The 265,224-nt window shown below is 42.1% G+C and overlaps 10 protein-coding genes and 1 long non-coding RNA gene across 20 annotated transcripts; 9 read left to right on the top strand and 2 right to left on the bottom strand.

Moving 5' to 3' along the window:
- Positions 1 to 289: 289 nt before the first annotated feature.
- PLOD1 (procollagen-lysine,2-oxoglutarate 5-dioxygenase 1) lies at positions 290 to 15,744 on the top strand. Its single transcript, XM_068171391.1, has 19 exons — positions 290 to 447; positions 4,693 to 4,784; positions 5,272 to 5,408; positions 6,036 to 6,199; positions 6,408 to 6,520; positions 7,859 to 7,922; positions 9,037 to 9,134; positions 9,467 to 9,568; positions 9,679 to 9,810; positions 10,094 to 10,215; positions 10,878 to 10,982; positions 11,432 to 11,557; positions 12,350 to 12,491; positions 12,991 to 13,104; positions 13,379 to 13,444; positions 13,750 to 13,854; positions 14,234 to 14,380; positions 14,673 to 14,798; positions 15,059 to 15,744. The coding sequence occupies exons 1-19, from the start codon at positions 366 to 368 to the stop codon at positions 15,212 to 15,214; spliced, it is 2,193 nt and encodes a 730-aa protein (XP_068027492.1). The 5' UTR covers positions 290 to 365; the 3' UTR covers positions 15,215 to 15,744.
- A 1,375-nt stretch (positions 15,745 to 17,119) lies between these two features.
- MFN2 (mitofusin 2) lies at positions 17,120 to 29,185 on the top strand. The gene is made up of 19 exons (XM_068171392.1): positions 17,120 to 17,196; positions 17,579 to 17,733; positions 18,250 to 18,428; positions 19,117 to 19,252; positions 19,604 to 19,766; positions 20,267 to 20,391; positions 20,686 to 20,794; positions 20,887 to 20,994; positions 21,382 to 21,535; positions 21,900 to 21,967; positions 22,122 to 22,243; positions 22,569 to 22,695; positions 22,867 to 22,971; positions 23,371 to 23,473; positions 24,113 to 24,333; positions 24,472 to 24,621; positions 24,876 to 25,072; positions 25,426 to 25,560; positions 26,198 to 29,185. The coding sequence occupies exons 3-19, from the start codon at positions 18,254 to 18,256 to the stop codon at positions 26,265 to 26,267; spliced, it is 2,268 nt and encodes a 755-aa protein (XP_068027493.1). The 5' UTR covers positions 17,120 to 17,196; positions 17,579 to 17,733; positions 18,250 to 18,253; the 3' UTR covers positions 26,268 to 29,185.
- On the bottom strand, positions 19,606 to 29,812 carry LOC137461706 (uncharacterized). The gene is made up of 2 exons (XR_010993457.1): positions 29,033 to 29,812; positions 19,606 to 28,587 (listed from the first exon to the last, which is right to left on the bottom strand). It is a non-coding gene; the product is annotated as an uncharacterized lncRNA (long non-coding RNA).
- Positions 29,813 to 30,079: 267 nt separating this feature from the next.
- Positions 30,080 to 37,289, top strand: MIIP (migration and invasion inhibitory protein). Of its 3 annotated transcripts, XM_068171393.1 has the most exons (11): positions 30,080 to 30,213; positions 31,175 to 31,331; positions 31,443 to 31,614; positions 32,141 to 32,608; positions 33,240 to 33,342; positions 33,786 to 33,897; positions 34,107 to 34,171; positions 34,597 to 34,726; positions 35,106 to 35,202; positions 35,980 to 36,087; positions 36,380 to 37,289. In XM_068171393.1, the coding sequence occupies exons 2-11, from the start codon at positions 31,294 to 31,296 to the stop codon at positions 36,575 to 36,577; spliced, it is 1,491 nt and encodes a 496-aa protein (XP_068027494.1). In that variant the 5' UTR covers positions 30,080 to 30,213; positions 31,175 to 31,293; the 3' UTR covers positions 36,578 to 37,289. The 3 variants fall into 3 exon arrangements, with proteins under 3 accessions (XP_068027494.1, XP_068027496.1, XP_068027495.1); XM_068171394.1 differs by having other exon boundaries at positions 30,118 to 31,331; positions 36,394 to 36,626; XM_068171395.1 differs by lacking the exon at positions 32,141 to 32,608 and having other exon boundaries at positions 30,112 to 31,331.
- Positions 37,290 to 44,130: 6,841 nt separating this feature from the next.
- TNFRSF8 (TNF receptor superfamily member 8) lies at positions 44,131 to 60,276 on the top strand. 3 transcript variants are annotated; one of them, XM_068171399.1, is made up of 11 exons: positions 44,131 to 44,608; positions 49,920 to 50,010; positions 51,522 to 51,647; positions 52,671 to 52,826; positions 52,929 to 53,022; positions 53,905 to 54,182; positions 54,389 to 54,499; positions 55,042 to 55,089; positions 56,215 to 56,285; positions 58,008 to 58,218; positions 59,394 to 60,276. In XM_068171399.1, exons 1-11 carry the CDS (start codon positions 44,537 to 44,539, stop codon positions 59,636 to 59,638), a joined length of 1,503 nt encoding a protein of 500 aa, XP_068027500.1. In that variant the 5' UTR covers positions 44,131 to 44,536; the 3' UTR covers positions 59,639 to 60,276. The 3 variants fall into 3 exon arrangements, with proteins under 3 accessions (XP_068027500.1, XP_068027501.1, XP_068027502.1); XM_068171400.1 differs by having other exon boundaries at positions 44,132 to 44,608; positions 56,215 to 56,240; XM_068171401.1 differs by lacking the exons at positions 44,131 to 44,608; positions 49,920 to 50,010 and having other exon boundaries at positions 52,912 to 53,022.
- A 1,973-nt stretch (positions 60,277 to 62,249) lies between these two features.
- LOC137487162 (tumor necrosis factor receptor superfamily member 1B-like) lies at positions 62,250 to 77,315 on the top strand. The gene is made up of 11 exons (XM_068212780.1): positions 62,250 to 62,306; positions 67,418 to 67,462; positions 67,876 to 67,978; positions 71,721 to 71,849; positions 72,933 to 73,082; positions 73,822 to 73,915; positions 73,998 to 74,185; positions 74,920 to 74,994; positions 75,548 to 75,585; positions 76,088 to 76,355; positions 76,910 to 77,315. The coding sequence occupies exons 1-11, from the start codon at positions 62,250 to 62,252 to the stop codon at positions 77,206 to 77,208; spliced, it is 1,446 nt and encodes a 481-aa protein (XP_068068881.1). The 3' UTR covers positions 77,209 to 77,315.
- Positions 77,316 to 80,039: 2,724 nt separating this feature from the next.
- Positions 80,040 to 175,844, top strand: VPS13D (vacuolar protein sorting 13 homolog D). 6 transcript variants are annotated; one of them, XM_068171599.1, is made up of 70 exons: positions 80,040 to 80,106; positions 82,467 to 82,635; positions 83,497 to 83,574; positions 83,802 to 83,992; positions 84,308 to 84,388; positions 84,722 to 84,838; positions 85,079 to 85,183; positions 85,512 to 85,682; positions 86,257 to 86,357; positions 86,818 to 86,986; positions 88,352 to 88,444; positions 89,183 to 89,393; positions 89,933 to 90,112; positions 90,332 to 90,462; positions 91,161 to 91,233; positions 91,728 to 91,892; positions 93,051 to 93,181; positions 93,559 to 93,691; positions 94,283 to 96,505; positions 96,852 to 97,003; positions 97,774 to 98,808; positions 99,509 to 99,599; positions 100,149 to 100,275; positions 101,161 to 101,341; positions 102,359 to 102,541; positions 105,179 to 105,398; positions 105,864 to 106,074; positions 106,212 to 106,383; positions 106,708 to 106,820; positions 107,371 to 107,580; positions 109,552 to 109,817; positions 109,995 to 110,128; positions 110,408 to 110,563; positions 111,149 to 111,371; positions 111,695 to 111,769; positions 112,497 to 112,700; positions 113,153 to 113,242; positions 114,263 to 114,403; positions 115,593 to 115,715; positions 116,357 to 116,431; positions 118,658 to 118,763; positions 119,093 to 119,245; positions 119,830 to 119,965; positions 120,959 to 121,006; positions 121,765 to 121,915; positions 122,560 to 122,770; positions 123,871 to 124,118; positions 124,765 to 124,956; positions 125,506 to 125,632; positions 126,097 to 126,239; positions 127,081 to 127,211; positions 128,109 to 128,284; positions 128,400 to 128,523; positions 129,098 to 129,333; positions 130,097 to 130,205; positions 130,826 to 130,986; positions 131,330 to 131,438; positions 132,206 to 132,385; positions 132,643 to 132,759; positions 133,082 to 133,231; positions 133,385 to 133,534; positions 134,371 to 134,467; positions 136,053 to 136,201; positions 138,687 to 138,821; positions 139,165 to 139,332; positions 151,362 to 151,494; positions 153,292 to 153,487; positions 170,326 to 170,457; positions 174,390 to 174,630; positions 175,287 to 175,844. In XM_068171599.1, the coding sequence occupies exons 2-70, from the start codon at positions 82,539 to 82,541 to the stop codon at positions 175,416 to 175,418; spliced, it is 13,173 nt and encodes a 4,390-aa protein (XP_068027700.1). In that variant the 5' UTR covers positions 80,040 to 80,106; positions 82,467 to 82,538; the 3' UTR covers positions 175,419 to 175,844. The 6 variants fall into 6 exon arrangements, with proteins under 6 accessions (XP_068027700.1, XP_068027701.1, XP_068027697.1 ...); XM_068171600.1 differs by having other exon boundaries at positions 105,182 to 105,398; XM_068171596.1 differs by lacking the exon at positions 116,357 to 116,431 and having other exon boundaries at positions 118,556 to 118,763.
- Positions 175,845 to 198,773: 22,929 nt separating this feature from the next.
- Positions 198,774 to 234,063, bottom strand: DHRS3 (dehydrogenase/reductase 3). The gene is made up of 8 exons (XM_068171446.1): positions 234,054 to 234,063; positions 225,920 to 226,124; positions 225,187 to 225,672; positions 204,212 to 204,355; positions 203,422 to 203,541; positions 202,472 to 202,710; positions 201,337 to 201,462; positions 198,774 to 200,174 (listed from the first exon to the last, which is right to left on the bottom strand). Exons 3-8 carry the CDS (start codon positions 225,457 to 225,459, stop codon positions 200,090 to 200,092), a joined length of 987 nt encoding a protein of 328 aa, XP_068027547.1. The 5' UTR covers positions 225,460 to 225,672; positions 225,920 to 226,124; positions 234,054 to 234,063; the 3' UTR covers positions 198,774 to 200,089.
- On the top strand, positions 233,455 to 242,245 carry LOC137461748 (arylacetamide deacetylase-like 4). Its single transcript, XM_068171449.1, has 4 exons — positions 233,455 to 235,045; positions 238,931 to 239,147; positions 239,893 to 239,956; positions 241,077 to 242,245. Exons 1-4 carry the CDS (start codon positions 234,830 to 234,832, stop codon positions 241,846 to 241,848), a joined length of 1,269 nt encoding a protein of 422 aa, XP_068027550.1. The 5' UTR covers positions 233,455 to 234,829; the 3' UTR covers positions 241,849 to 242,245.
- A 3,079-nt stretch (positions 242,246 to 245,324) lies between these two features.
- LOC137461757 (arylacetamide deacetylase-like 4) lies at positions 245,325 to 252,060 on the top strand. The gene is made up of 4 exons (XM_068171461.1): positions 245,325 to 246,585; positions 249,010 to 249,226; positions 250,133 to 250,196; positions 251,283 to 252,060. The coding sequence occupies exons 1-4, from the start codon at positions 246,430 to 246,432 to the stop codon at positions 252,058 to 252,060; spliced, it is 1,215 nt and encodes a 404-aa protein (XP_068027562.1). The 5' UTR covers positions 245,325 to 246,429.
- A 7,348-nt stretch (positions 252,061 to 259,408) lies between these two features.
- On the top strand, positions 259,409 to 264,267 carry LOC137461802 (arylacetamide deacetylase-like 4). The gene is made up of 4 exons (XM_068171556.1): positions 259,409 to 259,591; positions 259,973 to 260,189; positions 263,028 to 263,091; positions 263,425 to 264,267. The coding sequence occupies exons 1-4, from the start codon at positions 259,409 to 259,411 to the stop codon at positions 264,197 to 264,199; spliced, it is 1,239 nt and encodes a 412-aa protein (XP_068027657.1). The 3' UTR covers positions 264,200 to 264,267.
- The last annotated feature ends 957 nt before the right edge of the window (positions 264,268 to 265,224 follow it).

Raw genomic sequence — 265,224 nt, forward strand, 5'->3', positions numbered from 1 at the left:
CCTCTGCTCATCCACTGCCCGGTGTCCCAGGGCCGCGGGTGCCCCGCATGCTGCCCGGCCCCCGCAGCCCGGGCAAAGCCGCTGCAGCTCCGGGACCAAACCCACGAGCTCACCCCGCCGCTCCCTCGCTTTCCACGCGGCCCCAGCGCGTCCAGCCCGGCTGCCCTCCCGCCCCTTGCGGGGGCCGGGGCTGCCCGGGAGGAGGAGCCACCGCCTCCTCCGCCGCTTCCTCCGCCCGTCTCCGCCGGGCGGGTCTGGTGCGTGGCACGGCTCCGGCAGCCCCGGCGCCGCCCGCTCCGTCCCGCAGGCACCGCTCCCGGCCGGCGTCCGCTCCCGGAGCGGGGTCCGGGGGGAAAGTGGCCTCCATGGTGCCTCCGGCGGGGCTGCTGCTCTGGGCGGTGCTGGCGCTGCTCGGGGCGGGGGGTGGCCGTGCCTCACGGCAGGAAGGTAAGGGGGCTCTGCTCGGGGCGCGGGGGGCACCGGCAGCGCGGGGAGCGCGGGGAGCGCGGGGGGCACCGGCAGCGCGGGGAGCACCGGCAGCGCGGGGGGCACCGGCAGCGCGGGGGGCACCGGCAGCGCGGAGGGCACCGGCAGCGCGGGGGGCACCGGCAGCGCGGGGGGCACCGGCAGCGCGGGGAGCACCGGCAGCGCGGGGGGCACTGCTCGGGGCGCGGGGGGCACTGCTCGGGGCGCGGGGGGCACCGGCAGCGCGGGGGGCACCGGCAGCGCGGGGGGCACCGGCAGCGCGGGGAGCACCGGCAGCGCGGGGGGCACTGCTCGGGGCGCGGGGGGCACTGCTCGGGGCGCGGGGGGCACCGGCAGCGCGGGGGGCACTGCTCGGGGCGCGGGGGGCACTGCTCGGGGCGCGGGGGGCACCGGCAGCGCGGGGGGCACTGCTCGGGGCGCGGGGGGCACCGGCAGCGCGGGGGGCGCGGGGGGCACCGGCAGCGCGGGGAGCCGGCGCTCAGGCTGGTGGACCGGCATTGGGTGCCGCTGCTGGCCTCCGCGTCCTGCTCTCGCTCCCGAGCGCTGCCCGAGCCGAGCCCACGGCACAGTGTGAGCCCCGGGCAGCTCACGGCTCGGACTTCGGTGAGACAACATCGTTTCATCCCGGTCAAGGGCTCTGGGTCCCACCTGGGCCAGCCCCTCCCTGCTTCTGAACTTAGGCTCAAGAATTAGAGCCTAAGTTCTAAGGTTCTAATTCTTCAAGAATTAGAATAGGTTCAAGAATTAGGTAACCGGAGAGCGTTTGATTCCAGACTGGCCACACTGTGCCTCAAGATCAGGGATGCTCCTAAAATAGCATCAGTGTGTCCCCCCCCGTAAGCAGTTGTAGAGGCTCTGGAGTAGCCGGTAGAACAGCAGAGGATTTGGGCAGCTTCAGAATGTCAGCTGCACTGACGAAGTGGTTCATGCACTGTCACTCTGCCAAGAAGTTTGGATAATTATCTCTGTCTTCATTAGAGAAGTGGCAATTAGGAGGAGGTTTAATCTTGTTGCGTGTAATATTTCCCTTCACGGTGTGATTTGGGTATAACTACCTTTATGTGCATTACTTAATACAGTTAGTGTGTATCTACGGGGGTGTTGGGAGTTCTTTGGCTACAGTGGCATAATTAAAACAAAGAGTCTCTGTGCTATCCTGCTTTCTTTGCACATCCCAAATCTTCCATGGTTTTAGTAAGGTTTTAGAATGCTCTACAGATATAAAACCGAGGGCTGGGAAAGAGAATGAGGTAAATTGGTTAGGAAGAGGAATTTGGAATTAGCTGTTTTCCGAGCCATCGCTTTTGGCATCGCTCAAACAGAAAATGTTTCATCTTTCCTGTGCCTCAGCTTCCCCAGAGTAATGTGAGAGTAATGATACCTGTCTTCTCTCTTGGATGTTGTTTTATATCTGTGCAAAAGCTCTCAACATAGTTATGTGTAGTTGATAGAATTTTAAAAAAATTCTTCTGTAAATGTAATACAGAGATTATATTATCCACTGTCAAATTGTGCACTGTTTTGTTTTTTTTTTTTCTATTTGATCCCCATATTAATGGTATTTTCTTAGACACTATCTTAACAGGAAGTGGCATAGTAAGATTTCCCAAATCACAGCCTAAGGATAAATTCATTCCTTGTCCTAAAATGCAACTGTGCTTTCCCTGTAGACTTAGGACAGAAGTAAATAACTTTAATTTTTTTTTTTTTGTTACTGAACTCATCTGGTCTCTGATTTTTATTCTTTATAAAAACTCAGAAGTTTACTGAGTCATTTCATTGTGATCTTGGTATCAAGTTTCCTGTTCCAGTGCTTTGTTCTTACAGAATCCTTTTCATCTGTAGAGCTCTAAAACCTTCACAAAAGAGGTAAATGTCCTCTTCTATCATCCTACAGATGGAAAACCAGGGACAGCAGGATTAGCTCCTTGTTGCATTGCAGAACCAGCAATACAGCCCAGCTCCCCTGGTTCTGAGCCCAGTGCCTGCTTTGTTAACCACTGTGTGTTTGTGTTTTGCAGCCATGCCATTATTAAGTGTATTTATACAATTCCTAATTGTTAGTGTGGCCCAGGGAGCCTCTGGGCCCAGGAGGCCCAGCTTAGCAGAACAAGCTGCATTTTTACGTATGGAAATTGACTGTGATAAGGGGAAACAGGGATGCATCAATCTGTTCTGGGTGTTTTGAAAAGTTTGTGTGTGATACTGAAAGTAAGAGGCTTTACTGCTCTGTCCTTGAAAGTATCAGTCAGCTGCATGAGTGTTCAGCAAAATCTTTGGGAAAGAGAGGAAAGGGTTAAAGCAGAAGGAGTGGAGGCAACATAGCTCAGCACTTCCAGTGCTGGGCTGAAGGAATGTCTCTTGGGATGGAAAGCCATGCTGCTGCAGAGAGTTCTCAGAACAGAAACTGAGCTTAGCGTCTCTCAGTGTCCTGCCCCACAGGGAATCTGTATCTTGGAATTCTGCTGGGGATGAGAGTGGTCTTTGTGCTGGTTTTTCATGCTCCTGTGAGTTCACAAACTGCATGGGGAGAACTTTTCTGTCTCAGAAATAGGACACTGCTTCCTGTTCTGTGTGAGTCTTTAGCACTCATCCTGTCCAGCAAACTTTTGGCAGTCAAGTTATAAACAGTGTGTGGCTTTCTTGGGATGGCAGCATGAAAATGAATTAGTGATTTATTTAATGTGAGATGCCTGAGATTTTGGGCTGAAATAATTGCATAGGAGTCAGGATCCTTTCTTTCCTTCTTTCATTCTCTTATCATTATCATATGCATTCTCCCCTCATGTACTAGAATTTGAGGGTTGTCTACATTCCTCTCTAACAAACCCATGCTTGTCCCCCTTTTCCTTGGCAGTATAATCCTCACCTTCTCAGAATCCATGAGCTCAGAGATCTCTCAAAAGCTGCCATGGCTTTCTGTGGGCCATCATATGGTTAGAAACTTTGATTGCTTTAACATATTCCCTGAGGATATATGTATTTTACTCATTTGCTTGCTCCCTCTGACTGAGCTGGACACAAGGCACTGGAGTGTGCTGGAGGTGCTAGATTAGGAATGCACTTCATATGTGTAAAAATCTGCCCTTAAAAACTGCACCTATATGGGATTCATATTCTTTTATTTATCACTTTGTGTGTATGTCTAATAAATACAATTAAACCTGGCTTATTGATTGTTCTCAATCTCTCTTCTCTTTTTTATTCTGATGCAGGTAAAGGATTTGAGGAATTTCTTTGGTAATATCTTCTTTCTTCCTGACTTGGAGTCTTACACCTATTTTTCACTTTTGCTGCCTTTGTGAGGTCCATCTAAAACTCCAGCTTCTGGATCCTTCCACTCTAAGACTAGGCAGAATATCAGTTTGGGTACATGAGGGAGATACATCTGGTACATCCATTGAAAAAAATCATTGTTCCAAAAAAAGCCTGCTGAGGCCAAGAAAATGTGCTTTCAGTTTTTCCTGGTATTTTCTGATGTTTAAAATGGATGACCAGGATTTGCATTTAAGCACTGTTGCCAGAGCCTATACAAATTCCTACTTCAGCAGAACTGTTAAGGTGAAGTATAACATTTCATCATTGCAATGAGGAAACCAGAACTTCCACGTAAAAATCATATTCCAGGGTAGCACAGAGAAACTTCTGAAAGAGAACTTCAGGATTAAGTTTTATCATTTTTAAGGGACTTGAAATGAAGAGGAAGTTTGGGAATAGAATGCAAATTAATAGCACAATTAAATTCACATTGAATATGTAGGAAAAACTGGAAAATGCCTCAGGAATGGAGTAGAAAATTGAAGCAGCCATGGAGAGGGAAAAATAAGAGTTAGTCTAATTTTGGTTTTCGCTACATCCAGTCAATGCTGAGTGACAAAAAAGCAGCTCTGTGGGGAACAGAAAGTCAAAACTGCATTGAATTGATGACTTCCAAATGGGCATTTTGTAGTAGTTCTATTATTTTATCTTCAAGTTTAATTTCTTCTGTGCTCCATGTGAGAGAAGAGAATAGTAGCTTTCACTAGCAGGGCAAAAAACCCACTAAATACATTTTACTTTCTGTTTTTTAGCTCAGAACTCAGGCAATGAAATTGTATCTTTACATAATCTCTCATTTTAGACCCACAATCAAGTTAGGTGTGGAGCAGCAGGTTGTGGTTGAAACCACACAAGTTGAGTATCTCTTGTGCTTTCCCCTGTGTGCAGAAAAACTGCTGGTTCTGACTGTTGCCACCAAGCAGACTGAAGGATTCCAGCGGTTCAGAAGATCAGCCCAATTCTTCAACTACAAAGTCCAGGTGATGTCTAGCAGCTTCCATGGTGGTTGGTCAAAGGGAATTTCAGATTGTGGAATGGATCAGACTTGGCCCCACAGTGATGAAATAAAAGCTCAAGAGAGGACACACATCTGCTCAAGTGGCTGAGAAGCTGTGACTGGGTCATTTCTGCAGTACCCTGAGTGTTGGCTTGGGATGAGATCCATAACTCCTGCTCAAGGGAGCCTCGTGGCACTTTTGCACTGCAGTGCCAAGGCACACAGTACAGAGCGTGCTCCTGTCCCCGTGGCTAGGAGTGCTGTGTCACTGTGTTATGTTGTGGCACTGATTGTCCAGCCCAGAGACTGGATCAAAGGCTGCCTAGTCCATTTGTCCTCAGGCTGTTATTTTTGCTGTGATTTGTACTGGGAGTTATCAGGACCACTAAGTTGGTGGGTTCTGGTTCTTTCCTGTGAGCCTTGCTGGGAAAGTGCCCTGTTGAGGTGACCCTGTGCCTGTTGCTGTGTAGGTGCTGGGGCTGGATGAGGAGTGGCGGGGTGGAGATGACCAGCAGCCAGCTGGAGGTGGGCAGAAGGTCCGTCTCCTGAAGTCAGCTCTGAAGCAGTATGAGGATAAGGAGAACTTGATCATCCTTTTTGTAGAAAGGTAATGGTTGCAAAGAATTTGCCATGAACTGGATCTTACAGTGGTTTGGACAGGTCTTCACTGAGAAGAAGTGAACTGTGAAATCAATTGCTTTTGAAAAGTGTGTCCAGATCTCTGGGTTTTTTTCCCGGAATGCTCTATAGTTTCCTGGGAATCACTCAGAGCTGCATCCGTGGCAGTTGGGAAGGTCTGATCTGAATAGGCTGATGCCAATTCCTGCATGAAATTGATAGTGTTGTACCTGATTCTGCCTCAGTGGAATTTGGCTGCCTCTATCTGCAGAGAATGAGCAGACAATTCCTATGGAACCAGACAGGCCTTTCTTACCAGACTTATTTGTTTTATAAGGTGAAGTAGGCTGCAGCACATCCTGAGAGCCAAGAATTAGTCTCCAGAGAGGTGAAGAGAAAGAAAACGATGGGTTGGAGTTTCAGTGTCTTTTCATATGCCCAGCATACAAAACAGACTGCACTTTAATTAGTTGCATTACCAAAAATGTAATACTGTTAAACAGAACTAAAAGAAAGGGATTCACAAAGAATTAACTGTTTCTAGAAACTTTTCTCAATTACATGTTTTTCTGGCTCCATTCCTTTTGTTCTTTTTTTTGTCTGTCTCTCTCTCTAGCTATGATGTGCTCTTTGCTTCGGGCCCCACAGAACTGCTGAAGAAGTTCAAACAAGCCAAAAGCAAGGTGGTTTTCTCAGCAGAGAATTACATCTATCCTGACAGAAAGGTGGAAGCCAAGTATCCTCAGGTGCGAGATGGAAAGCGCTTCCTGGGTTCTGGAGGTGAGACACAGAGCTTGCTTTCAGCTTTCTCCTCCTATTTGACCTGTGGGAGAAGTGGCAAAGCAAACTGAAAGTTGATGAGTCTCTGCAGCAACACAGGGTGTAGTGAGATTTCATGTGAGAGAAGTGAAAGTGCATGTATACAGATAGAGTACTTCTATTTTTTGGTCATCTGGGTTGAAACAGCTCCTCATACTTATTCCCACAGGCTTCATAGGTTATGCTCCAAACCTGAAGAAGCTTGTGGAGGAGTGGAAAGGACAGGATGATGACAGTGACCAACTCTTCTATACAAATATCTTCTTGGATCCAGAAAAAAGAGTAGGTGTATCTAGATTCTGGGTTTCTGAAAGTTTGCATTCTAGCCAGTACCCCCATTTTCTGTTATTAGCAGTTTTTATATTTAAGCATAAAATGTGAATGGGAAGAGAGATGTCTGAAAACAAGTCTTACTGGAGGCTGATACCACTATCTGTAGGTGCTGGTGTTTAAAGTCATTGACTGTGGAGGAACTAACCAGCCTCCTCTCAGGGGATGTGAAACTGCAGAGTGCAGCGTTGACTTAGAGATAGCCAACCTAGCACTGAAGTACATTTTAGGAAAATGCCATGTAGCATCCTACAGAAGCCTGGAATGGAGCCTGGAAGCAGCACTGTGATTCCAGCACTGTGTAGTGCACTGGACAGGCCATCCAGCCCACAGGTCATTCTGGTTCTGGTGTCCCTGCCCAGCTGTGCATTACAGAGGCTGGTCTGTCCCTGGGGACAGACCAAATGCATGGAGAACTCAAACTGTAGCAGCAATTAAATCAAGAGGAAACATTTGAAATAGGGAACTGCTATCAGGCTACAGGGACATTTGCAATTTTTTACCAGCAAGGCTGTTAGAAAATTTAGAACAGCTGGACTTTCTTAGTTCCCCAAATCTGAGTATGGCCTGTGATACTTTAACATGAACAGTCCCTTTAATGTTCTCATCAGCAGTTCTGGCCCTGTGCCACGCAAGGGCTGAGTAATTCCCCTGACTTGGCACTCATCACAGGATGTTAGCACCCTGCTGTCCTTTCCAGTAATCAGTCTTATAGATGCCTCCAGGGACACAGAATTCTGTTAAGTCAGAGCCACACTTTAGTCCCACTCAGTCAGAGTGTGACTTGCAGCAGGGGATAAAAACAAAGATTGCACAAGCTGATCTTGCACCTTACTGTCCTCTGGCTTGTCACTTGTACCTGGGGTAATGCTCGGGGTCACATTTGCCCTGTGCATAGAAGGCAAGAAACTTTTCACAGCAGATGGTTTTGCTGTCTGGCATTCCTGTGTATTATTTGTATTGCGGGGCTTATATGACTGTGTGTAAGACTACTTTATTCATATGATGCAGATTTATTGACACACCCACAGCAGCTTTAAAAGAGGAAGAGAGGGGGTTTGCATAGTTTTTCCTAACAGAATATATTTAACTTGTTCTTGAAAATGGTGAGTTGTCCCAGATTTGAATGAAAATGATGATTATCTGGGAATGTTTAAGGCTTCAGAGTTTGGAGAGTTTGCAATGACTATAGGAATGGGATATATCTTCACTGAGCATAGGGTATGTTGTATGTAAAGAATGGATGCCTTTTGTGTTCTAATTAAGGTTATTTATCTAATTCTTTTAAAGGAAAGTATCAACATCAGTCTAGACCATAGAAGCCGGATCTTCCAAAACCTAAATGGAGCATTAGGTGAGCTGGAAGAAAGAAAGAAGCTCATTTCTCCTTGGAATGCAACTTGCATGTTGACTCCAGAAATAAAGTTATGGCTGAAGGGATTGTATTTCAGAAATGGCTGTCCCCACAGAAAAAGCATCAGTAAAAGTCTCTGCCAGAGTTCTGGGATTTGTTTGCAATTCCACTGAGCCCAGCTACGTTCTCATTGCAATTCCTTCTCCACTTCAGGGAATGCAGGTCAGGTTTTTCATCTTGCACCTCCTTGCCACTTTGATCTCCAGGCATGTCGGATTGCATTAGCCTTGGGGATTGAAACTGGAAGGGACTTTCAGTGCAAGTAATAACACAGAGCCCTGCCTAGGGCTCGCCTGTCTTTCCGCTTCAGAACCATGCTGGAATGCCATGGAGGTGAGAAGCAAGCAGATTTGCCTGTGAACACTCACTGATTGTACCAGGCTTCTGACCTGACCTGCTGATAGATTTTGCTAGTCCTGGCAAGGGGGATTCACTTAACTTTCCTCTCAGTGCTGCCTAATGTTTTCAGTCTTGCACCATTCCATCCTTATTCTGGTCAAGTAAAAAGTGATAATGGCAGTGTAGTTTTTGGCTCCTGTGCTCATTATATCAGTGATAGGCTGCAGCTTGTATCTGTGCTAGTCTTTTCGCAAAGGATTTTGTATGGTTGTGTTGAGGCAATATCCTCAGTGATCTCTGTCGGGAGGATGGACTTTTGTGAGGGGTGACAAAGAGAGACATCAGCTGCATGGGTTCACTCAGGTGCATCACACTTAGGTGAGAAGGGCCTGAGTCCTCCCATCAATAGCTGTGCCTGTCATCAGTCGCTGCTCCCCACTGCAGTTTGTCAATGCCAGTTTTGAAAGAATCTTTCAGTATGGCTTCTGCCAATTCCCAGTCATTGTCCAGCTTCCCAGGCATCCTCCTGTTACTTCACAGGATCGTTCTGAATATTTTTTTCTCCTTTAAAGATTTTGTCTGTAGCCCTTAAACTACTTGTGCACAGTTATCCATTGTCCACACTTTCATCTTTCAGCAGTTTTTCTGTATAAATGAGGCATTGTGCTTCTAATTATCAGTAAAAGCCTTAACATGATGACAATGTCATTTCCAGATGAGATAGTTCTGAAGTTTGAAAACTCACGAGTGAGAGCGAGAAACTTGTTATATGACACTCTGCCTGTGGTGATCCATGGAAATGGACCCACCAAGGTAAGTGGACTGTCCTGAGAGAAAGATTTGGCCTGTGTTTGTTGCAAAGTGACCCTTTAGGCTCGATGGATCAGGTTACTGCCTCCACATATTCTGAATTTCCCTGTGTACCTTTACATTTGAGAAACAATAAGCAGCTCGGGCCCATAGCAGCAAGATGGATCTGGTTCAAAGACCCACATGTAATTGGATGGTCAGGCTGTCATGCTTTTCAGATTCTTTTTAGTTCATAGAGAAGGTAAACAAAGTTCAAATGTGACCCCACAGTGGGGGTGCACACAAAGAAACTCCCCTGCCCTGTAATGCATAATCTGGCAAACTTCCTTTTGCAGCTGCAGCTGAACTACCTGGGAAACTACATTCCTCAAATATGGACATTTGAGACTGGCTGCACAGTGTGTGATGAAGGTCTGCGAAGCCTCGTGGGGTTTAAGGTAAGGCTGCTGTGTCTATTCAAAGCTCTCAAAACAAATCTTACAATTGTTATTACGTGTCTGACGTTAAACATGACTCACCACTTCTCTCCTCTTGTCCCTGAATGTAGGATGAGGCATTGCCAATGATTCTGATTGGCATTTTCATCGAGCAGCCCACCCCATTCCTCTCCCAGTTTTTCTTGCGGCTTCGTAACCTTCATTACCCAAAGCAACGAATCCAGCTCTTCATTCACAACCATGTAAGTGAAGTTGGCTTGTGATGGTCTTAGCAAATGTGGGGAAAATGTACACCTCGTCCTCTACTCTTAACACCTTTGCAACCTTGGGCTAGACTTCCAGGCTGTGTAATCACACTACTTATCTGCAATGGCACCCACAAGATTGCATACTTTTGTGCACTGACACCCATCCAGCTGTGGAAGTGGGCTTGAGAGCTGCTGCCTGGCTACTCATTTTCAAGAACAGGAGGCTGAGTGGCCTGGATGAGCCCATCTTAAGTGTTTTTCCTTACTTTTGGAATAGGAGGAACATCACTTGATGGAGGTGGACTCTTTTGTAGAAGAGCATGGCAAAGAATATCTCACTGTCAAAGTGATTGGACCAGATGATGAGGTGGAGAATGCTGAGGCACGTAACTTGGGCATGTAAGTGAAGAGGCCATACATGATAGCTAGCAGAGACAGCCTGTGTCCAAACTACGACATCTGTTTGTTCTGAGGATTATCCCTATCGAGTGATTGCTCTTCTTTTCTCAGTTACCCTTTCAGTTTTTCTAGCATTAACTCTGATGCCCTTATATATTGGGAAAAAATCAGCTTCCATACCAGCTCACTTTGTCCAGTTTCAGAAACTAAATTCTCACTGGTTCTTTGTTCTGACAGAAGGATAGCCCTCTATCTCCTGACCTCATCTAAATACCCAGTCACAGAGCACAAAGGATATGCACCCATATCTCTGAAGAGGATGAGTGTTGCAGCAAAACTAAGAACTAGTGGGGGAGTATCTTCCTGTCTGTGATCAGGAGCTTTGAGCTCAGGTGTGGATTTGGGCCAGCTATTAATGGGAACCTCTTCAGTTTCAGCTGAAGAATCAGTTTGTTAAATGTGATTTTGGCTGTGTCTCGGTATCTGTTATTGGATACTGATTCTGGTGTGCTTGTACTCTGCTGGCCCTCATGGTTGTTATATTAAACCAAACTCCCCTGAGCACCCAGAAGACCTTTAGCTACCAGGTGAAGGAATTCTTGGTGCTCTGTCCTTTGTCTTCCTCTGGTTTACAGTGTGACTTTCCTTTTCTCTGGCTGTAGGGATTTGTGCAGGAAGGATCCTGACTGTGACTATTACTTTAGCCTGGATGCTGAGGTCGTTCTGAAGAACACAGAGACTCTGAGGATCCTGATTGAACAGAACAAGTGAGTTCTTTGGTCTGAGCAATGCTTACTGGTCATCTCACATGAGGAATTCAGTGCACATCCCTGAGATATTTAGGGAACCAGGAGAGCTGTGCCAGAGATGGTATGTTAGCCAAACACCTCTTACATGTTTGTTTTTTTTTTCCACTGTACTTGTAATCCCTGGATTTTAGGCAGGGGATGTAAATCATCCTTAGCTTTGTTTTTATATTGTCACTAGAACAAATCAGATGATTCTAACAGACCTGGTGGAGGGTGTAGTTACAGAGGAGATTTGGACCATATTTACCCTTTCTTATGTGGCATTTCATTCCAACAGAGTTAACAAAACAGCAACTCTGTAAGTCAGGGAGGAAATAGCTCTTACGGTACTGTGGTTTGTACATATTTTCCTTTTCTTCCTGTGGTAACATTCTGTCCTGCAATTCCTTTTTCTTTCATGCTTCCAGGCTGGTGATTGCCCCCCTGGTAAGCCGTCATGAGAAGCTGTGGTCCAATTTCTGGGGAGCACTGAGCCCTGATGGATACTACGCTCGCTCGGAAGATTATGTGGATATTGTTCAAAGGCGGAGAGTGTGAGTATGCAAAGATGATAAAATCCCTCAAATGTAAAGCTTGCTGCAGCACATTATCATCAAACTGATGTCAAAGAACCAGAAAGTGCAAATGTCTTTGTGTATAGGGAAGGAAAAGAAGTCTCTGCTCCCACTTGGAAGTTGCTTTATTCTCCCCTGAGCAGAGACAATAACATACTTGGGGCACTTTCTTATGATCAGAGTAAGGGTTGGAGAGTGCTGACTGCTGAAATCATCTCATCTTACTCATGTCATGTTTTCCCACCTGGGGATTATAGTTAGTGCGATCCTTAAAATCCTGTAAAGTGCTGTTTAATCTCTGTCGCATCAATTTTCAGGTGATCTTTGAATGGAAGATTCACAAAATGGAATTGTTGATTCATTCATATTCTCAAGGGACCCTCTTTTTATAGGCCATTGTATGTACAGTAAATGCTGGAAATCAGCTTATGCACTGTTGGCTGGTTCAGTTTCTTTAAATCACTGGAAAAAAAAAGTCGATCTCTCTGGGAAGAGATTCAAGCCACTAATTATATCCCTAGCAAAAACACCCAGTAGCAATTAATTGCTTTCCTGGTGGACTAGCATTTGTGCAGCTTAAAAGCTGTGGGCTATATAAGTGATTTTTTGTGGAATGCCAATCTCTATTGGTATGGTTTCTTTCTGCTGTTCTGAGTTGGCTCATTTAGGCAAGCCTGGCTGATGCTGCAGTGCTGCCTGTCATCCTGTCAAGTGCAGCAGTATCTGTCTTAGTGGTATTTCAAGTCTCACTTTTCTTCCACTGTGTTTCAGTGGGCTTTGGAACGTTCCCTACATCAGCAGTGTTTACATGGTTAAAGCCAAGGCTCTGCGCTCGGAGCTTGACCAGGGAGATCTGTTCCACAGTGGCAAGCTGGATGCTGACATGGCTTTCTGCCACAACATTCGGAATCAGGTCAGTCAAGGAGAGAGGCTGGCAGGGGAGAGCTGCGTGCCAGGGTGAAGGGTGCAGGATTAAGCAGTTTCAAGGCATTCAGCTCTGCCAGGGCAGGGATAGGGTGAACTCGTACTAGTCAGTACAGTGCACACTTTGGAACAGCGTGGGATTTCTGTCTTGCTGTGAAACCATGTGTAGCCGTGGACCACTAAACGTGGATAACATTTTTGTTCTTAGGCCTTTTCAGGACTGCTCTAAATGGGATTGACAGGGTAAGAAAGAAGACCCTAATCTCACAGCTGCTGCTCTCTTCTGCTTCCAGCCCTGGCTTACAGGACACACAATTACTGTCTCTGCCTGTAACCTTTCAGAATTTCTCATATCCAGGGTGGAAATAAAACTGAAAGCCCACAGGAGAAAGAATGAGTATATGGACAGGTTGAAGAACTGTCCCGTGCTTGGTTTCACAGTGGCTCTCAGCAATATGAAGCCTTTATTATTTCTCTCTGTCCTGCAGGGAGTCTTTATGTACCTGACAAACCAACATCAGTTTGGACACATACTGTCCCTGGAGAATTACCAGACAAGTCACCTCCACAATGACCTCTGGCAAATATTCAGCAATCCCGAGGTGAGAGAACCTGCATACTCAGAAGGCACAGCAATGTGGGGAGACCTGATAGTAGCTTCATCACTACGGGAAGCCCAGGCTTTGTAATAGGGGTGACTCTCAGGTGGGATGAGGAGCACAGGCACAAAATTTGAAGACGACATGTTTTTGGGATTCATAACACGTGGATCTTCAAAGCTTGTGAAATACTGCTTGCACAAGTGCCTGGCCTTTTATTACCTCTTTAAGCAGGGGCCCCTCAGAAATTACTGGTTTGCTTATGTTCTAATTGCAGGACTGGAGAGAAAAGTACATCCATGAAAACTACACAGCAGCTCTGAAAGGGAAATTGGTAGAAATGGTAAGAAAACATCACTCTTATCCATGAGAATGGGAAATGAGCGTTAGGACAGTGCTTTATCATCTTTATTGTAATTCTCAGGAATAAGCAGTTGAACACAAGAGACATGACCTTGAAAGTACTTTTAGAGTCAAATCATTCCAGCTCTCTTAAGTGGAAGTGGGAAGTATATCAGAAGACAAATTTCTATCCTCAATATTTTAGTTTCCTTCCACTTACTCAGTCTACACTCATTTTAGCCTTACTTCTTTTGCCTCAAGCACCTGTCCTTGTTTCTGCTGTTCTCACCTGTATGCTATCTGCAGCCCTGCCCAGATGTTTACTGGTTCCCCATATTCACTGACACTGCCTGTGATGAGCTGGTGGAAGAAATGGAACATTATGGCCAGTGGTCCACAGGTGACAACACGGTAAGTAAAAGCAGGAGCTCTTTCGAGATCTGGGCTACACCATTTTCTGTGCATATCTGGTGATAGCAGTGCTTCCTGTGGGAGGGCATTAGATCCTGAATTAAACCAGAAAAGTGGAGACAATACTTTAATTTTGCTCCTGATTAACTCTGATTTTTCCCTGAGTCCTCTTTAGTGTCTCTGAAGTTCTAGTGTTCAGCATCTCTGATGGTAATATTGTTTCCCTTAGGGTTTAATTATGGTTTGAAATGAGATTTCCATCCTGTAAATTCTGATAAACAAACATAATATTTATTTGTAGTTACTAGGAACAAGTACTTTTCATTCCTGAAGTCTAAGATTCCCATCCTTACGGGTATTTCTGTTGATTTTATTTCAGGACAGCAGAATACAAGGAGGATATGAGAATGTCCCAACTATTGATATACACATGAACCAAATTGGCTTTGAAAGAGAATGGTATAAGTTTCTTCTGGACTATATTGCACCCATCACAGAGAAGCTGTACCCAGGATACTACACCAAGGTATGTCCACCTTAACAGCAAAACTCCTGGTCAGCTCAGCACCTCCTCCAGCTGCAGCTTTGTGACAAGAATCCTCCAGCAATACACACACTATTTCCCAGTACAGAGGAACTGACCCTGCAGTGTGACCCAAGTATGTGTATTAGGAGATACACAATTTCTCTTCTGCCTGACTGTTGCCTTTCTCCTTTAGCAGTGGGATGCAATTTCAGTGTTAGACCCTGCTCTGCAGCTCAGAAGCCACAGACCACTATAGCCCTCTAACAGAGTGTGCTTTGTGCTTCTCTCCCAGACCCAGTTTGAACTGGCCTTCGTGGTTCGCTACAAACCTGACGAGCAGCCGTCCCTAATGCCCCACCACGACGCGTCCACCTTTACCATCAACATTGCCTTGAACAGAGTTGGCATCGACTATGAGGTGAGTGTCTGCCAGAGCTTCAGGAGTGCAGCTCACCGCCTGGGGCACCTGAAAACCCTTCCCTCATCCACATCAGGCTTCTTTGCACTAAGGATTACGATTAATGACTGGCTTGGGCTAGGAAAGGGATTTTTGAATGTGTCAGAACGCGGGAGATTCCCCAAGCACCTTGTCACATTTTCAGAAGTGCTGTCTGAAGGCAGGGACCCCTTCCCTGAGGTGCTTTTTCCAAGCTGATGCGTCTCTTGTGTTCCCACCAGGGAGGAGGCTGCCGGTTCCTGCGCTACAACTGCTCCATCCGAGCTCCACGGAAAGGGTGGACCCTTATGCATCCAGGACGCCTGACGCACTACCACGAAGGTCTTCCAACCACCAAAGGAACCCGCTACATTGCAGTGTCCTTTCTTGACCCCTAGAGTTCTGCTTCCCAGGAAGGGCCTTTCCCTGGCCCTGCTCACTGCTGACTTTGAGTAGAAACAGGGAATGTTGCTGAAAGTGTCTAAGGCATTGTTCAAAGCTATTTGGATTCGATTTTTATATGATTTTTAATATGATTTTTAATGATTATCTGAGGCTCCACTACTGGAGGACTCCACTCTCTGATACTGCAGGTAATATCTAGGAATATTGCTGTAGAAGTCCAAAGGAGATTTTGTGCCTTCAGTTTTGATTCTGTTCCTCATCCACTGTTTCTTGAAAGTGCTGTTTACTTGAACTTTTATCAGTGATTAATTTGCTTTAAAAATGGTTTTTTGGACCGGAAATCCAGCTTTTTGGAGGCAAGTTACAAGCTGGAAGCCTGTTTTCATCCGCAGCATATATGGGACTGGATGTTACACAGTAATTCCTGGACATTATTCCAAATATAAACCAATCAGGGAGCTGACTCCAGGAGTCGTAATAGTTGCGTGTCACACCAAATGAAACTGAGTTGGAAGAGCCTGAAGATCATCTGATTCCTTACCTCTTTGCTGTCCTTGCAAGCAAATCACAAAGTTCAAAGCAGCAGCAGTGGCAACATAGGTGCTTCTGGTTAGCTAAAGGAAGGTTCTCTGACAATGCTTTACCTCTGGGATTAGACTAAAGAGATAAAAGACTTCCCTACCTTCTGCTTCTCCAGCTAAGAGCAGCAGGCATACCCACACAAATTCATGCCACGTGTCAATATGTAGATTAAATCTGAGAAAGGGAAGGCTGGGAACAGCTACATCAGTCAGGGGGGCTTCACAGAAGAATTGTCTCTGTTCTATACCATGTTACAATAGTCAAAAGCTCTGACCAATCTCTGGATAACAACCCAGAGGTCCCAGAGGTCTTTGGCGTCCTTATTCCATTTGTCAGAAATTGTTTTAATAATTTTATTTGATGGCCCATTCACATTAGATGGGAAGAGCTGTTCTCTGGTTCTTAGAGGGAATAATTATTCAGTGTTTCTATTATTTAAGATTGAAAACCAAAACACTCCATTGCAGAAACTTCTCCAATGGGGTCAAGGCTGATAGAAATGAGTGGCTGGGAGGTGCTGAGGGATTGTGGTGAACCAGTAGTTGTAACAATACGTCTAGACTAGACCTGTGGTTGGGCAGTGAGGGGGCAGAAACCTTTTCTTCCTGTGCCTGTGGGATACCTGCTCTGCTTATCAGACACCGTTATGCCAGACTAGTGTGTTTCACAAGCAATAAATTCATAGAGTGACTGTCCTTAGGGGGAAAAAAAATTATGTGCCTTTTAGTTGTCTGTCTCCAGCTTCTGCTGCCTGCTTGTCAGAGTCCAGCCCTTCTTCTGGGATGGGTCACTCTAATGGGGGCAGAACAGCTGTAGACATGGAAGGGGACAAAGCTTTCCCGACTGCGTTCCTTGAGCTTTTTAGGTCTGTTTTGAGGCCACACACTCGCCCTTGCCCAGGAGAGAAAAATCCAGGCAGGGGCAATCATTTGAGAAGTAAAACTGCATTAAGACCTGTTATGTGAAATCCAGAACTGCCTCTTACCAAACGAAGGGATTGATCAGCCAGTCGTCGAGATGTCCAAAATGTGTATTACGTATTTATTCAGCAGCAGGTTTTTTTGTTTGGTTGGGGGGGGGTTTTTTTTGTATTTTTTTGTTCGGTTTTTTGTTATTTTGCTGTTATTGTGTCCTCGGGCCGGTTCGGTGGTGGGCGTTAACGAGCTGTACGGTTTGAGCACGGGGAACTCGCATTAAACCTTTTCCCGTGACACGCTCCGTGGCTTCTGTTCCCGAGGGGGCCCGGGCCGCCGCCGCCGCCGCCCTCAGGCCGCGGAACTACAGCTCCCAGCGTGCCCCGCGCGCGGCGCGCGGCCATGACGCACGGCCCCCGCACCGCCCGGCCGACGGGGCCGCGGGGTGACATGGCGGCCGTGGGCGAGCGGCGGTGAAGGTGAGCCACGGGCGGGGCCGGGCCGAGGGGACCTGGCAGCTCCTCCAGGCCGGCCCAGTCTCTCTGAGGGTCGCCCCCGGAGAAGCAGGGATAGGGACAAGGACAGGGATAAGGGCAGGGACGGGTGAGTGTCGGAGCCTCTGGGGCAGGGTCCTGAGGGGGCACGAGGAGGGCCCTTCCCGCCCTTTCCTCCCGCCGCTGAGCGCTGAGGGGGAGGCGGCGTCCGTCCGGAGCGTAAAGCCAGCGCATTCTGCGGGCACCGGAATGGCGGGGGAGCAGAGCCCGGAGCACCCCCGAGGCACACAGGGATGGCGGGGGAGCAGAGCCCGTGGCGGCGGAGCTCGGTAGGCTGTGTCCGTCATCCGCGGTACCTCTGCCACAGGGGTGGAGACCGGCTGGACTCGGCGTCGCTGAAGGAGCTGCGGGACGGAGTGCGGCCGGGGCGAGGGAGAAGGCAGGGAAAACTGCTTCCATTTGGCTTCGAGAGGGTCTCAAGCTGGCCATGCGTGACTTTTGAAAACGTAACTCATCCTGAAAGTAAGCAGAGGATGGGGAGGAGTGATCTCTGCGAGCCTTTTTATTGGAAGGGAGAATGAAAGAGTTTTGGGGTTTTTTTCCTGATGCATGAGTTGTATAAAGTGGAGCAATTTCTTTGTGAGAGAAAGAAGATAGTCCTTAAAATGCATATTTATCTAGTTCTTGTAAAGATGCTCGGTTGGATCACAGAATCATGGAATGGTTTGGGTTGGAAGGGACCTTAAAGATTATCCAGTTCCACCCCCTGCTATGGGCAGGGGCACATTCTGCCAGACGGGTGGATCAAGTCCTGTCCAGCCTGGCCTTGAGCACTCCCAGGGATGGGGCAGCCACAGCTTCTCCGTGAAACCTCTGCCAGGGCCTCCCCACCCTCGCAGGGAAGAATTTCTTCCCAGTATCCCATCTAACCCTGCCCTCTGTAAGTGGAAAGCCTTTCCCCCTTGTCCTGTCTCTACCCCCCCTTGGATAGATGGTGACACTTGGTGACACTGGTCTTTGCTGGATTTTTCCCTGTAGCGCAATGTCCCTGTTGTTTACTCGTTCCAACTCAATAGTTGCAGTGAAGAAGGATAAAAGACACATGGCTGAGGTAAATGCTTCTCCACTTAAACATTTTGTCACTGCAAAGAAGAAAATCAATGGTATCTTTGAACAGTTGGCTGCGTACATCAGTGAGAGCTCCTTGTTCCTAGAAGGTAATTTGAGTTCTTGAACTATGAGTGCATAACAGTGCTCTACCTACGTGTGATTTCCCCCAAAACATGCACCAACCCCCTCCATCAGTTAAACAGCACTGCTAAATCTGTGTTTATTTATACATGCATGTCTGTTTATGCATTCATGTTTGTAAGGAAAACCAAAAATTATTTTGTTGAATTTGGGTGGAGTTTAGGTTCATATTTTGAAGATGAGAAGTTCATGCATGTTAAGAAACTGAGCCAGTTAGGGAGCTGTGCTTGGTGTTTATGTTAGGGAGATTTTTAATTAATTACACAACTCCAGTAGGTATTTTTTGCCTGTAATCCTTTCAATATTCTTGCCTGAACACATCATTGCTACTGACATGTAACATACGCCAGTAATTGGCTTTAACAGCTTAAGGCACACACAGATTTTATCTCCAAGGGTGCTGGACTGTCTGCAGTGTTGGCTGTTCTGCTCAAGGCAGTCCCAAAGATGAACGGTTATGAGATACACAAAAGAGTCCAGTTGATAAATCCTATTGTAAAATTGCTTCAGGGTGTCCTTGCCTATGTCAAGGCCACCCATGTGAGCTGTGGGGCACAGATAAATGTTAAGTGATACCATCACAGAGAGGCATTTCACCTGGGTTTGACCCAGATGGCTTCTGGCATTCAGAGACATGATCTATTTTGATTTTAGAAACACACAAGAATGCAGAGCTTGATCCTGTCACCACAGAAGAGCAGGTACTGGAAGTCAAAGGCTACCTGTCAAAAGTCAGTGGTATTAGTGAAGTGTTGGCAAGACGACATATGAAAGTTGCTTTTTTTGGGAGGTGAGTCACATGCCTGTGTTGCCTACGCTCCCCATTCAATAAAGCATTTGAGTATTGTAGCCAGTAAAAAATATTTACATAAAAACTAGTGCTTTAGCTTTTGCTTGTAATGTTCGTGTCCCTGATACAGGTGCTCTTGTAAATTGGAAACAAGTATTGTATTACGTAATTCTTCAATTTGAAGAATTCTTTAAATAGGGAAATAGAAAAGTCTTTTTGCAGGTTGCCTCTGGCACCTAAATTGTTAATGGCTCTGATACAGCTTGGCTGTAGAGAACTTGCTTTTGTAATATCGAAATGAGCACACCTGGTTCTTGGAAGCCTGAAACACTGTCCTTAATCTGACTGCAGGACAAGCAATGGGAAGAGCACTGTGATAAATGCCATGCTGTGGGACAAAGTTCTTCCTTCAGGAATTGGACACACCACTAATTGCTTCTTGCGCGTAGAAGGGACAGATGGACACGAGGCTTTCCTGCTGACCGAAGGTTCAGAGGAAAAGAAGAGTGTTAAGGTACAATTTCCTTAAGCATAAGGTTAAGAGCTCTTCAGAAATGTCAGAAAAGAAGAAAAAAAAAGTCACAGTTAAGGATTTTAATCATTAAAGGAGTGGAGATGAAGAATGAGTCTTTGTTAGACGTAGGAAGTAAGGAATGAAGCAAGTTGCAGAACGGGGACTTCTTCATTTTATGGAAGAGATGATATGTTGTACTTGTTAGTGATAGCAGGGAACAAGGACTCAAGAGGTTCTGAGCTTTGTAAAACTGATGGAATCACAGACTTCCTGGTAATTCCTCAGTAGCCTTTCCTGACAGGAAAAATCTCTCATAAACTCTCACTAGCAGTTGCCTTTTTAGTAGGACACTTAAGAAGGTTTTATGTGGAAAACCTTCCAGAGAGAAAATAATTTGAACTTGGGCTTTATCTCAAATTGTCTGTGAACGGCCCTGAAGGGAAGATAATTGTGTTAGTGGGTCTTGGCATACAGGAAATGTTATTTCCATCTTTTTGTAGACCGTAAACCAGCTGGCTCATGCCCTTCATCAGGATGAACATCTGAATGCTGGCAGCCTAGTCAGTGTAATGTGGCCCAATTCCAAATGTTCTCTCTTAAAGGACGACCTGGTGCTGATGGACAGGTGAGAAATAGCTTTCTTTCCTTTCCTGCTTATCACAGACTAATTATAGAAACGTTTTCAAATATATATTTAACAAACCTCAAGGGAATTGACCCTGTAGTGACCAAAGTCCCTTGCTGTAATTAAAAGTGCGATTTTCTTGGTCATTACTTCCTTTTAGCCTGTACTCTGTCACTTCAGGGCAGTGAGCTCAGACATGGGAAATGAATGCTCTGAAAAGCTCTTATTACCTTCTTAAATTCTGTTTTTGCTGTATTCACAGCACAGTAATATCTCATTTCTCTTTATTTCTAGCCCTGGCATTGATGTAACCACAGAGCTGGACAGCTGGATAGACAAATTCTGTCTTGATGCTGATGTATTTGTCCTGGTGGCAAATTCTGAATCAACATTGATGCAAACTGTATGTGCAAGTCCACTTGTTCAATGAATTTGGCTAAAGGTTAAAAATATTTGCCATATTAATTTAAAGAGGTTTTGTTTTATTTTCCTTAGGAGAAGCAGTTCTTTCACAAGGTGAATGAACGTCTATCTCGACCCAATATATTTATTTTAAATAACCGTTGGGATGCATCTGCCTCTGAACCAGAATACATGGAAGAGGTTTGTGATGTGTTTAAACTGCTTCTCTTTGCATGGATATTATGGAGTCTGTTTTGAGTCTGGTCCTTGGGGATACGATCAGTGCTATGTGTGATGGTTTTACAGGTCGGATTTTTGTCACCTGAGTGTGTAGACTAGAGGGAACATAGACTAGTGATTAGGACACGACTCTTGAAATTTCTGAGCAGGAAATCAAGAGTCTCACAGGGGCCCTTTGAAGTTAGATCACTTTAGAAAACCTCTGGAAAATTCCATAAAGTAGCACTTTTTTTCATGCTGTTTTGTTAGCTTAGACCAGCAGAGGGCATTTGGGTGCCTGGTCTAACCTTTAAGAGATGGATAACGTGGATTTAACTGCAGGTGTGGTTTATCATGGTTATCCCTCAGGTGCGCCGGCAGCACATGGAGCGGTGTACTGGTTTCCTGGTGGATGAGCTGGGTGTGGTGGATCGAGCCCAGGCAGGGGATCGAATTTTCTTTGTGTCTGCAAAAGAAGTGCTGAATGCCAGGATTCAGAAGGCTCAGGGGATGCCAGAAGGAGGTGAGGAAATCTAGCAGAAACTTTCCATTGACTTACAGAGATGAGAATAGAGAGTGTCTTGTTTCAAAAAATGTATAAAATTGGGGTAGGCCAAATTATTTATATGGCAATCACAATGGAAGGGGTGACTTAGTAGCACTTTTACATTGGCTTCAGTGTAAAGCAAAAGCATTTCCTGATGTCCAACCTCTGATTGCTTTCTCAGAATTTAAGTGGTGATGTCCAATCTCTGATTTCCTGATGTCCAACCTCTGATTGCTTTCTCTAAATTTAAGTGGTCCAACCTGATTTCCAACCTCTGATGTCCAGCCTCTGATTGCTTTCTCAAAATTTAAGTGGTTGTTTTGTGCATTCCTTCTCTCAGGTGGAGCTTTGGCAGATGGATTTCAAGTAAGAATGCTTGAATTTCAAAGCTTCGAGAGAAGGTTTGAGGTGAGCATTATGTGTGCCGACCTTTTGGTTAGATTTTACTCCTGAAAGACAGGCACTCATGGGGGCATAGTTTGGAAATAGATCGTACAGGAAGGAGAAATTGTGTTAGTATGGTTCTGCCTGCTGCTAATCTTGGGCTGCCTTTTGTGTACAGGAATGTATCTCACAGTCAGCAGTGAAAACAAAATTTGAGCAGCATACGGTGAGAGCGAAGCAGATTGCGGAAGACGTTCGTCTCATCATGGACTCCGTGCATGTTGCTGCCCAGGAACAGAGGTGAGAGCTGTGCCGGTGCTTGCATAACTGAAGTTTGTATTCTGGGAGAGATGTAAGGGAACCTGAGCATTTGAAATGCAAAGCAGAATACAGCGTGCTTGAGAGCGGGAAGGACATGTATTGGTGGTCTTGCTTCTAGTGAATTATGGAAGTATTGGGAAAGGACCTTATTTTTGTCCTGTGCCATGACTGTGTAATGCGTTGCAGGTATTTACATGTTTGGTTACTGGACAGGAAAATCTGTCTTATTTCTGGAATTCAAATATATTTATAGATCAAAAATGCATTTATCTGGCATTTTGATGGATAGGGCTTTTTTCACCAGAGTTTACTGTCTGGAAATGCGAGAGGAACGTCAGGATCGTCTAGGGTTTATTGACAAACAGCTGGAGCTCCTTACTCAAGACTACAAGCGGAAAATCAAACAAATCACTGAAGAGGTGGAGAGGCAGGTAAGCAGGAGTGTCTGTGGAAAACTGGATTGTCTGAAACAGCTGCCAGTATGGTGGGGAAGATAAGCAGTGCTGACAAAGCACTGAAGTACTAAAAATGTGGGAGTTACATATGGGAAGAGGAGAAAAGCTTTCAGAAGCTCTATTTTCTCTCCTGTGCTGTTTCTCTAGGTGTCAAATGCAATGGCAGAAGAAATCAGACGGCTCTCAGTGTTGGTAGATGAATACCAAGCAGACTTCCATCCATCTCAAGTAGTTCTTAAAGTGTACAAGAGTGTAAGTGATGTTTGCTTAAGCAATTGAAGAGACTTTTTTTAGCTCTGAGTAATAATGCCAGTTCATTGTTAGACATCTCAATCTTCCAGCTAGGATATGAGCTAAAGCTTTAGTTTTTTAACTATCTCAGTAGTAAATTGATACACAGTATATCATATTATATAGATTGAACTGAACTTTTCCTGAACTAAAGAGTCTGTGTGAGATTTTTTTTAATTTGCCTTTTCATCCCCTTCACTGAAAACTGGGGGGAAGTATGAAATTAATGTTAGAACACTGGGCAGACAGATTGTGTGCTCCTGTTTTGCGAGGGTCTTTTTAACTAGCAAGTTCTAGCACCTTCAGCCTGCATCTTAGCTATGTTTATTCCCATCTTAATAAACTTCTTTTGTTTGTCAGGAGCTGCATAAACACATTGAGGAGGGCCTGGGCCGTAACATGTCAGATCGTTGCTCCAGTGCTATCACAACTTCCCTGCAGACAATGCAGCAAGAAATGATAGGTCAGTTCCACAGGCCATATTGCCCTTTCTCTTCCCTTGAATTGCAATGCAAAATAACTAGGCAGGTGTTCTGGGTTTCTCATGAATCCAGTGGCTGATGTGCAGCTGACACCATCTTAGTTTCCATCTTGATGAGTAATGCTGTTGTGCAGAGGACTGTGTCTGAACTTATGCAGTGATTTCCTAATGAACATGCACAGTCACAGTGTAATCCTCATGACAGAGTGGAACTGTGGTGAAATTTGGGACATTCTCACACCAAATCCTAATGAAATACAAATTACTTGTTACTAGGTGCCTGTCTGAATATGGGACCATGGTGCCTAAAGAACTGGGTTTCACATTTTGTTTTCCAAGGTCTTGCTAATCTGTAAACTTCACCAACTACCTCTAAGGATTTTGGAGGGTCCATGGAAAGATTTCCTTCTGGGTTGGTCTGAAGAACCAAGAATTGAATGATAATTGATGATTTATCTGTTAGTTTGCAATATGCTTGGCTTATGAAATTTAACATACTAAGAAAACTGACTGTAGAGGATGAAACAATCCATAAACACCCTGATTATAGAATACAAGACCAGTGAATTCTTGTGAACTCAACAGGCCTTTTTTGTATGTTTTTGTTTTCTCTCTGTGTAGATGGTTTAAAACCCCTCCTCCCAGTCTCCGTGCGGGGCCAGATAGACATGTTAATTCCCCGGCAGTGCTTCATGCTCAGCTATGATCTGAACTGTGACAAGCTTTGTGCCGACTTCCAGGAGGACATCGAATTCCATTTCTCTCTTGGATGGACAATGCTGGTGAACAGATTTTTGGGACCAAAGAATGGTCGTCGGGCCTTGATGGGCTATAATGACCAGGTAGAGTACCTCACTGAGTGATTGGGGAAGATATTCATTATTTCAATGGCTACTGAAGTTCCTTCGGTGGGAAGAGCAGTGATTCACCTCCTTTTATTCTCTCCTTTGATTTTGTTTTGTCCCTGTTTTTCTAATTAGGTTCAGCGCCCTTTAACACCAGCAAATCCCAGTCTGCCTCCTTTGCCTCAGGGCTCTATGACCCAGGAAGAACTCATGGTGTCCATGGTGACCGGACTGGCCTCTTTAACTTCCCGAACTTCCATGGGGATCATCGTGGTTGGTGGTGTGGTATGTGTGCATTCTAGGTAGCATTTTTATAACTTAAGTTGGAGCACTGATGTCAAAAGCACTTGCACTGCCGAATCCTGTAGATATTTGCTATGGACAGATAGGGTTTTCTATTTCCTATTACCTATTTTCTCTTTTGATCTTCCATTTGAGTACAGTGAGCTGATTTTGCAATGCTCTGTGCACCATTTTTGGGCGTGAATATCAGTCTGAGATGATGATGGTGTAATTTGTTCATCCTTGTGCTTCTTTAGGTCTGGAAGGCTGTGGGTTGGAGACTGATTGCTCTCTCCTTTGGCCTCTATGGGCTGCTCTACGTGTACGAGCGCCTCACCTGGACCACCAAGGCGAAGGAGAGAGCGTTCAAGCGGCAGTTCGTGGAGTACGCTGGGGAGAAACTGCAGCTCATCGTCAGCTACACGGGCTCCAACTGCAGCCACCAAGTCCAGCAGTGAGTTCCCTGTGTTCAGATAACACCTTATGGGAATTCTGTCGTTTGGAGTTGTTCCTTGTTAAAAAAAAACAACTTCATGCTGAATTCCAGATTTTTAAAAATGTAATGATGCGTGTTTTAAAAATAATAATACTTTTATTTTGAATATGTAGTGTTTGGGTGTTGTTAGGCATTAGTCTTAATATACTTCCATGTCTCAAATCAAAATGCTCTGACATATTCTTGTGCAGAAGTGGAAAGATGAATGTCTGAGTAATGATACCATCATCCCTATACATCAAAGGGATTTATTCCTTGAATGTGCTGCTTGATCTTACTTTCCATTATACTCAACTCTTCTTGTTTCATAGAGAGCTTGCTGGAACATTTGCTCATTTGTGTCAGCAAGTGGATGTCACACGGGAGAATCTTGAGCAAGAAATTGCTGCCATGAATAAAAAAATAGAAGTTTTGGATTCACTGCAGAGCAAAGCAAAACTGCTCAGGTGAGATTTGATGATTCCATACAGTTGTTTTTCATGTGATTGCTCCAGGATGTTCATATGAGCTGTACCTTAGAGTTCATTCTGTCTTTGTCATAGCACTTGATGTGCAGATGTCAGCACTTTTCCCTACCAAGTCATGTTCCCTTTTACTAGGTACTTTCCTTTGGACTGTTGGCAGTCATTTAAACCTTCTGTCTCACAAAACACCTTTTTCTTCCTGTTTTTTTTTTTTTTTTGGAATTAAGGTTCCTTCCCATTTTTGAAAACATAGTCTTCCACTCCTACAAACTCCTTCAGGCCCGTATAAAATTATGCAAAAAGTCTTGCCTTCACCTTTGTACCCAGTTGTCTTCTGCTTTCTTTACCCTGCAGAGGATGTTGGGAAGACTTTTTCAAACATTCCTTACCTGCACAGTAAGACCAATATGAAGGTGTGTCCAAAATGTCTGTTTAAACCTCTGAGCTTAGGGACTGACAGCAGGCAAGCATTCTTGGTCTGCAAAGGAATGGCAGCAACCTTTTGGAATGAACCTCTGGCACTCCATGCCTTGCTGTATACTCATTTTTGTTGCACTTCTTTCTGACTGGCTTTAGAAGATCTGTTTTATTCACCTAACAAAACTTTCTGTCCTTGCAGGAACAAAGCAGGTTGGCTTGACAGCGAGCTCAACATGTTCACACATCAGTATCTGCAGCAAAGCAGATAGTGTGAGAAAAAGAGAAAAACAACAGTTTCCCTTCAGTGCTCTCTTAATTACTGCAGAGAACATGGTGGGTGATGGAATTCCCTAAAGGGAATGAGCAGGAGCATATTGCTGTGTTTCCAGTTGCTGTGTGAACAGTAGGATTCTGCTTCCTTGTTCTGTGTCCCACCTCTAAACACTACCTGTTAATAACTCTTCTTTTTCCTTGTGAGAGCAGGTTACTTCAGGAGGAGTGTGTGCTTTATACATTTACAGGGGGCTTTTACTGTACTTCATTTTGCTTTAAACAAATTTAAAGCAATCAAGCAAATGTTTATCAGGCTAAAAGTTAGTTCTGACTCATCTTTATGGAGTAATTTATTTTACTTCATAAAGACAGCTTTTGACTTCCAGGCCCCAGGTTGATGTATGTGTGACAAGCAGCTGGTTGAGTAAACACAGATCCACGCACACAGACATGATGGTGGTTTCACAAAGCATTTCTAGCCCACACAGGCTTGTCTCTGAGGTTAACATTCCGTTATTCTTGAACATAACAGAAAATCACAATGTCCCTGCATAGAAAGGTTTATTGCTCTCAGGATGCTTAAACCTGTGAACAAAACCCAGTTCTCCTCTGGAGCAAGAGGGATCAAGATTTTGCTTTGGTAAGCTTAAGGAGTTTGGAGTTAGTTTCTTCCTCTTAAGAGCTCTTTAATAACACAGTCTGGCCCATATCCTGTCGTGGACAAATAGTTTGCAGAGACAGAACTAGTTCCTGTGAAGGAGATAGTGCTGATAATTTGGCAGCTTGTTGAAGAAGAAAACGAGGAAAGAGAAGCCAGTTGACATAATGTAAAGCACTGCATTATGAGCTCAGTTGATGAATGTGGGTTTTTTTTTTTTTTTTTGGAAAAGCACAGCTGTCTTTCTGGAAACAGGCCTGTGGAATTCCATTACCACTACGTGGCCACAAGAACAGCATGTGGATTACACACACTGTAAGAGATGTTGCTTCATGTAGAGTTCCCACACGATGTTACAGTCTGGGCAGCAATAGGATTTGGTATGTTTCTCTTCTGTTAAAAGTATCAGAACATGCTGGCAAGTACAGCTCCTCTGGGGTGGGGGGAGTTGTGGCTCTTGTAGTTCATGCCAGGGCAAGAATGGCTTAAAGCAACTTAGTTTTTTAAATACATTCTTTATTTGCAAATACATTAAATTGTTGAGTTTTGCCCTGATGCACTTGGAATATAATATTTGGGAATTGTAAGGATTTGAGTCTCTTCCAGTTGGAATTGACAGAGAAGAAATTCTGGCTGATTTTAGGAGCCTTAATCCTTAAGTTCCTTTCTTGCAAGCTTCTTTTCCTCCTTGTGGGTCAGTATTTTGCCATGTGTTGGTTATCATCTTTCTGTTGCCAGCAAAATATCTGAGGAATCCAGATTCAGATCCTGTGGTTCTGAGGTTAGTGACAACCTATACCTCTTCAGCATCACACACAGAGAATATGGTCTGTCTTTGAGCAGGCCCCAGCTGAATTCAGAACTACTGAGCAGTGGGGTGTTTTTCATATTGACAAAGAGACTTTTCCCTTGAAAATGGCTTTAGCATTTCTCATTTATGCTCAGGTGTGAATATATGTGCCTGTGATAAGTCCCATGTTTTTCATATCATGGAACTTCCAGAAAGAAGCTGCCTGATACTTGAGGGAGTAAAAATAGTGAAATGTCAGTAAGTACTTCTTAGGTAAGGCTGTTCTGAGATTTGCAGCAAGACTTGAGGAATCTTGTGTAGGAGCGGGCAGTGAGGCATCCCTAGAATGCAGAAGGGAAACAAACCTTTCCCTTCCAGTAGAAAGCTTTGACTCCAGCTCAGACTGAAAAGCTGTTTCTATCAGAAGGTTTTTTTGACCTTAACTGGGTTCCTCAGGAATCTACCAGGATGAGAATATAGATTTGATCAAATCTGAGAACGAGCAAGAAAGAAATTCAAGTCGTTGCTTTTGAAGTGTGTACTCTGGAGCTTGTGGTGAAGTATATTGGAGTAAGTGGAATCATCTTGTCTTACTCTCCTGCAGGTCTTGGTTGAATAAATTTGAATCTTTACTCTCTCAAGCTGTCACACACAGAGCTATAATAAGCTATGTTCTGTTCTATTGAGTTAAAATACTAAGCATGTTCTTAATACACAAGGATATTGTCAATTCCAGGTCAAGGCAGAGGATGATGTTCAACTGCTTAGCAGCTCAGGACTACTTGATTTTGACGAGGTGGTGTTATCTCATCAGCGGGCCTTCAGGGGAAATCTGATAAATGAGCTGATCTTTAAGCCAGTGTCTTATCTGTGAAGGGAAGAGAGATTGAATCTTAGAACCCAGTGAGTTGCTTCTGTGTGTGTGTCTGATGCTGCTCAGGCCCGGGTGCTGTTGGCATTCTCACTGCAGAACTCACTAACCTACAGAACGGGGGAAAGAACCACTTGAACTTTTTCAGAAGCAAAGCTGCTAACATGTAAGGGTGTAACCCTTGTCCTGGAAGCCCAAGTGATCGAGAATCAAACTTTTAACAGACAGTCCTGTAAGCTGGATTCCTCTGAAACAAATTACAGCTGTACTTCTTTAATTGAGAGTGGTGGAGGAATGAACACTATCATGAGTTTGTTCTCTTCTGATTTGCATAAAGAATGCTAAACTATTCCTTAGAACAGTAATTCCAGAAACAGTCTTCCCCAAACTCCCATTAAAGAAGTTCAGCTAAATGCACTTTTATCTTATTGCTGCTACTTACTTTTCCTCTTGCATTATGTTGATGGAGCTCTTCCAAATACTCTTACCAGTGAGTTTTCTCTCTGCTGTATTTAAGGTGATAAATTTGCATGAGTTAGTCCTGTAACAGTGCTGTAAACAATGGAAACCAAAATAAAAATGAATTGGAAAAGCATTTCTTCTGATGTGTCCTGCATGTTGTGATACAGTCTTCCAGTGTAAGCCTATCATCTTACATCAGTATGTATAGCTTTGTTGCTTTGTGTTACTGAATTGCATGTTTGACACTGGTGACCTTTTTCTGTGTTCTTACTTTGAAAATTAACAAGGAGACCAATGATGCTGAATTGCCTGATAGAAAGTTTTAGTTGCACTAAAATTGTCAGTATTGAATCAATGATTTCTTGAGAATATTGTAGGAAAGAATAGTGAGCAACTACTGAGTTGGTGGCCTCAAACTGTGGTGGATCAGTATCCTCAGCTGGTAAGTTACATCGGGCGAGTCAGAGAAGTTAGAGAAGTCCCATTTCCCGTGACGAGTTTTCAAAACAACTTTGGGCTGTGGGCTTGCTTGGGCTACGTGTCCCTTCCGACGCGGAGCGCTGGGGGCAGGGTCGTGCCGGGGCTCCGCGCCGAGCGCTCCCGCGGCCGCGCCCCGCGCATGCCGGGAGCCGCGGGGCGGGACCGGCCGCTCCAACGGCCGCGCCGGGGCCGCCCGGGGGAATCCCGGCGGCGGCTGGAGCCGGCCGGGCATCCCCCGGCTCCCGGAGCTGGCCGGGCTTCCCCCGGAGCGGCGGGGGCGGCGCAGGTGGGCCGGGAAGCGCGGGGCCGGCGCGGGGAATGAAGGCCGCAGCCGCGGGGCCGCAGGGCCTGGCGGGACTCGCGGGCTCCCGGCGCTGCGAGCGAAGGGGAGAAGGGTTCACGTTCTCTGCCGGCTGCCGGACCGGCCTCTCGCGTAGGAAAAGGGAATTCTGCAATGCTCGGGCGCTCTCGCTCGTGAGCCTCTGTGCAGGAGCAGCGCGGAGTGTTAAACAGCCTCCTCGCAGGGAGTTCTCAGCTCCCGAGACAGCCCTTGTTCCTTTCGAACTGCGGGAGGCGAAGCTCCTCTTCAAAAGATTTCAAATTACAGCACTTTCATAAACCTGAGCCCCCGGGGCTGGGCATGAAGGACTTGCAGATTATGCCAAGAGTGGACCTCATCTGGTAAAACCCTTCCAGAAAGTCCCTCGACTGATGTTATTTTCCGAGTATTTGCTTTCTGATAAGCAATGATGAGTGGATGCTCATCAAATCTATTAGCTTTGTCCTGTGAAGGCTGTGAGAACTACTGTTTTTTTTCAAATTGTCTCAAATTTAGTGTCTCAACACTGATATTTCTATTTTATGTTTTGTAGTGCACCTCTCCCTTATTTTTTGTAACAAAGAGATGCTGTCGTTTGTTGATTGTTAGCACTGCTCTTGATTCCTCCCGCTGCTGTTTTATCACATGTGCATTTGATTCCTCATGTCCACTTGCCAAGGTAGCAGACACAAAAGCAAATTAGATGAGGTTTTCAGAAGGTTTTGGGGATCCTTTAGAACAAAAGGTCCCAGAGAAACACAGAGTCTTCTTGAGAACATAATTCATCAGTCTAGTCAAAAGCAATGTGGGAGTTTGGGTTTAGGGTTTGCAGCTGTTTTATTTAAAAATCCACTTTCTGCAAATTTAGAGGAGGAGCTTGTGATACTGTAAAGATGTTGAACAGTGTGACAGCCTTTCAGTCAAACTAGGTTTTATTTATTTATCTGTTTATTAACTCCTTTTGGCCTCCCTCTTCTGATAAAAGGGCATCCCTTTGTGGGATTTAATTTAATTAATTTGTGGGGTTGGAATTGCCTGAACTGTAGTCGTGAGTCATAGCTGAGCCTTTTGGAGCCTTCCTTCCCAGGGAACATGGAAGACAGCTTTGACTCTGTATTTCTTTTGGATGTAGCAGATATATTCACATTAATTATATTTTGAACTTATGAGCATCCTGGTGTTATCACAATATAATTTTCAATGCTTCAAAAGAATATTACAGCAGGATTGCATAAGAATGTCCTAAATAACAGCCTCTAAACCAAATGTCTCTTATTTAGCTTTTTGATGTGAATTTTTCATGTTTACTGTTTCCTCTGTCAGAGTTTCTTTTCTCTGTTAAGTCAGCTCCCAGTTTCTGAGTGCAAAATATTTGGCAGTGTATCCAAGGGGAGAGAAGCATTGGTGGTGCTGGTTCTCAGCTTAAGGAGTTTTGAGCCTGGATGATTTCTCAGGAGCAAGAATCAACATTTCAACAGCTGTAAGTATTTTTTAGGAAAAGTCCCCTGAAAGTGTGTCTGCTTCTTCACTTAATGTAGTGAATTTATGTAGTTCACTCTTCTTCTGGCTTTACATTAAAATGTTTTTGTAGGATGGACTTAGAGCTCCTGAAGAGGCTGCGCCAGGCCAGCCAGGACCTTCTGCAAAGGCTGAGAATGAAGCAGGAGGAGATCAGAAAAGGACTTCCCAGCAAACAGCTCCTTCCAGCATCTCTCCATGGCAGTACAGCTGCTGAGAGATGGATCCCCTTGCCCAGGAGAGTGGTATGTGTGGGGTATGTGCTAGAAATTCAGGGAAGCAAACGGGCCTCTGACAGACAGCAGCTCTGCCTGTGGTGTGGTGTGGTCAAGGAGACATATGGACATGAAAGAGCTCTTAGAAAGTGGTATGTGGAATATGGAGTCTGTTAGAAAAGTAGCTGTCCTTTGGTTATTCTTTACTCTGTGGTCTCAATTTGTTCTCCTAGCAAAGGGTTTGGAGATCAGTTCCTGCCTAAGAAAGGCAAGTTTCTTCTCCTAAGACAGGAATGATCACTGTGGAACAAAATCCTTTTGTTTCTTCTAAGCACTAGGGCTGAAAGTTCAATGGTTCCTCAAATTGGGAAAAGCTGCATTTAGCTGGAAGTGGATCTCTTTTTTACACTCTCCAGAACATAAGGATTTTTCTTTTTCCACCTTTAAAGGAATTTAAAGGAATGAACAGAGAGGTTGATTTAGTGAGTGAAATGTTCTTACAAAAGATATTTGTAGTCTGACTGATGATATGTGCTAAGAGAGTCTGTCCTTACAGAAGGAAAATCATGTTGATGCAGTAAAACCTACAGCTGACCCTGGAATAATGGTGTCTGTGGAACCCAGAGCTGGCCCAGCCCTCAGTTCATCTCCTAAACACAGCAGCAGTGCCAGAGGAGTACAGCAACAACAAGGGAAGACACAGGAAGGAGCAGGCTTCCATTCCAGCTTCCCTGGGAAAGAGAAGAATGTTATGCCAGCATCTGCAGTCATGTGTGGCAGAGAAATCTCCAGAGTGGATGGGGATGGTGGTGCTCAAGGAAGTCCAGAGAAAGAATCCTTCTCCCTGAGACATGGAGAGAACAGAAAACAGTCTGCTCTGCTGCGGGGTTTCCATGAGAAAAGTCATCCTGGGCCATCACTGAGCAGAGTGCAAAATAAAGAGACCAGTGAGCAGCATGTGGTCATCAGAGAGCCCCAGATCCCTAAATCAGTCTTGCTGATGTCTCAGTCCAAAGACTTGAAGGTAGATGTTAAACCAATGCTTTTCTTATTTTCCTAAGTCTACAGAAGGATGAGGAGGAAGTGCTGAGAGAACATTACCTCCCCTGTTCCCACTGTGTAAATTGGAAGTTGGGGTCAGAGCTGTTCCCAGCTGTAGCAGCCAGGGGCTGTTGGCAGTTTGTTCAGGCCCTGCTTTCCTTAGCCAGTGAACTGAAAGACCAGAAATCCATAACACTTCACTGTGAAGTGTTGTCTGTCTTTTGCATATGTCATCCACATGCTGAGGGAGAACAGGCAGGTGCAGTGCTGCTGTTTTTGTCTCCTTAGGCCTGAAGGGCAGGCCCTGGCTGTGATCATCCTCCAAGGCAGCACAGGTTGCCTCATCTTTGGCGATGTGTGATGCAGCTCAGCATTTTGTTTAACGCTCTGAAAAATCCTGCCTTACTTGGGCAAGTTCCTGCCTCCTCTTTCTGTTTTATTTATTGACAAGACGAAGAGCTGGTGAGCAAATTACTGGTAGAGGCATAGCTGGAATCCAGTCTCAAACTAAGCCACAGCTGTCCCATCTGAACAGCTTCCAGGTGTCTCCTCAGCTGTACCTGTGGATGTCCTGTCAGGTGATTAGGAAGTCTTTATGAATTGTTTTCTTTCAGAAGGAAGCTCGTCATGTGACTTTTCAGCTTGACCCTGAAGAAGATGCCATACCTGTCAGCAGCTGGTCTGCCTGTCCTCTGCTGGGCTATGACTGGATTGCAGGTGAATCCTAACTCTGAAGCAAAGCTCTCAGTGTGATGTGGTGGTATTTAGAGTTAAAATACAGTTTATGACCCCTTTGAGGTGTGGTGGAACTGCTGTCCTAGGGCCAACGGAGCAGGTCCCAGCAGAGGGGCTGCAGCTTTGTCTGAGGCCCCTCTGCAGACTAGAGGAGACCTGTGCTTACCTGGCGAGGCGAAGTGGCAGTGGTTTGGGAATTCAGGCAGCAAATGGCAAAGCCTAGTGAGGTCAGAAGGGATACCAAATATCTGGAATGACTGAATGCAGTAAGGGACCCAAACCACACAATAAATCTCTGGCTTGACATGATGTTCTGCCCTTCTCTTTATCATTATTTTGTTTTGACTGTATCTTATGAGGCTTGCTTTGGTATTTTCCCAAATTTTGTAAATCACTGAACTTTTCTCTTTCCTTGGTGTTCTCAGGGCTTCTTGACACAAAGTCTTCAGTAACAGAAAAATCTGAGCAATACTTCACTGAGCTGCACGAGTTCCGACAGTCCAACAGAGAAACCTGTATTCATCAGCAGCACGTGGAGTAAGTGGGAATGGAGAAGGGCTGAAGCAGCAATCTTCAATCCTTTAGTAATCCCTGTAGTAATGATAAGCATAGTCTGATTGGAGCAGGACATTGCAAGCGTGGCTCTGAGGGTCTTTACCTCTCAGTTATGTGTGCTTGGAAAAGGTAGTGCTCTTCAGAGGGTCAGCCCCTGTGTCACTAACTGATTTTCTTGTGTGTTTCTTTAGGCCCAAGGCTCTGGATTGCACAGGTCCTGAACAGGAACTGGATTTGATAACTGATTCTCATAAGTGTAAGATCTATTTCTTCCTAATGCAATTTCTGTGAATAAACAACTAAGCAGTCTTTACTTGTCATCCTGAGAGAGCACCACGTCATGCAAGACTGTGTTATTTTCAGCTGCTGCTTTTCAACCAGATTCAACTTTATACTCCAAAGATACTTGAGTCTTCTAAGGATCCACTCTCAGTGTCATTTTAATTTGTCAGGGTTTCTTGTAATTGGCTAATGTTCTGTTTCTGAATTGAAGAGATTGAAGTTTTGGTTTTGCTTTTTAGGAACTTACTTGGGGACAGGAAATGTATAAGATATTTCAGGAAAAGCAGCTCTTTTTATAGAATGCAGATGTGGCAGTGTGGTAGAACACAGCTTTTCTGGTTGGGTTCAGGCACCTTTTGACAAACAAGAACTACACTGCAGGTTTGTTGCTCCGTGCAGGTGTTTACTGTTACGGATTAAACCAGCGCCTCTTTACTGTCCCTGTGGATTCAGAATCTGCCTGCCCTGTGTGTAAGATCCCACGTACCCACCAGCCCCCGGGGACACTGGAGGAGCCAACCTATGTCAGGTAAATAAGAATTACTGCTTTGTAATGTGCACAACTCAAGGAAACAATAGAGAAGAAAATCTGATCAGGTGAAAGAGAAAAGAGCATCCCAACAGTTCTGTTGAAGGTTGCTGTTTTCAAGGCAGAGATCTCTTGCTTAAAAACTCCTTACCAATCTTTACTATAAGCACGAACAGTATTGAAACCAATGAGAAATGCAGGTTTTATCTGTATTTGGTCCAGAATCTGAATGTACATGTAAAGTGTCTACTGCCCCTAACCCAAAATGGTTCACTTGGTTCACTTTGGCGTTAGACCCTTGGATTCTGAGTGGGAAGGCATGCAGATTCCCTGTGCCTTGGCAGAGGTGTAGGCAGTTACTTCCCATGTGTGGTTCCAGGGTCAGCATTCCCAGGTCTGCCCTTTTGCCAGCCTACAAGTACAAAGCCCATCGCAGGAGGAGCTTGGAGCCGGCAGATGATCTAGCGCTGCCTTCGGTAAGTTGCCGTCTTCCTGCTGATGGCACGACCCCAGCTGGTCTTTGCTTTATAGCAAGAAGGAAAGAGAATCTGGCAGAGTTTCCACTAAAATGTTTGATATGCATCTGTGAGACAGCCAGAATGTCCTTTGGTGTGTTCTGAGTTCATGACTTTGTGTGAGTGAGATAAGATGTATGATGTATTTCCAGTGCTTTACGCTGCACAAAAGAAATTGCCACGTGGAGATTTGGCTGACTTGTTTCAGGTGTTGGCCTCTCAACACGATGAACCATAGCTAAGAGTACCTGTGTTTGTTTCCACAGATGTTAAGCAGTCTGAAAGGCAAGTGTCTATAAAGTATTCACAAAATCAGTAGTGGCAAGGGTGGATTTAAAGCTGCTGTTGTATCGCTGGTCCTGTACTCCAGCCAGTAGTCAATGCTGCAGGCAGTATTGTTAATTTAACCAAGCCCAGGCCTGGAGATTTCCAGGGAAGAGGTGGGAGGGAGCTTAGTTTTGTGGTTTAGGGAACTGGATGAGTCAGTTGAGACAGGTTCAGAGGGGTCAGGTGCTTGAGTTCACAAAGTGGGAGATCAGTTTAGAAAGATGGAAGAGGGGACAGCTGTTCAGTTCTCCTTTATTTGAGATTTCATTTATTTCCTGTTAGTCATATAAAACGCCTCAAAAAATAATAGATTAATTACTCACTTAAACCTCCCTGTGCAGAAATTACTTCTAAACAATAACAGGCCACAATAGATAAAAAAGGGAAGAGCATTCCCATCTTTTTTCACAGCATTGCCTGGCTGGCTGGGAAAACATGGTTCCTTCCAGCAACGCCCTGCTGAGCAGTTTGGATCTGCGAGCCTCACTGGAAGAGAAGCCTTCTCCCTGTCCTCACCTGGTAAGCACAGCCTCACGAGTCCCAGGAGATGCTGGGAATTGCACAAATGGAAATTGCAGCCCCATCTCTGAAGGGTGTCATTGTTGAGGGCTGAGCAAACAAAAATACCTGGAAGAGTATCTCCTTATCACTGCTGGGAAATGTTTTCCTTCTGCTGACTGGTGTGCACAGAGACAAAAATGCAAATGGAGCTGAGTAACAGGCAAAAGCCTGTTCAGCTCACCAGTCTTCATCAAAATGGGAAAAGTCACTTTGGCATTCTTTGATAACATCCTCTTTATTTGGATTCCAGGACTCAGTGTCCAGAGTGGCAGGAGAAGGCAGATCTGACAAGTTTCTACACCTGCCTCACTTGGCCCAGCTGAGGTTTAGCAGAGCAAACCGGGACACCAGACAGCAGCTCTCAGTTCAGACCCCACTCCCTCAACCCTCTGCATCACGACTTGATTGCCCTGGGGAAGGGATGGGCACAGCACGTGAAAACAACTGAGAAGCAAAGCAATTTCAATAATAACAAATCTTTGGACAGATTTTCCCCAGTTTCTGTAGTCGTGGGCGTATGTGAGCAGCCAATATACAGATCTGAGTTTGTACAGTCACTGTGTTCATCTATCATTTTTTTGCCTTTTACAGCTGTTTCTGAGCAGCTGCATGAACTGTCCCAGCTAGGGCTGGGTAAAGTCATGTGTGCAGGATCATTAGTGCATCTGCCACCTCAACTGAGGAACCAGCAGTGTAGCATTAACTCTGAATGCCAGGGTAAGGAATTGGCCTGTGAAGGGCCTGGCTCAGTGGAGTGACACAAATATGTTTATTTCCAAATATTTGAAACATGACACACAATTTTCTAGCGTGTTAAACTTGAGTTCCTCGATGATTTGTAAAAATTTTAAAAATCCAGTTTACTCTCAGTGCAATATGTGTAGCTACAGAGTGTAGTACATCAGAGTAACTTTGAATGTGAAAAACAAAGTAAAATGAATTTTATTCATCAATGAGCTAGATAATGCCTTAAAATGGTTACATATTTTGCTTACCTCTACTTTTCCAAGTTTTCTGGAGATAAACCAAAAAAGCATTTTAGAATTTTTAAATTGTATTAAAACAAACTACTTCATATAGTGAGATTTGTCTGAACTTTATAGACCAGACTTATTTCCGTGTCTGAAAACAATAAAACTGATGTTTTATTTTGCTTTGAATTTTCTGAAACAGAAGTTCCTGCCTCAAATGTATTTTGGGGAGCTAACTTGAGAGAATGAATTTGGTTTGTGCAACTTCTTGGCATTCACTTACTTTTATATGAAATACATTATTTATTAAATCAAATGCATGAACAGACTTTTTTAAACAAGGAAAGGAATATTGCAAGCATGACTTAGCATGACTTTAGCTTTGGGTTATGTATGTGTAGGGCCAACTGAATGGAATTGGTCACATAATTTCCATTATTGGAAATACTAACTTAAAAATCAACTAATCCGTGACTATAGAACACTAGGTGCCAAATTTTATACAAAACAGAGCAAATTTAACATTTTTACTACCTTTCCTTCAAACTCAAGACATCATAAACCTTAATTTATCCTGAAATAAATTACAGCAAGCCTGTTCCCCGCTATAAACAGAGAAAAGATAATGCTGTAGATTGAGTAACATGGTTGGAACCAATGTTGGATTCAAAATGTCTCTTGATAGATGGGAATACATTCAGTCTTTCACACTTGTGAAAGTATTGGTGTGATTATGACCCTCCATTAGAAACAGATAAAAGAAGTTGGTGATGCTGCCCCTGCTCACTCACATTGGTCTCTGTGTGTTGATTCTGGCCTGTGTGATCCTGCCTTCACTTGCAAGCTCAAACAGCCTGAAAATGCTCCTGTTTGTGGAGCCTCTCTTTTAAATTCACATCCTCTCCCCCCAGCTCCTCTGCGTGGCATCTGGAGTTCATAAGTCCAGGCCTGCACAGGTGCCCTTTCAGCCCCTTGCTGTGAGGAGCAAGGATACAGGAATGTTTTGTACAGTAATAACGAGGTGTGCACGATGGCTTTGTCCTGCAGCGTGTCACACAGTCCTGGATAACGCTGCCTTCCATGCAGCACAGGGGACTGAGCTGGCACCTGGGGGTACATTGTAAAGGAGCACATCTGCTTACTGCTTGGAAACTTGCATTTCAGCATGTGTTAAAGCAGCTTCTGCACTTGGACAGTGGACTCTGTGCTGGAGCCAGTGCTGGGATCTGCATTTCCAGGGAGAACAGAGAGGGGGGTGGGGGGGTTGTTGGGATTGTGGGTTAGGAATACTGAAATGTTTTGAGGCCAAGAGTTTCCTAAGCCTCAAAATGATACAAACACTGGGCTTGATTGTGTAGGCACAGAAGTATGGGACAGCTTGTCTGCTGTTCCTGGAGGTAGGCTGGACCTGGATTTATATTTTTTCCCATATTTAACACTTAGGAACATACTGGTTTAGTCTGGGCAGCTGTGTCTGGCTCTGTGTGTGCTCATTCCTGTCAGTTCTCTTCTGCCTGATGTTTTAGTAGTAAAGCTGGTTTTGTTCCCCTTTCTGACTGTATTGCATATATATAAAACTGATTCATGAGATGGGAAATCCAGCTTTGCTTAATTAGACAAATTAGATGCAGTAAATGATGTATTTGTGATTGTTTTGAGCAGACTGATGTAGTTCAGCTGTTAAAATGCAGCTCCCACCTACTTCTCAGTACCAGTGTGAGATGGTCTTTAGTGTTTGTTTGCCTTCTATTAAGATAATATTTGTGGTGTCTCAGGATCAGGAGTTTCTTGCTGTCAGTAAGAATTAATATCAAGAGTTTTGAATGAATGTAGTGCTGATTAATGCGTTCTGTTTTGTTATCAGCACATCAAGCAGTGACTCTCCCCAGAACTCCCAGGTGAAACAGCTGCATGTGGCTTGAACTTGCTTTTTGAATCATTTGCAGACTTTGATTTTGGGGGCTTTCATCTCTTTGGAACTTGTGTTTTCAAAGCCCATAAGGATTTGTTTTCAGAGTGTCTCCAATTTGAAAACACGGGAAGTTCTGCCCTTTCTCTTTGGAGTCAAACCCCTCAATTTCACCAGCTCCCTGGATAATGGCTGACCAAAACTAAGGACTTGGCTTTCTCCCTTCCATTGGTTTCTGCAGAGCAAAACTGCCAGGAAGAGGAAAACAACACCCTAAATTTTTAGGGCTGAGATGCTCAATTAGTCAAAGAAAAGAAGTTTTACAGTCTTTGGAAAAACTGCATCCTGAAAATCTTCCCATTTGATTTTTTTTTTTTTTCACAAAAATGATTTAATATTTCCCAAGTTTTCTTTTGTTTGTGTCCACAAAGGAAATTTCATCTGGTTTCTATTATTAGTTAAGCTTTAAAACTCAGCTTTTAGATGAGGAGAACCAGAGTATGAAGAAAGGATATGAGCTACCCAAAAGGTCTGTGACACTGTGGGGAACTAATGAGTCCCACTTCTGTGTTTTAACCACCTGCCAGTCTTCCCCAAACTTTCTTATTTTCCATTTGGGCTTAAAATGCATAGAATTGGAGCTCTTGGTGCTTTTTCAAATTGCTTTACCACGAGCTTTTTCTATGGAGAGTGACCATGTGTACCTATGCCATCGTTCCAGAAGCTGTAGTCAGAATTACTGAACGTACAGACGTGGTGTGATCTCTCATCTAAGGTCATTTCTCTCTCTCTCTCTGTCTCTCCCAGCCTGTGGACATAGTAATTCTGTGATATGATTTTGGTTTCTTTCATGGAAGCCTCAGCTTTCTTAAGAGAACTGAGTTCTCTGTCAGCTCTTCTCATTTTTCAGTCTGACTCAACATGTACTTTAGTTTTGAAGCTACTATGGGGCAGTAAAAGACATTTTATACAGATTTTTTTTTGTTACATTAGTTGTTTTATCCCTTTATGTAAGGCAGTATTGTTAGTTGAGATAATGAAAACAAAGGTATAATATATTTTGTCCACATAAAATCTATCTAAATGACATGTAAAGGAGTGTAAGTGGAAATTAAGACCTCTTATCTTTATTATTAATATGGTAACCTTTTTTTTTCCTGATGGTAACCCATTTTAAGCCATTGCTACACTTTAACACATGTGCAACAAGAGCTTTAAACCATCTTCATTGTTGATCCCAGTGGGCAAATACACCAAGGTAAATTGCTGAATCAAGACAGCTTTCAGATCATGTTCTCAAGAGCACCTGCAGTGTATATAATCCATTAAAGTGACATAATTAAATGGATTGACAAATATTTAATGCTAAGAATGAGAAGTGTACGTGTCACCAAATAAATATCAGTACCAGAGGGGCATGGAGGGACAGAACTTTGCCAATCTGTGGCATAAATGAGGTTCTATTTCTTCTTCCACGTGCGATTTCACATACTGTGTCAGCTACAGCCAGTTCAAACCCCAATGACTGGCTGTGTGATGTGTCTCAGTGGGATCCCATTGCACCAGTGTTGCTCTTCCTCCTGTCTGTCCTCTTTGGCTGGGAAAGATTTACTGAGAAGTTCAGTATTGGCTTTCCTTACAATGCCTAAAATCATCGAGATCCCGTGTATTCCAGGAGCAGAGCTCTCCCATGGCTAAAATGCCTAAATAGGTCAAGGAAGGCAGCAAGAAAGCAATTCTTGGCTTTCTTCCTGTCTTCATTTCTTGCTCTCCTTCTTTTAAACATGAGGTTCTCTGCATGTCTCATTGCAGGAAATGCCTTCATTTCTCTTCTCTTTTTTAATTTGTACCCCGAGGTTTGTAGCGTGTATCAACCCTGCCTTTAGTACTTCTGGGGCTCATGAAGTTTCAAGCTCTGGCATTGTTTCATCTGGGCAAGAATTTGATGATTTTTTTGTCAGCATACTGCTGGTCCTAAAAGTACAAGACAGACACAGTTAGGTGATGATAGGGGTTACCTTTATAAGGATCCTTACAGTGCACAAAACACTGGATGGAAAGTGCCAAAGATGCACACGTAACATAAAGCAGATACAATTTTTATGTGTTTAGCAAATTAGTAAAACTGACAAGAACCCCAGTTAGAGGCATAGGTGATGAAGTAACTTCTCCCTGGTTCTACCCTGTTCTGAAACCCTCCACCCTCTTAGATAGGAACTAAATTTTCTTTATGAAAATGTGTCTCAGAGAGCTGGTTTCAACCTTGGCTCCCAGAGCCTAACCTTGGACCCCCAGGGCTTGGAGCCACTAGGGAATTTATTTTGCCTTTCTGACTAATAGAGTGGGTAAAATGCTAGCTACGAATACAATAATAGGCTACAGAGCTACAAATACATATATAAAGAATTTAGAGAATATATAAAGGCAAAAAAGCTAGAAATCAATTTGGCATCACTCTGAATAGCAACACTAACAGACAGTGAAATACAGATTTTAGACAAGGTATTTTAATATGTATCCTTTTAAATTTCATGGTCTCTTCTATCTGTCAGAAGTTTAGAGATGACACTTCTCTTGGTGTTTTTTTTTTCCCTCTATACAGCTAGATATATATTAACTGAACATACACATTTAAAAGCAGAAGGAACCATGGTAAAAGTACAACATGAGACTAAAATCAGCTACTTCAAAATTTGAAAATGTCATAAGTACTCTTGCTTGAGCACGTGTGTACCAATGATCCTTCTGGAGTATTCCATTGCTGCTTCCTTTGCTAGGCTCTCACTGTTAGAGCACAGAGAACAGACATTGCTGAAAGGATGTTTTGGGCATGTGGTGGAGACTTTCCCTTGTGCTTAGTTGGGTCTCTGCATTCTCTTGCTCCAAGTGTCAAGTGGCATTTGAACAACCCCTGACTTACAGGGTTTTCTGAATTAATTAAAATAGAAAATGCCAAGATAGCTTGTCTGAGGGCATCACTACCTTTAACACCTAAAGCAAAAAGTGATCCAGGTGTCAGAGATAGATATGTGTAATCAAATAAACATTATAAATAATAACAGCATGCTCACAGGAGCTTCTCCTTGTTTCCTGACAGACATTGTCCTTTGATGGAAGACCAGAGAATCGGGTTGGTTATTTGCTTCCATTTGTTCTGTGGGGTTTTTTCATATTAACATAGGAGGTTATTTTCTAGGAAATAGAGCCACCGTGTAGAGAACAGTAGCGTGGGTTTGTTACAAAATGGAGGTGCTTCTTCCAGTTACTGATAGGGCTTCTTTTGGAAAGCCCCTTTTGTTGTATTTGAAATCAAAATACACAAAGTCTGAAAAAATGCATTCAGTTGGAAATGCTACAGGCCGTGAGGTTCTTGTGGAGCAACCTCTTCACCCTCTTTATTGATGTTGCTTTTATTACACACTTGTAATAACCTTTTGTCATGTAACAGCCTTTCTGAAAAGCCAGCAGCAACAATAAGCAGCTTCCACTTCCCATCCTTTTAAATATCTACTTCAATCAAGAAAGAACTTAATTATTAAGAAGTTGGAGGAAGAATGGCAGCTGGGAAGTCTGGTTTCACTTTGGATGTGTAAGGGGAGTTTTTCTTCTGAGGAGCACTAAGGAGCACCCTGGAGCCTTTCCCTCAGTGAGTGCCACGAGCAACTTGTCCCTTTATCCATGTCATATTGTTCCATGACCCTTTGTAAAACTTAATGGCATTGCCATCTCAGACAAATGTGAATGAAGTTATCCAGTGGGTTAAAACATTATTGATACCATTCATTAAAAAGGAACGAATAGACATATATATCAAAAATGCTCAGTATGCTCATTTCAGTTTTCCTATGGAAAACAGGCCAGAAAACTCTCCCTGGTGCCAGTTCTGGGAAAGTCTTTTACACACAGATTTTTGTACTCACCTAAGTAATTGCTGCATTAGATGCTTTGACTTCAGCAGTGTAACTTAAACCTTCCAGGCTCTCTGTGATGTTGGTGCCTGTCCTTTAGCTAGAAAAGCTTGGATGGGGCCTGATAAGAGAAAAAAAAAACCACAGAGGGGAAGGGAAAAATACAAACAGATCTCATCAATTGTCCTGACTACTATGTTATTTGAAACTGCACTAATAAATTGGGATAATTGCCTGATGGCATATTACTACAGAAGAGTAAGGTGTGTTCTAGGCCATTATTTAATTAGGAAAGTCAAGTATGTATTAATTTGGCATTGAAATTCTTAGTTGTCTCTAGACCTATAAGGCATACCTACCCCAAGAGCTTCTATAGCTAAGAGAGCTTAGAAACTGAGCAGTACCCTGGCAGAGCAGAGAGATGCATTGTGTGTCACATACACCGTGTGCAGTGTGCTGAAAATGCCTGGGGTTTATATGTGATGGCATTCTGGAGAAAGAAATCTAGGTAGTTAAAATTGTTGCAGCTGTGAGTTGAAAATATTTCCACAGGGTCCCTGGGGAATGCTCATCTTTGGTGCTTGGTTGTGATGGCAGTGAGGTAGCTGTGGATCTTTAGTAAAATAATAATTTATCTGACTTTCAGTATTTTCTCATTTCTTTTGTTGTTGGTGCAAAGCAAAGAAAAAACAATCCAGAGGTGTGAGAATTCAAAATGTCACCATTTTCCTGTGTACCTCAGGTGGTTTTCAAGGCACTTGGCCTTTTTGAAGTGGCTAACCTTCACTTTTGACTATACTTCTAGGGCAGATAAGGAGGCTTCATGATATCTTCAGCCACCTGAAATATTTCCAGGCATCAGAACAAAAACCATTCAGAGTAACAAATGAAAGTGAATGAAATGATGAGTAGCAGTCTCCAGGATGACTGTCATCAACAGGAATTCGTTTCTCCTGGGATTGGAGGAAAGGGACGGTTTCTCAGGAGGAAGGTCTGTAGTATGTTGGTATTTGAAGTGGCAACGTGTAAAGCCTAAATCTTAGAGAAGTCACCATGGCTGATTGTGAGTCCTCACCCACTCACCAAACAGGAGTAAAATGACTGTACTGAAAGAATTAGCGTTTCTTACTGGGAACTTCCTTGAGGCTTGGTTGCAACTCTTGAAAAAGTGACTGCTGGATGGGGCAGGGCTTGGACTTGTGCCTGGCCAAGGCTTTGGGGTGGTGAAGTGTCTCTGAGGGCAGCACAGATGACTCAGGAGCCTGTGCACAGCCAGCCGTGTGCCTTGGGTGACAACCTTGATTCTCACAACCGACTCGCAGAAACTCACGGCACCAGGACTAGACATTGAGGCAGTTTTGTTTTGTTCTATTTTTACTTTTCTCTTTTGGGGCAGCCCCCCCCCCCCCCACCCCTTCCTTCTAAATTGTTTTCTCAACTCAGTTGAGTCTCAAAGCCTGTCTCCTGCTTGTCTCAAACAGCTGGAATGTCTCTGGGCTGAATGAACAGGCAAGGAGCATGACTTGGTGGCACCGTGGAAGGGTCTCAGCCTCCAGAAGGGACAACCCATCTGTCTCACCTCCAGCACTGGGAGCCAGGGACGTTTAACACCACCTCAGATGGCTGCCTGCAGCCTGCCTCTGGGACTGTGGCTCCTGCTGCTTCTCCAGGATGTCCAGACAACCCCACAGGTAAGGCAGGGGACACCAGGATCCTGCAGCTCCTCAGGACGCAGGAGCCTGGTGAGGTCTGAGGCACCTGGGGCTGCAGAGCCACCCTGCCCTTCAGCTGGGTGTTGGGGTGGGTGTCCACAGAAGCAGGGTTTGTGCAACACAGTGGGTTAGAGGTGGTGAGCAGAGCTCTCAGGAGATAAAGGTATAAAGCAGAGCAGCCAGGAGGATTTGCCCTCTCTGGGACCTTTACAGGCAGGAGTGTGGGATATGAGCTATGATCTGCTAGAGCTGCTGCAGCTCCAGGCACATCCCAGCTGGGGAGTGAGGAAAGGTTTCATAGGGGTGGGGGGCTTTTATTTTTGCCTGCGTGCTCGGTGACAGGCACCTTCCTTGCAGAGCTCAGTTCAGAGGGCTGCTGCCCACTCTGCTGATGCAAGTCAGGAGGGGCAAACTGACAGGTGTAGAGGGGAAACAATCATAGACCTTTTTCTTTGCACTCCCCACCCTACTGACACTGACTTCCTCATGAATCCACTACTATTTCTGAATCAAAAATCACTTCAAATAGACACAACCCACTAGCTACTCAGCTGATGCTGTAGATGCACACCAGCTCCCTGTTCTGATCCTATCAGCTCTTGTGGGTTTGCTTCCACCCACGCCCTGCCACTTATCCCCTCCTCCTGTGGATCACATGGCAATCCACAGCACCTGGCAGCACCTGGCAGCACCTGGCATAAATCCAGGTGATTTCCCTGACTGACACTTAAAAATTCACATTTAAAAAGTAGAAAGGTCAGGCGCAGAGAGACTGCTCAGGTGAAGTCAAGTAGGTGAGTATTTGCAGGGAGTGTTGGATTGGAAATGAGCCATATTCCCTTACAGTGGAAATACAAGCATGTATTAGCCCAAGAGACCAGTCACTACACAGTAACTGAAAAGTCCAGCACACCACTTGGGCTGCCAGATTTTTTTTCCAAGACACTGACCCCAGTTAAATCTTTGAAAATAACCAAGTTCTGTACCCTCTTCATAGAGGATTTGAAAAAGATCCTCCTGGTTCTTTTGGTAAGAGTAGGAGTTTGCTCTTGTGTCTTTAGTTGTAAATTCCCCTCCCACATTGCAAGCTTGGTTTACTTTCCCCATGTTATCTGTCCTGCCACTGTCTCCTTCCTGAAATGCAGAGGGATGAACATTCTATGGGATTGGAGTCTGTAATTCTTGCTCACCAGAGGAATTCTTGGGAAGGCATTCAGATAAGCTCATCCAGTGTGCTGAATGCAGACTGCTTTAGAAGGAAAGCCAATAGAAACAAAAAGATTATAGTTTTTGACATTACTTTTGGTGGTTTGTTCACAAAATGAATGGGGCAGAGAGAAAATTTGGTTTTCTGATACTCATTGTCAATATTCAGACTCACTGTAAAATTACCATAGACATTGCTGGGATGAGGAACTGGCTTGGCACTGTCCTGCATTGCCTCTCTTGCAGCAATACTTGCTCTTACTGCTAATGGAGCACAAGTGATACTTTCTGATGTGAGCAAGTCACTGTTTACTGGTCATGTTTTTAAACCATGTTCCATCTTACCTCAGCCCACAGTTTGGGTTTTATTTCTTTTTATATTCAGAGAACTCTCACTTGTTGCTAATGCCTTTGCTATCAAGCAAATGAAGCTTGACTACTTGAAGCTGTAGATTATCAGCTTTTCTGTACTGTCAGAATTTGGATAGAAGCTTGACAGACAGTTAACTGTTTTGCTGCAGTATTAGTCAGTTCTAGAATAGCCACTGCTGGTAGATTTTTTTTTTTTACGGTAATATTCTTTCTTCCTGACTTACAGCTCATTTGTAGCAAGCCTGATTTCTTACTTTGCCTCACTAGCACTTTTTCTCTATGAGTTCAAAAAACCATAAATAAGTGAGTCAAACCTTGTCCTGACTGAATTGCAGAGTAGCCACTGAATTCAGCACCACCTTTACAACTGCCATTATTTAAATTGGAATAGCAAACATTTCTGTAGAAATAAGGAAAGTCAGAAGAGCTGTAAAAATCCTATTTTCTAAAACAAATTCTCTCAAGCAAGTGCTGAAAAACCCAAATACTTTTGATCTATATGTTTGCTTTATTTAATTAGTCTTTGATCTGCAATGCATTCAGAAAAGAAAAAAAATAGTTGACTTGCTGAGTGACTGAAAGCTCTAAACTAGTGCATGTCACAGAGCAGTCCAAGCAGGATAGGAACTGCCATCTTTCCTTTCACAAGATGAATTCCAGCTCCTGCTAAATCCAAAGCCTTTATTTGAAGAGAAAGTCAGAGAGAAGGATAAAGATCTCCTGTCCACCACAGCCACATGCCTTACTCCAATACCTGTGTGATCTTCCTCGAATGTTCAGGGTTTTTTTTATAATACACCTTTACAAACAGAAGTCTAAGTTGCAATGACAGTAGCAGATGTTATTGCAATAAAACTGGCACTTCTGCATTGACCCCTTAGAGAATGCTGGGGACCAACCTTCCTGCTGACTTAAGAGCAGAACTTTGCATCATTGTGTTGCTTTTACAGGTCATGTTAGGAGTCAAACAGCTTTAGAATTTGGAGGGAAAAAGATGACAGGAATCCCCCATTGTGACTGATGCTGAGCATTGACATGAATGTTATTTATCACTGGAAGGATCTACACTAATTTTTATACTCATGAAACACCTCTACTGAAGAGATGCTCACTTACAGGTATTTTGCTTATGGATTAGATGTGATGGGGTCTTCAGAAGGTGGTTTCCCAGTCACAGACATCTTGCCATGATTTGTTAAAATGAATTTCTGTTGGACTAAGTTTTGATTTAGAGATGGGGTAATTGAGAGGTGTTCTTTCACAGCAGAGCACCTTGGGTTTGGCTCAGTAGCAGTGCAGGTGGCTACAAAGCTGTGCTTGTAGCTGGACACTTGACAGCAGCATTTGTGGAGGAGCCATGGATGACCTGAACAATGTGGGTGGCTGTAGTGCAGAGCTGCCCTCCTGTGGAAAGGGGGAAAATCTGTTTAGTACGTAGGCCTAGTTCATGCAGTGATTTATCACTGCACTACCATCAGTTCAAATTCATAATCAGAATGTTGGAAGCAGGAGCAGAATCTAATATTCAACTCCTGATTTTAATATTCTTGGCAAGGTAACTTTTTAAAAAGCTGTTCTCTCACATTTTTACACAGACACTATTCTTTTATTTAAACCCAAACCCAGACAATTAAATAAACTGTAAGCTTATGTGCTGCATTAGTAATTCAATAATTCAAGGGTTTGTACTCTTGTGTAAAATTCAGCTTCATTTGCAGCCAGAGTTGGTTGCCCAGGAGAACCAGGAAGAAAAAATTAGGTGTTTGTGGTGACTTCCCACAGCTCTTGCAGAGAAACTAATCCAGGCTGACTTAGCTACAGCCAGGATGCTATTGTTTCTTGAATTTTCTTTATAGAAACAGCTAATTCACTAATTAACTCAGGACCGACCTTTTGTGAGGTGACTGGTCATTTCCTGTTGCTCCTGCCTGGCCAGGGCTCCCCTGCACACAGACATGAGGAGACACCTCTTCCTTCTCCTCCAGCCCAGGGCTTCCTCCTTGGAGCAGGAAAACACCGGTGCCCCTTGGTAAACGTGCTTTGAGTCAGGCTGAGCAGGCAGAAGCTTGCTCTTGCCTCTACACTCAGCTACAAAATGTGCTTGTAGGAAGCCCAGGGGTTATAGTGCAGGGACGTGTCAGCGTTCTCACTTCTGGTACTGGGCTTGGATGAAATTTAATGGTTTTGGATGGCTTCGTTGGCCCCAGTTAAGAAGTGACACCTAGATTATTTTCCCTTCTAACCCAATAACTGACCCCTCAAGACCTGCAATGTGGATTTTTCTACCCAATTACAAGATACCACCCAAACCCATGAAGAAGAAGGAAGAAAAAGGAATATGAGACAACACCCTATGACCTCCATCTTGTCCCCATCTACAACATACTAAAAATCCTAAAACCTAAATTTCTCACCCAAGTGACATACTATACTACTCTCTATAATCTATTTCACACTTTTGTCGTCTCTAGTTTATTTTGAGGCTTTGGAGGATTTCTCCATGAATGAGGGTCAAAGTCAGTGTTTCCCTGGGAGCCAGAACCCCTCAGGGCAGACAGAGAAATATTCCCCTTGCCCTGGGTTTCCACAGTTTTGATATGTTTCTATTTCTTGTTCTTGTGTTGATTTCCTCCTTGACTGAAAGTTCCTGTTTTCTGATGGAAGTTAAATAATTTTTGTATTTTGTGTATATTAAATAGGAGAACAGGCTGTGAAATGAGTTAGGTGGTGAGATTCTGCACAGTGCACAAAGGCAGCAGGTGACAGCAAGTATTATTTCAAAGACCAGTGGGAAATTCATTGGCAGAAAGTGAGATGTAGAGTTTCTGAAATATTTAAGTGTTCTACCAGTATCGTGTGGGAAAATCTCCAGGGAATCTGCTTATCAATTTTTAACAAAAAAACCCCAAAAAACCCCTCGGCCAACAAATCACTGTTCATGCCTTCTAGTAAATACTGAAAATGAAATTCAGATAGCAACATTTTTAGGGGATTCTTAAGGGAGATGCCAAATTCAAAAATCAGATTTTCTCATCAGAACACTTGTAGCACTGTAATTTCCCAGAGCATGTTGTGGCCCAGCCATACAAAAACTAAATCTTATATGTGCTTCTTGGTACAGGTTATAGCTGGGTCTCATTTTGTAAGCTAGTATCAAAACTATTTTATGGTGTTTTTTTTTTTTAACTAAATAAATATCAGTTATGTAGTGATGAAAAGTTATTTCTGAAAACACAACAGAAGTGGGATCAGTTATTTGAATAAGGGCTTCATCATGGGAGTATTTGCATCATTCTTTTCAAGGCAAAATCCTCTTGCAGGATTTGTCCCTAAATGATAAGTAAAATAATGTATTGGTTTATAATAGACACTTAGGTTGCTAAATTCAAACAGTATGACTGCATAAGTAACAGAAAACGTGGATACTGCCAACAGGAATGACCTCTGTGGATTACACCAAATCCTTAGCTCCAATTAACATGAAATTATTTTCAGACAGTAATTTTTTTTTTTTTTTTTGCTAACTGCTGCAATGTTTCTAAAGGAAATGCAGACAATAATTTAGTTGCTTTGCGAACACCTGAATTTTCAAAAACCTGTGGGTTTTTCCTTACTGTCTGCAACCAGCATTGCTTGAGACAGGCATTGGGATCTACTCTAGTACAGAATTAATTATTTTCTAATTGTGTCTTTTGTCTCTTTCAATTTCTAGACATCATTAACCCCACCTCGCTCCTGTGATACACTAGAGAACTGGTTCTATGATGAAACTTCACAAAACTGCTGTTACCAGTGTCCCTCAGGTATGTTTATAATTCAGCCAAATGTATATGGAGCCCTTCTCCTGGAGGCAGTAGGAACCCTGTGTATCTGCAGAGTTGTGTTTTGTCCCTGAAGAAAGGGGCAGTTTCATGAATCACTCTCTAACGTGGCTCCAGATGTGAATCTCTTCTCCACTGTCCTGCTCCTGTGTAGTCTGCATGCAAACCAGATAACGTGATAGAACTTTTGTGGGATTTTATCTCTTCACTTGACACTGAAGCAGCCAGGTCAAAGAATTCATTTCAAACTTGCCCCTGGGTGTGAATTAGCACAGTGAAATTAGACTGAATGAGCTTCATCTCAGAGATAAAATAATATAAAATGAAGGTATGGAAAATCTGACATTATTCTCATAGTCACAACCGTTTAGAAAGTGTCTCACATGAGGGAGGAAACAGGCCCTTGTCAGGGGACACATTAAGCTGTGCTAGAAGCTGGGTGTGACTCAGAGGCACATAAGGTCAGCAACAGGAAGCAGCTTGGTGAGAAAAGAGTTCTGGAAATGTCTGAAACTGCCCCACTGGCCAAAACCCCCTCAGTGGGTGGGTATTTTGTGGTACTTCAGCACCATCTGTATCTCCTTGCAGAAGTAATTTTCTTTCATTTTTCTTAAAGGAAATTTCTGACCTGTATTTGTGTTCTGATGATACAGAGGGCTTTAGTGTTTGATTGCCAGAATTTGCATCCAGTTCCATCAGGATTCCCACCAGGACATCCTGTGCTGCTGGGCACACCGCTAGAGTCCTTCAGAAGTTGTAGATGTAAATCAGAGCAAGGGATGGAGAAAATGGTCCAATAAAAGAAAAAAAATGGGTGGGGATGTGACTTTGACAGTCCCAAGAAAAGCTCTGCTCTTCTTCAAAACCATACTTTGCCAGAGCTCCTGTCATGAGGGGTGTCATAGTAAGGTTGGGTGAGAAGCAGAGATCTGATTTACACCAGGCTGTGATGAGCCACCAGTATCCATCAGTTCACCTTTGCTGATTCCTTATTGCTACATCCTCATGTCACTCCTGGACTCCTCCACAATAAAAGTTACAAGAATCCTTTTCCTAAGAATCCTTTTAATCATCCACTACTCCTTCAAGCACTAACCTGTTCATATCTGCTACTAACTCAGCTGCTCACTGCAAAGAAAGAGGAGCTTTTCTAAAAGTCCTTTTAACCAAATGAGGAAAAGAAGGAAACATGCAACCCACTTCCCTGGGAACTCAGTGACACTGGCCCTCATGGAGACCTGGTTGCCTTTTCTGTCAGCAAATGACTTGCCATCTGCCCATTCTGCAGCAGTCCATTCCAGCTGGGATTATGTCCTGGCCCTCTACCTAACACTTGGATGGGAAAGGCAAAAATGTCCTAGAAAAGCCAAATAACTAAGAGAAGACTGTGGTAATGTGTCTAACAGGTAAACAAGCAGACAAGAACATTTCAGGATGGTTTTCTGCCCATTTTGGATAGATATCTTGTATATTTTGCTTTTTTTTTTCTCCAGGCTATGTTAAAAAGAAAGCATGTCCTCGGGATCCAGCTGAAGACTGCATGACATGTGGACCTGATCAGTATTTGAACAATAAATTCCAAAAGCCACGATGTGATGCCTGTGTGTCATGCTCAAAAGGTTTGCTTTTCTCCACACATACCTCACAGTTACATTCTCTCTCTGTATATTTTATTTACACTTAATTTGTATTTTATTCATTTAGAATTTCCACAGCAAAATTATCCATCCTTTGTTCCTGAGTTAGACAGCAGAATGTTACCTTGCACATAATCCATGTTACTGCCTGTGTCACCTGGGACTACCTAAAAATTCTCCCCTCCAGTGCTATCCCAGTTTGGTTTCTGCTTTCTGTCTCATATTACAAGCTATTATCTACAGGCTTCTCTAATTATTCATGACTCAAATTGCCATCATATGGCTTTAAACTGAAAGAGGGCAGGTTTAGATTAGATACTAGGAAGAAGTACTTCCCCTGTGAGGGTGGTGAGGCCCTGGCACAGCTTGCCCAGAGAACCTGTGGCTGCCCCATCCCTGGAAGTGTTCAAGGCCAGGGAGGACAGGGCTTGGAGCAACCTGGGACAGTGGAAGGTGTCCCTACCTGTCGCTACTGGACACAAAATGAGTACACAGAAGCTTGGTAAGTTCAAAAGAGAAAAAGACCCCGTTTTATTCAAACATCTGGTATTTATAGAATTCCAGAGGTGACCGTGGATTGGAGGATGAAATTACCACCTCTCCAACCACACTGGTCCAAAGATCAATCAATCATTTCTATCCACCCACAGAGAAATATGTAAGCTATTCTATTTATACATGAAATTGTGTGGGAACTCTGACTCTCAAATATGTAAACATTATCAGAAGGCTAAAGAAGTTTTATGAGAACTTTAAAACTTTCAAAAGATCTATAAAAGAAAACTTAACACTTTTAAAAATCAAGGCAACACCTGCCCATGGCAGGGGGTGGAATGAGATCAGTGCTAAACTCATCTTCAGTGCAAACCAGTCTGTGATCATGAAGAGAGCCAGCAGCTTTTCCTGCTTCCTGAGCCTTAGAACTGGTGTTGCTCAGCTTTGGCCCCAGTCTACGTTTCCCTTGCAAGGTGATCCTTTGTCACTGCACGTGTTTCTTGCCCCCAGAACTGGACCTTGTGGAGAAGCAGCCCTGCTCCTTCAATTCCAGCCGCGTGTGCGAGTGCCGGCCAGGCCTGTTCTGCCAGCTGGCCGTTGTGGACAGCTGCATGCGCTGCCAGCACCACTCTGCTTGCAAGCCTGGCTTTGGAGTCAAACTCAGGGGTAGGACTTCTCACCTGTCCAGTTTTCCTTTCCTGGTCCTGGCCATAGGCCTGGACCTGATGCATTTTGTTTGGTCAGTCCTCAGCCGTGATTTTTGTTCAGGCACCTCAACAAATGACGTCACTTGTGAAGAGTGCCCTCCTGGGACCTTCTCTGATCAGCACTCCAGCACAGACATCTGCAAACCCCACACCAAGTAAGTCTGTGCTCCTTTAATGGGACTGACTGATTGATTGAAATTAATAAAGGATGAAGTAGGGTATGCCACTTCTGGTGCAAAGTACACAAATTCATCTTAGAAGCAAGGGAATCACTATGGGCTCGTGTGCGGAGGTTCGAAGGCCTCTCTTAGTACCTGGTGTAGGAAGTGCCCCCTGTTGATGGAGGGGAGAGACACCCTTTGTCTCCTTAAAAAGGAAAAAAAAGCCCAGAAGTTTCTCTCCTCAATTTGGTTAAAAGACACCTCATAGGACCTTGGAGACCCCACCTCAAACTTCAGGATAGCTAATTGGACAGAAGCCAAAAAGTCCCACCTAAGCAATTCCCTAGAAAAAGAAGAGAACAAAAGAAGTTAATCGCTTTTGTGAAGTGTTTTAGCAGGAGCAAGAACCTCTTGCCCTGGCTCAGTCTTTCTCTGTAAAGAGCCTTGTTATTTTTGCATTTTATTAAAACTTTTCTGTTTCCAACACTGCCACAGGAGCCATCCTGCTACTTTTATGCCACCTGAGGTAGCTGAGCTATCTAGGGTGTAATACTTATCTCTGAGAGCTTATGAGACCTGGCTCGAAGAGACCAAGTATTAACCTGTTGCACAGCTCTTGGCTGGAGGAACAAGGGAAGGAAGGAATCCTGCTTGCCTCATTTTTAGTTTACTAAGTACTGTGGAATTGCACACCTGTGTGAGTAGCAGCTTTGCATCCAGGCCAAGAATTAATGCCACAGGGATGAGAAGAATAATGACTTTTACACAGAAAGCAACGATTGCAGTGGTACAAAAATGACCAAGGGGATGTTTGTCACATGGAAAACACCTGTACTTTGTACCACGGCCATGACACTTGTTCTTTTTCATACCCAGCTGTGCCAAGTTGAACAAAGTAGTGCTAAGGAAAGGAAATGCTACACACGATCAAGTTTGCCTGGACCAGCTGCCCACTTACCTCACCCCAAGCACTTTGTCCATGAGATTCAGCAATGAGACAAATAGCTTTGACCTGAGGATGTTTAAGGAGAACCTGGTGACCTCTGCTAGTGGTGACCTTCTAAGTGTCACAACAACTGAAAATCCCAGTTCAACTCCTGAGGAGAAAGCTGGCACTTCTCCCACCTCAGCCAAGGGGGAGATGACAACAGGAGGTAACAATGACACAGCATTTACTCTCTCCAGCACTTTTCATTTGGAAGTACCTTTGGTAAATGCAATTTTTATGTGGGAACTTCCTGCAAATCCCCTCTGACTTGTGAAATGTTGTCTATGGTCCTATGTTCAAACACGTGGATCTACGGAGGGTTTTCCCTCTGCCTTTTCTCAGCCTGTCCTGTGCTCCCTCTCTGTGCTGTAGGTGTGGTGCTTTGGGCAGTGGTTCTCTCTGTGACAGTGCTTCTTGGGGGCATGCTGCTGTTTTGGAAGTGGAAGGTTTGCAAGAAGCGGATCCTCGTCCTCAGAAGAAAGCGTGAGTTCTTCAAGCTGTAACACATGATGTGCTGCTTGATCTACCAAACAGCAGATGGGAAACTCGCATGTGGGGTATTTGTGGAGGTCATTGGGTAAGAGAATGATCTCTACAGGCCAGATAAGGGTTTAAGGCAAGCTGCTCATGCAGGATGTTGGAGAACATGAAAGATGGAAGCAGATGTGAATTTAGGGAGGGAAGCAGGTGGGGACCTACAAGAGGGGGAAAGGTAACTAGCTGTTTCTTCTCTCAGCACAGGCATTAGTATTAAATGATTCCTGAAGTGTTGTGTGAGTAGTTTTTGTTCTGGGAATAGAAGTGGGCTTTGAGCATGAGAGGAAGGGTGATTTTTACTGACACGGACTCCCCAGAGCTTTGCCTGGTGATACATGTGGGGTGTGTCTGCAAAACCACATTCCCTCTTTTATAGAAAGCAGGATGTGCACGTTGTAGGTTGGTTGCAGATCTGTGGGTGCGGTGAAGCTCTTGGAGCCTTCAGGCTCCATGGTGAGTTTGACTAAATGAAAGGTTTCTTTTATCAGCACACCTGCATTCGGTCATCGCACACAAATACATGCTCAAGTCTCAAGGTGAGTGACTGATGGGCCAGCAGTGCTATCCTTATGTCTGAAGAATAAGTAGATAGCTTAACGTGGCATTTTATTCTATAGAATTTTAATTTAAAAAGTGGAAGCTTCTCATGTCACACGTATGTCCCTGCTGCCATGCAGGAGGCCAGTCCTCTTCCTCCTGAGCAGGCAGGGGACACGCTGGATGTGACCAGGTGCCACCAGATGGCACTTTGTTCCCACGGCAGCTGAAGGGCTGGGTGATGTGTCAGTGCTGGAAAACACCCGATTGATTTCGGGACAGTCAAATATGGGAGATGTGTTCAGAAAAAAACCTGCCCAGATCCCATAAAGTGCAAACATTTTACCCATTTAACTGATCCCTTCTCAGCAATTCCACTCTCATGGACAGATCTATTCTCTGTGGTGTTAGATTCTAATCACCACACAGCAGAGTTTCTATATTCATTCATTCATTCATTCATTAATACAATTTAAAACCTCTTGTGAGCAGCTTAATTTCCTCAAAATGGATTTTTTTCTCCCTCGCTTGCCTTGCCTGTTACTGTGTAGCATTACAGAGCTGATGCTCTGAAAATAAAGGTGATTGTACATCAGGGTGAAATTAGACACTAAGTCTGAGCTCACCTACCTTCATGGTGCTACAGAGTGTTGTACACTCCCTGCTTCTCACCTCTCTTCTTTGCCCAGTGTTCCCTGTTAATGGAACTGTGCATAAAATCCCTCCCCCTTAATAATCATCTGACAATATGATGAACTGACCTAACTTGTTAATCCAGTAGAAAGTTATTAATTTTTTTTTCTTTCTAATAAGCTTGCATTGTTCTTACCTAGACAGTTCCATCAGTGCATTTTTTCATGAGATGAATACCTGTGGTGTGTGGACAGTGATGCAAAAGGCTTTGGGGACAGCAGGATATCACAGTCCTGGCAGAAACCTGTTGCTGGTTCACGTCAGGAGTGTCATTTCAGTGTGCCCTGAGTTTTAAGAAAAGCATCGTGCATATGGAGTGGGCAGTGGAGTGGTTGAGGAAGTACATTGCTAGGTGATCTTTCAGAGCATATATTAACATTCTTGTGATTTTGTGAGGTTTCTAATGATAATGTTTTTACTTTCCATTGCAGGTTCGGATCTTGTGAACAAATGTGCAGTAAGTGTGAACAATATTCCAAAACAGATCACTTTCCATGCCAAAGTAAATCATGTTATTTTCAAATGTCCTGTCTAAAAAGTGCCAGCCTTTTAGTTTGGACTTCCCTCTACAGTATGTAATAATTTAGGTGGGATAAGATGTAGTAGGACTCAATACTTTCATGACTCGAGCTGAGATTAATGCGGTGTGAAATAATGTGATGCTGCCTGTCGTAGTTGAGACGGAGACAATACAAAGCAACACTCCATTTTCAGAAGGCTTCAAACTGTTTTTATTACAGCATGCATGCTTTTTATACATTCTTACAAAACTCATAAGTTTACACTTTGCTCATTGGTCAGGAAAGACAAAGTGCTCATTGGAACAGGCAGTTGCAGGTTTCTCTTATTTATCCATCTTTCTTCCTTGGTTTCCATGTCAACGACCTTGGAAGAAAATTCTTTCAGAGGTAAGCATGGATCCTCTTATCAAACTTCTCTCTGGCTCACAGAGGTCACTGTAAAACCACTTCCACAGCTGCCAGTCTGGCTTGTGAGGGGATTTGGTTTGGTGTTAAGCCATTCATGGTGCACTCCGTGGGACAAGGTCTGAAATCACAGGATGAACATGCCTTTTCTTCCTTCTGGGAGAACTTTGTGTGTCAGTCCCATTTTACCTTACTGCTCCAGTCACACAGATGGGATTTGTGCTTTTCTTCTCTCTCCCTCCACATCCCCTTCCCTCTGCAGGATTTGGCATGGCTGTGATATGGGTACACAGTGGGTTTGGTTTGTCATTCCTTCAGGACAAGCTGCTGGTGTTACAGTACATTTTGGAGATGAACGGGACAGGCAACAGAAAGCAGTTCCTCAGCTGCTGAAATCATCACTGCTTGGTTTGATTTCCCCTCTGTTAGAGAAATTACAGCCACTTTAATTCTCTGAGTCTCCTCAGTTTATTAGGCTTGTTATCTTTAAATGTCCAGATCTGCTAAATCACTCTTTAGACTGTTAATTTTTTTTTTGTTGTTTTTAAGTGAGTTTGCTTTTAAATGTTGTGCATCTGCACACACACAAGATACTGTTTTTTCCAGTCACTCTGGTTGCAATCAGCTGTCATAATTTCAGTGTGTAATTGTTAATTCCTGAATCGTGAGGAGCTTCAATTCTTGCCTCTATGGAGGGTCAGACATGAGCAAGGTTACAAAGTGCACATTTCAAAATCTATTTTTTTCTTTCCCAACCTTGTGGAAACAGAAGAAAATCAGAACCACCAGAAAATTGTTATGCAGGACCTTTACCCTCTCTCAGATTCTGGTTCCTCTTTTAAAGAATTGCTTGTAATTAATTCTTCATGTGTTAGGTAGTCTGAGCTTGTTTCTTCTATCTGACATTCTGCTGTGGCAATTACATTTTGAAGTTAAATCAGTTTGGCCTCTGGTTTGTTCTGTTCTTCCATAGGGGCATGCTAGGTCTTTGCAAAGTCTAAGAGGTAGCTAAAACATATTTTCTTCAGTGGAAATGAGGTACATCCCTGAAAATGTCATCAGAAATCAGAATTCAGCTTAGAAATACTATTTTGAAATATGGTCTTAAGTGATGCAGGAGCCTAGTTTGACGTTCCCATACCTGTTGGGTACTTTGGAACATTTCTCTCCCTGTGACAGTGGTGCTGGGAAGTACATTCTGTTATCCTGACTGCCACAGGAGCATTCTGTGCACCTGCTGCAACATCCAAATTGTTTTTACGCTCACCTCACCTCTGCTCTCCTGTTTATATTGGCAGAAGATCATACTGACCACTGACAGTGGGCTAGAAGAGGAGGAGTTAATTGACAGAACCCTTCCTTTGGAAACCAACAATAACTTGTTGTCCAGCACAGAAAAAGCACAGAGTCCTCGTTGGAGTGTGACTGATGTGACACCAAGCAGTGGGAATAATGCCCCAGACTGCCCTGTGGATTCTCGAGTCAGAGACCACACAAATAACAGAATTGGTGAGTCTTGCCTTTTTTTTTCTTTTTTTTTTCCATTTTGTCATCTTCTTTTCTCTAATTTTCAAACATGGCACATACTGTCATTCCAAGATTATAAGTAAACTTCGGTGTCCAAATCTCCTAACAAAGATTGTGCTGAATCTCCAGACCTTTGACACAAAAATACCTATTCATTTGAAATATAATGCTTTATTTTTTTAATGCTTCTCTTAGTCACTATGAATTTGACAGAAAATTCCCTTCTTCCTCCTTTTCATTCTGGAATATGTAGATTTTACAGAAGAAATTGGAATTTGTCAGCTGGAAGATGATGCTGTAATACCAAATGAGAATTGTACTTGGCTATAATCTTCTTCTCTGGTTTCATAATAATGGCTTGAAACGTATCTCCCATGTGTTCCCATAAAGGCTTTGACCATGGCACAGGGTGGGAGATAAAGTCAGGCAAGGAGCTCATTCAGAGGGGGTGAATTCTCACCCGAGACACCATCTGCATGAGACATTCTGGCAGTGCTTCCAAACCCAGTTCTGAGGTTATTTGAAGGTGTTATTTTTCATATTACAAAACCTGACCTTTCCTTACTAAACACCTTTCCTGTTTTTTCTGTGAGTGATGGATTGGGATGAATGTGATGATTTGATTTACCATATCCAAATATCTCCAAGCAATTAACCTGCAGTGTCTGATGTGCAGCATCCTTCTGAATTAAGTGCAGTGGTGCAAGCCATTGAAAAGTCCTTATTTACCTTTCTGTGAAGGGGTATGACAGCAAGCTGGACCCAAATTCAGAAAATTTTGTTGTTTATTCTCAGCTAGAAAGAAGCTAATTTCTTTGCAGGTCCCAAGAACCCAGGAATTCTGTACAGTGCTGATCTTTACCCAAAGGTTTCATTTACATGGTGTTGTTTCTTGAAACAGCAGGCATAAACCATGGATTCATTAGATCCCAATTAGTTGCTTCTTCTAACAGATCCTTGTGAATATCTTCTGCCTTTTCCACTTTGTCTTTCTCATGTAGTTCCACCTCTAGCTCAGTGGCTTAATCCCATGGAAGCACAGTCTACTTGATCTGAAATGTCCAGAGTCCTAATAAAAAGGTTGCATGAAAAACAGCCATCTCTGGGGCAGCAGTGACTGTTCACCAATGCTCAGCACTACTTTTTTCCTTCCTCAGAAAAACTCTACATCATGAAGGCCGACACTGTTATCGTGGGGTCTGTTTCAGAAGTGCCCAGTGGCAAGAACTGTGCTGTTAAAGGCTGTGAAAGTAACCTTGATGCCCAGGAAAGCACGGAAGAGGAACTGGAAATGCACTACCCAGAGCAGGAAACAGAGTCTTTCCCAGGGAATGATGTAATGGTTCCTGTGGAAGAGGAGGGAAAGGAATTTCACCACCCTACCACTGCCACTGAGAAGTGACAACCCATAGAGATAACAGAAGATAAAGAATCATCCTGTGTGACCCTAAGGCTGAATTTATGACAAGGGAGGTAAACACAGTGTGCCTTAGATTATTGGGAAACTCCTGGAAAACACTGAAACACATTCAAACAAGAAGAGTTAGAACCTATTTCATCTAACAAATGAGAGGATCATCCAAACTGTTGGCCTTCCTAGCTGACATCAAATACTTCTACTTCCCTGTCTCCCAGTATCATACTGACAACGAATTGGAATCAAAGCTGCATCATTTAGAGGACATCTGGATGTCAGCTGAAGTTTCACAGCTTGCTCTCTCAGTGTGAAGGAATGGATTGAAATCTATATCTGGTTACTTCTATCAGCTGTGAAAATTCTGGCCAGGATTCGGAGTCAAGCTTGAGACTCAGCTATGTTGTTTCTATTCCAATAGTTTCAATTTTGTAATTGGCATTTTGTAATCTGGCATTTTCTCAAGGCTTCAACTTTTGGGTGAAGATGATAATAATCTCAGTTTTACCTAGCATAAACATAAATCTCAAGTTTGTAGACTTCATGTTTCTTGAGGAATTAGGATCAAAGCCGCCACACAGGCTCTGAAAATAGAAGGCAAATAAAACTAATTGAAGTCCACTGTACTTTAGGCCATTCTTTCTAGGTTTTGAAGTCTGATTCATATTTTTTTGACTACATCAAATCATTAGCAAGTGTACAAAAGAGTCTCTTCTGGTGGAAGCCAAACTGGCTGAACATCTGGCTATTGGATGAACTCTGGGTTAAGCCAAATGTGGAGCCTGTAAAAAGAGAAATGAAGAAAAGAAACTATTTCTCTACTGAAAAAGAGGCACAGCAGTTATTTCCTATAACATTGTTAATATCTACTTGTTTTAGGATCGTTCATAATCATCAGGGTGACACAGATTTGCATATCCTTTAAAAACAAACCTGTTTGGTGGCCCCTGGCATGTGTTATGCTATTTTTAAATCTTTTGTGTTGCTTGTTCAGTAACTGTAAATGTAATAGTGCCGACTGTACTTTTGCGCAGAACAATGGAAAATGAGCAGTATGACAAAGTGTGTCTTCATAATCAAAAAGAGGAACCACAAAAGCCATTACTTGATCAGAGCACTGTAATAACAGTGGTGCAGCTGCAGCAGCTTCTGTTCTAGAATGAACACAAGGGCATAAAAACACCTTCTTGGGCCAGACTGGAGCTTGAGCCCAACATTTCATCTCTGACAGTTGCAGGAGGGGATTACTTAGGAAGACCATAATTGCTGTTTGCATTCATCACAGTTCTGCAGTGGCAGCTGGCATTGGATTAAGGATGTCAAAGAGTTTGATTCAGCCTTTTATTATTCTCTCATATCACCATCAGTTTTTCTTTTCTCTTTTGAATTTCCAAGTACAATCTGCCTCCATAAGCACCTGTGGCAAAAGATTACAGATATCATGCACTGTGTAAAGGACTTTTAGCACTTTGAAATGGGCCTCTGTCACTAGCTGTTGTCTTACAGAAGTCAGTGAGTTGCTTTTCATTTTTTCTTTTTCAACCAAGTTGCTTTTGTGATCGATTGTATCTCAGCTTTGATTGAACTAAGCCTTCAGGGTGAGTTCCCATCTTTTCACATTACTCGTGTAAGTTTGATGCTCCACTGGCTTGGTCACTTTAGTTGACCTTTTCTACATCGACTTTAACTTCACTACATATTTCATTTTAGAGAACACCAATTTGTGAACCCGCAAACTGAATAACCACATTTACCTGTCTGTCTTACATTGCTGTTCTGCAATGACTGTAATTGTGTATTTCCACTCTGTATATTAATTAATCTTTTTTTACTGGAACAGCTTTCTAAAAGAACCATATGCATTGCAACCTGCTGGATATGTTATAGTTAGTTGGTTAATAATGCAGGTAATCTCACTATTAAAAATTACATGGATTTTAAGCCACGGCCACACTTTTCCTTTTTGATATGTAAATGTTAAATTGTTGATAATTTCAATCTCAGAAGAAATATTTTTGCAAGAAAGCCATTTGAAGCTCACGGAGCTCTTAGTGGATTCGAGTTTTTCTCAGGAGCAGGGCTGAATTTATAATAAAGTCTGTCTGTACCATCCCGGCTGCGTGTGACTCACGAGTGACTGGTACGGTGAGCATTAATGAATACTGGAATGCTGCAAAAGCAGCTTTGTACTGTGTGGCGAAGGAGTTGGACTTCGATGATCCAGCTCGGTATCCTCTGAATGGGGCTGAAGAGACCCTCCGCACACGCCGAGAGCCCCGAGCGAGCAGCTCCGATGTGCGGGGCGGTGCCCGGGGGGCCGGACCCGGCCCGCCCCGCACGGCGCCCGGCGGCGATGGGGCCGCGCTGGGCGCCGCTGCTGGGGCCGGTCCCGGGGCCGATCCCGGCGCTGCTCCTGGGGCCGATCCCGGCGCTGCTCCTGGGGCCGATCCCGGCGCTGATCGGCGCCGCGGCCGGGCGGGTGAGCGGGGCCGGGCGGGGGCAGGGGAGCTGCTCCAGGGGTGCTGGGTGCTCCAGGGGTGCTGGGTGCGCTGCGAAGCGGGAGCGCAGCGGGGGAAACGCGGGCGGGCATCGCCCGGTGATGCCGCTCTGGAGGTGCGCGGTGAGCGGGCACCTCTCACTGCTGGGTGTGCGCTCCGTTTGTCACCTGTCCGCCCCTTGCCGCCTGTCTGTCCCTTGCCACCTGTCCCTTGTCTCCTGTCCCTTGTTGCCTCTCTGTCCCTTGTCTCCTGTCCCTTGTTGCCTCTCTGTCCCTTGTTTCCTGCCCTTTGTTGCCTCTCTGTCCCTTGTCTCCTGTCCCTTGTCTCCTGTCCTTTGTCACCTGTCCCTTGTTGCCTGTCTGTCCCTTGTCTCCTGTCCCTTGTTGCCTCTCTGTCCCTTGTCTCCTGTCCCTTGTCTCCTGTCCTTTGTCACCTGTCCCTTGTTACCTCTCTGTCCCTTGTCACCTGTCCCTTGTTGCCTCTCTCTCCCTTGTCTCCTGCCCCTTGTTGCCTCTCTCTCCCTTGTCACCTGTCCCTTGTTGCCTCTCTCTCCCTTGTCTCCTGCCCCTTGTTGCCTCTCTCTCCCTTGTCTCCTGCCCCTTGTTGCCTCTCTGTCCCTTGTCTCCTGTCCCTTGTCTCCTGTCCTTTGTTACCTGTCCCTTGTTGCCTCTCTGTCCCTTGTCACCTGTCCCTTGTTGCCTCTCTCTCCCTTGTCTCCTGTCCCTTGTTGCCTCTCTCTCCCTTGTCTCCTGCCCCTTGTTGCCTCTCTCTCCCTTGTCTCCTGTCCCTTGTCTCCTGTCCTTTGTCACCTGTCCCTTGTTACCTCTCTGTCCCTTGTCTCCTGTCCCTTGTTGCCTCTCTGTCCCTTGTCTCCTGTCCCTTGTTGCCTGTCTGTCCCTTGCCACCTCTGTGCCCCCGGGCTTGGGCTGGATTCACCGTGATCTCTACAGCAATCTCGCTCTTAGAACTTCAAAGCTCAGCCTTTGTCTATGTTGTTGTTGCTTCTTGGCTTCCCAAAGGAATGGCTAATAATTTTTCCTGGATTTTCATCGGAAATACGTTGATTTTGCAGGCTTATTTGAATGTTTGTAATGTGGTGAGCGTCCTGGCAAATGCAGAGTGTAAACCCATATCTATATTACATCGTTTACACAGGAAGAACTTGTTGTGCTCCGTTGGTTCCCTAGAACTCTTCCCTGTTTAAATAGAAAAGCCTTTTAACTTGCAGCGAAGATCTGATGCTGTTCCCCTTCATTGCAGCCGGGGCTGTCCTGCTCCACATCCAGCTGCAGCACTGCTTGGCAGTGAGGGTTTGTAACTGTGCCGGCCAAAGAGCTCCATGGCATCTGTTTGCCTTCGACTCGGTGTTTTCTGTACTGGTGTATTGATAGCACTTTTCTGTCTGGTTTGAAAATGTTCAGGATTGTGAAGATAAATATGGAAATGTTGCTGAGATGTCCAGGTCACTGTGTTCTCATGGGATATTTATGTTATTTACGTGTTTATTTAATCATAGGAATTTAGGCTGGATAAGACAAAGGTTCAGTGAAATCAGGTGAGGATGACAGAATGTGTATTGAACCTGGAATTACACAGTGGTCTTTTAAGGGGTACGGGGTGCTACAGTGAACTGATAATGTATTAAAAGAATTATTTTAACTGCTTCTCACTATTTTTAATTCTGCTCTGGTTTTTAGGTGAGAGTGTTTTGAACCTGATTTACTGGACACCTTGCAGTGGATAGGATAAAGCAGGTAGAGAAGGGACAGTCTCAGAATTGTAGCAGAACGTATCACCAGAATTTAAGTTTGTCATGTTTCATGCTGAGCAAGGGACTTTGGTTCAAATGGAATTAGCTCTCCTCTCACTCTAAATATGACTGAAACATAATGATGGAAATAATGACAGAAACTTTCAGCATCACGTTTTGCACTGTGACAAAGTAAGGAAAAGCTTATATGTAATGTTAGAAAAACAAATACAGTAGTTTCGGTAATACCACACCTGCCACAGAGCTGGAAAAAACCCATGCCTGTTATATAAATTTTAAACAGTGATTTGTTAAAGAAAAAAAATTTTTTTGAGGGAGACAAACTGGCAAAGCAATAGCTGTTGAGTGACATTACTTCTTGGGTTTTTTCTCATTCATATGGAAGTCTCTGAAAGTTCCCAGCCTCAGTCCCTGTGTTAGACACGGGAACTGAACATTATTTTTGCCATTTTGAACAATTGAATCACCAAGCTTATCAGTAATAGCCTGAAGTTGTCAAAGAGAAGAACTGGTGAGATATATTTTTCCAAATAGATATATAATAAAATATACCTTGTCTTCCTACAAACTTGGACTTCTATAATTTTTGCATGTTGTGAACAGCTTCTATATTCTGTGCTTCCTGCTTTCTCATTCTGGGAAGACATTTTCGTATTCTGGTGGTGAGTGGCAATGAAGCAGAATTCCTGGCAGTTAGCAGAGACACTGATTTCTCAGGGAGGGGGGATGTCAAACTGTAAATCTGTTGGTGCGTGGCTGTGCAAGGACTCCTGCTTTACAGAAGTAAAGTGTGATATAGGATGGGAGAATAGTTCACCTAATGGACTGTAATCTTTGAGAGATGTGCAGCACAGCAGCTTTGAAAGAAACTTCATAGTTTGAGTAAAGTTGGTACAGCCTGATACAACTCCAGCTGATTTGGGCCACACTGTTGTCTGGTAACTAAACTTCAACAGAATTTTTTTTTTTTTTTTAATGAGAAGTTTAAATATTTTAGACAGAATTCTGTTTTTTTCCTGCCTCAAGTAGGTCTGGTAGCTCAGCAAATTGTATCTCTGTGTCTCAAGTCCTTTCCATAGAAACAGATTTTACAACAGAGACCTCAGTGACTTCATTGTGGTTTCACATGTGTGAGGAACATTGTACACAAATGCAGTTCCTCTTCAGACTCCTCTGACTTACAGCTTAAGTTTGAAGGCAAATGTATGAAAAGGAGATCAATAGAAATGTAGACATGTGAATTAAGATTAAAATATATGCTTAAATATCTTTGTTTAAATGGCCTTGAGTGAAAATGAGTGTTATATGAATGGATTTATATAGATGCGCCCATTATATTAACATGTTTTATTTTTATTATTTAAGATACTTAAATTTAATTACACATAAAGTCCTTTCAGTTGGTGTGGAGATTACTGTTAGCCCACTCCTCTCCAGGGACAAATTAGGTCACCTGTATAGTAATCTCTGTAGTGCAAAAAGGAAAATGTTCCAAACAATGCAGGAACTCCAGGGAGTCTGGAGCTACTGTCTGTGTTTGTAACATCTTAGTTATTGCTTGATGCAGAGGCATTGCAAAAATCTTCCTGGTGAGTTAGGAAGTCAAAGGAAAACACAGTTTACCCATTTCTATGCCAAAATGTATTGTTTAATTTGATGTGCATAGAGCTAGACTAAATTTCATGTTCAGGAATGTTTGTACCTCTACTGATAGACAGATGAGGCATTTTATTTTATCTTGTACCTGTTAAATTAAATGAAGTCTTCCAAAGTCTTAATTTTGTCCTTATAAATTTCTTTTAAATCAGCTGCCATTAGACACTGCTACATAAAATGAGAAGTTCTGAGCCTGTAATGCAAAATGTGCAGCATCAGGTTAGTTTCCCTTCACACAATCTGCTTGTAGAACACTGAATCACAGTAAAAACAGGGTAAAATAAGGACTTGTGAGTGACACAAACACTAACAAAATGAAAAGATTGTGAAATAGAATCTGGCCTCTACTCATCAGTCTTTCAGTCCAAAGTAGCCAATGCATCTGGATGCCAGACAGAAATCTTATATGGCCCAACTCAGACTTTAGGATTGGTGACATTGCTAGAAAATTGGGATCTACTAAATGAATGGAATCCTTCCAGGGCAAACCAAGCTGAACACGTGTGTGTGTGAATTGTGTCTAAGCCAGTCACAACTCCCTTTTTGTTTCCCATAATGTTCTTTGAGGACATTTGGGAAGAAATTGTCAATTGTAAGGCACGGAGAGCTCATCAGATAAAATTTCAGGGAGATTGTATCAGACAGTAGAGAGATCCTTCCAAGCACAACTTCAGAGAAACAGGTGTGAACCCAGCAACTGACAGGTTTTCCAGTCTCTGTAGCTCACAGGGCAGGATTTACAACAGACAGGGAAGAGCGTGAGATAAGAACTTTTTTTTTTTTTGCCAGGAAGCCTCACCAGCAGGGTAATTTGTGATGTGGTTTATTGTATTTCTCCTTCCCCCCCCTCCCCACTCCGTCTGCTCTTGCAGTGAAGCTTATGTTTTGAAAAGGCTCTCAACTGCTTGTTTAATGAAGTTGATCATAGTGACTACAAAAATGGGATGACAACACTTGATCTTTCCTCTTCTAATAAAAGAGTAACTTAATGAAGGATACTTCTGATGAGAGCAGAGCCCTTTTCTCCTTCATCAAATTTTAGTGTCAGCTCAAGTTTGCAAACAGGTTTTATCAAGTTTTCTCATTATCCATCCTATGATATCTAAACTCAAGAAGACTTTTCTCTGCCTTCACGTTCTCAGAAAAGGGTTTTTTTGACACTGACCATTGAGTAGGTTGACAAAATCCTGTTTCTGATCACAGCTAAATAAGAGGTAGAATATTTGAATGAGCTGCATAAGAAAATGCTGAATTCCCTTTAAGCAATTGCTGGGGGTGGGAAACATTAATCTCCTTTATCAGTAATATATTTTTATTTTTATTACCGGCCTCCCAAGATCTTGTTCCTGTTTTGATTTCTCGTTTTAGTAATGATTCCTCTAAATGTGTGTAGATTATGCATGGAGCAATCTCTTCAGGCTGCAATGATGCCTTAAAGCTGAGCAGTGTCACATCCTTTTTTAACAGTGCCTTTTTGGTCTAGCAGGAAACTCCTACGCTTGTCCTACCTGACAGGAGCCTTGTTTAAGTGAGTGTATTTTTCCCTTTGAAAATAGTCAGTAAGTCATCAAATACTTTGACACTTGTTCATTGAAGTCATTGAGCTGTGCTGATCAGTGTGAGCTGAAATTAGGCACCCTGTATTTCATGATTGTCTCTAATGCATTTAACCTGCATATTTGTCTGCACCCTCTGCAAAGGTGCTGCTTCTCAGAAGCAGCAGTGCAGTTTTTGGAGACATCATTTTCAAAACATCAAGGCCTTTCTTGCTCAGGAAGGAATCACAGAGTATCTGGAAAGATAAAAGCCTTTTCCTCTTTTCTTTGGAAAGACTGACTGAAGTTTTTGAGCCACTTTACAGTAAATGTTTCTCCCACAAACCCACAGGTGGGAATTCAGGTTTCTCTGGTGTTTTGTCAGGTGTTGTTTGAGCCATGGCAGCTGAGGATAAGGCACTCAGCCCTTTGGTTTGGAGGATGCAGTAATGAACAGATCTGATGCTAATCCCATAGTTCCACTGCACTCTTTTGAACATAAAACCTGGAGAAATCACTCTGTTTGTGGTGGTGGATCTTTGGAAAACAAAGGAATCTCAAAACAGTCACATGCAGCTCATTAGCTGTTCATTGCCCTGCAGCCTCTTGGCATCTGCTGTGTTCTGCTTCACTGGAGCTACATTGGTGCCTTGGAGAGGAAGGTGCTTGTAATTGTACTGGTCTTTAGGTATTTGTCTCTTTTGAGTCTCTAATTCAGGATCAGAATGGACTTGTGACTCATGACTTCCCCTTGATTTCTCCTAGGAATATTCATTACCTTATACGCCACAGTTTGCACAATGCAACAATCCCAGCACTGAATTCTATGATGAAGAACTTAATAAATGCTGCAGCCAGTGCCCTCCAGGTAGGTTATAATTCAAACTATTACTTTACACAGCCAAATTCACTCAGCTTTCAGGTGTATTTTGATTACTTATAAATCTAAAGTGCATCAGATTTTTGCAGATGCATTTTTTTAATGCATTCTTCCTCAACAAAGACAACAAAACACTATGACTGCAAAACACCTGCAAAAGAGGCACATTGTTCATCAGAACTGGAATTCCCCTACAAGGTTAACTGGGCTGAGGCTCACCAGGAGGTAGGTTCTGAGCTTGTGTAAGCACAGCTCTGCATGAGGTTTTCATGAAAGTAATTAAAGTAATTTTAGTCAACATTGGAGGGGAAGCAACATCTCACTAAGGGAATTACAAAAATTAGGCAACACAAACCCAAGCCCACTAATGAAATTATATATTGTATATCAGGGCATGAAGTATAGCTTGGTTTCTGTACTACAATAATGTCACTTATCTAAGGGGCTTTCCATTGGATAGGTCAATCTGTCATTGCTCATTAAGGGAGTTGTTGTCTTTTACTGTAAATCAGACACTGCAGACACTGTCTGCTCTGAGCTGTCACGTCGTACACTCCAGGGGTGATTATAAGTGACCTGTAGTTAGCCAAAGTCATTGTCTGCAGGTTTTGGGATTGTTTTTTTGGGGGGGATAGTAATGTTCTTTGGAAATTTTGGTAGCAGAGTTTCTGCAACAAGTTGCCACTATATTATTATATTAGATAGAGCAAAAAAAAAAAAAAAAACTGCCTTTTTTTTCTTTGAGCAATGAACATGCTGAGCAAAGAAAATATGTCTCTGTCAGATCCGGAAGTTTAAACAGGAAATCAGTATTTACTGAAACAGCTGCAGTTTCTTGAATTAACTGAAATTATCTAGATAGATCTGTCAAACTTCCTTTGTTCATGACAGATGAAAGACGGTAATTCATAAGTAAAACTTTTCAGTTGTGTAGTGTTCAGTCAATCAGCCTAGATTATTAGCAGCATGTAGGATGCAGAATGTAAAGCTTTAATTAAATACAGGGAAAAACAGACTCTTTGGAAAGAGTTAATTTGGATCACCTACAGGGCCTCTTCTTTTGAAAAACAGATTCTCTAAGTGCCTCTAACAAATTTTCAGTGTTATTCCTGCCTCCTGAGTATGTTTTCCAGGATATTTTTGTAAAGGATATGAGACATTGACTTTTATCTTCTTTCTCCTTTCACAGGAAAGGGAAATGGCAATTGAGGTGTTTTCTCCAAAATTAATGTGTTGGAACTCATATTTACATGCTCCCACCACTGTACTAAATGTGAGAGATAGTACAAACTCTGTTGGTGCTGAGAAGCTTTGGAGAAACTGAGACATTAATTTTGAAGAATTAAGAATTTTAGGAAAGTTCAGATGCTAGTTAAATTAGATGTTGCTGAGTTAGCAGAAGTAGATAGGTAGGCTTTGTTCATAGTTAACAGTAGCCGGATCTTAGATAAGAGATCCAGGATCTAGTAACTCATTGCTTGTCAACTTTATGTTTGGGTAGCTGTGCTCATCATGAGAAACAGAATGTGATAAACAGATTTCAGGGACACGAAAACAGTTGCAGACTTCCCATACTTGAGGAATCCATTGAACACAGGAAAACTACAAGGATCCATTTGTCATGTATGCATGGGAAAGGTGGAAAGGTCAGAATGAGGAAGACTTATTTTACTTCCTCATTTTGGAGACCCCTCCCCAAAATGAACCCCCTGACTCATTTCAGGGAGCAAAACTACGCATGCTTAATAGCCTTTTTGCCAATTAGCACACGAAGCGGAGCAGAGGAAGTGGCAGGGGTATGAATATGCACTCATATTTTGTGTATTCAAGACTTCTGTAAATAAAAGGGCTTTGTAATGCCTGTGATCTTTGCAGTGCGCTTGAGGGAGTCATCCCACGTGCTGCCCGGCCGTTGCAATAAACATACACTTTCTAACGCTAAACTGTTAGAGAGTTTTTGTCTGTCTCAGTTGGATATCGATATTAGATCAATATTCATGTTTTAGTGCCTCAAAACCACCTGTGATAGCTTTTGACTTTGTCTGGAATGCCAGTTGTCGCGGCGGAAAGTGGGTGCTGGTCAGAGTGCCACGACCCTCCTGGAGAAGTGTCCTCAGAAGGACATCCTGGTGGCACAGGCAGACCCTCCTGGAGAAGTGTCCTTGAAAGGATGTCCTGGTGGCACAGGCTGACCCTCCTGGAGAAGTGTCCTCAGAAGGACATCCTGGTGGCACAGGCTGACCCTCCTGGAGAAGTGTCCTTGAAAGGATGTCCTGGTGGCACAGGCAGACCCTCCTGGAGAAGTGTCCTCAGAAGGACGTCCTGGTGGCACAGGCTGACCCTCCTGGAGAAGTGTCCTTGAAAGGATGTCCTGGTGGCACAGGCTGACCCTCCTGGAGAAGTGTCCTCAGAAGGACATCCTGGTGGCACAGGCAGACCCTCCTGGAGAAGTGTCCTCAGAAGGACATCCTGGTGGCACAGGCTGATCCTCCTGGAGAAGTGTCCTCAGAAGGATGTCCTGGTGGCACAGGCAGACCCTCCTGGAGAAGTGTCCTTGAAAGGATGTCCTGGTGGCACAGGCAGACCCTCCTGGAGAAGTGTCCTTGAAAGGATGTCCTGGTGGCACAGGCTGACCCCCCTGGAGAAGTGTCCTCAGAAGGATGTCCTGGTGGCACAGGCTGACCCCCCTGGAGAAGTGTCCTCAGAAGGATGTCCTGGTGGCACAGGCGCCTTTGTGCTCTTGCCGAGTGACTTCAGCTCTTTGTGTGTTTGGTGAGGAAGAACGAGGGACGGAGTCCTTGTATGGGGTTCCACGGAGAATCTTTATTAGGCTTCTGCTGTGAAGGGGTCCAGGGACGAGGAGACTCTCACTCTCTCCATGGAGGGAAGAGAGCTCCAGATAGTCAGAGGGTATGGGCTTATGCAGGGAAGGCAAGGGGTGGGGTAGAGCACCAGGATGAATGGGCTCAGGGCACAGGGCTGGAGTGAGGGGGAAGGGCCAATGGGATACACAGAATTTATTTGTTACAGGAGACCATGCTGGGAGAAGCCTTTTTCCTGGCCATAACAAGGGATGTTAACGCCTTAGGGGTTTTCCCTCCAGGGGAGTGTTGTGGACTCTTTCCCTGTTGGTCCATTGGCCTCCACAGCCAGTAGTTTCAGAAACTCCCTGCTTGGGTCTGTTAGGGCTGGCTGGAGGGGTGAGGGAGAAAGACTGGGCTCGTGTCCCTTTCATAGTGACAAGTGGTGAAGTTCTAATTCAGGCCTGTTTGTGATGTTACCTGATCTTGCCCTCTCCACTCACTGCCTGTAATAGCAGTAAGGGTCTCACTCAGACACATCATTCTGGTGTGTGCCTGAGGCTGTGAAACACCTCCTCGTGTTCACCACAAAACAGCTTCTGCGAAGGTAAAATGGTTTTTGTATTGTGGTAGCTGCACCTAAGTATGTGCTGAGGGGTTTTGTTCAGGATTGAGGCTGCTTTGTTTTGAGTGTGTCTGGAATCCACTGAACTGAATGTAGGAAAAGGGGTCAAACATGGGTGGACATAAATCAGACTTTCCCTGTGGAGACCTGCAGTCCTCTACATCAATGTATGGTGTATGATACCAATCTCATAATGTCAGTGAAGGGAAAGGATTCAACAGCTCAGAATGAGACTTAATTCATAGTGATCTTTACCAGTGAGATGTTTTCTCTGTTTTGGTTTGGGTTATTTTTCTTTTAATAGGTCGATATAGGACAGGGAGCTGCAGTCACACCGTGGACACCAAGTGCAGCCCCTGCAGATCTAAAACTTACACAGCAATCTGGAATCATTCTCCACAGTGCTTTGCCTGCTCACCACCCTGCAGGAAAGGTAAGCTTGGATTAGTAAAGAGGCTTGCTCAAAACTGGGCTTGGTTTAACCTTGTCTTTTCTCCTAAGAAACCCAGGAGATTTTGTCAATCACTTGTGTAGTCCTCACACTTTTGGAATGTGTAAGATTTAGGGATAGGAATGAGGGAAAAGTCTTGAAGGGAGCCTTGGCCCTTTTTCTTTTTAAGTCCTAAAAATGAGATGCCAATCTTATATTTTTAAAATATAAGGTGCTACATCAATAAAATATTCCAAATGCCATCAGTTGAATAAGTTCCTGCTTATAACATCCCATCAAGAAACCTTAAGACCTGACTTAGACATGGGTAAATGGATAATTACATTTCCAACATCCTGTCATTTCTCATTTTGTCTGTTGGAGTGACAACAGCAAACATGGGTTGTGATATTCGTCTCTAAATTTTATTTATTTTGCAAAGCAGCAGTCAGTGAGAGCACACTGGTTCTGTTCACTGAAGCAGCTTAACAGTACCTAAGGTAGAACATTGTACCAACACCTGTATTTTGGGCTAATAGATCACCTGCATTAATGAACTCGATCATGCTGTTCCCCATAATTTCTAATGGAAATTGGTGTAGAACATTATATACTTGATTCACTGAGAAGTAAGTTTTAAGGATACAGTCTAAGTTGAAAGGACCTTTGGTCTCATCTAAATAGATAATCTTACAAAGCTGGTTAATTACAATATGAAAATATCTGTAGTAAAATATCCAAACACATTAAATACAGTGACATGATCTGCACAGACTGAAAATCTCAGTGTGGCCCCCAGGTATGGCAGTGGTGACACAAATGGCCACGTTTGGGGTTATGACAAAATGTAACACAACTGCAGGCACAGAGTTCTAAGTGTGCACTCTGCAGGTGCAAATTTCTCCTTGCCTAGAGAGAGAAAACTCTTCTGAAAATGTAGGCATTGGGGCATATAACACATTTGGTTTTTGGTGCTATACAAGCCCACTTGTATGTGAACATCACCTCATGTTCACCCAAAACATTGCAGGCTGTGATTTTAAATGTTTTCAATGACACCTTGCTTTATTTTTGTTTTAAAACCAGGGCTTGTACAGAATCAAACATGCACGAGGTCCCAGGACAGGATCTGCAGCTGCCCACCCCACAAGTTCTGTGTTTCCAAGCTAGACGAGTACTGCGAGCTGTGTAGAACACATAAAAAATGCGGCAAAGGTTACCGGGTGTCCAGAAGAGGTAATTTGATTTTAAACACTCTGCTTACTGCACACTTACTCTGGCCTAATCCCCTACAGTTGTGCATTCCTCTTAGGTTTTTTTTTTACATTCTTAGCAAGCGGGCACTAACCAGAGTAACAATATTCTCCAGAGGTATATCCAAAGTGACAACATGTTGCAATTTCTTACTGTCATATATCATAAAGTTCCAAATCCAACTTAATCTTCGTTTTGCTCTACTAGGTGATTTATTCTTTACAAGTGACTGAGATCCAAGACCACTTAATTACTCCTTAAATCCTTGGAAAAAGGCTTCAGGTGGAATTTTGGGTACAGTAAATAATGACTCTATGCTGTCCTGCAGAATTGATCTGGTTTTATTAGTTGATAGAATCCACCACCCTGATAATACATCTGTCTCAAAATGATAAATAATTTAAAAATATTCAAAACACTGAACATTTAAAAAAAATTAGGAATCATTTTGAGGAGATGCAGAACTCAACAGTATGGTAGTCAGTCCAGTGAAAAGCTCAGCTTTGTCTGCAGCACCACATTTGAACCTTTAACGATACCAAACTTAGAGCTGGTTAATCTCCTCTTTGGGCTGGGTGTGTCAAGTGAATGTCTTCTGTGACAGTTATAGACTGTGTTTTTGCACTGCTTCTGTATCACTGCTAGGATCTCCTGCAGACCCTGATTATTCATTCTAGTTTCTCATCAGATAAGTAACTGGAGTTTTCCTCTTTGTTTAAAGGGACAGACAGCACAGACACAGAATGTAAACCTTGTCCTCCTGGCACCTTTTCCCCTGAGGAATCCTACAACACCAGCTGCACACCCCATACCATGTGAGCCAGTGTTCTGTCCAACAGCAGCCTGAACTGTGCAGGGCTTTCTGTTGTTCCTAACTTCTCTTTTTGTCTCTTGCAGTTGTAAATCAGTGGCTGTTCCCGGGAACAGCAGGGTTGACACTGTTTGCAGTGACTCAGGAACAGCCACAGTTCTGCCTCACACCATTTTGAGCCTACTTCTGACCCAAAGCTCAGCTTCCCACAAACCTGAAATAGTAACTCGACCTGTCACGTTAAACTCTGTACCTGACCTGTCCCACATCACCGGTGAGCTTTAACTCAATTAAAGTTGCTTTTGTCTGCTCAGGAACCAAATTCATATTTAGTTCTCAGTGTCTTTTCAAAACCAGTCACCTGTACCCAAACAGAACCCCAGAAGAACTCAATTAATTTAATGTGAACTGCGTTTTTACCTGTGCATCTGCACTACCCCAGTGCATCCTATGGTCCTTGTAAATCTGGAAATATTTCTAAAAAAACCCAATCTAAGTTATACATGGCATTTCCTGATAATTGCTGCTATAGCTGGTAGAAAAGGTTGTATCTTAAATTCTGGACTGAGGCAAACCTGACCTGGTGAGAGGTCTGTGAGTCTTCTGTCAGCCTTTCCTGAGACATAAGGTCCTGACAGCATTCCCAGGTGGGGATGTGTTCTCTCCTTTCACAGCCCATCCAGAAGGCAGAGAAGTTTAGGAGCATTTTGAGCTACTTGGCCTGGTATGTGACAAATTCTTGCTTGCCTGGAGAAATGCCGTTTGTGACCAAGGCCAAAAGTCTGTCCTCACTTTTCAGGAGAGGAGAATTCAGTTTTATGAAGTGGTGGTGACTGAAATGAGACCTTGGTGTTTGACAATTGAGGCATCAAATGTCAATGTCAGACATACACAATACTTGTAAATTTAGCTTCTGTAGCCATGCACAGAAACTACAAAACTACCTTTTTCTAATGCAATCCTTTGTTAGATCAACCTGCTAAATAATTCCTTTTTATTTATTTTCAGGAGCAGTAGCAGGGCCATTGTTATTGGTCTTGATAATTGCTATTTTGGGGTATTGCTTAGTCTCAAAAAAAAAAGGTAAGATTCATGAAGTGAAAACAAGCAAATCTGTGAAAACTGCGAAGTGTCGCCTTATTTCCCATTAACCTGAGCCTGGTGGTTGATTGAAATGAGTGTCTTAGAAGATGACAGCTTTCTTCAAATCTGTCTTGTTCCTCAGATTTTAGGTAATCATCTAAACACACAACAACCCTGGAGTTGGACAACTGTGCAACAGTTGTGCTTCTGCTGAAGCTTGTTAAAAATTTGGTACTTCATCATTTAAATATTAGACAATTTCAAATGTTATAATTAAACAGACATGAATGTGGTTTATTGTCATCCATACCTTTTCTCACTGACACTATACAAGAAAAATGATGAATTAACGCAGAGGCTTCTCTTTGCTTCCTGGTTAAATTTAAGTCAGAAAATCAATACAATACAAGTTTCAATGTTTTCAAACTGTGTGTAATAAATGTACATTTGAAGTTTATTCCAGGAGCAGGGGATCACTCAGCCTAGTTTAGGGTGCAGCTGTTGCAAATGGGACAGGTTTGGGTGGTAATAAACTGTCTTTGCTCACTGGCAGCCCTTGTGTACTCTGCAGCAGCTACAGAAGCAGATGTGGTGAGTGTCCTCTCTTTCCATCGCTTCCATTTCTTTAAAAGTTATACAGAAATCATAAACTCTCACCTAATTACAAGTAGAAGAAAACTGCACAGCAGCAAGAAAACTGGAGAACAGGATGGTTTGGTCCCCAAGCTGGGGTGCAAGATGTACCTTATATATCCCACATAATGTCCCACCCTCACTTTGTGTGAGGCTAAAAACAGCAGTAAAACCCAAGTGGGGTTTTGATAACTACATTTGACAGCCTTTGGTCCCTAATAATCAGAGTAGGGCTGTGGGTGCCTTCAACAGACAGGTTCATTTTGTGGAGCCCCTAATGAGCTGTTATGGATTTTACGTGCACTCATCACTATGCAAATGAAAATAATTACAGAATGGCTTGGATTGGAAGGGACCTTAAAGCTCCTCCAGTTCCAATCATCAGTGGCTTCTTCTTTGCTAGTGGGTTGCTTTTTTTTTTTTAATATTAACATTTTGCATTTCTCTGCAAATGTTCCAGCCTTTTCCCCCTCCAGAAAAACAGTGTGACAAAAAAGTCAGAGATACAGAATTGCAGAACTCCAGGAGTTCTAAAGAGGAACAACAGCATCTCTTGGAAACTTCTGGGTCCAGCAGTAGTATCCTGAATCCAACTGGGTCTGCAACCATCAGTGCAATAAGTAAAAGGAATTGTGAAAAGAAAAGCCCAGGAGGATTTCAGCAGCAACATTCACCTCCTGAAGGCCCTAAATTCCTGAGTGGAGACAGACACAGCTCTGTGAGTTCAGGTAGTAATGATTCTGAATGATCCAGAACCTCTTGAAATGTATCAATTACGAGTCTTTTTAGCAGAAGTTTAAATGGCAGGATAAAACATTTGAGTCCTGTTCAGCAGAGAGAAAATTTAGTAATTTCTGAAAAGAAAAAAATGATTGTTTTAAGCTGCCATCCTGAGACAGTAAAGAGAGTTTTCTCAGTGGAGAAACAAGTATTTAGGGGCTAAATACTTACCTGTGGTTGGCACTTACCTGTGAGTGGGAGTAGAAGCCAAAGGGAGCAGTTACAAAAGAACACTGTCAAAAGCATTTGAAATGACAACAGATGGGCAAGAAATTGTTTGCAGTCCAGGTCTCTGCATCAGTTTTGGTAGCCTTTTTATTTCTGGGGAGATATGTGGATTTTATGGTACCAAAATGTTACAGAACCAACTCAACCAGCTTGACTAAATTAAGTGAAACAAAAAGATACTTAGTGTCTATTTTAACAGTAAATCAAAGAGCTGGATAAAGAATCCAACTGGCCTCTTGTGGTTTCATTCTTGTGTTTTGTGTTCATTTGGCAGAACATTCTGGTAGCGGAGGAACGCAGGTGAATGTGACGTGCATTGTTAAATTTTGTAGACCAGAGTGCAGCTCCCAGTGCCCCGAGCAGACTGCTCCAGCTAGCAGGGATTATGGGCACACTTCCTGTTATTCCCCAGCAGGGGAAGAAACTCTCCTTTCAAAAGAAGAAAATGCCTTGAACAAAGAAACTGAAATTCACATTGCAGTGGAAAACGAGGACAATTTACTTCAAGACTTACTTCCAGAAGAAAAGAAGGTTCCTCTGGGTATTCAAGATGCTGGGATGAAAACCAGTTAAAGGAAATTACAGATCATATGCTGATTGACTGATAAAATTAACTGAATAACCTCTTGTCTTATGAAACAAACATTATGGTAAATGTAGCTTTCTTACAGAGATTTGAAATTTCATAGTGAATATAGACACTGATGCTTTCAGAGGGTTTTAGTGTCTTCTGTTGCTTTGCAGTTTTAAAAGAAAAAAGCATTGAACTTTTTAAAACTGAATGGCTAACTCCTCCCTTTCTTCTGTGATAGCCCAAGAGGACCTTTATCAGACTTGAAAAGGAATATTTTTCAAACTTTATGCCATTAAGTCTTCTCCTGAGACTTCTTGTGATGATGATTTTTATGCAACGTCTGCCACGTGTCAAGAACACGGCTGTGACCAGCACTCCTAAGGGACCAGAGTTAAATTATCATTCTTTCAAAGCTCAGGAATCATCAGTTTGATTTGAATTTTAAAGCTATTGCATTCAGTTTCCTATCCCCTGTCTTAGTTGTCATACTTTCCCTCATCCTCCTGGATATATCTTTTATTATTAGTTTGTTTTTTCTCATTATCAGACCAAATTTCTCAAGTACATATAGGATATCAGGAAGTGAAATCTTCTACACAAGCATTTTTTACAACTAAAATTACAAATGTTATGTCTAAACAACAGCATTTCATTGCATGTACATAGTTCATTTTGTTTTAGAAGGGAAAACCTAGATTGAACTGTTGTTATCTTGAAGCAGGAAGTTCCTTTTGTTGACAACCCTAGAGTTTGTCACCTTTGTGTCCTGGCTGAGGTAACTGGGCTTCCCCAATTAATCCTGAGCTCATTTTTGAGGTAAGGCATGAATCCAAAATATTTTCCCAGTGTTCGGTGACTATTAGAGCAGATCCTGGTGATTTTCTTTGCCAGATCGCTCACTGCCCTCAGGTGGCAGAGTATCATCTGTAATAAATGGAATTTACTCAAACCTCAGAACCTGAAAATCCTGTTCTCCTTCACTGCTTGATGATGCTGGAGCTCCAACCACCTCTTACAGAAAATGAATGGAGGTTCTCCTTGAATAAAGTGGTTTGGGAGCCAATACTTAGGAACCCACTTCCCATCATTATATTTTACATCTGTGACTTAACTGTCCATTGTGGTGGCTGTGTTCAACCAGAATCTGCAACCCAGAGTCTGAATCCCATGGGAGTGAAGTCATGCAGTGACACATAGCTCTTGTCTCGTGCCATAAAAACACTCTTGGACTCTGTGATCCCTTCCCACTGAACTATCCTGATCTACCTCAAGACAGACACAGTTGTTATTTCCGAGGCCTGAGATGTAAAAGGATCTTTTAGAATAACATTGCTACAAAAGAGTATTCAGATTCTAAAAACACAAATTTTAAACTCCCACAAAAGCTGTGGTATTATATAAGCTGTAATTATTTCTGGAACTGACAAACAGGTCTGTAGGTCTACTATGAAGAAGCTTTTTGCAAATCTGTATTAAACTTACACTTGAAGGTATTTTTCAGGAAAGACTTTGAAAATGGGCACTACTACTATTGAAACTACTACAGGACTGAAGGATTTAGGCAAGAACCTAATTTTTCACAGCTCTTTGAACCTCTTGCTCTGTAACATTTCTGTCAGCTCCCACTATTGGGGCCATATTGAAGCAGCAAAGGAAGATTTTTGAAGACATTTAAAAATATTAAAAAGGAGGATCCTGTTACAGTAGTTAATATACTGAGTTTTCATATTAAGGAGGTGTCAGAGAGAAAAATCCAAGTTTTATGGTGAAGAAGGAAAAATGAGCTTGCGTTTGCATATAAAAAGTAAAAAACAAAAAACAACAAAAAAAATCCCACCAAACAACAAAAAACAGATGCCAAAAGAAAAACATATCTTTTTATAAATACATGTATTCTCAAGTTTCCTGACCTCTTTATTAAATAAAATTCGGGTGCGGTTGTTACTGAGGGGCCGGTGCTCCTGCAGCCTGCCGGGCCCAGGGCCCCGCGGGGCCTCGGGAGCGTTCCGGCCCCAAACCCGCCCTGTTTGCGCCCATTTCAGCGAGGGCCTCGGGAGCGTTCCGGCCCCAAACCCGCCCTGTTTGCGCCCATTTCAGCGAGGGCCCCGCGCGTTCCGGCCCCAAACCCGCCCTGTTTGCGCCCATTTCAGCGAGGGCCTCGGGAGCGTTCCGGCCCCAAACCCGCCCTGTTTGCGCCCATTTCCGTGAGGGCCTCGGGAGCGTTCCGGCCCCAAACCCGCCCTGTTTGCGCCCATTTCCGTGACACCCCGCGCGTTCCAGCCCCAAACCCGCCCTGTTTGCGCCCATTTCCGTGAGGGCCTCGGGAGCGTTCCGGCCCCAAACCCGCCCTGTTTGCGCCCATTTCAGCGAGGGCCTCGGGAGCGTTCCGGCCCCAAACCCGCCCTGTTTGCGCCCATTTCCGTGAGGGCCTCGGGAGCGTTCCGGCCCCAAACCCGCCCTGTTTGCGCCCATTTCCGTGACACCCCGCGCGTTCCGGCCCCAAACCCGCCCTGTTTGCGCCCATTTCCGTGAGGGCCTCGGGAGCGTTCCAGCCCCAAACCCGCCCTGTCTGCGCCCATTTCAGCGAGGGCCCCGCGCGTTCCGGCCCCAAACCCGCCCTGTTTGTGCCCATTTCCGTGAGGGCCTCGGGAGCGTTCCGGCCCCAAACCCGCCCTGTTTGCGCCCATTTCCGCGACACCCCGCGCGTTCCGGCCCCAAACCCGCCCTGTTTGCGCCCATTTCCGCGAGGGCGGCGCGGAGGCCGCGGTTCGGGCCCGCCCCAGGGCCGTCACCTGGCCCCGCCTGCAGGGGCGGTGCCGCCGCCCCATCGATCACTCGGCGCTCCCGCACTCGGGCGCGCCCCCACGACCGCCCGCCGCCCCCCGCTCGCAGCGCAGGTGAGTCCGGGGGTCTCGGGGGGTCTCGGTGGGTCCCGAGGGGGCACGGGGGGGACTCGGGGCACCCCCGGCCCCGCTGCCATTCCTTTCTGCGTCGGCCGCCGCTCTCGCTCCTCGGGTCCGGCCTGGGGGGCCCCTCCCTGCCGCACGCCCCTCACGGCACGGCGCCCCGCCCCGCCCCGGGGCGGGTGGGCGAGGGGCATCCCCGGTGCGTCCCGGTGCTGGCGCCCGCCGCGGGGCGCGGGGGTCTCAGCCCGGCGGACGGGCCTGGGGGTCCCTCAGGGCCTCCCCGCCTGGCGCGGGCCGTTCGCCGCCTCCCGCTCCCCGGGACTCCCGCGGGGTCCCTCCCGCTCCGCCGGGCAAGGTGACCTTTCGCTTCCTCCGCGGCACGCGGTGCGAGCCCGCGGGTCTGTGCTGCCGGTGCCCGTGTCCCCGGCGCTGGCCCGAAGGCTCCTTGCCTCCCGGTTGTGGGTGACGGGGCGCTGGAAGAGCCCCCCGCCCGTCCGACCGCTGCCCTGGCCTGGCCCCGCCGCTCCAGGGCCTGCTCTGTGTCCCCGGGCGGAAAATTTCCTTTTTTCGCTTTGAGCCAGGGCCTGGTTTGGGCTTTGCTTCTCACCCTGACAGTTCTTGTACTGTGTGTGTTAAGGAATTGAAAAGATTGTCATAGGAAATAAATGCCTTATTTTTCTTCCCAGGGCACAGCAGTGCACTGGAGAGTTAAAAATATAAAAGCCTTAAAACATTCGAAAGATTTGTATGTGGTTAGTTATGTCCCACGAGTTTAGGCTAAGGATGTGATGTACTTCATTTGCAGTTCTTAGGGTGACTTCAGGCATGGTTCATGCACCAGAGGGTTTCAGTGACTGGGATGCTGATCTCTGCTGTGCTTAAATGTTTCTTTAAGGTCTTTGCTTTGGTTCCAAACACCTGTAGATTCCTTTTTTTATTGACCTTTTTTTAATGACAGTGTAACAAAGATGACTGTATATGCTTTTGTTTGATCTTGAGTTTCCTGTCACTTTTATTAGAATAAAAACCTATAATATAAGCTGGTGGCCCAAGAGCACAAATGCTTGTCTTTATTATGTGGAAAATTAGTATTGTTTTTCAAAATTGTTTAGAAATTTTGAAAAGGCAAAACTGTTAAAAAATATTTTATGTGAAGTCATGTGACTGAGCTGAATCGAAATTCTCTGTGCTGTTTTCTATTTCATTTTTCAGGGCAGCACAATTTCACTTTCAGCCTTTAGAAAAAGCCTTTCATTAGTTGCTTAATTCTGGTTATTTAATTTAACTATTAGTTAAATATTTTTACTGTCTTTTAAAGAAAGAAATAAAAGTTTAAATGGGTCTGCCTAAAATGAAACAAATCTCATAATGAGAAAACTCTAAATCTTAGTGTAAAATTGAAAATGTCACTCTTGAAGCCGTTGTTTCCTTCTGTTGTCAACTGTAAATAAAGGATGTCTCTTGCTTTTTCTGCTTTGTAGAATTCAATTGTTTAGGCAGGTATATGAGATTGGGAGAGTGTTTTAAACACAAAATTGAGACATTTATTCCATTCCAATCTCAAGGAATGGCCTGCGTGCTTTTTGCCCTACTGTACCAGGCTTCACCCTGCCCTTGCAGGAGCTATGAGTAGTTTTGTAATTCAGTGATTAAAAAGTTGAACTGGGACTTTGGGATTTCAGTGACCTGATTACCACAGAAGTGAAACAGAAGAAGAAGAGTGAAGGGAAATATTCTGGAGTGTGACCAGTGGTACTTCTCTAATGTAGCTTTTTCTTCAGTGCAGTACTCTCTGCTGCCACTTTGAAAACCTGTTGCAGTAACTGTTGATGAGCTATTTTTGGGGCTTATATCTGATTACTTCCCACACACACACGCTCTCCCAAAAAGGGGTTTGAGTAGGGCGAGTTGCTTCACAGATGTCGTGTAAGAATTCTACAAAAGTACGGTAGGCTTCAGGCTGCTACTTCAGACCTGGCTGCCAACCCAGCATGGTGAAAATGTTGGCAGCAGAGGTCAAGGAAGCCAGTGCAAACTTCAGATCAACATGGAGTTTTGTCCTTTCCTTTTCTGGAGGAGGATTGTAGATTCTCTGTGTTGATTATTGCACCACAAAGTAATGTTTTGGTTAGACTAAGGATGGAAAGATGAACTTTATGTGCAAATCTCTCTATGAAGCTGATTTGACAGTTAAAGGGCATAGGATAAAGCATTTTTAAGGTAGAAAAAAATTAACCTTAGTGCTTTTTCTTCTCATTAGATAGATGACAGTAAGAATTGAAGTGACAGTGATGTCAGCTCAGCTGAGAGTGTATATTTCAGACAATAATTTTATTGTTTTTTTCTTTCAGGCTGAGACTAACAATGGACGAGAAATCCAAACAATGACAGAAAAGCATTAGTTTTCTTCTTCTAGGACAGTCATGTTGGAAGGATTGGTAGCCTGGGTCCTCAACACCTACCTGGGCAAATATGTCAATAACCTGAACACAGACCAACTTTCAGTGGCACTTCTAAAGGGTGAGGGAGGCTTTGTGGTATCTTCTGTACTGTTTTCATATTGTGATTTAGAAAAGTGTTATTTTTTTGTGATAACTGGAAGGTGGAATAGACATAATCACTTAATATTGTCTTTGATATCTATATAAACCCTTTTAATACAGAGTTTGTACTAGAACCTTATAATGAACAGTAACTGATCTTATGTTCTTTGCTCTTTATCAACACTCTTAAACCAATTTACATAAAATTTTCAAAAGTATGCTTAGCTACCTTAGCATGTTGAATTTATGTAATTTTTTTCCTTGATACTGTTCAGTAACTTCCGTGTCGAGGGACTGTGGCAGGAAGTGTCCTGCAGCCTCTTACCTTTTAGTGCTCATAGTTACTCCCCTGTAGTTTGGTTTGTGTCATGCTGTATCCACGAGTTTTGTACTTTGTACAGAGTAATCAAATCAATGCTTTCTGTTCACCCTTTGCTGCTGTTATCTGCTGCTTCCGGTGAGAATGTTTGGTAATACTCCAAGGCTTTTCTGTGTGTGCTTTTCACAATACTAAGAAAATAAGTATCTCTTCTGAAAAGGCAATAGGGAGAGGTTTTATCTGTGGCTACAACAAAGTTTAGTTCTAAAACCCCACAGAAGATCTTCTGGACAACATAATGAAATAGTTGGGGCACATGATATTGGAAAATTAACAAGTGTATTAAGTAACCATTGTGAGCTTAATACAACCTGAAGTGATAGGTTGGCTGTTCTTATTAAATCCCATTTAATTTTTAAAAAAAACAATGCCAGTTGTTTTGGGCTTACAGTGTTCAAGTTGGCTTTCTTTAACATAATTTTGTTTAGCAAACTTGTCTTTTTCTTCTGCTTTTTATAGGTGCTGTTGAATTGGAAAACTTGCCACTAAAAAAAGATGCCTTAAAGGAGCTGGAATTACCATTTGAAGTAAAGGCAGGTTTGTATTTTGCTTGTGTGTGCAGGACAGATTTTTTTTAACAGGAAGTATTGCATGTTTTAGAGCACCTGTGAGTCAGAGGCTTGAACAAATGAGGTAGCCTGATTTTTAGGTTATTTCTGTTTTAGCTTGTTTGTTTCTTATGCCACTTTTTCTTTGGGGATTTTGAAGGTTGATAAAGTAAGCTTTCACAGGAATCTGATAGTGTTTCTGTTTTGTTTATTCAGGTTTCATTGGCAAAATAACACTACAGATCCCTTTTTATCGTCCACATGTGGATCCATGGGTGATATCTGTCTCAAAATTGCACTTAATTGGTGCACCAGAAAAAAGAGAAGAATTCGATGAGGAAAGGGAAAAGTTGCAAGAAAGGGAACACAAGAAAGCCCTTCTGCTGGCACTTGAAGAAAAATGGAAGGTGAGTCACGCTTGTGTTTCATGATGAAGAAACCTCTGTGGTGGATTGTATTTAAGTCTCCTAACAAGAGACAGAGCAATTGCACATGAAATGGAGTTAGAATTTGATTTCCACATGCTGACATAGTACAGTTTCTGTCCTACCATCCCTCACCATTATGTCCTGTGTCCCACATAGCTCAGAGATACGTAAATATCTTAAATTAACTTGTTTACTTTTTCTCTCTCCCTGTTAACAGTGATTTCAGTGTAACAAAGTATATTGTCTCCAGCTGCTACAGTGGTTAGTAATGCTTATCCCTGTTTCCTCTTTCAGAAAGAGCAACAACAGAAGGGGGAGTCTTATTGGTACTCAGTTACTGCATCTGTAGTCACAAGAATTGTAGAAAACATTGAAGTAAGTCTTTGCTTTTGAATGGTTGGCAGTTATACATTTGCCTTTAAAATGGAGAATAATTGTAGGATAGCAAAAAAAAGTACAGTGTGTTGAGAAAGTGGTTCTTTTATGGGGAGAAGGGCAGGGACTGCTGGTATCTGAGGAGAAGGTAGAACCTGGGAGTACAAATCAGAAATGAGGAATGGGGTTCCTATTAGGGTAAATATCTAGTAGAAATTTGTTGGAAAATTGCAGAAATTAAATATTAAATTGCTCCAGTATTAATGAAAAGTACTACTGTTTGCTATAATGATGTAAATAGTATATCTCTAGTAATGTTTTTTTTCTGTCCAGTTAAAAATCCAGGATGTGCATTTGAGGTTTGAAGATGGTGTCACAAATCCGTCACAGCCATTTGCATTTGGCATCTGCATCAAAAATGTCTCAATGCAAAATGCAGTGTTTGAACCAGTAAGTGCAGCTTTTGTGTACAAGAGCAGCTCGGATGGCATTGCTGCATTTTATGGGTGCTAGCAAATATTCAAAAAAACATAGGGCATTTTAAAAATCTTTTGGTTGTTGTAATAAATTGACTCTGTGCATTTCATGTTTTTTATTTGGTATGTAGAAACTACATACTAAAACTAGAAACTAAAAACTACATGGCACGTGGTGTATGATCTTGACTTTACTCCACTTCTTCTACTCCAGGTGGAGAAGCTGATGCGGAAAAAACAGTTGGATGTTGGTGATTTCAGTGTTTATTGGGATACTAATTGCACTTTACTGGGTGACCTGCCTCCTGGTGAGCTACAGGTACATGAAAGAGGTTTTGCATATGAAAGAGAGGTCATTGTTAGTCTTTTCTGTACTACAGTCCTGATTGATGTAGAATTTATTGGATCTGGTCTTTTGAGAGCAAAAGAAGTCTATGGTTTCCTGCTTTACTGATAGGATATGTGTGCAACCTACAAAGGCTGTGCTGTGAAATAGCTTGGTTTACTTTTGAAGAGAGAACATGTTCAAGAAGTTTTTTCCAATGGACTGACCTGCTAATAAAGTACATTCTAGAGCATGAAACCAGTGCATCCTAATGACTATTGTACACTCACTTCTTAGAGAGTAATTTGCTTGTAACCCCCAGGAAGCAATGGATAGAAGTATGGAAAGTCGTGATCATAATTACATCATGGAGCCTGTCTGCACTTCTGCTCTTCTCAAGAGAAATTGTTCTAAGGAGCCTTTAAGATCCCGGCATACTCCGCGGCTGGAATGTGACATTCAGCTTGAGACGATACCCCTGAAGCTCTCCCAGGTAAATACCAACCATTTACCTTCCAGAAACTGGAACAGATATCATAAAACTGGCAGCGTTTGTGACAATTCAAATGCTGTTATTGTAGCATAAAATTAATACTCTCTGAAAGATTTTGTTTCAGAGGCAGCTCAAAGAGATATATTTAATAAGTTGTTCTAAATTCAAGCATTCAAAATTATTTATTTTACTGAAACTGATTACTGCAAAAAGAATTAAATTGTTGTTTGATTATTGTAATAATAGGAAGGGTGCACGTTGGTGGGAGTTGGTCTACAATAGCAGCTGATGTTATGTTGATAACCTGACATGGAAGGTTTCATTCTGTGTATTTGTAAATAAAGCTGTAAATGGAATGTCACACATGAACCACTAGTGGCTGGGAGAAGATACGTCACACTGGGGAACAAAATTGTGAATTAACATTAATCTTAATTCTGCACCGTGTACAGGCCATTGATGCCAGTTATCCAAACCTTTGCTTGGGTTTTTGGCTGGCTTTTTTTCCTCTCCTCTTTTCCTGGGAAAACGTTCCAGTACCACCTCACTGATCTCTGTGTTGTTTCATTAAAAGACGCAGTATCAGCAGATCATGGGATTTTTAAAGGAACTGGCTAGAAAGGAGCGACAGCTTAAATACAGGAAGTGGAAACCAAAGGTTACAGTAACAGAAAAGTAAGTACATCTCTATATGTGGTGTTGCCAGCTATATTAGAAAAACTAGAATGAGAAAAATACACAAACGTACATAATAATCATGTGTTAGAGATTCAGGTTTCGTATTTTGTGTTCCCTACCTCAGAAATCAGTTTAAAATATTCAGATGCAATTCAAATGTAAAATTATCCTTACCTGAAGCTTTCAATCCAGTCTGTGTAACTCTAAATTTTGTTGTCTGTGCCTGATATGTGGCAGCTGGACTAAGTCCCAGTGGAGTGGTGGGACCTTGGGGAACACTGTCCTATACAGTCTGTAGGACCAGCCCATCTGTGCTGGCTCCAGTGCTGCTGCTTTTCCTGGCTGCTGGCCCACTGCTTTTCACTGAGTCTCCTGGACCTTTCACCAGTTGGACACACACTTGCCTTAGGCTTTTTTAATGAAATACTGGTAATACAGTAATTGAAAATTGTTTCAGCTGCCGGGAATGGTGGATCTTTGCCCTGAATGCAAATCTTTCGGAGATCAGGGAGCAGAGGCAACGTTCCACCTGGGCATTTGCCCTGCATCGGGCCCGGGACGCGGTGTCCTACACGGACATGTACTACAGCAAGCTGAAGGGGGAGCCACTGTCTGCTGCAGACCAGGTATTTAGACTTGAGTTTCTTGTGCAGTGATGGTTAATGATCTTACACCTGGTTTGTTTCATCTTTTCATATTTAAAACCTGGACAAGTTAAGAAACGTCTTCAGTTGTACTGCAGGCCGTTTTCACTGAACTGACTGTCTGCTGACCACAGCAGAGATTTTAATGATGAGACCTGGGCTTGTGGGAGATGTGTGAGCTGCAAGGTTCATGTGTTTTTGTTTTGCACTGCAAAAAGCTTTCTGGTTTTTGACCTGTAACCAGCGTTCTCCAAAAATAGCATTAACTGCTGTAGAATGCCTGTGACAGTTGGTAACATACTTTCTTAACTCATGTTCTCTGTAGATCCAAAAGATATTTAAATACCAGAAATGTGTCTGCCCATATGCTTGGGTAGATAATTGGGGAAAATTATGGCTATTTGACAGTTGGGGTTGTTTATTGGTTTTGTTTTTCCAAGTTTATTTGAGGATGAAGAATTTAGTGCCTCTAATAATGAACGTATGACCTACTTCAGAAAATAAAAAACCCCATGAACTATAATTAGCTGCTTTTTATCTTTAGGTATACTGGGACTTTTTCTTCAAATCAATTCAGGGCACCATGTACCACACCTGTATTAAAGGATTAAAGGAATTCTCTTGATACTTTTAAGTTGTATGTAATCCTTACTTTTGTTATTTGGGTATGAACTGTAATACAGTAGCTTAATGTACAGAAAATTTTTTTAGTACTTGGCAAAGCCAGGTCTCATAGAGCATGTATTGTGTTCAGCAGAGCTGTGAAATGTAACAAGGGTAATGGCAGTGGACTAGAAAAATGTGTTTTGCTTTGTTGTTTCATGATAGATTTTTTAAACTTGGGTGAATCATCAGTTCTCTCAAGCAGCTTGTTAATCAGTACAAAGGAGACAACGTAGCTGAGTAACTGACTATGAATACTACATTGTCCTAATTTACCCAGTTCATTTCCTCTACCTTCTTCACTCAAGACAGAAGCTTTTTTTGCTCCTGGCTAAGCAAGGCATTCTGTTAAATTAGTTTATTTTCCCTGGTTTGATTTTTGTGCTGCAAATCTTGCTTCTTATTTGTAATAGGAGGATACAGTTGTGAATTCTTTTACAGTGCTAAAATAGTGTATTTTGCAATGCAAATAAGCTTTATTTAGAATTCAGGGGAATGTCAATGTTACAGTTGTCTACATGACTTTCATTAATTTTCATGTGCTGGGGCACTTGGATATGATCATTAATGCCATTATAATTTTTTCTACAAGTCCCTAAATCAGTGCAGAGATAATTGGCATGTTTCTGAACAAGATTCTGTGCTCCTTTATTGCAGGTACTTTACCTTTTTTCTTCTTTCCAGGCAGAAATGCATCGTATTGAGGATGAGCTGACTTATGAGGAGTTGAAGGTTCTGTATGAGATAGTTCATAATAAATTTCATGACTTAGCTGAGGTGAGAACATTTTCTGTACAAGGTAATATTTGGAATCTTTAAGTGATTATCTGAGGTATTGTTCTTCTGGAGAGCCTGAGCATGTATTTTCGTTGATTTAAAAGTGTGGCATTAATGCTAAAATTGCAGAAATGCTCAGTTCCTGCAGTTTTTGCTGTTGCATCACTTGCACAGTGAAATCTTCTCTCGCCATATGATGATGTTCCCCAGCAGGATCCTTGCCAGAATTCCTAGGTCAGGTACTCTCCATCTTAAAAACAGAGAATGGAAGTGAAGGCCTGTAATGAATATTTTCCCAAAATAAACACATGACAGAAGTGAGCCTCATGGAAATAGCTTGGGGAACACACTTCATTAAATATAGACTAATTTCCGTAATAACACAACATAATCTCTTGCAAATACAAATACTAAAATGTAGAGCTGTACTTTATGGTATCAAATGACTTCTTTGGTTTAGTGTTTCTAGACAGATTTAAACGGTGACATATGGCTTCATATATGCATAATCACATGCATATTTTTATATTCATATGAATATGCAGCTGTTAAATGATGATACGTTTGTTACTTCTTTGTTGCTGCTCTCCTCCAGGCTGAGTATTGATTGAGAATAGCACTGCTGGACTGCTGAGTAAATAGGAGATGAAATAGTGTTTTAGTTGTGGTATTTTTTGTACACTGGTGACATTCTTTCACTCAGCAGCAGTAACATGTATGTGTTGAATGTTCAAACAGAGTGTTAAAGAACCCTTGCCTGATTCCATTGGAGGCTCCCCTCCGGCAGAACCCGCCCGTGACAGCAGCTCTGGGATGCTGCAGTACCTGCAGTCGTGGTTTCCTGGCTGGGGAGGTTGGTATGGATATGCTCAGCAGACATATGAAGGTGAACCTTTTGAAGGGCTGCTGCCAGACCCGAAGGAGCAGTGGAATCCAGAAGACATACTGGGTATGGAAACACAGGGTTTGCTCCCATGGTTTGATACCTGTTCCGGGTGGGCAGAAAGAGCTCTGGGCTTGTACTGTTAGTGGATTCTCTGCCAGCTGAGGTACCCAGGCAGCAGAGCCTGCCTAAAGCTCAACAACCTGGGCAGCATGTCAGTGCCTGGGTACCTGATTGTTTCAAAGTGATACAGGGAATATATTTGCTTTCACTGTTACTGTCATTTATGGCAAAAAGCTTTGGGAGTTCTTCTGTTCAAGTGTATGTGTGGGTCATGTGGCTGGGTGTAACAGGAATAGTACTGGGTTGTTGGGGTCTTTGTAAATTCAGGCTTACGTTACCTTGATTGAAATAGAAGAATAGCATGGAATATTCTTTTTTTTTTAAAGGAAAAAGGTCTATCTGCTCTAAATTTTGATTCTATTTCCCCCCCCCCACAAGAGTTGGAGATACCTTTATTTTCATATTCATAGGAAATTTCTTGTTCTTAAGTAGCCCTCCAGAAAACTTAATTTATTTAATGTGTTGGTTTTGTTTTTTATTAGGCACAGATGAATTTTTTGATCCTGCTGCAGATGCTTCCAGCATGAATACCTTTACCAAGAGAGATCATGTTTTTGCTAAATTAAATCTACAGCTCCAGGGTGGCTCTTTCACTCTGTTGCATAGGAAGAAAAAGGTATTGCGTGCTGAAGAGACTGCTTTTATGCAGCTGGAGTTTTCAGGTATTAAGCCCGTTTCTGTTCTTTCTTAAAAAAGGTCAGAGCTGCCTCACAGTCATTGTACTATGTAACAAATTTCCATGTTAAATTTTTAGTAGAAATACATATGTATAAAAGCTCCAAAAATACTTATTTGTTGGACAGTAGTTTTTATTTATAAAATATAAATAAAATGAATGCTGTACTGAAATAAACAAAATAATGTATGTATTTATATTCCAGGTGTAAAGATCTTGGCAGAATCCCTTCCTCGCAGGAAGTCTTCCCTTCTCAAAATTCAGCTTGGTGGTCTTTTCTTGAGGGATTTGGCAACAGAAGGGACCATATTTCCAGTTCTTGTTTTTCCAAATCCTGTAGGTGACAAAAACCTTATAAGTAACTGTGTGGGATGCCTAATTGTGTATGAAAATAGTCACACTCCAAAATTCAAAACATTTCTTATCCCAGAAAGGGAAAGCAAAAGTCTTGAGGAAAAGTTTCCGCCTGTTGAATTTACTTTTTCCCTCTCTTTCCAAATATAATTTGTAGAACTCTTAATTTTTTATTCTGCTTTACTGTATGCTTGTGACTTCAACCTTTCAGTTATATGTGTTGAGAAGAAGCTAATTTGTTGAACAACATTTGATTTTTGGAACAATCAGCATTGCTGCTTAATCAGTGATTGTTCTTTTCCATAAAGCTGTATGGCCCAAGTAATGGTTCTGTTTCACCTGTATACTGGTAAACTAAATGCACAAATAAATTCTAGAAAAGATTTCAGAGTTCTTTTCTGAGTGAACACAATTTGAATCTAAAGCCATGGGGATTTCCCACGTATTTTGTACTTTGTACTGACTGCAATTTGCACTTCAGAGTTCAGCCTGTCTGCTGCAGGAGTGGCGAGTGTTTGCTACTTAGTTATCTTGCTTTCTTTTGCTTGACCACGTCAGGGGAAAAAACACATTTAATAATCTCAGACTGTACATACAGTTCAACAGAAAAGACTTTTATACTTATCTGGTGGCTTGGTTGATTTCATCTAAACAGTCTTTCTCTTTTAAATCCTTATTAGCAAAAAGAGGTTGGCTGCATGTCTTCCTTTGGACTCCAGAGTTTGTCTTCAGAAATGACTAATCAGAACACTGGTAAAGATTTCATTCTATATTTGATTAGATAATTCCTACAAACCAGAAATTTCAAAAATAAGTACCTAGAGTTTGAATTAGTGCAAATGCTTTTTGCACATGATAAAGATAAAATCACAGAAGCTTTGTTCAAGATGTAAGGTGCATTTGGGTTGACTTTAAAGAAAGGAAGAAATTATGTATTTCAAGACAATAGGAGTTGCACTTTACTGTTTGTTTTGGTTTAAAAAGAAATAGGAGTTCAGCATCAGAACCCACATTATACAAAGGTTTTTGTATATATAAACTTGTTGAATTCTGTTGATTGTAAAAGCTGATCATATTACTTCTTTTTCTATTACTGAAGAATTCTTAGACATTTGTACTTTCCCAGTAGTGCCAGTTAAAAATCAGTTATTAAATTCTTTGGGAGTTGTTTTTTGCTTTTGTCGTATCTGTTTGCTTTGAATTTTTTTCCAGGTGTTTTTTGTAAATAATTTTTTATTCTGTTGCAGATCCTGATGCCCCAGTATTTGAGATGCTTTATGAAAGAAATCCAATTCACAGCACCTTTGAGAGGCGCCTGGAAGTCAGTACCAGACCACTAAATATTATTTACAATCCACAAGCCATTAAGAAAGTAGCAGACTTCTTCTACAAGGGAAGGGTTCATACCTCAGGTTAACCTTTAATGTGTTTTTTTTTGGTGGGTTTGGGGTTTTGTTGGTGGAATTACATCTTTTCTTGTCTTTGATTTTTATTTATTTTCATCTTAGAAATACAAAGCACTAATCAAAGAATCTGCACCTTAAGTTCAAATTTAACAGTACTCCGAGTCTTGTCTGGAGGCTTTTGTTCCTTTGTTTTGTTGTTTATTTAATTGATTCAGGGATTTTGCTTTGGTAGACTTATGCAACTTCTGCTTTAAAATTGCAAGTTGGTGTTATGCCCCATGGTGGATGTTCATGTCCCCTAAATTAAAATGCATAAAAAAAGAGAAAGGGACTTGTTCCTGTAATCTGTTCTGGCAACTGATGGAGGTTTTTTGAGAGGGCAGTTAAAAGAGTATTTCTATAGTAATGATACAGAGGAAATAGTACTCTAATTCCTGTTGTATTTTCTTGTTGATGAGACTAAGGCTGCCCTTTGTTAGAGCTTCTTGAGATACCTTGATTTTTAGAATTGAACATACTCATTCCTAAATTTCTAAGCACAACAAGATGCAGGATTTCAGTACCTAAGCCTGTAACACTATAATGTGGCCTCCTTTGCAGTTTTGGTTCAGTTTCTGAGGAGATGAGAAGTGACAGTAAGTAACATTAGGAACATGAAAATGTTCTTGACATATCAGCTGTTTTTCTGCTGATTATGGTAAATACCAAAAGATTCAAGTTGCCTGGTATAAAGGTGTATGCGGCATCTTTTCTCACAAGGTGAGAATATTCCATAAATTTTCAAGTTTAAAGCAAACAAACAAAGCAAACAAAAAGCCTACACGTGCACATCTTAATATTTAGTCCGAATTTCCTCTGGGCTATACTTAGCACCCTTTCTGTATTACTCAAATTTAGTTATTTGGGCTGAAGGTCTGTGGGGGCAAAGACCAGAAGTATTTTTTAGGGCAATTATTTGTTTTGTACTTAAATACTTCCTTTTTTCTGTGCAGCAGCCTGGTGATTAGGCACAGACAGTGACTTTTGCCTTCTGTGTTTTCCTGTTCTGTATTTTACTGCTAGAATTTAAAATAAATCTTTTATCTTTTTTTCTTCAGTTTTTTCTTCTGATTCAATGATGGGTGAACAAAGTTATACCTAGTTAGTTTTCCTTCTCTTGTGCAGGTTTTGGTTATCAGTCTGAGTTAGAGGCCAGAGTGGCTGAAGCTGCCAGAAGACAGTACAACAAGCTGAAAATGCAGACAAAAGCTGAAATCAGACAAACAATCGATCGTTTGTTAGTTGGAGACTTCATTGTAAGTTTTTGCCCCCAAAATGTTTATGTAGACGTTTACACTTTTGGTTTAGGACTTGGAGCTCTAAAGAGTGAGGTTTGTTGTTGTTTGTGTGATGTTCTTTGTGAGCAGGAGGGGAGTTTTCCAGGAGGTGTTTTAGATGCCTTTTGCTGTCAGTCAGTCCAGGTTTGAGGTGCAGGGTATGTTTTCACCTGTTGAAAATGTTTTTTTATTCACTACAGTGGGAGTCTGTGATTTAACAAGGTACCAAACCTGAGTGTGGCTGGAGTTCGTGACAGTCAGCTCATCAGGAGAAAAAGTGGCTGGTTAGGTGTTTCACGTGGTTTTTCTTGGTTGGTTTTCTTGTGAGCTATCATGTCTTTCTTCTTAACTTTCAGGAAAACAGCAAAAGCTGGACCGTGTGCCTTGATATCTCTGCCCCTCAGGTGATCTTTCCCGATGATTTCAAGTTTGTGGATCCTGTGTTAGTTGTTGTAGATCTGGGAAGAATATTACTCACAAATTCTCAAGGTATGATCTAGAATTATCGCAGCTTTCTTTTTCTTTCTGTCTTCTTTCAGAAAGTCAGAGCTTAAAAAATAGGGTAAAAAAGTACAGGGAAGTTTTGGGGGATGTTCCTGCTTTGTAAAGTAGAAAAAAGTCCTTTTCTTAAGATAATAAAATGGAAGTTAATATTGGGCAATAAAGCCAGTTGTACAAAACCTGATGATGATAAAAATACTGTAGTTAAGTAGCTCTTACCTTTCATTTGGTTTTGAGGATCAGAAGAATTGTGTGGGCAGAGTAATGAGTAAAGAGTTCATTTTTTGACAACTTGGTCAAAAGTAAGTCTTGCAGTAAGTGAGTTAAAAATGAGACCATAGTGTATTTTAATAGCTTCTGTACTATGTTGTGACTGACACCTCTGTGAATGTAGAAGTATAGTAGATTTCTTGTTGAGGAAAAAGGAAGTGACAGTGGACGGAGGCAAGGACAGTACCAGATATGCTTTATGTTAAAAAAAATAGAACTTCAGACAGGATGATCAGATAATCATAGGAAACATCTGAGAACGGAGAAGAATACTTCCATTTGTTTGATTACTGTTTTTTTAATCCACAGAAGATTCTAAGAGGAGTGCAGGTGCCATTTCTTCAGAAGTCAACGAATTGAGTGATGAAGAATATAAAACACCTCTTGCTACTCCTCCCAATACCCCACCGCCAGAATCCAACACCAATAGTGGCATCAAAATGTCTGAATTTACTGGAGTAGAAATAAGTGAAGAGCAGCTACAGGCACACTTAATGAGTAAAAAAATGTATGAGAGATACACACTTTCTTTTATGGACCTTCAGATCATGGTGGGCCGAGTGAAAGACAACTGGAAACACGTTCAGGATAGTGATGTGGGTCCAACTCACGTGGTAGAAAAATTCAATGTTCACCTGCAGCTGGAGCACAGACTGATATACACATCTGACCCAAAATACCCAGGAGCTGTCTTGTCTGGCAACCTGCCAGACTTGAAAATTCACATCAATGAAGACAAAATGCTGGCTTTGAGGAACTGTTTGACACAACTGAGTACGTCTGAAGCTAAGTCTTCAGATGCTCTACATTTAGGGAAAGACAAGATTTTTGCAGAGGTAGACCAGTTTGGCAGTTTGCACGATTCTGTAATGAATCTAACACAGAGTGTTGTCATGCTCGAGCAGCACACCCGGGAAGTTCTTGTTGAATCCCAGCTGCTTTTGGCTGAGTTCAAAGTCAACTGTATGCAGTTGGGTGTTGAGAGTAATGGGCGATACATCTCTGTGCTCAAGGTTTTTGGCACCAATGCCCATTTTGTGAAAAGGCCATATGATGCAGAGGTGTCCCTGACTGTCCATGGCCTGTTACTGGTTGATACTATGCAAACATATGGAACAGATTTTGATCTTTTGATGGCTTCTCATAAGAACTTGAGTTTTTATGTACCAACAGGAAGCCTTCGAGACAGCAGGGTTCAGTCCCCAGTCTCTGGATCACAAGATACACATCCCATTGATGTTGCTGGTTTGGCAGAGAGATGCAGTACAGCCCCCAGCACCTCACCCAGTAACAATGAAAAAGATCAAGAGGCCTTGATAAAATTGGAGTATCAGTTTGTGAGTGCAGAATGCCCATCAATGAACTTGGATAGCAGTCTGCAGGTGATCTCTTTACAGGTGAACAACCTGGATATCATCCTTAACCCAGAGACTATTGTTGAACTGATTGGGTTTCTCCAGAAATCTTTCCCCAAGGAGAAAGAAGATTCTAGTCCTCAGCCTTTAATAGCTGATGTGGAGAGAGGTTGGAGGGAGCAGGAAACATTCCAGTCTACTTACGCACAGAACACAGAGGTAGCAGTTGATATTCACTGGTTAAATGTGCTCCTCCTCAGGACAGTTGCCATGACAAATGGAGAAAAATATGGCAGAAAAATTGCAACAGCCAGTATTGGTGGCACCAAAGTCAATGTCTCCATGTGCAGTAAACTGGATGTGAGTGGCTCTCTTGGATGCCTTCACCTTATGGATCTGATCCAAGACAATGTAAAGAATCAGTATGTGGTGAGCATAGGGAGCACAGGGAGGTGTGAAAATCTCACTGGCAATGTAAATTTCTTTGAATCTTTATTCTTTAGGCTTGATGATGGAAATAGCCTTCCAGATGCTTTAAGTTTCACTTTCGCAGAAAAGTCGAAAGAGGAGTGTTCTCTCAACCTCAAAATGGCCTCCTTACACTACAACCACTCAGCCAAATTTTTGAAAGAACTGACTTTGTCCATGGATGAGCTGGAAGAGAATTTCCGCAGCATGTTGAAAAGTGCAGCTTCAAAAGTTACAACAGTCTTGGCAACTAAAACTGCTGAATACAGTGAAATGGTTTCTTTGTTTGATACCACACCACGATCAAGAGATGTTGCCAGTGCAGAAGATAACGAAGGCGGCTCATTTGGATCACAGTCCCTCAAAGCTGATACTATCAAGCTTATATTAAATGTAAACATTGAATCCCCAATTGTCTCCATACCTCGAAAGCCTGGTAGCTCTGAACTGCTTGTAGGTCATCTGGGACAAATATCTATTCAGAATTTTGTACCGGGAGAAGATGAGTCTACGAGTGATAGGCTGCAAGTTGAAATCAAAGATATTAAGATGTATTCATTAAATAGTAGTCAATTTACAAACAAGAAGGAGCCTGCAAGTGGGACACCCCGAGGGCCACATTCTTCATCAGGTCCTGCCAGCACCAACAGCCAGGAAGAATCTCATTTTACTCGTCATGACTTCTTTGAATCACTACATAAAGGTCATGGTATGTTAATCAGAGGAGTCTTAATTATTAGAATATGAGTAGTATATGTGTTAAAAATGTGTGTTGACTGTATATTCTGCTTTACCCATCCTACTGAAACACATTGGCCAGTTTTAATGACAATAGGCTAGTTATTGTATTTATATCCATTTTTGGTCTCCTAAGCAAAAATGGAATGGTGCCTTTTAAGCATAAATCGAGCAAAACATAACCACAGAACCTTAGTCCAGCATTGCTCAGATTCTGAGCAAGTTCAATAGCTACTGTGTTACCTCTTCCATACAGTATTTATGAGCTAATCAGTTCATTTACTCTAATGTTGTTGTAATTTCACTTTCTCTTAAAGCTTTCCACATTCTGAATAACACCACGATCCAGTTTAAATTGGAAAAGATACCACTAGAGAAAGACTTGGATTTAACTTTTCCTCTGTGTAATGAAGACTTTGGAATATCAAGCATTATGAAAATTGAAGGGAAATTTGTGAACCCTCTTCAGGTACAGAAATGTAGTATTTCCATTATCAATATAAAAATATTTCCCTGCATAGAAGATAAGTATTTTTCAGGCCAGTATCTTCATGTTTAACGTGTTGGTAATTTAGAAATCAGATCCTAATTCACACTGTTAAAAGAGACAGTCTTAAGTCATAATAATAATGAGCAGTGTTTAACCTTGTTTGGGGACATTTTAGACATCTTTATGAATAAGTATAACTTTTGCGTATCTTGAACAACAGAAGGAAAGTAAATGTGTCACTGTCCAAATGACACTGTCCAAACAAGTTTATTTGTAGTTTTAGTTGAAACTAAGAATTAATATGCCATTACCTTGAAAAAAATCTGTGCAAGAGCAGAGGTTTTAAATAGAGAAACCTGGAACTTCTAGCACTTAGGAGACAAATCATGATGGCTACGTAGGATGTTTGTTTCATATATTACTGTGTAAGCTCGGGTGGTGAATTATGTTTAACTATCTCTGTGTGGATGGTGTTTGCCCAGGAATACAAGGTATCCTATTCCAGGATCCCATCCAGTGTGTTTCTGGATGGTGTCATCTTGCAGAGCTCATACAGAAGAACTGTTTTGCTTCAGTTTTGCATTGTACCTTGTTTTGTGTTGTTGTTATTATTATTGTTATTGGTATCTTGGATGAACTTAAAATTTGTGTGGTTTGGAATTCCACTTAGGAGTTTCAGAATATATGTATTGATTTCATTAATATAGAGAGCTCCCGTGTGATGATTGTTTCTTTTCTCTACATTGTAGGTGGTGTTAGCAAAACATGTATATGAACAAGTCCTTCAGACTCTGGATAATTTAATTTACAATGAAGACTTGAACAAATTTTCAGCCACTTCTGTATCTCCGACTAGTCTTAGTTCTCCTTCAGCATCACTTCATAGTACAGGCACAGAATTCTTGAGTGAACGGAAGGAAAATGGCTTATTCAGCCACTCTAGTTTTAATTCTGTTCCAAACAAGCCCTTAGCTATCAGGGAAACAAAATCTTTTACTCAAATTCAAGCAAACTTTCACATCTCAGAGCTCCAGGTTCAGTTAAGTGGTGATCTCACACTTGGGGCACAAGGTCTTGTCAGCCTTAAATTTCAGGATTTTGATGTTGAGTTTGCCAAAGATCACCCTCAAACCTTGTCCATTCAGATTGCCTTGCGTTCCCTGCTGATGGAAGATCTCTTGGAAAAGAAACCAGACTCTAAGTATAAGAACCTCATGGTGTCCCATGGAGCACCCAAACCATCCAGTTTAGCGCATAAGGAGTATCTTTCACAGTCCTGTCCCTCAGTATCCAATGCAGAATATCCAGACATGCCACGTTCCCTCCCTTCCCATATGGAAGAAGCACCTAATGTCTTTCAGCTGTACCAAAGACCAGTTTGTGCCTCCCGTAAGAAGCAAAAAGAAGATGCTGATTCTGAGTATCCTCTGACTCCACCTCCTTCTCCATCAGCAGACAGATCCAAGTTGCCCTGTGGAAAAAGTAACTTTGATGATTCATTAGTTCATATCAATATATTTCTGGTGGATAGGAAACATCCTGAATTTTCTTCTCGCTATAACAATATTAACCGTAGTGTAGATGTTGATTTTAATTGTCTAGATGTGTTAATAACTTTGCAAACTTGGGTAGTAATATTAGATTTCTTTGGGATTGGATCCACTGCTGATAACCATGCAATGAAGCCGCAGCCTGAAGATACGCAGCAGACAATCAAAGCAGAAATAAATTCCTTGTCGGCTTCTCAAGTCCAAGAGCCTGTAAACACTAAGCTGGATCTAAAGGTATACTTGACGTGCAAAACAGTAATTGGATTGTCTGTCATAAAACATCTGGTTTATAGGAACTTAAGGTGACATGTACATCATGTGTTTTATTTTCTAGTGGGGATTGTACATAAATGCAGAAACAGAATTGAAATGTGTGTAGATGTAGTTAAAAAAAAGGAGTTATAGAAAAGTTGAACATTTGCAAAATGCTTGGCTCCTTTGCTCTGTGACCCTCTCTTTAATGAAAAGGTTGCTTCAGTATTAAAGACCTAACATGCTGCAATTGGCACTGTGCTGTTCTAGGTACTATGGAGTTTATTTACGCAAAAAAAAGTCTATATTTTATAAATATATATCCATATATGTTTATACATCTATATGTATAAACATGTTTTTTGTAAAACACATGTTGTGTGTGTATATAATACAGTCTTTGCCCAGAAGCTCTGCAGTCTAACTTACATGTGACAAAAGAGAAGAAGGTAACAGTGGTGAGATTTGTTCTTGGTCTGATCGTTCTGAAGTGCCTGGGAGACCCATTCATCTGCAAACAAGGCAGTAAAAACGTTGCTCTCCTTCAGTGTCTCCCAGTCAGATAATTGTTGTTTGCCATTCGTGTGTTACAGTGCAATTGTCTTGGAAAAAAGCTAAACAAGATCTTCAAGCTCTGAAGTCATGTTTTTCATACCAATTTGTTCCTGTTTTATTTGACCAGGTCCATTCTTTATCCTTAGTCCTGAATAAGACAACCAGTGAGCTTGCTAAAGCCAGTGTGGCAAAACTTGCAGCTCACTTGGAAGTGATTGGTGAGTAGATTGAAGGGCTCGGGTTGTTCGCAGATTAAAATAAAAATGAGTGCACATGAGTAAAATTTTCACTGGAATTATGATTTTAAATGTTTTTCTTTTGGTGCTCATTTGGGTTTGTGTGTTTTTCCAGGGCAAAATGTACATTCTCCCCCCACTGCTTCTTCCTTTGCTTTTTGAGGGTTTATTTTAAATCATGGCATCCCTCCCACTTGTCAAACCTTTCATCATTTTAGCTGTGATTTGCTGCAATTTTTAATACTTCACTTTCACAGAGTAGAACAATAGCTTTTACTACTGTTCTAGAGGAAAAAAAGTAGTTGTATCTACATTTCACAAATCAAAGTGGTGTGATCACATGATGTGTGTAAAGCCTAGAGTAATGTGTGGGTTAATACAATCTTTGTAGCAGAAACACAATTTTCTTTGAACATGAGGTTTAATGTTTAATTGAATTGACTTATTAATTACTTGTAGTGAGGCTGTCCCACTAATAGAAACTTCTGGTCTGTGTTTGAGGGTCCTGATTGTCTGTCCTTTGTTTTCCAGAGGGAGATTTAGCCTTGCAGGGAAGTATTGGAAGTCTGTCCTTAAGTGATCTTACATCTCATGGAGAATTTTACAGAGAACGTTTCACTACAAGTGGTGAAGAGGCACTCATTTTTCAAATCTTTAAGTATGAATTTAAACTTTTTGTTACTCAATATTAGTTTGTTACTCCATTACCTTCCAACCCCCCCCGCAAAAAAGCCCAAAAGTTGAACAAACCCAGAAAACCCAAGCCCACAACTGTCAGGGCTGCATGATTCCGCTTTGGCCTCTTGGAACTTAAGTGGGACTTAGAATATTTTAAATTATAAATTTAAGATTTTTAACTTATCATTGTCTTGCAATGTGTGAAGAAATGGAAAAGGAGAGGTAGCTTTTTATTTAATTCTAAAGGTGTTCTTGAAAGTATTTACATGGTAGTTTGTTCCTAGCTAAAACTTTTTTTAAGTTGGAAGAGGTTTTCAACTGATGAGATAGATTTTCCATTGCTTCTTGATTTTGGAATAAGGAGTTTGCTTTTATCATAATGTCAATTTGAATTTCTTTGTTATTTTTTAAGGAATAGGTCTTTCTTGTGATGTTTCCTATTTTTCCAGTTAATCAGATTAGAAATTATCCAAGTAATGTTATGGAATTAATTTCAAATATGACAGCACACATTCAGAATTGAATGTACACATTGTCCTGCAGCGGAGTAGTTACCTTAAAAGCCACTGTTCTGATATAAAATCACCAAAGGTCTAACTGGTAGATTGAAGAGAATAAAGGTACATTCCAAATGCAGAATATTTCTATTTGCTTAATTAAAACTCAGCAGCACTTAAATGTCCAAAATTTAGAAGTAATTAACACAAAACAAATTTTTCACATCTGCAACTGAAATAGCGTTAATGACATGCTGTGAACATTAGTTAAATCCTCTGTATTACTATTTTGAATGCAGCAAAATGTCTAGTGCTGCTTCTAAAATGTAGCTAAGATTGGTAAATGTTCCTCCCAACCCTTCTGACAGGTACGGGAGGCCGGACGCGCTGCTGCAGCGGGAGTGCGACATGCGCGTCACCCTGCGGATGGCCTCTGTCCAGTACGTGCACACGCAGCGCTTCCAGGCCGAGGTGGTGTCTTTCATCCAGCATTTTACTCAGCTCCAGGATGTCTTGGGGCGGCAGAGAGCAGCAATTGAAGGACAAACAGTATGTCTGGGCCTTTTTTCTGTTCTTTCCCAGCCTGTTTTTTGCAGTTGAAATGCAGTATGTAATTTATGTTAATGCGTCAGCTCAAGTGAGTTGAAATGAGGTTTTAGAGTTTTGGTGTTGGTAGAGGTTTCTCAGGCTCATTTTGTAGTCAAGAGACCTTAATTAGGACAATCCTGCTGCTGTTTGAAAGTGCAGAATACCAAATTTGCACATTCCTTAAAACTTCAGCACCTGATTTCTGCAGGATGCACTGGAGAGAAAGGGTCAAGGTGTTACCTTGGCTTATTCTCCACGAGTTATTAATACCTGAATTAGGAGAACCAAGGAGAAGTTCTGTTCCACTCAGATGTACATCTCTGATTTAGTTTGATGGCTGGTAGCCTGAGAAAATCAGAAATTCTGCGTGGTAGAATATAGAGATTGTAGAGCAAGATAGAGCATATCAATATAGAGTATATAGGACACGATGGAGGGTTGCAATAATCAGGACAGCCATAGACCACATGACCCAATATGGGAGTAATTAATACAGTCAATGCTCTTCTTTTAAAATAAGCTTCTCATAATAGAAGGAAAGACAGTGAATACTTGGATATGAAAGTCCTTCATTGTGCATCAGGTAGGATGTTTGAATCTGATTTTGAAACATCTGTTCTAAATGATGGGGTTTTGCTTTTTGCAAATAATTTTTCTTAAGTAATCTGTTATGTAGTGAGCTGAATAGTGTCCCGCCTCTTAGTTCAGGGCTGAAAGGGTGTGTCACTCCTGAGTGCTGCACCTCTTGCACACTTTTTTCCTATTTACATCATAATACTTTTTAAATGACCCTTTATTCTCAGCCTAAAACAAGAGTTTGAGGGGTTTCTGTTGGTTGCTTTGTTGTTGTTTTTGTTTGGTATAAACTCTTAAAGTACCTTAATTTTGTAAACCAAAGAGTAATGATCCTGAGTTCAGTATTAATCAGTTCCTGCAGTTTTTGTAATTATTTTTTAAATGTGTTTTTGCTCTTCCCAGGTGAGAGATAAAGCCCAGCGAGCTTCCCGAGTTCTTCTTGATATTGAGGCTGGGGCTCCTGTTCTGCTTATACCTGAGAGCTCCAAGTCTAACAGTCTTATTGTAGCTAATCTGGGAAAACTGAAAGTGAAGAACAGATTCCTGTTTGCAGGAATGCCGGGTACCTTTTCATTAAAGAACAAGGTAGGAACATTGCTTCTTAATTTAGTAGCTTGCAGTTCTGCTAGTTCTCGTGTGTTTTATTTCTAAATCAAAGTTTTAAATGATTCTTAAATTTTACTTTATAGATTGACTTTATAGTTGTACTAATGAGAGTCTGTGCTAGTGTGCTGGCAAATCTTATAGATATGCCTTGCTGCTGATTGTGCTGTGCTGCCCTTCCTAACCTGAGCTTACTGTCTGAGGCATTGGGGCAGAGGGCAGGCTGAACTGAGTGTTTGGAGAGAACAGAGGCAGTAAAGGAGGCTGAACTCACTCCAGCTGCTCTGGTGAGCAAGCAGGACCCAACTAGGTGCACACCTGAACGTGGGACCAGGATGGGCTTTCAGCTCACCCTTTTTGGTTACTCCAGCTGTTCACCACTCCAAATATCCAAAGTGTGAACAGCAGAAAACAGGAGTCTGTGTTGGCTGAGACTTGCTCTAACACACTGGAAAAACAGAATTGGCTTTTTGGGTTTTTTTTCTGCTCTTAGTGAAAACTGAGTGTGTGTAGTTGCTTTGATGAGGTGAAACCATGGGAGAGGTTTCCAGTGGCTGTACATGTGGCAAAGCATAGGACAGGAGTAGCCGGTGCTGCTCTTAGGAGATGCAGCCACAAAATTTGGGGGAAGGAAGATCCATCTTGGATGGCTTTCTCTATCTAACCCATTCAACAAAAGAGGGGGTTGTCTGGGAACCCTCTGATTCGCTTTTGAAGGGATTAGGAGTTAGATGGACTGAAATCCTGCAGTGGATTTGTGGTGTGTCTGTTGCCTTCATCTGACTGGTATCTACCTGTGTCTTTGCTGTAAGGAGGTAGTGGACTGTGATGGGCTGTTCCCTGTACTGTAGTGTCTTGATACAAGTACAGGTCTGTAAGCAGTAGACTCCTGAATTAACATTGTAAGTTAAAGAAAGTATGCACAATAATTTTATTTCAGCCTAAAAACACTGTGTTATGTAGCACTGTAGAAATGTAGGTGTTTGAAGTGGAATTAGGTGGGGTTTGGCTTTTTTTTTGCTGGTTTTGTTTTCATTTTTCCTCTGTCCTATGTTTACTTTTGAGGATCGGATTTTACAAGGCAATGCATACAAGGATCCTGTTTTATTTGAGGTATTTCACATCCTTATGGCAGTGTTCAGGTGCTCCTCATTCATTCTATAACAAAAAAAATATTCTTCTGGAATTTAGCACTTAAAAAAGCTACTTCATTTATTAAAGATGATATTTCTGTTCTAAAGGTTTTGCTGAATTCTGTAAGAATTGGGTGTAAACTTTTTGTGTTGTGCTCTTTATGCATGTCTGAAGAGCTGCTAATTTGGATTTAATTGCATGCATTCATAGATTTATAGATGATGTGATGATTTTCCTTTGCATGTACTTTTCAGTCTTTTCTTTACAGTATGAAGTTAAATGTTAATGTCTTCACATTTTTTTCTTAAAATCCTTGGTTGTGTTTACAGTTAATTTTTTCAATTTTTTTCTAATATTTAAAAACCACGTAAGGCAAGAAAATATTAACAATTAAAACCAGAAAGGGAAGTTTATGTTAGGGATGGATGTGACATCAGAAACTGGATACAGAAGGAAAATAGGAAATGATAGTAACAATACAGGAGTCAGGGGCAAAGTGAGCAATCTTGGAGTAAGGGCTGAGTAAATCACTGAAGATGATTGCTACCTGCATGTGGAACACAAGGTTAATTAATTGAAATGATTGACAAAGGAATCCTGAAACTGGCTTTGGAGTATGAAGGTGGCGTGTAAACCTCTTCTACCAGACAAATCACAGAGTGGCTGGGGCCATTCCATCACAGAAGGCTGTCAGATGGGTCAAGCAGGATTTTTGGGAAAAGAAATTTCTAATGTTGACGTGACTCTTTTTGTAGTGAAATTCGCAGGTTTTTGATGCAAGACAGCTCATGGATTTCCACTGGATAAGTGGTGGTGGGGAGATGTCTAAAATGTTTTACACCAATATAAATGAATTTATCTTCTTTTACCTGTGAGGAATTTACCACTAATGGTAGGGATTTTTCCAACCTTAAACTGCAGGAGAATTTTGGGACACATTTTGGTGTGACAACTGAAGTATTTAAAGTGCATAAAATGTGCATGTGTAGAAGTGTTAGTTCACATATAGTAATAAAATATGAAGTTGCTGACATGATCTTGCAGAAATAATGGCATATGTTTTTTTAATCATCTGAAAGACAGCTTTAAATATTTAACAGTCTTTATTCTGCAGGAATGTTTAATACTGTCACAGTCTTACCCTCCATTTTGGTACTAATTTCATTTACGTGAGAGTGTTCCGGTTTTATGCAAAACCCTCCTATTTTGAATTAGTTTCTCATTGGAAAGATTCTACAGCTTTTTGAGGAAGGTTGCTGAAATAAACTTTTTTTACAAAGAAAGTGTTCTCATCTGCTGTTAAGGCTATAGGAGAAAAGTTTGGCCATTTTTTCTAAGCAGAGGATACTGGCATTCCAGTAACATACTTTCTGCAGCAGAAGATACTGGCATTCTAGTAATTTGTTGCAGCTGGAATGTTGGTGCATTGGTTCCTTAGAATTTAAGTCAAAAATCTAATGTTAATTACAAAATGTCTTTCATTAGCAGGATTCGGTTCAATTTTCCTCTCCTATGGGAACCCCAAAACACAGCATGAAGAAAACAAGTGCTGATGAATCCAAATTAACAATAGAAGGGTTGGTCATGAAAAAATCATCAGGAACAAACATTTCTAGGCTGAAGAGTGAGCCTGCAGTGAGCACATCGAGTAAGCAGCAAGGGCAGCCAGCAAAGCTGCCTGTTGTCCCAAACCCTGAGAGCCCAGGTATGTGAGAGCCTTAGGAACCCCAGGGAGATTCTTTTGCCTTGTGAAATAGAACAGTGACGTACTGCTTTGATCTTATGTGACACTGAAAAGGTATGACACTCTGGGCCTGAAGATTGTAGTTTGGAGAATAAATGATTTCTGAGCTTTAAGGCTGATTTTTGCAGCTTAAAGGATTAGGGAGTTGTAGTTCGGTTTCTGGAAGAACAGTCCTGCAAATTGGGTGTGTTTTGAGATGCATATTGCACGCATACAAGGAGTGTACTTGGACTCCTAATTAGGAATTCAGATTGACCTGTGAATGAGCTTGGTATCTGCTGGTTACAGATATTGATGAACATGAATTAAAAAAAAAAAAGGAATAAAATCAAAACGAAATTCAATTTCTTTTTAAAAGTAGGTTGCACTAGTTTTGCACAGATTCTGTTTTCCTTCCTTAATGTGTTATCTCCTGTGTACTTGCAGAGGATCACATCTGCCTCTTAGACTGCATTGTAGTTGATCTGCAGGACATGGACATCTTTGCTGCTGAAAGATACCAGAGAGAGTATTCCAAGGCTGTGGAAGATACCAGTGTGGATTTGAGTTTTCCATCCTACTTGGTGAGGCAGACGGGAGGGAGCCTGCTGACAGAGCCCTTCAGACTGAAGTTAAAAGTAGAGAGAAATTTGGACAAGTGAGTTTAAACAGGGTCACTTTATGCTGTCACCTAGAGCAGTGTTTTAGATGCCTTTTGTTGTATCCTAAAGGTCTTGCCTGCTGTGTTGGAGCTCCTGGAAACACTGAGGTTTTCTCTTCTTCTCTTTGTTGCAGAGAGCTGAGTCATGCTGTTGCAGACATTTCAATCCATGGCAACCTGTCCTCAGTGCACTGCTCTCTGGATCTGAACAAGTACAAACTGATCCGTGGGCTGCTGGAGAACAACCTCGGAGAGCCCATCGAGGAGTTCATGCGCCCTTACGACTTGCAGGATCCAAGAATTCTTGTAAGAGGATCTATGTGCAGCTGAAATGCTTCTGAAATGTCTGGGGGGGGGGTTGCTGATTTTGCTGATGGCAGCAGTATTTTAAGGACAAAGAAGCTCTAGACCAGTACTGTGAAAATGGATTAATGGTAATTTTTAAGTTAAAGGCCACAGTGTTGTGAAATGTAACATTTCCCCAGTAAGGGTTAATGAAGCCATTGATGAAACCATTTGGAGAAGGACACCACACAAAAGCTGTTTACATTTTTCTGAAATACAGGTTAATTCAGGGATCAAAGTTAAACAGATGGTCTGAAAAAGAATGTTGGTGTTTTCCACTTTCAGACAGTTTTGAGTGGAGAAGTGTATACTTCCATGTCATTCCTCATTGACATGGTTAATGTGAGCCTGGAACTGATGGATCCAAAGGGAAAAGATGGATGCAGCTCTTTAGCCAGGTATGAACATTCTTCTCATACTGAATACCTTCTCCTAAATACTATGCTCACGTGAAAGATACAGGGCAAGAATGGAAACAATATATGGAATTACAATTTAATAATGCAGTAAAATGGAATTTCTTAATTAGAGACCAAACTGAGAGTTTGAGCTGCTCTGAAAGGTGAAAAGGAATGACACTGTTCAAAGGATACGGTCTGTCTTTTCAGTTGTCCTTGAAATAACAGTCCAGCAATCAGTACTTGCCCAAAAGAAATAGTATTTTAATTAAGAAAGCAAAACGAGGGAAGGTTAAAAAAGCAGATTTCTGGTATGTTGGCTTGTTGGGTTTTTTTTTAATCCAGAAGGCTTTTTATCAGTGGAAAATATGATTACATTTAGTACAGATCCACTTTCTATCTCTATGACATGGGACATGATTGTAGCTGTTTTAGAAAATACCTAAATGAAAGATTTCAGCAGTGTATTATGCTTGTAAAATAAGTGACTCCAAGGAATAAATAAGCTGTAAGTCTCTTTGGTGTGTTGTTTTACTTTTTATTCTCCCAGGTTTGATTTTAAGAAATCCAAGTTGCTTTTTGAAAGCTCTTCAGATGGAACAAAGTCTGTAAATCTGGTCTCTCACTCCATGATGGCCTTTGACACTCGTTATGCTGGACAGAAATATGCTACAGGCCCCCCAAATGTCTTCAATTGCATCTTTCAGTCATCAAAGAACACCAGTAGCCCAGGAGCAATCCAGATTGAATTGCATTTCAGGTTGGTAATTCTGGGAATTGTTTTTAATAATGACATGATCAGTGTTGTCCTGATTTTAATAAACTGTTATTATTGTAGATAAACTTGGGGACACTGTATTTCAATGTGATGACATTTTTGGGGTGATCAGTGGTACCTGATAGATTGAAATCTGCGGTTATTAATTCTCTGGAAGTTGTTGGATTATTTTTTTTTCCACTTATTGCAATAAAATTTACGTTTGAATGTGTAATGGATCAGATGAAGGTTTGACCTATTAAAATCAGTAGTGCTTAAAGCTTGATAAGTCTTGCCTATCACTTGTATGTGTGCATAAAACCAGTTTGTAGAATTTTTAAGATAAGATGCACAAAAGCTGTTTCCCAGCAGGTGTCACACGTGGTTTTCTGAGAGCATCAAATACAGACAGAAACGACACCTCTTTCAAAAACAATCTCTGTATTCTCTTCTATGTTCTGTCCTACCCTGTTTGTTTTGATCTAATTTAGTTTTGAAATTGGGAATATAAAGTATAATGTATAAAGTATAATGTCAGTATTTACCTGTACTAGCATGGTGTTATTTTGAGGAATGTTAACTATCAAAAAAGAGGGTGAAGTGAGATGACTAGAGATACTGCTTTCACTTCTGATCAGATTTACTGACCAAGCTCAGCTTTCTTACTCTCATATAAGTATAATGCCTTCTGGAACAGTTGCAGGAGTAATGTAGAAAAAAAAAATTGTGGATTATTTTAGTCCAGTAGAAAATTTTAGAGCCATTTTTTCATGAAAACCAGCTAAAGAAACTTGGCAATTGAGAGGAATTTTTTTTTTAAGATTTCGATGCTGCGTTACGGTTTTAGGTACCTAAACAATGTATTCAGAAAGAAGCCAACGTTTCAATTTGATTAAATCTAAAATGAGGTTTACTAAAAAATACACCCTAAAAAAACCCCAGATGGTTTTCACAGAACTGTTGAGTCAGTAGGCGGCTAGATTAGACACAGTTAGTGAGTTTGCACAGTACAGCCTAATCTGGTTTATGAGTGAGAGTTTCAGGAATCTTCTTCCCAACTGTTGGGATTTTAAATTTCAGCTGCAGCAGCATGTGGTCTGTTTTTAGTGGTGAGAGCATCTTTGGCAGAAGATGCAAGGGCTGGCAGAACTCAGTGATAGTGTTGTACTGGCTGGTGCCTCTTGAAATATCCTGGAGAGCCAGGGAGGGTTATAGGCTTTTGCTGTTGGAAGCAGCTCAGGCAGAGCCTGCTCCCCACTAAGGCATCACAGTTCTTTGGAGATTTTATAGTTCACTGTGTGCTGGATTGAAAATTGTTTCATGGTATTTAAGTGCTTAGATGATTTTCCAGTTTGCATGATCAAATGTAACTGGTATTCCAGATCACGAAGCCAAACACTCCATCCCTCCTAGCCAGACCTTCAGAATGGGATGCTGGGAGCTCAGGCAGGCTGACATTTTTTCTGAATGACAAAGCAGCTTCCTGTGCTGCAAAATGCTGTCAGGGTATGAGAGGAAATTCGTGTTGTACGTCTTATCTCGGAGCCAGGTCTGAGTTTCACACACAGAATGTTAGGTTTGATAGCCAGCAGACATAAAATGATAATAAAAAAAGGTTTTGAAATTTGAGATTTTGAAAATTAATCTTGATAATGTGTGTTAAAGGAGCTTCTATAAATTTCCTGTCATTTGGTTTTTCAGTTCATCTCTTGTACCATTATGGCTTAGAATTTGTGCAGTTAAGATCTATTGGGGTTCTGTGGGTACAGCAAATTGTTGAATTTCAATCTGTTTAAAGATATATATATATATAAATGTATGTATGTATTTTAAAGGCCAGACACTGTAAACCAAGTTTATGCCTATAAAATCTATGCCTATAAATAAGTCTTACTAGAAACTGATAGTTGTCAGCATTATTTTAAATATTTGCAGGTTATAAAGTTCACCTGTGTGATTCTCTCTTCTTAAAAGGTCTACTAAGGATTCCTCCAGTTTCACAGTTGTTCTGAACAATCTTCGTGTGTTCCTGATATTTGACTGGTTGTTACTGGTTCATGACTTTTTATGTACTCCTGGAGATAGCAAGAAGCGGGAAAATCCCCATCCGTCCCGGCAGCGAACCTGCATCAGTGACACAACTGTTGTTCCCAAAACTGTGAAAAGTGGAGTAGTTACCAAACGTTCCTCGCTCCCCGTGACAGCAGAGAAGCAGCTGGAAGTCAAGGTTAATGTGACAGGTAAATGTGCTCTTCTCTGATGCTTTTGTAGGAGCTTTTCTCATTAAAAGAGAAACCATGTGCTGGTGTAAAGACAGGTCCATTAAAGGAAATCAAGGAACCTGCTACAAACACCTAAAGTACCTTAATGATATTACCAACTGCCCTGTTAGTTATTTGTCTTTTCTTTTGGTTAAGGAACTGAATTTGTGGTTGTTGAAGACATGTCCTGCTTCGACACCAACGCAATTATTCTGAAGGGAACGACTGTTCTCACTTACAAGCCCAAGTTGTTAGATCGTCCTTTCTCTGGCAGTTTGTTTGGCATTGAGGTAAGAAAAATAAATTTGCTTCTTTATAACATCTAAAATTAGAGCAGCTTGTGAAGATACTTTACTATAAATATATATACAAAAGGAATAGTCCACAGATGCTTTCTGAAGTTTGTTGGTTTCTCATCAAATGCTCTCCTTTTACAGCAGTTTTGAGAATAGTTTTATAGTGTTTCTGTTAAAACTGTAAGACTTGACTGTAGCCTCGAAATATTGCTAGTTCTTGCCAGGTCTGTTATCTCAGTTCATAATTTTTTAAAAATAATTTGCAATTTTTAGGTGTTTTCATGCCGGTTAGGAAATGAGCAAGAGACTGCACTGTCAATTATTGATCCAGTACAGATTCATATGGAACTTATTGGGAATTCTTCCTACCCAAGTGGTTCAGGACTGCTGGATGCTTTCAATAGTGAAGATTTTCCTCCTATTCTAGAGGTAATATTAAAGGCCTGAATAAAACTATGCAGTAGAAAATACTAGCAGAGATATTTTTATGCCCAAGGATTCAATAGAAGACTTTCAAATGCATAAGAAGAGGGTAAGGTAACTTTTTCCTGAAATGGAAAAGGAAAAGAAAGAAGCATGTAGAAAATGCTCTTAGTGGTAATGAAAGAGTGATTTATAGGATGTGTTACAGAGATTAATAGTGGGGGAAAGAAATAGGTTGATTATGTAGGCTGATGGTGTTAGACAGGTACTAATACCTGAAAGGAAATTATAATTTTCTGTATTTTCTGTTTCTAATTGTTAGGACATATTAGAAGGGAATTATGTTTAAAGACTTTTTTTTTACCATTATATCAAAGTAAAACTTCTTTTCCCTGAGATGTAATGCTTTTGGTTATTGGTAAATAATAACAAGTTTGATAAATTTATTATTGGATTTTTAAAACAACGTGGTAATCAGATTGTAACACTAAATTTTGTCTTCCTTTGGGAAAAGCTTTATTAATATCTGAGGTATTTAAAAAAATGTGTAGAAAAAGGCAAGTGAATCTTATGTTCTCATTTTTCATTTAGATTCAGTTGCAAGCCCTGGATATCAGACTGTCCTACAATGATGTTCAGCTCTTCTTGGCGATTGCAAAGTCAATTCCCCAACAGACAAGTGCAGCTCTGCCTGACTCAGCTGCCTCAAGTGCTGGGAATGCTGCTGATCCCTCCAGTTCAGCCCCAGGGCATGAAAACTCCTTGGCACATGAAACCAGAGATGGATCCAAACGTGTGCTGGATCCTGTTCTTGGTATGTTTTTCACTGTTGGAGTGAAGCCAGTCCGTATATCTGAGGGAGGTTTCTGCAAGGTGAAGCTAATCTATATGCTTAACACAAAAGATGTTGGTATCTTCATGGTGTAAGACCCTTTGTAGGTTGGAACTACCTAATAATGGCATTGTCCTGATGATACTATAAAAAACACAAAAGCAGGGCTGAATCATGTGCTTTTGCTATAGCTGCAGTCTTAAATAAACAACCCCCCATTTTTCATACAGATGTATCTTGATTTTAGAAATGAAAATAAGTAGATAACTGTCGAGGATTTATGCCTGGTTAACTTTTAATTCCAGAAGTCCAGCTGGCTCGCCTCCAGGAGCTGGGATTCAGAATGGAAGATTGTCGTAAAGCTCTTTTGATCTGCCAAGGTAACATCAGATATTCTTAGCAGGGGTTTGCACATTGTTCATATTACCTTAATTGCAATTAAGTAAAACCTTTAGACTGTCAGGTGGCTATGCACAGGCACTGTTTCCTTCTTCAGAGCATCTTTGGCTCTGTGCTGGCCTGTAGTCTTAAACATTCTTCTTCCTGGTCTGCTATGTAAAATCCACCCCCAAGGGTTCTTCCTGCTCTTTGGGATGTCATGTGTGGGGGATGCTTGAGAGAATTTTTGTTTGGGAGTTTTGGTTGTGTTCAGGTCGGTAATTTTCATGGTGCACCAATTTCTTGCTATTCCACATCTCTTCCTCTTGAGAGCATGTGTTTTCATCTCTCCCTTTTAAAATCATATTTCTCTAGTTCTACATGCAGTACATGAAAAGAAAACAAAGCTTTACACAAGTGATTCTTTTTTCCTTCAGCACTATCATACCTCCCACCTTAAATATAGGCATGCATAATGTTACAGATTTTTATTACATTTGCAAACTTCAAAACACATTTCTTACTCTTAGGATATACCAATGTCTTTGTAATCTTCTCATATTTATGTTACAAAATAGAGCATATTCAAGTACTGCTGAGAATATTCAAGTACTGCTGAGAATATTTTCTTAAGAGAGAGGGAGTTAGTTTTCTTCTATATGATTTTTACTAAGTACATGTCTTTGAGAAAGTAGGTGATGATTGATTGGTTGTTTGCTTTTATCTAAGGTGACTTGAAAAAAGCAGCAAGTTGGTTGTTTAAGAATGCTGAACCTCTGAAATCAGTTTCCCAGACTTCTGGTCGAGATAGCCAGGGGATTGTGCCTTTCCAGTTCATCTCTGGAGTGGAAATAAAGGCAGAAAGTATCTGCATCTGCTTTATAGATGACTGCATGGACTGTGACGTTCCCCTGGCTGAAATAACCTTTTCATGTGAGTATCTGGTTCTGCCTTGGCATAAAATGATTGCCCGTTCTGGGTGTGTTCAGCATCATACTCTTGTTTGTCAGGACCTGTCAAATTTCAACTGACAGTGTCTTGGTGGTGGTTGTGTGGGATATTGGGGGTTCCTTTTTCTTTATTTCTGTTTGGTTTACGTTTTGGTTTTAAGAAGATTACAGTCTTTGTAGGGTTAAGATTCTGGTTTCCCCTTTTTGCATCACATAACAAATGGAAGCTGTCCTGAGCAGAATCCTAGGGAGGCTCTGTATTGTAAGGTGTGGCTGTCTGCAAATGTTATTGGAAGAGTATTATGATAAGCTTTTTGTAGCATTTCATTTTAAAAGACAAGACAAAACCTTCCATTGCTTACTTGACCGTTCACAAAATCAGGAAGCTTGATTGTTTTCATTAGTTTAAATTTCGCTTCTTATTTTTCCCCACAGGTTTGAATTTTCTCCAGCATTTGAGAACCAGCCCTGAAGGCTATGCTCATTTTACCCTCTCTGGAGATTATTACAACCGTGAGCTTTCAGGTGAAATACCTAGGGGGTTGTTGTTTTCTTATTTAAGTTCAGGAAACAGCCTTTCCTACTACAGGAGCCTGAAGTTTACCCGCTGTGAAATGTCTCTAAGAGAATAGGGAGAGGTTGACTTTTGGGACTCTGTGTATGTGAGACAGTGTGATCCTAGACAGGATATCCTGATTTGAGGTCAGTTGGAGGGATGTGGAAAGTGGAGATTTGGCTGATATGAAAGTGGCACTCAGGTTTTCAAATGGAATTGCATAAAATGGTTATCCAGAAAATAACAGTTTCATAAAAAGCTTCCTCTGCATTCTTTTCTCTCTTCTCTTTAATTGTTTGGTGGATTCAGTTTATTACATATTTCAGGAAGGAAAATCATGTGCAGGCAGGTGATTAGGCTGAAGACAAAGGATTAACATAAGAAGACCATCACAATCGATGTTTTAGATACAAAAAAGCAAGTTAGGCCTCAGTACAGGCCAGGTACTGACAAAAGAAATAATCTAGTTGTGTAGGTTTTTTTAACTTAGAAACTAAATTTCTAAATTTCACTGGTGGCAAGCACTCAGGAATTACCTGTTGATAATGAGGTTTTTTTGTTTGTTTTAAAAATTTCTTTTTTTTAAAAAATATGTAGGGTGATTTTTTTTAATAGCTTCTACACCTTTATCTTTTGAGATACTGAATAATCACCAAATTAATGTATAATTTTGTGAAAATCATTGTCAGAGCTATTTGAGAGTTTAATTCCAGCTGGCTTAAATATAGAGCAGTAGTTGCCTTCTAGTGCTTTAATTGGAACTAAGATATTTCTGCAAGACTCTACATACATTATACATGGTCTAAATGGAGGAGCTGGACCAAATTTGTATTAGGTATTAAATTAAATCCATAGGCTTGCAACTTCATCTTGAACACAAATTAAAAGTAAAGGATCTAATTATGAAAGTTTCATTATTAAATATGTAAAGAGCATTCAAGTGTGGCCTCCATGAGTGTAGCAAAGATGATGGTTTGTGTTTCCCTCAGGTTGGGAGCCATTTATTGAGCCGTGGCCGTGTTCAGTGTCTTGGCAACAAGAAGCTTCGAGCCGCCTCCAGCCTTCCCGCCTGAAGCTGGAAGTGAAGGCCAAACCACGCCTGGATATAAACATTACCTCTGTTCTCATAGGTATGTGGGAATGTTCCCTGAGAGCAGCACTCTGCAGTCTGGTTTTCACTACTGAAAATGACAGACATCTCTAGTTAAAGTGCTGCTGGCGTCCCATGGAGGAAGTGGGATTGGCCCAAGTCCCTCCATACTTTCCAGGATACTCTACCAGGTGTGTGTTTAGGCAGCCTATGTTCTGTCAGATGTTGTGAAAGTGTAAAGACACGAGCTGCATATGTTAGAGGTTAGTAGGAATTCTTTCTCTGGTCATATGAATTCTATCAAATTTGTATAGTATTTGAAATTTATTTTTAATCAGAAGCAGGCTTTCATCTAAAGCTTTCTGTACTTCATAGGGCTTAAAAATATTTTGATATGCTCATCATTTTTCAGTACATTGACAGGTGTAGTGGGGAGCTACTCATTTCTGTTCTTTGGTCTCTGAGCACCTGAGCTGTCAATGACCCACATTTGGAAATCAAAATATTTTGTTTGTCAGTAACTCCAATTTCATGTGAGCTTCTGCATTGTGGGACTCCAATTGTGTGCCTTTCCCAGGAATATTCTTGCTCATTCAGAATTATTTGGTGGGCACAATAAAAAAAATGCCATCAGCTGAACTTGTAGATGTAACAGAAAAGCCTTCCTTGGTCTTTCTGTCCCAGGCAGAACGTGGGGGACTGGCAGAAAGAGGGGGAGCCAAGGTGGCAGAAAGAGAAGCAAATCAATGATTCCTAAGATGGCCCTTTTTAAAAGCAGTGATAATAAGTGGTGAGGCTGGTTTGTGATTAATATTGTGCCAGAGGACTCAGTTGGTGTGTTGATATTTATGCAGGAATGTGTTTGTGCCTCTTAAAACAAAGCAAACCCCCAAACCCCTAGGAAGTACTTTTAATGTGAAAATATTTAAGGTTAATTGCCTCGGCAGGGAGGGCTCTTAGATTGACATAGGAGGATCTTAAGAACATGAAATTCCACTGACAGTTTTTTTAAGAAATAAAGTCTTAGGGATATATATATTTTTTTAAGACACTGCTGTGATTTTATGAGCTGTTGTCTCTAACTTATGTAACTCAGAGAAAAAGCAGCGAAATGAAACTTCTGCCGTTAAAGTGGAGTAACTTGAGTGTGATGAGTTTAACACACTTTCCAATGACTTTGTTTACTGCCCCCTTGAAGACACTGGCTATCTGTGCTTACATTCCTCTAGAGCAATACACATGTACCAAGCAGTCCTGGATGGAAGATTACTGTAAACAGGAGAAAGAAGTGAATGTAATCAGCTCAGAAGACTGGATGGGTTCTTCGGTGGATCCCCCATGTTTTGGGCAGAGTATGTTGGTCGTTAATCACACTTTATTTGAAACAGACCTGACACACACATGAGCATCTGTCTAATGTATTACAAACATAAGTATTTTGACTTCACAGAATACAGTGATTTGTTAGATATGTTTGGCAAAAAAAAAAAAAAAAAAGACAAAAAAGCTGTTTTCTGTTCACTTATGCTCAATTATTTTAAAACAAAAAGCTTTCTGGGTGCTTAGCTTTGAGTAAGAGCTTTGCACTGCTACTTCTGCTTCCTTTCTGTCTGCCACTCTCAGTTAAATGAGTGACTCGTGTCAAGGATTAAATCAGAGTGTTGATTTTTGGCTGTGTGCAGTTCAGAGGGGATCTTTTTCTTTCTGCACCCCAAAGACCTAAATAAATGAGTTTCTGGAAAAAAATACTGGTTTTACTTTGTAAAATAATCACCTGAGTAATAGCTCTCGATGTGTGGCAGGTCTTTTCAGCTTATTTTCTCCCAGAGTTCCTTCTGGAAGGAATTTTATCAATTCAAATGCCAGCTTAGTGTAAGCAAATTAGAGACTCATAATTGCATGATGTGTATCTTCCCTTATGCATGCAGGGGAAGATCTACCTTTATTTGTGTGGATTTTCTTACCTGCTGACTTTGTCTTTCCTGTCTGCCAGGCCTTCCTCTTGTCTACCTTAGAACTAGGAGTACAGCCAGTTTGACTAACCTAGAGCATCAGATCTATGCTAGAGGTACTGTACAGCACGCAGACACCAAAAGGTGGTTTTCTTCTTTGGAAGGCTCTTGCACAATAAATACTGTGCTGTATGTGGAACTTGCTGGTAGATTGGCCTCTATATTTAAAAATAATCAAAACTGAAAAACCCTCAAGCCAAATAATACAACAGCTACTTGAATCTGCTAAATTTTGTATTTCATCGTGTCATTCTCTGGGTTCTTCAGGAAAGAATGGAGAAATATAACCCAATGTAGGAAAACTGTCTTTGTTAGGAAGGTTGTGTGAATTGTTGACTATTTAGTGTCCTTCTTCTAGAGGCTTAAAAATAGAGGGGTTAAAAATAGTGTAATAATATCATAGTATTTAATTTATATTCTAAAAATATCCACCATTATGTTCAATATACATATTTATGCCTAATTTAGCTTATTTAGGTACTTCAAACTTTCAGATGCTTCAGAAGCACAGGCTGTTTTCAGTAAGCCTTAGGAAGTAAAGCATTCCTAATAAATAATTTGTTAATTTGTTGGGGTTCTATTTGACAGGACAGATTTTGGGCAAAACCATGCAGTAAAAAGTAAGATTTTTCATTTTTTGACATTATAGAAGACAAAGAGCATACTTCATAAATATATAGCCCTATAGAAAAGTTAATGGATGGGAGGACAGAAAACTTTCTAGAAATCTACATCTGTTTCCTGTTCAAGTGCCATTAGGAATATTTTCTCTGAGTTTAAAAAAAAATGGAAAATTTTGGATTTATTTTTCTGAAATATTTTCTGTGGTTTTTTTTCCCCCCAAAATCAAACAAGTAGCAAAACATCTAAGATTCATTGTTTGGCTTTTAGTAGGGGTTGCAGCTAAATTACTAAATTAATTATTAAAAAGTCCTCCTGGTAATGATAGTCTTTTTTTTCAGGCAGTAGTCTCAAAATGCAACTTATACATTTCTTTTGAAAAGCAGGCCATAGTCCCAAAAATCTGTTTTTAGAAGTCTCCAAAGATAAACTGGCAATAGATTAAACACAAGACTAAAAGTTCATTTGGCTTCTCGTCCGATTTTGTAGAACCTGGGCTAGCCAAAACATTATATAAACTGAAACTCAGCACTAAAACATGTATTTGCTTTTGGCAAAAATCAGAGTTTTGATTTTCAAGGATTTCATCTTCTTGCTATTTAATTGGAAATAACTTTCTCTGTAAGCTTAGATCAGATTTAAGTCTCCATGGACAATGTGAGGGTGCATAGGGATTTGTTGATCTGACAGAAAGTCATCTGTCATGATCCGTAACTCCTTCAAAAACTTTCCTGCCCTCCCCACATCACCCCTGCTTGCCTCTGGAAACCTTTTGGAGTGACTTCAAATCAGGCCTGGGGAAGAGATTTCTGTCTTACCTTTTCTTTAAGCAGCTGATTTATTGTGTGTGCCTTCTTTCTGCTTCTCTCATACTAAAGAGAGCAATGTTGTGTATTGAGGTAGCAGCCATTTATCTTCCTGTTTAAGTAAATTACTGGACTTTGACAGGGGTTTTTCTGTGTCCAGACTCAGTAAGTATTTTCACAGATTTCATGCACTGCAGTGTGGAACGTGAGAGTAGCACTTGTGTGCCTGTTAGAAATTTGTGCTTAGAAAAAATTGAACATGGGAGAAGTGTCTTCTTCTGGTGTTTTGCTGTCCCAGCAGTTTAACAAAACCAGATTGCCTTTGGTTGCCCTCAAATTATTTTCCATATTTCAGTAGGCTTTATCCTGTATAGGGAAAATATTTCTACTTGTTCAGGCTTTGAGAATAAAAGTCCCTTTAAAGGGGATACTGGCTAACCCTGTATTTGTCACATTAAATACAGCATAAATCATAATTAAGTGAATGTGTGTTTAGTATTTCATGAGCATTTGGATGTACATAAAAGGTTTCTGATTATGCTTGGGTTTTTAGTTAGATTTTCTACATGTTGAGTGTAACTGAAGGCTTAGTATTTTATAAGACTCGATATAAAGAATAACATGTAGATTAAGCTCAGTTCCAAGGGGGATCGATGTAGGGGAAGAATGTCTGTTAGTTTTGTTCCGTTTCTGTAGCAGTTACTAATTGTAAAAATTTTGTAGATAATCTGATGTCCTGTTCCTTTGTTTTAGTTAGTGCAGGTTGTGGTTCTCCAGCCATGCATCTCATCCCACATAAACATCTGATGAATGTTTCTCATGGGCATTCAGACAAGTCTGTGTTGTGTTTTGTAGCTGAAATGAAGACCCCGAAGCGCAGGCAGCCGTTTGTCCCCTTTGCTCTGAGGAATCACACTGGGTGCACTCTCTGGTTTGCCACCCTGACTACAACCCCAACCCGGTAAGGAGCTCTTTGGGGATCACTTGAGACATATTTGTCTGGCTCCTCTTCCATGTCAGCCAATCTCTGTTGTTTTCAGTGCTTTTGTTTCGCAGACACACGTAGGCAACTCCCAGTTTTACTCAGCTAAGAGCCTCTTCTTTGACACAGAGATAGTTTTATTGTTAAACAAAAAAGGTTGTTTTTTTTTTTCAAGTGACCTAGCAGAATGTGGAAACCAGTCAAGTACATTCATGGTGGGAATGTGTTCACTGCAGGACTGAGGCAGACTAAAAAGCACTTGCAACTTGAAGTAGTCATTTTGTAAAATGCTGTGATTCTCTTCACAGGGCTGCGCTGTCTCATAGTGGGAGTCCAGGTGTTGTTCCTGAGGAAAACGGGACGTTGCTGGGTGATGCCCATAATGTCAGTGAATGGCAAGAGGTTATCACTGGGGAAGAGGTTCCGTTTGAGTTTGAAACCAGAGGGAAACTCAGACACAGGTGAAGGGACCAGGCCATGAGATGTTCTGACAGTCTCGTATGTGGAACACACAGGTTCACAGTTGTGAGGGCACTGGCAGGTGTCACATTAAAAGGGCATTTCTGTAAACTCTATTGTTAATGTTTAGTTTCTGTTTTTAAAATCCTATATGGTTTATAATTTCTGTGGTAAAGCAGCAGCTGTTGCTGTTGTGGCAGCTATTCCTGTATGTGAGTTGGATCATTATAAGCTTTTAGAAGGACTTGGGGGCTTCAGTTACAAATCAATGTCCTTTATTTTAAAGGACTTATTGGGGCAGTATTGGTTGTTATCAGAGGTAAGGACTAGAGCTTGTTAACAAATAAGTATCACGCTTTTATATTTGCAACATAGTTATGTGTCTGTGTGTTCCTTAGGAAAGGTGGAGTGATTAGACATAAAATCAGGTCCATCTATCCATGAAATGGGAAAACGCTTGAGATTTTTTTAATGCTTCAGTGAGATTCTTTAAACAGAATCCAGAGGATGTTTTTGGTTTTAACTGTTTGGTATTTAGTCTGTATAATAATGCTTAATAGTAATTTAACTTGATCTAACCTGGTAGGCACACACATGATCTAAGGATTCATCAGTTGCAAGTGAGAGTAAATGGCTGGGAAGAAGTGAGTCCGGTGTCCGTAGACAAAGTTGGAACATTTTTCCGATATGCTGCACCAGATAAGAATTCCTCCTCTTCTACTGTAAGTTCTGATTTTGAGTGTTTTAAAAGAACATGTAAATGAGGAGTAATGATGTCTGCAAGATTTTGATCTAAAAGCATCTGCTGCATGAGATTGTCCTCTTTCCAGTTAGCCTGGATTGGCAGAGCTCGGAGATGCTGGGTTCCTAACTGTGTAACCAAGCCACAGCCAGAGCAGTCAGCAGTTAATCTGTGCTTGGCAGGCAGAGCTTCCAGGGACAGAATGAATGTGTTAGTGACAGGCCATGCACTCGTGGAGACTGAGCTTTAAATCAGCCCAGCATTTCAGCAGCTACTTTTACTTCTTTTATTGCAGGAATGCTTTTCATGTATTTAATTTGCTTAAAATAAACAACACTGGCAATTTCCTGTAAGCCTAGAGACTGGATTTTAAGTATGTGGCTCTGTAGACAAAATATACTTGTCGTGAAGGGAAAATGCAGTTGTAATAATCAGCAGGCTGGCATTTGGTGGAGGCTCAGTGATAAAAATGGTCTTGTGGATTTCAAGACTATAGTTTGAGACTAGCTACTGGACCTTGTTGAGCACTGGGCAAATAGAAGGTTGAGATCTTTTTGATATAAAGCACAATTAAATTTGATTTAATACTGGTGACAAGAGCCAGTGGTCTCTTACTTCAATTTTCTGATGCTTTTATATTGAAGCATAAAAAGAATCATCTCTCTGTAATTTGAATATTGAAGGGAAAGGATGCAAATTATGAGATTATAAATTAATGAGAACTCTTGTTCAGCAACATCTCCTGTAGACTTTTTCTTTACGACAAAACCTCCTTAAGCTTCATTTTTTTACAAAGCAGTATTACAAACAGGCTTTGCTAATCCAGTTCTGACGTGATTCCAAGCTGTACTGAAGATCAGAAACACAAAGTGATGGAAGTTGATTCTTCTGTAGTAAAGTTCTGTTTTAAAGCTGAGAGCAGTATCTTAAAAAAGTTGAACTACTTTAACCTTCTTGTTTACTTTCCTCTCAGCTTGGAAGCCCAATAAGTAGAACAAATATAATACATCCACAAGTCTACGTGAGTATATATTTTCATTTTTTTGAGAGCTACTTAAGTAAGATTAGGGAAACTCTAAAAGTGAATTGGCTTTCCCATCCTTCTACAACATTTTCAATAGAAAGGAAAGAAAATTTAAGCAAACAAAATGCACTTTCAAATCAGAACAAATATTTATGATTTGCCATTCCTCACCAGTATAAATGTTTGAAAAATGGGTCTTAAATTCCAGTGTATGAATTCCAGCACGTAAACACATACTAAATATTGTTTTCAGAATCAAAGTGGCAATGACTTTGTGTAATGTAGAAGGTAAAACACCACAGCAGACGGGCAGCTATGAATGAACAAAGTGTGAATATGTTAAGAAAGCTCCAACTGTTTTTCAGTTTTGGCAGATAGGAATGATGAGTGACTGGTAATTATATGAGTTTTAGACTTCAAACTCCATGGATTTATTAAATAAGGTAATAGTGAGATGATGTATAAAGTTCTTCTCTAAGGATCCATATTGCTCTTATTTGAACTTGGATTATTTTGAGAAAGATAATAGAGTTTCTGGTATGTGGAATTGCTTTTTCATAATTTTACTGTGCTTTGAGGAAGAGGTACAGGATTATAAACCACCATCATGAAACTCTTTTTACACCTTATGAGTCGCACATAGTTGGACTCAATTGGCAAATTTTTCTCCAGCAGTTAGTGCTTCATAATGGAGGTGTCCCTCTTCTAGATCTATTCATTACCTGAGCTTTTTAATGCTTTTAAATATCTTCCAGTTTTCTTCATTGCCTCCAGTTCGTGTGGTGTTTGAAGTCACCATGGAGGGGAGCGCCCGGAAGGTGATAACAGTGCGCTCAGCCTTGATGCTGAAGAACAAGCTGGAAATTCCAATGGAACTGCGCCTGGACAGTCCTTCTGCCCCCGACAGTAAGTGCTGTACACTCCTGTCACCCATATTCCTATAGCATTCCCTATGGACTGTGGGGAGTTCAGCTTTCTCCCCAGGAAGATTCACCACTGTCTGTAACGCTTCACACCAGAACAGACCTCCCTGGACAGGATATGGGTCATGTTAAGAAGAAGACAGTCAACAAGAGACTAGAGAGTCCAGCAGGATTTTCAGTTGTTGTTCAGATAAACAGGGAAAGCTGAGACTCTGTAAAGACTTCATCTTATTTCTGTATGTAGCAGAGTTGTCTCTGTAGCAGCAATCTAGAGGGTTTTGGTGTTACTTATGCAAAGGTTTAGTGTAGAAATCTAATGATACATTGATAATGTACCCAAAAGGTTTGAAGAATGAAGTTTTTTGAAACAAGCATTTTCACTAAAGAATTTGAGTACCAGCAAGTTTTTAGGCAGTTTCAGATTTGCACACTGAAATTAGTCTGCTGCCAGATTGTTAATAGAGCTAAAAATAACAGATTGGTTTTTGAAACATGCATAAAGCAGGACGTGATTTACATTAAAATGAAACATATTGCATTAAAAATTTGAGACTTACTACTTCAAAATTTTATGGTTTTCAGTAAAGGAGCCTCTTTTGATATGTGTGTTTTCTTCTCTGGTTGCAGAGCCTGTAGTCCTTCCAGCAGTTATGCCAGGAGATTCCTTTGCTATTCCATTGCATCTCACATCCTGGCGTTTGCAAGCCAGGCCCAAAGGAATGGGAGTCTTCTTCTGTAAGGCTCCTATTCACTGGACTAATGTCCAGAAGGCAGCAGAGGTGTGCAGCAGCAAGAGGGAGTGTCATTCCATGGAGTCCGAAAACAGCCGGTTTTTCAGGTAATTAATTAGCTCTTTCTCTGCAAGCTCTGATAAATGAAATCCTGTGAAAGTAAATAACAGGAAAGAAAATGCTTAGAGATGAAATCTGCTGCAGTTTAGTGGGATGTTTTATTGGGTCTGTTGAATAGTGAGAAAGCAGTGAAGTCTAGCTGCTCTGTTTCTGCAGGGCTCCTTGAAGCTCCTCTGACAGTCCCTGTTAAACCTCTGACAGTACAAAGCACACTATGAATATTTATTGTAAAAAAAAGAAAATTCAGAAAATAGAATGTGAACTTGCGTTAAACTAACTGCTTAGTCTCACTTAGGATAATGAGTGTTTTTCCAAAAGAGTGTTCACAAATATTCATTCTTTGTCCTCAATGTCCTCTGCTCAGTTTTGAGGCCAAAAATGTCTCTGCATAGTGAGGACCTAATGGAATTTTATAGTTTGCTGATATGATTGATTAGGGCTGCTCTGAATGTAGGAAATACTAGGATAGAGATTATGGACATTATGTCAGGAAATGACCTTTGCACACTATAGTTAATGCTGTGTGTCAGTTTCATAGTTCATTTCATAATATGCTGTTTTTTAATGTATCACAGGGAGCAAAATAAAAAAATTATTTAAAATGAAGGTTTACCAACTCAATTTTTCACCTTAACTAATAAACAACTGAAATGTCAAGTGGTTAGAGCAAGGATATATCTACTGGGATTCAGCATTTCTGTTTAAGAACATGATTATAATTTAATGGTTAAAAATCTCTTTTTAGTAGCAGTTAAGAACATGCTTTTGCAAGTTTATGGAAGTTGATTTTAAAGGTGGTAATCTCTAATAGCCATTTTCTGTTAGGTCTCTAAACAGACCAATTTTTGGGGAACTAACTTTAGTCTTTGATTAAAATCAGAAAACTCATGCTGTCTTAATGTCAGACATAAATACTAAGTACCTTTTAATAATTTACAAAGGGAATTTGTGGAGAACAACTCTAAATGCTGTTTTCCTTTTTAATCCTGGAGTTAGAGCATCTTTGAGGACTTGGTGCAATACAGAAAGACGGGGTTTAATTGTTCTGTCAAATTCCTTGACTTCTCACATGTGTTGGCATTCCCAGGTTTTGTGTGGCTATAAAGAAAGAAAACTACCCAGATTACATGCCTTCCAGCATATTCTCTGACAGTGCTAAGCAGATTTTCAGGCAGCCTGGGCACACCATTTATCTCCTGCCAACGGTGGTAATCTGCAATCTGCTGCCTTGTGAGCTGGAGTTCTACGTGAAGGGTTTGCCCATCAGTGGGACACTAAAGCCTGGCAAAGAGGCCGCCTTGCACACGGCTGACACAGCCCAGAACATTGAGCTTGGTAAGGCTCCTGCTCAGGGACCATTTGCTGCTCCTCTCTGTACCACCGGGAAACTTATTCTGCAAGGAACAGAATGGAAAAACAGACAAATAGAAAGCATTTAAATGATGATTTCATTGGGTTGCAGAGCTTCTTATTTTTAACGAAGTGAACACATTGAAAAAGACCCAACCCAGTATTGCCATCATTTCTCCTGGTTTGTCAGCTGTCACTTAGAATATTTCTTGTTCAGTTCTTGTTTTCCTGAGAGTGGAAACTGGAGAGAACAGTGGTAAAGAAGGGAATAAATCAAATAAGCTCCTAATATTTTGGGTGGTTTTGCTCTTTTCTTTTTGACAGGAATAATTGGTGTTGAGAGTGTATGTGGAGTTACTCAACACAGGCTAGACCTGTAATGCCTAAAGCAATAATTAGCCCTAAGCAGGGTCCTTTACAGAACTTGTTTTGCTGTTTGTGACTTAAATTGAGGCATTTCTTCATGAGGTCAGAGTTTACTATACTGGGCAGATATAAAATTTGATTAGGGTGAGCTCTATGTAATATTAAGGGTGATCAAGTTATGTGAAACACCAGCTTAAGTGCTTATCAAAAACTCATGTTTGTGTGGGTGATGTTTTATTTTGCTCTGCTTTCTTTTGTTTCATAGGGGTATTGCTAGAAAACTTCCCAATCTGCAAAGAGCTGTTGATTCCTCCAGGGACACAAAACTACACAGTGAGGATGCGATTGTACGATGCCAATAAACGGCTGCTGAATCTGACCATACGGATTGTGTGTCGTGCTGAGGGCTCTCTAAAAATACTCATTTCTGCTCCATATTGGTTAATCAACAAAACAGGCAAGTTCTGTTGGAATTGTGAAGTGGGAAATAAGGATTTCCTGTAGTATTTTGATTTGCTTTCTAGCCAAATAAAGCTTTTAAATGCTACTTAAGAGGAATAAAGGTTGTAAGAATTTATATTTTTAGTAGTGCCAGCAGCTACTGTGTGATGCAGATAACTTATGCATTGGGCTGCTATATTATAGATTTTCAAACATAAGCTGTTGTACCTCTCAATAAATCAATATAGATTAGATCACTGTTAAAATTTGTGGTTTTCAAAGACTGAAATGCCTTTAGAAGGCAGCAGTTTGAATTGCAGTGAGTCTGTGTGAACTTCCACTGGCACTTTCAGGTCTGCACGGACCAGTCTCATGACCTGCAGCTGTGAGCAGCTGTTTTAAGAAGAGTAAGAACAACTTGAGGGAGAATACATGCATAGTAATGGTTAAAATACTACAACAAAAATATCTTGGGTTCCTTAATTTGAAATTTTTACAGTTCTCATTTTAATTTTTACAAAGGTGATGTGTAGGTTAATACTCTTTTTTTTGTGTTCACTTAAAGGATTGCCACTTATCTTCAGACAAGATAATGCAAAAACAGATGCAGCTGGTCAGTTTGAGGAGCATGAGCTTGCTAGAAGCCTCAGCCCACTACTATTCTGCTATGCTGATAAAGAACAGCCAAACTTGTAAGTAAGAAGGGCAATCAGGAGGAACTTTACAAAGATGAAAGTATTAAGATGACCTGTGAAATGATTAAGTTTTTTAATACTGTGTTGAGCATACTGGATTCTTAGACATTTCCCACTGAAAGCTCCTTGGTTGGCCAATTCTGTTGTGTCTCAGTTTATTCCAAATTTTAATTTTTTTTATTTCAAAGATAAAAGACACACAAATGCTATTGTGATTAATCAATCTGGAAATTGCCAAGCTTTTTACAGGACATGGCCATTGACTCCTTACCAGTGTGTTGAAAGGGCTTACGGCAGAAATGCAGCATGACTCACTCAGTAAGAGATCTGTCGTGGCTTCAAATGCTTCTACATCCAGACACAGATGTTCTTTTTCTGTCTGGGCACGTGTTGGATCATCCTGTCGCTACCTGATCCTTCATTTAAATGATTAAACCTTTGTGTTTTCTTCTTACCCTTAGTTGTACAATGCGGGTTGGGAAAGGAATCCATCCTGAAGGAATGCCTGGCTGGTGCCAGGGTTTCTCCCTGGATGGTGGTAGTGGTGTCAGAGCCCTTAAGGTGATCCAGCACGGAAACCGGCCAGGCCTCATCTATAACATTGGTAGGTGGTGATGGGAACACTGGAAAACCCTGTGGAACTCTGGGTGAGATACAATGCCAGTGACACAAGAAACAGAGCAATTGCAGCAGGGAAACGTAACTTCTTAAAGGCTTTTGAGGGTCCAGAGAAAACCATGAAACAAAAGATAGTGTTCTAAGTATTGTTATATCTTTGTTTTGAACTTTATTAGCTTAAAAATTAGCTTTCAGTTATTTTTAATTTTACATTTCATCATTGAGTGTTAATAACTACATTGTCAAACTATTCTGCCTGCTTCTGTGCTTTTATTTTCCCTGTATGCTAATTCCAAGTACATTCTAAACCCCAGGACATTACTCTGATTATTTTGAGTGTCTGTGTACTGCAACTGTTCAGCCACGTGCTGCTTCTCTGGGTTTTGCTTGGTAGTGCCTGCATAGGCTGATGTGCAGGAGTGCAGCTTCTGGATTCCTTGTGCTCCTGGTGTACATAAAATAAAAGGTTTTAGTTTTGAATTAAGTGAGAGTCTGGAAGTTACTCCACCGTGATTATCAAGGTGTTTTTCATATGTTTAAAAGTGAAATAATTACTTGCATTGATAAACTTGTGACTGGGAATTGTATTTGGGTTTTTATGTTCAGTTGTTTTCAGTATCTAAGCTGTACTTGAGAAATAGAGGGTAACAGATGGCATAAGGTTACATTTACTGTTTAAAATAATGTTGCAGTGCAAGGCAGTTGTATGGCACAAAGGCTTCATCTCGGGAACCCAGAAAGAACTTATGTTCTCTGAAATATACTGTGGGAGCTGTCTTTTTCTTTTGTAAATAATAGCTATAATTTCACTTTGTTTTTATTACTAGGTATTGATGTTAAAAAAGGCAGAGGCCGTTACATTGACACCTGCATGGTCACCTTTGCTCCCCGGTATCTGTTAGACAATAAATCCAGCTACAAACTGGCCTTTGTTCAGCGGGAATTTGCCAGAGGTCAGGTAAGAATCTTCCTGGTTGTGACTTTTTAGTACAGTATTGTCCTGGTTGAGGGCAAATTTGGGTGAGACCCTCTGAAGGGGTTCCTCCAGAAAGCAGACTCAAGTGGCTCTCTCTCAACTGGTTCAGGAAAATATTTCCTTGGAGAAAAGTGGAAAAAAACTGTTTACAGGCAAAGCATTCACCAGCACAAAAAATTAACAGTTCTGAGCAATAAAACCCTCTTGCTGCTCCAGAGGAGATGACAAACTCAGAAAGTCCCCTCCATGGGCTGTAGCTCGACTCACTCAGTCTCTTACCAGTCCCTCTGGCACTGGAAATGCTGCAGCCCAGGCCCAGCCTGGTGGGCTGTAGGTGAGAGCTGCCAGTGCTCTTCTGGGTGTTCAGTCCAGAGCAGGTTTAAACAGTTCCAAAGAAAAAGAAAAGCACAGTCCAGGGAACTTCTCTGCCTCAGCTAGCTAAAAACTAACTAAAAGCAAAGGAGAGCTCTGTCCTGCTGTCTGTCCATCCGCAGGCAACACAGTCCAGGAGGAGGAATGTGGAGGAGTGAGTGCAGTTACTGATAACAAACTCTGCTCTTCTTCTTCCCCCCACTTTGCTCTCAGAGCCAGTCTTTAAGGGTGCAAAACTTGTTTCTGGGCTAAGCAGACGAATGGGGAGACAAGCATCAAAAAGTCACCCCAGGACTGTACTTAGTCACAGCATCTGCTCACCAAAAAGAGCAGACATTGTTCTTGAAGGTATTGTTGGCTGGTTATGAGGATCTTTCTTATTCTTCCAATAGCAGCATCCACCTGACAGAAGAGTGGTTGTGTTTGTATTTTAGAGGTGTAGAGGTTAATAGTGGATTTTTCAGTGCTGGGATTATTTATCAGTTATTTACCAATTTCTCTTCCTAGGGAACATCCAATCCTGACGGCTACATCTCCACCCTGCCTGGTTCCAGTGTTGTGTTCCACTGGCCACGGAATGATTATGATCAGCTGTTGTGTGTGAGGCTGATGGATGTCCCAAACTGCATTTGGTCTGGGGGCTTTGAGGTCAACAAGAACAATTCGTTCCATATTAATATGAGGTAGCTGTGACCTATAAGTCTTCTGCAGCTGCTGTGTTTTGATAGAAACAGCTGTTTAACACTGCAGATAATGAAGGTTAGAAGTTTACATGTCTTGTACTGTGATCTTCTTCAGGGACACCCTGGGAAAATGTTACTTCTTAAGAGTAGAAATTACCCTTCAAGGAGCCACGTATCGCATTGCGTTCAGCGACACCGACCAGTTACCACCACCTTTCCGCATTGACAATTTCTCCAAGGTAAAAGAACCAAGCCCCATATCTTTTCCTTTTTTTTAGTAAAAAAAGTAATTCTTCTGTATTTGTTAGAAGTGGAAGATGACTAACTTGTGTAATGAAGTAAAATGAAAGTCTGTGTATTTGTCTGTAATAATTGTAATTTTCTGAAGTTCTATTTAAAATTGGTAGTACACAGCTATGTCATCTTTTTCAAATAATAGTGGTAGCATTGTGGCTTTCATGAGTGCTTTAAAAGTCTTACAAGGAAGAGAAATATTACCAGTGAGAGGGATGGTATTTAGTCTGTTCTAGTCTCGTTACTTAGATTAACAGGGTTTGAGATGCTCCATGGGCCTGCAGACATTTTGAACCACAGATGACTGATAAAAGCAAAGATGATGTTTATCATCCCTTTAAGACTCTCTTAAGATCTGAATGGAAGAATATTCATATGGAAATGATTGTGGGGGGAAATAAAGAAGTGATCTGAGCATGTTTCACTCATCAACTCCTGGTAAATGAGCAAATGATAGCAAAAAGTCTGTCTGATGAACAATTCCTGTATGAATAAACTCCTCTTTCCTGACTGTTACAGGTCCCAGTTGTGTTTAAGCAGCATGGGGTGGTGGAGCCCAGGCTGTCCACTGATGTGAAGCCCATGACCTCTCTGGATTATGCATGGGATGAGCCAGTCCTGCCTCCCTTCATCACACTGACAGTGAAAGGAGCAGGCTCCTCAGAAGTCGTCTGCTGCATGAATGACTTCCAAGACAGCAAACAGCTTTACTATGAAAACTTCATCTATATTGCTGCTACATACACTTTCTCAGGGTAATTCTTGATATCTTTGATGGAAATACTTCTACCATTCACATTAAGGTTTAATTAATTAATATCAAATTATTATTCTCTTTATGGTTACCATTCAGAAGTTTTTCACATGGAGTTAAACTTCTGTCTACCTTGTAGCTAGCAGAAGAAATGCCAAATTCAGCAGCTGTCTGGCTATTAGTAATTTGTGTATTTTACCTCACTTGGACATAGTACCTTTGCTTTAGAGGCACAGCTTGACAGTTCATTCTGTCACACAGTGAGAAGGATTTAGCATCTGGCATCTGCTGTGACCCCACTATGTGGTCTTGGAAGAGTTGGGATGTTTGGAGTCCCCCTCTGAGGACTTAATGTCTTTTGGTGTATAAAGGACACTTCACCACAAGTCACACCTATTTACAACATACCTGTGAGGTTTAAGCTTGCACTAGTTTATATGCTACTGAAAGCAGCTCTGGGAGATCGATACAGGGCTTTGTTACTTTCCTCAAAATGAGGTAGGAAACTGTCTTTTAATTCATCTGTTTTGCCTGTGAAGCTCCTAGTTCCACTGAGAAATCAAAGCCCCTTTTAAGAATGTACTCAAGTTACCAGCTTGCCCTGGTAATTCCTAACAAGAGGGGAAAAAACCCCAATAGAAATCTTAGTCTGATGGGCTGTATTGGAAGTGTAAACTTCCAGTTGAATTTTGATGCAGATCTAATTCGTGCTACAGAAGAAGCTGCTACCCTGAACAAACATGATGCTATTTTCTTGGTTCCAGGTTACAGGAGCCAAGTGTAAGACCAGTTACTTCAAATAAGGATGCTGCAAATGCAGAACTTGTTCTCGATGTTTCTTCAAAGACTCAACGAGTTTTGCTGAAAAAGAAGGTACCAGGACACATTTGACTTTTTTTTAAATACTGTTGCTATCTGCTGAAATAAAATCAAATGCTGAGAGTAGGACAACATTAAAAAAAAAGTTCTAACTTTTAAAGGGCAGAGAAAAACTTCAAACTGATAGGTTATTTTGAATTGTGGTGGTGCTTCTATATAAGACTTTTATAGGGGTAAAGGTAACAGAAAAGAGAACTGGAATAAAGTAGCAGGGAAGGTTGTAAATGCCTCCTAGACAACAGAATATGGTAGTTGTGTGTTGGATAGTCTCATGAAGTTACAAGGTAGGACATGCTTCCCTTTCAGGAGCATTGTAAGCCAAGTCATCTATTTCTGGAGCTCTTAAGAAATAGAAATTGTGTTTAAATATTGCTGAGATTAACAAACAGTTTTTAAATGCAGCTCTTCATCTAGCTGCTCTTGTGTATTCATTGAATATCAGAGTTCAGTCAGAAGCCTTTATCCAATCTAGTTCCTAATTCTAATTCAGGGCTCTGAAGTTAAATATATGCAAGTCATTCCAGGAGTTATTCAAATTCAAAGCCTCTGATAGCAAAACAGAACAAAACTGTTTGCTCTGTACTGTATTTAAATGTTGAATTTTTCTGTAACAGGAGCCGGGAAAGCGATCCCAGCTCTGGAGGATGACAGACTCAGGAATGCTTTGCCATGAAGGTTCTTCAGTTCCTCATAACCCCCACAAACCTTCTCCTCGCTCCGAGGACTCCAGTATGATTTTAGATATCGCAGGCCTAGCAGCTGTCACAAATAACAGGTATGGAAATACAGTGCCTCAGGAAACTGATGGGGGTTTCTAACCGTGTCTTTGAAAGCATACTTAATCTGATATTCTCTGAATATGGAAAGACATTGTTCTGAAGGAATGTTAAAGAGCTGGATTTTGTCTAGTTTTATTAGAAAATCTCACGATCACCTGTGTGACTTGGAAATACTTGTAAAAGCATGGCTGATGCCTTTTCAGCAGGTGACTGTTGACAGAGTACCACAGAAGAAAGATTAGAAATATGAGCTGGGGCAAAATAAATGTTGAGCATTAACACAAGTGCAGAGTCAAAGTTCCGAGGAGCATCCTCTGAGCACTGAGGCTTCCCCTGCAGGTACGAGCCCCTGATGCTGAGAAGGCCGGATCGGCGGCGCAGCACGACGCAGACGTGGAGCTTTCAGGATGGGAAGCTGACCTGTGGTATCCATGGGCTTGTTGTCCAAGTCAGTACTGATTATATGTTGAACCTGTTTTGTTTGTTGCTGGTGTAGGTGACAGAGTCATTTGGGCTTAGTATTGAAGTGAACTAAAAGCTTTGAGACAAGTTCAGAATATGGAGCAGAACAAACTTGTGCAAGCCCCTTATGTTTTAAGTTTATATTTGAATGTTCTTATTAATGTCAAATAATTAAAGATCCTGCACTATTAATTAGAAATTAGTAAAGTATTTTAGTTAGTACCATGATATTGCATTGATTGTTTTACTACAATGTAGTAAGTTACTACTTGAAGCAACCAAAAAAGCTCTGTATTGCTGTCTTTAGACAGCAATAAGTAAGGATTGACTCAGTAAGGATTTACATTCTCATGTACAGGTCCAGAGTTCATCTTTTAAAAAGCTTCCTGTCATTTTGGAAGACTTTTCAGGAAGGACTTTCCAATGTCCCTTGATGATGTGATAGCTCCAGTTTTAAACGTGCAGTGGGAATACTTAATTCCCACTTAATTATCGGTTACCCAACTAATTATTAATTACTTAATTATTGATCTTGGCTGCTCCTTTTATCTGCCAACTAATTAAACATGAGTTAGTAGAAACTTCAGTAATATCAAGTAAAATGCTGCTGGACTGCTCTTCTTTTAGTTCTGAAGAATAAAGAGGGGAAAGTAAAATACCGTTTAAAATTAATATATGGAAATAGTTATCTGTTTACCTATTGCTTAATTACTTAATTTTATTTCCTTACCTTTTTTTTTTTTCTTTTTCCAGGCAAAGGGAGGAATACAGGGTCTTCATGATGGAGCTGAAGTTGTTCTAGGTCCTGATAACTCACTTGAACTTTTGGGGCCAGTTCCACCTGAACAGCAGTTCACAAACCAAAAAATGAGGCCTGGCTCAGGAGTACTGGCTGTGAGAGTCATCCCAGATGGGCCAACTAGAGTTCTGCAGGTGACAGTCCTTCATTAACTAGAATCTAGTTACATTCTTTGCTTGGAAATACTCTTTTTTCTGTATTACATCATTAAATCCTTATGAAAACTGCCTTGATAATGACATGAAGGGGATTGGGAATATCATAAACCAGAAGAGGTTAGTACTAAAGTTTTCTTGTCCTTAATTTTTTAAAAAGATAATTTGCTAAGGTAGGACAGTGTAGCTGTTATTTATATATATGAAAGGGATCATTGTAGTAATTTTTTTTTCAGATAACTGATTGTAACCAACGTAGAAATGATCGTTCATTCAGTGAAGGAGAACAACTTCCAGTTACGGAACAAGATCTGCGCAAGTTCAAAAATCCAGATACAGAGCAGGAATTAGAAGTAAGATACGACAACTAGTACTTGTCTTTTTTATTTTAATATTCCTTTCTAGATTTCAGGAGGGGGGTGACAGTCAGTAACCTCTCCTAATCATGACCTTGTGTTATGAACTTTAGATTTTCCTGCTGTAGCTTCTCGTTCTTAGAATTTGGGTTAATATGTCTTAACCCTCTTGAGTCTAAGACTAATTGTAAAAGAGCTGCTCTGTCTCTCTGGAGATGATCCTAAAAAAGTAATTTCTTTGCAGAAATGTGTATTTGATATCATGGGTTTTTTCAGTGCTGGTTTGTTAGTGGTGGGTTTTTTCCCCTTCTTTTTTCAGGTGCTTGTGAAACTGGAAGGTGGAATAGGATTGTCTTTGGTCAACAAAGTCCCTGAAGAGCTTGTTTTTGCAAGCCTCACCAGCATTAATGTCCACTACACTCAGCTCTCGACTGGTCAGGTGCTAGAGCTCAGTGTCCATGATATACAGGTATTTACTGGTTTGAAATAAATTCATTTATTAATGGGTCTTCTTCAGGTTTTTTGAGTCATAATAGGTTTGAAAAATGTTTAGAGCACTGACTGAGATTTTAATTCCTGAATATCACTGGAGTTTCAATTCCATTTTCTGTCCATTGTGTAGGTGGACAACCAACTTATTGGCACCACACAGCCTTTTATGCTCTTTCTGACACCCAGTATGAGTGAGAATGGGCCCCTGGACCCTGCCCCTGCTGTGCAAGTCAATGCCATGAAATTTCCCAGTAAAAATGCACTGACTGATATATACAAGGTAAACCACAATGTTTTGTTTGTGTAACATAGGTATTACTGTGCTTAAATGACTTTTCCTGTTCTTAATTTTTACTTGTAATCTGAATTCAGTGGTTGGTGAAATACACTTTGTTGAATCAATTCTGAAGCTTACAGGACACAGTGTCCACCTTCTCATGTTCACAGTGTTTAAAGCTGTAGTACAGTGATGAACAGGGTAATAAGTATGTTTAAAAATGTGACAAATCAGTCCAGACCCCTGTCTGTCCATGTCTGTGACCTTACTTTTCGAGGCAGTTACTCTCTCCTGAGAACTGTAGCACAGTGAACTAGAATATCTATGTTTTGCTCTTCAGGAGTTGAATACAAGGTTATAAATTCTCTGTGATAAGCTGTTCTCTTGCTTCATAAACCCGATTCTGTGCACTGCAGTCATTTGGGAATGTTGGTTGTAAATTGTTGTAAATTTATCCACCAACTGTGGTATGTACTGTGATGGCAAAACTGAGTTGGTTGTAAAAACTTACTTTCTCACTTGGAATCTTCACGCATGTATTTTGACTCTGTTCTGAAAGGCAGCTGATTTTAGTGTTGGAAATGCAGCTAAGATTTTGAAGTGTTAGGATTAGGTAATTAAGCACAACGCCTTCCAGAAAATTGAAATAATCATCACTAGTTGTAGATAACTTGAAGTGAAGAAAGCTACCAAAGACATTTTGAAGGTGGGAGTCTTGCTACAAATCCATGAAAGTGAAAATATTCCATTGAAATAGAGCACGTTGTCCTTTTTAATAGCTTACATGGATTATATATCTGGTGTTAATGCTGTAAACTGAGACTTGTTTATCTCTGTAGCATCTGATGATCACTGCCCGAAAGTTCACAGTTCAAATTGAGGAGAAACTGCTTCTGAAGCTATTGAGTTTCTTTGGCTACGGCCAGTCGGAATCAGGTGTGGTATAAAATTGCACAGCCCAGTTTTACAATGTACAGAACTACTATGATCTTTGTGTATGAAGTAAGTAGGAAACACCAGCACACTCTTGGCTGTGTGGAACCTCCCACTCTTGAACAGAGCTGGCAATGCCTCAGTGGCCCCTGTGAAGCTCTTCATGGGTGTTGTGCCTGTTGCAGACCTCAGGTGATGGCCCAAGTACAGCCTGTCTCTGGAAGGAGTTCAGTATTCAGTTTCAGTTCCTGTATCTGGATTCATCTGAGCTGGGATAAAAGAAATTGTGTTATTAATTTAGCAAGCCACTTTGTTTAGTGATTTGTTTAGTTTGTTTATTTAACCCTGGGCTAGAAGTGGGATGTGTGTTAATTTGTTCCTTGGGCAGTTCCTTTTGCTTCACTGCAAGAAAATTTTGTCTGACCTTTGTTGTGGCATCCATACCTCTGGTTTTAATTGTAATGTAAGTTTTCCTTCATTCACTGAGGCAAGACAGACCTTTTCAATCTTCTGATCTCATAGGTGCTATTGTAATCCTCCTATTTTAGTGTTTATCTGTGCTTTGGAAACTTTCTGAAATGTTTGTTTTGGAGTGGCAGTTGAAAAAGTCACTTCTATTATGCAGTAGCCTGTGTACTGTTACATAATAATTGTCACAGGAAAAGAACTATTTTTGGCATGATTCCAAATGGGGCCAAGCCTACAAATGATGCTCCAGAGTTCTGTTGTGCTAATCCACAGTATCCTCTGAATTGTCTCTGGAAAAATAACAGTGTTGCATTTCACAGAGGACTTTCAAACTTAAATCTCTAGTGATGAGGAAGAAGTATAAATTTTGAGTTTTGGTCTTAGCCTTTTAATTAATCTCCCATTTGTTCTTGTTTACCCTGTTCCTTTTGCTCTTTTTTTTACCCTACTGTACATTATTTGTAGTTTATTTGCTGATGCCATCCTAGATTCAGACAAAAATAATTTTCTCATTTTTAGTTAGCATGTTTTATTGTTCATAAGTCAGAGTTCATAAGACTTGGTCATCTTTCATCTTTGCCCTGCTTCCTCACACCACCCAGGTGCTCTTAAAAATAACATGAGCCTGTTAATGTCAACCAAATCTGAGTCACTCTCCATGTAAATTGATTTATTGGATGTCTTCTGTGTAGGCATGTTGGCCATTGTGTAGTGAATATTTGAATGCTTGCTTTGTACATTATATTCCTATTTAAATGTAAGGAATTACAGAGAGAGTAGAGAGAGGAAAACAGACTGTAAGACCATGACTGCACAGTAGGAACATTGCATAATCATGCGTTATTTCCTTGTTTCTGTGTGCTGATAAAGAGAAATTAGAAGTGAGATTAAAAGCTCAAATAACAGGTTTTAGAGATACAGAGAGATCTGACAAAAATTCTGGAGCCTCAGAGGTCAACTTTGTGTCACAAGGCATGAGTAATTTTGCTGGCTCCACCAGCAGTCACACGTCCTTTTTATTTGTGCAGAGGATTGTTAACTCTTAACAGAGCGTGCATTCCTAACCCCACATTTATTTATCTTTAATTGGTTCTGATTCCTGTGTTTTGTCTGGATGCAGAGGTTGAAAAGTATGATGAAAACCTCCATGAGAAGGTTGTTGAACAAGGCGGAGCACAAAAACGATACTACTTTGAAAATCTGAAAATCAGTGTGCCTCAAATCAAGTTGAGTGTCTTCACTTCCAACAAGCTCCCTTTGGATCTCAAGGTACACCAATGCATTCCCAGAGTGGGCTTCCAGTAAAGAAGAGGAAAAAGGAACAGATGCTTTAACTTGACACTCTCAGTTTCCATTTACTCTTGCATTATCCAAGTTAAAAATAATAGAAGTTCCAGCAACTTCTGACATTTAATTTACATAATTTCCAGTCTCTTCTGTAATAGTACTTCACTTTTGTAATTTCAGTTGAAACACAGCCAACTGGACCTAATGACTCACTGCTTCACAAAGGACCTTAGTTACAATAAGGGAAGTGTAAAGAGCTTAAAGGGAATTACTGTCTTAAAATAAGAAGTTATTCAACTTCTTATATAAATATAAGACAACTCTGAGTGTTTTCATCCAAAAAATGTTGTTTCATTGGAATTGAAGAATGTGCATGAGGACTGTGCAGTATAGTTGAAAATGAAAGTGAACTGAGATTGAGTATGAACTTAAAATAGGTATGAAGTCTGGTCTTTTTCATATGGTCATAAATTTGGCACAGTTGGGAAGTGAACCAGAGATTCCAGATTATGGCCAGAACATAATCTCATCCAGTGTTCCCAAATCGTGTGTTAGGACCTTGCTGGACACAATCAAGTGGCAGCAGTCAATTGCCACTTCAAAAATGATTAATTTAACATTTCAGTCAGAAGTACTTCAGTTCTGTCTGAGTTAATACAACTACTTCCAAGGTGGGAGAGTTGAAACAAAACCAGCCACCTAAACCATAAAAACTCTCCCCACTGTGGAGGAACTGAGCCTTTTCAAAAAACCAAAACTGAGACACCAACTGGGCTTTTTGTCCTTGATATTAAGGACATCATGATGAGCAAGCTTCTAAAGAAGTTTAGTGTTGTGTAATGAATGTCTGTCATGGAGTCTTACCAAGATGATCCAGAAGATCACCAGTCCTAGGTTGTTGTATTCTTTTTACTGAATCCTTGAGCCAAGGACAGTTCAGCAGCTAGTTGGGGTATTCCTTGGCTGTGATATTCCTAGTTATAATATTCCTTAGCTGTGATATTCCTTATTGCTAAATAATAGCAGCGGTGTCCTGAATATGTAGTTGCACTTCAGCTTCAACATGAATACCCTTGTAATTCCATTGGTTGAAATGCAGTCTGAGGAAGCAGAACTAGAGGTGAATGCCTTTAAGAACCCAGCACTGTGCACTGTTCTGTTTGGATTTCCTACCACCCTTGGTATAGGATTGCACGTAGATCCATCTTGGCAGTGTTCCCAAGAGAAAACTTGGCATGTAGATTTCCCCCCATAATGTTAACAGTCCCTGCATATTCTGTATATTGACTTTCACAGAAAGAGTTCAATTCAGTTCTGTAGCCCAGGAGAGTTCAGGATAGGAGGGAGAGAATAATCACAGTAGAGCCTTTGTGGAAGTTTTTCTAACTACCTCTAATGTTTCTGGCTTGGACATGGCTGTCTGGTAATTTGGTGTAGACAGATTATTTTTATTAGGTACCAGTATTAACAAAGTTGTCTTATATAATATCTGATAGTTAAACAGGAAATTACTTCCTACCCAAGTGAATAATGAGGACTACTCTGGTTGGTCATCCATTTACTGAAAAAATAAATAGCTCTTTTCTTACTCGCAAACCTAACTCAGACCTGTAACTTGCCTTAATTGCCTGCAGATGGCACAAAAACTCATGTTCCTTATGCCAGGCAGCTTTGGTGATTAATGTGTAAAGATAAAACATCAGCTTGAACATCTTGCCTTCTTCAGAGTGTCTGATGGTGGTGAGTGTGCAGATGCCATTATCAAGACCTGAAGAAGAAGGGTCCTCTTTCTGTCTTAAAAAATTAGTTTTCTTATAATTTTTTTCCAAATTATTTTATTCACGTGTGTCTCACTTTAGATATATAGCATGTCCACCTTAATTGTGGATTTTTATCTATAAATTGTACAAAGTACAGATAGCCTATGAGCTAATTACAATCTTAATTTTCTTCCTTGAAAAATAATGGGATATGCTAGTTTAAAGAATTTCTTTAGACCACATAATGTTAAGAAATGAGCCTCAGGCTTGCAGGAAATTATGTATGTTATTCCAGCTCATCCTGACACTTAATCCCATCACAGAAGTTCAGCAGGGTGGAAAATAGCCAGTTTTGTCAAGGAAATTCATATAGGGTTGAAGTTTAATTGAACATTAGAACAATATAGCAAAGTTGTGTATAGAATCTTAGACACATTTTGGTTTGAAATATTCCTATCAAGTGTGAGAAACAGATTGCATTGGGAACTCAGTGGCTCTTGAGTTACTGAAGAAATGCAGTGCTAAGAAGCTATCAGTGCTTAGAATTAAAAAGTTTGTGGGTGACTGCACTCTATATCTGTGTCCACACTGCAGTGGTAGAGAACTCCAGCAGCTTCAGAGAATTTTGGTTTGTTACCCATTTAAAGGATGCTGTGAATGAGAAGCAGAGAGAAGAATTACAATGGCAATATCTTTTATTTACTCAGGCATTGAAAAGCACACTGGGGTTCCCTCTGATCCGATTTGAAGATGCTGTGATTAATCTGGATCCTTTCACTCGGGTCCATCCATATGAAACTCAGGAGTTCATCATTAATGACATTCTGAAACACTTCCAGGAGGTCAGTGTGATTGAGATGATGATGTGGCAAAGGTTGAACCTCTCTTGGTTGAGGAGTTCTCCACTGAGGACGTGGGAACTCTTTCCTGACTATTAAGTGTTAATGCTGTATTGCTTCTTTGGTATATGGAGAAGTAGTATCCCAGAAGAAATCTAAGAATACACTGCATTTTAAGATTAAGTTGGTGTTAATTTTACTGATATTTGTGTGTTGATTTCTCTTGTAAAACTACCTGGGTTGGCATAAGCTTCTGTTGTGGGTGGGACGGGTTTATTTCCCCTCAACTTTGCTGGTGTAAATGTGATCCATAAGAAATACTTTGTTCTTCCTCTTGATTTTACAGGAGCTGCTGAGTCAGGCAGCAAGTATTCTGGGTTCTGTGGATTTCCTGGGCAACCCTATGGGTCTACTGAATGATGTTTCAGAAGGTGTTACTGGACTTATAAAGTATGGCAATGTGGGTGGTCTCATCAGAAATGTCACTCATGGAGTATCAAACTCTGCTGCAAAGGTAAAAATTGTGATAGTAAAGGTTGCTATAACAATAAGCAAAAAACAGGCAAGAAGTCAAATAGAACTACTGACCATGCTTAAATTGCTTTATCTTTGTTTTGTAAAAATGGCATTTGAAGTGTAGATTTTATTTTTCTTAAATGCTTTCTATACATCCCAAAGATGCCAGAAACAGGAGTCAGTGAACCACTCAAAGCCCTATTATTGCTGTACAGATACTTGCAAGTTAAATCAACAGCTAAGCAAAGTGAGAAATAGTTTGCTCCTACATGCAAATTAACAAAGCTGTGTTAAATTATATATATAATCTAGATAGAGAGGGAGAGAGACCACTAGAGAAAGGTGGAGTATTTAAGGGATTATTTAGTATAACAGGAGTTGTTAGCTGTTATTTTTGAGAAGTGATTGAGCTGATGTGAATAGCAATTATTACGCTGACAACTGAGTTTTGGGGGGTTTTGTGCCAACAAACTAAAGAATTTCCAGATTGCTTTGTATTTATCTGTAGTTTAATTCCAAAGTCTCTGCATGGTGAACATTCTTTTGTCCTTCCTGATAACAGCTGAGAGAATTCCATTATATCAGTGAAAATGACTGCATTTAGTGCCCAGGAGAGGGATGATCTGAGGCAGGAGTCAGAAACAGAAAGTAGTTTGGATCATGGTTGATGCTTTACTTGATACTTAGCAATCATGTGTTCTTGAAAAGTTTTGTTATATACATGGTGTGTCAGCATGAGTCCCTTCATGGGTACAACTGCAGTAATGCTTTTTTGACACAAGGACATGTTGGGAAGTTTGGTTTTGTGGAAGTTCTTTACTTTCTATTTTTATCATTTTCCTAACAGGTAACTTTGTGTGTATTGTCATGCTTCACCTTTTAACAACCTTTCCCACTTTTTTGTGTGCAAGGAAATCTGCTTTTCCCCTTTAGTGAAAAAAGGTAATTCAGAAGATGTGAAATGCAGAGTCTGCATAATTACAGAGAGGTCAAGACTTGCATTATCAAACCTAGTCCATCACCAAGTGCAGAGCTGGATCTGACCCAGAGAGCTGAGCCATCAGGAAAGATGACATGCACATTCTCTGTCATAATTATCTTGTTTGCAGCATTAGCCTATTTTGCACAATTTCAAGAAACTCAAACAAAATACTATGTTGATATTCCTGCCTTAATCTCCTAGTAGGTGGTGCTGTAAATTCTCAGCGCTGCAAATACAAGCAGTCTGGTAGAAGACTTGCTGAGCTTCTGGAAGGCAGCTGCATCTGTCTGCAAATGAGTACTTCTGTCCATGCTTTGTCCTCATGGCTGCAGTCTCTGGTGACCCATCCACTCCACCCAATCGAGTATGTTTCTTTAGAGTTTCCTTTCTATAAAGTGGTGTTTCCTCATTGCAGTCACATCTGCAGCAACAGTCTCATAAATCTTCCTTTAAAAGGCACGAGCCTTCCTCTGTTTCCCACAAGGGCAAGGTCATTCTTTGAACTTTGGAGTCATTTGTAACCAAGGGGTTTGTGAAGGAAGATTTTCAAAGGCAGAAGGGCAGTTGGGTGCTGAACTCCTTTCAAAATTCAACAGGAGCTGAGTGCCTGCTTCCCATTTATACCTTTGAAAATCACCCCATGTACTATTTATTTGTCTTCCCAGGTATTTTTTTCTTTCTCCTTGATACATCAGAAATGTCTCTGTAATGCAAGTCTCACACAGTTCCCTTTTCGAAGCTTTTTATATGGCTTATGTATTTGTCCTTTTGGAACAAGGAGAGAAATCCGTAATTTAAAAAGGCTTTGTAGTACATTGTGGAGCTCCTTGATGAATCCTCTTTCCAAAGGTTGAATCTTAATTCTGCTGCATAGAAGACAATGGTAAAAAAGGCTCAAATAGTTACATTGAATTCTTGTTGCACTGTTTTCAGGCATTTAAATCCGCTCAAAACGAAGCCAGGAATGTCCATAGGATAAAAACATGGGCATTTCAAGTTCAGTTTGGGATATGTTGTGTTCATGGTACAACACAGAAATGTGCCTTTTACTTTCTGTTCTACCTTCTTTGTGCCTTATGAGTGTGTCTAGGATATGTAAAGTATTGGTAAAGAAAATTATGTGGACAGAAAAAACAATTTGATTTAGTCAAGAGAAAAAAAACTGAAACAGTAGGTCATTTTCATCTTGCTGTTGGTGCTCCAGGAAGGTATTTTTAAGGATATTTTCACTGCATAAATTTTCACTTGATTCAGCTGTGCCACAGAGGGGTCTCGTCTTTGCAGCTAATTCTGTGGATCTGGTAACTAAAGCAGCCAAAACTAGAGGAGCCTGTGTCCTGCACAGGCACTGAGGGCTGGGAAAAATCTCCATTTTGGTTGTTTGACTACCTGACTTATGAAGTGTCTAAAATAAAAATCTATCCTAGATTTTAAGATGAGTTAGCTCTTGAGGTGTGAGTAGATAGTTAAACAAAGAGTAATGCTATAATCATGGATTTTAAAGTAACACTGCTCAACTGAATCGAGAAGTAAGCTATTGGAGTTGTATCTGGTTTTGTCATTTTATTGCTTTTCTGTTTTATAGTTGTGCTGATTATCCCTGTAATGGCTTTTCCATGCATTTCAGAGCATGCAGTGGGTAATGCCTTCTTTCAAGTGGAGAGCTGCAGTGTATTTAAATTGGCACAAAACCTTAGGTTAAATAAAGTTCACTACAGACAGTTTTGTAGTTTTTATCCCTTGGAGATTCCAAGTTCTGTATTTTAAAAAGTTCTTTGATCCTAAATATAGACACCAGAGGGAATTACATTCCCTGTGAATGGAGCCTTCTATAGTTGCCATATGCGTAGAAATGTCTCACATTCTTGGCATCCACACTTTTTTTATTTCCCCCGTCAGGCATGATAGAACTAAATCCTAAATTTCCCCTGTTTCAGCTGTGTTTCAATTAGAAATGGATATTGAACACTGAATTAGCAGCTGAACAAAACTGTTCTTTCTGTAGCTTGTGTTCTCCAAATGGAAAAGTAATGTGGTTGTATCTATTACTGGAAAATAGGTGTTATGCTGACATAGTGAAATTCTTGGTGGTAAAGGATTGAAAAGATTCACAACTTGTCAATACTGTATTTAATGTGTCTGATTTCTTCCTACCTCTACCATAAATTCTCTTATCTTTTAGGAATTAGGAGCACATGGTAGTGTAGCTGTTATGACTCTGTTAGGTTGTAGGATATAGGATGTAAAAAATTGATGTGTACCTCCCTTCCTCTTGAGAAAAAGAATTTAATGAACTTCATGAAAGAGCTTAATTTTCATGTTGGACTTTGAAGCTTCCATTTTAATTAGGCTTCATAAGGAAAAGTAAGCCATCAGTCACAGCTGCATTTCCCCGTTAGGTTTTTGTGAAGCACACAGGGTTCTGGGAGACAGGCTTCCTTCCAGAAGCAGGCACCTGAGATGCCAAAACTTCCCCAGAGCGGACTTGCAGCAAATTGCATTGGAGTGCCTGTTTTCTTTTATGGCTGATGAACCTTTCTGCCCTGGACTTTCATTCCATCTATTGACTTCGTCTGAGTTCAGACTGATGGCAGAGGTGCTTAACAGAGATAGGAAAAGAGGTGAGGTGTTAGAACCAGGTAAGAAAACTTTAAGACTAGTAAGGATGCTCCAAGTGAGTGTTTGGCCTGGAGGCGTTTGTGGAACAGGAGCATGAAAGCAACACAAAGGGAAATGGAAGTTTTAACCCTCCTTGTAAGATAAATCAAAGCAGAATCTCCAGTGGTTGGCAGTGGCAGGAAGATAAAGATAACTGAATGGCAAATAAAGAGGAAGTAATAAAGGGATTATTTAAAAACAAATCTTGAACAAGTGTTTGACTTGCATGAATGTTAACCTTAACAAAGTTGGCAGTAAATACAATGAGAAGTGGCTGTAGCAGAGCACAGAAGGGAGGTACAGTTTGAGCAGGCTCTACCCAAAACCAGAAAGGTTTCTAAAGCAATCAAAGCTGATGATTCCCTTTTGTTTAAAGTTTCTTAGTTCACTTAACCAATCACTCCTCTTTGATACCGTTCAGAAGCAAGAACAACTACCATTCTCCCATCTTGGGACTAACTGCAGTTAAGCTCTAGCAACATCAAAATGCCAAGGAAGTAGCTGAAAATAAAATTATATTTTGGTGTCAGGGAACTTCTAACAAAAGCCTTTGTATATGAAGCCTGAGAAAGAAATACATGGCGGTGATTTCCTCAGAAGAGTCTTAAACAGAATTATCAAGTGATGCTGTAGAAAGGTCATGGTGGTATTTGGGTTCTCAGTTTGCTGAGTGTCCTGCCGCTCTGTATTTTCATGGTGTTTGTTTGATTCCTCACTCTTTTCCTTAACTCCTAAGAGCAGAATGTGTGTGGTTAGTGTCAGTCTCCCTGGATAAATGTGAGGAAGGCCAGAAAACATGTCATTTTCCTGAGAAACCTTATGGATTAGAATTCGTGTTTTCCTTCAGGAAAGCTGGCAGTCATCCCTTACAAAGGGTAGCTGAGGTATTGAAATGGTTGGATTTAGCAGCATTTACCATAATTTTTTCTATTCCAGCTGTGATTTATACAGTTTGGGTCAAATATAGCTTTTTTTGTATTTTCTTCAGTGTAATCTTTATCTTTCCCAGTGTAGCATAGAGACTTGTGCAGCCTGTCCAGGTGGCACTGCAGATCATCTTCAGTTTAACTTGCATTTCATCCACAGATTAGCAGCTCATGCAGGTTCACATGAGCAGTGAGAATCTGTATCAAAATGTGTAGATTATGAGCTAGAAAGCAATTGAAATTCCCAGGCAGAAATGCTGAGTACATGAGGGATATTACAGATGAGGCCATTTCCCCATTTCCTGCCAGTTTGAAAAGGCAGCAGGTTTTATGACCAATTAGTGGCAATCAGAAGCCATGGAAAGTGTCAGTTTTAATGTGCACAGCATCTGGTATCTGTAACTAGTATCTTTGAAAGAGGTTTTGGGATAAAGGATGACCTTTGAGAAGTTTGAAGTATTTCTTCCTGGTTTTCATTTGTACCATGGAATAAAACGTGTGTGGCCAGCATCTAGGTTAAAAGTTCTCTTCTCAATTTGGTTTAAATTCAGCCTTTCTTTTACAAAGCTTCTTGCACAAAGTGAACACACTTTACTCCAGTGTATTTTTATGTGGAGAAGTGGATATGGGTAAATTCAACAGAAATGGTGATATATTCTCAGGGAAGAACTGGTTTAATGTGGACTGTAACAATGCAGTAACTGCGTACATGGAGATGCAGAGCTGGATAGAGGAATGTACAGGTGACCATTTGACAATTGAAGAAAAGAGAGATTAGAGAGCTTTAGGTTTTACACCATCTCTAGAGCTTCATTTCGAAGGGGTTTGCCAGCTGATTTTCCTGTAAAATAAAATGCACCGTTCCTGTTTTGCTGACTCATTGGAGAAGTCAGTGAGCAAAGGAGAATTTAAAATGAGGTATGCAAAGAGTTGCCAAGTCATAAACTGTGACACTGGAAATAAGAATTTATCATAGATGAAATGAAATTTAGTTTTAACCTGCAGTTTTTGAGTGGTTACATGTCAGGCAGACAGGCACATCTATCCCATATATCACCATTAGCATCTGAAGGAGAAAAAATGGGGTGTGGGTTTGAAATTCATCATTTCAGTCTTGATAAATGGCTGACTACACCTCCCTACTGTGTATTTAAAGTTACAGAGTTGAGTAGAATATTAAAAAGTACAGACTTACACAGCTAAGGAACTTCAGGTTTATCTGTGAGGAATGAAAATAGTGTTTCTATGTCCAGGGGAGAATGCCAAGCTGTACCAGGAGATCCAAACAGCTCAGAGTTGTTCACTATTTACACACACGATGGCAGGTCCAAGTTATGTGCTTGCATGAGCTTTCCTTCAAAATAGCTAGCAGAACGTGAAAAGCATGTTAGTTTTTAAACAGGAGGTTCTTTCAGGTCCCAAGTGTGGTCACAGGTGCTCATGGCAGAAAAAGAAGTTGTCTGGAAAGAGCCTAAGTGCTGCAGTTAGTGCAGATGGAAATGCTTTTGGAAATGGAAATCAAGAGCGCTGGTAAAAGATGATGTTAAAACCAAACCTAATGTGGTCTGTCTTAGCTGTTACCTGTAAACTCAAGGTACTGGAGCTCTTGAGGCTTTTTCTCTGTTTATCAATATATTGAGGGGTTTAAGGAAGGAGGCGAAGAAGGGCAAATAATTCCATTCCCAAAAAATAAACAAACATGAAGACCTTCAGGTTTGGTAAGAGTTAAGGCCAGGGGGGATGGGAATTATCTGTTAAGAGTATTAGTTGTTTAATAAAGCACAGTTGTCCTCCAGATGAACCCGCCAGTGACTCCGCAATTGGGGTCATTCCAAGTTCATGCTGTGGACTTTTGACTGCCTTCTGTGTCTGTGAAAACAGCCGGCGGTTCCTGCAGGGATCACTCATTCAGGCCTGTAACACAAAACTATTGCCAGCGGGCACCTGCTGGTGCGGCTTCCCAGGAGGTCCGGCAGGGAAGCGACCCAGCTCCCGGGGCACGGCGGGCCGGGAGCAGCGGGGCTCCCCGGCAGAGCGGGCTAATCAGGCTCCTCACAGCCGGCCCGGCAGGGGCCCCGCGGCCGCCAGCAGCCCTTGTCAGCATGCATTAGGAAGCTCCCTTAACGATGGGATGTGAGCTAATTAAAGCTCCTTCACTTCGGGCAGATGACATAAACAGGGGTGGGGAATGCTGCAGGGAATCTCAAGGAACGTGTTTGTTCAGTAGGAAAGGCCGTCGGCTCCTCATGGTTGTCAGTAATTTGGAGGGGGTCAAAGTTTATGTTGCTCTGAAAATGAGAAGCTGATTATCGCTTTTTGCTGATTTAGTATTTTCTAAATTAAGAGTGTGTTGGTGCCTTTCAGAGTGCCAGGACTCGTTTCTCTGTGCTCAGCTTGGCTGGGTTATAAATGCCTTGGAGGCTCAGCCCGAACTGTCCTTTCTGGTTAGGACTGCATCGAAGAGTTGACTTTGTTTGTCTTGATGTGTAAAGGAAAGCGTAAAAGTCTAGAGCATATAAATTTAACTGAATTCACAATCTTGCCTGCTAAAATGCCCCAAGTAATTCTTAAGAGATTGACTAAAGACATGGAAAAAGTACTTTGGGGAACAGCTTCAGACCAGTAAGCCTTTGAAACCTGACAAACAAACACCTGTTATGTTTTCAAATAAAGGCATTTAACTTTTTAATCCCAGTATAACCCACTATTGACCACAGTGAGGGGAAGGGAGGAAGCTGTGTTTGTTGTCTGTGCCTACTGATGGCCAGCTTGTGAAATTAAATATATACTGCTTCCTCTCTATAACAATGTGTGCACTGATGAGCAAAGAAGCTGCTCTAAAGTTCTTTTTATGGTAAGTCACAGAAATAGATTACATATCAATCCTGAGACATTGCAGTAAAAGCAGGGACACTTAGGCTGCAGAATTTACTGGACAACTTTATCTGTCCCGCTGCGCCCAGTCCTTGTGTATATCCAAGAATCTGGCAGGGCTTTTTGATTTTTGCACTTTCCAAAGAATAGCAGCAAGATTTGAGGATGGCCAAATCCTAACAGCATATGCATGTATATGTGTGTGTGTATATATATATGTTTCCTTAGCCCGGAACATGTACATTGTGAGGATTTTTTGCCTCCATAGGCAAATGCTTGATTTGTAACTGTTGTAATTTATCAGATACCAGCATAAAAACAGACATCAGCATAAAAATTGGCTTCCTCTAAAATACCTTTAGCAGGTTGTAGAGTTGTAGGCATACAGGTGATTTTTAATGACGTTGCTTCAACGCAAGTGACCGCGAAGGATTGGACTCCTTTCTAAATGAGTTCTGCAAAGCAAAGATGAGAACCAAATAAACCCTTTGATTTCTGATTTAAACACAGTTCATTGTGAGGCTTGTGCAGAAATTTTAAGTGATCTGTATTTAATTTCATCACTTTCTCCCTTAGCATTCCGTCTTGGAATGTTCTGCTTTGCTCAGTCAATAATATTTGTAGATGTACCATTCTCTGATGCTAGAATTACAATGGAATGTTTGGACTCAGGTCATAATTGTGTATTTATCCTTCTGGGATGTCCTTAGAGAACCAGGCAGTGCCAAGAGCTTAAAAAGACTTTAAAAGATTACTTAAAACTTATTTCCATGCTGTGTGCTTCATGCATCTGGCTTAGAGGGAACAAGCAGTCCAAAGTCGAGTTCTCATTTGCTTTGAATTCTTTTTGTGCCCCATAAGCCTTAATTGTTTGGCACCAGCTTTGGTTCACAAACACTGTATATGGGTGGTTTTGTTTTTCTTCTATTGCTTGAAACAGCAAGGGATATGTAGTCAGTGGTAAAAGGTTTTTGTGGTAAAGCTTCCTTAATTATTGTGCATTTAAAAAGAAAAACAAAAGACCAAGTAACCCCAAACATGAATAAAAGTCTCTTGTACAGATAGTATTTCATCTGCTTTTGCAGATCTTGGTGAATAGTTAGTATTGATTGTTGACACTGTGTAAATGTAAATGAAGAAATGATGAATCATTGCTTTACTTGAGTCTGCAGAGGATGAGGCTGAGCCCAGCATGCCCCGGGCTTGCAGAAATGCAATAACATCTTCAATGATTGTGAAGGGCTGAGAGTGGTTAGCATGCTCATCCAAAGATAAGTGTGCACAGTAGCATAATGTCCTGGGATTTGGAGGAAAATGTCATATTTCACCCTCCTCGGGAGGATGAGTTTATGTTACAGCAGGTAGGCTGAAGTGCAGTGGGGGTTGTTTTCTGCTTGCCATACATTACCAGTCAGTAGCTTCGTATCGTACATGAACTGGTGTGGGATGAAAACCAGGGATCCAAGTGTCATTAGACTGGAGATCTGGAAGAAAAGATCAGCGTCTCCCTGTAAAAGGAAAGTGCAGGAAGAACCATCTGCTTTGGGGATGAAAAAAGGTGAGAGGAGGCAGAGGGTATCTTGTGAATGAAGGTGGACAAATGCTCAGCTGCCTGGGGCTTTTAGGAGGGGTTCTCCTTCTGTCCCAGCCAAATGGATGAGGCAAAGCATTAAACAATACATACTGATGATAAGTTGAAATATTTTAAGTACATGAAATGACAGAGCTTTTAAGCAGTAGTCTGGAAGGCTCCTGTTTGGAGAGGCCACGTTGACAAGTAAAATACTCACTTCTACGTGTGCCTTGTGCAGACTGGCTTCATCCAGAAACATCAGGAGCCTTTTGGTCTGGAAGCAGGTAACTTCCCTTAGCTCAAACTAATATATTGTGTGGCAGTTCTGTTTCAAGGCAAAGGATGTCTGAAATGGGAAGAATGCAGAGATAAAAGACCAAGTGACTGAATTTTTTTTTTTCATCAGCAAGTATATGAAGAACTCATGAAAATTAGGGTAGAGAAGAGGGAGCTGGTTTTTACAAGTCCCTTGATTAGTTTCATGTTTGTTCCACAGACTGTTGTATTTAGTTACGTTGACGTTTACATGGTCTTGAGTAGGCTTTGAAGTTACCAGGTCACACCTTATTAACAAAAGCTAAGGAAGACAAGGGTGGGTTGCACTTTTGGTGTCACCTTAGTTTATCTGGAGCCTATTTGCTGTGTGACCGGGTTAACAGCTCAGTAAGGCACCATCTCTGCTCTTTCACAAGTCTTAAAACCTCAACCTCAGCAGCTGATATTGCACTCCCCAAAGGAGGCATCTAAAAGCAAGACAAAAGGGGGAGGCAAAGGTAAGTCTGCTCTTGTGCTTCAGCTTGTTCAAATCTCCCTTCAAAGTTTAAGCTGGACTTAAACTCCTTAAATTTCTAATGCTTGCTTAGGTTTTTGATCATGAGGTAATGACTGAGGAACTTGCTCTCAATACAGTGATTATAACCTAGATAGACTGAGCAGGAGGTGTTGTGCAGGTGTTTTTGTTTGTTGTGGGTTTTTAATGTTAGAAATCTTTAATTTCCTTATTGTATAGGTAGATACAATCCTATTAACTGCAACAGACTTCAGAGACCATTTCAGGGTAAGGATTTCTGAGGTACACAGAAAAGTTAAAAAGAAGTGTCAAATTGTGATCCCCAGCAGGTATTTCACCCTGTAGTGGGTGATAAGGATGGATGGAGATGTCATTCAGATCAGGAATCAGGGTAACTCTGACACCACAGTCTGAATCTTTATTCAAATATGAGTCTAAAGCTCACACAGAAAGGGTGAGTTGCCCCATTGCCTAGCAGCCCTTCCCAATGGCTGTGGAACATGCCCTTGTTTTATCTTCCCTGGCATTTCACCTCTAATTGGCAGACCCTGCACCACAGCGGGAAGGGGCTGGTCCCAGCTGGGTCAGGAGGGACCCACTCACTGTGCTCCCTGAGGAAACCCCTTGGTTTGCAAATGGTGCAGATGGTGACAAAGGGTTGCCTGCAGTCTATATTAGATCAGGCCAGGAAACAAACAGTCCCAGGGGAGGGGGGAGAAGGAGCCGCTTCAAAAAGTAATTCAACATGAAGTTCATGTTTTGTAACTAACGTGTGCTGAGTTCAGATTTTGTCACCTGAATCAGGGCAGAATGGAAACATTTCGTGGTATGTTTGGCACATTAAAATCCTTAATTTGTTTCGCTTACATCTATAATTCAGTGCTATTTTCTAAATAACACAAACAAAAATGCCCCTGTTTAACTTTGGGTTTACAGCTAATGGAGTTTGACTTTTAAACCATGTGCGTGGGATCTTTTTTTTTTCCTCCTTACTAAGAAAAATACACCATTACATTAAAATTCTGTGTACACACAAACAGGATTGCTGTTGACAGCTAGGTATCAGATTCTGTGTAATGGAGGAAGGGATATTTGAGGAAAGACTGAACTGTATTTGCAGGAAGAACTGGGGTATTGGAGCTGGAAAGTGTGGGTGCAGGTGGGAGGAAAGCTGTAGAGAGAGAATACCAATTCTCATCAATAAGTTAGTTTATTCCTTCTGTCTGATTGTCCAATCATGCACGACTGTAACTTCCTAAATATATTGCTGAAAAAGCATTTTCAGGTCTTGAGAGATTCTGTAATGAGGTTTGAATTTTGAAGACCCGTTGAGCCTTTCAATCTTTATGGTAACTACTCTAATCCACATAAGCAAAGTGTTTTTCCAGAAAAAAACCCTAAGCTTAAACGTGATTCATAGATAGCTTCAGGTCAGCTTGTATTTCTAGGCTATTTTTTTTAAATAACAGCTACATTAAGTTCATAACAAGATCAGAAGTAACTCAGTCCATGATCACTGTTTAGTCTCCATATGATCAAGTCACAGGAAAGGTCATGGGATTTAATTTTCATCCCTGTTGTTAAAATCTGTTTGGATAATTGGAGCCACTGGACTGGTTTGTCTTTAAGCTGAAAAGGAGTGTTTCAAACGGGGACATTGTGTCATTAGTGAAAAAGAAACACAGCCTTAGAAGAAATGGCAGAAAAAGAAGGGGAACTTCATTGTGGCACTGGGCCCATAAATGAACTGTTTGTCTGGTTCTTTTTTTAATATTCAGTATATCAGGGTTTCCCACCAGGTCTCAGTTGTCCTCTGGTGCACACCTGAGCCACGGAGGGGTTTTACTGTAGCTGCTGTGGCTGCAGAGGAATGGTCCATGAGACATGGGCTGGTCCTCACAAGCGAAGTCCTTGTCCTGGAAGATCTGTTGTCATGCAGGACACCAGGGACCTCAGCAGCCTGAGTGTCTTTGGCATTCCTGTGGCACCTGCTCCATTCCCCAGCCCCAGTTAAAGACACAGCAAAGCTTTAAATGATCTTTCCTTCCAGAGGAGCATATAGGATGAGGTTTGTTAATTTCTCGAAAGGAGATACAAATGCTGATAGTAGTTGATAGTGGTACAGGAGGTGTCCAACTACACATAATCAAGAACCAGATAGTTTTTGGAGAGTATTCCAGGAAAATTCTGTTCTTCCAATAACAGAAAAGGTCTTCTCTTGCAGTTTGCTGGGACTTTGTCAGATGGTTTGGGAAAGATCATGGATAACAGACATCAGACAGAGCGGGAATACATCCGATATCATGCTGCAACCAGTGGAGAGCACCTTGTAGCTGGAATCCATGGACTTGCACATGGTAACCCTTAGCTGTAATTTTAACTAATTTCTCTCTTAAATGGGATGATCAGATTGCAAAGAACAGTTGGTGTTGCTGCTTGAAGCCTGGGCAGTGGAGCTATCACAGGCTTCATGCTTGAATTTTAGTACTGGCAGGTCAGGGTGGGGGCATTGTTTGGTCTTCAAGTCAGCAGAAACTACATTTAATAATCAGGGTTTTTCACATGTAACTGCAAGTAAAAGCTTTTTTTGCAAATTTAATGAAAATTGCAAAGGAAGTTCATCCAAAACTTCCATTTCTTTGTAGAGGCACAAAATACACATAGAAACAGGTTTTTTGAGGGCCAGACATTAAAAAAATAGTATGGCTGGGTTGTAGCTTTCTTATATTTGCTTTTAGTTCCAGAAACCTGAGTTTCCTTGGAATCAGTACATCAGTTTAAAGTTACATTTCACCAGTTGGGTTATTTTGTGGTTTTTTTCAGTGTACTAAAAACTAGAGACATTTATTTGTGTAAAGGGTAGTGGACTAGTTTTAATTTGGCCAGAACTTCACATCAATTTAGTTCATGATTTATCTGTTGAAGAAGGTTAAATTAATACAAGCCAAGTTTAAATCAAATATTTATGTTTTGCATCATCTTGGCTCAGTTATTAAAATGTTAAATGTAACTGTTGCAGCCTGTGCAAAGCTGATTTGGCTTTCACTAAAAGAGGATCTTTTCTATGCTGAGAAAAGTCCTTTTGCTTTGGTCACACAGAGACACTGTGTAGGTGTGAAATGAATCATGAAAGGTTCCTCTCACACTTTCTAGTGTGCTGAACAGTCTGACATAAATTGGTAGAAACACAGGAAATCCAAATTATGTGAATCTCTGCTGAAAAGTCCATTATAAAATCACTTCACTGTGTTGTATTATCCAGTAATTAGTGTGACTGCTCTAGTCCTAAGTTTGTGGCATTTTTAAATGCTTCCCATTCAGTTTTTTTAAAAAATAAAGGAACTGCTAATTACTACATTTCAACAGACAGGATTTAATCATAAACTATAGTTACTCAAGAGGAGAGATTTAAATACTTTGTGCTTCTTGAGTTTGGCAGTTTAGATCTGCCTGGTCTGTACTCTTACAGGCCTCAGAGGAGCCCTGGGCTGCTGGAAGATGGGCAGGTGAGTGCTTGAGCCAAGGCACTAGAAACTGATATTTTAATCATGGGGATGTGAAATCTCCAAAGTGTGTTCTCAGACAATGTGAACTGTTCCAAGTCTTTCGAAACCTCAGTAGGTGCTTGATTTCTCAGAGCATGGAAGTTCTCTGGAAGGGAAATGTGCAGAAAAATGTCTGTCAGTAGCACCACAGTTAAAGTCACTGACTTTAAAGACATTTAAAGTGCCAGTTTAAAATAATTAACTTTGTCCAGTGGAGAAATGCACTCTGTTGTTTTCTGTCTCAAATTGTACCAGCTTTTGTGGTGATGGAATTTTGTCACATCCTAAGTAGCCACTTAACCTGTGCAATAGATGAGGACTCTTGGTGTAAGTGCAGCTGGAAATGAACCAGTATAGAAATACTTTTAAATACACATATTTAATGATTAATTAAATATTTTTCTGTGGGATAATATGGTCTGTACATATGCATATGTATACTACATATACAAAGTATATAGTTATTGGTTAATGTAATTGAGTTTGAAAGTTTGTGTATTAAATTAAATGCACAATAAACCGTGTGGGCAGAGAGCATCAGGTGGATGAGGTTCTGTAAGTTCTAGAGAAAATAATTTTGGACTTCTCTGCTGCTCTTGTCTTTGCCAGGTATCGTTGGAGGATTGACAAGTGTCATAACATCGACAGTGGAAGGTGTGAAAACGGAAGGAGGGGTCAGCGGTTTCATATCTGGCCTGGGGAAGGGGCTGGTGGGCACTGTCACCAAACCTGTGGCGGGAGCCCTGGACTTCGCGTCGGAAACCGCGCAGGCGTTGAGGGACACCACGACCCTGAGAGGCCCCAGGTCAGCCACCAGTTGGTATTTCTAATCAATAATACTCTGAAACTGTGTATTACTACTGCCTGCTGCAACTTCTGAACTGATTATCTTTCCTCAGGCAACGCAACAATAACCAAAGTTAACATGAGCTGTTATCAGCTATTGCATTCCTTTTGCTTTTTGTTTAATAGATGGCATTTGCAGATACTTTAACAAGAGTGAAATTTGCCTGGAAAAGCTGCAACGTAAAATAGGAATTATTAACCTACACCATTAGATGAAGCAAAATTTTTAGAAAGGCGGTATGTAGTAAAATGAAACTTCTACCACGGAATCCTCACAGAGCTGAAATGAAGCTCTCCCTGCTCTACCTCCAGCTTCCATGTTGCTGTAGAAAAACAGTTATTGAAAGGTTTGAAGAGTTCTGCCATCAATATAGTTGCCACTATGTTTTAATTTTTATTCCGTGCAAAGTTCTCAGCTGTGAAAGGGGGTGGCTGTGTGCCCTTACGTGCATGTGCCCGTACTCCTGTGGCTGTGAGGTGTCAGCACATCAGGACAGATGCTTTGGCTTCTTCCTGAGGTCAGTTACTGTTGTAATGTGGGCTCAGCAAAGTAATGATGCTTTTTGCTTAAAATAAATAAGTGTTCATTAGCACTGACTGTGAGTGTGGCAGAGGGAAAGGACCAGTTTCTGAAAGGGCTGCTCTGAGAGAAGAGTCTTTGTGCTCTTTGTGGCCAAGAGTTTGCTTTGTATTACTGTGCCAAGAAGTCCTCTTGTATGTACATGAGACCTGTGTGCTGAAGTGAAAGAAAGCCCTAAGTAGGTTTTGTTGTCAGAAAGCTTGGAGAAAAATCTTTGAAAAATGTTGAGTTTTCTGCTTGTTTTGTCTTCCCATTTGGCTTTTCCATTTCCTGTGTTTTATTATGCCACTCTTGGAATTCTGAAGGGTCTACATCAGGGTTTCAGTAAACAATAAGTCTGATGAAGTGTGAGTGAGGTGCAGGAAGCCTGAAGAATTACCCTAGGTGGGCTTTGTTCTGAAAATGGAAGTTTGTACACGTGTGTCTTAGGTATTTGGGACTTACCCTGATTAGTAAAACCAAGAGGTCAAGGATTGAAATTTATTAAGTATATTTGCATGCACAAAATTGAATGAGAAATAGAAGTGCATCCCTGAGAAAAAGCAGTGTTTCGCTTGTGCATGTCTTAATTCTGTGACTGTGCAGGTTGACTGATTTGTGTAAAGGTGGGGAGAAGCACACCTGTCTATGCTGTTAGATGGATTTCTGGTTGAGCTGTTTGTCTATTGTAATTTGTTTCAAGAAACATATTCTTAAAATTCATGTTTTGACATGCTTCTATGAGGTACAGCCTGTACACAGGTGTTATCAACAGCTGCCAAACTGGACAGCAGCTGGGAGAGAGAGGGCAAGAAAGATCTCCAGCCAGCCTGATCTTGGGCTTGTGTTTCCTTTGGGAAATATTTCTCTTTGCCTTGTTAACTGTCAGTTAAGAGGTTAAGACAGATGAGCTGAACCATGTTTCGCTTCACCTAGATTTTGAAATCCTGTTGTCACAGATGAGTATTGTGAAATTATTTTAGTGTCTGCACACAGTCTGTTAAGTTTCTGACCCAGCAACCTTTTACAAGATGAAAGAAAAGAAAAATGGGAAAAAAGCCCCAGCCTTTCTCAGGTTACTCAGTTACTACAGTTCTCCAGTCTACAAAAGTCTGATCAAAACTTTTTTAGGTAAAAAAATGTACTTGAGAATATGTAGCTAGTGGAAGGGGTGTGGGGGGAGGTAGGACCAAAATGCCACCTCCATCTGTAAGCAACCCCTCATTCATGTTTTGTTTGGTGTGTGGGTTTTATGTGGTTGTATAATGATGGAGCCAAATTGTGCTTTTGGGGGTTTAAAAAGCCCCACACGACAAAGGGTTTGTCTGTTTTCTGGGCTGCCGTGTCCCGCTATCCCTGCCGCATTTGTCACTGCTCAAGTATGTGTGGTTTGGAATGGGAGCAGAGCAGCGTTCCAAGCCCGAGCTGCTGGCTGCGCTCGGAGCGCGCTGGGCCGTGTAGGCCCTTCCAAACTCAGCACACAAGATCAGCCTTCCCTGATGGATGTGGCTGGAAATGCATGGCAGGAGCTGATCTCCAGTGTATCTTTGAACACCTGAAGACTGAGTTGATGAGCGTGACAAGAGCTGTTTGACCTTACCCTGTGCACGTTCCTGGTGCTGCTGCAAAGCTGACTCGGCCATTTAATTGCAAGTTGCATTTAAATAGCAGGATACGTAACTGTAAATTACAGGCCCCTTGCAATTCTCTAATTACATGGTTGAATTTTAAAAAAAGCTCTGAATTCCAGCTGCTTGACTTTAACCATTGGATCAGGTTAGAGTGGGATGAAGAATTTTAATTGAGGCTGTTGGCTTTCCTAAAAGACGTAGTCTAATTCCAGCAAATCCACTTCATCAAATTCTTGAATGGAATGGAACAGTCTGCATCATGTGTTCCTGTGATCAGGCTACATGGATATGAGTATTTTTTGTCTTCAAATGTGTTGATTTGTGTTGGAACTCCTGCAGCTGGCACACACCATATGTTGGGAACATGGAGCCAGACCAGCATGGCTGAGGCACAGGTGATGGCTTTCGACCTTAAGGGGGTAGTTTCAAAGGTGATTGGTTTAAAGGGCAAGAAAATACTTTTTTAATCTGACTTTAGGCTGGACTTTCTCAAGGCTAATCTTATAAACTTATTATTTAAAGATGCCCTACTACTTCTAAATTTAATGCAGAAGAGAGCATAAAGCAGCTGGTGAAAGTACAGCATACATCTAATTTATAAACAGTTAATGCCTATGATTTGATACCTTTATTGAGAGGGTTTTATGTGTTCCAAGTACTCCAGTGTCACATACAACAGTTCTGATTATTTCCATATTTTTCATATACTGCCAAAAGTTTTAAAGCCCAGTTCAGAACAGGAAAGCTGTTATGTCTCTGGATATGCTTGGAGAGCTCTTGCCTAGAAACGTGTTTTACGTCCTGGTGCAGCACAAGTAAAGAACATTTATATTTAGATGTGTGTCTAACCTAACAAGTAGTGCAGGAAACTGCCTTTATGGCTTTCTCTCAGGCTTCTGCCAGATCAGTGCAAGTTTAAGATTATTCTTGGACTGTTGCTGCAAGAGTTTGTGTTCTTTTCTGAGTCACAGTGTGAAAATTAGAAGTAGATAACTCTGTGACCTCCCCATTTCTGATGAATTCTGTCCATGAACTAGACTGTTATTAGTAAAGAATAGTTTGAGATTGGAAAGCCATTAATGGTCAGAGAAAACTGTTATGTAAATATCTGATTCTTTTAAATGTACTTCATGGTGAAAGCAGCAACCTGTGCTAGTCGTTCCTTTGCTCATCACTTGGAGTTTGACACAATGCCAAAAGCAGATGATTATAATTCAGTTTTTTTTGCCTTTTTGCATCCATCTCTCTGTTAGCTGTGATTTGCACTGTGAGGTCAGAAGCAGTGTGGTTGAGAGCATGAATATCAGTGAAACTGAGCAGAAGTAGGAAATGCGTACCTCACTGTATGGAGACCAACTGAGCCAACATGCTGCCATGAGGTTCTCAGCTTTACCAGATCAATATTGTTTGAACCTTTACACTTCTCTATGTGCTCCAGACTTGGTCCTGACCTTGGGCTTGATCGAGATCTGACTTTACAAGTCTTTACAATAATGTCAGTCATGTATGGGCCCTTCTGGTCAAGGGGATGTTGTTATTATCCTGGTAAGCCCTTCCTAAGATTCTCCTAGAAGCCAGACAGAAAATGTATTTATCAGTCTAGTCAATAAATTACTTGAGCAGTGTGATTTCCTTCATATCCTTTCTTCTTTTTCCCAGTGGGATAACAGGTCTTCATGATAATCCGTTTCCTTTGAGCAGATTTGTCCATTCCTCTCCCTGTTGCACAGCTGTAGCCATGGGCTTTTCCTCATTGTCAGCCCAGCCTCCTGTGCTCAGTCACTGTCCAACTGGATTTTGTGGTTTACATTCTTCTTTCATTAGCTGATGTCCAGCAGATTGTTCCCCTGCTTTTTGGAGGTGCTTTGGAATCCCCCACCTGCAGGTTCCCATCCGTGTGGAGTGCAAAGGGCCCATCACCCCCCTGCAGTGGGACCAGCTGTGCTCTGCAAGCCACCCAGAGTTGTCTTCTACTGCCATATCCCATTGCAAACTGATGCCCACTTTTCTGCTTGCTCTTTTGCCCCAAGAGGGTTTATGTTTTGTTTGATTTTACTGCTTTGGAGGTATCTCCTTGTCATTTCATGTTTGCGTTCTGGATTATTTTTCCCCAGAAATGCAATGTTGTAGGTTGAATCCCATCTAATTTCCTGTCGCATTTCTGGCCTCTTCAGGTCCTTCAGTACTTCAGTGTTCTCACTGGTGTTTAAATACCTCTTAATTTGTCCTCCAAACATAGTTTTACTTTACTAGATCCTTGTAGTTAAGCAAACCTGTGTTTGTGTCTACACATTTTGCAGCACCTCAGTAGATGCTTCTTTTGCTGTGACCAGCCTCACCTGCTTGGTATTCTTCTGTTAGGTTTTATTTTATCACTGGTATCTTTCTGTAGTTCATTTGGAGATCCTGGCACTGTTCTTGAAGTCTCTACTCTTGCTTGTTGCATAAGTAAATGTGGATGTCCTTGTGGGAGAAGCAGTTCCCCTAATGCAGCCCTGTTTCTCTTCAGTGTGTCTGATTTAATCTCAAAACCTTAATTTCTTTCTGGAAATGCACCTCAGCTAATTTAGTTTGTTAACTAGAAAGATACAATAATCCACCATCTAAGACCTAAAATGATTTCTAAGTAAATGAAGCTGCCCTTTAGAATGAACAGAAAGTGGTTCTCTGTTCCTTTTTCTGTTCAAGAAGTGCTTCTTTCTTCATGAGACACTTCTGGCTTCTAGTTGGTTCTTTTTTTTACAGCTCTCTTGTAAGAATATGTTAGGTTTTCTTCTTGTTTCTACTCAGATTTTATTTTGCAGAAGTCCCTTGCTGTGCATCAATAAATTAGTAGTGCTTTTTGTCAGTCAAGTACTGATTGTGTTTGCCTGGGAGTGGAATCTGTCAAGATTGCTTTGCATATTCACTCTTCCTAAGGGGAAAGTCAGCTTCCCCTTGAAGCTCTCTGGAAGGAATTCAAGCAGCTGAGGCTTGTGGTGACTGTTCTGGAGTGCCCAGAGTCAGGAGAACTGAGGATGGACTGTGATGCCATCCCACATTTCTGCACTTTTGAAACTCAATGTACTCATACAGTGGCTAATAAAACTTAGTATTTCAAGAAATAAAAATAAAATTTTCAAAGTGATACAGCTTTAGAAATAAAGTGAAGTCAAGTCTGAGTACCTCTGTGTGAGAGTGAAATACAGGGGTCACTTTTCTTCCCTTTTTTTTCTGCCATCTTCCAGCATTGACAGGCTGGGCATCTCAGAGTTTGTTCCCTTTGCCCTCCTCCCTGGAACAAAGAGCTGAAGGACAATTTCTTGGGACTACAGGCTCTTTTCTTCACAACAAAGCAAGATTTGCTATGCATGACTGAAGAAATGATGCATGTAGTTAGATTTCATTGGGTTTCTTTTGTAACCCACAGGATACAATAAAAGCAAGATGAGTTTTAAAACATTGAGTTTGCTTAATCATATGTTATTACAGAGTCAACAACCCTAGAGTCTCATGTATAAAAATATCACAGTTTCTAGAACACTGCATTGTCCATTGTGTGCTCAGCAAAAGTCCAGAGGATTTGGAGAATCCAAACTGCACTGACACATCTCCCATTCCTTCTTAGAGGGTTGAGTGGGATTGCTGCCCAGACTCTTAACACATTTTTATTCGTTTTTGCAAATACCCACTTTATGTCTGAATAATGTTTCCAGGAGGCTGTTCCTAGGGCTCAGTACTACTAAATACCATTTATGTTTAGAATATTCAGTTGTATGCAGTCAGTTGTCATTGTCTCCCGCTCGGAACTTAACTCAGTTTAACTGTTTGTAAGGAATGGAAGTAAAACCTATGGTGTTTGGACCTAGAGAAGCAATATAATCCTACATTAATATTATATAGACTTGGTTCCTTTCACATCTGCCTATAGGAATATTTTTATGTAACAGGAGGTTTTTGGAAAAATGGGCTTGCATTAGGCAATGTTTAATCATACAGGTCTCACACTTAACATGTTACCTTGATTTCTCTGTGGGGCTTACGAGCTAGACTTGGAGTAGCAGGGTCTGAGACAGGAAAACCCCAAAACAGCCCCCTACCTGTTTGTAAAAAGATATTTTTTCAAGCCCAAAGGTTTAAATCGCTGAGGCTGTTCAGCTCCCTTGCATTGTCCTTCTGGGGTTTTATGCACCTTGCATTTAAGGAAGAAGTTGTAGATGGTTTAAATTCCAACAAGGAGGGCTAAACCTTTAAGACTGTGTAACTTTTTGGGTTTAAGTCTTTTTGCTTTGCCATGACAGAATGTATTAAACTGAACAAGAACCTGGCTTAAGAAAATGGTGCAGGCACTGGGTTCTCCAGTGGTGGCATGTCTGCTGGCATTAAACAGGGAGCCTTTGTGAGGGACTGGCTGTCATTCTAAATCCCAGCATCTACTCTGTGATTTTCCACTAAAACATTAGTTTGAAAAGCTCAAATTAGGGAAAACTTGACATGTGACAGCAGAAGGATACCCTGGATGCTTTTAGACTCTGGTTAAGGGACAGAAGCACTGGAAGGGAGTGTGGCAAGGGGGAGGACAGACAGTGAAAATGGGAAACATTGAAATGAGCAATGCTGAGGGGTTACCTGAGCATAAAATGTGACACTGTCTTCTTCTTTAGATGTCCATTCATTAATAGCAAAAGGATGAATAAATGCAGAGTTCCTACTGTGGTGGCCTCCACAACCCCCAAGTATTTACCAGTGCCACGTTACAAGTAAGGGCAGGTGCATTTCCATCCCTGGTGAAAGGTGCTGCATCCAGTGAGCCATGCCCAGCCCCTGTTAAACTGCTGCCTGGGCTGGGTTCAGTGCAGAAAGCTGGGTTCAGATTCAGCTTGATGTTACTGTGTGCAGTAACTGGTCTGGAAAAGGTTCAAGTTAATGAGGGAAATGCATTGTGTGGTATGAGTCTGGTCAGGTATGAAAGGAGAGCTGGCTGAAAATGGACATTGTGGGTACAGAACTTGCTCCCTTTTCAGTGCAACACTTCTGGAGGCCATGGGAAGGTTTCTTGGGGCACACAGACATTTGTAGTAGGTGACTGATGTTTTCCAATTCAATTAAATCCAGGACACTGTAACGTTGGCCTGCCATAGTCCATCAGAAACACAAGCAATTATGAACTTCCTCCTGAAAAGAGCAGATAAATCCTTTGTTGGATTTACCACAGAGTTATTCTGCTACTTAAATTTTGTGTGACATGAAATATTTGCTTCACAAAGTAGAATTCTTATTCTGTGTGCCCTCTTCACAGTATTTAGCTGTTAACTCGAATGCAGCTAGACAGGGAGAAGGTTTTATGTCTTCTGGAAATACTTGTATTTCTAGAGCCTGCATGTTCTGCCTAATTATCTTCCATATCATCTAAAGCTCTAGGACACAAAGGCCAAAAAGTAAAAGGAACGCTTCTTACTGTTTTGCATGTTTCCTGTTTTCTGGCATTAGTGTGATTTTTAGATCACAGCATCTCTGCTAAAGGATACATCTGTCTTGGTGTATTCTGTGTAACACTTGCCTTGGGTGGAAACAGTTCCAGAGAGCTGCAGATTTGATTAGTCTGCATTGGTGCCTCCTAGAATAGAATTGGAGAATCTTTGGAAAAGAAAAAAATTATATTCATGCATGACCATCAGCAGAACCAACTAAAAAGTCATCGAAGATTGGCCCACAAAGTATTTACGGTTCCAGTTCACAGATCTGCCTGCTCAGAATGAGGTGGGGTAAGTTGGGAGCATCTGCCCAGCAGGAAGGAACAAAGGCTTCATTCAAGCCAGCCGTGTCTGCTGGAATGCCCCAGGACAGCCCGCCAGGCTGTGGCCAGTGTCAGGCTTTGGCCCCAGCACTGACAAACATCTCATACACATTCTGTGAGCTTTCATCATCTCTTCTGGCCCTTTTCCTAGGATTTTCACTTCATAAAAATAGCAGGTGTAGTGCAATAGGAGTGTAGGGTTTGTTTATGCACTTATTCTTCAGGCACAAATGGCAGGAGCTGCTCACCAGTGTAGTGGCTGTGTGTCCTGCTGGCCTGAGACAGCTGTGCTGGTGCCACAGGGGTGAAGTCTAGTACAGCACGCCTGGGGTGGCTTCTTGGGAACTGATGAAGGTAAACATGGATATTTTGCATGCTGAAGAATGAGTCCTCAGGCACCTTCTATTTCCTGAAGAGCCACTGAGAGTCCTTGGGGCTTTCTATGTATGTGTTTGCTTCTCTTGTGCAGATTTGGAATAGTCTGTCCATTTGCCTTCACTCCCGGTGCTTTTGCCTTGAGATCACACTAGAGGTTTCTTACATCCTTAGTTTGTGATCTTGCCCTGGTTTCAGCTAGGATAAAGCTAATTTTTTTTTTTTTTTGGTAGCTATTACAGTGCTGTGTTTTGGATTTGGAACAAGAATGGTGCCAGGAGTGGGATCAAGAAGTGCCCTTTATTTACAATAGGAATAAAGCTTTGAGTAGAGAGTGTCTGAGCTTACCCAGTGTTGGATTTTTTTCATCCTCAGACCAAGTATAAAGATAGTATAAAGTAAGAAATGCCCATTTTAGACAAAAATAACAATCTTCTCTTCATACTGTATGTCCAGTAATTTTGTGTCCTATTAGAATTTCTTGTTATATCATAAATACCGGGTTCTCTGAGGCAACCCCATGTGTTTAAAGTGGTGGAAATACTAAACCATGTGGCCATTTGCACTGATGGGTTATATTTTCAAACAAAGACATACAACACTGCTTTAAAACTGTGAAAAATGCATATTTTATGATTGGCTTTTCGCAAATATTAAATTGAATACTATATGTATTATGTTATATTGATTAGAAGTGCTGTAGTAACATTTTAATAATATAGTAAATGTAGTTTTGTAATTGAAATTAAGCTTTAGTAGTTAAAATAGAAAATATGTGTGTGTGGTATTCTTTTTGCTTAAGAGAAGAAGATAATCAAGAAATTCTTCACACAGAGATAACAATTACAGAAACCCCTAAATCTTCCAGAGGAGAGGAATTTATGGCTGTTATTGTCTCTTTAATTGTCCTAACTCTAATTGTTTAATCTTTATTACTATACTTGTATTAATTTTTTTTCCATTTTATTTTTATTAAACCTTTTTACATTTTAAAAACCAAGTGATTGGCGTTTATTACAAAACTCATACCACTTTTAAGCAGTGTTTTGAGACAGCTTAGTCAGGGTTCGAATTGATGTAGCCATTCCAGGCTTGCCTGAAAGCAGGAGGGCTCGAGGTGCTGCTCAGGTGCAGCCGGGCTCTTTACCTGTTGCTAGACAGACTTTCCCCTTCGTCATTAACGTGAGGTTTTGTGCTCAGTCCCAGGCTGGAGCAGTAGATGGGAGCCCAGGGCCTGCTGGGATGGGGTTTTACACTTGTGCTGTCCTTTTGCCCTTCCCCTGAACTCTTTTCATTTCAGTCGTGAGCAAACAGTCAGTGCCTGAACTAACAACCCCGCAGTCCTCCAAAGCACGCTCCTTACAGTACCAAACAAAGGGAGGCCCGCGTGGGCCGGCCGGGCCAAGGAATGCAGCTTCGGGGTTCTGCTCCATAAATTTAACCAGCACGACAAAAAGGAGATAATGTGAGCCTTCGTGATGATCTGAAAGGGGGAGGTTTGTGTCCCATTGATTGCGGTCTGGCCCAGCGCCAGCCCCGAGCCTGACCGACAGTTGAACCATATCGTTAAGGCGTGTAATACAGCTCGAGTCTTGTACAGCAGCCAATGAGTACATATCCAGAGGGCAAAAGTTTATAAAGAGTCGAGGCTGTCCTGTTTAACCCTCTCACACTGCCTGTAATATACACTGCTGCCATTCACAAATAGGCACTTTGCTATTAAAATGTAAACCTTCAGCTTTCTGTGCTTGGAAAACGTACACGTGTGTCTGATTTCTAATGTGCAGCAGATTTATAAAGTGATTGTGGAAAAATATGTAAAACTGATCTTTTTTTTTAACCGGAAAAAAAGAATCCAACCCACTTTTATTTCAGCACTACTTCATCCATAGTTACTTTTTTGTTCAGAGATGTCTTCTGGGTTGTTCTGCAAACTCTTTCATACAGATGGAGCTATTTATTGCCTTGATGTCACCTCATTTAGCATGTGGCTGGTATTTTTATAGATAATTTTTTCACCTAATGTTGCTGTTAACATGTGGAATGCTCTTTATCAGTTTTGTAAGTACAGCCAGTTGATCTGAATTGTTCTTGCAACTGCAAACTTTAAAAATCAAAACAAACCTCGTGAGTAGCTTTTTGTTGGGCGAGGTTTGTGCTAGAGCACTTTGCTGTGCCTGTTGCAGCCCTGGTTGTAGTAACTGAGAAATATAAAAGGAGGTTTGGAAAGAGAAGAAACGTCCAGTCATTAGAGTTGATTGACACAGTCCTTCGTGCACAGCCAGAGTCACTGTCCTGATGCTGGGCAGGGCCCCTGGTTTGGTTTTTTTCCTCCCAAGTAGATTTCCCAGAAAGGCAGGAACACAGTGTGGAAGCATTTCTGTTAGATGGAAGTATTTTACACTTGAAGTGACCGTGTTTGCATTTGCTACAACCGGCGTTGATGGCACCATTATAAATGTGACTCCCCATCCCTGGCAGTGTCCAAGGCCAGCTTGGACTGGACTTGGAGCAGCCTGGGACAGTGGAGGGTGTCCCTGCCCGTGGCAGGGGATGGAACAGGATGAGCTTTAAGGGCCCTTCCAGCCCAAGCCAGTCTGGGATTCCATGGGCACAGACATAAGAGCAGTGCTCCATCTGCTATAGGGCCTGCCTGGCAGCAGACAGTATTTAATATTTTAAACCCTCACACAGTGCCCTGAGGCTCAGCAGTGTTATGGTCCTGGGCACTTCGGTTTCACTAAGGCATGTTCAGCTCCTGTTCTCAGACAGGTGTTTGCAGGAAATCCCTGCTGAGAGCCATCTTTTACATTGAGTCAGAAAGTGAATGGCAGCATTTTTCAACACATTGGTTTGACAAGAAACCTTTAAGGTGACAGCTGCTTTCATCTCTGTAATCAGTACAGGAGGAGTCTGGGGGGAATTGGAAGCTGGGATGGCAGTGTTATGTTTTGTCAACTTCTTAAGCTTGATGTTACCAAAGTGCTTGAGAAAGTGTGAGTTTTGCTGCACAGCTGTTGCAGGCACAGGTGGGGCAAGTGCCAGAAGTTAATGCCCAGAGTGCAGCTGGTGTCAGTGCTTGTCTACAGTGCAAGCTCATACACCTTGTCCAGATGCTGGATTTGTAATATGGGTGTCATAATTAAGTTGTGTCTTAATTAATCTCTTCTCAATTCTTTTTGAACTTGGAGCCTGATGAGGTTATGTACAATTGCAAACCCAGGGAATAATTATTAATTTTGTTTCTATCTGGTGTACAAAAGAAAAGGGAAGGGGGAGAAAAGCTCCATCTCCAAGAAACTGGCAGGAACAACTTCCATGATAAACAGTTGCTCCTTGAGCATGCTGTACTCTCCTAAAGGCATGTCGGGTCAGCTAAAGGTCTGCAGCATCTGAGCTGGGAGATCCCTCCAAAGAGGAGGGATTTAACTGTAAGTGGGAGGTTTTAACCCTAGGCACCATTTATTTGCATGTTTCTGCCTGAAACTAGCATTTTGGGAACACGTTTAACAAGCACAATATATTCCATGCATTTGCTGGAATAAACGGCGCATATGAGCTCCCTCAGATCTGCAGTCAGCAGGGAGCTGTCTGGCCCGTGATTTTACACATTCTTGCATCTAACTGAGACGTTCTGATGCCAAATCCAGCACTCAACTGACTGCACCATGTGTGCATTTTAACTCACCTTAACAGCATCTGTGCTGGAACCAGCGACTGAATGCCATGGCAGAGCTTTGCCGGATCTCTGGGATCACTGACCTGCCTGCTGGGAGCTGCACCCCAAAGTCCAGCACAGGATGGGAGGCAGCTCCACTGACCCCTTGAAACAGAGCACCAGTAGAATCACCAGGGAACAGGGAATCTAGCTTGCCACATGTTTTCCTGAAATTAGGCCCAAGGCATTAAATGTTCTCAGGCGCTGAGAACTGGCACATCAAAAACCTGCTGTCTCTCCCCTTCTGCTCAGTAAATGTAGGGAATATTCCTGCTCATCACATGGGTTCAGCACATGAAACAAAGTTAAGTGCATCAGTTCAGAAAGAATCGTGGAAGCAGTGGATTTTTAGTGCTGTGCAGAGGTGCAATGTGCACTGCAGACCCCGTTACGAGTGGCACACGTTTGTTTTCATTTGTTATCTATGTGTTCTCAAGCTATGGCTGCAGCACTGAGTTTGGCACTGTGATGGCTGAGTTTTCAGCTCAGTTTTTAAGGCATACATTGTTCAGCATTTAATTGGTTCTGGCACTCCCAAGTGTGCTTTGCACAGTGTCCTCCCATCATGTCTGTGGCACAAGCACTGTCCTCATTCTGCATTTCATGGAAATCGTGTGCATGGGATGGTGATCCTCATGGAAGGCTGCAGGTCCAAGTCAGTCTGGAACTCAAACAAGTGTACCAGGTATTTTAATTGTGTATTTTATGGTAGAAGATAAAGGTTATTCCTCCTTTAATTTACCTGATCATGTCACTTTTAATGTCTGAAATGCACTGAAGCCTCCTCAGACAAAGCACTCCCAGTATTTAGGAAGCAGACTTTTTTCAGAGCCAGTAATAGTTTGATTTTATTATTTCTTGAAACTACCAGCAGCTTTTGAATTGTGTCTTACATTACCTGCCATTTTCCTTTGTTTGAATTAAGATTGTTTTATAATTATTTCAAGGATATAAAAATCATTGCCGGGCTAATCACTGCCAGGCTGAAAGTCAGTATGCCAAGCTACAGCCCAGAGCAGGCTTTTCTCACTAAATTTTATGCAAACCTGAAAAAAAAAAGGAGTTTACAATGGAATCCCTGAATTTTATCTGTACCAGAACCAGCAATTTACTGCTTAACTGGGCTGGGATAACGAGGTGGGGAGACTGGACCTTTGCTGGTGACAGTTGCTGAAGTTTTGGCAGGAAGAACTGGGTCTGGCTAAAGGAAATGATTCCTAGAGAGTTTTGGGGGGAGCCCTGGGGCTGAAGGATCCCTTGGGAGGGAGCCCATGGCCAAGAGCACCCCAGGAGGTGGCCGTGGGGCTTGGCTGGCAGGCAGGTCCTGCAGCAGGTCAAGTCTCTGAGGAGCCTGGTCCATTCACTGCTGGTTCCAGGTGCCAGAATTCCATCTCCTTGCACTTAGAGCTGTTGTTTGTGCAGGATTTGGGGTGTGCATGCTCAGGCTGAGTTTTTGAACAGATCTGTGGTTGCCACTGCTGTTGCCTTACCCAGATGAGAAATCCCCCAGATGCACATTTTAAATGAAATCCAGTGATTACTGTGTTGGTCATGGGGTTTTGTCCATGTTGGTTTTTCTCAGAAGTTGCTACATTTCCTAAAATTTTATTATGATGAATAATTATTCTGGGTGTGATACTGAGAAAACTGAAAGATGTAAATTTGTAAATAATTCCTAAATCATTTTAGAATAGGGATGGTTTTCTTTAGCAGAACAACATCTTTTGATATACAAAGTTTGAGGTCTTCTGAATTTTATTTTTTGAATGTTTTTGTCAAGGTACCTAGGGTACACTTCAGGGAAACTTTTTAGGTCCAAGAGACCATCAGAGATAAGTAACCGTTGTTCTCAAGACCACTGGGTATTTATGCACCTCTGCAGGAATCACAGGTCCTGATCTGTGATCTACTGACCTGATGATCTGCAGGATCTACAGACTTGATGGGAGGAACCTGGTGGGGTGGGTACCTGACAGGGGCAAACATGGAGTGAAGGAACAAGGACAGGAGATTCTGGAAAGCATGTGATGTCTCTTGGAGAGTTTTCTCAACCTAAGTTGGTCAATAATTATCCCCACGAATATCTGACCACTTCCTTCGTCAGGTTGGTGATGTGTTTGATTACAAAACTTCTGGCTTAAAATTGGCCAGCTGAATTCCAAGGATTCTGTGAGCTGCTCAGCAAATGCCAAGCAGTTAATGCCATGCAGTGGTTCCAGTGTGCACAGTCAGCTGGAGTGAGAGCTCCAGTGCTCAGCTGGGAGCAGGGCAGGGCTGCAGTGTTCGTCTCAAGCTCCCAACACCCTCTCCCAGCCCTTTGTGCCTCCATCCAGCAGCACCATTCCCTGCTGTGCCGGGCAGACGTGAGGGCATTCCTGCCTTGTATTGCTTTTGTGTGCTTATTAAAAAGGAATCAGCAGATCTGCTGAGTGCCTGGATAATGGAACCCAGATGTGGGCACTGCCGCCCGCTCTGCTTGACAAATCTGCAGCTTTTGGGATTTCACCAGGGTTGCTTATTATTTACAGAACGTAACTTGAGACAGTAGAACAAATTTTTAGATTAAAAAAAATCAAGTGTGTGGAATGTTTTTAGCTCTGCAGACCAAACAAAGCAGTTTGCCAAGGGGGTGATGGACTAAATCCATGCAGTTTAGGCCCAGCACCAGTGGCACTGGGTTGGAGAACTGCCGGCCTTATCACCAAGAAGGGAATGATCTGTTATCACCAGGATCGGTGTCTAAGCATGGAGGGCACAGTGAACACTGAACTTGTACTCTAAAGTGCTTCTTCCATTAAAAAAAAAATACAAACCAACCAAAACACAAAACCTTGGCTCAGAAATTGCCAAACCTTCAGAAATCCATTGCAGTGCCCAGTACCTTTGTAGCACTGGTACTTTTTCTCTGACCTGCTTTGAGCCAAACATTAGAAACCAGTGTTTCCTGAAGTTACAGTGTTCATGGGATTAAAAGGTCCTGTTCTGTCCCACTCCATTAGGGTAGTCTTGCTTGCACTGCTTCAGATCCCTCTTCTCAAGGAACTACAGAATATTAGAGAGGCTGGCACAAGGGAGTGTTTGTCTGAGGGATGGTTCATGTGAAACCCACTGCACGGTGCAGCTGCTCTGTCCCAGTTATCCAGCCTTCCTGAATGCAGGATGGAAAGTCTCAGCAAAACATTGTTGATTGGCCACTGTTAATTAAAACCCACCTAAGGCTGCAGGCAGTCACTCTTTGAACTTGTCAGTAGGTGCCATAGAGAGGTTTAAGACCCAACAAGGGCTTCTTTGATTAGTGATCTTTTGCCATTTTTCAGAAGTTAGAAAGGAGGACAAGCAGTAAGATGTGAATTATACTGGTTGGAATTCTTTCATTTCTCTGGAACTTTTGTCTCAACATTTTGCATTCACGGAGGCAAACACTTTTGTTTATTGCTTTGTAAGACTCTAATAGATAAAAGCAGACATGTGTTGTTCACCTCTTGTGTAGGTTTAGAAAGACAAGAATGCTGTACTTGGTGCAGGTGAATCCTGTGTGTATCTGAGGAATTTAAGGGGCAGGAGAGGTGACTTGATCCAGAGCCACAGTACTTTAATAGCACAGCTCTAACCACTGCATTAAGAGTTGTCAAAAACTTGAAGGAAAACAAATTTTAAAAGGGTGCCCAGGCTTCAGGTGTGGGTCAGAGCTGCTGAGGGGGAAAGGTGACAAGGAAATGAGGCTCCAGAGAAAACACCTGCAGAGCATAGATCCCAGAAGGTTGAGTGCTCTCTCCTGGTGGTGGGAAGCTTCAAAAGCAAAGGTAATGCTCCATGGGACCTTCCTCCTATCCCTGGATCAGAAAGGCTGGAGTTCCTTGTGCAGGGTTTTACAAAGAGTCAGGATGGGAAGGGAGAGCACTGATCCAAAATGGTGCCTTTGGCTGGGAAATTTGTAACAGCAGTAGCCTGGAAGAGCTGTGAAATACCATGGAGCAGCCCCAGAGTGATGCTGCTGGGAAGGGACAGGGAATGAAGCAAGGCTCGGCAGCCTGTAACACAATCCTTCAGGGGCAGGGCGTTCCAGGAGCTTGAAGGAATTCAGAGTATTATTTCTTAACAAAATTCTGCTAAGGGAGGAACCGAGCCTGCAGTTCTGCAATGCTGTGGCCAATATCAACCTCTGATGGCTGTCAGCCCACAAGTGTGTGTCCTTCTTATTGTCATTTTTAATAGACACACAGAAGGGTAAAGTATGCTAAACCCTGCTATAGGGACCCTAATTAATGAGGATTTTTCTTCTGTCTTAATTTAACTGCATGTTCCTATTTCCATAACCATAGAGTCTGCAGTCTCCTGGCACTGTCCATCGGTGAGAGCGCTCTCTAGGTTTTTGCATTGTTACTTTAGAGCAGTGAGAAGAAATGGTCAAATCAGTAAAACTGCTGATAAATACATCCCAAAATCTTCAGAGAGTATACACTACTTAGGTCACTTCCTACTAATTTAGCTACTTTCCCCTTCATTGTAGACAAAGCTCTTCTATTTTTATTGTTGTATGGTTCTGCGTCTCATAGAAATGTATGAGTAGACACCACATCTTCCAGATCCAAGTCTTCCAGGATCTACACGCCGTGTTTGTGAAGAGCTGGGATTTTTGAAGGCTTTGTATTTCAAAAAGACAAGAACTCAGTGTGCAGACAGGTGTCAGTGGCAGGAAAGCCTGCACCAGGTGATCTCTGTGTGTCTCTTGCTGCAGGACCAAGGCGGAGCGAGTGCGGAAGCCCCGGTGCTGCAGGGGACCCCAGGGGCTCCTGCCCCGCTACCTGGAGAGCCAAGCAGAGGGACAGGAGCAGCTCTTCAAACTGACAGACAACATCCAGGATGAGTTGTGAGTACACCGCCACTTACACAGCTACTCTGAGTACTTCTGTTCTGTTTGCTGCCATCACGTCTTCGTGTCTAAAACTGCTTCCCACACAGACACGTGTTCGGTTCTGGGCCCTCAGCACTGCAAGGACACTGAGGGGCTGGAGTGTGTTCAGGAAAGGGAACGGAACTGGGGAGGGGTCTGGAGCACCAGGAGTGTCTGAGGGAGCTGGGGGAGCTCAGCCTGGAGGAAAGGAGGCTCATGGGGGACCTTCTGGCTCTCCACAGCTTCCTGACAGAAGGGTGTAGCCAGTCAAGCTCTGCTCCCACAGAACAGGGAACAGGAACGAGGGACAAGATGAGAGGAAGTGGCCTGAAGTTGCACCAGGGGAGGTTCAGGTTGGATATTGAGGTAAATTTATCCATGGAAAGTCATAAAGCTCTGGCACAGCTTCCTGGGATAGTGGTGCAGTTGCCATCCCGGGAGGGATTTAAAAATTATGTGGATGTGGCACTTGGGGACCTGGGTTAGTGTGGGCCTGAGCAGTGGTGGGGGAACAGTTGGATTTGATGGTCTCAGAGGGCTTTTTCAACCCAAATTATTCTGTGATTCTGCAGGGGGAATATCAGATTGTTGGGTTGGGGTCTAAATGCAGAATTCATCATTTGCCTGATCTCCACCAGAGTTACTGATCAGCTGTGTCAGAGGAGGGTGTTATATGCTGTGTCTGTCACCCATCAGAGCATCTGCCAAGGCAGAGGGTCAGAATTGTTGATGGTGGAGCTGGCAGAGGGAGGCACAGGTTCACCAGTGCCACTGGGCAGGTTCCATGTGCCACTCCAGGTTCTGCCTGAGGAAGAGATTGCAATCTGCCATTTGCTTGTCACCCTGTGAGTTCTCATTTGGGGTATCCTGTTTCCATCTCCTTTCAGGATCTTTGTGCCTATTCAGGATGGCTCTTAGGCAGGGAGACTGGAAAGAGCAATTTGTGACCAAAAAAAAAGACTAGTAAAGCCCATAGCAGTGCAGTGGCCTTTGTCATAGAGTCACACTGTTCATTCACTGTGACTCTCGCTATTAGAAACATCATTCAGCAGGAACACAGTGTTTCTTGTCATGGAAAATAAATACAAAATTATGCCTCTGACTTTTATCCTAGTATCATAATCAGAAACACATTTGAAGACCTGATTATTTGCATATTTTCCTTCACAGTTAAATCCATAAAAGGGGGTTTAATACCTTGCTCTACTGTTCTAACTAAATGTTTCCACATTTTTTTCCAGTTAGGCTTGCTGTTTCACTTCTGGAAAATATTGTGTAATTACTTCCTGATGTTGTTAAGAACCTCACAAATTCTCCAGAGATCTGGTTGCTTCTACTTTGTTCTACTGGATCATGTTTCATTTAATTTTTCATTTTATTAATTTGAGATTATTTTTAATAGTGAAGATGTATGGATTAAAAAAAAAAAAAAAGTTGTATCTTGCAGTAATATCTGAAAAGGTTAAAAATACCCGTTTTAAGAACTTGACACTGAGAAAAAAAAAAAACCAGTTGGCAAGAGCAAAGGTAGTGGTGCATGACTCAAACTTAGAACAAAATGTAGAGCCTGAACTACACATTAGCTAATGTTTCTGGGCTTCTCCATTAACTCACTGACCTCTGTTTCCATTCCTCAGAATATATACATGCCACCAGTAAAAGTCTTTTTAGGAGAAGTACATGCATCATGTGTTGCTCTTACAGAGCAAACACAACCTGTGTTGCCCAGGTCAGTTTCTGGTCAGTGCCCAGGTGCATCCCCTGGACTGGAGAGCAGCTGGCAGTGCCCCTTCTCTCCCCGTGGATGTCCTGGTGCCATCCTGACCCGGTTGGATCCGATGTCTCCCTCAAACACTCGTGTTTGATGTGCCTGTCCAGGGCATCAGGCTGTTCTTCTGCAGCTGTACTGCTGCTCTGGGTTTAAATTAAATTTTCTGTGACACTTCATAAAAAATGTCACTCTCCATTCTATTTAACTAATTTCAAAGGCAGAACCTTACCCCGAAGTGTTTGAACTCTGATGGAAAGCTGCAGGGCAGGTGCTGATTTCCAGAACTCTGTTAATGTTGTCTTTCACCTGGGTTCCTCTAAGCCAAACTCCAGTTTTCTTCCAGTTTATATTACTTAAAGGAGCACAGTTTTTATCCCCTCCTGGAGCTTCATCCAAGGTTAGAGCTGGGCAAAGCATGCTACAGGCCCTTTTTAATGAGGCTGTGTCCTTCCCAGCACTGACATGACAGTGTGGGCTGGAGTTGGGGTGTGCACCTTTCCCAGTGTGAGGGCAATGAGGGCAGGGACACAGCACAGAGGGAAAGGCAAGTTCAGTGCAGAGCAGTGTCTTTGAGAGGACTGGGAATACAGAATTGCTGGAGTTATCCTTTTATACCACAAAAAGAAATTATGGCCTGACCTCTTGCCATATTTTTGGCTATTAACATACCTTTTATAGCTCTGGGTTTATTTGGCTTCAGATCAGAGTGGCTTGTGTGCAGGGATATTTAACTGGTAGAGCCAAGAGTGCATTTGGAGATGAAGAACTTTTCTGTTTACCAGAAACACTGACTTAGTGGCAAAGGTCAGTGATTTCTAAGCCAGTGGAGGATTCTGCAGGATGTGAGGACAGCAGGCAGGTTTGTATGAGCAGAGGGCAGCAACTGGGAACCTGCCTGACAGCAGCAGAATCCTGCTTTACAGATGCTTGTCAACCCTGGGGGCTGTTGGCAGAGCTTTTTTACTCAATTTAGCACTACTCTATTACTCTACTCAGCTATTATTCCACATTCAAGTTGCTGAATTTTTCAGCTTTTTAAAAGCCCCACTAAGGAGGTTCATTTCAGTAGTAAACCAGAAGTGGGGGAGAAGCATTTGTGTGTTCAACTTCCATTTCACTTTTGCACCTTACAATGATTCTTTTACACACCAGCTTTTCCAGCCATCATAACTCTCAATATTCCTAACTCACTCTTCTCTCCCTCTTCCTATTCATCACTCAGCCTAATCTCCCTGGGGAAACCTGCTTGCTGCTTAACCTCTCACCCCTTGTTAAACAGCTAATTTCTCTTTTCTGCTACTGATCCTGGCAGCAGGTTCAACTTGATTTTGGTTTTGAAGGCAGGGAGGTGTGGGGAGCAGAGAAGCACAGGAGAATTACAGGATAGCTCTTGTCATAAACGTCTGCAAACCTTTCACGTACCAGCTCTGGAACTGAAGTTAGTTGCAATTAAGCTTCAGCGTTAGGACTCGCAGTGCTCCAGAGCAAGGAAATTACTGTTCCTAAGTCCTTGTCAAAGGACATTTTTATGTGTACCTGTAATGCCCAAAGCTGGTGGCCAGGTAGGCAGCACTAATATTTGATTTACAGCACGATCTTTTTATAAATAGGTGAGAGTGTCCTTCATTAGCTCCATTTCTAAACAGTTCAAATTAAATACAGATGAATTGTACATGTTGCACTACTACATTTTCTGATGGACTTCTGAAGGTCACAGAACAGGTGAAGACACTGGTTAATTTGCTATTTTTTTGCTTTAAGCTAACAATGCTTTCTGAAGGTCACAGAACAGGTGAAGACACTGGTTAATTTGCTATTTTTTTGCTTTAAGCTAACAATGCTTTCTGAAGGTCACAGAACAGGTGAAGACACTGGTTAATTTGCTATTTTTTTGCTGTAAGCTAACAATGCTTTCTGAAGGTCACAGAACAGGTGAAGACACTGGTTAATTTGCTATTTTTTTGCTTTAAGCTAACAATGCTTTCTGAAGGTCACAGAACAGGTGAAGACACTGGTTAATTTGCTATTTTTTTGCTTTAAGCTAACAATGCTTTCTGAAGGTCACGGAACAGGTGAAGACACTGGTTAATTTGCTGTTTTTTGCTTTAAGCTAACAATGCTTTCTCCTTCGTTGCAGTTTCATCGCGGTGGAGAACATCGACAGCTACTGTGTGCTCATCTCCTCCAAGGCCGTGTATTTCCTGAAGAGTGGAGATTGCATGGACAGGGATTCCATCTTCCTGGAGGTCAGGTATGACGACCTGTACCACTGCCTGGTGTCCAAGGACCACGGGAACGTGTACATCCAGCTCACCAAGAAGGCAGTGAGCACGAGCAGCGGCCTGGCCATGCCAGGCCCTTCCCAGCAGCGGCCCATGGTGAGGAGCTGGCACCCCTTTCCCCTTGTGACCCCTCCCTTTAGTCACAGCCTTTGTTCTGTCAGCACTGAAAGCAGCTGCTGCCCGGGTTTCAGTGGCTGTAGAAGTGACTCCCTGAACTCCTGAGAAAGCTGAAGAAAGGAGAACACTAAAACAGTCCCACAGGCTGAAAAGTAACAGGAAGAAATATGTATTTACCTATGAAAGGCTGTTAACTTTTAACCACATAAATGCAGCTTGGGTACTTTGCTGTCTGTTTAATCTTCTCCTACATGTAGTAGTTTTTACTGTGAGGTCTCTACAGCTGGAAGCAGTGTTTATGTTTTGTGCCATTTCAGTAGTTGCTCAGGGGCTGTTTTACAGGCGCAGTTGCAAGCTCACCCCTGACCCAAGTCAGTTCACATTCCAAACAGAACAGCCAGATAAAAGGTGGGAGGGGAGGCAAAGGAAATAACCTCAGATATGGCACTGTGTTCCTGCTCTCACCCTTGAATTTCTGGGTGTACCTGGTCCCTCACGCTTCTTCCTTGCTCCAGCCTAAGTGCTGAGAAGGAAACTCCACTGAAACCTTTCTGTCCCTTACTTTAAACCTAACATCTATTCTGTTTCAGCTGATAGCAGGAGCACATTAAGAAAAATCTCCTTTTTTTCTGCAGGTGAAAGTGAAATCAGAAGCTCTGGCAGTAAAGGTGTCCCAAGAAATCAACTATGCAAAGAGCCTGTATTATGAGCAGCAGCTGATGCTGAGACTTAGTGAAAATCAAGAGCAACTTGAGCTGGACTCTTGAAAATCCACTTCCTCACTGCCAGAAAGAGCTGCAAGTACCAGGCTGGAGCCAGGACTGTGTGACTAGAGAAGTTAAAAATACAATTTTAGTATTTAGAGAAAACAAAAGAGGTGGCTTTTCTTTTTTAAGCACTAGCTGTATAACAGAGGTGTAGCTGACACAGCTTTGGGTCTGGGAGAAGCCCTGTATTTTGCTAACATGTATATATGTACAAGTGTCCATGTAAATATGCGGGGCAGGGTGTTGGTATAAATATGAGTCTGTTTACTGTGTAAAGAAATTAAAGGAGCTCTACTGAGTTGTACTGCACTACCTGACAGAAACCCTTCTCTCTCTGTCTTTTTTTTTTTTTTTTTGAGAAAACAGATTTTCACAGTGCAGGAATGTAGATAAACCTTTAAAAAATAAAATCAAGAATTAATTTCAGCTTTTGGAGCACAGGTGTCCTGTGGTTTAGAGCTTTAACACTGTGATTAGGGGGCATTGGTTGGGCTGTTTGGTGGACTTTTTGTTGTTTTTTCTCTTAACTCACTAAATACAGGTAAATACAGGAGACCTGGTCTTGCACTGAAATGTCAGCCTCTTTTTGAACAAAAAAAAATTGTATTTTGGTAAATAATACAGGGAAGATTCAGTTTTACATTCACAGTCTGCATCTCAAGGCCTCTTTTCTGACTTGTTTTTGAAGGAGTTGAAGTGAGCAGTCTTGGAAATGGAACCTTTAACTTCAGATTTTTCCTTCCCTCAGGTGGAGGAAGGATGGGGGGAAGAGGAGATTACCAACTTGTTGGACTTCACAATATCTTGAGAAGTAAACTTCTAAATAATAAAAACAACAAATTTTTTCCCGATGTTCATCACATTGGTATTTGTCTCATTAACTGTGACCACACTGAAGAGGGAGGAATGAGTGCTCCTAAACACCTTAACCCACAGGAACTGGAACCCTCAGTGTCACATTTACTCCCTGGAGGTGCCAGGTTTGGGTATGAAGACACAACTCTGCTGAGTAACCTACATTTTAAAGTGTGACTTCATAAACCTTTTGATTCAGTGTAAGCAGACCTTTGGAAAGGTAAAGTAATTGGAACGTAAAGTCCTTTCATGAAGACACATGGGAATATTTTGATGCTGAAGGTTAGAATGAAACCACTTCTGAGCTCTTGTAAAATACTGGGCTGCTAAAGGTGGGGAGGGAAAACAAGGAGTAGTTCTCACTGCTGTGTTGAGCACTTCAGGGGATGGATGGAGTACTTGGGGTCTGTAACCATCCATGAGGAGATGGTGTGCAAACACCGGAGCAGTTATTGAACAGTGGCACCCTTGGAGTGCCCTGAACTCACAGAGCCATTTGTGTGAAAAAACCTGTCCAGCTTCAAGGTGCAATAAAGGGTAGATGAAATAACACCTCAGCAGGGGCAGGAAGGAAGAACTGTCTCTAACTGGTAGAGAGACCCCACAGAGCATGGAAATGACACCTTTCTGTGTCTTCCTTCTCTACTCTCCTCCCCTTTCCTTCCTGTTTTCCCAGTCCTCTCATCCCCTTTACCCCTGTCACATCCTTTCCTGTCCTTCCTTTTCCTTCCTTTTCCCATCCTTTCCACCTTTCCTCCTCTTTATTGTCCTTCTCCCCCTTCCCCTGCCCTTCCCTGTTCTCCCCTTTACTGTCCTGCACTCTCCTCCTGTCCTCTCCTCCCTTGCCCTTTTCCCTGGCCCACAGTTTCACTCCAGTGCTCCTGCAAAGGTGAAAAAGTCCAGGGGCTGTGTCCACACTGTCCCTGCTGGAAACAGCCCCACCCCACCCCACTAACTGACCCTGTCACCAAGTCTGACTCCAGGACACAGGCATCACTTGTCTGCCCTCTCCTGAGACAGGGAATGTCTTCACTTTCTCAAGGCATGAAAGTAACTGGAAAAAAGAAACTGAATTTTAGACTCCAGGGCTGAAGTTCTGTGTGTCCTGCATCTGTGGCATGTTGAGTGAAAACCCCTTTTCCCTGCCATCATTGCTTGATCATGAATGATCCTGTTCCCAACAGCTCCTACAGCTTGAGGGGTTCCTGCAGTGATGGGAGCAGGGGGCAAACGTTACCAACACCCTTCCCTCCCCTCTGCTCCTGACAGAGTCCCAGAAACTCAGTGATCCATCTGAGCAGCTCCAGTCCCAAAGGCTGCTTTCCAGAGCAGTGCAGTGTTTACATTTTTGTGGGGAGAAGCTGAGTGGCTAAATGGGCCCCATCTCAAACCAGAGCAATCAGCAGACATTTCCCAGTGACAGGGACCTTTTGATCTCTTCACTATCTCATTTCCTAAACTTCGTAATGCTTTTCAACATTTATCTATTTTCTCTTCAATAAAATACTTTGTAACATCTTAGCCCAACTATATGTATTTTTTAAACTTTTTCTCTCTAAAGCACTGTTTAGTACAAACCTGCTTCCTCCAGTGCACAACCCACTGGGCTGACAAATCCTCTCAGCCCTTGCTCTGTTTTCCTTCTCAGAGGAACCTGCCTTGATTTGCTGCTCACAATGGCTTCACCTCTGGTACCTCATGCTGAAAAAGCAGGTTTCAGTGTATATACTCTTTAGATTACAGGTTGTTGCATAGATAGAAAAAAAAAAGAGCAACAAAGCAAAATCAAAGCACACTTGAATTAAGTCAAAAGTTGCTCAAAATCCACTTGTACAAATTTTCATCTGGCAATAACACTGTGCACGTGTATGCATCTGTACTACTTTAAATATATACACCCACCCCCAAATGTACATATACTTCAAAATTCTTTTGAAATGCAAAGGCTGTGTTCCAAACTCCTCTATTCCACCCTCCTAAAAGCAGGGTTGTTGCAAAGAAAGAACAACCTTAATTTTCTGAAAACAATTACAATAAAGTAAAATAAAATAATACAAAAATAAAATAATAACATAATAAAATTTGCCCAGAGCTTCAGACTCCAGTTTGGATTGCTGCAGCATTCCAGCTTGACAGCACACTCTTGCTCCACATTATGTTGCTTAATTTTATCAGATGCAGGACTGGGACAAAGCACTTCCAGCTCCCTTGGTGTTACAGGTTTGACTTTCTTGCAGCCCATTTCTTAGAGCTGCTGGTGGCCTCCCAGCTGGTCTGGGAGCTTTGACAGAGGGCTCAGGGCAGCACAAGCCCATCTGCTTTCCCCTGCCAGAACCATCCCTGGCCGAGAAGATGTTTTGTTAGCAGCACCCGGAGCAGTTTGACCCAGCCATGGAGTTTTCGAGCAGATTTTCTGGAATGGGAGGATGGGAGGCACAGTCAGCCCCAGCTGGGGCTGTGACCAGCCCTGCTCGTGCCTTGTGCCTCGGGTGCAGGAGAGGGCAGAATCTGACAAGGATTTCTGCCAGAAAGAAAAGGTTACTCATTAACCACTGACAATCTGGGGAAAAAACAGGCATATTGTTTTGCTTAGTAGAACCACAGCACATTTTTGGCCAGAAATACAAATGCTGTGGGTTCAAACTGCAGTTCTCTTACAGGGGTCAGCTCTGCTCAGGGCCTGGGGACACTCATGATGAACAGAGCATCAGAATCCCAGAATCCCAGACTGGTTTGGGTGGGAAGGGACCTTAAAGACCAACCCATCCTCCCTCTGCCATGGGCAGGGACCCCTTCCACTGTCCCAGGCTGCTCCAAGCCCCATCCAGCCTGGCACTGGACATTTCCAAGGATGAGGCAGCCACAGATTCTCTGGGCAACCTGTGCTAGGACGTCCCCACCCTGTGCCAGTAATACATCATTTTTACACAGCACAGTGTCACAGGGGGTGGCTGGAGTATGTTTGGGTTTTTGGGTTTTCTTCCCTGTAGCTGCCTCTCCCCTGCCCGACCCTGTGCTCAGCACAAAGCGGGGGTAAGAGCAGCCCTGTACTTCAGGCTGCTCTGGGCTGACTCAAAAGCACTGAAAGGCCATGGGCCAAGTAAACAGCTTCCATGTGCATTTCCATTTTGGATAAATGGCTGGGTCACCCAGAGGACAAGGGCTGTGGATGGGAGCTGCAGAACAATGGGTTCTGATAATGCCAGCAAAAAAAGTCCCCTGCATGCTGCAGCTGCAGAGGAATTCTAATAAATAAAGGAGAAATCCATCATACCAGCTATCCCTCAGCCCTCCAGACACTGCAAAAGCAAACATTTGCTCTGCCCCAGGAGGGTGACTCACCATTCCTAAGGACTGTTTGGCAAACGACCGGGCATCCAGCCCTACAAACCACTGGGTATCAAAATAATGATGTAGCTAAAAACCTGTGCCTGCATGCCCATTTAATGGGAGGAAAAAATAAAATAATTTTTACAAGTAACCCACCATTTGCGTGACCAGACTCCCTTCTTGTGGCAAGGCAAGGCCCCTAGAGCAGGTCTAGCAGCAGGAGCATCACCACTGATGTCTCCCCTCTGCCAGTGGGCAATTCTAGGCCCTCCCATTCATCCTTTTTCGAGATTTCTTTGAATGTCAAGTATGAAGGAAACAGTATTTGAGGTAAACATCCCAGAAATGTGAAGATTCTATTCAGCACTACCTTCTATACCAGAACATATCTTTACTTGTGGTATAATAGCACTTGCACAATCCTTCAAAGGATTATCCAGGGACAGCATCCTTATGCCCCCAGTTCAGACAGGCAAATGTTCCAGAATTTTGTGTATAAAGGGGTACAATCATTATTTCTGACCTGGCTCAGTACAAAGCTGACTCCAATCATGCTAGTTATAGTCACAGAATTGTTTGGCTTGGATGTTTCCATGGATCTGCCACTGCTCTGGGCAGCCTGTGACTGTGCCTCACCTTCATTGCAAAATTTTCTTCCTTATACCTGCTCTGAGCCTACTCTCCTTCACTTTAAGACCCCTTTCCCTTCTCTTAAACCTGCAGGCCCTGCTAGAAGGTTTATCCCCATCTTTCTAGTAAGGCCTCTTGAAATAATGGAAAGGGCTCTAAGGCCTCCCTGGAGCCTTCTCTACTCCAGACTGGTAACCCCCAGCTCTCCAGCCTGGCTCCAGAGGAGCTCCAGCCTTTGGAGCACCTCTGTGGCCTCCTCTGGATCTGTTCCATGTCTTTCCTGTGCTGAGGGCTCCAGACCTGGATACATTTCCTTCCTCTCTGTACTGGCTGCCTCTAATATGTACCAGCCTCAGTAGACAGTAAGATGTCACCTTCACATGGGACCTCCTTGTTCTGTGGCAATTGTCACTCCTTGATGTTACTACTCCCACATTTTACTTCACTAGCTCTAATCCCAACTGTTGATCCTGTCCATAAAAAATATATATTTTAAATCAGACCAGTATCTACCTGGAGAAATTCTGTGCTGCTGATAAAACCTTGTGAGCAAAAATAAACAGCTGCCAAGGTCATAATCACAGTGAGATCACACCAGAGCTGACATTTATAAGCAGGTTTAAGAGCCAACTCCCCCACTTTCAGCTTCCTGATTTCTAACAATAAAAATCCACATTACACGGTACAACTTCACTCACCTTTCTTTCCACAGACACCTTTTTCCCTCTCCTTTGAGCACACGCCAGAGGGAAATCAACATGGAGAAGAAGATGTATTTATACATCACCCAGAGCACATCTCCGGCCACACAGGAATTCCCACAGCCGTGCTGGGAGCTCCCCCAGTCTCAAAGACCAGCAGCCAGTGTCAAAGCAGAGCCCAGGGTGACAGCCCAGCACTGCTCCCGTGCCTCGGCCTTACGTCTGCATTCACGCCAGGATTATCCAGTGTCCACTCGCTGTGGGTTCCAGTGGAAGGAGCCCCCACAGAGCACAGGGCTCCACATCCACACCTCGGACACACGGAGCAGCCACCGAGGCTGCCGGGGGTGAGGCTCCACTGCAGCTTTCTCACACTAACACTGTATGAGGCGCCACTTCTGACAGAAAACCCATCACCGAGTGGCCATGGACACCATCCCGGGGCCTGTGCACCCACTGGAGCCACATCCACACCTTCTCCAGGCTGTGCCCGAGGACCCTCCCTGTGCTCACAGCCAGCCGTGGGGACAGGCTCCCACCACCAGAGGAGCCTCGGAGCTCCAAGACGAGCAGGGAGCATTTCTGGAGGCCTGGCTCCTGTTCAAAACAGAAATATTTCCCTTGGCTTGTGCAAGTTGCCGGGGCTGAAGGCGGTGCGAGGCTGGAGGAGCCAGTTTTCCATTCCCCCTTCCATTACTCTTTTTGATTGGCACTTTAATGAGGGCGCCGGGGGTCGACCCCCTGCCAGGGGGCCGGTTCATGCCCCGTTTATCTCACAGTCCATGTAAGACTAAAATAACACGCCAGGCTGAGTTTCACTGGCTTGTGATCCCCCGGCCCACCGTGATGGATTGAGTGACTGCAGCAAGTTGGCAGCTGAAGTGTGTTGTAACAGGATCTTTCTGTCAGCGCAGCACAATGGATTTGCTGATTCCCGGCCTTCTCCCGGTGCTCGCCCTCACCATCGGCCCACGAGTTTCCAAAGTTCCTTTTCCAGGGGACTGCAAAGTGTTAATAAATAACACGGCAAAGGTTATGCCAAGCTTTGCTTCCCCTCAGCTGCCCGGCTGCTGACGCAGGAGGGGCGGCAGTGCCAGCTCCACGACGTGCCCAAGAGCAGCCGTAAATCCGCTCCAGAAAGGAGGAAAGGCTCTCTCTGCTCTTCTGGGGGAGCTCGTTCTGCTGAGCTCACACGGGTGGCACAGGGCACAGCCAGGCCCCAGCGCTTCCCAGTCCCCTCCAGGAGAAAACTCCCTGGGGCTGAGCTTCACAGGCTGCAGAATCAGGGCCAGCAAGCCACAGGCCTCGTCATCATCTTACTTATTTGCACCAATATAACCCAAAAATTCACTAGAATATCCGGGAATCCTGTGTGAGGCCTGGATTGTATGATAGATATCTTTCTTTAATATTCTAAATATTCAACATCCTCCTATCTCCTCTATAGGAAAACCTCAAACAAAGGGTTTTTTTTTTTCCTTTAAAAAAACTGGAGTCTAGGAAATGAACCAAATTTTTTTAGTCATCCAAAGTGGTCCTCTACTAACTGAGACCTTGTCTCTGTGACCTGTTTCCTCAATATCCCTTCATTCTCCTTGTCACTGTCTGCAAAGTAAAGAATTTCCCTCAAATACTGGGGAGAACACTCCAAGTTTTGGTTCTTGCCATCCCAGCCCCTCCCAGGAGGAGTGAGCAAATGAGCTTCACAACACAAGGGGCTCTTTACTTCCTGTATAAGAATTTTGACACCACAAATTTCAAACTAATGACTCTCCCTCACCCCAATAACCAGCAGTGAGACCAAAAACCCACCCCTGGGGCTAATAAATAGGAAGGGTGAAAGCTGTTTCCCTTGCTTAGGACAGCTCCGTAGATCCGTATATCCACAGTTTCTTCAAGGCCTTACTGCACAAGACAGTAACACAGCTAAAAATAGCTCCGAAATCAACTTCAGGGGTTCAGATGCCACAATATCTGTGTGTCCTCAAATATTTCATTGTGGATACCTAGAACCCTTTTCCATCACTGGGCTCTAGATCCATCTCACTCTGGGCAAAAACAAATGTGTTCCTGCCAACTGAAGAAATCACTAGAGACAGACTGAGCCAAGAAGGTCAGAAAGTGAGAATACAGATGTTGAAGGGACTCAAAGATCAAGGAAAAACGCACCAGGATCCAAAAAGAGAACATGATGAGGAAAAGGCTGAGGAGCTGCTTGAAGAGCTGCTCTCAATGGCAGCTGTTTGTATGGACCACACAAATCACTGCTTGATGCAGATTTCAACTCACAGTGCTGCAGGAATGAGCTCATGAGTTGAGGAACTTTATTTGTGGGAGAAGAGACAGCCCCAGCCCCCAGTGGAACAGCAGGAACAGCACACAAGGCTGCTCCTGGTGGGAGCCTTGGCAGAGTGTGGAGCTGGCCCTGTGCAAACCTCTCCCGACATCCCAGCTTGGTCCTGTGACCCCAGCTCTGCAGCCTGCAGATCCAGCACTCAGCCAGCTTTGAACTGGCCAGCCCAGAGCCTGCCAGCACAGCACAGGGGTCAGGGATGTGCCACAAAGCTTCCCTGGAGCTGCTAGGGGTCCCTCCACCTCCCTGCTCCACCCCAGCTCGGATCTGCCCATGCAAGCTGCTGCAGCCAAGCCCCAAATGTTCCTCTGGGGAGAGCCAGACACTCACACCTTAACACAGAAGAGGGCATACTGAGCCTACAGCCAGAAAGCCTGGGAAATATTAGGAAAAACGAGTGGGTGGGGGAGCTCAAGGGACCAGTGGGAGGATGCGGGAAATCAGTAACACTGATCTGAATAACTGGTAACAATTATTAGATCTTTTTTGGTATGAATCATCTCAGAGACTCATCATTTAAATGATGTTACTCAAGGGGCAGTAAAAAATACAGTAGAAGCCACCAGCCTGCTGTGACATGGGTTTGGAGCCACGGTGTGATTGGCCAAACAGGTCTGGGAAACTTCACCAACACATCAAAAAGGGAGCAAGTTTTGTGGAGAATACACACTCAGATCAGACAGGCAAATTTGTCTTTGGCAAGATTACGATGTCACTTAGAGCTCTGATGAATCTGCCTGAACTGCTGGAGAAGGAGCAGCCTCACTTATCTGATGACCACTGACCTTGTCCTTGCCCTGTCCTCTCCCCAGGGGTGGAATTTCTATTTGAAGCTACAGGTTGTAAAATCAGCCAGCCAGAACCATCCTGAGGGAGCAAACCCAAACCAGAACAACAACACAACAGCCCAAACCAAGCAAACAACAGAGTGAGTTTGAACAGAATCTGTTCTCTGGGTTCATCAAACCCACCCAAGAGCTCCCATCCTTGCAGGGGAAGGGGCAGCAGAGGCGGTGCTGCCTTGTGCACATCTCAACTCCTTTTACCTTCTTAAACAACTGCAGGAGAAGGAAAAACTCCTTGGTCAACAACCAGTAGCATCAGCAGGCTCAGGAACTCAACAGTAACCACAACACAGTCCTTGTCCCTTTCTCCTTGTCCCACAGTCCTTGTCCCTTTCTCCACACCTTCCCAAACTGCAGAATCATGGCCATTTTCTGCCAACATAAAACACCTTCATCACCCCATCCATGTTTGCTTCTCACCTGTGGGCAAAATACTGGATGCTGCCAGTGCTCTTTGCAGCCAGTCACCTAAAGCTGGCAGTGGCTGAGGAGCTGGGTGTGAACAGACATTTATGGGGAGTTCAAAGAACTTCCCAGATCCAAAATGGGGGTGGAAACCATCCCTGTGTGTGGGACAGAGCAGGAGGCAAAGCTAAAATTATTCACTGCTCCAGGAAGGCTCTTAGCTTCCTTAAGTCAGGGATTATCTCCAGGTTGCTCTTCCCTTTTCAGACACACAGCTCCCAGCATCTACCACCCAGAAGTGCACTGCCAGAAAGAGTTTCTGAAGAGGGTTCTACAACACTTGCTTTTTTAAACTTTTTGGACTGTTATGGAATTTAGGCACACACAGAGAAAAATATAGGACTTGGCTCCTGGAAATACTGTGCATTAGAAAGCTGAGGTTTCAGACCTTCCTTACCAATGATGAGAGAAAAGAGAAAAGGAAGATTAGAGAACCCTAGAGTTGCAATTTCAACACAGTGGTTTTCAACCCAAGATTGAAGCAATACAAGGCACTGCTCTCCAACAGACCTGACAAACCAGAGATATGGTTTAAGAAAGAAGATAAAAAAACCTTCAGGCCTCATCACTATGCACTGATTGTGATGGAGCAACTACTTAAACCCCAGGAACTTTAATTTGCTTGGAGGGTTCTGGGGAGGAGGGAGTGGAGACCATGGGGATTTAAGGAAGGGTCAAGAGAAGAAGTCCAGCACTTGGTTCCACACATGCATCTGGAGCACAGCCCATTTCAACAAGGTAATGCGAGTTTGAGCCAAGTACACCACGTAGAGTTATCAGTATCTATTATTAACCTAAAAAATTCACCTTCCTGGTTAGCATAATGCGATGTTTTTACAACATCTGTCAGCAATTATTTGTATTTACTTGCACTGCAAATGCAGAAGAAAAGTCAGAGAAATAAACACCACAATTCCCACCAGTCTTGTGTTTTCCCACAAAGAATCTCTAATTATCGCTGTTTAGACACTCACATTTGTTCCTCCCCTCTCCAGTATGGAATTTCTTCCCGGTCCTCTATGGCCAGTAATCATCAGTCCTCATTCACCCTGCAGCAAACAGGCACTGACCCCTCTGCAATTAGTGGTGTTAACTTCAGGGTTCCTGTAACACAAATCAGAGCTATGATATTTCTTGGATTCAAAAACAGTTCCTGCTCTCCCCTTGGCCATGCCTTACCCCAGCAAGAAGGGAGGCAGGGAGAGCAAGGGTTGTGCTCCAGTGGCACTCCACCTGTGCAAGGCAGGGTGAGGAACAGGTTAGCTGGGTGAAAAGTTCACTGCAAGCTGAGCTGTCTGTTTCTCTTGCCTAATTTATCCGATATTTGGCTAACCTTGCTCTGAACCCAGCCCCCAAGACCCCCTTCCTCTCATCCCTCCCCGGCGGGTTCGTGTCAGCCAAAGACACCGCCTTCAATTCCCTTCTCCCTGACCCTGCCGAGGGGAGCGGGGGCTGGGACACAGGGCCAAGCACCGAGCAGAGCCTGAGCACGGCACAGATCATCATTATTTATGCTCTGACCTTCAACAAGAGCAAACACAAAAGCCCCACAGTCAGCAACACTGCCTGTCACAGTGCTGCAGCTTATCAGCTGGATAATCCAAGGCTGGATGGCACCCCTGCACCCCCAGCTCCCCTGCACCCTCCCGCCCTCCCGAGGATGCAGCACTTCCTAAAGCAGCTTCTGATGGATCCCTGATCTGGGATGGCACACAGCTCCCATGTCCACAGCCCCCAAGACGCCAGTTAACCCAGTATATCCATCACCTCATTTCTGCAGCTCAAGATCCTCCAAAGGAACCTGAGAGATGAATTCAGATTTTGCAAAGCAGAGAGCAGTAGCTGCAGTGACACAGAACATGAGCAGAGAGACCCTAAAGGGCTTTTCTCACCCCAAATCCCATAAAGTCATTGGAGGAAAGGCTGGAGAGCATCAAGATGTGCTGCTGCTGCTCTTTGGAGAACAGGATTCCCTGATCCATGGACCTTTATGCATCCATAAGCTACTCACTCTGCAGAATACAGCCAAGGTTTGTTCAGAAGCTGCTGTGCAGTTTCCCTTTCCCTGGTAATCTACAGCTTCCCACCCATCCCGCCCCTGTGCCCAAAAACTGGGAGACAAGAACCCCTGCCATTGCCCCTGAAGTGCAGGGCACTGCGGTGTGAGCTCCCTCACAGCACCTCTGGATTCCACACGTCAGAGCTCAGCGCTGGTGATGCAAGCTGCTGGAAGAACTGCCCGGAACACGCTTTCCTGGCAGGCTCTTCTTGTTTTCCTGCTGTGCTCAGGGCTGCTCCCAGCACTCTTCAGGGCAGCACAAAGTGTATTTGACGGGCTTCTCAATGAACTGGGCACAACTTCAGAGCAAGGCACAAACCAAACCTGCTGAGCTGTCCCTGCTCCACTGAGCAGCTGCTGCTCCCTTTGGTGTTTAACCTCAGGCTCCCCAGAATCCACACTTCCATTCCCCCCTGCTGGCACCCTGCTCTCACCTCCCTGCCTCTGGGAGAGGGTGACTTAGGATGTGCCTAGGATTCTGTGAACGGAGCAGAACAAATGTTTCCTCTAAATCTTAACTTTATCATTTTTGACCTGACAAAGAACCTCAGAGCTGTGCTATGGCTTTGACACACCTGAGCTGCCTCAGGTCCAGGAGAGACTCTCACAAACAACTTACTATTATTATTACAGTCTGTATCATCAGAGTGCCCAAAATTCCATTTCAGTGTGTCTGAACACACAAAGTTCCCATCCCACTGACAGGGAGGGCAGAAACAGTCTGACAACTTTACAATAAGTGGAAATTCCTTGTGGTCTAAGGACAATATTAAACTTGTTTCTCTAGGTCAGCAGATGACCTCGCCTTGACACATGGCTTCGTTGCTCTGGAAGCAGTACAGACTGGCCTAGTTCTGATGTGGTCACTATTTTAGTGACAACACATTCCAAACTTCACCACTCCCACACCAAAGTAGCAAAATACCAGTTCACAGAAAGTACTTTGAAATAAAAAACCCCAGGCTGTTACCAAAGAATTATGATCCAGCAGCACCCTCCCCATCCAATGCTCCATGTTTTCAAGGCATGAAAGTTGCTGAGAAGAGCCACATGAGGTTGTCAGGAAGACATAAAACTTCAAACTGCTACATAAGTAAACTGAGGACACACAAAAACTCCTCAGCCCATATGGCATCACTCCCCTGGTACCTGTATTCCTCAACAGCAGGGCCAGCACAGGTACTCACCACTCCCTCAACATAATTAATCTATAAAATAACTAACAACATATAATTTCCATACAAGGAATCCCTTGTTATGGTTTTAAACTTTGTTATGGATTTTAATGCCTCTTCAAAACTGCTGGAATTAGCCATGGGTGGGTAAAAAGGAACAGGATTGTTACAACAGGTGAGAGAGAAAGTCAACCACAGAGCTCAGTGCCACAGATCCCTGCTTGCTCCTCCCAGCCCCAGCACAGAAATGCAAAAGTACTTCAAAAGATGCCATACCAGCATAATTAAAGACAAGCTGAATGCAATGAAGCTCAAATTGTTTACAGGTGCAGCTTAAGAATCACCTAATTTTAAAAAAGGACTGCACATAGTTGATGCAGCCATTTTAATAAGTCAGCCCAAACCCCCAGAGTTTGTTCATAACAGAAAAGAGCTTGTGAAAACCTGGAGGGACACAACTTTCACTTTAAAAATACAGGAGGGCAATTAACAGGTCAAGCTTCAAAGCTATGTCCTCTTCTCCATGTATCCAACTTAGAGACTTCTGCTTGTGGGGGAAAATCCCAAACAAAACCAAGAAAAAAAACCCACAACAAACATGCAAACCCCAAAACCTCCAACCCCTGCTCCCAAAAAACCATCTCACATCATAAAAAAGTAAGAGGGCAGCAATCAGAATAAGAGGGCTGCAATCAGAAATTCACCCTTTCAGCCTCTCAGGCAGATTCCTCAGCTCTTGAGCCTCTCAGATCCTGAGGCTCCCGAGGAAGAGTTTTGCTCCCCATGACTGCAGGCAGAGCCTCAGAGACACAGTGCTCCCCTCCAGGCATAATCCCAGTGTCAGGGCAGGCTCGGCTTGGGCACAGCCCCTGCACTCCAGGGTCAGAGCCAACACCAAGAGATCCAGGAACGATGCTGAGAACAAAGGAATTAAGTGAGATCAGCCCAGCTGGTTGGAGCATGGATAACACCAAAGTTGTGGCTTCCATCCCTGTACAGGCCATTCAAGAGTTGGACCCAATGCAGGACCCCCTTTGGGGATCCCTTCCCATCCAGAATAGTCTGTGATTCTGAATTAAAGCCAAGGACAGGGAAACCCATGACCCTGACAGCCTTTGATGAGTTGGTAAGGATCACCTGGGGTTCTGGGCTTTCTCCCTTCCCACAGCTCTGAAAGGTTCCACTCGAGCTCCAGCCCAGCCCTGGGCTGCAGAATCCAGGAGATAAATGTCTGTGTGTCAAACACTGAGAGCAGGGTGGCTGTGGAGCCAGCCAAGGGCTGTTGTTGCAAGGCAGGGATCGTTGTTGATCACAAACAAGGATTGTTGTTGATAACACGCCGTGAGAAAGAACAAGATGTGGCTGGAGAAGGGCCCATGTGGAGGTAGGGCAGCACTTTCCTGGGACAAACATCCTCGTTCAAGCTCCTGGAGATAAGCACAGCACAAGCACAGGAATGAGGCTGGGAAGTGAGCAGGGACTATAAGGGGGGTCAAGATCACCAGAGACCCTCGAAGCCTCTGACTCATCTTCAGAAAGGTCTGAAAGAACATCTGTGACACCTGATCTGCATAGAAAGTGAGAAAACAATCCTGACAATGGGAAACCCTGTCCATTAAAGAGCACCCCCCAAAGCCTGGGTGGGGTCCCCAGGATCCTGGACATCCCATCAGCTGGACTGAAGCAGCTGGATCCATGCTGAAACCAAGAATGACATCCCAGTAGCTGGATCAATCCTGGATCCAGGGTGGGTGATCCTTTCCCTTTCCTTTTCCCTTTCCCTTTCCCTTTCCCTTTCCCTTTCCTTTCCCTTTCCCTTTCCCTTTCCCTTTCCCTTTCCCTTTCCCTTTCCCTTTCCTTTGCCTTCTGTGCCCATTTACAACCCTGAGTTGCTTCCTTGCCCTCAGGGTGGGATGTCCTGCAGGCCCTGAGCATCCCCAGGGGCTCAGACAGACAGACAGACAGGCAGACAGTGGTCCTGGGGTGGCTGCACAGTGACCTCAGCACAGGATGGGGGACAGCACCAACCAGGAGTTGGGTCCCTTGGCCAGGCACATCCAGGGCCCAGAGCCAGCACCAACCATCCACAGGCGGGTCCAGAACCTACAGAGCAACCAAAACGTGAGCGATGGCTCACATGTGGGATCTATTAGGGCATTTCGAAGGAATTCACGTTCATTGTTTCCCTTGAAATATAAAGGTTATAAAACTTAATGGCCACATGACAAGGAAACTATATGAAACACTCCGAGATTTACAGAGTGACTGCTCAGCTCTCGGGGCATGTGGCTGGAAATTGCTGGGCAAAAGCCAATGAGCCCCATGGTCTGAGCTTTTGGGCAGTTTTCTTATTTCTTCCTTTCTTTTCCTGACCTTGCAGACTGGTATTCAGTTACCACAGCAGCTCCAAAGTCAAACAGAAACACAGCTTGTATCTTCTTTCAAGTATTTATTTCTTTTGTCCTGTTAACACCAAGTAATGAAAGGAATTGTAAGGATTTTTAAGGGGGTGGGGGGTGAAGGAATGAAAGCAGGAGAAAGAAAAGAAATATGGGCATAGTGGCTTAATTTCTCACAGCATGTGCAGCACAAATGAACAGTAAACAAATCCCATGGAAAAATGCAAACAAAGGCTATGTTTGCTCAAAGTTCCAAGGAAAAAGCCCATCGTGAGTGCCACTGAGCAAACGTTTCTGTGATTAAAGCCTCAGAGCCTCTGTGTTCGGCACAGCAGGTACCTTCCCCCTTCTCCCAGAACACCCCTGGCGGCAGCAGCCACAGGGCTAGGTTTCCAAGCCTTGTTTTGGTTTAAGGCATGGAGATGTTGTAATTATGGCATTAAGAGGAAGCAGAAATCTACTCTGATTAGAGATTTGCCACTAGGGTTTGTCTATACAGAATGAAATAATCAAGCAACAGATCATGAACAAACACCGTATTTTGTTGGGATTTCTGAGCCAGATTTTGGCAGTCCCAGCCAGGTGAGAAACTCATGATGTCGGCTGCCACCAAAGGGTCTTTGGGTGACCCTAAGGGTTGTACCAGCAGTACAATAATAAATTATCTCATTGTGTGACACCAGGTGAGACTGTACCATTTTCTGTGTCACCTTTCTTTGTCTGTAGCAAATGGAAGAGCTCTGGCAGGGCCAAGCTGGCACAGGTGAGAGCCAAACAGTGTGCAGTGCTTTTCCTGCATTTCCTGACTTCCCAAACCTCAGTTGCAGGACAACTCTAGTCCACTTTATTTTCTTAAATGAACCAAGGGTGAATATGCAACAACACAAATCTCAAAATACCATCATGCCATGCCCTGATGTTGGGAGGTCACTCTTATTTTAATGAACTCTTTGCAGGATTTCCAGTGTGATTACTTTTCCCTTGATGATCGGAGGCTGAGAGACAAATCCAGTGAAAGAAACAAAACCAAACTGTGAAAAATTTCTGCTGCAAGTAAAGGCAAATGCACTTTTGACAGTATCCCAAGTTAGGGGTTTTTCCCTTGAAAATGTCTATAGGCACGTTTTTGATCACAGGATTGGAAATATGTCATGAGAACATACTCAAATATGCATTCGCATTAACACTGCTGCCAGAAGCCATCTCACAGTCATCACCAGACATCCTGGAGCCCCTAGAAAGCTTTCTGTGGGATTGGAAGGCATCCAGCCAGGAGAAAGCAAAGCCACCATGTGATTGGGATGGCCAGTTCCACAGGAAAACTGTACATTAATGAATGGCAAGCACTCAAAGCAGGAGTTAGGGTGAAGAGCTTGCAAGGAAACCACTGGCTGAGGACCATCATGTGCACAAAATATTTGATAAGTGAAAATCCGAAAGAAATCGATATAAAAATGATCCATTGAAAGAAAACAGGCTGATTTTACAGCAAGAATTACCCATGTAAAGCAGTGCTGCTGGCTGTAATAAAGATCACTGGAATACAAGTTGCTCACCCAGCCTTAAAGGATGCGTACCTTAGACTGCAAAAGGACGTGTGAAGTATTGTGAAAATAATCTATTTTACTATTTGTGCATGAAGTTGTCAGAAGAAACCAAACAGCAGTGCTGGGTATTGGGGCTTGCACCGTGTTTCTATTTTCCAACAGATGACTTTTACCTTATGATTCCCCCTCTAACCATAAAGTGAGGTTCTGGCCACCCACTCCCTCCCAGTCCTTCCCAGTTCAAATTCGGATCATGTAGGTGTTAAACAGAATGTGCAGTTAGGAACAGAACTAACAGCTCTCTGGGGTTTAGCTACACTTCATGCTCCAAAGGAACAAACCTGAAGATACTGAGGGCAGTTGGCAGAGTTAATGTCTAAGAAGGTGTGCACAAGGCACAGGTGAGGGACTGCCTGAGGGGAGGGCGCAGAGATGAGCAATCTGCAGGCACAGCATTCTGGCTCAGGAACTCCCCAGACACAGCCCTCTCCAGCAGGAACAACTGCAAGAGACGGATGAAATGATGAAAAATGAAGGGATCAGCAGAAATCAGACCTAATACAAACCCAACTAAAATAAACTCAGCATGGCTCCTGTGGCTCATTCAAAAGCAGCTCTTCTCCAGTGAACTCAGGTCAGGGGAAGGATGGAATGGAACTTCCTCTGCTCTGTGCCTTTAGGAGCCACTGGCAACACTGGCAACGGGAAGAGGTTTTTAAAGGGAAATACTGAAGATTGCAACTCTACCTCCTACACTGCATCACAGGAAATGTGACATCTCCAGCCAGAAAGTGTAACTGCTCCTAAATCCTGGGCTTCAGAATTTGAAAGAATTAACATTATTTTCATAATTGATGTGAGGTCAGAGCTGTGTGTACTTGCCTGAATTCAAAGCCAAGCAGTAGTTTCTACATAAAAAAACCTTTAAAGTCTGTAATTTATTTTTAAAACTGGAATGAAGATGCTTTGACTCTGCATGTGTAAAACAGAATGAGATCAGGAGGCTCAATGCTGTATCCCTGGGATGATGGAAGCATAGCATTCTATTGCACAATTAAACTGAGTTGTTTGTAAATTATTTATGTGCTTTTTAACATGTGTAGAAACTTTTGCTGCAGGACATCAACACTGGGGTTTTTATTTTTCTACATCAGCATCAGATCACTTCTAAATAAATTTAAGGCTATATTTGATTATTTGATTAACATGCTTGTTAAACCTCAGCTAAAACAACAGGACAACAGAGAAACTGAATGCAGTTTAGGATTCAAAAATATTAAAATAGTTGATCTGGGTGAAGAAGGTCTTTTGGCTATAGCAGACAGTTGAGAAACATGTCAGATTGCTTCTACTGAATAGTCAAAAATATCAGAATATTGAAATTTACAGACTATTCAGCTACCAAAGCACATGTGATAGTGCTTGCTCGTGTCTGTCTCCACTGTCTCTTGCACAGTCTTTAGAACAGGAGGAAAATATTGCCTGGCTCCACAAGTGTTCTCCATGAATTTGCAGCTCTGATGGGAGTACAGAAAAGAACATAAGGTATTTTACTGCTGGAAAGAAGAGAGCCAAGCTGATCTGGGATTCTGTTTAATCCCATGGCTGAATTGAATCAAACCTATTCCTCCACATTTATTACCATTAACAAGGGGAGATGTGGCCCAAGACCTCAAGGAATCAGGTAGGAGCTGCTGTGGCTCCTTTTTTTCTGGTACCTGAGAGACTCCTCCGTTCTCTAAGGCTGACACTGACCCAAAGAATTGCTTTGTTCTCTGATGGATAGATTTAAATTTTTTTACCACCTATTTTGCTGCATTGAACAGTTGAGAGAGCAGAGATCATGAGCTTGTCACCTCTGCTGCTACTTGTAGTAGGCAGAGTTGAAGGAGGTGTAAGACAGTGGAGTGAACTGACTCCTGTGTGACATGTCTGCAGGGAATCAGTGTTCCCAGCAGGCTCTGGGAACAGGAATTCTGTGTTTGGATATCACTTGGGTTTTTTATTGCCGTTATTGCCATTTCTATCTGCTGTTAACACTCCTCTCACATGAGCCCCTTTTTTCTTATCCCATGTGACAACAGTATTCACCCCAGAAAGCTGATCACCCTGCACTTAATTCAGCCCTCTCTGTATAAACACACTAATAGTTGACTTTCCTGGAAAAGACAGCAAGGAATTGCCTCCTTATCTGCTTACAGCTGAAGTTAATGCTGCCATGTGCCAGCCCAGGGTCTGGGAACACTGATCAGATCAACAGTGATGCCCAAGGGCAGCTGGTGGCCACACCCCAAGTGTCTGATGCTACAAAATTAAGGAAGGTCTCAATTAATGAACTCCTGATGCCCAGGGCTTGCACGTGGTGGTCCAAGGGTCCAGTCAGGGGTCACATCTGAGGCAGGAGGTGGGAGCTGTGCCCTGAGCTCTCTGGCACCTATGGACAAGCAGAGCCTTCCCCCAGTGCTTGGGCTTGTACTGGTTACCTGATGTCACCTCCTTTTTAACCTGGCATTTTTCAAGAGTGTCCTGTGGGACCAGAAATTTAAATCCATCTGTTCAGAGTTTGTATGTGCAATCTTTACTTGTGCACTGTGATAGTGACCTGCTCAGGAAACCAAATTCAGTGGCAAATGCCCCAGGGACCTGCAGGAAGACAGTTTTGGAACCCAGCATCATTTTCAGACAGAAGCCAGCAGGCTTGTGAGATGGATTGATTTAAGGCATTGATTTTCCATCAGAGTTCCTCTCCTTAGTTCCACACGGCTTGGGGAAGGAAGACATCCAACAGGAACTCTCACAGCTGTATTCTTTTCATTATCATTTGATTAACACAGATAGGGAAACTTCATGTCTAGGATGCCTGTCTGTGAAAAGCCTGTACAATACAGAGGCAACTAACTCAGATAAAGAAAAATTGTATTTAAAAAATGCTTTTGCTTAAGAAAAAAATAGGAAATGGAACCACATCTACCTAGTAGCACCAGGTCAGGATGATTAGTGACACAAGCCAGAGAACCACATCCTTGTAATACCTACACATGATGGATGGCCCCTGCAGCTGGAGCAAGTAAGTAGGGAGTTAAACTGACCCTTGCTTTCACACGTTTGGGCTGCCTTCCCTCCCTCAAAAAACCAAGAGTCAGCTATCAGTTACCAGCATATTGGAGTTTCCAAGCCAGCAAGCTACAAAATTAATTGACTGCTTTTTAGGGCATGGTGACCCACTGGAATGAGCAGGAGCGACAACGGGCTTCTTTTCTAGACTTCGCATTTGGCTGGAAATCACACGCCTCTGTTATTATATAACTTCAGGGATGCAAGGTGGCATCTTGCCTCTGTCTGTTTAGGGCCATCACACTCCCCCTAAGACTGCATCTTATCGTCTATTTTGTATTCTCATATACTTTTCAGTCACTCTCCAACTCCATTTAGAATATTTTCTTCCCTCATTTAAGGAGGAATTGTTCCAGTCTTATGCAGAAAAAAATCATTATATGATGCATAAAAAATCATCACACATCTGCCTTAATTTTCTTCTGTGCTAATATGTCACAATGCCCATAACAAAGGTGAGCATAAGGAACTAATAAGTGTGGACACTTTGGGAAGGTGTGAAGACACAAATTGTCTCAGAGGTTTGTGCCTTTAGTCCAGCCCAGGCAGGCTGCCAATGATGTTGAAAGTGGAGATGACAGGAACGGGGCAGGGACTCGCTGCCTTCCGTGGTCCAGGGGACAATCAGGTGTGCCCTGTGTCTTCCACCTGTGCTCTGCAGCTGGGCAGCTCAGCCCCCTGAGCAGCCTCTGTCTGCTCTCCCACTCCTTAGCTGCTGATCCAACTCCTTGGGAGACAGACAGGGGGGACTGTGCTGAAGCTTCAGCTTCCTGAAGGTAGTGAAGGAAGGTGTTGAGGTGACCTCAGTAGAACACAGGTGGTAAAGGGGGCAAGAAGTATCTGAATTGCCATCTTCTCACAGAAAACAAGGGATAGGGAAAAAATGAGCTGCAGGGAGCAGGTGAAGTTCTGTTTTTCCTCTTGTCTTTCTCTAAGTCCTTGAATCTGTGGCTGCCACTACTTATGGCTCAACATCTCCTTCAGAAAAGCATTAGGCCAAAGAGGATTCAGTTCCCTAGAGAATGCAACTGCTGCTGGTGACTGACAGGTTTGCTCAGACTCCAAACATACCAGGATCTTAGTGCCGGGGAGGTGAGAGCTGCAAACAGTGCAGAATATTCTCATTCTCAGGGCTGGTGGTTGGTAAAAATGCAAAATACTGCATTTGACATAATCTTGCTCTATCCCAAACTTAGGAACCAGCACTGTTGAAAAAGTGGCTGTGACCTAGATTAAATTGATTAAATCCAAGTGAAGAAATAAAAACAAAAGAGGTGATCCTTGTATTCTTTTCTCAACAATTGGATTTCAGCTCGAGGAAGGCACTAGGCCACATTAATGTCTGCTACAAGCAGATGTGTTCTCTTTGAAATACATGCACCCACTTATGCTCTGCCTGCATTAAGTCTGTTACTGGGTTTTTAGGAGCTTTGGCAAGTGCTATCTGTTAATATCTGAAGGTGGGAGTGTTCAGGGAGTTGTCGGAAAGGCTTGCAAGACTAGATCTGATCATACCCACCCACACTAATTAACACATTACATAAAAGTACAACAAGTTTCTCTTTGCAAACATCAGAATCACTTGCACAGGCACTTTCTGTGCAGTTCTAGAAGAACTTGAGGGACAGACTCTCTTGCTTTTTAACCTCAACAGAACAATGGGTGAGTGGAGAGGGTACAGCTCCCACTTTCAGGGCCCACTCCTTTTTGTCATGCTGCTAAAAACATGCCATTGGCAGGGACATGGCTGGAACAACCTTTTTAAAGTTCACCAAGAGTTCTCATCAAAAACCACAAAAAGGAAATATCAAACATGAGGGATCAGATTCCTATACAAAGGACTCCTCCTCTCCCTGCCCTGCCTAGCTAATTCTGAAAATCACTTTGTATAAACAGCAGCCCTTGAAGCCACCTTGAACTGAAAAATCCTCCCATTTAAATTTGGCTTTTTTTTTTTTTTTTTGTCAGGGGAACACGTCCCAAGCCAGCTCATGTTTCTCTATCATTCAAATTTTAAACCAGCAGCAATCTCCTGTAAAAGAGCTGTAGTGAGGACTCTTTTACTTCTTCAGAGTTTGGAGCAAGTAAAACTAATTTCCTATGACACTCCTGTGACCTGCTCCTGCAGCTTCACCTGGATTCCTCCTCCAGCAGGATAATAAATGGATACCCCAATCTCGATTTACTCCAGACTCTCCTATGACATCTGGCTTCAAGATGGTGGCACAGAAAAGTGCAGCGATGACATAGGAAAACAGAAGGAAAAAAAAATAATTGTGCAGTGGAGAGCAGGAGGCAGCAGAGAGAGCGGGGAAAATCAAAATTAAAGTAAATCAAAGGGCGGAAATTCCTTGGAGAGGGCCTTAGGCTTCAACAAAGCTTGTCCACATTTGCAGCACTTCAAGATTACCCAACACTACCCTTATGTGGGAAGGTCCCAGCAGACCTCAGCAGGCATTCCAGAGGAGCCTTTCTATTAAAAAAAAGTCCTCAGTGTCTCCATCCACGTTTGCAGTCGCTCGCTCGATGGAGACCGTCCTGTCTCGCAACACTCACCAGGGAAGGAACTCTCTTACCCAACTCTTCCCTGCTATCTGAAAAGCAAAGTTAATGTTTTCCTCATTATTTTCTGTTTGCTGCAACCCTCTCCCCCACTGTGACTGCTATTTGACCCGCTGTCCGCTCCGGGACCCTGAGGGAAGACAGAGGGAGTTCTGTGTATGAGAGGAGAGAGATGATGAGCCTCAGCTACCTCCTGACTTGTTTATATTCATCAGAAAGAAATCAACAGCACTTAGTGTGTAAGACAACTCTGGAGATAGGGAACATTTTTTGTGTGGTGCAGGGAAAGAGCAGATCTATTTAAGGGACAGGATTTGGGGATGAACGGGGATTCCAGTGTGTGTTTTTACCTCACTTTTGCATTAGGAAGTTACCAATAAACAGAATCTCAGCACAAAGGTTTAATTTCAAGGGGACACTGCTCTTTCACCACAGTTGATTGCACTTGCAGCTACAAGCCTGGCACGCCCAGCTGGGATTAATGAGAAACTGGAATGGATCAGAGAGCACAAGGGGAAGTTCCTCTCCCAAACCTCTCCTGATAAACCTGGTACCTTCAGTATTCCAGGCAGATCCTGGAAGAGTTCTCCCCTCATGGCACTTGACTTTTCAGTGAGACAGGCTTCTCAAAAAAGACTGAGAAAAAATAAAGCTGGAAGCATCTATTAGGGTGGGTCTCAAAATCACAGAGATTGAAGTTTCTTTTCATTGTCTCCAGAGAGCCTCAGACATCCAGGAATTCCAAGGAAAACTGCATTTTAAGAAACATGTTCAGAGATGTCACAGTGCTCCAGGTTATAGTTCTGCACTGACTCAGGCAGGAGAGCCCCTCCAAACACTCACCCAGGCAGAGGGACTTCAACAGTGGCACTTCTGGCAGCATCTTCCTCTTGGAGAGCTCCAGAAAGGAGAAATCCACTGGTCTGCAGTAAGGTCAGACCTGATTTTAACATTCACACCTTTGCCTCTCAGTAGCAGGTCTCCATTCTACATGGCAGAACCAAAGGAGTATTTTAAAGAGAGCTCACAGCTTTTCTGCTGTACCTCAGAAGTCTTTTAGGAGATGATATATACTGTGGCATATAGGTTTTTTCCTCATAATATTTTTGTGTATAACCTCTTGGTCTATGAACATATACTGCTTTTCCTTTCTGTAACGTTGCATTTGAATTTGCTGAGCTTTTGACAGATATTTAGGTAGTCAGACTTGCAATTCTGAGGTAGGGAAGCACTAGAAATATCTGCTTTGCAGGTCAGGGTGCTCCTTCAAATGATGCATTTTACCCCAAGCCATGCAGGACATCTCAGAAAAGCTCGAAATTCGAGTCAGGAGCCCTGAATTCACTCCTTTAATCACACATCCTCCCTTGAGACACTTCATTCAGGTGTCTCCAGTTGGACTTGCTACTTCCTGTATTGCAATTTTATTAATTTCTCTGTTAGTAGTGCTCCAATGTGCTGCTCACTGCATTTTGCATAGGAATGCAGTGCTGCCCTTCCTAGGCTGTCAAAGAGAATATTTCATTACAAAAATAAATAATGTCTAGCTGCTTCTGGCACCTCAGTCCAAGCATATTTATCACTTTTGGTTGATCAGTGCCTGATTCAATGTCCCTAAAGCACAATGGGTTTATTCCCAGATGAATTCAAAATGCATTTAATCAGGTCTTTGCTAAATGTGCTCCCAAATTTCACATCTCATGAACACAACAGCACTGTCTTTTAGAGCATTATTCCACTTCACTGCGCAGATTGATACAATGGATTTTCCTCTGCATGGATTATGTCAGTGAATGTATGTTTGTACAAGAAGCAGGCTCTAGTTTGAATTCTAGATTTAGTTCATCCCTAATGTGCTGCTGCCTACACGTGTGGCAATCTGGGATTAACACTAAAAATATATTTATATTTTAACAGAAATTAACAAAAAAAAAATCAGAACAACAATTTCACATGTGAGTTCAGTGACAGAAAGAATCTTCCACTACTTAAACTCTCAGCTCTGCTGCCTGAGCCTTCCTGTCCAGCCTCCACAGGGGAAGTACAACAGCTTTTTTGGGCCCAGAAAGAGAAGTCCTGGGTGGCCTTTAGCAAAGAAAACATTGCTTCATGGTTTGCTCCTTCCCCAGTGTGCTGGGAACAGCTTCATCATGGGATGGAAAGAGAAGAAAGAGAAGGAAGCGTCCATTAAATGTCCATATCTTTTAGTTCTTCAAAGTAATTTTGAAGTTCCCCATTCAAAAAGCTGAAATGAAACCAGTGGCAGTTCCTCTGGAGAGAGGGCACGAAGTGTGCTTGGGATGGGATGTGCTGCCTCTCCACTGAGACAGCCCACAGACACTTAAGAAACAAAAATCACATCTTAAAACTATGAGTAGATTTAACAATTGAACTCTAAAGAATTAAACATCATAGAAACATTTCACACTTTCTGTTTTCCTTTCCAAGGGTCCATAGTCCACTCACTCAATCCTGTGCAAAGGTCATGTTACTATGGATATGACCTGCAAGAAATGTGTTGCCTCAGAGCAGCACAAGTCACATGAACAGGCTGAAAGCCAAGACTTGCTGATTCACAGTCCTGTAGGATTTTCATGCTTGTGCTGGGTTCACTGCAGAACAGTCCTTGTGCCAGCCTATGTTCGTCCTTTAAAAGTGTTCATGCAGGTGTAGCTCCCAGAAAACTTGTGGATTTCTTCAAGTGCTGCCTGGGGGAGAATGCTGGTGTAGAAGCAGAAAGAAAAGGAGAAGATGAGACAAACCCTTCAATCTGTTCTAATGAGAGATATGTAAATATGCATTTATGGACATAAATACACAAATGTTAAAAAACCAGCAAGTGAGAGACACAGACAAAACTGGGCATCAGTTTCCTTCTGTGAGGAGGCTTACAGGGAGAAAGTTCCATCCAGTCACTCCTTCTCTACAGAAATATTTATCCAAAAAAGTCTGTAAAAGCTGTAACTTGGAAGACACCATTATGTTTTATTCCTTCTAAATACTATACTGTGATATATACAGATTTAACCTGAATTCTCTGGTTAACCTGCCATCTGGCTGTGCTAGGCATCTGGCCTCCTTATCCTAAGGTATGGATACAGACCCAATTTCCTGACAGCTACTGTAAAGGAAAATAACCTATTCTTACAATAAAATGGAAAAGCCCCTTTTCTTGTTGACAGAATTTCTGGGAACTTTTACTCCAAATTTTACATTCAGAGCAAAACATTTACCGTGAATTATTTTTTCTTGTTTGAAATGCAGTACTGAAATTATTTTCCACAGAAGTCTTATTGCCTTGTTTCAGTTCCTGACTGCAGCAGCTTTTCCAAAGGCTATAGTGCAAACTGTCATGGAAATACAACAGTGAATGTCCTTTCTCTGTGGTTCTTCCAGGATATTAAGTTAGGATTTTTTCTCTTAGGCACCTTAAAATTTCAGTCCTGATCATACACAAAAATATTGATTTAATAGTTTCACTGATGTAACAAAGGCAATGCTCTCTAAATGCAGGTGGAATGTCCAGGCCTTATGGTTCAGAAATCCTGCACAATAAAAAGCCTGAAGTCCAACAAGTGACTTAATAAATCCCAATCAACTACCTGTGTAAGTTAATTATTATGAAACTCCCTAGACAAAAATCCAGTTTACACCTCAGGAATCCAAATTTTGGGAATGAAACTGGTTTCATAAGGGGTTAAACAAAGAGAAGCCATCTCCAAAGGGAATCTCAGAAAGTGTCTCCCTTTTGCTCCCATGACTTTCTTTCAAGGGAAGAGATGAGAGAGCAGTTCCAGTCAGCCTGAGCTTTGCCTCAGGGAACAGACACAGAGCCAACCCTCCCTACATGGCCAGGCTATTGCTGGGCAAAGGAAATACTCACCTTTTTAGGATAACAAGAACATGCATTGTCCATGGAAGGAGCAGGAAGGCTTGATTCATCTGAACAGCTTCTACCGTCCTCCTCGCCACTGTCTCTGGCTTGAGAGGAGGAAAAAGACTAGGGAACCTGAGTAAAGAAAGTAAAATAGTTACAGGTGAACCAAGCTCCTTCTTTAAGGTGGCACTGTCCAAGTCCTGTTACTCAAAGTTACTGCTGGTAACTGGCCTTCAAACATGCCCAGGACAGGCTATGTCTCTAAGAGGCAGAAAATTCCAGTTCCAGCCAAAAAGCCCAAAAGCAGAAAGCCCAGTTCCAACTAGCACTACTGGGTTAGCTAAACAGTTAAGAATGTACATGTTGGTGCCCTTAGGGAGAAGTGGCAGAGAGCAATCAGAGCCCTGATTCAGGGCTTTCCTTAATTTGAATGCAAACCAATACCAAATGCTGCCTTTTCAGTGATGGTGTTTTTCCTTTTACTCTCTGTTCCTCTTTGCTTGATTCAAATCCTTGACAGGTGAAAGACAAATATTTTCCTCCATTGCTTTTAATACCAAACATAAGGCTTTTCCCAGCTCCTGCAATAGCTTGACACTGCAGATTTTCTTGACTAAGAGAGCACAGTCTCTATTAAAGGTTATTTTATCCACTGTAAAAGATTAATTTGGACAGCCATTACTTGCTGTCTTGGACAGGGGTAAAAAGGAGGTACTGATAGTCTCACTTCAGTAAGTGGCTGTCAATCCTTTCAGTAGGAAAGGATTAAGTATTCTAGTGAATAAAGAAGGAACTTGTACTGTTAATTCTCAAGTAATTTGTAGACTGGTCCTTTTGCATGACCTCGATTGCAGATGGCTTCCCCCTCCCTCTCTGGTATGGCTTGAACACATGCAGGGAAAAACAGCTTCCAGTTCTCTCAGCAGCAGTCAATGTCTCCCCCAGCACAGGGTGGTGCAGGAATATCCCAGCACATTGAGGGAACCAGTCTGATGAGTCCCAGGTGGCCTAAAGTGACCCTCTGTTCCCAGGCAGCCAAATGAGACATCAAATTCTCTTAACTAAATGAAGCATTAATTAGGAGTGTATTCTGATGATTCATTTAAAATGAGATGCTTTATTCTAGTTCCCCTGGACTGACCTGATTCTCATGCCCTGGAACATCTCTGTGCTGGTGTGGAAGGGCAGGACTGTGGTGGCATTCACTCCAGGACAGTCCAGCAGTCCCAGGGTCAGGCTCTCCATGAAAGCAAAGGACGCGGCTTTGGAGGTGCAATAGTCAATGGCACCAGGGATGGCTGACAAGGCCAGGACAGAGTTCAGGCAAACAATGTGCCCATTCTGCAGCTCCAGCATCCTTGGCAGGAATGCTTTGGTGGTCTGAAGAATAAGAGAGTTAAAAGAAGAAAAGAAAAAAAAATTGCTTAGCAGTGATACAACAAAAACAGCACTGACTGAAAAAAAAGGTGACACAGACACAACAAGCCCAAGTGTTCCTGTTCATTATATGACGAAAGGAGTGGCAGAGGACCTTGTTTTGTCATTTTCTGAGATTCTAAGTGGGCAAAGTTTGTGTAGAAACACAAGAAAAATCTTTCCTAGCACATATATAAGCAGTACTCCCCAGATAAAGGCCATGAACAGAGTGGCCTTCTATGCTTAAGAACTTTTACGGGATAAAGTGTTCAACTAAGTGATGAAATCACAAGAAGCTCTTTTTCATTTCTATTGTCTGATTCAAAATGGACTGAATTTCACAGCTCCCTTCCCTGTAGTCCCACACTCCTCTGATGTTCCCTTCACATCACCATACAGGAAACTCCTCTGTGAGCTCAGACTTTGACAAAGACATCAAATGTTTTACTGGAAATCAAAGAATGGGAATAAAGAGCTTCAAATACTGAGTACTACTGGAAAAATTATGTTTATTTTTGACCTCCTTCCTCTGGCCTTTGCCTCTCACATTGTTTTTTCTCTCTTGTTTTCAAGACAGACTGGTTTTACCCAGCGTCCCTTAGAAAGACCTACTGACTGTAATCTGTCACTCTCCTTCCCAACTCTGACTACGTGGGACACAAGAGCTGCTCTCACCCAGAACTGTCCCAGGGTGTTTATGTGCTGGGATTTGAGCAGTGCATCGTCGTCGCTGTCCATCAGGCTCTTCCCATGAACCACAGCAGCATTGTTCACCAGGATGGTGATGTCACCCACCTGCAAAAAAAAAAAAAAACCTTGTGACAAACGGTATCTCTCCTCACAAATCAGCCATTTCCACTAGAGCTGAATAGCCATTATTGCCCAAATGCATCGTTATTTTCATTGGTTTTGACATTCTTGCCTATGGGCCTTGGAATCCTTTGGATCACCTCATATAGGTAACTGGACTTTGTACAATCTTATCTGCATGGTCACCCTTCTTTTTTCCCAACATTTTTTTTTTTTCTCATCAAATACTGAATCACAGAATCACAGAATCTTTAAGGTTGGAAAGACCTTTGAGATCATCAAGTCCAACCATCAACCCGGCTCCACCACTGTGTTCAGCACTAACCCATGTCCCCAGCTGCCACATCCACATGGTTTTTGAACACTTCCAGGGATGGTGCCTCCACTACTGCCCTGGGCAGCCTGTTCTGATGCTTTACAACCTTTTCCAGGAAAATGTTTTCACTAATATCCAACCTAAAACCTCCCTTGGTGCAACTTGAAGCCATTTCTTCTCATCCCGTCCCTGCTCCCTGGGAGCAGAGCTGGACCCCCCTGGTTGCACCCTCGTGTCAGGGAGTTGTGCAGAGCCAGAAGGTCCCTCCTGAGTCTCCTTTTCCTCAGAGTGAGGCCCCCAGCTCCTTCAGCCCCCTCACAAGCAGTGTTGGTCCCAGACCTTTTCCCGCACGGCCTTGGCTTGCCGATAGACTTCCTCACGATTCCCCACATCACAGATGAAGTAGTGGCACTCTGTCCCCATCATCCTGATCTCCTCCGTGGTCTCCTTCAGGCATTTCTCAGTCCGACCCCACAGGATGATCTGCAGCAAAAAACTTTAGTTAGAGTCGAACTGCTTCTGTTTCATATCTAAAATAATTAAAACATGCTTCTGACTTCAACAGTTTGATGGAAATCTTTGATGTGTTTTCACTGCCAGGGCTGTTGTTTTGCTTCATTTAAGAAAAGCAGTGACTTTCTGTTACATGGGGAGTATCAAGTGGGACCTGTGTTCCACTGCTGATCCTCTGTTTACAGATTTTTTACAAGCAACACAAGCTAAAACAAAAAACTCAGACCTTAAACCTAATGTGACCGGTATATGGTACGTTTGGAAATTTTTCTGCATCAAGTCATTTCAAAGCTCTCCCTGTTTTTGCTATACACACTTACAGAATGACAAATTTATCCTAAAACCACAGACCTTCCTGAATATCTGGTGTGTTCTCTATTTCTTGTTTTACATGTGGAGATAAAATCTGCTCTGCAGTAAAATGTATTTTTTCAGCCTAGTAATTACGTGCCATGCTGATAGCAGGCTGGTGTCTCAGGTGCATTTCAAACAAGTGTTCATCCTACAACAGACTTCTCAAGTGAGAAATTTCAAGCATGAATTTATTTTGCAGCTCCTATATGCAGGATTTCACTTGCCACTGCCTTTTAACACAATAAAAATTAAACATTGCTTCTTGTACAAAGAAAATTCAGAATATTTATAGAACAAACATTCAAATAATGGAGCATGGATCTGATTTACAATGAGACATAAGCAGCCAACCCTATCTGCATTTCTAGACCATCAGTGAGGTCAGAAATAGAAATAACTTGAAAAGTCACCAGGTTCATTAACTTTCATCCTTGGGCTTTGTCCACTACAATTCTTTTTAGGGAGGCAAAAACATCAAGTTTGAGATGGGGCTTCCACCACTGTCCTTCAAACATTAATCTGCAGCTAAACAGCTGTAACCACAATATTTTTTCTGAGTACATAACCTTATTTGCTATTTTTTAAGGCTACTGGAAGGAATATAAGTTCATCTCTGTTACTTAAGACATCTATGAATGAATTGATCTATGGTTTTTGCTCTTCAATTAAGTGTTCTGAGCAGTTATCATGTTATAAGTGGTGAGTCAGTGTTGTTCTGCAAAAAATAAATTACTGAATGGAGCACGTTACTGCAATCAGCTGACTGTTCTGTGACTCTAAGAGCAAGATCCAAAAGAGAGAGAGGAAATGGTTGCTACATTGAAAATGCAAAATTATGGTGCTATTTCCAAGCACGTGTGATCCAAGATTATAGTTCCTTCTCACACAACTGTGTACTGAGTCTCTATGAATCTGACCAGTATATTGATTTTTAATGGTTAAAAATAAGCACACTTACAGTTCAAAGATTGAAGAATCTTTGAGTTTTCTGAAAGTCGAAAGAACAGAAAGAAAAAGGTCTGAATTGCATCACTGCTTATAGCTCAATCCCTGCAATTAACTTAATAACAGCAATATAAACATAAAAAAATTATGTGTGCAGTATTCTTACCCCACAACAAATCTCTGGCAGGGAGCTTTAACATGCTTATTTTTAAGGACTAGCTAAGCTTATATCATAACTGGTACTAAAACTAATCTCTGGCAGGGTCAAAGAGCTCTTTAGTGTGCCCGAGCAAGGCTAAAATGCAGAAGTACCCAAATCCTCAGCCACTTCCTAAACAAGTTACATTTACAATTAATCCCATTTCCATGTCCTTGGCACATCTGTGAACACAAACACACCCAGATTGATAAGATTTATATCCTCAAATTCTCCAGAGCACTAGCAAATCTGGTTAACCAGAAACTTCAGAGTGTGTATAAATATGCCAGAGCCATTTCATGGGAAATCTTATCTCAGGGGAAGTAATTTTCAAGGAAAAAGCTGTGATCACACTTAAAAACTATAAGAAAGCATATGGCTGAAATTGCAGCTTGTGCACTGGCCTGGCTTCTAAAGTCTCAGCGTATCACCCTTGGCCATCGGGGCTTGGCATCTCCTCAAAGCCTGTAAAACTGATGGCTATTTACTCACTTCTGATCCCAGGGCTAGACCGAGGAATATTTTTCATGTGTACACTGCAGACTTGAAGGGAAATCAAGAACATGTGAGAAATTTCACAAGCTCTCAGGAAGTATTTACAAAATACTGCTCAGCTGCGAGCACATGCACACTTGCTCTCCCCTTCACAACCCACATGGAAAGGGGGAGGAAAAACCTCTGTGGAAAGGGGAGGAAAAAACCACCACAAAATGTCACCTGCAAACATCGAGTTTGATGCCCACAGAGTTTTGCATCCGGGTGAACTTCACCCTCTTTGCAGGGTTGGATTAGTCAACGTACACACTAAAAAATGAAGCGACTTGTTGAAGAGTGATGGAAGGTAGAACAGGAAGAGGAGAGAAAGAGAAATAAGAGAAATAAGGTGTCAGACAAGGAGACTGTAAGGCAGGAAACTGTGCTCACACATCTAATACTCCAGCGCTTCACACTGCTATTGCTAAATAAAAAGTAGATCCCTCACTCTTCACTTCAATCTGTTTCAAACATCCATACAGCCTCCTATTCCCAGGAGCTACCACTGATGCATTGAATGTCAGGAAATATACATGGAAGAACAGTTAAGCAAAGGACGACCTGTCAGAGGAACATCTGTCTGTGATACAGCTCTTGGATATACTATTTTTTATGCCCCAACAGTTTCATTGAGACCTTTAATATCCTATAGGCAAGTCTTGCAAGGTGACCCCGTTAAAATCTGGGCCATCTGGGGAAGACAGAATTTGCTGCTTATCCTGCTGACAACATTAATTTCAACACTGACTTCTTTCCATGAGAAGATTTTGTGTCTTTGATACTGTCCACACTCAGGTGAAGGCTTCAGCCTGTGTAAGAGAAAGGCAGTAAATAAAAGACCATTCTTTTGTGAGAGGTCCCTGATGACCCAGTGGGAAGTGAGGGCTCCTGCCGTCATTTCTGCTACTTTTTACAGATGGATAAAACTCAGAACTCAATACAATGTGCTTTTGGTCCAAATTCAAGCCTGACTGCTCCTATGAGATCATATGAGACTCTAAATTTCTCTCTTACATCTGGCCAGACTGAATTGGCACAGGCTTCCCCCCAGCCTCCCAGGACATCAGATCTTACAGCGAGACAAGTCTGGAGTTGCTGCATTTGTCTCACAGTCGAGGCTTCTGTTGCTGCTGAGCATCTTTAGGAAGGGCTTGGTTTATAGTCTTTCTGCATAGGCAATACAGCAGTTTTCTGATGTTTCTGATGTTTTTTGGGTCCTTACTCCCCCCGACTGCCTCCTGAGATTTGCTACAAACTCCTCAGTTCTCTGCCCTCCTGCATTTACCCTTTTCTGCAAAATGTGCCATTAGTGATGACCATCCAGTGCTCCTGAACAAAGCCTGCTGCTCCCTGCTGACCCACCGTGGGCCTGGGGCTGTTTGCTGCTGCCCCGTGAGCTCCAGTTACCCAAACACTTGGCTCTTCACTTCCCTTGGGATGCAACCCTTGGGATAAAGGAGTATTATTCTCTGCTCAGTAAACATCAAGAAAGGCATCACTTCGCTTCACCCTGCCCCAGCTGGGATTCGAGGGCTCTGCATTCATGAGGAGTCCAGACCTGTGGTTTCAGAAATGGTCCATTTTATTAGGAAGCACAATTTTTCAAATGTAGACATGGGGCTCAGAGTCTGGTTTGTCTCCTCTTTCCTTTCTAAGTTCAAGTCTAAATTGGCAATAAGTGTGTCCCAAATGGAAGCTGAGAATGACTCCAACAGACACAGAAGTTCCTGTCTGGACAGAGGAAAATGAGAAGCAATAAGGAGAGGCACTGTGTTCATGATTTCCCAGCCTGTCAGGATGCTGCACAGCCACCCATTCACTGTAACTTAGTGGTGGACAGAGGAATATTTAATTCGCATTTTGGATAAATTCTTGGACAGAGAGTTTTCCATCCTGGAAAGAATCCAGCCCTTATTTCTTCCCCCCTCTTCATCTCTCGCGATCCTCCCCTGCCTGCCTGTTCCTGCTGCACCAGACACGCTCTCCTTTCACAGAGTTACTGACCAGAAAATTGGCAGGGCAGGTGCCCGGGGAGGTGGATAATCCCGCTGCGAGGCTTCCTGCCCACGCTTACCTCGGCATGACCCTGGGCTGGCAGCAGCCAGGGAGGCAGGTGGAATGGGAAAGCCATCCCTGACACTGCAGGCTGCCGGAGGCAGCAGGGCAGGATCCCGCCACCGGACACAGGGAAAAAGAGATTTATGATGACGGAGGAACTCCACGTGCCCTCCTCCCCTTGATGAACTTCAAAGTAGGCAAGGGCTGTGACATCACGCTTGGTGCAGATTTTCCCAGGATTTATTAATGGATTTTTGCAAAACAAACCTTATCTGTTGATCTGGAGTCACAGAACTCCTTATCTGACCTTAGGAAAATCCTTTCAGCTGGAGGGGCAGCCACTGTATCCTCTGCTCCCGGAGGATTAATTCTGGATCCTTTAACTCTGGGTTTAATCTGCTAATGAGGCCTGTCCCGAGGTCGGAGGGGAGTCAGAGGGAAGGGTTTTGCTGCTCTTGGACTAAGGCAAGGCTGTCTAACAGAGACCTGCACTGGCTTCACGCCAAAAGCCCCAGTCCTGCCTGCAGGGCCAAAGCCTGACTTTCACCATAACACAAGAAGAGTTATGCTTCTGACCACCGCAAAATCAGATAAGGCCACTAATTTATATAAACTGGTCTAGACTGAAGCTAATATCAACCACAATATAAACATGTGATCAATGCTTCTAGAGACTAAAGGATATTACTAGTGCAGGACACAAGGTTAGAGCTAATTTAACATCATTTACAAGGCTAGTTGACTTGTTCAGTCCGATTTTACTGCTAGCACAATTAAAGAACAGCAGCAAAGGAATGTTGCCCTTTTCCATCGTCAATTATTTTGGCACTGTATCTCCAGCAAACCTGCTGTGCTACAATTTCTGCCTCCAGTGAGCTGGAGCAGTACTGGAAAGGTGTCCTACCACAATTGCCACTGTTGGGTTGTATCTGAGTAAAGAACTGTTCACTCTTGGTCTTTTACAGCACAAGGTGGGCTGTGATTAGCAGATATAACTTCCATTCTGAAAGTTTCTCCATTTTACGATTCACTAAGCAATTCTCTGATACAATCTGAAGACACTGAAATATTAAAGCGTTGCAGAGAGACACAAATGCCCTTCCTGCCTGATCTCATTATTGCTGCCTCCACAAATCAACCACGACTCCCAGCCCCAGATCAGCAGAGGTAGGAAGTAGTTGGTAGGTCAACACATTTCATTCCCCCTTTCAACCTCCTTCCTAGTCCAGGGGAACAAAAGTTGCTCTGTGTGAGCTGGTATCTGTAATTGCACAGACCTTTGTTCAAACACAGAAAGCCTTTCTGCGCCCAACACTCAGAGTTCCTGCATACTTTTAGGAAGTACAAAGTGTAGATAATCCACTGAAGTATGCCAGCCTTATCCCCCTATATTCACAACGCCTGGCAGTACTAACTCACACTCTGTCCTGCGAAAAAATGCATTCCAGTGTGTCCCATAATCCTGGCAGAGTTTTGCATATCGTGAGAAAGGGAATCTAAATCCCACAGCCTCAAAAGCTCCACGTCTTTTGCCTGTCAATGGCAGAGGAGTTTTCTCCTCCACCCCTTCCCCTCTCCTGGCCCCAGGCAAAGGCAGGCAAGTTCTTTCAGGAGTTCTCCATGGGAGAGGCAGCTAAAGGCTGCTTACTGGAAGAGGGAAAGGTGTGGCCCTGCAGTGTGAAAAGCCAATCTTTGCTTTAGAAAGGAAAAAAAGAACCTTGTGATGCCTGAAGTAGGTCAAAATACTTAACCCAGCCCCTTAGTGACACTTCTGTAAAGGTAAGCAAACAAAACAGGCCGGTGGAGAATTCCTCTCAGTTCCCACAGCGAATATCAAAGCTGCAAAGGAGAAGGTATGAGAAAAGGTATGAGAAAGTCGCATGTTAATGTGGAGAATCAAGAGAGTAAGCCTCTGTATCTATTTTACATGCAAGCTTTTCAAGATTGCTATTTAGCAATTGTAAAGCCTGTAAGAATTGAATTTAAATTTAATTCTGCCACCCCGGTAAACACAAACCACAGATTTTATTATAAACTGGTTTAAGTCCAGGAGTAACATATAGTAATGAGATTAAAAGTTAGGGCTAAAGAGACTTCAGAAGGCGACTAAAGGAGTGAATTCCAATCCTTTTAGTCTGGGGTCAGAACTTTTATTAGTTTATATGTTGACTTAGCACTCAATGGGATTAACATTATTCACCTAAACAACAGTCAATTCCAGATGCACCCCAGTTTCTTTTTCCCTCTTAAAAAAACCAAACAGCACCTAAAAGAAATCACAGAGGAGTATGTCAACACCTGCCTGCTGTTCAACAGAAAGAAAAATGGAAAGAAAATGTGTGATTTTCTGTGTGCACATCAGGCAAATGCAAATCAGGCATTTAAGGCCAGCTCCCCCTGAAGAAGGGAACAAATGCCCACTGTTCTCACAGTCAGGACTATGTAAGGACAGGTGGCCCCATGCTGCCTTTTTTTTTTAATTTTTTTTTTTTAATTTTTTTCCCAGTGTTTCTTCCAATCGCTTTCGTCTGCAGCACGAACTGCGACTCCAGACTGCCTTGGGAGCAACTCCTGGCAGCTCTGCTCGCAGCGGCGGAGGAAGGGCAAGGGTGAGGGTTGTTTGCAAGGAGAGGTCAGGCAGGAGTCAGCCTTTACAATTCCATTAACGCTGGGGCAGGGTCAAACCGAGTGCACGTCCCAGCAAAAGGCACCAAGTGGCCGCAAGCTGTCGCCCGGGAAGGTCCCTGGGAGCAGCTGTGGGGCAGGAAGGGACAGGCTGGGAAGGGGCAATGTCCTGCCACGCCGTGGGCGAGAAGCGGCGCCGCTGCAGGGATGCAAAGCACACCAAGAAACACCCTGCAGCAAGAAGTGGCGAATCTGGGCGTGGGGAGAGGGCTTAGCAAAGTTCTGTATTTGAGGTAAGGCTTTGGAGACAACCACCAATGGAAATGTAATACTCCACCCTGCAAAAATAACTAGTGTGCTGCTGCTGCCGCCTCCGTTTGCTTGGCACGGCATCCCTGTAATCCAGATCCCTATAAAAACGTCCACTGAGATCTCAGGAAATTGTGGGGAGCGTAAATATGCAGGTGCAGAAAGCCCTTTTGTCCTGCAAGCGCAGCAGACAAGATGAAGGGATAGAAAGTCAGCAAATAACATTTCCAAGAGGAAAAAGAGGCTACTATGATGGTCCGACAGGACATTACAGCATCACTGAAGTTTAGCTGTGGGCACATTCTTCTTCCAAAATGCTGCATTCTTATTTTTACTTACTGCATGTAATTCTCTGGGTAAAGAACCTGTGGCAGGTTAAAAGTTCATGTTAGAGGGTTAGACATTTACTACAATGCAAAGTTATGTCTACACTGAACAATAACTGTTCCTGGAAAGCTGAACAAATCCAAAAGTTAGATTAAAAGGTAATGTTAGGAGAAAAGGACATGTGGAATTAAAAAGTGGCTCCAATACAGTATTATTTCACCTGACTGGGCAAAACTGCCCATAAATTGCCTCTTCAACCAACAATCAACTGAAAAGTCTGCTACTTTTTAACTAACAAAATGGAAAAACCTGACAATATAAATGTATGCAAAAGAAGAATTAAAGAGCTACAAACTGGGTGCCAGTCAAAGTGGATTCTTCTGTAGAGTTTCCCTTTCTATTTCTGAAATGAATTCTGGAGCAGAGCAGCCTAACCTTGAAATGCTGGGTGGTTTTAACTTCCAGTGTAGAGGGCTGGCCACTGCATGCTCCCAGGGACAGCACTGACTCCTAGGCTAGACCCTGCATGGCTTATAAAAGCATTAGTTATGCTGCATTACCAGTTTAAAGAATTGTCAGCTGTAATTCAGAACACCTTCAGTTTTGCTCCAAGCTAAATCATGATGAGCAATTCACCAGCACTTCACTTATTTTGGGGAATATACAAAAAATTCTCTACAAGCTCTATAAAAGTAAAAAATATAGATTATCAATTTGATGCTATACTCAAAACATCACTGCAAAGAAAAACTAGGGAAGGGTTTAAATTTGTTAAGCTGGGAGAAGGTTTGCAACAAAAATAGCCATAGAAACCTAAGGGTGAATAATGTTCCCAATGCTGTCATTATAAACTGCCCTCCAGAAAGGGCTAAAATATGCTCCAGATCATCCATGTGCATAATAGGATGCAGCTCTTGACTGAAAAAATAACTTCTCCCATGAGGTTACTGGAGAAGTATTGGAGTTAAAATAGCCTGCCTTAAATTTGTGTATAAACTGAACACCAGCAACTGCTCCAGACAAGCTCCCCTACCAGCCTTTCTCTGCCTCTAGAAAAACTGAACTGCTACCATTTGCAAACCATATAAAAGCTGTCAAAAGGTGCCTTTCTTACAAGAATTTTATTTGAAGAAATAAAGGACACTGCTTAGAAGAAAGCTTCAATATTGAAATGCTTAACTAGTTGCCTATCTTTTCATGTGCTTCTCAAAATGTTATTTTTTAATGGTGGCTGTTGCTATGCAACAGAGCAGAATCTCTAAAATCTATTCATGAGTTGTACAAATGGCAGTTTTTCAGGACATATTTAACTCTCTCAGTCTATTAAATCAAAGAAGGAGGATGGGAATCGGAGGACTGTAAGCTTCCGGAGCACAATTCCCCTCCAGGGATACATCGTGGCTTAAAAAGGGTCTTCCACTGATTATACAATTTTTTTCAATACACTGTTAAGATGAAGTAGCTACCTTGCTTTCAAAAAATGTGAAAACAGCACAGCTCTGATTAAATAAAATAATATCCAAGTGTAAAAACAAAAGTTATATACATGTTCATTACTTTTACCCAGAAATGATCAAAGCAATTCAAATTCAGATTCTGACACAATGGTAGTTATTTAAACAAGAGGTGCAGGTCAGGCAGTCACAAATCCAGCTTTAGCAGACTCCTAACTCACAGCTGCCTGGAAGTCACCATCTTTTGGATGTGATTGCATGTTTCTTAGGCCCCTGCAATGCAAAATGAAGTTAATTCACTTCCATGTGAACATAAAATCAATTAAGTTATCACAGAACGAGACAAACCTGACTTTCCAATAAAATAAACTATATGAAGTAACCTGGTCAGTAACTGAGATTTAGCTGAGGGGCAGAAATAGAATACTGAGGCACAATAATTCTCAGTGTGTTCCAAGGTAGTCACAAGCAGAGCTCTTTGCCTGCAGGGTTCCCTCCCTGCCAGCAGCTTCAGAGCATTGGGGATCTGGAAACTGCTCCAAGAAAGTGTGTGAAATGTAGCCCTAAAAAAACAGGCCTATTTTTGGTTGACTCACATTCACTTTTTGCTTCCACTGAAATGTAAGTGACAAACCCAACCGAAGTAGTGGCCTGAAGGACAGCAATCCCCACGTGCAGCACTGATGGATTGTCAGTGCTGGAATTGCACTTAGAAACCTGGACTCTGAAACAAATAATGCTACTTGGCCTAAATCTGAGACTCAAATGCAAACCAAAAGTGTTTTAACTGTTTTTACTGATCCCAGTGTATAAAGAAACCATTCTAACTTCATCCCAAATATATCAACTCCCTCTGAGATGGATCCTTTTTCAGTCCATAACCAGCATTCTGATCATTTAGTGTGCTTACAATTTCAACAACAACCTGAAAATGTGCAGTTTATAATTTTATATAATTTATCGACATAATTTATTTTCAGTGGTTAAGAATGTTCTGTCTCTCATTGTCCCTTTCAAGTCAGTGAGGAAGAGAAACTAAAATCCCTTTATAAATGTTAAGATGCTCTTCTGAATTTCTGGTTTTGCACAAATGCTGGACTAAGATGGGACAGTGTCAGTGGTCAAAGGCATCAGGAAAGCTCAGTGAGAGCTGTAAACAAGTGCAGTGATGTCAGGAGGAGCTGGCTGACCCACTGCTGAACTCTGGCTCTGAAGGACACACAGAGTGCCAGATCCCTTTCCCACACATGTGTGCACACACACCCCCCCACCCCTTCCATCAGAAAAGGTGTCACAGAGCAATCTGCCACAGTTGCACATCATCATCCAGGGAAATAAACCCTGGAACCCCTTTTGAAGGCTGAAGACTTTGCTTTTGAAGAGACAAACCTACTTCCATAAGCACATCAAATATAAACACAGCGCGGACAGCGGTCTCTAAGGGGCCTGGATTACAATCCAGTAACAAGCAGCAGAAAGCTACAGCATTGCACAACCAGCACGTCCCAAACCCAAAATCAAACGGCTCAGTTCAGTGAGGCAGGACTCCTGCATTTCCCAAGGGCCTCGGAAATATTCTGACATAATTCCTGACAGCTCACTGTGGCCAGAGCCAGCCCTGAACTGTTGCCATTTGGGAAAGAAGCACTTGTACCAGCTGGATGCCTTTAATATCCCACTTGGAAGAATGACCTCGTCTCCTTAAGGCTGAGTTTGTCCTCACTGGGAAGTTTTTAGGAGTTGGGTACTGGGAATTTGAGGTTGTAGTCAACATCAAACCAAGCTGCTGAAAGGGGATGTCAGGATTTTCCATTCCCTCTCCACCAAGCTTCGCCCAGGGAAGTGCTGATCAGAGACAAGCTGTCTGTGTTTACTGCCAGCAAGGAGACTGAAATGACAGACAGAAGACAAACACTAATTTAATGTTCATGTAGAAAATATCTGACTGCCCACTGATATTGCTGATCCATTCTGTTGAAGAGCATGGAAAGACAAACTGCTCAGTGTCTTTACAGCAACGCTTCTCTCCCATCATTTAGGCTCGGTATATTTGAGATTTTTCTTGAGGTCCAGTGAAAAGATTACCTAAGAATTTCTGCTTTCAGGTAAAATGGTGCAAGTTTGTCAGCTCTTCAGACACAAAGAAAATCTTAGGTGGACCTGGTGATTCAAATGGCAAATAGAACAAAGCCCAATCATAAGCACATAAAAGATCATGGTTTTTTGAGTGGTGACTTCTGCCTTCTAAATGCAGGCCTGGCCATAAAGGAGACATTTGCTCCTTAGTGAAGATTCTAAGAAACACTCAAGTATAAGATCTTCAGTGCCTGAAGCATGACTTTCTGATACAGGCCAGCACTCAGAGAAGTTCAGACAGCAGGATTCTAGTCCAGGACTTACTGGGAAAGACGACCTACCAAGATGACAAAGGGTACCCATGGATACACCTGTACTGCTCAAGAGAAGGGAAAATGACTGAGTGAAAACTCCATTTGCGCCTATTTTTCTTGGCTCTTTCACTGAGATAAGGGAAGAAATATATTATTAGCCAAGTCAAACCAACTGCTACCCCACCTTTATACAGACTCTTTCTAATCTGTAGCTAAAACTGTGTCATACTACAGGATAGTCACAGACATAGTCTTTCCAGGCATCATTTTTATACCACCTCAAAATATGTATAGTTTTATATGTTGGTTAAGGGTACTCAGAGGTACAGCTGTCACTGGTTACACACTGAGAGCCACTTTTACCTCACAGACACACACCTAAAGCACAACTGATTCAGCAGAGCTGCATTTGTGCTTTCAGACATGATTTTACTGCCATAAATGGAGCACTGACACATTTGCTCAGGCAGTGTAAGACAACAGAAATCCCTACCTTAACCAAAACAAATAAACTCTGCAGCATTGCAGTCAGTAAATTGTAATTAAGAAGGTGGCAACATAAGGGTGGCTGTTCACAAAATCCCACTGTAATTATGCATAGTTTATGGCTAAACTAATGGGATGAACAATTTAAATTAATTACCAACTCTGCCAAGGTACCCATCTATTCCCAAGTCTATTAATTAGAATCAATTTAATCCCCACTGGGATAAAGGTCAAACAACATGTAGTTGACCCTTTTCTCCTGGCGTCAGTGTTATCAGCCAATGGATCTGGCAGTGCCTGGGTCTGACTTGTTCAACTCTTCAAGATGTTGACAGGATGCTTTGAAGAACAGAGTCTGGGCCCAGCTAAAAAAAAAATCTCTAATAATTTCTGCTTTATATTCCTGGTAAGAACGGGTTTAAAAATGCCAGGGCTTATTCTCTCTCGGTGGTCAGCTCTGAGGCTGTTGTTCTCTGTCTTGAAAAGATTTTCTTTTCAGTCTTCCTTTCCTGCAGAAAACCTCAAAGCAGCAATTGTGTTAGATTTGTGTCTTCAATTTGGGACAGGAATCAAAGTGAAAGTGAACACTTAACACTAACTAGCATTTGTTACTGGATTTTAAAACAAACACTCAAACTTATACTCAATACTTAAACTCAAATACTCAATAATCATTAGCTGACATTTTCAAACTGCCCAGAGGGAAAGATACCAAATTTCTAGACCCTTGTCCAGTTTTATGAGAAGCAATCAAGAGAACTGTTACTTTTTTTCTTCTCCCCATCACTCCTGCAGAATTAATTAACTGGCTGCTTCTGTGAACTTCATCATTATCATCTATTTGTCCTAATTCTTCGATTTTTTGGGGTTTTATTTTAGGGTGTTTTTTTAGTTGCCTTTATGCTTTCATTCCTCTCAGGTTACTGTCAGGCCAAGTTCCTGGTATTTACTCTGGCAGTTTGATGTAAAAACAGATAGTTCTTGATATGCTGACTTTTGAATGTTGCTGATCTATTTGAGAAATGGAATTCAGAGTGTATTTAGAGTTCTCTAAGTTCCTCTTTTGTAATTTTACTATCCACTGCATAGTATCACTCTAATAAAGCAGATTTCCACAGCAGCCTTAAGAATAATAAAATCTTTGATTCCATTAAAATGTTTTAGTCAAATGCTTAGGACTGTATGCATGGATTATGGTCACTCTTAAAGCAAATTGCTGTGCCTGGCTAATTAAATCAGACATTAGCTCAACAGCATGTTTGATTCTTTTATAATGCAGTAAAACCTACCTACAGTGCTTCAGATGGAAACAGTTCTACAAGTCTGAAATTTTTCTAGCCTGTGCCAGAGCCATGACATAAATGCAACATAAATACTCAGCAGCACTTTTACAAGTCACTGTAGGTGATGAAACTACACAAATAAAATAGGGATGAATCACTTCAGATAAGTGGCATGAAACATCATGGCCCAAAACGTTCCTGTCAGCCCTGCAGTTCAGAAAATCCACCTTTTTCCTTCCTGTGGTACAAATGAGACTGAGAATCATGGAATCAGACTACGGCTGAGGCTCTGGACCTCTGGATGTCCTCTGGTCCAACTCCCTGCTCAAGATCAAGCACCTCATCTACTGCTTTGACCAGGTCAGCTCATTTTGAATTTCACTGCCTCCTCCTCCTCCAGCTTGCCAGATCCGAGCCTCTGTTTTCACTTTCTAGGTATTCACTTTCACTTTACCCATACTCCCTTCACCTTTCATTTAGCATTAGGTCTACTGCAGCCTTTACCTCCCAGCATTAATTTTTAAAACAACCTGTTTTCTACCAAACTTCCCGCACCTCTCTAAACATTCTTCAAAACTCTTTACTGCTACTTTTCAAACCTCACCTTAAAACTTCCATTGCTAAGATGCCTCTTCCAAAACTTTAAACTGGCTCAGCAAGTGGTGCTGCAGTCTCTGGTTTTCATCAGCAGAGAGTTCTGTGTTGGCACTCATTGTCACCTTTTGGTTTTTATCTCCACTGTCACATTTATTTATTCTATCCCTGCCAGCCCTGAGGTCAGCATCATCTTTTGCTGTTGCTCTTATAAAGCACATTTAGCATCTTTATGCTAAACAGTCTTTGGTGTGAAGTCAGTTTTTGAGGCACTGCAATGACATTAATATATAACCTCATCTTTAAAACTTTAAGATTTTTTTACAGCATTGGCACAGTCCTTGTATTTAGTGGGAAGCCTCATTTAACTGCCTTGGTGCCAGACCTTCAGCATGTTAATAAGTGCTGGATCTTGGTGTGCCAACACAGCATGGCCTCAATTGGGACAATATTTTCTCATTACATCACTGTATCTTGATGGGAGATGACAAGACTGTAACTCTGCAAGTACCACTTCTTGTTAACATTATTTATTCTCCTTACAACATATCCAGCAGCAAAAGACAGGTATGTTCCAAATTATAAGTTAAAACAGCTCCAGTCCAAGCTGCTTCACAGACACCAAAGATCTGAGAGCTGATAAATCCTGGTGGTGCCTGCCAGGCAGAGACACTTATTCAGCATATTATTCCAACTGCTGGCCTTGGCACCAGCACCCAGCACAGGCTTCATGCCATCACAGCCTGGGACTCCAAACAAGGAGTCTTGTGCCCATCCTTAAATCCAATCAACAAAGTAGGGAGCTGCCAACAGGAAGCCATTAAATAAAGCTGCCGTCAGGATGTAATCTTTGGAGAAATGAAGCCTTTCTGGAGACCATAAAGCCACCCAGTCAGATCTATGCTCTCATAGTTTACCAAAAATTTCAAATTAATGTATATTTCACATGACGTGGAAAAACATTCACTCCCCAGCTCTTCTCATGTACTTCTGGTTGCTGATAAGTTGTGACACGCTCTACTGGTTCATTGTAAGATTAAGTGCTTAAATTTAAGGAAGATTAAAGTAACCATCATTTAACATATCCCTGAAGCTGCTGCATTCCTATGGTGGCTTCTTTCCAACCACACACACAACAGCAGAGATTAATCACTTACAACCTCATATTTGCACTACAGGTAAATATTCTCATTACACTGAAATATCTACACATAGAAAATGTGCACTTTCCTTTTAGATTACATTATCCTTTTCACACAATGTCAGATTGTCTTTTCCAAATGGTCACTTTTTTGCATTTCAGAGAGACTGCACAGAAATCCATTAGACACATGGGCTGTATGTCACTGTGGTATCACCACAGGGCAGAAAAAGCATTCAGAATGGGGACAGATGCTTACCTGGCAACAGTTTCTTAGCACTGAAATTGAAATACATATATATATATATAAATATATAAATTTTACACTGAGTCTTTTAAAACCAGGCCACCTTAAATGTAGTGCACCACACTGGCATATTGCACTGGGTAATGTACATCAGAACTGTGTCCTGTGTCCATTTCTTTTATGAACCTAATTTTAAAGGCTTTTTGATTTCATTACATTAAGTCATGATGCCTGCTAAAAACAAGTACATGGTGATTAATCAGATTCTGAGGAAAATCAGGTCCTCTCAGGTCTGAGAGCGTGCCATTTTAAACCAGCTCTTTCCCTTCCATCAGGGCTAATATTCTCTGGGGTGGCCAGATCAGGTCTAGTCATGTTCTGAGCTGAGAAGGAATGAATGTGTCAGAAATCAGTTATTACTTGCAGAACAAAAGTGTCTCCTTGACAACTGGCCCAGCACATGGGATTTTAAAGCTGACAGAAGCAGAAGGGCTTCCTAGGGTTCCTGAAGGGATCTCATGCCTTCCCCACTCCCCCAGCACACGGTCAGGAATTATGCACTTTGTACATTACAAAAGAAAGGGTTCCAGGTTTGGAACACATCTGGATAAAGAAGTCTGGGGCATATTTCCATTCCAGTGCACCAGGAATTTGATGCCAGGCAAGAGATACTCTCCAGTGCAGTTTAGCAAGACTCTTCTACAGGCTCTGAAAGTGCAACCAGAGATGAATGTTTGAGAGTGACCAATATTTTAAGACATTTTGGAATGAGAACTCTTACTGAATCCATGGGAGACTCTCATATCTTTTGTCCTGCACCTCAAAAAAAGTCACAGCTCTGAAACAGCAGCAGTGGCTGTCTTTTGCCCTCACTTCAGGAGATTGGTTTTAATTTAATATCCAGCTCTAGTCACAGTGCAGTTGATCATACAGCACTGGTATGTGTTATAAAGAAGCTTTTAGAAGGAATATACTAATTCATATGAATCAGGACAATAATATATGGGCCATTCACTTAAGAGTTGGACTCGATAATCCTTGTGAGGTCTCTTCCAACTCAGAGTATTCTGTGAAATCTGTGAACTAATATGTTAATGTGATTCGTAAAGACCAAAGTGAAATATTCATACACCCACAGATGCAATTTGTGTGGGAGGAGCATGCCATTGATAAACTCATCTCAAAACTTGCCAAATTTTCCATTACTGGGAATACAAGGCTAAATTCTAAGACCTGATACCATTTTCTTTACATAACTCCTCTCCAATACTCTCAGCCTAAACACAAAATAGCCTCAAATCTTACTCAGCTAAACCCCTCCAATTACACAAGGCTTTCAAGCACTTGTAATTCCTCTGAGGTTTTCAGTTCTGTTGGAGAAAGTGAAACACTGAGGGAAACTCCAGGTTCCAGCAGCAGTGTAGGCTTGCACAGTTCTCATCCATCCCTTCGTTGGTGTTACTTCCTCCCTCAACTTCCCAGCCCAATTGTCACTGAACTGAAAGAGGACAGCATAACCAAACAACAAGAAATCTTCCAAAATGCAGACACTGAGTTCTGACTTTGAAAAATGCTGCGAAAATACCAATGGAAAGAACAGTTGAGATTTCAGGGCTGTTGGGTTTTTCTGGAAAGGTCCTTGAAACTCTTCCAAAGTAACTGTCAGATAAACAAGAATACTAAATTACATTCTAGAGCTGGGGAATCTGTTTCAGTCCTATTATTAACATCTTTTTCAGTTACTTTTATTAGGTTTTGTTGACATTTAACAATGCAGAATACCTAAGAACCAAGCATCCCTTTCCTGTTCAATCATACCTCAAATTAGATAATCTGTGAACAAAGTAAATTAAAATTTACAAGGAGAAATTTTAGAGATCAAAGTTTTCTGAAAGAAAATCTTACAAAGATCAAGACATACAAAAGACACAGGAATCAAAACTTCTTCACTAGAGACTATCAAAACCAGGACTGACAACTTGCTGGCAAAGGCACTATACTGAAACTTCTGTAGGAAAAGCAAATAGCTTTGAGGAAACCAGGCACAGTTTCCCACTCGACTGAGCAGTGAATGAACCCATTCAGCCCCTACACCCCCTGACTGCTCACATCTGCAGAGGGCTGTTCTCCAACACAAGAAATACTGTTCAAAGGGGCCAGTCTTTCCAATATTAACTGGATTATACAGTGCAGGCTTTGCAAAACACCATTAGGCTTTGGAAGTGGATTTTTATTTCATAGGCATTAAATCATAAACTCATAAAAGTCTCTCCTTCTCCCATTTCATTAACACAGACATTCTCTGCCATTTTGGCTCACCAGAGTAGCAACAGCTCTGAGCCTTGACAGAGCAACCAGTGTGTGAGACTGAGGCAGAGGTGATGCTTCACTGACCAAATACTTTTAAGGTACAGTCAAATTCTCAAAGTTGAAGCAAGCAGAAGTGAGGATTTTGAATTTTGCAAGCAGCCAAGAAGGGACTGAAAGCAGAAAGTCAATTTCTCCAGTGATTCAGCCACAGCAAAGTAGCTTCTCAGCCAGCACTTATGAATCTGGACACATCTCTGGGAAGTTGGATTACAACACTTGAACACTTCCGGAGAAAAGTCAGTGCTGTTCATCCCTCATAATAACACTAACATGTCCTGGATCATCTGTAACCACTTCATCCCTGCATAGAGCTCATTCACATGCTCTTGGCTTTTTCCAGAAGTGCTCCAGGAAGCATTTCAATACACAGCGCCTCCCAGGACCAAGTAGTTCTTGACAACTACTTGAAATTACAAATGGAGTATGGATCCTCTGACTTCTCAGTGTACACTTGAACAGGAATGATCTGATGATTAAAGTCTCTCATTGCCTAAAAACTGCTGGCAGTCTTAATTGAAAAAAAACAACATACACTTCTGAAACTGCAAATAGAACTGGCACTGCTTTGTGCCCTTATTGGCTATTTCTTCAGAGGCCAAAAAAAACTTTGAGGAAAGAAACATCACTTGAGAAGGAAATGTCTCTTAGACATTTATCTATCTAAGTCACATTTGAGGCACAATGGCAGAGCAATGGGGGCAAAGCATGGGAATCAGGATGAATTTACAAGATCATGCCCAAGAGACTTCCATTCCATTAGACTGAGAATTTTCATCTCCATGCTCATCAATCAAGCACAAGACATTGTATTTCCATTTGCATAAACCCTTTTGGGATTTATTTCTTGTCATCTTCATAGCTTAAAATGCAAGATCAAATTTTACAGTAGAGGAGTTGCAGATGTGACAATTCATAATCTTGTGAAATACAACACTTGCCACCTTGCTTGAACACGGCTCCGATACATCTCACTTGTGAGCAACAAAACCAGCCTCTGAAACGGAGTGTAAGATGAAATCCAATCCAGTCTAATTACCAGAGAAGTTTTATATCCTCACAGTCCCAACTAACTTATCTTTCTGAAGATTCTAATCTCAAAAATATGGTTATATATCGCCGCCTACCTCCAAAACCCCGCCACTATGCCTGTGTGCGCAGGCGCTGGGAGCACTTGGTCAGGACTCACTGCACACCCTCCACCAGAACCTGAGCCTGTGGCACTGCTGCCAACCATGGCAGGCTGGGCTTGGCCCCACAATTCCATGCCTTTGCTGGAAGTCTTTTTTTGAACTTGGAATATGGTGACTACGCCATCTGATAATCAGAATCTGTTCTAAGTTATTAATTATGATCAATAATTCAAGCTTTGCATATTACTGTAAGGCAGTTAACACTGTAAAAAGAGAAAAACAGTCAGTTTTCACAAGCCTTATCAAAAGATGACTTGCTAGACACTCCAAGGCTTTTTCATTTCTTTTTGATTGTCAAAGGCAAAGCATAAAATTGAAGAGGAGTGCCAAGCAGAAGGTTGTGCATGGTACATGGTACTGCACAAAATCCAAAAATTTAGGGTTTAGCACAGAAGCAGGAAAGAAATGAAATCTCATAGCAAAGGGAATGGAAACTACCACACGTAGGTAAAATTGGCATTAAAACTACTAAGGAGATGAAGCCAACTTTGGTGTTCTCACCACAGGCTGGCAGGCAGTGCCACTACCAGGGGGATCAGAACTTGCTGAGTGCCAAATATGACTCACTGGACACCATGATATAACTGAAAAGAACATCTAATTCAAATTGAGTCAATGCATTAAACACCTTGATGACGCACATGAAAACATCCCAAAAGGCAAAACACCCCGAAGTTCTAACCAGTAACTAGCAACACAGAGCATTTCAGAACATCCTATGAGACGAGTACAAAGGTTCCCAGTAATTATTCTCATGTAGTCTGTATTCTTTCCTTGTACAATACATAGGGATGTTGTAGATAGGACATACAGACAGAATACAGTCTGTGTCTGTCTACAGTAATTCCATCCTCAGCTCTCTCTCTCCAACAGCTCTGTCTCCTTTTGGCCCCTGTCCCCTGGCTCCTCAGGGCCATTGTTCAGCTCCCAGCTCAACTGCAGCAAAACAGCTCTTAAATGTGCTGTAGAAATGGTAGCATTTTAATGCCAGCGCTCAGCATAGCAACCAGCCGCTCTAAATAAATAAATAATGAAGCGTGGTATTCCAACAGATAATATAAATACACCTTCAGCAAATTTCTTGGGTCCAAAGGTCAATCAGCTTGTTTGCTCTGACTCCCAGAATGTGTAAATCTCAACATGATGTTTAAACACAAACACAGACAAACATCAAAGTTCAATGCTGACATATTTTACACCTCAGAGTTACATGCCAGAATAGCTCTGTACCACACAGAGAAAACTGTAATGCATGTGTAAGGAAGTGATAAAACCCTATCCTGAACTAAATCCAAATTTTTTTCTTTAAATAGCCTCTCATTCTGTATTTTTCCTCTTCTTTCTTCTCTGTTTATTCTCATTCATCCTCTCACACAGAGAAGTATTTATGCAGCTGTCTAATTTCACCAGTCCTCCCCCTAATTACCAATAAAAGGGGAGAAGAACTTTCCATCCTAAGACTCATTTCAGGGATGTGTGTTTCTGTATCCCTGACTGATTCACACATAGGAACATACCTGTATTTACAAAACCAGGACGTTTCAAGGTAAATCACCAGTTCCTGAGCAAGAGAATGGACCCACCAGCTACACTGGCACTTCTGGGCTGCTGTGCAGACCGGCCACGCTCAGCCTCTCTCCTAAAGGCAATGTGCAAATAATCCCACAGCTTCCACTCAAACTGTGCTCTTCTTGCCAGGTTCTCATTCATCTTCCCCTTGAACAGCTCTGGGCTGTCCAAAAGTGAAATACAAGGGACATCAGGAAGCACAAGAAATTAATTTCACGACTGGAAACCCAGCAGGGTGAAAGGGAACACTTCTCCCCACTGTCCCAGAGCCACCTGCCCCTCTTCTCTGGGGTGATACGCCTGGATACGATCCTGATGGATGAGGGCTCACTGTACATGATCCCCATGCCCAGCAGTGCCAGGAAGCAGCCCAGGAAACAGCAATGGAAGTGTGCACTGGCTCCAGGCATAGAATTGCTCAGCTCTCCTTCCCCTGCCACAGGAAACCTGGGCTGAGGCAAAAACGTCTCCTTTGTCAGCAGGGGGGGATTCACGAGGGAGATCTTTCTCACAATCGCGTTTTCACGGATGGGATGGGGAAAGGCGGGACGCAGGGAAGGAGGAGTGGGCAACTTCTGAGATGGAACTGATGTAATGACTCAGTTCTGCAAAACGAGAGCTGCTCTCACCTTTTCCAAGCGATCCCACCAGTCCCACCTAGAGGTGGGGCAGCAGGGCTCCCTGGCAGAGCAGCAGGTGGGCGCTCCCCCTCCCCTCCCTGCTCACCTTCCTGGCTCCTCTCCGGGCGAATTCCCGGGCCAGGTGCCGGCCGATGCCGCGGCCCCCGCCGGTGACCAGCACGTTCTCCCGGGACAGGTCTCGCAGCTTGGGCGGCAGCACCAGGCACACGGCAGCTTTCACCACCAGATACACCATCTGCACCGGGAACAGCAGCAGGGCGCCCAGCCACTTCCAGATCATCCTCTTCTCCCAGGCAAAGTTCTCTTCCAAACCTCCACAAAACCAAGGTGACAGAGAAAGAAAAGCAATGCCCTTCATGCACCCCCGGGTGGGTGACAGCTCTTCAGCCCCCTTCCAAAACTTGGGGACAAGAGGTTCTTGGACTGGAAAAATCCTTCCCTCCCCCTAAAAAAAAATGGGGGTAGGAGTAAAGTAGTGCAGAAGACCAAGTCACTCCCCTGTTTCTTGATCGGTGTCCTCTGGGATTGTCACACGCAGGTAAAACAGCTTCCTTGCTTTTTAACTGGAAAGCTTTTTTTTTTTTTTTTTTTTTTTAATTGAGAGGGGGAAAAAAAAAAGTAGAATTAAAAGTAACCATACATCCCTCCGCTGCAAAGACCCACATAAAAATCCAGTATCCAAACGGAAGGTTTTTATATTTAGAAAAATAAAATAAAGCAGCCTATGTCTCCAAATTTCAGCCTGCAGTGCCTTCCAGGCAGCTCATTTCTATTCTTAGACTCAGGAAATTGCTTAAATAAGACAGAATTGCCAGGACCTTCTTTTTAAGAAGGGCTCTATTCAGGGTGAGGTTGCTGTTTTTGTTTGAGCATCTATAAATATCTGCAGACGTTCTGTCCTGAGCCGGTTGCAAAGGTTGAGCCGGTCCCTGCCTCGCTCTGCCCCCTCTCCCGGTTTTCCACTTGGAGCGCCTGATCACAGAGCAGGATTACGCCGTGCACGACTCCAGCTCTTACTCATTCCTGCCTATGGCTGTCTCTGCCGCTCAGGGCCGCGGCGCTGGGGAGCTTTTATACCCCATTAATCCTGATTGACAGTTCAAGTGTCGGGGCGATTTCACTACTGTTCCTGGGAGTGGCTGCAGCTCTGCCCTCCCCCGCCGGCCGCCGCCGCGCCGCCGGCTCGCTGCGGCTCTCGGTGCTGCCAGCGCGGCCGGCAGGGCCAGCTGCGGGCACCCCGGGCCAGCTGCGGGCACCCCGGGCCACCTACGGGCACCCAGTGGCACCTGCGGGCACCCCGGGCCAGCTGCGGGCACCCCGGGCCAGCTGCGGGCACCCTGGGTTTGCTGAGGGCACCCCGGGCCAGCTGCGGGCACCCAGGGCCAGCTGCGGGCACCCCGGGCCACCTGCGGGCACCCCGGGCCAGCTGCGGGCACCCTGGGTTTGCTGCTGGCACCCGGGCCAGCTGCGGGCACCCTGGGCCAGCTGTGGGCACCCAGTGGCACCTGCGGGCACCCCGGGCCAGCTGCGGGCACCCAGTGGCACCTGCGGGCACCCCGGGCCACCTGCAGGCACCCTGGGCCACCTGCGGGCACCCCGGGCCACCTGCGAGCACCCTGGGTTTGCTGCGGGCACCCCGGGCCAGCTGCGGGCACCCCGGGCCACCTGCGAGCACCCTGGGTTTGCTGCGGCACCCCGGGCCAGCTGCGGGCACCCCGGGCCAGCTGCGGGCACCCTGGGTTTGCTGCGGGCACCCCGGGCCAGCTGCGGGCACCCCGGGCCACCTGCGGGCACCCCGGGCCAGCTGCGGGCACCCCGGGCCAGCTGCGGGCACCCTGGGTTTGCTGCGGGCACCGCGGGCCACCTGCGGGCACCCAGGGCCAGCTGCGGGCACCCTGGGTTTGCTGCGGGCACCCCGGGCCAGCTGCGGGCACCCAGGGCTTGCTGCGGGCACCCAGTGGCACCTGCGGGCACCCCAGGCCAGCTGCGGGCGCCCTGGGTTTGCTGTGGGCACCCCGGGCCACCTGCGGGCACCCCGGGCCAGCTGCGGGCACCCCGGGCCACCTGCGAGCACCCTGGGTTTGCTGCTGGCACCCGGGCCAGCTGTGGGCACCCAGTGGCACCTGCGGGCACCCCGGGCCAGCTGCAGGCACCCCGGGCCAGCTGCGGGTACCCTGGGCTTGCTGCGGGCACCCAGTGGCACCTGCGGGCACCCCGGGCCAGCTGCAGGCACCCAGTGGCACCTGCGGGCACCCCGGGCCAGCTGCGGGTACCCTGGGCTTGCTGCGGGCACCCAGTGGCACCTGCGGGCACCCCGGGCCAGCTGCAGGCACCCAGGGCTTGCTGCAGGCACCCCGGGCCGCCTGGGGGCACCCCGGGTTTGCTGTGGGCACTGCGGGCCAGCTGCGGGCACCCCGGGCCAGCTGCGGGCACCCTGGGTTTGCTGTGGGCACCCCGGGCCAGCTGCAGGCACCCAGGGCTTGCTGCGAGCACCCCGGGCCACCTGCGGGCACCCAGGGCTTGCTGTGGGCACCCCGGGCCACCTGTGGGCACCCCAGGGCCACCTGCGGGCATCCCGGGCCAGCTGCAGGCACCCAGGGCCTGCTGCGGGCACCCCGGGCCAGCTGTGGGCACCCCAGGCCACCTGCGGGCTCCCAGGGCCAGCTGCGAGCACCCTGGGCCAGCTGCAGGCACCCCGGGCCAGCTGCGGGCACCCAGGGCCACCTGTGGGCACCCAGGGCCAGCTGTGGGCACTCCGGGCCACCTGCTGGGACCCTGGGCATGCTGTGGGCACGCTGGGTTTGCTGCAGGTACCCTGGGCCACCTGCGGGCATGGGGGGCAAGCTGCAGGCACACTGGGCTTGCTGAGGGCTCATGCCATGCTGGACTTGTTGTATGCCATGCTGGGCTTGCTCCACGTTGCCCTGGGCTCCCTTGTGCATGCCACGCTGGGCTCTCTGCAGGAACCAAAGTGCTCTGTCAGCAGGGCAGGCAGCCCCTGCCTCCTCCCTCCCTGCCTGCACCAGAAAGGTGCCCTGGTGTCACCCGAGCCTGGGGAAAAGCAGGTCCAGGACAAATCAGGGCTAAGGCTGAGTTCAAGGGAGCCATCTCTGCCACATGGAGCTTTGACAGGGAGCTGCTTGCCCAAAATCAGCTGGTGTGTGGAAGGGCAAAGCTGCTTGCAGCCCTAGATTACCAGCTGACCCCAGCCTAGGCTGATCATCATCAATATCCAGTACCACCGGAACAGTGTTTTTCTGGATAACATGACACCTCATGGATTTTCCATGCTGGGAGATGCTTGCTTTGCAGAAAACTGGAGATTTAGCAGTGGGCAGTGAAAAAGGCAGGCTCTGAATGACAGCAGGAGACTCACCCTTCAAAAAAGGGTGGTTTTTGTCCGGTGAGAAGGGCGTACCCAGAAGGTCTCCACAGCACTTCAAACTCTGCTGTACTAGGGGAAAGGGCAGAGTGTATTCAGCAGCTCCCCCGGGTCCCTGGCTGTTTGCACTGTCAAACATTAGACAGGGAAGTTATGATTTCAGTTGTACAGATGCAGCTTTTCTGAGGAAGCTGTAACTGCACATTCATGCCCAGCCAGGAGCTGTGGCAGCAGTCAGAATTAACCTAAAATGCCAAGCTTTGAGGATATCAAAAGATCTCAAGGATGTCAAACCTCACAGTGTTGTCTTCACAGCTGGGCTGGAAAGAAATTCGGGTTTATATCTGCAGGTATCACTAGGGTTCATCAACATGAACCCAGTCCACAAGTTCACTCGGGTCTGGAGCCAGATGCACTATCCTGGGAAGCCATCTAGAGGTAAACTCTGGAATGAAGGGAAAACTGCGCCTAAAAACATTCTCAAACCTCTTCCCATCTCTAAGTCACTCAAACACCACCTCAATGGACATTTGAATCTAAGCATCTGTGGAAGAGAGAGGTGAGTTTGGACGCCGAATCCCTTTAAAAATGAACTCACTTTTCTTCTTTGGAATCAAACAGGTATTTTTGAAAGCAGGCATTCAAAGTGGCCATGTGGGAACAGAGTGTTTAGGGTTTTTTGTTGGCAAAAAGAAGGGCAGCCAAGTTTCTGGTGCCCCCCCCACATTTAACAGCTATATCACACAGATTTTTTAAAATAAAAAATATGAAAAATACCTAAATCCTTGAATTTCAGCTCTGTTAAAAGTTCCACGAAAGTTTTAAGGGAAGGAAAAAAGGAAATAAAATTGAGAAGAGAAACTTGCACAATTTTTACCTTTAACTGGCAGGTTACCTCATATGAAATAAGCCATATGACTGTCACTGCATAATCCTAGTGTCAGGAGAGAGGGTTTTGAAGAGAAGACGAAGCATCCTCACTGGAAACTGTCTGTGCATACTGTCAGAATCAGTGAGTGTTCCCGAACTCAGCCGCATCTGAAACAACCAGAGAATTTCCATGGCCTGCTGGCAGCATTTAGCACCTCGGTGTGTTTTTACAGGAATACCTCTAGAAAGGCAGCTCGGGGAGGCACCTGGCATTACAATTTTCCTCTCAGTCCAACAGCTCTGGAGGGGAGAGGGAAATTACCCAGAGAACCCAGTGTCTGGCTTAGACAGGAATGACTCAGTGTCTGGACTGGGAACAAATATAACAACTTTCTGGTACGGAAATAAAGAGCAGTGTTGAAAATGAAAGGATATGAACTCCATCGAAGTATATTTGGTTTTTTTGATTCCTGAGTTCACTCTCTTTGTGCTTAAAGCACCACAGACACATTTAAAACAGAAAGCTCATCAATATTGCAGAGTTAACTTGTTTAGATTTAAAAGAAAATTAATTATTAATGTAAAACATTTGCAGGTCCTTTGAAGCCAGGGGGAACAGAATAACATTGTGACCATTTATTTCATGTGTCTATCTCCAGCTTGAATAATAATCTAAATATGCGTTTGAAGAGATTTTTTTATTCATGATTTTGACCTATGTACAAAGTTGCTACCACATTTGGATTGGGAGTTAAAAACCAGTTCTAGATATATAACATTTTCCTAACCTGCTCTTCAAATTTCATTGAAGTATGAACTATTTTACTTCTTTACTGCTTTAGATTTACCTTGAAGCAGTGAAAATGAGTAGATGCTACATTGTACATACAAAAACAAGAAGCAAAAGCAGATTTATAATAAAACTGAAGTTAGTGCATCTTGCACGTAGTAAATAAAGACTATATGCAAGTTATTTTAAAATTCATGTAATTCAACCAAAAAGTCAAATAGCTTTAAATACTACACATACTACATGCGAGAGCATTAGAACTTTAGAGGTATTGTCCCTTTTAATTGCATTTCTACTCTGAAAAGGAAAAAAAAAATAGGGATATTCCGGAATTTCACCTGAGTTTTGTACAGCTATCTGATTTTTGTACTGCACTTTTTCTTGGCAAGAGGTCTTTTTCCAAACTGTCACCTTTACAAAACGATCATGAACTTTTATTCACAAAGTCCACCTCTGTCAGTGAGACTCCCTAAGCTACACTTTCATATAGGGCTGATTATCCAAGGTGTTTTCAATACTGCTGGTACAAAGGGACACTCAGCACGTTACCCTTTGTGAGGGTAACAAAGATCTGTCACATCAGAGCTGTTCTCTCTAATTATCAGTCCCAAGCTGTCCAAAAGTGAATCCTGTCCCTGTTTCCACTCAGAAGTCCTAAACCAGTGCCCTGAAGTATTCCATAGGCAGGCCTGTTAATTCTGTGAAATTGCATCATCTTCAGAATTCATTTTGCATTTTCAGCAGTTGCTTCCTACACAGACACTCACAACAAAGTATAAACTGAAAAAACAACCAACACAACAACTTTTTTAAAGCCATTTCCATGGCACTTTTAACTATGTTTATTCCAGTTTACGAGAGCAAGAAGGTAGTCAGGCTGTCTGGCACACGGTGGGATTCTTGGGGTGGTCCTCTGCAGGGCCAGGAGTTGAACTTTGATGATCCTTTATGGATGTGTTCCAACTTGGGATATTCTATGATTCTATGTAATGTATTTCAGTGGTAATTCAAGCCAGTTTTGGCTTCCATTTGTTGGTTTAGATTTCTGAGTTTGTACTTGTGTAGCTTTTGGACTGTACTTAGTGTAGATTTACTCATATTCTCAATAAGAGTCATAGAAACCAATTTTTTCTGACTTGTGGTGGCTTGAAGGAAAAAACAGCAGTGAACAGCACATTTACCTCCAAAACAAGTTGATACACTCTCTGTACACATCACTTATATGACAAAGCTCCATTTTTGCAGGAAGATGTTACCTGGGTTTTTGAAGAGGCTCAGGCAGTGTCTGAATGCTCACAGTTCATGTTGCATATGTATTTATAAGTAGAACTGTGTTCATAGAGCCTTTGAAGCCAAGTTTCTACCAGCCTTGGAAGGCTGTTTGTACAAATGAGGTTGCTAAACTGCAAGAACTTTTGAAAGGAAAATGAGCTGGAAATTAAAACTATGCTTGAGGCACTTCTGAAAGCCATTTGGGCTAACAATTCTGTGTTTTCAACTTAAAAACCCCCACTCAGATATATACAATACAAACCTGGGAAAACCGAGCAGCAGTTCCACAATAGAAAGGCTGTGTGACTACGGTCTCAAGTAATGCCATTTTTTTTACATCAGTGCAGGGTTTTTGATCATAGACAATCTATCACGATCACAGAATAAAACTTAAACCTCCTTTAAAAAAGGAAAACCTTTTGCCAAGCTGATCTGGTTTTTGTTAGATGAAGTACTGCTGTCAGATTTGGATAAATCAAGAGCTAAATTTTTGTGCTTCTTGATTTCATTCTTCCCTTGTGTTCACATTTTCCATTTGAAATGTGTCCCAGTGGTTCTGTGATTTCACACTGTCCTTCTATATGCTATTAAGAGTCTGATACTGTTGCCTTCTAAGTTCTGCCATGGACTAAGCTCAAAGGAACTGGGTTTCTGGTTAACATCCAGCCTGACAGCAAAGTCTGCATCAGGCCTTTTACAAAAATCTGCATTTTGATGTCTTAGGGCTTTCCCAGGGTCTTACAACAAAGCAGTGTCATGAGTAAAGATATAAAAATGTCTTACTGAGTAATTCTAAATTCTAGGTAACATCCCTTTGTAGATTCAAGTGTAAAAATAATTGTCTTTATAAGCAGAAGTTTACACAGTGCTCACAGGGGCTCTCTGGAATTCAAAGGCATGTGGTACTTGTTCCACTTGCTGAGTTGTTTTCATACGTGTTAGAATTTGTCATTTGTTGTAACTGCGCTTGCTTTTCCTCACCTATCTGTGATTAGAAGCCAGATCTCTCAACATTTTAGGCTGCTTCAAGAGAGAACAATACAAAACTACCCCATGTGAACAGGAATGGAGTGATCATGTTTATTAACCTGATTGAGTCATCTTACCTTCTCTTTGGTGCCTTTACTCACTCTTAGGCCAGTGAATATTTACCCATTCCTTCTGACTAACTCTTCAGTCCTGACAAAACTTCTAAGACATACAAGGAACAGGGGAAACAGAAGAATTATGTCTTTAAGGCTCTTAAAATTAGAGAAAATCCTGAAATCCTACTAAACAAACGTGACATCAATTTTGACAAAATGAACAGCAAGCTTGTGACAAGTTTGCACTGGAAACTTGTAAACTAGCTTAGAAAGGAAATCTCAGGATAAAATATTCTCCAAATTCCTTCTAAAAATGTCTTTTTAAAAGAATTCCTTACATGCAGCTGTAACTTCTTTTCAGAGGGAGAGGTTCACTAACACGTACTGAGGTAAAATAATTCTGGGCCTCTGACTGTCTGAAGTTTCTTCATACTTGACAGTTTTACAAAAGAAGAGGAATGTTAGGAAGAGAATGGTGGTGTCAAAGGCAAACAGTTTTGACTGGGAGTCTAGGATAGGTCAAGTGTATGAATTGATGTGGGGAAACAAGATCACACTAAAATCAATAAACCCCAAACCTAGATATTACCTCACAGAATATAAAAGTAGCTTTAATTTTTGCTTTAGTTTATGTTGTTTTGTTTTTAAAAAATCATTCGAGTTAGTGTACCCCCACAAGTCTGGATGGAGTAGGGTTGGGAAGGGCTCAGTGAGGTGTCCTACACCTCAGCAGTGGTGTCCTCACTGACAGCTTAGTCAGTTCATTTGCATCAAAATTGGAAAGATGACTGTGATAACATGGTCCAGGCCTGCTGAGTTAAGCTGATAATTCCATGTTATTACTTAAATGGATTTCATTATATTTTTGTCATCTATCTATCTATCTATCTATCAATCATCTATCTATTTATCAATCATCTATCTATCAATAATCTATCTATCTAGTTATCTTCATTTTAAACCACATAATTTAATCATGTGTATTTGCTGACCCCAACTGAAGTTAAGGATTAGACTGATTCTCTTAAGTATCCAGTCTGGTCACTCATCATCCGGTTCTTTATCTCTTATGACTCATTTTGTTTACTCATTGCACACAGCAAAATATTTTTTTACCCCACTGACTAATTCACATTGAAGTTTCTTGCTCTTTGCTGTAATGCATATTTTGTATAAATGGGATTTTTCTAAGCAGATATATTTTATCTGCTTTTTTAAAGTGTGCAAGGAAACTTAGAAAGGACTCACCTTTTTTCAGTGAAGATCTCTCTGAGGGAATACACTACAGGTTGGTTAGCCAAATGCAGAATCCCGTGGCTCATAAAAAGGAGTACTTCTCTGCATGGCCATGATTACAAGCTCTTATAAGGGTTTTTAAATGAAGTATTGGGGAGATTGGTGGGGATAAGAAATGTTTCAGTGTTCAGAGGATAAGCAGAGGTTGTATTGCTTATGTCAAGCTGACCTAATGCTTGTTTGCTTTTTAATGTTACCCATGCAAGTTTTGTCCAGTCACATGGTGGACAGAAATACACAAAGTTATATTTGGTGACTCATTCCTGCACTGTCATCCCCTCCTTTGGTGCAAGCTTTTGGATAGGGTATGCTCTGATCACACCTGAATTACAACCATGGATAACACAGAGTCATCTTGGAAAACACAGCAAAATATGGAGCTGTAAAGATATCAAAATCTTCTCTTTAGAAAGAATCAGTACAGAGGGTTAGGGCCAAAATTCTCCAAGTCTTCTCCAAGGAGAAGTTTCCCTGTGCTAGCATGGCACCATTGGTGAGCCCAGAGCCCCTTGCTGCACACTCAGGCTGGCAAATAACTGAGAGGTCTATGTGGATCTCCAAAAGCAAAATTCCTTGAGACTGAGTTCAGAACGCCTGTTCTAACTGTTCTGGCCAGCTGTCTGCCTCAGCAAGTGAGCAGGAAAAAAGATCAGCACTAAGCAAAAAGCCTTGGAATCATCCTTCAGACCTATTCCAAGAGCAGAACCACTACGATTTCTGACCATGGGGACTGGAGTCCAGCACGGCCACTCTTCCATAGGCTCTGAGACACTCACTGGTACACTTGCAAAACATCCCAGAGAGCTTTTCAGGCACATAAAGCAGATAAAAAATAAACCCCTTTGCAATTTTGTAGTATACAAAAGAAAGGTGTTTCCTGGAAGTGACTGTGCTTGAATCATGCCAAGTGCAGTTGTCACAGCCGGATGTTTGCAGGCTTCCAGCAGCTATCAGTGCTGCCTGAAGGGGAAGGGCAGGGGGAATTTCATATGCAAATGACTTCTCTGTGGAATCAGTCTGGAGGATATAAATAATGGCAGAATCATATCAAACAGTGCCTGATTATTCCCAAAGAACAATGGAATCCTATTATATTCTGGTTTTAATAGCAGGAATTTTAGTTGCTTTTCTATTGCTGGTTTTAATTGCAACTGATCATAATTTCTTCAAGGGAGAGATTCCTTCTGATGTTGACCAGCCAGCAAAACTCCGCCTTTATCACCATATATACACTCTGATAGAAATTCTGGTGAGTTTATCATGCTCTGGGATACTGGGATTTTCAGAAAAGGAAAGACCTGAGTATGAAGGTATGCATCTAAATACTGCAACTACATGTAATGGGAAGCATACAGTAACACAGATTTAAAGGCCAAAGGTTGATTTGGTTTCTATTACCATGTATAAAGCAGCCAGGATGAGGTGAGTTCTTTCAATACTGAGATATCCATTCTTATGTTGCAGTTGTATATCTCCATAATGAAATGACTGGTCCTGTGGATGACAGGAGGGCTGTTCATAATTTACATGAATAATAATAACCCAAATTGCTACGTCTAAATGCACTCTGATATATGTAAGGCGATTTCCTAAATTCTGAGCTATTTGCAGTAATTTTCCTACCCTTTTTTCTGTTCTTACTCTGCAGTCACTGAATTACAGAGTCCTAGTTAAATACCATAGAATCAGGTAGGTTGGAAGACACCTCCAGAAGTCATCTAATTGAACGTCCTGCCAAATCGGGTTTAGGCCTGTTATCACCTATTATCTAAGTACCTGTAAGCCAGACTCACTGTGCTGTGGGCTTTGCCATTACAGAAAGAAACAGCTTTTGCCCAAAAAGCTCTCAAAGTAGGCAATAGGAGTATGTCAGAGCAGCCTAAGCCCTGTCATGTCTGGCATGTAACATGTCAAAAGAAGGCCTGCAGGAAAATCGGAGTGGTTTCTTTGATGTTTGTATGAAGCTCACCTCAATTCTCTAATTCTCAGTTATACAGAAAGAGCACAGGAGCTTGGGCCCACATCCTGGGAGGTGATTTGGGCCATTACAATCTATTAAAGACTTAAGTGGGTTGCTTGAACTTACACAGCAACATTCACCAAATCCAGTGATTGTCCCTGATTCTCCAGTGGTACTTTTCTGCCTTGTCTGCCATGAAAGAAGAGGCTGCTGTCTTTGCATATCTCATACTGCTCTTTGTGTTATGTTATATATAAACTTAATATCACAGTAATACTATAATAGGACAATGTTATTGAATTCTCTAATTTTGCTATTTGGTAGGTGAAAAGATTCTTTCAGGTGATACTTTTTACCCATTTATACAGCTTTTAAGTGCATTATGGAATAAGTGCATATGCTCTCTTCACTGATAGTATGTTCCCTAAACTTCAGCATCCTTGTTCTGAATAGTTTTTAAGATGATTTTCACCGCTTGCTATTCATTGAATCAATCCACTCACCTATTCTTCTTTCAAAAGCCATTAGGCACCTACTGGTACTTTGGGTGCATTCCTGGTTTGTGATTTTGCTCAGAGGAGCAGCCCTCACAGTAAGGACTTCACAGGTTTCTTTTTAAGTGCATAATGCTTTGTGTATGACCCATGTGCAATGAACTTATCCTGCTCATCCTGATGAATGCTGCTTTTCCTGTGCCATAGAGCTGTGCCACCACTGTGCCAGTGATGTGCCTGTACTGTATGCTCCTGTGAAAACCTCTTTTTTCACGATACAAGACAGTCTTTTCCTCTCTTCTTCCACCCTATTTGCATTATCTTAGAAAACCTGCAGCACCAGATAAGTGTGTACCTTCAACCAGAAGGTACAATAAATGATGCTCCTGCTTCATCTGTCTACATCCCCTGTCATGAAGAGATCAAGGACCATGGAAAATGGAAGAGATGAGAGGAAGCCTCCTGGCTTTTGTTTTAAACTACTCAGATCTATGTTCGGACTAACTGTGCATGTTGCACTGTGATATGAAGCTTTTTATTGTGATTGGAACAGCACACTTCAGAGTGACTGACAGAAAGACTGTCTGATGTAGTCCTAAAGTCCATGAAGCTCAAATTGAGTGGGTTTTGCTGCTTTTGGTATGTGATTTTGTAATTATTTTAAAGTAAAAATCTGGTCCCCATATGATCTTCCACATAAAAAGCCAGTTTGTGTTGGAATTGAGGTGTTCCAGCAACTAGTTTTTCAAAGACCATGTTTCACAAGAAAAGCTCTTTTTCATACACATATTAACATTTTAGGACCTGGTTTACGTAATACATTTCACCTACTAACACTGGTCACATCTGTCTAGAAATAGTCAAATCTTTTAGGTTTTGAATGTATTGCTATAGGTTCTGAAGTATTTCCTAATTATTAAGAAGTTTCTTGGTGGAGTACATACCAAATTCCCTCTTCTCCTTCATGACAGTGTTTTCCCTAAATTTGGGGATGCCTCTGTGATGTCAGGAACTCCTAAGACAAGGAAAGGAAAGAGGATATTTAGATATATTTAGATAGGATGCTCTGGTAGCAAGTTTATCATATATATTGCTGTCATCTGAAAGCCCTAAAAAACCTCAAGGATGTTAGAAAATTCAAATGAGGTTAAATGGCAACTCTGCCAACTTCAAACATTCCAAAACCATAACTCTGACAGAAGGACTGACTTAAGAGTCATGAGAATTTTGAAAATTGCTGTTTGGAGAAGATTAGATTCACCCTGTGATTTCTGCCACCATTGCATTGGGTCTTACAGTAGTTTTCCCCTTTGCCTTAAAATGTGCTTTTTCAAATGCAAGGCAAGAACTGTGGCAAGCCATTTGTCTCTTAAACTACCCTAAGCACTCCTGACATTGGTGGCAGAGTGTTATGATAAAACTCCAGATAATCTCTGGATTCCCATCTTTGTTTCTAACTGATTTGCTCCCTCTTCTATGCCTCACGGTGATTTCTTTTATTACTCCTCACCCAACTTGTTTATTGCTGACTGGTTTAGATTATTAGGAATAAAGAATCTGTGATACACAGGTTGAAAATTACAATTTACACAAGCAGAGCTGGTCTTCAGTTTGTAAGGAATTTATACAGAGACTTCTGTGGCTTAAAAAACAACAATACAATTTGTAAATGGCTTGTGATGACTGTGATCATTACAGAAGAATAAATTGCAGTAGTTCAGAACAGCATTTAAGTCACTATGTAATAGGAAGGGAAATGTTATTCTAGCAGGAAATACATCCATGACAACATGTGTTCAAAGGAGGATTTCAGTGTGATCTTTAGACTGTCCTAATTATCAGCAGTTCACTGGCCTTGGATAAGGCCATTTAACAAACCTTCCTTGTCTTCAGAACATTTGTTTTTTTGCTGATTAGATGTAAAAACTGACTGCAGGGTCATTTATGAATAGCTGTGAGATCTTGAAAAAGGCAGTGGTTTCACTAATGGAGGAGGAGGTAAGATTCAGAACCATTTTCATCAGTTCCTCACTGGGGCCAGCAGCCCCTCAGTAATGACCGTAGACACAATGGCTTTCTTACAGCGTGTTCTCACTGACCCCATGGCAGGGAGATGACCTGTTCAGTCAGCCAGTCTTGCCCACAAACTGGCCTCTGTTTTTTTTCCCCCAGTATGATAATCCTGTCATGAGAGGGACACTTTCATCTCACCTAACCTTAAATATTTTAACTGAGGCATCTGAAGTACAGTTTATCCTGGAGATGAACAGATACCTCCAGAGCATGATTTAACACACCCAGAATTGGAACCAGCCCCCAAAAATGCCTCTTTCTCCTCACTCATTAGGAAAGGAGCCTCAGGCCTCCCAGGTTCCACACCTGAGCAAATGCCTGTTCTTACTTGTGGTAAATCCAGATCACAGGAACTAGAAGGTATTTATATAACACATTTAATGGAACAAGTATTACAACATTCTTCCTGCAATCACGAAGATGTACATTTTCATGTTCTTAACCAAAATCCCAAAGGCAGTTATTTGTGGGAATCCTAAAAACTAGCAAATAACCAACCCAATTATGCTAAAGACAGTGTAGGGAAAAGTAGCTTGTGGCCTTTACAAAGTGGGAAGACTTGTATTCCCTATAGTTATTTCTCATTTTCCCTGTTTTATCTATCTAGGCAAAGAATTTAAACCACTTGGGTCTCGTGGAGGAGCACACACTTATCAGGCTGATCACGGATGGACTCCCAGCATGCCGGGATTCCCAGCTCTTCATTAGGGATCTGCATTTTGAAGGGGTGCCCGTGAGGATCTACCTCCCAAGGGAACCATCTGCAAGCAAACGGAGAGGAGTCATCTTCATCCATGGAGGATGCGGCATTTTCGGAAGCTTCAGTAAGGAACTGAAAGAAAGAATGTGACTATTTAGCTTTTTTAACTGCCTGTTTTTAAAAACTCCTGACCTTAAGAAGTGACTGAAGCCTAGTTTGAGAGACTGGAGATAGAAAGCATTCAGTGCTTATTTTTAATTTTTAAAACTCTCTAATCTGCACTTATTTAAATTATTTTAAAAGTATTTAAATTATTTTTAATAGGATATAGCATTCTTTATCATAGAACCATTAGGATCATAAAATGGTTTGGGTGGAAGTGACCTTCCACCCAAATCTTCTTCCACCTCCTGCCATGGGCAGGGACACCTTCCACTATCCCAGGTTGCTCCAAGCCCCATCAATCCTGGCCTTGGGCACTTTCAGGGATGGGACAGCCACAGCTTCTCTGGGCAACCTGTGCCAGGGCCTCACCACACTCATAATAAAAATGTGTTCCTTACATGGAAACAAATTCTATCCTCTTTCTGTTTAAAACCACTGCCCATTCTCTAATGGTAATGGTAATAATCATAATAATTCCTTATTTTACACACAGATCAATGATCTGTCTAAATGTATGAATTACACAGCAAGTCCTTATCTAGACCAAAAGTCTAGATTATTTTTATCCTAAAGAAAATCTGGGTACTCACTAAATAGGCAAGGAGCCGACAAGATATTGTGGTAATATGTAATAAAAATATAAGGGACAATATTGACTGAAGTTATCTAAGATATTAATTACATCAACAACATCTGTGCTTCAGGAACTTATGAAAGAATATGCCGGTACATAGCCAGAAAATCTGATTCAGTGGTTGTGTCTGTTGGGTAAGTGAAAATCAACCAGTGCTAATCCCAGAATTAGAGAACTCTGTGGCTTTCCCCCTGCTTCCAACACACCCCTGACCTTAAATTTCTTTGAATATAAGAAAAGACACTGAGCTCTTGTGCTGTCTTCCCCACACTGCTGTTATGTATATGGAATGGCAATGGAAATACGTGAGCCAGGGTTAGAGTTACAGGTTTGTCCATTGTACATCACCATCACCACAGAAATCATTACCTTTGTTTGATAATAAGAAATTATAAGCAAAATATCAGATTTTAATATTTTTATATGTTAATATGACAAAATATATTACATATTTTAATATTTGATATTTTTATTTAAAATCATCTGGGATGATTTTAAAGAGTAGATAATGAGTCTAAAATTTAGTATTTTTTAAAACCAGCATCGACCAATGTTTCCTACAAAGATGTTTTGATTATGGAAAATACATGATGGTATAAAGAAACCATAATTTCCAACAAATTCTTCCATGAAAAAGTTTGTTATTAAGGGATTTTTTTAAATTGGGAGGAATTGGTTTTGAGAAGGAAAGAGAGGAAAAGTTGTTCTGGTTTGCTTCTGTCGTAGCAGGGGTCCCTGCTGGGTAATAATTAGCATTGACTCCATGATTGCAGAAGGCTGATCAATCACTTTTTTTGTACTATATTATACTATACTATTCTATTCTATACTCTACTATTAAGAAAACACTCATTGCTCTTGCAGACAGTGCAATACAGACAGACCAGACTGGTTAATTGAAATCCAAACCCCATCCAGTGGCCAATTAAGAAATCACCCTTTGGTAAACAGATCTCCATAACACATTCCACATGTGCACAACAACAGGTGCAGCAAGTGAAGATAAGAATTGTTGCTCATTCTTTTCTCTGATCTTCTCACAGCTTCTCACAGCTTCCCAGGGAAATCCTGGGAGAGCTCTCTCTCTTTCTGTTCAGAGGATATGTGATTACCACATGCTTCAGCATGTAAAAACTTTAAACTAGATATAATTAATAATATAATTAATATCGGTTTGGGGGAGATTTTGCATGGGATATATTTCAGATGAGACACTCAGAATGTGTAACACCAGCTGCCTTTTCTACCTCTCAGGTATCATTTAGCACCTGAGCACAAGTATCCAACCCAAACTCTGGAATGTCTCACTGCTACCGTGCACTTCCTGAAGACTGCAGAGACCTACGGGGTGGACGCCGCTCGGATTATTGTTTGTGGGGACAGTGTAGGGGGCACATTCACTGCCAGTGTTTGCCAAGAACTAGGGCGTAGGACAGATATCCCAAAGATTCGTGCCCAGGTGCTGATCTATCCATTTCTCCAAGCACTGAACTTCAATCTGCCATCTCACCAGAAAAATGCTGCCGTTGCCTTTCTGTCCCGGGAACGCACAGTCCATTTTATTCTCAAATACCTGAATAAGGATTGCTCCCTGAAGGAACCAATTCTGGCTGGTTCTCATGTTCCTGAGAGTATAAATTTGAAATACAGGAAATGGATAAATCCAGATCTTATTCCAGACGTCTTTAAACTGGGCTATAAACCACCACTCCCCACTTTGTTTTCACCTCAACTCCATGAAGAAGTGCAAGAACTGTTTGAGCCCTGGGTCTCCCCACTGCTGGCAGAGGATGCTGTTGTTTGTGGTCTCCCTGACACCTGTATTGTCACCTGTGAGCATGATGTGCTCAGGGATGAAGGGCTGTTGTACAAGAAACGCTTAGAGGACAACAACGTACGCGTGACCTGGCACAACGTGGAAAAAGGCTTTCACAGTGCACTGGGATTTTTTGGATATGGTATCTTCTCTTTCCCATCATCAAGTACTATAATGAACCATGCTGTAGACTTTATAAAAGGCTATTAAATAATTTTCTTGCATACAGTACACTGGTATTTAGAAAGAGTGTGATTCAATTAAATGATTCAGTTAAGTATTTACTAGCTACTTGCCCATTAGAATCAAGGCAAGAACTTATGACATTAGCATGGTCTGCTGAATTCTGATTTTTACTTCCTATTACTTAGAAACATGATGTTTAGAGGTTTTTTGTAAGCTGGCTTTGATGCTCTCTTCTTGCATTGTAAGAAGTTTTGTTCTCTTCATATGTCAAAGAATAAAAACTCATCGTAACAAAAAACATTCTAAATGTGTAAGTTAAAAACCCATGCAGTGTGTGAATAATTAGCCATGTGCACACGCATGCACACCTAGTACCCCCAAAATCAGCATGGCAATACCTCTGGAGAGTGGAAATTCCTTCCCTTCTCCAGGGATGAGTAGTAATCACCTGTACAGACAAACAATAGCTTTGCATTTATTGTTTAAAATCTGAAGGAAAGAATTGGGTGTACTTGCAAACCTGATTTTAAAGGGAAATGGGGGACAGGCAGGTTGGTACAGTTCACATGGTGCATGAGATGGGCACCAGGAGGTACCTGAGACTGCAGCAGAGATGAAGTGAGGGAGAACTGCTCAAAAATAACTGAATATCCTCTAAATTATATTCTATGAAGTTCCTTTCTGAGCAGCATTTGATTGTGTTCACCTTACCTGGCTTTTGAGGAGAAAGAATGTAAATAGCATGGAACCTGCCAAATAATTTCTGTGGCTATCCAAAGCCAAAGAAAAATCTGAGGTCAATTGTTATCTTGCTGTAATTCTTATATTGCTTATTAGGAGCGATCCACCCTTGCTAAACACAGATGCCAAAAATAATTGCTATTGCATAGCAAAATAGCTGGGCATAAAATGCCTAGGAATTGTAAAATGTTTAACTGTTTTGCAACCACCTTGCCTTTATAAAATCCATGAACACATGACTGTGGAAAGAGATTAGTACGTGTCTGCTCTCTGCCAGGCAAACTGTGAGTAGGAAGAAGACCGTGGGCTTAATGTTCCATGTTGTCACCATGTTAATGAATACTGGTGACATGTGAGCTGGTTCACATCTCTGCAGCAACAAGTCACTGCTCGAAGGTTCTCATTCTCCAGTCCCTCTCAGCAAAATTAATTTACATTTCTTCATTTCTTCATACTCTGTTGACACAACAGAGAGTTTATTTGTTTTATTTTTCCTGTTGCAGGCAATTTGCTCTTCAAGCAGAGAAATGCTTCCAGGGGTAAATAATGTGATAGTTCCAAATGTTCCACTCTTTGAGGACCTCAGGATCTGCTTTGGTTATGAAGACAAAGGCTGGGTTACCAGCTCACACATTAGTAGCTGAAGCTGGGCCAACAGTCTGTATCTGCTATAAAAGAATTCCAAAAAGTTTAATGATATTGGAGAAGTTGGAGAAGGTTGGCAAGTTCCAGAGCTAAGGAGGTCTGTACAGTTCCACCTTATATTTTTTAAGTTATGAGATGGTCAGAGACAAGCTCATGCTATTTTACACACAGTTCAGTGCAGCATTATACTTCTTGTCAGTTCAGCCACTCAATACTTGTTTTCTCTCCTTTATCAGTCTCTGGAATTATGCCTCATTTATGGGTCAATGTCCAAACTTGACACTGATCTACTCCTGAGATTTTTCCATGGTCCTTTATCCATTGGTCTTTAATTTACTACATATAATAACAAATTTAGCTTTATAATATGGCAGCAGCATTATTAGTTCTCTTGAACACACAGTTCTCTTTAATTATGGGCTATAACCATTGAGTGCAGATAGGTAAGCAGAGAACAGCAAGTGCTGAAATAATGTATTCTTTGTTTAATCATGACACCCAGATTTTCTAAGCCTTAAGAAATCACATGATCTAACTGTCTCTATGGAACTTCCTATACTTTAATTAATTTAATTAATTACAGATCAGCTTTGTGTCTTGCATTGTTAAGATAGAATGTTTGAAGACCTTCTTATAGTCCCCAAAGCATGACATTTTCATGTACAAATTAAAAAAAAAAATCAAGTACAAAACTTAATGGCGACACCAAAGTCATTCCTTAAGGAATTATGCAGCCAGAGAGTGAGGAATGGCAAACCCAGCCCCATTCAAGTTCAGGCTTCCAGCACCAGATGGTTCTCATGCTCTGCAGAACCCAAAAGGAGCTTCTTGGGTTGCACAACACTTTCTCTGGAATGTTTCCCAGTGTCCTAGTACAGGCCTCCATTTACAGTGAGTTCTGTTGCCAGCTAATCAAGCACCATGATCCAGAGGCTGGGAATGTTTTACATCTACTACACCTGGCTCAGTCTTTCCCCTTGCATGTCCACCCATATCACAGAAAAAGAACAAGGAATGACAAGATTTCAGGCCCGGACATTAAGCTTTTCACTAGAAATTAATAAGAAAAGGAGTCCCTGGTGCAGGAGAAAATAGGGGTTTGGCCTGGTCCATCCCCTGCTTTATCTCACAGGAGCAGAAACAAGGTAAAAAATTATCAGAGGCTAGAGAGAGCATTTATTTGAAAGATTATGTAGGGAATGGTTTTCTCCATCCTGGTCCTCAAGCTTGTGAATTGCTGAGACTAAGCTTACACAGCATTAAGTACTACTCTGTACCAGGAATGCCCAAAGGAAAAAGCACATTATTATTTCAGAAACCAACTAGTTTGTTTCTTTGACAGCTGCCAGCACATCCAGCCTTTGTGTGGAGCTCCTGGGGGTGCTGTGAAGTCCAGACCTTGTCAACGTGCCCAAATGAGTCCAAGACCTACCAGCTGTGGGTGAATTGGCACCACAAAGATTTAGATCACAGAAACATAGGTGGTAAGAACTGCAGTACAAAGGATCTTGTCACAGGTGTCAAGAGCATTCTTAGATCCCCAGAAGGGCCAAATCTGGTAGATGTACTTAGACCACACCTCACCCACTGGGACAGCAGAGTTTAGCATTGGCCAATCAATTACTTCCACTATTAAATGCTGAAGAAGGGAGCTGCAATCGTGTTTTGTGCAACAGTATTTCCCAATGCTCTTGCCTGAGTTGTAAGAAAGCTGAACCCTCTGTGCACTGCCATTTCCCAAGAGTGTCCCAATTCCCAGGCAATATGCCTTTCACCTAAATCTCTTATCGAGATGGGCATGAAATGCCATTATCCAGAAGGATAAACAAAAAGGAACCTGATTTTACACTTAGCATATGAATAACCTTTTAGCAAGGGAGGGAGAGGCACGGGGACATTGGGAAATGAAAATCCACAAAGAGATGTTGGATAAAATGGAGAAACAGTTTGGAAGAAACAGAAAGAGCAGAACATGGAATCAGCATCTTCTCAGAAAGTGTAACACCAGTCTCAAAAATGAAGCTCCATCCTGCTTATTCTAAACGGTTTCTGAAGTCAGATATCGAGCCTGAGCCGTTTCCTTTGCAGGTCATGAAGTGTCATAGTCAATGGACTATGCTTGCTAAAGCCCTGGGATCCTCTGTCTTTAGTTTCATTTTATTATACAATTCAAGGTCAGCTCATCCCTTATATTATTTTATTAGTATTTAAGAAAAAAAATTTACAGACTTATTTTACCCACACTGTTATTTTTCAGAATGAGAATCTGGTGCCTTCACAGGCTAAGCAGACTGCTAAAAACACAGTTCCCAAAGACAACATCACATGAGCTGTGCTTTACAGATATTTTTTGCTTCAGGGTAAATCTTATCACTAATTATTTGTTTATGGGAAAGTATGTTATCTCCAGAGGAAGATCCTAGAGCTCTCCACAGAAAAGAGTGGGCTGCTGATGTCTGGTCAGTGCTACTAGCCCTGACATAATGAAGTTCAAGTCTAGTTTTCATCAGTTGGAATCGTGTTTCTACCTGGAATGATATCTGCACATAATATCTTCCTGGAAGATAGAGACTGCAGCACTACCAAGAGGCAGATAAAAAACCAAACACCTGCTGCTGCAGGAGAAGAGCCATTGAGGAGGATGAGGCAAGAACAGCTCTCAGACCAGGCTGCAACTGCCTCTGGCTCCAGTAGGCTCAAAGGTGCAATGTCAGCAGCATCCAAAATCTGCCATCACAGGTGATGAAACATGTCTGTGACACTGAGCCTTGATTTCAATAAAAGTCTGAAAAAGTAAGGCATGGTGGCACAACAAAGCAAGAATCTGAGCAGCTCGGGAGATGATTACCAAGAAATGCTGCATGGGAACTCACCAGTAATAAAGACTTGCCTGTGATCAAAAAACAGAGAGAAAGCTTTTGTCTTCCCATAAACTGCCTCTACAATGATCCATCAAGTCACAGATCTGCTGTGATGGGCACAGCCTTGTTCCTGCAAATGTAAAAACCGCTTATGCAAGCTTCTCCCACAACTAATTGTTACTGGCTAATTGTATGGTCGGGTTACCACATGTTTTCATCTTCCTACTGGCATTTTTAAAAGCTGGATTATGAGCTATGATGAGAACAGCTGTGCCTTTACCTTCAGAAATCCGAAAGTCTGAAAAAGGAGGAGGAGGACACAGCTGGTTTCTTCTCGGGCTCCTACCAACACAGCAAGATGGAACTTCTCCTGGCCATTTTTCTCTCTGTTTTGACTGGTATTGTGGCAATTGCTTTCTATTATGAACACCCCAAAGTAGAAATTCCTCATGGAATCAGTGAGCACCAAAAGCTTTATATTCTTCATTACTGCATTAACTTTGGGCTTGGTCTGGTGAGTAAAACTTAATTAAAGCTTGTGTTTTTAATTCTGTTTCTGTTAGAGGGATAATGGTTTGGTGAAGTTTTTTAGAATCAATGTTAAATAAATTGCAAAAATGCAGTTGGACTGATTAGGTGATGTTAGCAGATTCCTTCAGCTGTGCTGGGCATAATAGACTCCCCTCTTTGCTCTACCGCACCAAAGGCAGTATTTGTGAAAAATAAAATTGGGCAGACTGCAATTCCTAGTTTTTTTCTGATGGCCTGTGTTTTAGCTTTTCATGTCTGCTGCCTCAAGGCAGTGCTGGAAGGTTTAGAAAGTAACTTGCCCTGTGTATGTGGAATTTCTGCTCTGTGTAACACCGTGCTTGCTTACAGAGTGAGCAGCTAAATGATGTCTGTGATGTCAGCTCTCTCCTACAACCCTGTCACTCTCCTCCTGAGCCATCTGAAGAGAGCTGCCACATGCATCACCACTGGCTTTTCAATATGCCTGAACAACTTTCTTCTTTGAGACAGTACACGTAATACCTAAAGTGACTTTCTGTGTCATTGTTTTTGGCACATTTTTGATCCTTCCTCGCTTTTCATCCTTGTTTCTTTTCAAAACTAAAACATGACATGCACTTGTCTTTCTGTTTCATCAATCATCCTGTCCTGAATTAAATGTTACCCCAGCCACTTAAAAACCCTTTTGTGATACCTAAACTAAGCTTCTTTTAGTTGTTTAAATTGTGGAAAAATAAACTCTTCAGTCTCTTTAGCTTGTGCATTACATTTCACTTCAGTTCTATGTTCTAATGTTGTTAATTCTTCCTTTCTTTCCCTGCCCCATTGCTTAGTAAGTTTTGTTTAAGTCAGTGAGCTCCCAAGGTGACTCACCAAGTCTCTGGTGCCACACCCAAGCCTCAACACCGCTTTGACAGCAAACCAATAAAATAGGATGTGAATTGAAGTCAAAGTTAATTTTCTTACAAGTATTATACAGTGTATAAACTGTGTGATTACTCTTTATCAATTGATGTTTTATTTTTGTGTAATTCATTTGTTAAAAGCGAAACTGCACAATTTAGAAATTTACTGCTGATGGATGTAATTTTAAACTTCTGCTCTTACAATTTTGTATTCTTTCTGCTGGCCAGTGAGAGACCAAGCACAAGCACTGTCATACACTGCCTGAAAGGAGCAGAGAGATAAGGACATTAACAGAGAATTAAACTAAAGTTTAAATGCAAGTAGAGTTCACATCATGTAGCAACTCCTGCTATGGCTGTTGGGCAAATTATTTGTGCCAAATTCTTTCAAGGGCTGACAATTCATGAAGTCAAAACTGCATGAAAAATTAAAGTGAACAAGTATATCCAGTGTTCAGCTGGGACAAAAGGCAACACCAAAACACTGTGGTTGGTAAGGTCTCCTAGGACTCTTTTTACTATTTTCAAGACAAAGATGATCTCCATATTCCATGCAGATATAGCTAATTGAAGGTTTAACCTTTACTGTTACAAAATTATTAGTGTGAGGAAAGAAATAACCAGAGGGAAATTGGAGAATAAATAAGTAAAATTATTTTCCCATGGATTTGGACCAGGACTTCTATAGAAGGAATCTGTATGAGACTATAACTTTGCCACAAGACAATCCTTCCTGTGTAGGGGATCAGCTCTTCAGATGACCTAAAATATGATACCTACACCAAATTTAACAGGATCATGTTACTGAGCCACATGAGGTCTGTGAAATATGAAGTGAAAACCACAAGGTCAGGTTTTTAATATCCATGCAGTGAAGACCTTTATATGTATAATTCTCATTGAAATACATATGCATGAATAATGGCAGCACAACAAAATGAATTACCCATTAGAGATGTCTGCTGTGGAAGTAGTGAAAAATTGAATCCAATATAGTGGAAATACAGTGATACTGCCTCATATTTTCATCTTGAGCAGGAATAGACCAGAGCAGGCTACAAGTGAAACAGCTTAAAGCCATGCAGATGCAACGGAGTAGATGAGCCTACAGTGACATAAAAAACTTAGCCCGAGTGTTTAAGTAAGAATCAGTGAGCTGGGAGATGATCAAGCCAGGGCTCAAAGCTGTTCTTGGTCAGGAGGACAGAGATGTGGTAGATGCTATGGATTTTTTTTTTCCTGCAAGTTTAAACACAGTGTGAGTTTGGGAAACAAAAGTATTGGCTATGTTTCTTCATCCAAAGCTAAAGTTTAAAATACTGGAAGTACTCTGTATTTTGTTCAGGCACATGGCTACTGAAACACCTGACAAGGTGAAGTATTTGACACCTTTTATCTACTATTGATAATTTGATTGTTTTCCTACTGAATTGACCATGGAGTTTAAAAAATTTCATTATCAGTCTCTGGGTTAGGTAGAAATTTACACTAATTTGGTCTCTTGTGGTTTCTTTTATCACCAGGCAACATTTTTGGACAAAGTAGGTATAATCTCAGAGATGCATTTCCTCAGGGTTATAATGGAGACAATACCACCATTAAAGGATACACGTCTTCTTATCAAGGACTTAAGGTTTGAAAGGGTTAAAGTGAGAATTTACCAGCTAAAAACATCAAACAATAACCAAAGAAGGGGAATTCTTTATTTTCATGGAGGAGTTGGCCAATTTGGAAGTATCCGTAAGTAATATAAATAATATAAGCTATAACTACATGCAGCATCCAGAATGGGTCAGGGAAGGGACCACAGTGGGTCATCTGCTCCCACCTCTCTCCTCCAGCAGGGCCATCCCACAGCACAGGGCACAGGATTGTGTCCAGACAGCTCTGGAATATCCCCAGTGAGGGACACTCCAGAACCACACACCACGGAGTTTCTGATCTGACATGTTGTATCTTAAATTACAAGAGTTAGTGGGTTTAACATTATAAATAATAATAGAAAAAAAAAATTCAGGACAGCAGAATCAATTTACTTACATGCAATACATCATGTTGAATTGTCTTTATATAGATCACATATCTTGAATAGTCTCTAATAATTTTTAATACCTATTTTCTTCCTTCCTCTTTATGCTTATGAGAAAAGTTGAAAATCTCATTAGAATTTTATTTCTTATTTAAATCACCCATTTTATGTTCCCAAGCATGTGCAAGCTTGCATGTGTGTATCGTGCAGGGTGTCTTTATAGTGCAAAAACAAGGAAAAAACACATTTTGGAATGTGAATGGGAAAGAGACGAGATGGTGCCTCATGCACAAGAAAAATTCTTGTATTGGATTTAGCATATTTTTTGTTATTTTTGTTTTAAACAACTTTCCCCTTTCAAAATCACTTTAGAAGTGTCTGTAACTTTTCAAAGAGGGGACCAAAACAATGCATTGGTTTAAATTCTAGGTTTCTTACTGGCCAGAAGATTTTCACAGCTGTAAGGAAATGGTGAGCAATGCCAAGATCAGACCATGCCACATGCTACAAATGTTGTGTAGCATTAGCCATGCAAGAGAGATAAGAACTCCAGAATATTTTCATTCCATTTACTTTTAAAGTGAGTTATAATTCCAGCGAACGATTCTGTTTTACAGGGGCCTACGAAAGAATGTGCCGCTGCATCTGCAGGAAGACCAATTCAGTGGTGGTGTGTGTTGGGTAAGCAGACCCAGCCCTGACACTCTGACCCTACCTTTGCAAGCCTTTACTGCAGGCAAGCTCCTTGTGAAGGACATTCAGTACCTATACTTAATGATCCCATGCCTTTCACCAGCACTAATTCCTCTCAGGAGGAATCAGTCAAGTAATCCCAAATTGTTTATTTCCAAATAAAATGCATTACAGTAATTTTATAATTTATAGCTAACACTAAGACATGAGGATGTTTTTGTTTTCTAGAGCCATATTCAAACCACCTTAGGCTGAAAGCCTGAAGTGTAACTGTTTCTCTTGAAAGCACAGTTGCCCAGAATACCAAATACTCATTTTAGAAGTTCTGAAAAATACAAGAACCTCATGAGTTTTAAACAAGAGGTTATAAACCAACATATCCATCCTCCAAAGAAATCTATACACTTGACTCTATTGTCTTAAATTCTTCAGTATGTTATACTTGCAGGCATGATGTGTTTGCATGAAGAAATGGAAGCAGGAAATCCACATTTAACTTGTAGTCAACCTGAGATGACCATTAAAAATATTCCTCTGATGAGCTGTAATACTTTTTAGAAAGAAACAATGTCTAAAAGTTCAGACAAAGAGTTGATTACAATTTCACTGTAAATTGCTGTTTACATCCTAAAATACTTGAAGAACCAGTAACTCATTGATTCTGTTTAAAGAATTCAGGTTCCAGAACCCTGAAAACCTTTCAGGTTTTCATTATCAATTTTCTATGCTCATATTTTCTATGCTCATATTCTCTAACAATTTGTTGTTAAATGTTCATTTTCTAACTGGAATTAATGATAACTGATTGAAACACCTGCCTTGCCAGCTAATTCCAAAACAACTCTCATGTTCCTTCAGTCACTTATAAGATATGTAAAAAAGTATTTTGCAAAGGTAGAACAGTGCACTGACTCTCCAAAACATGAACAGTAGCAAATAATGAATCAAAAGCACTAATTTGGATGAATTTTATTGCTGCAATTATAATCGCAGAGTATTTATAAATGAATGACAAATTCCATTGGGCCCATTCACTAGAAATTACTGTGCTAAAACACTTTCACTCCTATTTAGGTATCGTTTAGCTCCTGAGCACCCATTTCCAGCCCAGTTTGAGGACTGTCTCAGTGCTGCCATCCATTTTCTGAGAACTGCACAAGACCATGGAGTCGACCCTTCCCGCGTTGTCATCTGTGGAGACAGCAGTGGAGGGACACTCACTGCTGCCGTTGCCCAAGCTCTGGTGAACAGAAGAGATCTCCCAAAGCTGAGAGCACAAATCCTAATATATCCTTTTCTGCAGTGTGTGGACTTAAATTTGCCTTCTTATCAGCAGAATGCGAGAGTCCCAATTTTGCTAAAGGAACGAACACTTGTTCTTGGCTTGAAGTATGTTAATCTGGACTTGGGCCTCATCGAAGAATTATTTAAAGGTTGCCATGTTTCAGAAGATCGGAGACTGAAATATCAGAAATGGGTGAGTCCTGACTACATACCTCATGAGTTTAAAACAAGAGGTTACAAACCAAGTCCAACACATCTACCCTCAAAAGAACTCTGTGAATTGGTCAAGTCCCTGTTTGACCCTGTTTTTTCACCACTGTTGGCTGAAGACAGTGTTATTGCTCAGCTTCCTGAGACTTTCATTTTGACCTGTGAATTTGATGTGCTTAGAGATGATGGACTGCTGTATAAGAAACGATTAGAGGACCATGGTATAAAAGTGACCTGGTGTCATCTGCAAGAGGGATTCCATGGAACACTGTTCTTAGCAGCTTTTGGTAGGGTGGTAGGATTCCGCTCTGGAGCTAAAGGCCTGGAAAAGATGGTAAATTTTCTAAGACTGATGTAAAATTCCCTTTCTTGCTTTCTTTTCCTGATTCCTATCTCTTTTTGCTTACAAACTTATTTTTAAAAATCCTCAATTTTCCTTACCTTAAATCATTACTTTGAATTTCTGCATTGCATCTATCTTCTTTTTAACCACTAAGTTGATTGCATGATGGCCTTTGCTTCATTTTCTCTCAGGAGAGGCAAAATCAGGTGAATTTACATTTCTTTCCTCTGCCAGATCTTCACTTCTCTCTTGTAGCCATTAAAGATCTCATCCTTATAGCACGGGGTTTGCAATGTGGTGTGGTTCAGTAAAGTTCTGGTACTATTAGAACACAAACCACATTTGAAAACAACCTGGGGCAGGTAACAAGGTGTGAATCTACAGGATCAGTATATAAAGAGTATGGTCAAAGACTTAAGAAAGCCTGTGTCTGGTGAGAGCTCAATTTGAGACAAGCTTAAAGAGAACTGAATGTAGCAGGAAAAATGTAAACACAGACAGAAATGAAAGGGGAGGAGAAGGAGAGAAAGAGAGGGAAAGGGCAGGCCTGGAACTACAGATGTTATAACAAGTATTGGTTAAAGAAAACAACATCTATTTAAAAATCATGCATATACATCTTATATATAGATAATAGATACATGGGAATATAAAGTAATATCAGTTCCTTTACAAAGTGTAGGCCTGCACTGCCTGATGCAGGAAGCACTGTCCCTTTTAGGGACAGTGTCAAGTGCCATTAGAGAGAAAGGAGAATGATTGAGAAAATTTAAAAATAAATCAAAGTTAGGCCAATCTTAAACTGTCTACAGCAACAGATGAATGAGCAAGGAAACCAATACAAAATAAAATGGCATAACAAAAACGTAAAGCTATTTTTTTAGAAATGAATGCAAGTATTGCCAGAAATGTCAGTAAATGTTTTAATTACACCATTCTGAGGTGAGTGTATAATTGTAGAACAGTGAAATTGTTTCAGGTTTTGTTATAATCTTGTATCCAGAATTAAAACCACTTATCATGTCACTAGACTCTATTGTCTTAAATTCTTCAGTAAGTTCTACTTGGAGGCAGGATATATTTCCATGAAGAATCAAAAACAGGGAGAGGATGCAGTTTTACAGACAGTCAAAACTTCTGACTGTCTTTGCTTAAATTAACACCTGGAACACTACCCACACTGAAATTACCACTATTCTTGTCAGGGAAATTTCTAGCTCTATAATTTTCAAACAATAATCTCTGTATCTGATATTACTCTATGTGTTTTCTGCCCCCCACTGGTTCATTTAAACTATAACCAAAAGCAAGGATGCTGCAGACAGTTTTGTAAGACACATGATCCAACAGAAGACACCCTACAACCAAGGGAAGGGCTTTCCTGCAATGCTCTGCATGGCTATTTACATTCAGCATATGAGCAAAGAAAGCCTACCAGAACAATATGAATTACAGATAGTTACAGTCACATAATAGTCAGGAAAAAGAGGAAATTTTATAGGGAACTTCCATATGGCATCTCTGAATGAATACAATGCAAATAAGCATAAAGCTCAGAAAATCTTCTCCAGTGTTTTCCTGATTTCTAGGCACACACTAACACTGACACTGTTGAATGCTGCCTGTTTTCCATATGGACAACCCGTGCCACGAATGCTCAGGTGACACCAGTGCCAGTTTGTCCATAAAGTGAGAGCAGTACATTCCTGACATTAAAATATACAATGAGTCAGACAAACACAAAGGCTGACAGCTGTCAAACTTCTCATGGGTATTACACCCCAAAGACCATATGATGAAGATACTACAGATTTTTTTTTTTTTAACCTAGAGAGCTCCTGGGTTATTGATGAGTTTTTGCCTATGAAGAACTTAGAAAAATACACGTTGCCAAATAAATTTCCTTAGCTGGGGCAGTTCCTTCCCATCTTGACAAAACAACTAGCTCCTTCCACAAGGGAAAGTGAGGTGCCTGAGGTGGTAATTCCCTCCAGAGTTTGCACCCTGAGTGAAGTGACAGCCCAAGCTGCCCTCCAGACAGGAACAGGGTGTGGACAAGGCTGGTCCATCCAGAGGTATTAACCCTAGAGAATGTGGGCATGAGCCACATTTCTTCAGCTGGTCTCTAGAGTTTGCCCATGAGCACTGTAACACAAATAAAAGGATCCAGGAGCAGACTGTTGAAACCTGAAAACTAGTGAGACATTGGGAAGCTCAGTGCAGCTGGGAGGGCTTGACACTCTTTGAGCTGCTTCGTGTGACAGGATGATGTTGAAGGAAATGAAGGAAGGGAAAGCAAACTGCCCTGCATTATTCCATCACCAGATGTCAGCACCAGCTGAGTCTGTAATAACCTGGAAAACCTCTTTGTGCTCTGGGCACACAATGTGAGTACCTGAAACACATTACCAAAGGTCAAACTGTGGTTTGATTTCAATATTTAACTGAACTTTTCTTATGCCTTCATAGCCTGAAGCTGCTTCTTTGATAACAGAGCACATTTTAAGCTGTAACAACTTTAGATTACCTGTTCTAACCAATTGAGTTTGGACTGGTGTATTACAGAAGTTTACAACTTCAATTATCCTCTGCTCTGCTGTCTTCATCTCTTTATACCACACTAGTTACAACTCACATACCATAGCATGTTTAAAATAAACAGGCAATTAGAAAACATTCCACATTTACTAGCTCTATTATTTATAAATAATGTTAATTATTTAAAAGCACTTAACATTATTCTCTGCCTATGATGCCCATTCTCTGTACTGCTCAGGCATAATCCTGCAAACTCTGGCTCTTTTTATTGCTGCCTTCCTTGTCTTAGTTATTCACTGTGTTTGCTGATTCCTGTGAGAGTGCAGACACTTCTAACCTGAATATTTGGAGTACTGAGACTCAGACAAACCTGGCCATGGCAAAATAAGGGCAGTTGAAGTTGTTATATTTATATTCAAGCAACTTCTGATTTAATAAGATTAATTTTGATGTGATGACCTGCCATGAAATCCCAAGTGGATGTTCCAGAGCAGCTTTTTGGAATCCATATGTATGGAGCAGAATTCATTCACTCTGAGGAACAGAACTGCACAGCAACAGAGACACAGACACCCAACAATCTAGCCACATTTTCCAGTGCTGATCTACAAAACCCTCCAGTTGAATAAACATTTCAAAAATGTACCTGCTCTGAACTGCACAACACAAGATCTGAATTTCCATCACTGAGTGCTAATACATGACAATTGTCTTTTTAAAAAAATACAGTACAGCTTTTTACTCCAGAATTTGTTAGCAGCTGTTTAGCCTAGGAGTCATTTGGAAGGGAGAGACTTCAAAGAAGAGAAGGAAGAAAGGAAAAGCTAAAATAAAGATTTATGCCAGCGCAAGGTGTCTTTCTGTCGTAAGAGACAAGCACATGGGAACTAGCTACTTATTTGGGTGGGGAGATGGAGATAACAAAAAGGGAGGACACTGAAAGGTAGGTAGGAGGCAGCCTAAATGCAGATGCAGATGAAGCAAATACACAGCACCTTTAAAAACCATAAATGTATGGTACAGCATGTACTAAGCTGTAATTTCTTAAAGCTTCTTATTGTCACTGTGAAGGGCATATTAAATCCATCTCACAGATCAGAAGACTCAGGCTTATAGGTATGAAAAGCTCTGAGATGCTTTCAGTCAGTTGTTTGCATAATGTAAAATGAAGAAATGTGAACTGAAGTATGGCAAGTTTCTCCCTTGCTCTACGTGGTAAAAAACAAAGTCAGTTAAATTACTCTACAGATTCTAATTGTTCTGCTAAATGACATAGAGAAAATAAGAATAACTTTAAAAGGCAAGGCAAATTATATTTACCAGAGTGTTTCACTTTGAAATAAACATTAAGAAACTAAAGAACTCTATCAGAAGCTATTAATTCTGGGTTTAAATTTTCTTTGTAATACTTTATTTTTTCCTGTTTTCTGCTTCCTGGCTATACCTGCTGGAATCGATACCTCAGTCATCACAGCTGACTACTTTACCATGCTTTACTTACTCACCGTAGGATTTCCTGTGTTACAGAGTAGCTCTGCAATAGTCAACTGGCTCCAGCTTAACAGTGGTGGAAACAGCCTGCAATCACACGTGAAATGTGTTGTAATGTTTTAGAGAAAGACTTCACAATAAAACCAATAACTCATGATAGTCAGAGAATTCATTAGCACCAACTCCCCTGAGTGCTCCTGCCTTGCATAGTGTTGGGTTTGTCAGCTCCTGCCTTTTCCACTAATAATTAAGGGGGAAGTTGATGAAATTTACACATTCTCAGCCTACAAAGCTATGTGTGATTCCACAGCTACAGAAGCTTTAGAAAATCCACAAAGCTGAATCTTGGGAAAACCTGCAAAGACCACATTTCTTTGGGTAGGTATCATTATTGTACTTCCCCTTCCCATCACTACTATATCTATTAGAAATATGCTGAAAAATCAAAAAGAGAATGAATTTTAGAATGCATGAATGGAGGCTTGCTGATGAGAAAATGGGAAGAATTTACCCAACTATTGTCAATTCTGTACTCATCAAGTGCTACGTTAACCAATTAAACGCCAGCAGCACTAAGTTGAATAAATAAAGAATCATTTTGTGAGCTCTGAGTAGCTGTTTTACAACAATAAAGAATCACATGAGGCCCATAATTCTCATTACAATGTCAAACTCCACACAGTTTCATTTTCTCTGGTTTAGTGCAATCTCATCAACATTTGGTTAGTGCAAGGCTGTTCTCATCAATAGGTAAAAAGACGTTGTGGAAGTTGGGGTTTGGGGATGAGTTTGCTGAAAAACAAAAATATGGCTATAGCAAAACACACCAAACACCCACCATTTAAAGAACTACCTCTCTACTGCCAGACAGAGAAGAAGCCTTTTTGTTTGCGAAGATACAAGGTACTCATTTCATGCTGTGGATTCAAATGAAATAAAAACATTCTTTTGACATTTACCACCTCAAAAACAACTGGGAAAAAAACCCCACTGAAAACCTCAGACTGTTTTATAACAACTTGAGAATCTGACACTGACCATAGATATTCCTACCCATCCGGTGGGTACAGGAATGGCTGGCCTGACTGGAAATAGCTGAAATATATGAAATATAAGGCACCAAGCATCATCACACAATTGTCAACATAAACATTCCCCGAAGGACCAAGCAGCTCTCAGACCATAGGATTTGCTTGATTCTGGAAAAACATGGACATTGTGTTAACAGGACAAGGAGGACTGGAGCGCAAACAGCACAGAGCTAGAACACGCTCTAAATTCAAGTGCTGAGTATACTCTAACAGTATAACAAATTAAGAGATTAAAACATTAGGATATTATTTTGAAACATTGATTCACTAACATTTCTTTAACAACAGAAAGGCTGTAATGCAGAACTGAAACATTTTTGTTCAGATTGTCATGACTGTACAACAGATTCTGTAGATAACTGCTAGGGTGTGACAACAAAAAGCAAATGAACAAAAAACTCCAAACTGTCCCTTTGTAAATTTATTTTTAAATAAAAAGACAGTAATGCAAATTTCCTCCTACTCTATCAGGTCCATCAAGATTTCAAAACATGTGAGGTGGCATGTGTGAGGTGTTTTGGTTTTGATTAAAGCTGATTAATTACTGACTCACTGAATAGAAGAAGTCTTGTGTCAAAACAGTGTCAGCAAGAGCTCATAGAGGTAACAGCAGACAGACATGTCCTCTTTGGTATACGGATTTCATAATCTGATCATACAAATAACAGGTGTTTAATTGCCTTTGGTCACCTTTAAAAGTTTCATTTACTCTCAATGAAATACTAAGTACCTTTAAGAATTTTTTATTCTTGATTAAAGGTTCTTTAGAAAGCACAGAAATTGCCTCCTCTGAGGATTCAAATATAAGAAATCATCAAGAATGCTCAAATACAAGATTCAGAACTGATATTCATGTGGAAATTTATTTCAGGATATTTTGACTGATGGCACAGACATCAGAAATAAGCACTTAGTTAAACTGTGCTGTTCTTACAGGAATACATGGCAAAACAAAGCCAAATCCCCACAGGCTGTGCTATAATGTCACACTACAGGGAAACATTTCTAGAACTAATAACCACAAACACCACTGGGCTGCCCCAGCTGTGCTGCAGAGCCCTGTGGAGAACATCTGATGCGCTTAGGACAAGCTGAGCACTGGCCATGGGCATCTGGGTTTGGCTTCAATACTCTACAGTCTAACATTTTAACTACTTATATCCTAAATTTGTGCTCTGTGGAAGGGAAAGGCTCCAAATCAGCCAATCTCAGCACAAAAAGGCTCTAATGATTACCCTATTTCACAAACCTCGGCACAAATTTATGACGTTACTTCATCCCACACATCCTTACCTTCACAAGGCAATGTTGTGCAAATCAGCTGTCAGTGTTGCTTTGATTTAAATACTGTGCTAATGAAACTAAAGACTAATTCAGTTTTCAGACTGGAATTCCGCTTTAAAAGCCAAGGCACAAAATGTTTGGCAACTGTAAATTTTAAATTGTGTAGAAAATATAATTCTAGTAAGAAGAACACAAAACAGAAAAATTACTTCACCTAACAAATTCCACCAACTGTTACCAATCTTTCGCCAATACATATGTATTCATAATGCCTCTACACTGAACTGCAAACAAGAATTACAGTGAATATGAAACCCTGAGGGTTAATTGCTAAAAAGCTTTTAGCAGCAACAGTGGCTTCAATCTACAAACATACCCTCAAGTATCTAGAGAGACCTTCGGGTACATTCAGATTTGCACTGATTTTAAACACAGAGCAAATATACTCTTATTTAAATAAAAATTAAAGCATGAATGTGTCACTGCATTCCCCTGTGAGAGTTTATTAAAAAAAGTGGATTTGAGTATTTTTCTTCTTAGAGAAGTGTATATATATGCTTTGATTACAAATGCAAGTAGCCCCACATCACTAAAATTTAACACTACAACAGGAATGTCCACCCATAATGAATCCACTACAAACCAAAAAGACCATCTTCAAATTAAGGCCCCTCTGAATAATAATTTCTCCTTGTTAGTTCATAGTATTAATCACTTCCATATAGTTTCAATCCCACCTTTTGTAAAGGGTACAAAGAAAGCATACAAGTATTGTGAATAATATCATTAGTAAACGAAGGGTGGAGAAAATTGCATTACATTGCATTGCAACATTAATAGACATTTAATTTCTGCATATGAACTGAGCACTCAGTGTCCTGTGAAGACACCTTAGATGCACTTGAAAACAAGACTTAACCCAGCATTGGTTTTGTAGCATTCATTCCTGTTGAAGTGAAATGGCATCTGTTTATACAACTTTAGCAATTATAGGAATGTTCTTTATTTCTCCTGTTTTAATACCAGCACTGTATTTGGGGATTCTATTATACGATTTTTTCAACTCAGAACTGCCACCTGGAATTGAGCAACCTCTAAAGCTTCGTTTTTTCCACTCCTTGCTGATTACAACCATGGTTGCGGTAAGTTAAATTTCTTAACCTGGGGATTTCACTTTTGCTTAGGTAGGATATTTGGGAGCTAGAGGAAAATGGATTACTTAAGGGGAAAAAAAAAAGAAGCAAAAAGCAATTCATGCTCCTGAAGCCTGTAAGCATTGATATATGAACCCAAAACAGGTTAAATTAACTCATAAAATTAATAAGACTAATCTTAAAAGATTCTTTAGATTTTTCAGTCAAACTTCAGCCACTTTATGCTGGGAAATGGTTTTATATGAAAATTTAAAACAAATACCTAGATGTATCCTGTACATATTGAACTTTATGTGCATAGAATAATGCTGTCTGTTCAGAAACAAGCCAACATTACTCCTCTTCTTCCAAATTTTTTCTTGTCAACAGGGAAAGATTTTGGAGAAGCTGGGGATCTGCAATGATTTAACCATACTGCGAGTAGCACTCAATGGGATACCTCCCTGGAGAGATTCCAAACTGCTTATCAAAGATCTCACAGTAGATGGGGTACCCTTGAGGATTTATCAGCCCAAAAGCCCACCCACTGGCAAAAGAAGAGGAATTCTCTATTTTCATGGAGGCGCTGGCACATTTGGGAGCATTAGTAAGAAATGGGCAAGTTTTATTTTTCAAATCAAATCCAAACCTTTACATTTTTGCCTTCAGGCATGTGTCAGTCAATGTCTGCCCTGTCCTTGCCAGAGTCATCAGTCTTTGCTCAGCACAAACTGGAAAGTATTTGTGGAATGAATAGTCTCATGTTAAAGGGAGTCCCATCTCTGCTTCCTTTGGGCAAGAGACCTGTAATCCAGAAATCCCTCATCTGGTTCTCAGCTCTCAGTGAGGGATGCTGCTCTACTAAGACTACCCTATCTTACATAAAAGATATAATATGGGTCCAAGGAAGGATTTAAATACATTAAAAAAAAAAATCTGTAAATAAATTCTCATTCATGCAAAGAAGGAATCCAAATGAAGGAAAATATAAGTAACAAAGGAGCAATCTGGGGAAGTCTGATTCTTGTGGTGACATGGCAGAGGATACTTGATTTCTTTTCCAGAAAGGGAGACAACCCTTGTCTCAGCAGCTGCGAGTTCAGCTCCCTGAGTGCTCCGGATCTCCTTCTGAGCAGCTAAGGCTCCAAGTGCCTTCTCCGCAAGCCAAGGCCCCTAACATGGAAATCTGAACTTCGTTCCAAGGGTCAGGCAGTGCAATTTGAGGGGTTTGAATCCCTTACTGTTTCAAAGGGTAGGTCTGCACTATACTGGGCAGACTTGAATTTCCTGGCATCCTTCAGCCCTGTGCAGGAATCACAACATAACTCCTGTGCCATGGGTTCCCCTCTGCACTGGGGCACAGATAACCTACTCTGCTGTACTCGGAGCACAGGAGTCTGGATGGAGAGTCAGGCTCACGTCTAGAGCTAGTCTGGGTGGCAGTGAGGACTCCAGGGATGGCAAGCACTCCGTGATCTAAGGGATAGGTGAATTACTCTCACTGGAAGGACAAACCACACCACAAGTTGCACAGTGAGTCCCTGTTCACGTGGCATGGCTTGATGTAAGAGCCATACCTGTACACAGAGAGTGGCACCTGACCTTTGGCTTCAATTCCTTTTGGAGTTTGATAACAGGAAAACAATCAACATGATGACAAGCTTTCAGAAGGCCTTTTGGAATCTCCAGCCTAGGAAGCCTGAAGTCTGCAGCCAGCAAATTAGCAGATGCTACACTGAAAAGAATCAGTGGCCAGATAACTGTGACTTATTCCTCAAATGGATGTCATACTTCACAAATCCTAGAATTGTTGAATAGTTTGGGCGGAAGGGACCTTAAATCTCATTCTTATTCCAAGTCCCCACCATGGGCAGGGACACCTTCCGCTATTCCAGGTTGCTCCAAGCCCTGTCCTACCTGGCCTTGAACATTTCCAGGGATGGGGCAGGCACAGTTGCTCTGGGCACTCTCTGCCAGGACCTCACAACCCTCACAGGGAAGAATTTCTTCCTAATATCTAATCTAAACCCACTCTTCATCAGTTTCATCAACTGAAGTTTTAAGTCAGCAAATACATGAATAAAGGAGACTGAGTTGCTAAAACACACTTTGATTTCCAGAAGAGTCTTCTAAAGAGGCTACACACCCATCACACGAGGGAAGGTCTTTCATTTGGATTACAGCTGATTGAAAGACAGAAAAAAGATGGGTTATGGGAAGTTCCTGTGAGATTTCCATAAGGATATCTGTACTGGGAGCAGTGCTAATCAATTTATTCAATCAATTTATTCAAACAGGAAAGATGGTGCAAGGTGATGTGGTATTAAATCCTCTGAGGGTCATAAATGGATGGCTGAAAAACTGCAGAATGTCTTTATGACAGCAGAGGATCAGACAATAAAATGACAGAGAAATGGCATGTAGAGAAGTCAAACAGATGAACAGACCATTCTGACCTTATAAATGAAGCAATGGACTCCAAGCAGGAGCAGGAAGGAGGTCTTGGGACTATGGTAGGAAGTTGCCTGAAAATGCTGACATAGTGCACAGTAGCAGTCAAAAAGCAAATAAAATGCTAGCAATTATTAGTAGGAAAGATAAAACAGGAAACTTTTTTTTATGCCACTGTAATAAATCCATGGTTTACCTAAATACAGTATAGTGCTTATAGTTCTGTTTCCCACTCCTCAAAAATGATAAAGCAGTACTGGAAAGACTTGGAGAGGCTGCCTAGGTGAGAAAAGTGCTTCTGTGCAGAGAATATGTGAGCGAACTATGACTCTTCGGGCTGCAAAAGATGCATAAAGACAGATCCACTGACTACAAAATCATGAGAAGCAGAAGTTAGACAGGGAAGGATTTATCCACCATTTCTTACAGCACAAGAATTCCACCATGTGGAAGCAGTGTATGCTAGGTAGGAAAGGAGCAGCTAGAAATGGCTCTTTCACACCTTTGTAAGCAAGTGAGAAAACTCCTCCTTGCACAAAGCTGTTATGGTTAAGGTTAAAATCATGGGCTTAACAAGTGGTTTGGGTAACTCACAGAAGAAATGCTAATCAAAGGCATTAGGTATAAAGACAGCTTCTGTCTCAAAGGAACACCCTGAGCCTCAAATTCCTGTATGCTCCTTACTCCTGTGTGTCCTCAGCTTACACTCTCTTTAGACAACCTTTTGTTGACCACCAAGTGAGATGTGAGACCATCTCAGACAGATTTCTGGGTTTCCCCAGTATCACCATCCTTACATGCTTGTGTGATGCCCTGAGAGCCACTTGCCAACAGAAAATGTATTAATGTGTAAAGACCACATTCCATAGCAAGAGTTCCTTATCAGTCTCATCTTGAAGACCCTTCCATGTAGCACATGTTCAGGGATCTGTATTTTCATTTCAAAAGGATATTTGATTTTCAAATCATCATTTCTGCTAAACTTTCTCTCTAGGAGCCTTTGAAAGAGTATGCCGCTATATGGCCAAAAAATGCAACTCAGTGGTTGTGTCTGTTGGGTAAGTGCTATTTTGCCATAGAAGTATTTATGGGGATACAGGTCTCAGTTGAAACTCTTCTGAAAAATATGCTGAAAATATTTACTCTTTTAGATCGCATCCCTATTTTTCACTTAAACCTTGCATTTAATTTAGAAATGTGCTTATAGGCAAAGTATTCTGAAATAGCTGTAGCATCATTAGTTTGGCTGTCCAATCTACACTAGTTAAACCGAAATCCAATCTTCAAAATTAAGAAAAAAAAAGTCTACATAACTACCACAACAACTGCAAACACCACAAATGGAATCTTCATAACTCCACTGACAATAACCACAGTCTTTGACATTTCAGGTACCGTCTGGCTCCTGAACATCCCTACCCAGGGCAATATTTTGACTGTCTCAATGCCACCTTATACTTCATGAGGAATTTAGAAGAGTATCACGTGGATCCCGGTCTCATCATCATTAGTGGTGACAGCTGTGGAGCTAATTTTGCTACAGTTATTTGCCAAATACTGCTGAATGATAGAGATCTGCCAAAAGTACGTGCTCAGGTCCTACTTTACCCAGGACTCCAGGGTCTGGATTTCCACTTGCCCTCCTACCAGCAGAATGCTTTTGTCCCCATGTTGTCCCGGAAGATGGTCATCTACTTCTGTTTTCGTTACCTTAACAGAAAACCCACAGTTTGGAAAGATGTTCTACAAAACTGCCATGTTCCTGACAGTATGAGACACCAGTATAAAAAATGGGTCAGTGCTGACCTTATTCCTGATGAATTTAAGGTTAGAGGCTACGTCCCACCAAAACCCGCATCATATAAACCTGAAGTACATGAAGCTGTCAAAGAAATTTTAGCAGTAACATTTTCCCCACTTTTAGCTGAAGATTCCATTATTTGCCAGCTCCCTGAGTCCTACATTGTGACCTGTGAGTTTGATGTGTTGAGGGATGATGGTCTGTTATACAAGAAGAGACTAGAGGAAAATGGTGTTCAAGTGACCTGGTATCATTGCGAGAATGGCTTCCATGGAATTTTAGCCTTTTTTGGCTATGGGATTTTTTCCTTTTTATCTGCAAATAAGATAATGGACAATATTGTGAATTATATAAACAGTTTATAGAAGTATTTTTCAGAAGAAAGATGTAAGTCATGCAATATCTTTGATGAATTTATACTTGCCAAGGAATATAAACACTTTTGATTTATGGTTTGGATTTTAACTGCTTTTTCTGATTTCTGCTTCTGTAGTGACTCTCAAACAAATGTTAAGATTATTTGAACTGCCACCATTCTAGAAAATATTCCTGTAAAAACACACCAATAAGACCGACATGAAAAAGGCAAGGCACCTAGCACATCCTGTTTCACTAAAACTACAGCAATTCCAGTATCTTTGCATGGCTGACACACACTGAAGGCAAGAGAAAAGAATCTCCATGAAGATTCTTCAACAGCCCAGAAATGCTGAAGGCAACAACTGAGGTCTGCTTTGGCCCCTGTGACAGACAGGAGGTGTTGATGGTGTCAGATGGAGAACTCATCTACTATGAAGTCTTACAGCAGACACTGAAATTGCAGTCATGAATTTAATTTCCAGGTTTAGTCTCTATAAAAATGACACTGCTCTAGAAATAGTGAAGTCAAAAGGAAGGCTCCTGTCTGGAGAAGAAATCCTAAACTGGCACTAGCAGTTTAGGAGTCTCTAGAAATAGTGAAGTCAAAAGGAAGGCTCCTGTCTGGAGAAGAAATCCTAAACTGGCACTAGCAGTTTAGGAGTTTGATTTTGTTTGGGATCTAAGAAATGATGTTTCATTTTGGAACTTCTTTCTCAAACTAGAATCCCTGAACTTCAGTGAGTGTGTGGATGTCAGAGAAGTGCAGAGGTGAGACTTTTCCATAACCCATATTTTCTTTCAAAATTATCTTATGCTCAAGGCTACCTGTTCTGCTGTGTGGAAAAGTTCTGAAAATCATGTAAAGGCAGAGAAACACAATTTTTTCTATTTTATCACTGTAATGCTATGGTGATTCTGTGATGCTTTCAACAACAAAAAATAAAAAACTCACATGCAAATATTTCTGTTAAAAGAGTGAGAGTTACATTTGCTAAACACATACTGACTGATGAACCCAATTGAAACCCCC

The sequence above is a fragment of the Anomalospiza imberbis genome, chromosome 23 (assembly GCF_031753505.1).
Source record: "Anomalospiza imberbis isolate Cuckoo-Finch-1a 21T00152 chromosome 23, ASM3175350v1, whole genome shotgun sequence".
Lineage (NCBI taxonomy): Eukaryota > Metazoa > Chordata > Aves > Passeriformes > Viduidae > Anomalospiza > Anomalospiza imberbis.

Bases quoted from the DNA above. Each gene is read 5' to 3' on its own strand.
- PLOD1 (XM_068171391.1), top strand. From the start codon at position 366: ATGGTGCCTCCGGCGGGGCTGCTGCTCTGGGCGGTGCTGGCGCTGCTC. The intron at 9,135-9,466 runs GTAAGTGGACTG...TTCCTTTTGCAG, and splicing joins ATGGAAATGGACCCACCAAG to CTGCAGCTGAACTACCTGGG. The intron at 13,855-14,233 runs GTAAGTAAAAGC...ATTTTATTTCAG, and splicing joins GGTCCACAGGTGACAACACG to GACAGCAGAATACAAGGAGG.
- MFN2 (XM_068171392.1), top strand. From the start codon at position 18,254: ATGTCCCTGTTGTTTACTCGTTCCAACTCAATAGTTGCAGTGAAGAAG. The intron at 19,253-19,603 runs GTGAGTCACATG...ATCTGACTGCAG, and splicing joins AAAGTTGCTTTTTTTGGGAG to GACAAGCAATGGGAAGAGCA. The intron at 22,972-23,370 runs GTAAGTGATGTT...TTTGTTTGTCAG, and splicing joins TTCTTAAAGTGTACAAGAGT to GAGCTGCATAAACACATTGA.
- MIIP (XM_068171393.1), top strand. From the start codon at position 31,294: ATGATTTCTCAGGAGCAAGAATCAACATTTCAACAGCT. The intron at 31,332-31,442 runs GTAAGTATTTTT...ATGTTTTTGTAG, and splicing joins GAATCAACATTTCAACAGCT to GATGGACTTAGAGCTCCTGA. The intron at 33,898-34,106 runs GTAAGTGGGAAT...GTGTTTCTTTAG, and splicing joins ATTCATCAGCAGCACGTGGA to GCCCAAGGCTCTGGATTGCA.
- TNFRSF8 (XM_068171399.1), top strand. From the start codon at position 44,537: ATGGCTGCCTGCAGCCTGCCTCTGGGACTGTGGCTCCTGCTGCTTCTC. The intron at 50,011-51,521 runs GTATGTTTATAA...TTTTTTCTCCAG, and splicing joins CTGTTACCAGTGTCCCTCAG to GCTATGTTAAAAAGAAAGCA. The intron at 52,827-52,928 runs GTAGGACTTCTC...ATTTTTGTTCAG, and splicing joins CTTTGGAGTCAAACTCAGGG to GCACCTCAACAAATGACGTC.
- LOC137487162 (XM_068212780.1), top strand. From the start codon at position 62,250: ATGCCGCTCTGGAGGTGCGCGGTGAGCGGGCACCTCTCACTGCTGGGT. The intron at 73,083-73,821 runs GTAATTTGATTT...CTTTGTTTAAAG, and splicing joins TTACCGGGTGTCCAGAAGAG to GGACAGACAGCACAGACACA. The intron at 74,995-75,547 runs GTAAGATTCATG...GCTCACTGGCAG, and splicing joins CTTAGTCTCAAAAAAAAAAG to CCCTTGTGTACTCTGCAGCA.
- VPS13D (XM_068171596.1), top strand. From the start codon at position 82,539: ATGTTGGAAGGATTGGTAGCCTGGGTCCTCAACACCTACCTGGGCAAA. The intron at 83,993-84,307 runs GTGAGTCACGCT...TTCCTCTTTCAG, and splicing joins CACTTGAAGAAAAATGGAAG to AAAGAGCAACAACAGAAGGG. The intron at 139,333-151,361 runs GTAAAAATTGTG...CTTCTCTTGCAG, and splicing joins TATCAAACTCTGCTGCAAAG to TTTGCTGGGACTTTGTCAGA.
- DHRS3 (XM_068171446.1), bottom strand. From the start codon at position 225,459: ATGAAGGGCATTGCTTTTCTTTCTCTGTCACCTTGGTTTTGTGGAGGT. The intron at 204,356-225,186 runs GTGAGCAGGGAG...TTTTTGCTGCAG, and splicing joins CCCGGAGAGGAGCCAGGAAG to ATCATCCTGTGGGGTCGGAC. The intron at 200,175-201,336 runs GTGAGTATTTCC...CTTCTACACCAG, and splicing joins GTTCTTGTTATCCTAAAAAG to CATTCTCCCCCAGGCAGCAC.
- LOC137461748 (XM_068171449.1), top strand. From the start codon at position 234,830: ATGGCAGAATCATATCAAACAGTGCCTGATTATTCCCAAAGAACAATG. The intron at 239,148-239,892 runs GTAAGGAACTGA...TCTGTGCTTCAG, and splicing joins CGGCATTTTCGGAAGCTTCA to GAACTTATGAAAGAATATGC. The intron at 239,957-241,076 runs GTAAGTGAAAAT...TCTACCTCTCAG, and splicing joins TCAGTGGTTGTGTCTGTTGG to GTATCATTTAGCACCTGAGC.
- LOC137461757 (XM_068171461.1), top strand. From the start codon at position 246,430: ATGGAACTTCTCCTGGCCATTTTTCTCTCTGTTTTGACTGGTATTGTG. The intron at 246,586-249,009 runs GTGAGTAAAACT...TTTTATCACCAG, and splicing joins TTAACTTTGGGCTTGGTCTG to GCAACATTTTTGGACAAAGT. The intron at 249,227-250,132 runs GTAAGTAATATA...TCTGTTTTACAG, and splicing joins TGGCCAATTTGGAAGTATCC to GGGCCTACGAAAGAATGTGC.
- LOC137461802 (XM_068171556.1), top strand. From the start codon at position 259,409: ATGGCATCTGTTTATACAACTTTAGCAATTATAGGAATGTTCTTTATT. The intron at 259,592-259,972 runs GTAAGTTAAATT...TCTTGTCAACAG, and splicing joins TGATTACAACCATGGTTGCG to GGAAAGATTTTGGAGAAGCT. The intron at 260,190-263,027 runs GTAAGAAATGGG...CTTTCTCTCTAG, and splicing joins TGGCACATTTGGGAGCATTA to GAGCCTTTGAAAGAGTATGC.